The 263,356-nt window shown below is 39.1% G+C and overlaps 4 protein-coding genes across 5 annotated transcripts; 1 reads left to right on the top strand and 3 right to left on the bottom strand.

Moving 5' to 3' along the window:
• The first annotated feature begins 23,174 nt into the window (after positions 1-23,174).
• On the top strand, positions 23,175-205,764 carry LOC129730753 (mucin-2). 2 transcript variants are annotated; one of them, XM_055690307.1, is made up of 9 exons: positions 23,175-24,166; positions 136,687-136,976; positions 168,232-168,522; positions 182,286-182,716; positions 201,367-204,153; positions 204,215-204,711; positions 204,778-204,908; positions 204,980-205,150; positions 205,209-205,764. In XM_055690307.1, the coding sequence occupies exons 1-9, from the start codon at positions 24,076-24,078 to the stop codon at positions 205,503-205,505; spliced, it is 4,986 nt and encodes a 1,661-aa protein (XP_055546282.1). In that variant the 5' UTR covers positions 23,175-24,075; the 3' UTR covers positions 205,506-205,764. The 2 variants fall into 2 exon arrangements, with proteins under 2 accessions (XP_055546282.1, XP_055546283.1); XM_055690308.1 differs by lacking the exon at positions 168,232-168,522.
• Positions 67,817-68,586, bottom strand: LOC129730754 (uncharacterized). The gene is made up of 2 exons (XM_055690310.1): positions 68,452-68,586; positions 67,817-68,392 (listed from the first exon to the last, which is right to left on the bottom strand). The coding sequence occupies exons 1-2, from the start codon at positions 68,519-68,521 to the stop codon at positions 67,953-67,955; spliced, it is 510 nt and encodes a 169-aa protein (XP_055546285.1). The 5' UTR covers positions 68,522-68,586; the 3' UTR covers positions 67,817-67,952.
• Positions 205,765-217,304: 11,540 nt separating the features above from the next.
• Positions 217,305-224,350, bottom strand: LOC129729013 (uncharacterized). The gene is made up of 3 exons (XM_055687491.1): positions 224,281-224,350; positions 217,732-218,065; positions 217,305-217,667 (listed from the first exon to the last, which is right to left on the bottom strand). The coding sequence occupies exons 1-3, from the start codon at positions 224,348-224,350 to the stop codon at positions 217,430-217,432; spliced, it is 642 nt and encodes a 213-aa protein (XP_055543466.1). The 3' UTR covers positions 217,305-217,429.
• Positions 224,351-243,371: 19,021 nt separating this feature from the next.
• On the bottom strand, positions 243,372-260,331 carry LOC129730163 (uncharacterized). Its single transcript, XM_055689268.1, has 9 exons — positions 260,017-260,331; positions 246,856-246,953; positions 246,680-246,795; positions 246,353-246,618; positions 245,953-246,285; positions 245,300-245,898; positions 244,958-245,237; positions 244,782-244,883; positions 243,372-244,491 (listed from the first exon to the last, which is right to left on the bottom strand). Exons 1-9 carry the CDS (start codon positions 260,150-260,152, stop codon positions 243,773-243,775), a joined length of 2,649 nt encoding a protein of 882 aa, XP_055545243.1. The 5' UTR covers positions 260,153-260,331; the 3' UTR covers positions 243,372-243,772.
• Between the last annotated feature and the right edge of the window lie 3,025 nt (positions 260,332-263,356).

The raw sequence follows: 263,356 nt of genomic DNA, 5'->3' as shown, positions 1-263,356 counted from the left end.
GATGTCGGCAGTCCTTCGGATGCGAGAAGCATTCTTATACTGGTTGGTGTCATTCCTTCTACGCATACAGATGATGGTTGGTCCTTCATGTATGCGAGATATAGGCGTGTAATATGCATTACTTTTGGGTCGCGGAGTCTAGCCTTCAAAAAGCGCTCGTCGCCATTCGATGATTGCTGCGTAAGTCGGACGATTGGTGGACGCATGGGGTCAAGTTCAAATTGGCTGTCTTGCGGTGCTGATTGTATGCTGGCGTTGCTGGCAGGAGCCGGTGCAGAATTTTCATTGTTAGTTGCATTTTTTTCTGTCCGATATGGGTTGATAGTTTCGCCTTTTTGGAAATTTATAAATTTTGATGTTATGTCTGAATTCGGCGGCCCAGCAAATTGAACGCGTGCAGCTGCCAGGAGGTCTTTGTCCGAGGGTAATGGTTATTTTGGCATTTCAGCAATTTTCTTTGAGTTGCAGGCGAAATGGTTTATTCCGTGTTTATAGGTGTTACTTATGCTGATAGGGTTTGAGTTTTCCTGCTGACGTTTGCGTTGCTGCATACGTTTACGAGCGGCCTTTTCTGCTTGCTTTTCCTGCATGCGTCTTTTACGCTGTCTGGCGTCATATTCAGTCCAGTCGCGTTTCCATACTTTTTTATTGCCAATTAGGCGCCAGCCTGATGTGAAATTTGGAGTACGGTGTTCTTCTGAGTCCGATTCTGGAAGTGGCAACGAAAGGCGAAGTTCTTCAGCCAGACTGGGATGATTGTCTGTTTTTGGCTGGAGTGAATTCGATTCTTTGAGCGCTTTTAATTCATTAATTAGTTCCTGCGCCGTTGTACTGCAGTTTGTTTTCTTATTTTGTATAGCTTCTAATTGGTGCTCCATATTGTCAATTTTTGATTCTATATTAGTAAATGCTTTTTCCAGGTGCTGTTGTATGTTCTTTGTGTGCTGCCGGTTTTCTTTGCTAATGTCCGATATGTCCGATATGGAGTCATGGCCAAGTTCGCCGAACAGCGTCGAAATGCGATTTATGGTTTTTGCCGACGCATTGTTTGTGTTAATATTTACTTTTTTAATTTCCGTCTTCAATTCAGAAAGCAGTGTATTGATACTGTCCAGTGTGTCGTGCGTTACAGTCAGGTTAGGAAGTTGACTGATTATTGAATGATTTGATTTGATTTGTGATTCAATACTTTCTGTTAAAATTTTCTGGTGCTGGATGAGCTTCTTCAGTTGGAGTTGGTCCATGAACTGTTCCTGGCATTCTATGCATAAGGGCAGCATGAATGAACGCGGTAGTTCTTCTTGGTTTCTACGGGTTCCTACGCAGGCAGCGTGGAAGTGCCTTTTGCATATTCCTTCGCATTTCCACAGGAAACGGTTGTCGGTCGAAGTACAGTTGGTTATGCCACACTTTTCCATAGCACTGATTAAAAATTGTTACGCGGCGAGTACGAATTGTCGAGAAAAGGTTAGATACACGCGGTAGCGCGACGGTCAAAGATTGTTTATAAATAAATAAATTGTTGCTTACGTGCACTCGCGACGCCGTCAAGGTGTAAAAAAAAAAATAAAAATACAAGTTAAATTGCGGAGCGAAATGAAAACGCGTCCGCGCCCGATGACTGTTCGTGGCGAAAAAAGTTCCAGAGTTAAAGTTTGGCCAGCTGTTGTAGAAAAGTCCCGAAAACTATCTCCCTGGCCCGGAGAAAATTCACGTTCACCCTGAGACCCTGGGATCACCCAGACCCGGAGACTTCGGGTGAGACCCGGAGAGGTGGCAACACTAGTGGCAACCTTGGTCCATTATCAATCTATAACTTTCAACCACTTGAACGTTTTTCTTTTTGCATTTCATTTTATTTCATGCAATTCGCGGGTCAAATACTTTTTCTCATGCAGAAATGGGAATGGAAACCAGATAAACTTGATAAGATTCACACAATTAGCAGAGTTTTTCGGTTTTTCGAGCAGTTGCGGACATTTTTTAAGAATATCTGGCATCTCTGCAAATAACTCTTCCTTTTTGCCGAATTGAATTTAAAACAATTTCTAGTGTGCGTTGAACATCACGTGAACAGCGGCCAGCGTTGCCAGGTATCCAGATTTAGCTGGATTATCCAGATTTTTGAACATGTATCCAGGTAGACAGCTTTGATGTCCAATTATCCAGATTTTTCATGGATGATTCAGATTTTATTTTCCCTATTCCGGAAAAAGGTCATCACTCCAATTTTGGCGCGAAATTTTGCAGTTTTGTCACCTCAAATTTTGCGTACCCCAAGACTTTTATCCGAAAAATTAATCTTTTACCCCACGAAATGACTGCCAGATTTTTTCCAGATTTTTATTTGGCTTTTCCAGATTTTTTAAAAAATGACCTGGCAACGCTGACAGCGGCCAACAAAAATTTCGACAATGTTGAATTTAACTAGGTAGGGGTACTGGGGGTAAGCCCGGCACTGAGGGTAAGACCGTCACCCCTAGGATTTTACTAGAAAACGCTAATTAACTGTGTTTTGAAATATGTGAAGTGTTGGTATTTAATATTTTAGACATTTTAAGACACATCGAAGCCACCGTGAAACGTCAAACGTCAAAATAATAGACAAAAAATGCGCTACTGCAGCTGATGCGTTAACGGATGTAATTTTTCGTGAGTGGAACTTAAGCTTTTATTCATTTGAAAAGACTAAAATGATTTTTCGTTGCTCTACAATTTATTGCCTGTATTGTTAGCAATCACAGGAATTCGATCTGAGGTAAATTGAAGCGATAAATTTGTAGAAATACTCTTTTTAAAAAAAAGTGTGCTCTCGGGGTAACACCGTCACCCAGTGAGTGGGGTAAGCCCGACATGGTCTGAGGCTAGTTGGATGTTACTGACACATATTTCTCATCTATTACCGATGTCTCGCTGATAAATAAATTAATTAATCGACTTAGAACCATACACTCAAGCTCTTCTGAGATTTATGAATGATTCCAAGGGTTATTAGAGGTGCCAAGTGTACTGAATTAAGTCACAAAACTGACAGCTTTCCCGGTGGTATTTGAAATATGCTCCGGTGTGGTCAATGTGATACTGGCTTCAATGAAACTCGTTAATAATATGATTTAAAGTGCCACATGATAGGCTTGCCGAGTATCAAATTCTTTCATTGTTTATACATAATGTTCACCGGAACTTGTTCCGGCAATCTGCCCAGAACCAGCTAACCGATAACAACCAAATTCAACAAAAATGTAAGATTTCCCCACAGACTAACAGACGTAACACTGGAACCTAGCTCCATCGCCACAAAAAAACGTTCATTTCAAATTTTCAATCGAATAACAGTTGTCGCGCGAAAATGTCGTCTGGGGCGCTGTCATGCAATCTCATACATATTTTGTAGTTCCCCATTTGACACATGCAATAACGCTGGCGCTGATGTCGAAATACATGATGCAGCGCGAACACGACAGTAGATGGTGCTAGTGTTACTAACGTAAAGTACTGGAATCATCCAAACGATGATTTTATTGAAAATTTATTCGACGTGTTATGTCTGTTAGTCTGTGATTTCCCATTCGGCGGTTCGGCGGTAAGTTTTCCCATTTCGAATTCAGATTGGTTCAGTTAATTCGAGTAAATTCATGAACAAACTTAGGTGCCGGTGTTACCCCCAAGGGGTGCCGGTTTCACCCGCACTGATTGCTAAACGTCATTTTTATCTTAGTTTCAAAACTTCACTATTCCTTGTAAAATAACAGTTTGAAAGCACTGAAAACCTTCATATCTTGTAGAAAACAATCTGGGCAATGATTCTGTGAAAGAAAAATAACAATATTCGCCATCAAGTGCTGCTAAAGAATCATTTTCCTTAGGGGGCCGGGCTCACCCCCAGTACCCCTAATATTGTGATTCTCATAAGGTATTGGAATGATTTCTAACCTTTATAATTATAATAAACACTTCCTTAATGTGCTGGGGCTTTCATCATGATGTGCTTTCCATCTATAGGCCAATGCAACGAGAAAAATTCCATCTATTGTTGTAATTTTCAGCTAATTTTCTTCAGTTTATGGAAACTATGACATAAATAACATCGTTAATTGTTGAGCTAAAAGATGTTTGAGAGAATTTTACCTTAAAAAACAGGCTTTAAAGCTTTGTATATTGCGTCACAAACTTCGGGAATTATTGTTGATTGTGGGATACGAAAGGCTTACCCCCTGTACCCCTATGTAGAATGTTCGAGATTATGAAGTAAATAATTAAAACATATTCTGGTTCCTAGACCACTGAATGCTGTTGCTGGTCAGCGAAATGGCGCACAAATATTCAAATATATAATCGTTATAGATCTGGAAGCCACCTGTTACCCAAAAACAGTTCACGAACATGAAATTATTGAATTTCCCGCTGTGCTTCTAAACTTGGCCACTGGCAAAATAGAGGCGGAATTTCGCCAATATGTCACGCCGCTCATGAATCCTCAGCTAACTAAATTTTGTACTGAACTAACTGGGATTCGCCAAGAACAGGTGAATTCCTGGGTGACCCTGAGCAACTGCCTTCTACTGTTCGACAAATGGCTAAAAACAGTTCTAGCAGCACGTAATCTGTTCCTACCGAGAACAAATCCAAATGATCCGACCGGAAATGTTGCGTTCGCAACTTGGACCAACTGGGATCTAGGAGAATGTTTGAGCAAGGATTGCGCTCGAAATCAAATCTGCCCGAAATCAAATATATATTAGAGAAATGACAAGACACTCTTAGGGAACCTGTCATTTCTCTAATATACACGCCTTAGGGAACCTGTCATTTCTCTAATATACAGGTTCCCTAAGGCTGCTGGATACAAAAGAAGCGACATAGAACTCACCGTTATGGTATCTGTCGTTCTCTGTGGAGACGCTGTTTTATGTTTAAATATAAATACATAAAATAGCGTTTCATAGGTTTAAAAATTTGTAGTCGACCAGGTGGTGGCTCGAAGTCCGCCATTTGTGGCTTAAACATAGTTTTACCCTAATATGAAACACATTTGCGGGATACATACGTATATAGCAAACAACAAAATTTATTTTGAAGTAGAATACTTCTCTCAGGAAGTTCGGCTACATAGGGATGTGAAATGAAAATCTAAAACCGAAAAAAGTGAAAAATATGTCCAATTTCAAATGCTAATAAATCGGTTAGTATTCGATGGATTTCCTTCGTTCTTGCAGCAATAGATTGGAAAATCTTCTAAGATTCTTCCCAAAATAAGATAATTGTAATTTTATTATTCACACTATTGCACTATTGAAAATAGTCAAGCCTTGTCAAAACGAAAAATTCGACCTTCGATTGGTCGTTATATGCTTGCTTCCCAAGCACGGTTGACAGGATCATATACCTTACAATTGAAAACATGCTATTTGGCCTATATAAGAGCCTGTTTCAGCCGGAGCCGCTCATAATAGTTCTAGACAGCGACAGCAGCAGTCGTCCTTCCTTAGCAGCAGCACTAGCCCTGTGGTTGGTCACCACGTCTCAGGAGCAGCGCGGTTTTTCTCAACGTGTGTCGCCAGACAGCCATTATTTTCCCCGTGTTGGGGCAGCATGAAGATTGCCATCAGGAAATCCAATTTTGGAAATCAAAATGCCTTTTTCAAGGCAAATAAACAAGTCATTGAAAGTTAATAATTTTTGTCAAGCATTCTGTGTTGCATCCTAGCAATTTAAATTTGTCGCACCCGTCTAATTTACTGAATGTGAAATAGCTTCCACAGTGCATGTTGTCCGTGTATCTTAATTCCCCCAATGTTAGGGCAGCTCAAAGGTTGTAATTAGCAACCGATTTTGAACCGCAAAATGCTTTTTTTCAAGGCAAATAGAAAAATAATTGAAGTTTAATAATTTTCTGGCATCAACACAAGCAGACATTCTGTGCGGGATGCAATCAAATTCTATTGTAGTTGTCAAATTTTTACTTTATTGAGTTAACCCCTCACTGTTGGGGCAGCGCAAAGGCTGTGATCAGCATAACCGATTTTGAATAACAAACTGCCCTGTTAGAACGCATTCACAAAAGCAGTTAGTTCGACTATGCAAAGTTAATATGAAGTCGATTCAATCATTCAGCATGAACAGAATTTTGTCGTCACCCAGCTGCCAAGTTGCAACATGATGCAATACGCAACAGCGAGCAAACGTAATCGCTTGATGTTACAAGCCGCAATACGGTTAGGGATAAATCGTTGCGTGTGTGAGAGCACCATCGGTGTTTATTCGCTGGATACAAAAATCAAATGCGAATTGTGGTATAATTCGCCTGAAGAACATTACAAAATGGTAAAACTGAACAGAAAGGCGTGGCCTATTTCGTAGCACCCTTCGACTATAAAAGAGTGTTTCTGGGAAAACTAGCTACATTCTTTAGTCGGAAGGTGAGCTGGATGGACCGTCCACAACGTTGACAGCAGATATCAGCACTCAGCAGTAACAGAGGATAGCAGCGGGTTGCGCCTGTGGCTGCCTTCAAATTAAACAAATCACTTGCCCTGTGGTTGGTCACCACGTCTCAGGCCTCTACCAGGCTGACTTTCGCACGATAGCGGCGGTATTAGCGGTTGATGCATTTGCCAACGCTTACTCCAGTAAAGCCGTGTCTAATTTTCAATATGAAGAACACCTTTCTATTGTGTTGGCCGTGCGCATAAGGCCTCTGCCGGGCTAAACGCGAAAAGCGGCGCGAACCGATTCGCCCAGCCGTAGGCTAATGTACAGCGTAAGTAGAGCTGTGTAAAAGTATTCTACTTCAACCTTGCGGTCGTGGATTTGCACACAACCCTCCTGTGATTTTTGTTAGAAAACTCTACAGCATTGCTTTTATTTTTGCATTTTTTATCCAGTACAGAAGCTAAAACTAGTAAGTTTTTTTTCATTAAATGTAAACGATTTTCAAAGAGAACTCTTTTATAAATTCGAACTGATGCGAGCGGTACCTTTATTTGTAGAGCAAGTAAATTGATGAGAACAAGAGAACACCTGTCGTAACTATTAATATTATGTTAGCTTTTCTGGTTACTAATGGGTGATTTTAAATCTAACACCATCTTTGCACATACGCACTATCATTTTGGCGAGGCTGCGCGCATCGTCTAATCCACAGTGCTCTCTTCCCTCATAAAATATACCCAGATTTCTCAGCGGGACTGAAAAGCTTTCCGAGCGGCGCTTATGAAATTTCTAAAAATATGAAAAAAAACTATATTTTAAGCTATTCAAATTGAAACTGTATAAATTACCATGTAAATCGATTTAACATCAATCCATGAATCAAAGTAACCCGGTTTGCAGATCTGTTTCCGCGCGCATTCCTTGCTCAAACATGCTCCCAAGTCCCAGTTGGTCCAGGTTGCGAACGCAACATTTCCGGTCTGATTATCTGGATTTGTTTTCGGTAAGAATATATCTCGTTCCGCTAAAACTTGTTTCAGCCATTCGTCGAATAGTAAGATGCAGTTGCTCAAGGACACCCCGGCATCCACCTGTTCCTGGCGGATACCAGTTAGGTCGGTACAAAATTTACTTAGCCGAGGATCCTCGACCGGTTTGACATATTGGCGAAATTCCGCTTCTATTTTCTCAGTGGCTAAGTTTAAGCCTGACCAAGCGTCAAATATTTGGCACTTTTTGACAGATAAAAATTTGGTCAAATATAATTGTTTGTCACTCTCCAATTTTAACATGGGACAAGCACGGGTAAACAACAACCATGATGTCAAATAAATTTTACCATTATGTTAGAAGGTCAAATATTTGATCATTAGACAAAGAGTGTACCACAGGCTTTAGAAGCACAGCGGGAAACTCAATAATTTCATGTTTGTGCCATTCGTAAAATGTTTTGAAGTAGAATACTTCTCTCAGGAAGTTCGGCTACATAGGGATGTGAAATGAAAATCTAAAACCGAAAAAAGTGAAAAATATGTCCAATTTCAAATGCTAATAAATCGGTTAGTATTCGATGGATTTCCTTCGTTCTTGCAGCAATAGATTGGAAAATCTTCTAAGATTCTTTCCAAAATAAGATAATTGTACTTTTATCATTCACACTATTGTACTATTGAAAATAGTCAAGCCTTGTCAAAACGAAAAATTCGACCTCTGATTGGTCGTTATATGCTTGCTTCCCAAGCACGGTCGACAGGATCATATACCTTGCAATTGAAAACATGCTATTTGGCCTATATAAGAGCCTGTTTCAGCCGGAGCCGCTCATAATAGTTCTAGAATGCGACAACAGCAGTCGTCCTTCCTTAGCAGCAGCACTAGCCCTGTGGTTGGTCACCACGTCTCAGGAGCAGCGCGGTTTTTCTCAGCGTGTGTCGCCAGACAGCCATTATTTCCCCCGTGTTGGGGCAGCATGAAGATTGCCATCAGGAAATCCAATTTTGGAAATCAAAATGCCTTTTTGAAGACAAATAAACAAGTCATTGAAAGTTAATAATTTTTGTCAACGCAAGCAAGTATTCTGTGTTGCATCCTAGCAATTTAAATTTGTCGCACCCGTCTAATTTACTGAATGTGAAATAGCTTCCACAGTGCATGTTGTCCGTGTATCTTAATTTCCCCAATGTTAGGGCAGCTCAAAGGTTGTAATCAGCAACCGATTTTGAACCGCAAAATGCTTTTTTGAAGGCAAATAAAAAAAAAATTGCAGGTTAATAATTTTCTGGCATCAACACAAGCAGACATTCTGTGCGGGATGCAATGAAATTCTGTTGTAGTTGTCTAATTTTTACTTTATTTAGTAAACTCCCCACTGTAGGTGCAGCGCAAACGCTGCGATCAGCATAACCGACATTGAATAATAAACTGCCCTGTTGGAACGCATTCACAAAAGCAGTTAGTTCGACTATGCAGAGCTTATATGAAGACGATTCAATCAATCAGCATTAACAGAATTTCGTCGTCTCCCAGCTGCCAAGTTGCAACATGATGCAACACGCAACAGCAAGCAAACGAAATCGCTTGATGTTACAAACCGCAATAAGATACGGGTTAAAACCGTTGCGTGTGTGAGAGCACCATCGGTGTTTATTCGCTGGATACACTATCTACTGTCTACTGAACGCAATAATCTGCTTACATGCGATATGGGGACGGGAACATTTTCTTCAACCAAGCTGCACAACACGACACAAAACATGTTATTTTGTTGCTTCAATGAGAGTGCTATCGGTCCGGCTCGACAGAATGTTCACAAGAAATCATTTTTGTGCATCCGTGCTACGAAACTGAGGAAAAACTTTAGAAACTGAAAAAAGAGGTGGAGCTTATCAAATGATCGCTCTGAACCAGAATGAAGTCACACATATTTTTCAAGTTATATCATTCCACCACGTACGTAAAATAATTCATTCCTATTTTCATCCCTATATAAGAGCCTGTTTTAGTCGCAGCCGCTCATAGTAGTTCTGAACAGCGACGACAGCAGTCCTCCCTTAGCAGCAGCGGGAGCGAGCAGTGGGTACCATCGATAGCGGATAGCGGCTACAACTGTGGCATGGCTGCGAATAAGCGTAGCAGTTTCAGCGGATCTCACCATCGATAGCAGCAGGGCCAGCAGATGCAGGTACAGCGGATACCAATGGCGGCCACAACTGTGGCATGGCTACGGATAGCGTTGCAGTTGCTCAGCAGTTGGGCCAGCGTATAGCGGCCACAATTGTGGCATGGCTATGCATAGCGTAGCTGTTGCAGCGGGTATATCAGCATCGATAGTAGCAGGGTCAGCTGATGCAGCGACACTCCCTTCACTAAAATGCTGTTTCAGCGTGGTAGCGGGAAGCATCAGCAGCAGGCTTGCATGAAGTGAATACATCAGCCAGCAACTTTCTCTAAGGCCTCTGCCATAGTAGACGCGAAAAGCGGCGCGAACCGATTCGCTCGGCGGTTGATGTACAGCTCTACTGATGGTTGTACATTAACCTACAGCTGAGCGAATCGGTTTGCTTCGCTTTTCGCGTCTATTATGGCAGAGGCCTAATGGGAAAGTTGTATCAGTTTGTTCAGAAGAATATTATTGTCGGTAATATTACAGAGATGCGATTGCGTAAATCCGATTTTGAATTGAACAATTGTTCTTTTGAGAACAAATAACACACTTATTTGAAGAGTTAATAGCTTTTGGTACCAATAGCAGTATAGTGACAGCCTCAGCGGTAGATGCAGATGCAGCCGGTACTTCCCTGAGGCCGATGTAAAGGTAAATGGGAGCAGCACGGCGAAACAGTTCGGGTTATGCTTAGACGCGCGTCATTTTTCGTTGTTGATATTCCCCACATGAAACGACGCGCTTTCGTATGATAGCGGTGGTATTAGCGGTAGATGCATTTGCCAACACTTCCTCCAGTAAAGCCGTGTCTAGTTTTCAATGTGAAAACACCTTTCTTATTGTGTTGACCGTGCGCCTTAGTCCTCACTATCAAGGTAACACAGAGATGTAAGATAAACACTACATCCTATGATAAAATGAACACTACATCCTATGATAGAATGGACAACAAATGAATTAATGAAGATTTAATTTTGAAGTAGAATACTTCTCTCAGGAAGTTCGGCTACATAGGGATGTAAAATGAGAATCTAACACTGAAAAAAGTGAGAAAAATTTCAAATGCTAATAAATCGGTTAGTTTTCGATGGATTTCCTTCGTTTTTGCAGCAATCGATTAGAAAATCTTCTAAGATTCCTACCAAATGCATGAAATTGCAATTTTATCATTCGAACTATTGTACTATTGAAAACTCTTAAGCCTTGTCAAATCACAAAACTCGACCTCTGATTGGTCGTTATACCGCGCTTTCGCTTAAGCACGGTCGGCAGAGTTATGGACCTAGTAAATTGGGAATGCATCATTTGGCCTTTATAAGAGCTAATAAACAAACATTTCATCGGATATTAAATTGAACTACTGAAATTTGAAGAACACAAATGATTATTTGAAGAGTTAATATTTTCTCGTTTTGCGCTATAATCCAAAGTTAATTATCTTCATCTACATGCATACTCTGACTATTATTACGTGTTTGCGTCGCTTAGTGTTTGGCTTCGGTCATGCAGAACGCAAATAACGGCGCGATGCGATTCGGCAAGACGAAATCTGTTGAAATGTATACCTCTACTTCCCCTTAAAAAGAGCTGTACATTTCACCACGGTAAGGCGAATCGCATCGCGCCGGCATTCGCGTTCTGCATAACCGTAGCCTTTGTTCTCTTCCCGTTTAATGATGTCGTATTAAATGTGCATATTACAATTCGGCAGCACTTCAACTTCTCATTTGCACAAAATTTAAAAATATCCAATGAACTTCATTCAAAATATCAGACAAAAAGAAATTACAATACTGCCAATGAACGGTCAACGTTTATTAACTAGAAAAAATGACTGACACGCAAACAGCCAGGTTATCTTTCTTGTAAAAGTATTCTACTTCAACCTTGCGGTCGTGGCTTTGCATACAACCTTCTTGTGATTTTTTTGTCCAACATGTGGCTTCCAGATCTATGATGACAATATATTTGAATATTTGAGCACCATTTCGTTGATCGGCAGCATTGTCTATGGCGCATTCAATGGTCTAAGAACAAGAATATACTAAAATTACATAAATTACATTGCATTTAACATTTTACATACCTTTTTGTCGTTGATTGTTGCATGGCTTTTCAATTCAAGTTTTTATATTTTCGCGTGTTCTTCAACGGTCACTTGGAAATATTTAAAATGTAATTCAGCTAAAAGCAAGGGTTACTTGATCTGGATACGGCAGAGATGCCAGATTTTCTTAACGAAAACGTACGAAAAAGCAGCTACTCGAGAATCGCTGAAAAGGAACTTCCCGCGTAAACAAATACCATACACGAATTGTTTTTCGTATAGTATCTTAAGTATTTATAAAAAAGTAACAAAACCATTTACATACCATATCAGCTTCAGTTTTGACCATCTAGTTTATAGTAAACTGAGAAATAACCATTTGGTGAACTAGGCGTTAGGTATGGTTACCATTCAAAAACATCGATTTTCCCGAACATATTTTTTTCGATATTATACACGTTATGGGTTGGCAAATGGCTGGACACGTGTAACTTGAGACCCTAATGTGGCCATTCACCTCTGTCCAGCAACTTCTATCCCAACCTCCACGTGGTGCCGACCGGAATACGAGTAACCTTAGCGGAGATCGGGTAACCAACCCCGGGGGAAACTATGGTCGTGTGCTGACTGGGAAGGGGGTCGTACGCGGCTGTATCCCCATAGGGGCGGCGTACAACAGCGTCTGACCCGGAGCGGGCGGCTGAATTATGGAATGCTGTATCTCGCGAGCTACACCTAAGATGGCAGCCCCATCAGCAGGATGTAGGTATCGCGACCCTGGTGAGGTTGCATACCGAAACCTTTCATCAACCACGAACACCGAATTTGGAAATACGGAACGGATCAATCGGCAAAGACCTAGGCTACGAATACGGAAAAAGATTAAGGTAAACGATTGGAAATTGGGTACTTGGAACGTCCGATCTCTCAATGAACCGGCGCGGGCTGGCTTGCTTGCTCGAGAACTACAGCGGCAGGGAGTCGAAAGCGCAGCGATTCAGGAGGTTCGGTGGCCAAATTCCGGAGAAAGGGAATTCCGTGCAGTAGACCCTATTGCACGCACTTCTTACAAGTACCACATCTACTACAGTGGCGGCAAAGCAGCGGAACGGGGCGTCGGTTTCGTAGTGCTGGGAAATCAGAAAACAAGAGTCATCCGGTGGAGGCCCGTAGATGACCGTATATGTGTGTTGAGGATTAAGGGCAAATTCTTCAACTACAGTTTAATCAACACCTACGCACCAACAAACGACAAATCCGATGAAGTCAAATATGAGTTCTATGACAAGCTTGAGCGAATTTATGACGAGTGCCCAAAGCACGACGTAAAAGTCGTCATCGGAGACGCAAACGCACGGGTTGGGAGAGAGGAGTTCTTCTGTCCGGTCATTAGAAGGCTTAGCCTCTAATCGTCGACCAATGAAAACGGCCTGAGGCTGATAAACTTTGCCGCGGCCAGAGGAATGGCCATATGTAGCTCCTATTTTCCACGTTTGAATATTCGGAAATACACCTGGAGGCATTCAAATGGAGAAGCCTGCTCCCAGATCGATCACGTACTGATTGACGGTCGGCACTTTTCGGATGTTACTGATGTTAGGTCTTTTCGGGGACCAAACATTGACTCTGACCATTATCCCGTCGTTTGTAAGATCCGCACACGGTTGTCGAACGTGCTGAAATCTCGCACAGAGAGGACGACGCGTTTCAACATTCAGCGGTTGAAAGCTAATGGCGTGGCAGCAGAATACGCCAGAGAGCTGGATCAACGGATCGCAGAACAGCAGGAGGAAGGCGTGGAAGACATGAATGGACTGTGGAGCAGTATCCACGGCGCCATCGAAACGACTGCGAGAGAGGTGGTAGGTACGACGCGTGGAAGACAGCCTAATGGCTGGTTCGATGCCGAGTGCCAGAGAGCGACAGATGAGAAAAACCGTGCCAGGAGCCGCATGCTCACTGCGGCTACGCGTCAGAACAGAGAGAGGTACATGGGGGGCAAGAGCTGCCGAAGATAGAATCCACCGTCGGAAGAAGCGCGAGTACGAGGAGCCAGCGCAGAGGACAGCTATGCTCAAAACGACGTGCGGAAACTCTATAGAACTGTCAACAGAGTCAGAAGCAGGAATTTCCCTGTGCCGGTCATGTGTAATGACAAGGACGGCAACCTGCTTACTGATAAACCGACGGTTGCAGCCAGGTGGAAGGAGCATTTTCAGGCGCTATTGAATGGTGAGGAGCCGGATGAGCAGAGCAGGAACAGGATGATGATTATGAGTGATGAACAAGCTGTGGAGACACCAACACAGGAGGAGGTGAAAAAGGCGATTGTGAGCTGGAAAACGGCAAGGCCGCTGGGAGGGAGGGTATCCCGGCCGAACTTCTAAAGCAGGAAGCGAGCAGCTGTACTATGCGATCCACCAGATAATACTAAGGATCTGGGTGGAAGAACAAAGGCCGAACGACTGGTTGGAAGGCCTCAGATGCCCTATCTATAAGAAGGGTCATCGATTGGATTGTGGCAACTATCGAGGGATAACGTTGCTCAACTCCGCAAATAAAGTGCTCTCCCGTTCTTCAGATTGAGACCGTTAACGGAATCCTTTGTTGGCGAATACCAGGCTGGTTCTCGACAGGGGCGTTCCACGACGGATCAAATCTTCACCCTGCGACAGATCCTCGATAAGTTCCGGGAGTACAACTTACCGACTCACCATCTGTTTGTGGACTTCAGGGCGGCATACGACTCAGTGAAAAGAAACGAGCTGAGGCAGATCATGCTGGAACACGGTTTCCCTACAAAAATCATAAAGCTGAGTCGTATGACACTGGAGGGATCAAAATCGTGCGTGCAGATAGCTGGCGAGGCATCAGCCGCGTTCGTAACGTTGGAGGGTGCAGTTCGAAGAGCAAACGTCGAAAGAAACGGTACGATCATCACGAAATCTCACATGCTTCTTGGTTTTGCGGACGACGTCGATATCATCGGTATCAACCGTTAGGCCGTGGAGGAGGCCTTCGTACCTTTTAAGAGGAAAGCAGCGAGATTGGGACTTGTCATTAACTCTGCCAAAACGAAGTACATGGTAGCTGGCAGAGAGCGTGGGAGTCCCCGTGGTGTTGGTGCTGAGGTGGAGATAGATGGGGAACGATTTGAAGTGGTTGACGAATTCGTTTATCTTGGTACGCTTGTGACATGTGACAACGATATGAGCCGTGAAGTGAAACGACGAGTTGCAGCTGCGATCAGGGCTTTCTACGGACTGCGTAACCAGCTAAGGTCCCGCAGTTTGCAAACTCGCACAAAACTAGCGCTGTATAGGACGCTGATACTCCCGGTGGTAAAGTTCTGCGATCGATACTTGGCGGTAAACTGGAAGATGGAGTGTGGCGCAGACGCATTAATCACGAGTTGTACCAGGTATACAAACATGCTGATATAGTGAAGGTAATACAGCGGGGCAGGCTTCAGTGGGCTGGACATGTAGCCAGGATGCCTGACAAGAGAGCCGCCAAAACTATCTTCAGTAGAGAACCAAGAAGAGGCCGTCGACTCCGTGATAGGCCTCGCACGCGGTGGATGTGCGCGGTGGACTGCTGGTGTACGGGGAGACTGGAGAACGGCTGCCCAAGACAGAAGAAGCTGGACATCTCTAATTCGTTCGGCCCTAGACCGGTGAACGGTCCGTTAGCCAACAAAGTAAAGTAAGTCAGTACACGTTATGGTAAACTAATAATACAAAATTTTGTACTAAAACTATTCTTCTAATAATATAAATATGTTATTTTGCAGTAGTTTCCAGTTGTTCAGGTATCATTTCATGAATGGTATATTTATATTGATTTATATTCTGATAATCGTTCGTGGAATAGTCGAATATTGTTTCGAATATTATAAAGATTGTTAGTGGCGATTTCTTTTTTTTTTGCAAAAACATGGTGCACGGTGTGTCCGAAATGCCGGATTATCATACTTTGATGTACCTCGGATTTTCTTTCACCAAAAGTTAGTTTGGATCCATACCTTGCAAAATCAACCGGTTTTAAAAAAATCCATCGGGGGAAAATTGAATAAAGTTGATTTAAATTTTTTGTGTATTTTTTTATTTGAATTATACTAATTTTTAATGTTAAATACACTGATAACGTTCAAATTAAATAACTTCATCACAATCTTAAGCTTAAAATAGTTTCCTAGTAGATTTTTAGATTGCATGTTGAAGAAAAAAAGAGATATATACACAGGTATTGAAAAAAAAAACATTACGAAAAAACCCGAACACATTTATATAGTAGTGGTTGATATGCATTTGTCAAAATAACCTTGGTTTTTTTATGGTGCATGTGAAAAAATCAGTGATTGCTATGATTTACAACACATATAAACAGTGATATTAACAAACCATTTCGACAACGTTAAAACAAACGACGGCTCGTCTAGTTGTTTTCGGTAGATTGTACAAAATAAAGAAAACACATGAACAAAAAAATATGTCTTTTGTGTTTCAAAAAAGTGAAACAACCTAAATGTATACATGATACACTGACAAAAACCATAAACAGTGCTAGATTCTCGAATGCGACAAAGAAAGGGGGATGTATCCCAAAGTTCTTTGCGGAAGCTGCTATATTGTATACTATAGTATGTTTTAACCACCTAGAAAAAATCCCCAGGCCCATGTGAGATCTTTAAAAAGATATGAAACATGGCAATTCTTCATATCATATAATTTGAATAAGGTTCATTAAACAAATTCATTGCCGAAAACTGTTTAATATGATGCAAATTGTTTCATAATTGGGACCGCTCTGAAAAGTGATCCATAGTTTTGTATTTGATGAGTTGTAATAAAATAAATATATTTTCAGAGAAATATTTATAAAACATGGAAACAAATACTCAATCAAAAGAAAGATTACATATTTCTGTAACTGAAAACATTTATAGATTACTTATATACAATAAAATTGGCCAGATGTGTTTATTTTGAATTCATACACCTTTTCAAGTGATCCATAATTGTGTCGGGACTGTAATAATTATAAATTATTGCAAGCGATTCGGTTGAAAGTGAAAATTTTCCATTAAAGAAACGCAGGTAGTTGAAATGGAACTCAATTTTCTACATGTTGATGTTACACGATTCGTTAGATCACCAATCAAATCGAAAAATTTAGGTTGAAAAAACACTAAAAATTCAAATCAATTTTTTTCAAATTTCCCCCGATGGATAATTTTAAAATTAGCCGATTTTGAAAGGTTAGGACCAAAACTAACTTTTGGTGAAAGAAAATCCGAGGTACATTAAAGTACGATAATCCGGCACTTCGGATACACCGTGTGGTGTTTTTGTTTTTCACCTGCAGATATCGTCACTTGCCAGCCATTTCTCTTTGTGAGCAGTCATATTTGTATTCTTCCAGGCTGCGAGGGGCGCTGTGTTTTGTCTGTGTCTGTGTACGTATGTATGTGTGTGTATGTGTGTGTGTATGTGTATGTGTGTGTATGTATGTATGTATGTATGTGTGTGTATGTAAGTGTGTACGTATGAGTGTGTGTGTGTGTTTGTGTGTGTGCGTGTGTGCGTGTGTGTGAGTGTGTGTGTGTATGTGCAACCTTCTATTCTCAGTCACTTTTCTCAGAGATGGCTGAACCGATTTTCATGAAATTAATTGCAAATGGAAGGTCTTGTCGTCCCATAAGACGCTATTCAATATTATTGTAATCGGATTTTTATTGTAGAGGTTATGTATCAAAATCTATACCACAATATATCTAACTAACGGTAACAGTGGTCATAAGCTCCTACAAGGGATGTATCAAAATGTAAAAATCATGAAACTTCATTATCTTAGTAACTACACAACCGTTTTAAACAAAATTGGTTTCAAATGAACGGGCTACCTGAAATACCCTTGAATTTTATAAAGATTAAACTTGTGGTTCAAAAGTAACGAAAAGAAACGTGTTCCCACTCATGTTTCTCAGAGATGGCTGAACCGATTTTTATAAAATCAGTATCAAATGGAAGGACTAGTGGTCTAAGCAACCGTTATGTATTAAATTGTTAAAACAACGAAAGTCCATTATCTCAAAGATTACACGACTTTTTTGAACATGACTAGTGTCATACGAACGCGACATCTCTCAAGCTTAAAAATAAAAAATTTCATAACAATTTGATATGTGGTTCAAAAGTTGTGGGAAGAAAAGAAATTCAAAGACTGTTTAAAACTATACTTGCTTTAACCAATATATGTGGCCTCAACATAACTTAAATGGGGTATCTTACTATTTAAACGTTCCTGGTATTGCTCGTGATTAAATTGTTCGAAATTAAAAGTCATTCCTTTTATTTCGCTATTTCTTAAGCACTAACATTACGTCAAATTTCATATTTTATACTTCAATTACAACATCAATACTTTAGAACCCAACGAGTGAATATACCTTTATTGGATTGAAGCGTTCATGTAAATCTATTTTTACAAATAATAAGTTTGAATGAGAAAGGCTGGGTCTGACCGCTAGGTGGGTTAATTCAGGTTTTCTAGAAATATATTTAGCAACACTCGAAAGCATTTCGTTTACATTTGGTGATATTGTGCCTGTAAGGTTTTTTCCTGCAAACAACATTTATTTTGCAAGGCACAAGCGTATCGTTGTCGTTGAAGAAGCACCATGAATTTTTCGTAATGCGTCCAACAACAATATTTACGTTATCGTAACGAATGTTTGTGTCTGTTTGATTAAATTTATCATATGAATTTTACTTTGAAAATAATTTCGAAGCCGTCTCATAGTATACTAATAGAGAAACATAAGAAAATATGTTGAACAAAATTATTAACAACTTCTAGCAAAAAATAACAGCAATCAACAATTGAAACAAAGTAAAAGTTCAAGAAGATTCATTTTTATTTTTTGCTTGACTATTTTTTTTTCATTTGCCAACAATTACATTCACTGTATTACGTATGAACAGAGCCGGATTTATGGGGGAGCCCAGGGGGGCCGGGCCCCGGGCCTCCACATTTTTGGGCCCCCCACAAATTGAGAAAAAGATTTTTTCTCTTTAAAAAATGAGATTTAATCAAAAGTTCGATTTACAGTAAGAAAATTTGATTAGACCATTTCAATCTGACACTTTCTTTCAGTGTTATTTTTTCGCTAGCGCCAATATCACGACTACATCCATAAGAGCTCACCTTGGATCAGGGTTGCCACATTTATTTCTGTATTTTTGCTAATGTCTGTATTATCTGTTTCACGGGCTAAAAAATCTATATAAAAAATCTGTATCCAGCTAACTAAAAATGTTGCATGAAAATCTTCTTCCTTAAAGAATATATTGAAACAAATCACCATTTTTTGCTTTGGCCTAATTTTTTATTGGTTCCAAACTTATAATTAGGCGAGTTAATCAAATGTAGTAACTGAACACGACATTGCTTATTTATCTTTACGTGATGTTCATGCATGTTTTTGTTAATTTAATTCTAGTAGCTCCTGCTTGGTTAGCAACGTAGCTTTTAGCTTTTAAAATTGAGCTCATAAGCTTAGGGGCCATGAGATTTCTGGCTTTAGACTTGCTGCAATTATATATCGAAAATATGCGTTCTACAAAAGCCGAAGAATGTGGAATTATTGAAAAAATTCGCACAAATGATCCCAGTAACGGAAACATGAATTTACCATTGGCATTGTGGCGTCCAACTACTCAGACCAAGTTAAGTCATCTGTTTCATCGAATCTTCCGGTCAAAAAGTTTGTTCTTAGCGAGTAAAACTCGTTATTCATGTCTTGTCGATCAGTTACTGTTACGAATTTTGGAGATCAAATCATTTAAATTTTCCAATTTCACGAATGTTTAGAATTGAATAAAGCTACCGTTTTTTCAACAGAATCGATAAAATCGAACAGCTTTGCAATTTGTTTCACAAATTTTAAATAGAAATCCCGTCAAATATTTCGAAACGTTATTTTCCGTCTTCGTCCAAGCCTCATCCCTCTTCTTCTGCAACGATACTAACATAAACAGCATCAGGTTTTTTCACAGAAGTTTGAAAGTCGTTGAATTGAATTTAACCTTCCAAAAAATTGATTTCATTTCGAATAGCAAAAGATTCTGTAAAATCTGTATTTCTGACAATATTCTGTAATTCTGTAATACAGATTCTGTATTGCTTTTTTAGTTCAAAACTCTGTAAAATACAGAAAAATCTGTATATGTGGCATCCCTGCCTTGGATTCTCTTGGAATGACACACATTAACACACCATTTGAATCGAACCAGCGCGCATGGGAGATGAAGCAGAGAAAGAAAATAACCCACAAGTTTTTTTAATGCATTGCTTTTGCTATCTTGTCCGAATCAGGAACACCAGATGTGCTTTGCAAAATGCAGATTTTCTGAGTTCGTGTGCAGATTTTATTGACCTGCAGATGTGTGTAGTTTTTTCCTAGTTTCTGTATATTATTGTCAGAGTCGTCTTATATTTGCGCAGTCTTTCTCAAATTGTGTGCAAATTTTTGCCTGTGGATCGCAATTTTTTCAAATTAGGTTTTTTTTCAGGTGTCAAGAAAAAACAATCGAAGATGAAACTAATTAAAAATAGGTTGCGTACGACTGTGGAGAATGAAAGGCAGTCTTAGCATTATTAAGTTTCGAGTACGAGTATACTGAAGGAGTTGAATGTTGATTATATAATTAATAAGTTTTCTGCAAAACAACACGAAAGAAAAAAATTTAACAAATTTTTGATAACTTTTCAATAGCAAATAAATGTTTTTAACTCGTACGATAAAAAAAAAGGTTTTGTTTTGTTTCGGGGCCCCCACTATAACTGGGCCCCGGGCCCCCACAATCGTAAATCCGGCCCTGCGTATGAAGAAAATCATCTAATAAGCCAGCCTTTTTTCATTTGCCAACAATTACATTCACTGTATTACGTATGAAGAAAATCATCTAATAATGTAAAATGTAAAAAAAGATTCTGAATAAATCTTAGGCACATTTTGCATATTATAGGATAAGTACAACGATACACCATGCCCCAGTTCTGAGTCGAGAAAATTTCCAGCTTGAAAAGATCCTCGACCTGATCGGGAATCGAACCCGATATCACAACCGTGTGGGAGAGCTAGCCGACCGAAATCGCTAACCACAGAACCACGGGGACCACGGGTGATCATCGAAGTTAAAATGAAATAAAAATAACTTATAATTTACAACCGTAGCAAAAAGTCAAATTCTTGCTGAGTAATTTATGGTTTGTATGGTAAACATATTCATGAGACAATGAACTGAGATTAACAAAATCACCATCAGATTCCTCGATTGCACGCGAATAGAAGTCGTGTACCGCTGTAATGATAGACTACGAGAGACCAGCGGTACTCTGCTCCACATATACTTTACGGTACTGTTGCTTTTACCAGCATGTTTTCTCTCAAGCCATCAGTTTTCACCACGCTCTAACAGCAGGTTTAGAAATTGTTCAAGGAAAAGGCTGTTTCAAACTTTTCGAAAAACTCCAAGCAACCCGAAGTTCGAATTTCACTTAACAAATGAATTTAGAAGTTCACATAAAGTTCGGATTTGGTTCCGCGGAACTTTCTTGCTGAACAACAAGACACATTACTCACAAACCGAACTTCATTCTAAATAAAGTACTGTCAACACCTGGAAGCAACTTGGAAGTTCATGAGAAGCTGCTTGTTCCCCTTTATTGGAACCTTAAAGTTCACATAAGGTACACACGTGAACTGCAAAACACCCGGAAATTAAAGTTCGTTTAGCATTTTATCCGTACTTCTAATCAGCACGAAGGTCCAGGAGAAGCTGCTTACTCCCCTTCATTGGAACCTTTAAGTTCACATAAAGTTCACACGTGAACCTCAATGCCGCCGGAAATTAAAGTTCGGTTAGCATTTTATCCGTACCTCTAATCAGCACGAAAGTTCTGGAGAAGTCTATGTCGTACTTCATTTCCACTTCAAAGTTCATGTTAAGTTCTGACTGATGCTTTACTCTATTTTGGCGAAAATGAAGTTTGCTTCAGGATTAGTGATAAAAAAAAAAAAGTTTTTCAAAAACAATGAAGAAATATGGTTTATTTTATTGTCATCGGAACTTTATTATCTAAATTATTGGCAAAAAGAAAACAAAGCAATCCGCTTGTACTTTATCTGAACTTTCAAGCTGAAAGAGAGACCCGGTATGTTTCTAGCTATGAACGTGTAGGTAAAGAAGAGAAATCAGCACATCGAGTAAAATCGATGCTGATATCATATAGCGGGAACGGAGCAGTGGTATGAATCTAGGCTTCAAAGAGGGAGAACTCGAGTTCGAAGCTTGTGTAGTAAGTTGCAAAAAAAATTATGAAATTTAATAATAAATTAAGCCAGACATTATTCTTCTGATCTAAATTTCTTCAGTAAATGATTATCATGGGATTGAAGCAACACAAACGATGAGCGAGGAAATTGAAAAATTGCAAATTGATTTTTATTTTTAAGTATTTTGAAGTTTTCTTTTCAAGCTGAATAGCGGACTGTTCAGCGACCTAACCGAACCTTATGTGAACTTTCTAGTTCGGTTTAGAAGCTGCTTTGCATGCTACTCGAAGTTTATTCAACAAATGCGAACTTGAAAGTACGGTTAGTTACTTAAAAATTGAGCTGAATAGAATTCTATTCATGATCGTTAGATTGGCTGATTAGTCTATGAATTCTACTTTTATCCGAACTTTTGGTTACTTGGGATTTTACCTACGAGATATCAAATCAGCCTAAGTTCATGAAAGCAAGCATAAATCGACCTGTTGAGACGGGGAAACTCTGTTAATTTTTTTTGGTATTGATACAGAGAATATCACAAGGAATGGTCGGTGTCCATTCATGTCGTCTGTGCTAGGATTTGTTGATACTGTGATACAAGCGGTATATGTCTGACACGCAAGCAGCCGGGTTATCTTTGTTGTAAAAGTATTCTACTTCAACTTGCGGTCGTGGCTTTGCACACAACCCTCCTGTGATTTTTTAATCGGCATATACACCTACACAAAGTAGAATAAGTTGATTTTGGGTGATTCCGAATTTGCTCGCCCCGTAAACTTTGCGTTTGGATTGGTTGACACATTGTGGTATTCCCAGTGCGACGTTGTGGACCAGTGGACCAAGAAAGAATAAGATAAACAGAATGTTATTCAGTACATATTTCGTGGTAGGTACTGCATTTTTGAATTCCTCCGTTCGTATTGCAACAAACTTGTACACTCGCTCTCGATCGGATCTTGTTGGCGAGTGCATTCTCTCGCTGAATTGACTCAAACATCTTGGCGGGCACCCGTTCATAATACAAACCAGCCCGTGCATTCGATCGATGGCTGGGTCTCTATGTGTGAGTGTTATGCAGCAGCAACAAGCAGCAGTAGTAACACCACGGACTGAACGGCGCAGGTCGCCGAAGAAACTCCATACGTACACTTTACCATTCGCTGTTGACTTCCTTTAGTTTAGTAGCGACATTCGAGCCGTTGAGACACGCGTGCGTTTGTGGTGAGATTGGAAGGCTTTGGACTTTGGAAACGACCAAGCGGCGAACTCGAGGACTTTGGTGCAGTTGTTTTTTTTTCACTCGTTTTTGGAATAGTAACGAAGTTGTTGTAACATGCTGTGAGATTAGTGAACGTGGATTGTGCAACACTATCTTGTGACTTGAGTGGATTTAGTGGAAGCTGTCAACAGCTGATTACCGGATAAACTTCAGTTCTACGTTGACTCCGAAAAAAACAGAAAGGGGTGACTGTTCGTTCTGGTCGAGTTCCGGTTTCGATTGCGAAGCAGAACTTGGATTGTGGCTGCAAGTTTGTCACTTCACCACCATTCCGATATGACAGTGTTGTAAGTTAAAATCTTGTGGTCCCCAGCGGCACAACACCATCGCGGTAGCAGCAGTAGTAGTAGGTTTGGTGGTATGGCACACAGAGGGGGGCAGCTCTGCTAGGCTGCTAGGTGGTGAAATCGATATTGTGCAATTGCGATCGGCGGTTATTTTCTTTCTTCGCTGTACTTTGCCTAGCGATGCTCGAGAAAAGCATAAGGGAAGAAAATGTGAAAATTGTTATTTGATCGACAAGTGATTTTGGTGCGTGTATTGCAGTTATCAAAGTAACGTGCGAGAAAATGGTAAAATTTAATTGCCATTAAGGCATGTGTATTCATGTTTGCAAGTTGCATCTCCGTACAAAAAATCAAGGAAGCGTAAATTAACCACAAGAGATCCCAAGTGCACCGAATGAAATATACACTCGAAATCGATGATCGCGAACATTGTGCAGTTTTTCGATTTGTTCTGAGTGTCGAAGTACTGCACCAGTGTGAATAAGAGAGAAGGATAGTGAGCGGGAGGAGAAACTACTTACCGAGATGGGGCACTTTGAATGCAAATCTGTTGCATACATATGCATTCTGTTACTGAACGTTGGATTACAGTTGCAGCAATCGTCAGCGCAGCAAAGTAAGTGGTGGATAAATTCTCTTTCTTTATGTTTGCGTTTTCCCACAATACAGTGCAGCATTAAGAAGCCGGTCGGGTTACCCAAAACAGGCAAAAAGGTTATCGCTTTGCATGACACCTGCTAACGAAGGTTCAGTCGACACGCTGATGGTAAAAAAAATCAAATAAAGATGATGCATCAGGAAAACAAGGTGGAGTTTTTTTTCATGCGCAACTTTGTTTACGAAAAAAGTATAAACGGCCACCGAGGTTTAGCCGATGAAGTCTTCTATTGTTTGGAAGCGACGAACCCGCGCGAGCTTTTTTGGGCCATCCGTGGCGGAGGTTAATCGTGAAGCGATAAGCAACTCGCTTTGATGATTCGAGCTTTGTGTCTGGCTGTACGCCAGCCTGGTATTACTTGCATGCTGGGTGTAATCAAGCACATCAGTCTGCCTGCCGGTCTTTGGTGGAGCTTCTTTTCAGCCAGATAATGAATATAATTACCGTCGGTGTTTTGTATTCTACGGTTCATGTATAGATGCATCAATGTTGGATTGATTCGGCTGCTGTGCCTATCTTTTGATGCTGTTGGTGATAAGGAATGCGTTAATGGTATTTTATTCTTATTTATTAGCAGCTTTAATAGTGTACATCGAAAATTTTGTAATCGTCATTTGATACTATAGGTCGGACATGATTATATAGAGACTCGATTATATATTGACTCAATTGAAAACATTGTTTTTTGAATTTCAAATCTAGAGCTAATATGTCGTAAGAGAACATCCGTAAAATACGTAACGCTTGATAGTAAGGGTAAAAAACAGAAAAAAACACAAAATGTTTAAAAACTTCAATATTTTTTTAAATTCAAAAATAAAAAAAAAATACCTAAATCGAAATGATTTCAAAAATTAAAAAAAAAATTAAAATAAAAATACAAAGAAATTATTTAAAAATTTGAGATATTCAATACAAAAGAGTTGACAAATCAATATACACGATCCAAATTTTTCTTTACATTTGACTGCAATGACACCAGGAATGACTACAAGATGAATATATTTGTAAGAAATGTGTTTTCTGACTTTTAGGGGGATGAGTCAAAAATAAAATTCTTCTTATTCATTCGAAAATAACAAATCATTTATATAAAATAAATAAAAAACATTTTTTTTCTCTGATTCGATTATATATAAAATTCGATATACAGTGAAAAACAGGAGACCATATATAATCGAGTCCGACCTGTATAATGAAAAGTTGTATGGTTTGAATATTTTTTGTAACTTTTTTTGAAAATCAAAGTATTGGGAATGTCAAACGTCCTCACGATGAATTATAAACAGTGGAAGTCGTGTTTCTGAATTATAGTTTATATTTATGGATACCCGATCACTCAAAAATATCAGGATTATAACAAATTTTAATACAAGTCGGACTCGATTATATATGATTCAATTATATATAATATTAGACTCGATTATATATAGAAGCAAAAAAACTTTTTTCTTGAATTTCAAATATGACTTATCTAGAGCTAATATATCGTAGGAGAACATCTACAAAATACGTAACGCTTGTTAAAAAGGGAAAAAAATAGAAAAAAATAAAAAAAAATTAATTTTGAAAATTGTTTCATAAAATTTAAAAATAAAAAAACTAAAAATACTCAAATGAACCTGAATAAGAATAATTTCAAAAATAAAAGAAATGAAAAAAAAAGTTATAAAACAATTTATTTTTTAAAATTTAAGAAATTGAATACAAACAAGTTGACAAATCTACATATAGTTTTATAAATTTTTTAAAATATTTTTTCTTTACATTTGACTGCAATTACACCAGGAATAACTACAAGATATGTATTTTTTGTAAGAATTGTGTTTTCTGATTTTTAGGAGGATGAATCAAAAATAAATTTCTTCTTATATATTCGAAAACAACAAATCATTTACGAAAATAAATATAAAATATTTTTTTTCACTGATTTGATTATATATAAAATTCGATTATATATAGTGAAAAAAAATCGGAGACTATATAAGGTAGGGAACATATTCTAAGCAGCTTCAGGAACCGCCTGTGTATTGAAACGAAATACTCGAAATGTGTTGGGTGAAATTCAAACAGAAGTATATCAATCTGTTCTCTATCTTTTTCTCTGTCAGAACTTGTTTTCAGATTGTAAAACTAGGTTAGAAAAATAATCAATTAATGTTACCAATCGATGGACACTATTCCAATCACCCCAAACCTATTGAAAGCAGTTTCCATCTGTTTTGCAGGCGTTTATTTTCAGCACCCGAAATGGCTTCTGAATGGCTGCAATATAGGTCGATTTGTTTCGATTGTGTTTGTTCACAGATTTCTTTTGATTAACGGTATTTCTTATATTCGTAAGACAGCTAGACAATCAAAGTTTTTGTTTCCAACATTGAAATTGTCGATATTGATCAAAATTCAGGAGTTTGAGGCCTGTTTTCTTCGACTGATCAAAATAGGCGTGACTGCTTAAGCCGTTCCTTACCCTATAATCGAGTCCGACCTGTATTTTGTTACAAACTTTTTGTATCAACTTGTGTTCTAAACTTGGTCTCGTTAATAGAAAATATTAAAATTCCCATCAAAATTACTTACTGATTATTAAAAATTATAGCAAGTTTTGTAAGGTTTTTGGCAGAAAAAGATCAGAATTAGTTAGAATGTACAAAAATTTGTTATAAATATGCTTTAAAAAGACACACTTTGGAACAAGCAACCAGAAGTTCGAATTTCACTTAACAATCGAACTAAGAAGTTCACATAAGGTTCGGATTTGGTTCCGCGGAACTTTCTTGCTGGACAACAAGACACATTACTCACAAACCGAACTTCATTCTAAATAAAGTACCGTCAACACCTGAAAGCAACTTGAAAGTTCATGAGAAGCTGCTTGTTTCCCTTTATTGGAACCTTTAAGTTCACATAAAGTTCACACGTGAACTTCAAAACCCCCGGAAATTAAAGTTCGGTTAACATTTTATCCGTGTTTCTAATCAGCATGAAAGTTCAGTAGAAGCTGCTCACTACTCTTCATTGGAACCTTGAAGTTCACATAAAGTTCACACGTGAACTTCAAAACCCTTAGAATTGAAGTTCGGTTAGCATTTTATCCGTACTTCTATTCTGCACGAAGGTTCAGGAGAAGCTGCTTGCTCCTCTTCATTGGACCCTTGAAGTTCACACAAAGTTCACACGTGAACCTTAAAGCCACCGGAAATTAAAGTTAGGTTAGCATTTTATCCGTACCTTCAATCAGCACGAAAGTTCAGGAGAAGTCTATGTGAGCAATTCTCGCTGAAACTAGACCACTAGGTGCACAAGGTCTTTCAAATTTGATATAAATGCACATAGAGAAATAGAGAAAAAATGACAATGCCATTTTTGTTTGATCGAATTTGTTGACCCCTTGGTCACCAAGGGGCGAAACAGTTTTCAGAAAAGTTGAAGTTTTAGCAATTCTTGATGTATTATTTGAGCTATATCTCTAGAATTCGTAATGTAAAGTACTACAAGTAGCACTTTTCTGTAAAGAGGATTGATAGAGCCTTCATTTGAAGTGATCATAATTTAGGCCGCCATCTTGAATTTGGCCGCCATCTTGGATTACATCAGAAAAATGCAATTTTGACCATGTTCGCAACTACCGATTTTCGATCTGAGACCAGCATTGGAAAGCTGAGAAAAAATTCTATAAGATGCAAGAAAAAAACTTGGTGAGCATTGGTGTTAACCCATCAATTGAAGCTATTTTCCAAGCTGAGTTTCGAAATATTCATCGTACATCACGCGATCAACGTAGTAACCTGTCTACTGAGACCAAGTGTATGCACATGTTATGTCCGTATATGTCCTTATATCATAATCGATTGATGCTACAACCAGTACGCCACTACTGTTTTTTATAAGTTTAGTGAGAATAATGAGTACAACACTAGCATGTGTGATACTTACAAAGTGATAGGCTTTTTATTACTGAGCAATTCTACAAAAAATGTCCCAGTTTTAATATTTTATTTAAATTGTTATTTTTAATTTGGCTGAAACTCTGCATAGACGTTTCTATAGGCAAAAAATGTCATTTTATGCTATTGGTTTAATTTTTTGGAGCACGACTCATTTTTGAGAAGCTACTGAAAATGCTATTTTTGGGAGGGTATTTATGATTACAAATATTTTTAGGGCCATAATGGTTTGTTTGATCGGTAAAACGTCTTCGATAAAGTTGTAGATAATACTTTTGTCTTTCCGAAAAAATATACACTTTAAAATGACTTTTTTATTGAAAAAAAGGTAAGAGGAAAATGTAAATTTATCGTAGAAATGTGGTAATAAGAAATGTGGTCTATTTTATTATCATCAGCATTTTATTATTTAAATTAATGGCAAAAAGAAAACAAAGCTATGACTCCAATAGGTAATATTAGGGTGCTTGAAGGTTTCTCTATCTAAACACCTTCTTTTGTTACCTTACAGGAAATCAATTATGAATTCAGATACCTTGAATGTGCAGGTCAAAAGAAAAAATAAACCGGCTGTAAGCTGTGAATTCCCGTTAGACACTTGCTGTGCGTGATGCTTTCATCCCTGAGCAATTTGCCCAAATCTTGGGTGTTTTTATGTAAGGCCACAGCATGATGTTGCCGGTTTTGGAGGTCCGAATACATTTCTCGGACACCACCGAGAGTTCCCTGTGTTCCAAGGCGTTGGTCGTTTCGACTGCGGCACACAGCATTAGAGATGCACCGAATATTCGGTCGCCGAATATTCGGGCCGAACATCAGCAAAAATTGGATTTTGCCGAATATTCGGCTCGCCGAATAATAAGTTTATTATTCGGCCGAATATGCCGAATAAGCCGAATAGTGGCCAATGATTATCCGAAAATAATATGAAAGTATAATGCAACACTCAAAATGTAGTTGTAACACAAACTTCTAAATTGTGTTAACCATAATCCTCATAAACATTATTTTTAAACGACAACTCAAATAAGAACAAAAGTAGGTGCGCTACGGATTAGCGTACCTTATTCCATAGGCGCAAAATTATTTATTTCTTGTGCAATAGTTCGGACAATTTTCAATCGTTTCCGTACATGAACTTCAAACAATGTCCATTTGGTTATTTTGTTATCATACGATCAACGTTGTGTTCAGCCGAATATACGGCCGAATATTCGTCTCACCGAATAATGGATAAAAGGTTATTCGGTATTCGGCCGAAGGCCGAATAGTGCTATTCGGTGCATCTCTACACAGCATATCTATTGACTGAAAAAGTTTTTATTGATTTTTAACATTTATCATATTTTGTATATACTGCTTATCAGAATAAATTTTCAATAAACGTTCGAAAGAAAAATATTGCGTACAAAACCTTTTTCAATTACAATACAGCAGGTATTAGACGAAGCAAATATTTGCTATTTTTGGTACGATTTTTATTTGCACAAAATTAAATCTGTATTGAAAAATAGCAAATATTTGCTTCGTCTAATACCTGCTTACCAACGAACTCAAAACAAACTAGAGAGCTGTCAGACTTAAGTTCACATTGCGCTCTGTGTGTACTTTTTCTGAACTTGAAAGTTCAGAAAAAGTTACGCGTCAGCCTTTTTTGAACTTTCTAGTTCGCATGAGGTTCCGCCTGTACTTTATCTGAACTTTCAAGCTGAAAGAGAGACCTGGTATGTTCCTAGCTATGAACGTGTAGGTAATGAAGAGAAATCAGCACATCGAGTAAAATCGATGCTGATCTCATATAGCGAGAACGGAGCAGTGGTATGAATCTAGGCTTCAAAGAGGGAGGACTCGAGTTCGAAGCTTATGTAGTAAGTTGCAAAAAAAATATGAATTTAATAATAAATAAAGCCAGACATTATTCTAATTGCCATTGATCTAAGTTTCTTCGATAAATGATTATCATGGGATTTGATGAAGCAACACGAATGATGAGTGAGGAAATTGAAAAATTGCAAATTGATTTTTATTCTAAATATTTTGAAGTTTTCTTTTCAAGCTGAATCGCGCTCTGTTCAGCGACCTAACCGAACTTAATGTGAACTTCCTAGTTCGGTTTAGAAGCTGCTTTGTATGCTACTCGAAGTTTATTCAACAAATGCGAACTTGAAAGTACGGTTAGTTACTTAAAAATTGAGCTGAATAGAATTCTATTCATGATCGTTAGATTGGCTGATTACTCATACGACGCGACGCGGGACAAAACACAACACTTATCGTTCTTACTACATTTAACATTTTAAAATTTTTACCTTAAAACTCGACTGGTTTCGGGCGTAATACTGCCCATCTTCAGGAGGAGAGTCCGACTGGTTACACTTCTTTATACGTTTTCACTTTCAATATTTGGTATTTGCGTGCAACGTAAGAACTAACATCACTCATACGACGCGACGCGGGACAAAACACAACACTTATCGTTCTTACTACATTTAACATTTTAAAATTTTGACCTTAAAACTCGACCGGTTTCGGGCGTAATACTGCCCATCTTCAGGAGGAGAGTCCGATGGAATGGAATGGAATCCACGGCAAACAACCTTCAGGATATGGTCACCTTAGCAAGCACAACCAGCATAACACCCAGCATAAACATTGCTTACAGATCTCTCCTTTACATCCCCAAACTGAGTGATCGTCTCATTAAACTGTTCAAAAAGGATTATCCGCACATCTGCATCGCCACAAAATTGAACAAAACTGTGAACAGCTTCCACAGTCAAGTTAAGGATCCTACAAATAAAAACGAAAACAGCAACATTATTTATAAAATTCCGTGCAGCGGCTGTAACAGCAGCTACATTGGAATGACTTCAAACAAATTAAAAACCAGACTCTACGGACATGCATCGAACGTAAACAAACTCAACCAGATACTAAATGCGGACACACAGACAAACTACCAGTTATCCGAGCTAAGAGAGAAAACCGCTCTCATTGAGCATTGCATCGACACAGAACACAGATTCGACTTAGAGAATACATGCATAATAGATAGATCGAAACACACAGCTTCACTACCATTTTTAGAAATGTGTCACATCTACTGTACACCACACATAGTGAACCGCCGTATTGATGTGGACAACCTCAACACAGCATACGCGGGGATCTTACACAAACTTAAAAGCCTAAATGAAGATGGTATAACAGTTAACTGAACAGAAACACAAGTTAAAACCGCCACACTACTCCGACAGTGAAAATAAATTCCTCCCACCACCAAACTTATAAACGTAAGCATTAAAGTGTATTTCGATGTTTAGGCTAGTTTTTTCATGTTGTTTCAATTTGTTTAGATTGTCCAATGATAAAAAAAATTTTAAAATTAGTGACTAGTGAACTTTAAATGCAACCACCTGACGTAGTCCGATAATCATCATTGTAAGTCGAGGGAAAAAGTTTTGTAAAATGAAAAGTTATTAATAAATTACTCCTTTGAACAGTTTCCCCTGATGAAGGCACCAATAAGTGCTGAAACGTTGGGACGAATGACAATAACTTCGTTCTAAATTCTGAGATGAATGACTGCTAAGCCGAAATCCCAATTCTTGATTCTGTTTTGTTTTGTTCATAATTCTGGCATATCAAGAATATTACAGGCTTTGTTATTTCTATCAAATTCAAATATATTTGTGCTACCCGTTTGTTTTAATCGTTTGATCGCGTATTAATTTGTATTTGAATTTACCATTCCATTACCATTCTTAATAATAAGTTTTACATTGCACTTATACAGGTTAGTTACATACAAAATTATAAATATAAGATTGGTAAAATACTAGTCGAGCAATGAAAAAACACTAATACAATTGTCCTTTAAAGTATAAACTAAGCTTATGTTTTAACACTGATGTACTCATGTCAATACTGATGATCTGCTGCTGTGTGTTGAAGGTATTCATAAATCGAGTAGTTGGCTCAACAAAAAAAGCTGAGTGCGGTCGGTGCAACCGGCTAAACAGTGAAAAAGAACCTGGCGAACATGGAGCTACATGTCAGGAAGCAGCAGTCCCGTCCACTAGTCTCGGTGCTGCAGGTAAAGACGCAGCGGCAGCACCTGAATAAGATGGTTAAGTCGATTTTTTCGGCAAATCACGACGTGGTGGTGGTGATGGACGACGAGACCAGTCTCACCCTGGATGGCAACGACTGGCAGGGCACTTCGTATTTTATTTCCCCCACGAAGGAAGTGAGCACCGAGGTGAAGTTCATTTCACAGACCAAGTTCCCCAAGAGGTACGGCTGTGGCTGACAATCAGGGAGAAGGGGCTGTCAAAGTTGCTCTTCTATCGCTCCGGACTGGCCGTGAACGGGAAAAATTATAGTACGAAGTGCCAGCCGGAAGTTGCGTCGTTCATCAAGAAATACCAAACGGCCGAAGAGACGGTGTTTTGACCGGATCCGGCGTCGGCCTACTACTCGAAGCGATCGTTGGAGGAGATGGAGCGGCTGAATATCGATGTGGTACCTTAATTGGCGAACCCGCCCAACGTCCCCAAGTTGCGTCCCGTCAAGGATTTCTAGCCTAGCCCGAAGCGTAAGATCTACTCCAACAATTTTGTCACGAAAACTGAGGAGGAAGTGATGAATAAAACGACGAAAGAATTAAAAAACATGCCTACCAGCATGTTTTTGTCCGCCATGGCGAATATTTCGGTTAACTGCCGAAAGGCCGCACGCAAAGGCGGAGAATTTTTTCGCGGGAAGCTAACATAGTTACCTACCTATGGGAAATTTATCAAACTCAATTATCTGTCTTAGTTATTTTTTTACCGCCATTCGAAAAAAGTCCATATTTTACCGCATACGTTATCTGTGAAATTAACTATCAATTAGGTGGATGTCGCGGTGAAACCCTCGAAAATTATATTAATTTGCTTCTAAGAGTAAAATCTCAATCAAATTTTAAAAAATTGGTAGATTTAGTGCAATTGAAAAAATACGTGCTAACTCTCACAATTTTGGATAACAAAATAATTTCACTAGATCCTGGTGTGAGTGACACCTGGGAGGCAAGGAGTGACACTCAAATTTCCCGCCCCGGATGTCACTTGATTACGCTACACGACTGTCCAAAGCTCAAACTGAAAAAATAGCTGTTTAACCATTCCTGTGAATTTTAATGCTCCAAGCAAAGAGAAAAGTGCGTCGAAAGGCCGCAGAGTAATTACTCGCCGGGTTCGTGGCTTTTACGTTTGTTTACATTAAAACTTTATTTAAGTCTCTGAAGACTTTACGAGCTTCCAACTTGGCTAGAAGCATCAAAATTCAAAGAAATGGTAAGAAAGCTATAATCTTTCATTTGTTTCCAGTTTGAATTCTAGAACAATTTTTATCCCTTTTGTCGACCGGTTGTCAGCATTGAGTGAATCAACCAATAGTGGACCTCTCTACTTTTTTATCCAATAGTGGACCACCCGTTAGATTGACTCAGTTTTCTGAGCATTTATGAGAATTTATAAATGTTTGTGACGCAGATTGGCTAGATGAGATGTTGATTTATACCGTAGTGGTGCACATTTTATTTAAGAATGGTTTAACTAACATAGGGTAAATTAACCTATAGTGGACCTTTTTCGCTATAGTGGACCACCCGTCAGATAAACTAGATTTATGCGAAAACTGGAGATATTTTAAGAAAATTTCCATCCAGAAATATCTTTTCCAGCCATCCTGCATCAGAATCTCGAGAAACTTATAGGGTAAATTTAAATAGGGTATTCTTTGCGATTCCTGCAGAGAAGTGCTATAATTCTGTGTTAAAAAAAATTAACCTGTAGTGGACTCCTTACCTATAGTGTGCTACTCATCAGATTGGCTCCATTTTTCTTAACATGTAATCAGAACTTATAAATGTTTCTCGTGATTCTGATGCAGATTGGCTGAAATTGTCTGAAAAACCCTCGAGTTATTGCAAAAAATGAAATAATCTGACGAGTGGTCCACTATAGAAAAGTGGTCCACTATAGGGTCATTTACCCTATACAATTGATGAAATGAAATTCATCGATACAAGTAGGGTAAAACTACGCTAAATGGACCACGTCCTTTAAAGGACCACAACTTATCCAGCTAATCTGCATCAGAGCCACGAGACACATTTAAAAAATCCAATTGATATCAAGAGAGTAGTTTTTCGTCAGGGTGGTCCACTGAAGGAGGTGGTCCATCCAAGGTAGTTCTCCTATTTATATACGATAAAATATTTTTATTATATCGCCAGACAAACACAATTCAGAATTTTTCTGGAGGTAATTTGACGAGTGGTCCACTATAGGAAAGGAGTTCACTGGAGGTTAAATTACTCTATTACTGGAAATCTCAATACAATCAACTGAAACTTCTCACGCATTAGTTTTTTTCCATAAAATGTCAACACCCCAATAGCATTTAACTCAGCACTAACGAACACGCACAATGTTCAAGTGCAGGCAAGCACCCGGAAAGGTGGAATTTTCAATAGCTAAGACCTAACCTTAAAAACACACAATACCGCCGTTTAACCTTTCCGGCGCATACAATTACCAAATGTGACTGGGGGGCAGCTTCTCGTTCATCTGTCTGAAGTTCAGCCACAGATGCTGTACAGCGCTCTTTCAGCACATCCGCACCACCATCGCGCTGACACCGATCCCTTTTGAACGTTCAAGCGAACAACCGGCGAGCGAGCGTCCGTTCTTCGATGAGGGCGCTTAACCAACGGATCCACTTCAAACTCAACCAGCCAGCTGCTGCAGTAGGGCCCTCGCGGCAACGAGTTGCTATTATTGTCAATATTATGCAAAGAGCATCCAATTTCGTGAAAGAGTCGCTTGTGTCGATCGAAAATACTTTAGAATTAGATTGTTTAGGTAAAGGTCGCGCGAGAACTCACCGAACAAACAAGAACTTGATCGGTAAGCAAGATGTTTTCTGTTGCGCCATAAACACAAACTTCGAACGAAGATCGACTTATTTGCACAGAACGAGCTTCTCAGATTTCTTGTTTCTTTCTTACTCTTGCGCTCTCTACTACGTGTAAACACCCTGGTTTGAAATGTCAATCTGTAAATGCCATGTGTCATAAAAATCGAATCTTCGCCACTGAAGTAAACTCATTTGTGTTACATTCTGTCCAACGTGGTTCAAGTCGTTCGTTTAGTAAACGTTCGATCGATCGAAATGATTTTTGAGATTTTTATTACTTTATAATGACCGCCTATGACTATGGGTTATGGCTGCGAGCTGTCGGGCATTCCAATCTAAAGGAATGGGGCTTCTTAATGAATAGTACATGATCGCTTCACGCGCAACGGTGACGTAACATGCGTACCAGGCGGTGTTGATCGCGTGAAAATGAAAGCGATCTGGTTCAATGCAGGTTGATTTTTCGTAGCGTATCTGTTGGATTTTGGAATGGGGTCTTCGGTAAACTAGCTGTAATTAAAGTCTTACGGCAGGTGTCGATCACAACCGTGTGTTTTAAACAGTGAATTTCAACCACGAATCACTCGATGGTCGCACTGTGAGCTGTTAGGAAAAGAAATAATACTAATAACAAAGTTCTTGGACTCATGGTAATGTTTCCGGTATGAAATAGTTTTAATTGCCCAACCCAACACACTCCGTGTCTGTACGTATTGGCCCATCAAAACCGAGTTACCTTGAAATACGAACTTAGTAGCGAAAAGATCGTTGTTCTTTGTTTGCTATTCTTACCTGAACGACAACTGAGGCCGCAGAACAAAACAGAATTAAAACACACCCTGCCGGGCGGACCAGTTTTGATCAATGACGCGTCACAGCATTGTCGACGTGTCTTGAAACAAAAAAATAAAGCAGTTCGCACGATCCAAATATTCACTGCAGAGCAACTTGATGTCGCCGTCGCCGGTGGCTACTGTTGCTCCATGGCGTAACAATTCCAGCCTGTAAGTTGCGGCGAGCACGAAAAACCAGTCTGAAATTCCCATACGTGCTCGTTGGGCGTGTGTGAGTGGGCACTTGAAGGCTCAAGTGATCAACGCAATCTGCCACAGACTCAAGTTGGAGACAGTTTTATGCTGCAAGCTGCTGCTGCTGTTGTACAATGTGCGATTTAGGTACGTTTCTACAGTTTACGACCACTTCAATCTCGCTTGCACTGTGAATCGTTTGAACTGGGGCAGAAAAGCGGAAACAAGTTATTTTGCACCTAGGGTAATTAACTCTTAGGCTGTGGGTCGAAATGAGAATATTTCTATCGGGTGTGTTTCGAAAACAAATGGAGTAACGAGAATGATTTATTTAGATATAGTTCAATCAAATGTCAGTGACATTTCTCAGGAGGGATTGGTATGATCGAAAAAATTCTGCTACAAGTAGGGCTTCGGAGGATAGCGCAAAATATTTGATCGCGTAGATGTTCATCTTTCGTTTTCGTCCCATAAATCTTTCAAAATCTTGCAGTTCTTCAAACTTGGGTTTGGTTTTGAGGATATTGAAACAAGCCTGCATTTTGAACGTTTCCAGTTCAGTGTCTTCGAGGAACATTTTTCTGGCCTCTTGAGGACTTCTCTAGTCCAACTACAAATATGGCGATTAACGAATAGCCAACATATTTGTCATCCTGGTGGCTGATGGTTGCAAACCAAGTAGTTGATCCTACGGTTATGGTCTTCCAGAATTCTCCCTTTTGCTGGTCGGTTTCCTCGGAGCCAAAAACGACAAACCTGTTCATTTTCTTCTTCAGAAAAGCCACAAAAACGAATTCTGAATTGTCATGAAAAATCTTTGTTTTGTTTATTCACCAACACTCGCAAAACGCTTATATGGAAATAGCTACAAATGAGGTATTCAATTAAAAAATGACATTTTACCCACCTATTGGTAGCGTACAAAGGGTTTTAGAACGATCTATTTCTTGTTCCAAAAAGTGACAAAAATAGACCAAAACGTATACCAGTTTAAAAATTTTTCAATTTAGATCTGGTATAAAACAAAATTTACACCACCGGTGCAGCAGTGAATTTGAGTTTGTTCCAAAAATAAATAGAACAAAACAACGATTTGGATCACCACTGAAGAAGCCCTAAATATGAGTTTCAACCACCTTCCTGACACGTTCGTAGCCTGTGCTTTTGTATACGCGGGAATGAAATGGCATGTGACACTGTTGTGCTTCACACTGCTATAAACAGCAACATCGATAGATTAGGCAACACTGAACAGGAGTGAAGAGCACGTCAGATGTCTTCCCTTTGCGGCCATTGTTGTTTGGGGCTCGGCATCGAGGGGTTCGTCATAATGGGGGTACACTAAGGTCGCTTTTTACGCGGTTTTTTTACGCGGTTTTTTTACGCGGCTTTTTTACGCGGAATCAAGAATTTACGCGTTTTTTTTTACGCGGATTCCGGAATTTACGCGGTTTTTTATACGCGGATTCCGGAATTTAAGCGGTATTTTTTTTTGCCCGGATTTCGGTTCTCCTTCACTCGGAACGCAAAATTAACGTTGGTTTTTTTTACGCGGATTCCGGAATTTACGCGGTCTTTTTTACGCGGGTTTCGGAATTTACGCGGTTTTAGGTCTTTGAATATGTGTTCGGGTTTGTACCCTTTCACATATTCAGCGATAACAGCTGCTCTTAACTCTGCCATGGCTCACAACTCAATCTAAACAAACTGCACAGAAACGAAACTCTGCCACTTTGGGCAGAAAAGTTAACCCTTTCATTTGACATATAGATGGCACCAGAGAGATGCAACGTGTAGGGTACAGGCGACCCCAAAAAAGTGTGACCGGAGTAGTTGCTAATGTGGAAAATTACTCTTGATGTTTCTAAAACTCAATTGACCATTTTTCTTTAGAGTTTGTTCTTTCAACCTTAATAATAGAATGCCAATGAAAACTGCTTTGTCGAATATCGTTTAGCGGTAGGGCTCAAAAGTTTCGTCTTCTCGAAAAAAGTTGCCATGCAAAATTTCAGCTCGATCGGACATCGGGAACACGTGCCTCAAAGCGGTCAAAGTTTTACGAGAAATATCGTAGAAAAAAAGCACAGGTAATACATGAAATTATCGAAACCGAATTTTTTTTGAAGTTATATGTCTTAAAAATGCAAACGTCGAAATTTTGTGTTAACTCGAAAAAAAAAATTTCTAAAAACAACTTTTTGGGTCTTAGACAATTTATGAGCTTGGAGCTAAAAAAATCAACTTTCGAATTTCGTTTGGCGGTAGGGCTCAAAAGTTTCATCGTTTCGAAAAGAGTCCCCATGCCAAATTTCAGCTCGATCGGACATCGGGAACACGCTCCTTAAAGCGGTCAAGGTTTCAACTTTTTGACCGATGAAAATAATGCACAGGAAATTGTCGATATCAAATTTGTTGTTATGCCAAATGTGTTAGAAATAGATGAAACGTCGAGATCCGGTGTTAGAGTTTCTGGGACTTGTGAATTTTAAAGCTGGGAGAGTGAATTGAATATTAAAGTAAGGATTGGAATGCAATCGATGAAATATTTATCACAATAGTATTGTAACATATCCCATATTAGGGTACGATACTGCTAGCATATTATATGCGATATTTCATTAGGGTGGCTTAATCATTTTCCATTAGGGTGTTTTTTTTTTGTCAAAATTTTGAGAAAAATACGGAAATACCGAATTTGAATGGAATATTGAAGTCAATAGTATCTTTTTTCTTCTTCAATATTCCATTCAAATTCGGTTTTTTCCGTATTTTTCTTTTACTATGTGACACTTTGACGTAAGTTGACGCATTTTTACAATGGCTAGAGGCACCAAGTTGCACATGAATGATTGAAAAGCTGTACACTTTCTAAGGCAACTGTTCCGTGCTTTAGGGTAGTATTTTTTCGCTTTTGTCGACCAGTGTAATCTATGTGTTTATATGAAAGACAAGCTTTGTATGTTCCAGCCAAAAATAACCACAAGATACCTAACTTCCACATTTCTCATACATTTTGAACACGACCGATTTCCGACGGTAAGTGCTGCCATCAGATGACTTAAATTCTCATAAAATTGTCACTATAAGCAAAACCGATTTATCGTGCATAGTCCGTCATCGATCGTTGAGCTGTTCAAGATTGTATATGAAAAAGGTGTAGCAGCTTGGTCAGCTCGACGCTTAAGATAACATGCAGATTAATGATATTGTCATTTTTGCACTTAATGCTATTGCCATATTTTTTGCACATCAAAGTACGAAAAGAAAAGTGTGAAATTGACTGTCAGAGTCGGGGTATATATTGAGGAGTTATATCTATTTTCAGATCCCATTCTACCAAAACTTAAAGTTTGATATGTCGCAAGCCAGGTTTCAGAACCATTGTGCATATAGTCAGGTTCACCGGAGCACCCGATTTTTGCCCTATTAACCTCGGCAAGAGATAAAAACTTGCCTGTAGAGCGTGCTCATAGCGGTTATCAGGAATTTCTGATGGTACGCTTATTGTTAAATGATGCGCCGATAATTCTTGATTCTTCCGGAAAGCTTCATGTTTGAGAACTAAACATTCGTACACATTATTATCATTTTTCGGATGGCAGTACCGTACAGTCGTCCACATGGATACTGAAAAAACTGTTTCACCATTCAGCAGTCATGTCTTGGCCTTGCCGTCAGTTAATTTTGACGTTAAGTATATATCATATTAACAGTGTATAAATTAGTTCGACTTCTGCTCAAGCGCAGCGATAATCATGTCCGATGAATTCTGCAAGAGTCAGGTATCTTGTTCTAGTCATCTTTGTTCCAGCATAACTCGATTTCAACAAAACTTGTAATGAGACAAAGTAGGAATGGATAAGGGGCAATCCCGAAGGAAAAAGGAGGTCAAGATTTTTCGCGCATTTTTGGAACTTTTAAGTTTAATTCGATGATTTTCGTGTCTTCGTTTATGTTTTTATTGGGACTTGACCTTCTGTGTTTTACACACAGACTTCGCAGCCGACTGTTTAGTGTACAGGACAATCACGGGGCTAGCGCTACGATCCTACTGACACTAACAGTCTCTCCCAAGCCGAGACTCGAACCTACGACGACTGGCTTGTTAGACCAGCATCGTACCCTTCTGGGAGATAGCTTATGTCTGTATTTTCGACGCAATTATTACATCCATGGTTACGACTTACGGTTTCTGGAAAGCCGTATAAAACTGTGGAAAACATGCACAAAATCCCCGAATAATGATGTTTCCGGAATCAGGATCGGAAGTCGATGTCAGACGATATTTTGGAAATCAAAATAGCGACTTTTGGTTTCTTGGAATCAGTAAAATCGATTACATTCTATGCAATATCCTCATTTTCGGATCCACGAAGTTTAAAAACCGATCGATGTTCGACGCCATTTTTAAAACCAAGATGGTGACTGCTGGTTTCGAATAACTGAGCGAAATTGAGGATAACGCAACAATACTTTCTTATGTAACATATTTCTGGAGGTGACATTTTGGTATAGACTTGTTTTGAAGCATTGCAGCTCAGCTTTAGTTGTACCACTTTAAGTTATACGGAGACTTTTGGTAGAATGTTCAGGATGCTGAAATAAAAGACAATCTTTTTATTATTTTTTTTTATTCTCGCTTATTTTCCGTCGGTCTAGTTCCGCCACTGTTGTGGCCATTCACCGACGCCCAGGGAGGCGACTCCACACCCAGGACCCAAACTCACGACCCGTTTATTAACGGACCGGCGCCAACGGCTTTACTTCCTCATGCGATGGAAGGCGTGATCCCAGAGATTTTTCGCCTCAGAAAATCTCCCGGTGTCGGCTAGGATTGAATCTAGACCAGTTGGGTTGGTTGTGAGTGGATCACGCCATCTCACAACCATCGACACCTATGTCGGCGGTGGGATTCGAACCCAGGCGTCGAGCGTGGTTGGCGGAGACGTTACCAACCAATCTTTTTAATACAATATATGTATTCTAAGACGTTTAAAAGATCCAGATCCAGTCAATTCAAATCGAAAAGTTTATGATTATTAAGTTCAGAATTAAACAATTCAAGACGAATATTTCAAATCATAAAGCTCTTGGAGACTACACGTAAACTTGAAATCGACAACAAAAATAGTTGAAGAGGTTGTTTATGAGACACGACCGCAAGGTTAACGTAGAATTACGACAGCCTGTCTAATGTTAAAATGTTTTTTTGCAATAGATTTGGGAATACACTAGATTGGGGTCATTAAATTTACAATGATGTTATGCGATTCAACGTCAAAAATTCTCCTTTTTGTAATGAATTTCTTGTTTAAAAAGCAGTAAGGACTCTCTATAAATCGCGGAAAAACTAACTTGATAGTATAAAACTCGTGCCAATCTACAAACCCCTATTCGCAAGGACATCAAGTTGCAATCATTGTAAAGTATTTTTTTATATATGATCAGGGTTGCCAATAACATTTGTGAATAAACTGGAATAATGTTGAAAACGTAACTGGAAAAGACTGGATATGAGACAAAACTAACATGTGAAGATTTGATAAGGAAAAACTTATGGGTGATGGGTTTTCTTCAAACTTCATTGAATCGAGTGTCCATGTGAAACATAAAGGTTATATACTACAGATACGAAAAGGCGCCTACAATCACTTTATATGCAGTCAGCATTGCTCTAGGTTGCAATCATAAGTATTGAATAATCTCGCGCCTAAATCAGCCCCATTCAATTATAGATATTACACTATGGTCTTTTTTACGCGGTTTATTTTTATGCGTTTTATTAAACGCGATTTTTTTACAATAACACGGATTATTTTTATGTGATTTGTAAGACTATTTGTACCCGGTATCAAAAAAGTTCAGTATAAGTACATCTAATCTCACCCTTAAAAAGCGGTTCAATCAACCGCGTAAAAAAAGACCCCAGTGTACAGTCATTTAAACAGATTGCTTTGTCCGTAATTGGTCACTTTTTTTCTACATTGTTTTTAATTATTTTTTTTTTCAACTCTACGTCATGTCATGTTTGTATTTGTATTTGTATTAACATCAGTTTGACTGAGTTTTGTGCAAGTAGAAAATAGAAAGGGGAAAACCAGTAAAATTGTAATTCACTTCCTTTTAGAGAATTTTTAGAGATAAATCAAATTACAATTTTCATTTTAAAAATATTTTCAAAATAGACAAACTTGAGCTGATCAAAAAAATCTGGATAAAACTGGCAAAAATACACTAAGGTCGCTTTTTACGCGGTTTTTTTACGCGGATTCCGGAATTTACGCGTATTTTTTTACGCGGATTCCGAAGTTTACGTGTTTTTTTTTACACGGATTCCGGAATTTACGCGGTATATTTTTTTGCGCGGATTTCGGTTCCCCTTCACTCGGAATGCAGAATTGACGCTGGTTTTTTTACGCGGATTCCGGAATTTACGCGGTCTTTTTTACGCGGATTCCGGAATTTACGCGGTTTTTTTACGCGGCACATATCCCCCGCGTAAAAAGCGACTTTAGTGTATACAGAAAATGGATGATTTTGTGATTCAACTGTTTGCCGGATCACTCGAAAAGAATCGTAAGAATCCAGTTTAAAATGAAACATTGGCAACATGCATCCATTTCACTTCATAACAAAGTTCGGAAAATTTCTCCAGCAACAAGCATAAATTCATTGAAAAGTACGATTAATACAGGCATGTAAATGGTCACGGTATGACAATTATTCACCGCGATAATCGTCTTTTTTTCTTCCTGACGTTGGCAAGGCTTGCTGTCTAAATACATTCTTGAACAAACATGTCAAACGAGTCTCTATCATCACGACGTTCTTTTCCCTAACCCTTTTCTTTTAAACGAGCAGTACGCACGTTGTTTGTAGAGATTCTGGAAATTATATATATTAATGATCTTGTAAAAATATTTCTCAAAAGAAATTTGAGTAAACAGGAATAACAAAAAATATCGCCTAACGAATGACAGAATATATCTTTTCGATGCGCGAATGTCAATTGACCATCTGTTATTTGTTCGAGAGCCGACGGTCGTTCTAAAATCACGAGTGAAAGCCTACTGCGACACTAACGAAGCGAAGCGTACACAAATTACGTAATGCATAAAAGGGGGTTGATTTTACAGGTACTTTACTGTGATATTTTTTAAAATCGAAAATTTTTTAGCGTTACGAAATTTTAGGAGTAGAGAGTCAAATTAAACGTTGCTCATCGTTACATACGGGAGGAGGAAGTCTGAAATGTACACTTTTGGCGTAACGTAATTCACGACGTTAATCACGACTATCCATAGAGGAAGTACACCTAATGTCGACGCATTCACAGAGATATTCAATTTCTGTTGCACAGAAATTTTAAACATTTTTTTCCTGTGTGGACTCATCAATGCGACCAGAATCATTGATCCTTTGTTATATCGGCAGGTATTTGCTGTATTTCGCACTTTCATTATTAGCAGTGTCACAATTTAGGGGAACTGACATGATTTTTATAATTCGTGCTTGTATGCTTTTTAACCCTTCCTTTCAACACTTACGATTCCGAGCCTCCGGCCAGCGCTGTTGTTAATTACAATTCCCTGGAGAAGTTTCAACTGAATGTCCCTCTGTCCTGCTTTATTGTAAGAGGGCCTGAGAATAAAGCAAAAGAATAAAGAATGTTCAAGTCCGTTGACATGGAATGGCCTGAGTCTATTGACCACCCGCTTGTCAAAGCGGACTTTGTCATCTTACGGCTACGAAGCTTCTTAATTTTGAACATACTCAAACGCAAAAAATGAAGCCAGATAACACCAGTCAATATGAACTCATATTAACATGAGGACAACAATAAGGCAGTAGTAATTCATTGGAAATAGTTAAATTATTTATCTAAAATTAACATAAAACATAAAATAATAACAAAGTAGTAAGTGGCGATAAGCTAATTTTAGAAGCTCTTATGAAGATTCAAATTAGCATCGAAACATTAACATAAGGTAAAATAAACGGATACTTGACTGGAAAGCTAATCTTTTAGTATAATTCCTTTATTTTAGTAATGTAACAAAACAAAACAGAGAGATCGAATCAATCAGCTATTTTATCTCTGCTTTTATGCCGCCTTGGCTACCATATAAACAAGAGCCTGTGAATGACTAGGCAATAATTGCGAAGAAAGTTTCGTTATGTTTGTGCAGTACGCTGATGCTGATGCTGATGAATGCAGTCTGTCTAGCACGTGTGCAACCGGATCGATTATCGGACACCGGATGGGGCATCACTTTTCCGAGCATTTTTTTCCCTTGCACTGTTTTCCTTAGTGAGCTCTAGCGCACATATATTTCATCCATGCTGCGGTAATGGGTTTCGCTGGAAGTGTAGAAGTTCGGATGTGCGACGTGAATTTCTTATTCATATGCAGTTAATATATTTTCCGTGTAGGGAAACATTTTTTTCGAGTTAATCAAATCGGGTTGTGTGGCGCGGAGAAAGAGAGATCCGACAGTTTAGGAGAAAACACGCCGCGGTTGTTCCGTTGTTTGCATTTCCCGTGTTTATAGCGTTTTGTCTGAGACCTGAACGCGAAACCAGATGATTGTTATGTAAGGCTACTGACATACTGAGGCGTCAAATGAAGCGAAGCGTTGAGCGTATTAGAAGCGGAATAAACAGAAGCGTTGGGTGAAGCTTCCTATGACATACTGGAGCGAGCGTCGCAAATGCGTTGTATTGTCATATTCCTAGATTCCAGCAGCGGTTTCGTTTAAAGGAAATATGAATTCGTCCAATGAAGATTTGTTTGCTTCTTCAAGCACAGTAAATCACGTTTTTAGTAAACATAGAGATTTTTTTTATGAAGTAAAATAATATTTCTGAAGTCAGTTGCGCTACAGACGTAGTAAAAAATATAAGAAATTATTCTAAATTTTAAACCCGCTGACCCCGAGTAACGTTCAACTAGTTTATGATATCTGTTCAGTATGTTAGGCATGCAATATCAATAAAAAATACCAGTGTTATTTTCCTGACGACATGAAAATTTTTCCCGATATTTTCTATATTTAAGACCAAAACAAAGCGAATAAAAAGCACCTGGCGACATCAGATTTATTTTGAACATGGTATTACTGCACTAACATTTTTTAAACATTTTAACATTTTGTTAACCGGAAATGTATTCTATTTGCTTTTTTTCAATTACCAAACCAAAACAAAGCAAATGTAAAGCACCTTGCGATGAAAGATTTTGTCTGAACAAGGTATTACCGCGTGAGTATACGCGCGTCAAAACACTACTCGTTCTGTTTCGCCGCCTCTACCGACGCGTCGTTGCCGCTCGAGTATGACCGGTTTGAGCGTTTCATATAGACGTTCGAAGAAGTAGCTCGGACGCTTTTGCGACGCTTCTTGCTTCGCTTCATTTGACGCCTCAGTATGTCAATAGCCTAAGTGTTTTCGTTAAGTATTGTTTTTAGTGTTGCTGCTAGCTGCCGTCCTCTCGGATAGCGGCTTTCGAATGTGTGCATGGCCTTTGCAGCGATATGGTACAAGAACGGTCATAGCGGGTTGATTTGCCGAACAAGAAGCCATTTATGGTACTGAAGTATCCAGTAGCACATATACGAGTGCATAAATTTACGCATGTATTTTAATTATATATGTCACGAATTTTAGACGACCCTGCGCGCTTTGATTTGCACTTTCAAGCTGCCAATGGGATAGGCAAATGGAGAGACAAAGAGGCGAGAGACTGCGACTGCTAATTATGTTACGTAAAATGAATTATCAATTTTACTGTGATCCTCGAAGTGAGACCAAGACCATAAATATCACTTGTGGCTGTTGTGTCACTTACAGCTTTCTAATGTTGATTTCGGTTGACTTCGTCGACTTTGATTCTCGCGCTCGTACGAACCCTCCAGAACCATCACCAATGAAACGAGAGAGAGAGAGCAGCAAAAAAAGTTCGGCAAGTCGAGTAAAGCAAAGCATCGTTTGGGGCCGTTCCTAAACCACGTGGTCATATTTTGATCTCTTTTTATACCCCCCCCTACCCCCCCCGTGGTCTTTCGTGATCTTTGGGCCAACCCCCCTCCCCCTTGCGACTTTAACCACGTGGTTTTTTCATTTGTGTAGTGCCAAAAATTCGCTTAAATTTTCAAAATTTTTATTTTTAAACATTCGGTACATTCTATATTTCTAAAATGCAAAAGCTTTTGCTCTTGACTTGGTGGCAACAATAAATTATAAGTCAGAAAAAAAGACCACGTGGTCCTTTCGTTAACCCCCCCACCCCCATGCGTGGTCTTTCGTGGTCTTTTGACAAACCCCCCCGTCCCCCCTTTTTATGACCACGTGGTTTAGGAACGGTCCCTTAAATTAAATTTTCACTTGCAAACTCGCTTTTTCGGGCGAATTTCACTCATATCACACGTGGCTCCCCGAATTAGATCACCCTGCATAATTTTATCAAATTTTGAACACAAAAAAAAAACATGGGAAAGTCAGGAACAAACGGAAACATGAAAAGTAAATTATAGCCGTTCTGTACTGCGCTGCCATGTCGTGTATGAACTTTGCTTTGCCCTACATTATTGGGATTCAAATGCATTTCTCAAACGAAGTGTATTTTCGCATAATATTAATGAAACATATCTTTTGTAAATGTAATTCTCCATGAATAAAGAATTCCTTGCTGCAAAACCAGATTTATTTTACTCGTAAGATTACAAAAACGTTTTCCAACCTTGGGTATAGATGTAACCGTATATAATTCAAACGCTCGTTTAGCACGTAATTATTGACATCTAATCATCAAATAGTTTTTTTTTAGAAAGTTCCTTCTAACAAACTGAATCGTAACCGTTCGGCACCGGCATCGGTTCCAATGGCGCTCATTGCGCTGCACAGTTGACTAAGTTTGTGAGGTTGTGGATATACTCACTTAGGCACAGAAACTGGTAACAACCGACAAGTAGACCTACGGTAGACTCATTACGGTTGAATAGAGACAGATAGATGGAGAACGAGTGCGCGCCTTAATGCCAGCATAACCTACCAATACGTGTTTAGAGTTTAAAATGGTGCGCGTAACAGTTGAACCGTAAGTTTTCCGCGCTAAAGTTAGTACTCGTGCTTGCGCTCTAGGTCCTTACCTACCCCCCCTTATCAAGCTCACGGCGAACGGTTTTCGAACTCGATTTCTATATCGTGCACGTTAACCGTTGCCACTAATGAAATTTTTAAAAGAGGTTTAGAAGTATCGGTTGTACGTCGCCATATTAAACGAGCAACGGCGGCAGAGTGTATTTTACCGCGTGCTATTAGCACAAGCAGGGCGATTTTGTTTCGATGCTGGATAACTAGTCGAAACTAAGGCTGGCAAGGCGCCTCAGAACGGAAGAATCGAGACACCCTAAACCGTAGCTCTCCTTGCACGCGCGGAATGTGAACTATGAGGGAGTGTCGTGTCAAGGCGGCATCAGCATCCACGGCAAAGCAGCAATGGAACCATTCCGCGGCTGGGGTACCAATCCTTAAAATCGTCACGCGGCGGCAAATGCCAACAGCGCGGTCCCTGCTGCTGGTAAAGCACTCAACTCAACTCGATACATACATGCCGTGATAGATCGAAATCGAGCAGGGGTAGGAAATTAGTAGCTTTTGTTCTAGCGGAGCCCATGAAATAATTAATGGGTATACACTCCTTTGGAGCAACACAATGCTAGCTTTATGAGTAGTGCTCAATGTAAAGGATTACTTCACCTTTGCCTGTGTGGTATTGTATATAGAGCAGAGTTTGCAGTATGATACTTTGAACTAGTTAACAGTAAACCTAGTACAAATTGTTGCATTCGGCACGCGATATTGATTGTGCCATCGGAAATTCGAAACAAATCGAATCAAATCGTTAGCAAAATGTAACACCTACACAGTTATGTTTCAGAATATAAAAAACCGCTTTGAGCCATCTAGCGGTAAAACGTACGTTTGTTCGTCACATTTAATTTTCAGTTACAATATATCGTTTAGTTAAAAAAAAACTTTTATTAAGATATTGACTCCCATTTCCCTGCTTGAAAAAATCGTGATTATTCATATGGTTCGACCTATAGTTTGAAGTTTAAAGAGGTTCAAAATTCGTTGAAAATGGTTGATGATTTTTTAATGAGTTTCCAAGTAAAATTTTCTGGTATACGACCTGCTACAAGTATGTTTAAACATATCATTAAATTCTTAACAAAGAGTTATTGCCTTCATTACTTCCGACGTAGAGCCTAACAAACTAAAATCATTCTCACTGGTTCGCTCAGGCAGAGGTCCTAAGGAGCACATTTTTGAAGCAATTCTCAATTAAACTATGTTATAGAGTAAACAGGTATAAAACGCCTAACACCCCTCCCCCTACCCCAAGGAAGAACGTAATTTTTCTAGTTGCTCTGCATATCAAACAATATCGCACGCTTAGCCTTGAGGCTAATAGCGATCTCGATCAACTAGATTAGTTGAGAGAATTCGTTATCGATATTGTTTTTTGGCACATTTTGCATGTGTAGGATAAGTACAACAATACACCGTGCCCCAGTGCTAAGTAGAGAAAATTTTCAGCTCGAAAAGATCCTCGACTCGATCGGGAATCGAACCCGATATCACAACCGTATGAGAGAGCTAGCAGACCTACATCGCTAACCACAGAGTCACGGGGACCACATATGCATATCACAAATAACGAATATTTTATTAATTTAGGTAGACTATTTAGTTGGTACCTAATGCGTTGCAGTTGTTTTGTTTTGTAATAAATGTTACAAAAACCGCTATATTCTTTCCAAATCGACGGCTTTTCAAACGCCCTAACGCAGAAGGCTAATATGCCCCTAGTACAGTTCAGTACGCGGAGTGATAAAGTGGTTCAAGTTTCAGAAGTTGAATCAAAAGCAATGAGGCATATCACCCCTATTGGAGGAGGACCATACTGCCCGGGGTTCTAGTGTAGCCGAAAACACTGGTTTTCTAAGCAAAATAAACAGTTCTTTCCGTTTCTTCATTTGATACAGCTACTTATCGGATCTGTAGTGTAGCCAAGTAAGGGTTTCTAGGGTCCAAACCTTCCGGAGCGTTTCATCTTCAATTTCTTTTTCAATATCAGGGTTCTGCGTTACTATTTATAAAAGCAAAGCCTTGGTGCTACATTCCGATTCGGAACTTGACCTTCTGTTTATTTACACACAGACTTCGCAGCCAACTGTTTAGCGTACAGGACAATTGCGGGGCTAGCGCTACGATCCTACTGACACTAACAGTCACTCCCAAGCCGAGACTCGAACCTACGACGACTGGCTTGTTAGGCCAGCATCGTACCTCGAGACCATCTGGGAGATCGTTAATATTTATAGGGGTGCCAATAAAATATATGGGAAAAATTGACCTTCGAATTTCGTTGAGATGCTGGGTTTAAAAGCTTCGTTTTCTCGATAATGCAAATGCAGATGCAAAATTTCGGTTCAATCGGACTTCGGGATGTGAAGTGTCAAAGTGGTCAAAGTTTCACTTTTTTGACCAGTGAAAAAATGTACTAATAGAAATTTATACAACTGTCGGTTTCGATTTTTTTTTCAATCAAATGTCTAAGAAATGTATGAAACTTCAAGATCTGGTGTTGTCTCGAAAATTTTGAATAATATCAACTTTCTGGGAGAGTCTTCCAGCTCGAAAATTTTCTGACTCCCAGAAAGTCGGCTTTAAAAATTCAGAAGCGACAACGGATCTCATGCATTTCATGCTTTCCTGAGATATCTGGCATCAAAAAAAACTTCGATATCGGAAATTTCATGCTTTTTCATAAACTAAAAAAGTGGAACTTTGATCGGTTTGAACTGCGACCTCCGGAAGTCTAATTATAAAAGCTGAGGTAATCTTTCAGACCTTAGTCAGAGACTTATAATACATATCTCTCCGTACGTACGGAGAAAATAACAATCACCGAGACTAAAATCTGTTTTTTTTTTCAATGAATGAACAATCTTTAAACAAAGAATAACATGATTTTTTTAAACAAATTCCACTCAAACCTAATCTACTGAAATCTCGGGGAGAAACAATTCTCCTGTAATGTTTTTCTTTCTGTCTTTTTCTACCATGACACCAGAAAAGGACAATTTTATCGTTACCCTTTCAAAGAGCACAGCGTATACTTGCGGGGGCCTTGTGTGGTTGGTAACGTCTCCGCCAACCACGCTCGACGCCTGGGTTCGAATCCCACCGCCGACATAGGTGTCGATGGTTGTGAGGTGGTGTGATCCACTCACAACCAACCCAACTGGTCTAGATTCAATCCTAGCCGACACCGGGAGATTTTCTGAGGCGAAAAATCTCTGGGATCACGCCTTCCATCGCATGAGGAAGTAAAGCCGTTGGCGCCGGTCCGTTAATAAACGGGTCGTGAGTTAGGGTCCTGGGTGTGGAGTCGCCTCCCTGGGCGTCGGTGATTGGCCACAACAGTGGCGTAACTAGACCGACGGAAAATAAGCGAGAATAATAAAAAAAAAATTAAAGGTTTTGACTATTATTGATTCTGGGAAATGAGTCCACGGTGCTCCCACAGACCATTATTATAAAAAATTCACCATTCGATTCGTCATGACGTTCAGAATCTCTGGTCAAAATTTCAAAATCATCGTACGGTACATTTTTGAGTAATGCCCTTTTTAAGGTCGTAAAGTACAAAAATTGATATAAAAACGACAAAATACTTATTGTAAAGCACATTTGTCAACCACCATTTTATGAAATAACTTCCAAAATAATTTCTACACATTCCAAGCATTGTATTTCAAGACATTAAAAAAAAAATTATTTGAAAATCCCACAGTGCACAGTGGTCTAAACTCGAAAAATCGTGATCGTTTTAGATTTTTCTGTGAAAAATTGATTTCATGTACTCAATGTATTCAGCAAAATTGTTTCATAGAACAAGGTCTTATCTTTGGCGTTTTTGTTTTTTCGAAAAAATCCACCTAACAGATGAAAAAATATTTTTCTAATTTTCAATATACCAGATTGCTTCCTTCAGCAAAGTTGTGGAAAATTTTAAATGGAAAACAATTGCTTAATACTGCGATGTCATATCTGTACGTTGGACACGACAAAATAGACTTTTTTGTGGAACACCCCTCCTTAATATCAGTTTTTTGTCTATTTTTTCTGTGATTGCCAAAACAATAAATTTTACAAAGCCTTGAGGGAAGGAAGCTGTATTCAACATTATATCTTAGAACATTTTGCATTGTTTTGAGATTATAGATAATTCAACAAAAAACTCGATTTTGTCGTGTCCAACGCACAGATAGTCCTATATGTATCACAGTATCACAGTATTCAGCAATTGTTTTTCTTTTAAAATTTTTCACAACTTTGCTGAAGGAAGCATTCCGATATAAAGGGAATTAGAAAAATATTATTTTTACCTAACTGTAAGGTGGAATGATCGAAAACGCCAAAAGTAAAGCTTTGTTCTATGAAACAATTTTGCGGAATACATTGCACAATAGTCCAGAAACCAAATTTAGGGGAAAATTTGGGTCTAGAGCTCTATAGCAACATTTTAGAGAAAAACTTTCTTCTACAAAGTTGTTACAAATGATAAAGCGCTTATTGAAAAATTATCAAAAATTAGGGTGACCAACATTTTCGATGCAATCAAGTATCTATCTTTTTTATCTTTGTAGATAGAAGTTCTACAATGTTATAGCTCCATTAATTTAAAGAAACATTGTAAAAAAAAAGTTTTTCTCTATCTTTGAAAACAACCAATTTATATTGAAAAAAAAAAAAACACATTTTGCGCTCTAACTTTTTTATTTCACTTTCGACTTTCAAAGCTTTTTAAGAGAAACAATTTGCAATGTTGACATCGTAAATATCTCAAGTTTACCCAAAGTTATTAATATTTTTCATCAAAAAATATGCGTTTTCATTTGTATGTCACTCTTTTTGGGGCAAACATAAAAAATATCTCTTGGTCTCTTTTTGAAGGGCTTACTTGACTCTATAAATAGAGGAATTTTTGAAAATATGTTATTTTTTAAATTTGAGTAAACTCAATTAAAAAAAAAAACCTGAATTAATCCACCTAGTGGTGCAGAAACCTTACTAACTATTACTTAAAACATATCAGGCCAGTCAATTACAAATCGTATACTAACGTAAGTCTAATTTCAACAATGAATGATATGAATTTAAAAGATAGTTTTCAGAGAGTTGACCAAAGACGATCATTGAACTAAAGCTTGACGTGGTTTTCGCAAATAATATGAATGTTATCACTGGAGTACATGAGTCTCATTTTTTCGATCACAAACCAATTTTTGAATGCTGGCTAGAAGCAATTTTTTTTTTTAAATAATCGAACATGGGGAAACAGTGATAGATAACAATGATGCTGATTTCACAGTAGAACAGCAAACATGTATGTTAGTTTAATGCGGTTCTACTTATTCGCTTTATTTTCAGAAATCGTAGGACCTAGATTTATGAATCAGCATCTAGTTTTAATTACGAATTGAAGCAAACTTCTACATACCTGCTCTCGAAATATAGTTCAGAATTATACAGGAAAAAATAAAGCTATTGATGGAAGTTGTCAATTTAATTCTACCTCAAACGCATTATCTGAAAATGAAGGTTATCCACGATCTTTGAGAATTTTGGATTTCCAGAGTTTGAGCGAGAACATTATTCTTTTCGAAGGCCTAGGCTGTATGAAAAAATCTGAAATAAAGACTTCTTAAATCTTGCTGTGATAACGAGAAGTGGAATAACATGGATACTCTGTATGCACTTAGTCTTAAATTAGAAAGCAATATTTATATCTTACATGAGCATATTGTATCAATCATAGAGATAAGTGACTTTTCACCTGCGCACACTAGTAAACGTGTATAGCCATGTAGAGTTGCTTTAACACTTTTTCCTTATTTTGCCTATTTCGTTCACCAGATACTTTAGATTCCTGGTCACAAATTTAAAATATAAACTAAGCGTTCAACTGAAAAATTTTCCAGCTGTTCAAAACGTAGCATTGCAAACAAAACAGCGATTTATTTTTGTTTTTCTCAACGGGTGGCACTAACTCATTCGTACGTAAATAGGTCTATACATTTTTGGGAAAGCTTTTCAAAATATTTGCATCGCTAATTGTTTTACATTTGCACACTGTGGGATCAGATTTTACTATAAAGCTTGGCTCCCGAAAGCTGTATAGTATTGCAGTTTCTTCTAAAATCTGGTTCAAATTTTCAAGAAAAAGCTAAAAAAGCTTTTTTTTCTCTCTACAAAGATAAAAAAGTTAGATACCGCCTGCCGGGGTGAGATTAAGCCACGGGGGTGAGATTGAACCGAAACGGGAAATGTTTGTATGTTAAATTGCTTGAGATTTCTAGAACGTAATGCCTCAAACTCAATACTGTATGAAACATGACATATTTATTCACAACTTGAGATAGAATATAGATAATATTAGTATTATGACGTTTCAAAGTACAGGCTGAAAAACACGCGCAAATAACGTTACCAAAAAGTGACTCATGCAAACCAACCCGATCAAGAAATTACATCTACTTAATGCTCAGATGGTACGTTAGGATGTTGTCTCCAATGTGTTGAGGAGATATTTTGCATTGAACCTGTGATGGCTCAGAAAATAATGTTTTTCCAAACTGTACACTTTTCGAGCCCTTTTGGGGTGAGATTGTGCCAAGCTTTAATGAACGGTACAGTGTACGGAATTCACATTCACGACAAAATTATTTCAGTAAACACCAAAACACTTGCATTGGTTACATAGGATATGTTATCTAGCCATGGTATTATTTGAAATAATGACTAAATGCTTGAGAATAGTAAGCTAACAATTGTTATATGAAAATTTACAATGACTGATATTACATATGGAATGTAAAACAATTTTGTACACCTATTCTATATAAACTGATGACTTTAAAGCAAGGAAGGAGGGTTGTGGGTACGTTTCCAGCGGTTTTGAGATCTCCAATGGAATATACAGTGGTTAATGACACATAATGATTGAAACGAAAAGTCTTCTCAGGCCTTATGTCCTAACGTTTTCCCTTTCTAAGCTACCTGGACACGCCACTATGTGTTTAAAGACTGTTCATGAGCCATGTTCTCATAACTGGTTACTCCGGATATTGATTTGATCCAGTCACACATTTTTCTATGATTCATATGAAACGTAGTTTCTGCTCAACCCCCTACAGCCCCTTAATAGTCCACGTTGTTTATGGTCGTCCCTATACTTACTGTTTTATCATGTTATTCATGTGAATTATTCTGTTCATTCAACAGGTATTAAATTCAAATTTTTGTTTTTGGCACAATCTCACCCCATATAAGGGGTGAGATTAAGCCAAAGTTCATTCAATTTTAGCAACATTATAGTTTATTGTAACTTGACCATATTTAGGGCAGTCGTTAACTGAACATTTAAGTGTGCATTGACGTGATTTGGATCAAACTCATTGCCTAAATGTGTGCATTACAAGCTGAGGAACAAAAACGTATCCTTCTTTGGCACAATCTCACCCCGGCAGGCGGTACTTGATTGCATCGAAAATGTTGGTCATCTTAATTTTTGATAATTTTTCAATAAGCGCTTTATCATATGTAGAAACTTTGTAGAAGAAAGTTTTTCTCTAAAGTGTTGCTATAGAGCTCTAGACCCAAATTTCCCCCTAAATTTGGTTTCTGGACCATTGTGCATTGAGTACATAAAATCAATTTTTCACAGTCGAATCTAAAACGATCAGGATTTTTCGAATTTATACTGTAGGAATTTCAAATAAATCTTTCCACCAATTGTTGACGTCTTGAAATATAATACTTGGAATGTGTAGAAACTATTTTGCAAGTTATTTAATAAAATGGTGGTTGAAAACGTACTTTACAATAAGTATTTTGTCGTTTTTATATCAATTTTTTGTACTACGACCTTCAAAAGGGCATTACTAAAAATGTACCGTACGATGATTTTGAAATGTCGACCAGAGATCCTGGACGTCATCACGAATCGAATGGTGTACTCAGATTCTTTGGTGCTTTTTTATAATAACGGTCTGTGGGAGCACCGTGAGTCGCAATTTTGCAACTGGACTTTTTCGAGAAGATAAAATATTTGAGACCTGCCGCTAAACGAAATTCGAAAAGTTGATTGATCGAACTACACAAGGGTTCATTTACGGTTCTTTACGTGCGTTGAACGGTAAGCGGTATCGCTAATGATAGCAGGAAAACACTTTACCTTTTACGTTGTTTTCTTGTATTCTGTCTTTTCAATATTCTCCCGCACTTATATCTAGGCTTGCTATTCTCTTCAGTATGTGGAAAGAGCAGATTGAATATTTTTTGGCCAGCATGAGTGTTGCGTGTAGTAATTTTTTCACCACTCTAGTGAGAATACACAGAAGTACACCACTGAGCGCACTGCTGAGACAATTTCGATAGCAAGAATGTGCATGTGCATGTGTCGAAGAGCAAACATGTGTGACAGGCGGTTTGTTTTTTTTTTTTCAGTTTCGAGATGCAAAGCATTCGTTGTATACAAAGAATAACATAGAAGTGGATCAAGCAAAACGATTTCGACATTATTGTAGCTGGAAGTTCGACCGTTGGTGTTTTTGAGCGTTAGGTGTATTTTCGGCTGAGCAGTATCAAACAAAGTAGAAACAATCTCTGTTTTGTACTGTCCTGACGTTTCTTCTTTGGTTAGTGACATTTTCAGGGGAAAGTACAGGGGTTTATTAACGATTAGTAGCTGTTTTACTTATTAGTGGTTAATAAATAAGTCTATTCTAATTAATTATCTGTAGTTATTGCGATTGTGATTTACATAAATCTTGTTCGTTCTATATCGAGATGCTTTTTCGACTTATCGTCAACAGTGATGTTTTGGACGATACTAAAAACGTCGTTCTACTTTTTTGAAACCGCTCAGCCTAAAATACACCTAATGCGCAATTAATTTTGACGGATAGCAGTTTAAAATTGCCAATTTAAATACAGGTTCTCATTTAGAGAAATATACAATATTTATTTGCTATAATCACCATAAAAATATAAATCATAACGTTTGTAGATCCTTTTGCTATAATCATGGGCGAACTAAAGCGAGGGCGAAGTACATAAATCGTCTTTCAAGGAGTTGAATATTATTTTTTGAAATAGTTTTTTTCTCGAGATGAATGATAAAAGTTTGAATTTACTTCAAAATGCGTAGCAATACTTTCATCACATTGAAGTTTTAATTTTCTAATGGTTTAATTATTCGGCAACAAATGAACAGTTTTTTTATAAAAAATATCAATTATTAGTGGAGTAATGGCCATTTCCTCGAAATGGCTTGTGGTATTTATAATGGAAGCTCAGTAGCTCAACTGAAACCATAGAACCCTTTAAATTTCATTACTTTAGGGTTGTACAGGGTCTGATAACGAACATTTTTCCATTTCGTATTTCGTTTCTATTGAAAATCCAGTTTTTGAGCAAGTTCAGTAATTTTTTTTCAGCAATAAAAAATGAAATAAACTTTTCGTGCATCAAAAACTGGTGAAAGCTTAGTCTATTGGATCAAGGCGCGCTTCAAATCGCTTCAATGTTCTCTTTATCGTTCAAATCCCTACGAAAATCTGAGAAAATATTCTCAAAAAGTTGTTTTTGAAGATAGATATTTTTGTTTACAACACAATGTTAATATAGAAATAAAAATTTTCATAACTATATATAAAATTGGTCAAATTTCGTCTATTATTTTAATTAGACCTTTCTTTCCACTAGAAATCTTATTAATTTTAATAAAGAAAGTTACGAAAAGTGAAATTTATTTGTAAAAAATTGTCTTTCGAATTATATTGTCGTTCAGCCATTTTATGTTCTCGGTAACATTTGGTTTTTCTCCTCAAATACGTTGGTAAACCAACCAAATGTTAGTTGTATGGGACTAATACTGAGATTCTCTTACAAGTTTCGGGGCCGACTGGGAGGCAACTTTTCTTTAAAAAGTTGAAGAGGTTGTTTATAAGACACGACCGCAGAGGTAACGTAGAATACGACAGCCTGTCTTATGCCAATGTATTTCTTGGAATAGGTTTGGGAATACACTGAATTGGGGTTAATTCTTCAGATAAACTTCGAGGGTAATTGTGTTTGTCAATGCCATTGAAAAGTGAATATTTTTTCAAAATGGCAAATTTTTTATTTAGTTTTAAATAATTCACAGTGATAATCAAATTCTACATGAGGTGATTTGTTAGCAATTACACTACCCGTCATAAGTTTGGAATCGCTTTACTGAGTATTGCAAAATCCAGTTTGAATATTGCAACGCCTCCCGAAAAGTTTAGCATCACCTAGAATAGGCGGATATCTCGTGTTTTTGACAACCTAGAAAGTTGCGGTTTTCAGCAAACTTGTTCCGAAGGTCAAAGGCTACTGTATGGTGGCCAATTCAGTGTGAAATTTTACCGCTATGTGGTGCTAGTGGGCACACAATGAGTCGTATTTTGAACTTAACTAATCTCACGATTCCGACCTGCCAGAAAGTTGCGGTGTTCAGCAAACTTGTTCAGAAGGCTAAAGGCTTCTACATGGTAGACAATTTAATACTGAATTACCCCGCAATGCAGCGCTAGGGTGCATGCAGTTTTTCATATTTAACTTCAACTTATCGCGTTATTATACTACCCACAAAGTTGCGGTGTTCGGCTTGTGCCACCAGTTCTTGAATTTATTTGTAAAAAATTGTCTTTCGAAATATATCTTCGTTCAGCCATTTTATGTTCTCGGTAACATTTGGTTTTTCTCGTCAAATGGAAAAAGGAGAAAGTAAGCTTGTGAAATTCTACTTGTTTGTTATTTCTTGAAGGTATGAAATATTATAAATTTTCAGTATTTACACCAAAAATGGTTAAGTTTTTTGAAAACTGTTAGGTATATGATAACTTTTGTCCTAAAAAAGAAAACGTGATTGGAATAAGGTCGATATCTTGTACCGTTTTCAACTTATTGAAGAGAGCTTCGTAGCCGCAAGGTTACAAAGTCCGCTTTGATAAGCGAGTGGTCGTGGGTTCGAATCTTAGTAGAATCAGGCCATTTGGTTGTCAAAGGACTTTAACATAGGTTCATTCTCAGGCTCTCCACCACATACCCTTCCTTCAAGCTGAATTCTATAGTACCCTTGCTGACTTTCATCCTAACAAAAAAGTCCCTCTTATGATAAAACTGTTCTGAGTAACGTATAATAGTTCTCTTTAGGGAATTGTAATTATGACGCGGTCTTGGCTGGAGGAACGAGGTTTCGATAAGACTCCTTCCTCTTGACAAAAATATAAGTCCTGCTTATGATAAACCTTACCAGAGGTGAAGCATTGAGTGCCTCTTCAGGGAATTGTGATTGTGACGCGGTTGTTGGTAGGAGGAACGAGGTTCGATAAGACTCCTTCCTCTTGACAAAATAAGTCCTTCTTCTAATAAAACTGATTTCAGAAATTTTTACCCTCTACAGGGAATTGTAATTGGCGATATTGGCACGAGGAACGAGGTTTCGATAAGACTCCTTCCTCTTGACATAATAAGTCTCTCTTAGAATAAACCTGGCCAGAGAGGAACGTTAGGTGTAGCCTCAGTTCAGGGAATTGTAATTTGGCGATATTGATAGGATAGAAAAGAGGCTCGGTAAAGTAGAGCAGTAAGCTTGAAATGAAAGGGTAAACTCTCACACACAAGCAAGGATATAAATAAAAAAAGCGTATCATTCACTTCAATAGCGATACTGCCAATAATATGAAGTGCGGAGTACAGAAAACATCAGGGCAATATCACAATAGATCAAAATGTCTCTGGTCGCAGTGATGAGTCCACACAGAGGAGAAAAAAAACTTATTGAAGAAGACAATCCGCGTAAAAAATTCGCTCAAAAAAATCTGACTGTTCAATATACTCTTGATTTCCTCCAACTCTCTATCCGACAAGTTTTGTCATTATTATTCTAAAGAAGCCGTTTAAAATCGCGTAAACGTTCGACAATAGCACATTAACGAACAATCCACAAGCATCTAATTTCCTGCGCATCATTTACTTCACTAGAAAACAAGAAATTTCATTAGCAGTCGTTAGATCCAACGCGATTCGTTACGTTGACCGGTCACTTTTTCTTCGTTTGCAGTCGCAGTGCAGTGGCGGTGCTTAATTTGATTGATTCAATTTAATCTATACTTGAAGATGAAACCGACTCCAAGAAAAAAAACTCCATTAAAGCATTACCCATTTCACGCGTGCTTGGCATGTCTCAAGAACGAATTGATTAATCCGTTTTCTACTTGATGAAAAAGGTCCTCCGCGTGAATGGTAGACCTTCTGAATAATTGATGCTGGCAATTAGAAACTTTTACCCAACATGTTCGTTTCAAGAAGAAACCACAGCTTTGACAAATTTTGCTTCATTAAATGACTCTGACAAGTTACACATAAATTGCTTCTGGTAGGACACACATTGCGTATTACCTGACAACCTCCTCGACTTTTTTATTTGTTTTCAGCAAGAGATTCACCTCCAGCTAATTATCGTGAAGTGTTAGCTTTTATCATTGGAGTTTTTGGAAGGTTAACCTGAGCAAATATTTACAATTTTTTGCTTATCATACTTGAAGCACATCATTCAAGAGGGTCGTTATTATTGACTCTGCCACGTGCTACGCTTCTATTCTAGAGAACTCGGTCAACTTGTTGTAATTCTAGCGGAAATCGAAGGCACTTCGGTAGGAAGTGGTCACAAGTATTCTATCAATGCGTTTTAGACAAATTCACTGTCAGTAACGTTCCAGTGGTTTCAATGTTAAGTGTCCTTTACTCACGAAAAAAACTATTGATGCTGATGATATTCAAAGCTAAGGCCACATATAGGCACCCGAGATGCACTTCACCGTGGGTCTTCAAGTGTCCACATAGCATCGGTTTCACGGCTGGCGAAATAATTTGCCAGTACCTGTGGCTTTCATAGTGGTTCGTTTTTATGTGGTCCATTGGTATTGTAATCTTGTCGAAGTTCGCTGGCACAAGCGTTGATGCGATGTTGACTGTCTACGCGATGCTTTTTGGTACCAACTTGTTTTCAGAAATGGTAAAACAATAATGAGACTAAAATTAGCGTTAAGTCGTGAAACCCAACTTGGAAAAATGACCCTCTGATTCGGGGGACGAGAGTGACGTAGGTCCAACTAAATCATTTTGATTGATGGCCCAAAAAATAGTCGCAAGATGCTATAACGTTGGTGATTTTCATCCTGATAGCAATAGTATTCTCACCAGTTTTACCTTGGAGTTCATCTTGTGTTCTGCAGAAAATATCTTTCACCCGCAAACGAAACGTTGCCACTCGTTCATGGATCCGCTTTTCGAAGCATTTGGAGGCATCACGGCATGAAAAAAGACCCCTCAAACGGGGAAGCGAATTGGTATCACATTTCGAATCCAATCGATTGTATGCTATTAGAGGCTACAGCAGCGGGCGGGCAGCCGGCTCGGTTATTAAGTGTGATATAATGAACCCCGTGTGGATGAGTGGATATTTGGTGTCCGTCCACAGATTTCATAACGAGCGAATTCAGTATCGAACCGCCTTGACCAGGAAGTTGGGTGGAATATGTGTGCGAATCGCATTGCAGTGGCATCCTGAGAGTTCCGTGCTATTTCGTACGTGAGAAGTAATACTTATCATTACAACGCATTTCCACAATCAGCGTCAAAAATAGTTTTTCAGGGTGTTACGAAGTCAGATTTCAGTAAACTAACCAGGCGGAATCTTGAGTGCAGCCTTCGTGCTACGTATCCGAACTTAACGTTCTGTTTATTTGATACCAATTTCGAAGCCAATTGGTAGTTGTACAGGACTAACACTGACAGACTCTTCTACAAGCCACACCGTATTTCGAAGCCGACTGAGAGGGAGCTTGTAATATACTTGCACGACATTAAAAATGTATTCAAAAAAAAAAGTAAAATCATCATAAAATTTATTCAACATATTTTTTCTCTCAAATACCAGCTCCGGTATGATTTCATTCTTGAACAGACAACAACTAGAAGTTACTTATATAAACTTTTCGCTTATTTCTATTTTTCATGGAGAAGGTTTTTTTTTAAATTTTAAAATTTTACATTCTAACCTGGAAAGTTACATTCGAATTTTAGTTTTTCGTTTACTAAAAGCACAACTGATGCAAACTGTGTTTTGAATATAAGATCAGATCGACACAGATTCTCTAAACATTGAAAATCGTTGTACAATTATATATTTCTATATGCAATAACGTTGCACAATGATCAAAATTAAATTAACATGAAGTGTTGAGGAAGACAGCAAAGTTCACAAAAAACGAGGTAATAGTAGGTTTACTGGCTAATCTATTTATGGACAAACACAATATGTATAATAGCATTTAGTTTAGTCGATGTTTGGGAAGTTTATTCTGGGTCAAAGGAACTATGAATGAGGAAGCATCTTTTCCGCAAGATTACAGAGTTCGTTTTGAAAAGTTCGAATCTTAGTAGAATCAGGCCATTTGGTTGTAAAAGGACTTTAAAATTATTTTCACCATCCTACTTCGAGCTGAATTCTACGATTCCACTGTTGACTTTCCTGCTAACAAACATAAGTCCCTCTTATATTGTAAGAGGTCTGACTAACGTAATTCTCTCTGGGAAATTGCAATTATGATGCGGTAATGGTAGGAGAACCGAGGTTTCGATAAGAATCCTTTATCCCGACAAAATAAGTTCCTCTTAAAATAAACCTGTCCAGAGAGGAACGTATAGGGATATCCCTCCATGGTGGATGCAATCTGCCTCCAACGTGAATTTGACGCCTTCATGAATTGGTGCAACCTTAAATGTATGCTTGTTAATCCTGAGAACTACTCTGTAATTTCCTTCGCTCGTATTCGTCATCCAGTCATCTTCAACTATAAGCTCTGTGGTACTGAAATTCACCGTGTCGACCATGTAAAATATTTCGGCGTTATCTTGGATAGCCAACTATCGTTTAAACGGCATGTTTCCCACATAGTGGATAAGGCATCCAGAACTTTGAGATTTATTTTCCGCATCGCAAATTGCCGATTTTTCATTGGTTTACCTTTAATCGCACTAACGAAACTACTCATGCATCAATAATCATAGTGACCCATGAGTTAGCAAGAAAAATTGACAGCTCTATCAGTCAAACTCTAATTTTGATGGCGAAAAAAGTGTAGCTACTCCGTTCAGAAGTGTGCGCGTTCAAAGAACGGTATCCCGCCGCGTCAAGAACGGTCATCGTGCGGCACTTTGTGGACGCCGAGTATGCCCGTTCCGGCATCTACAACATCTTGACACTATTGGACAACGATCAGAGCATCGAAAGAAAACCCGGTTCCGGAGGGCCAGCGACCCTGAGCGAAAAGAAGCTTCAAACGATGCTGAAGAGGAAGACCGAGGGAAAAGTGGCTACATCACTGCGTGCACTTGGCCGGGAGGTTGATGCATGCGGTAAAACAGTGAAAAAGTATCTGGAGAACATGGACATACGTGTCAGGAAGTGGCAGTTCCGTCCACTGGTCTCGGAGCTGCAGCGACAGCGGTTGAATAAGATGGTCAAGTCAATTTTTCCGGCGAATCGCGACGTGGCAGTGGTGATGGACGACGAGACCTATCTCACCCTGGATGGCAACGACTGGGGTACTTCGTATTTCACTTCTCCCACGAAGGAAGTGAGCTCCGAGGTGAAATTTATTTCACACACCAAGTTCCCCAAGAAGGTGCTGCTGTGGCTGACAATCAGCGAGAAGGGGATGTCAAAGCCGCTCTTCTTTCGCCCCGGGCTGGCCGTGAACGGGGAAATTTATAGTACGAAGTGCCTGCCAGAAGTTGCGTCGTTCATCAAGAAATACCAAGCGGCTGAATATCGATGTGGTACCGAAGTCGGCGAATCCGCCCAATGTCCCCCAGCTGCGTTCAATCAAGAATTTCTGGGCAAACTTGAAGCGCAAGATCTATTACAACAGTTATTTCGCGAAAACGGTGGAAGAATTAATGAAAAAACGAAGAAAGAGCTTAAAAACATGCCTACACGCATGTTTTCGTCCGCCATGGCGAATGTTCCGGTTAACTGCCTGAAGGCCGCGCGCAAGGGTGTAGATTTTTTTTTTTGCAAATGAGATAATATAATTACAATTAATGGGAAATTGATCCAACTCAATTATCTGTCTTAGTTTTTTTCATCACCATCTGAAAAAAGTCCATTTTTTACCGCAAACGTTATGCTGAGGATACCTTTTCAACGTACTCACTACGCACAAAACAGCGCTATAGTCGGTATACAGCGAGCCTTTAACAGAGTTCCAGCCGTCTTCGATTTTAATTTATCACGTGATGCAATCCGCCGTCATTTTTTTTGACGTGGGACTACGTCTTTGTTTACTATACTGGGATGCATTCTGTAAAATTGGAAATGAAACTGGCAAATGTTACGTCAGATTTCAAACGTTAATAACAGCATAACCATATGATGGATAACAATAACCAATATGTTGTTGGATAGACAAAATGTAGAACAATTTTGTAATATGCTAGTTATCACGCTAATTTAATTGCTAAGCGGTAAAATTGATAAAAAGTTTCAATAGCAAATTTACGCGAACAATGAACCAATTACATGCGAACATTCCTAGCACAGACGACGTGAATGGATACCATCCGTTTCCTGTGATATTCTCTGTATCAATATCGAAATAAAAATTGACAGAGTCTCCCCGTCCCAACAGGTCTATTTATTTTTGCTTCCATGAGCTTAGACTAATATGATGTCTCGAAGGTAAAAGTTTTCCGAAAAGTTTGAAACAATCCCCACTCTTGAACAATTTCTAAACCTGCTTTCAGAACCTAATAAAAACTGATGTCTGAACTGAAAGAAAACATGCCAGTAAGAGCAACAGTACCAGTGGAGTAAAGAGCCGCAGGTCTCTCGTCGTCTATGATTGCAGCGGTACTCTTCTATTCGTACATTTCAGCGGTACACTTCTATCCGTACTACAGCGGTACTATTCGTATTGCAGTGGTACACTTTCGTTCGTAATTGTTGATAATTTTGTTTAAAATATCTTCTTATGTTTGCCAATTAATGAACCTTTGTAAGGGCTTCCATATTATTTTGAAAGTAAGATCCATATTATAGATTTGATTTAATCAGAGTTAAATAAGACAAAACCCTTCATTATGATAACGTAAGTATTATTGAATTTGGTTTTTAGGGATATATAGTTAATTCTGACTTTGACGCATTAAGAGAAATTCTTGGCGCTTCTTCAACAAGCACGATATGCTTGTGCCTTGTCAAATACATGTTGTTTGCACAAAAAATACTACAGGCATAATATCGTCAGATATAAACTATATTCTTTCGAGTGTTGTTGAATATATTTCAAAAATTGATTTCCAGGGGAGGCTGAAAATCAAAAATCCGTACAGTCGCTGAGCAAACACATTGATTCTGTCAGCAGACTCTTTATATTTTGTAACAAAAAAACCCTTGATTACAGTGTTTATTCCCACGTCACCATTTCATACAACCCTAGGGCTGTATACCTTGTAGTATTTGTGTTTCAGTCATCATTGGGACATTTGTTGTCTATTGATGTAGATTAAAAAATAAAATTTTAAAAACTTAGCGACAATAAAAGTCAATAAAAAATTATGTATGTAAAAAATCTCTTCACGCGAGTATCGGGGAGGACTCTGAAAGCGGCCGCCACAAATAGAATATCCCTTTCCGACCGAGCCCACACAATTGTGTAGGTAAAAAATGACTGATAAAAAAACCTAAATCGAAGCAAGTCCTATATAAAAACACTTGCATGCTCCTTTTTTTATTTTTCGTAGTAGCTGCGATGTTGACACTAGCGGTGTGAAAAATAAAACAACGAATAGGACGTTCAAATAGCGAGAGAGAAGATTTTGTTTAAGTCACCTTCTACCTACGCAATTATATAGGCCCGAATGGAAAGAGATATATACAGTTACGGAAGAAGTAGGTGTATACTAAAAAATATTTTTTACGCGGGGGTAACGTAGTGCGTAAAAGAACGCTTGAAAATAAACCGCGTAAATTCCTACATCCTCCTGCGAATGAAAAGATGAAAATCAGAAAAAATAAAAGAAGGGTTATATAAAAAGCCACGACCACAAGGTTGACGTAGAACTACATAAGCTTGTTTGTTACATTACTCGTAAGAGCAAACACTATACGGCGCAAGCGAGTTCCAACAGTCAGAAGGCATACAGGTTATAATAGGATTTCAATTTTAAATCGGATATGATGCTAATTGGACCTATGTGCTATCTCGACAGCGCAAATTATGGTGAATTTGCGTGTGACGAAGGCATCGAATCATCTGTTTAATAGCATGGAAGAAAGCAAAATATTTCGAAATCTTGTAAACATTTGATTCCCTTAATATTACTAAATCTTAATGACGTACTCTGATAACAAAAAGAAGGCTGTTTCCACACTGAAAACTAGACATGACCGGCAGATTGTGGCTGCCAGCAAGGTTTGAGTATTACCAGAACACGGCAGAGCTTTTTACTAGAGTGCCGCTGCACCTACCGCTGCGGCTATCCGCTGCTTGCACACGCTGCCGCTTTTGCTGCTACTATGTCCTATGTAGCATCCCCGAATATGTCTTATGTAGCCGAACTTCCTGAGAGTTGTTGTTCTACCTTAAAAAAAGGTTAGGTCAGATCAGCGAATATTCAGTAAGGGAGCATGCATAAATGACGTAGCTTTTTTTTAGGTTTTTTTTTGCCATCGTAGCATTTCGTCACAAAGTTAGACCCCCTCTATATAATAACGTATTATTATAACAACACATTTATTGTTGTCGTTATTTTGATTTTGACCTGAGGCGAATCGTAAAAGTTTTTCGGTTTACCTACGAATCGTTTGAGGATCATAGTTCTGTATTGTGAAACTAATCCTAATATGACATTCAATTCAATCAAATAACTATTAGAAAACTATACCTACCAATTTCGCGTCTCACATCGGCGGAACCGGAACTGCTCCAGGAATTCAAGAGCAACCGGTGGGCCGGTTCTCTCACGCAATCGAGTGCACTGATTTGCATTCCGCATTACTTAAGCGCGCGTGTGCGCAACCTCTTACGACCGCTTTGGCCAGTGCAGCAAATCACATTTTTATAGCCATTTACATGACTAGAGGTGTGCACCCCGCTAGCTGCAAAATATGAGAAACAAACACGAACGCCCATCATCGCGTATCGCGTTCGCGTCAGCTTCCTCGCTGAGCCCGAGAGCATCACGACAAATGGCCACATGCGCGCACAGTAAATGTCGTAGACCTTGAGTAGCGAAAATCGAAAGCATGGTAATTTTTACGGCCCTCTCTCCGACGACGATGGTGTGCCTGGCTCAACGGAGGCATGTTCTGATCTGGGTGCCATTTTGACCGGGTGCCTTTTTTTGAGTCCTTTCTATTCCTCACCAAGCCTATACTTACTGTTTCGGATTGCGCTTGCAGGAAGTACTATCGTGAACTTTATGTTTATTTATTAAACAATGTGAACCGGCTGACCTGAGGTTAGCATGTTGCGGAAATCACATAGTGTGTTCAGCTAAACCATTTAGCTTTCCACCAACAAACCATTCACATAGGTGTTGTTGAACTTAACATCAACAACATGTTCAGTTTCAAAAGATATCTTAGAGCAAAGTTTATATGGGCAATAATTATGTTTGAAATTGGTGCAATGTTCTTCAGCTACATCGTTTTTTTTTGCTGTTGAGTTCCTACGAGGTGGAGCGAAGGATATTTTCGAATAAAATATAACTGCCGCATATTTCAATGCTTGTTGTCATACGTTCAGTTTTTAGTTTGTCCAAGCCATGGACAACCAACATGGACTGTTGATAGTTTTCAGCTAAGTAGTTGACTTTCCAATACACCAGATTCATTTCTGGGAAACCGGATAAGATTGGGCACTAGGAGGTTCGCGACCGCGCAGCGCATTCAAGTCACTTTCCGTCCACATACAGAAAATATAAACAAAACTCGAAGCTTCATTCAAGTGACAATTTACGTTTGAATCGAGTGTATAAATGCAACACATAAACCTAGGATGTGCTTTTGCTCGTAAAATTGAATCGTAGCGGTGTTACAGTTTAGTCATCCGGGCCGCTGACAGTTTGGAATTGGCTTATGCAACTGTCAGCCGTTAGGGATGGACGTGAAATGACCGGTTGATAACTTCCAAGGACACTCGTATGCAATATCCTACGCTTTGAGTTTTGGACTGGCGCGGTCACACGTTGCTAGTGCAATTGCAAATTCCACGCAACCTCTAACTATAAATTTACTTCTCGGTGTCACCATGTTTTTGCATTCCCGTAGTACCAAATCGAACGCGCATGCTCTTTTGACGGTAACATGCTATTTATTACAACCTACCTCCACACAGCTGAGCTTGTACTCATGGTAATTCTTGGTAAAAAGTAAGAGAAAAATTCTTTGCAGTTATCAGATGTGAATGCATTCGATACGCATGTTTGCTGTCAGACACAAGTTAATTTATTTATTTTCGATTCAATCTTCCCGCTATGGTTTTCCCCTTCCGCAGAGGCGAAGGTTAACAATCGCAAGGCCATTGACTGCCGGTGCGTGCGGTCCGAGGTCACCTCGACCGGTTTCGGTTAGTGTTCCCGGCGTTTTGGCAGCGGTTGCAAGCTTCCTCTACGGTTGGCCAATTTCAGTGGTGGAGCTTCATCCTCGCTGGAAGATGGTGAATGGCTTCTGCGCTGCCTACCGGGATCAATGTCATATTTTTCACTCTTGTCCGGACGACCGGAAAACCCAGCAGTCGTGTAATGTGATTGTATCCTGGACGATGACGAGACTGATGAAAATGTAGACGAGGATGTTTCCTCCAATGCGTCATCATTGTCCATCGGATCGGATGCGTTGGTTGGTAGCAATTGACTCAGTTTGACACTACCGTAGGGGGTTTTGAGTAATACTCTCTTCTTCAATAGTTTAGTTGTAATTTTGCCGACAAAGTCTTCAACCGTTTCGACTCGATTGGATTGCTGGTTTTTCAGATGAACGTAGGCAACTAGCTCATCAAGAGAACATCCTGTTCGAAGAATTTGATGAATGAAATGTTGTGCAGGGGATTTCTTCTCGTGAACTTACCGCGTTTATTCCGTTCACAGTTGAAATGAACACCCTTTAGAACGTATCTGTAAAACTTTTTCGGAATCATAACTGTGATAGAAAATATAAATCAGATCTTGACAAATATTAACTTCTGCTTGCTGAAGGTCGTTGTCTACTATGATTATGAGATTCAGTTGATTTAAGGGGTTATATACCTTTTTGGTCGAGTAAAATGAATGAAGTTTGAATTTATTTTTAAGTGCATAGCACCATTTTCATTGCATCAAAGTGGTATTTATCTGAAAGAACAGTTTATCAACAACATTAAAATACGTTTGATCTCGAGATATACCAATTATTACTGGAGTAATGGCCGTTTCCCCGAAACGCTATTTTTTGCATGCGGTGATCCTGATAGAGACTCGGCGGGTCAACCGAAATCAAAAAACTAATATTATTTCATTAGTTTAGAAGTGTGCCGTGTCCTTGAAGGATCGCTTTAATGAGTATTTTGTTTTCAGTGCAAACGGGAACGTTTTTCCCAAAAAATGCACGTTTTTAACGCTAAAAATTGCATAAATAATTTTTTTTGCGGCAAAATGTAACTGTATGTTTCAAAAAGCTATCGTTCAAGGACCGGCTAATTCAATAACGAAAATTTAAAAAAAAAAGATGAATGAAATCGGTTCAGTAGTTTTCCCGCAATCAGCATCACGGCAAAGTCATTTTTCGGAAAACACTATTCCGAGATAATCGTGTGTAAAATTTCAAGTTTAGCTTATGCAGCCGTGGCGAGCGGCGCTGCAAATCGCTCTAACTTTCTTCCTATTGCTCAGATCTTCATGAAAATTTGTGAAAATGTTCTCAAGATGTTGTATTTGAAGATAATGCAATAATTTTTTTTTGGGTTTTTTGAAAACTAAAAAGGTATATAACCCCTTAAACCATTTGAAGAACGTACACGCAAAAGATCGAGAAAATGTTTACAAAAATCCAAAAAAAATGAAGTTAATAAATAAATTAATTTCTCATATTTCTGCATAAATTTAAATGCACGAAAAATAAACAAATTTTAAACAACATTTAAAAAAAAATCTCCGAGTTCTACACCGTGAAAGAAATTGTTATGTTTCTTTTCATCAACAGCAAAACAAACAATGATAGTTTTTGAAGTATTTGATACATGTCAAAAAATGATGCAATAAATCGCATACATTTCATGACACAATATAATTCAAAAGCGAAAAACGTCATTATCAAGACACTCAAAAAACAGGAGAGAACTAAGAACAAACGAGACTCAAGTGCAACTCGATAGAAGATTTTTACAGGTGACATAAAAAACAGCATTAGAAAATACCAACACAAGCGGAGCCGTGGGTATAATATAAACGATCAATGGAGACAAATAGCGAAAGAAGCATTGAGTGGCTTTTGATATTAACGTAGTATTTCAAGGTTTAACTAGATTTGAGAGAAAATATTAGTCATCAGGGGTGTGTAAGTAAAACGGTGTGGTAAAAATTTTAATTTCGTAGTTTGCATGCCAAAGTGTAATTGTCTTGCCATTGTGAGTTAAAGTTTATTTTCATACCAACCTGCGCTTCGACAGGTTCCAATTCAAACTTGTTTACTCTATACCATTCTGGTGCATTTTTTCCAGCAGCTGAGGAATATGGATGTGTTTACGCCTTCGGCCTCCCATCGGCCATCGCAGCCGGTAAACACGGTTTTGTTGCCTCTAACATTGTTTCTTCGTTTGGTTAGCCTTTGAGATGATGCAAAAATGATGGTTATTGTATACGACCGATCGCTATTGATTGCTCGTTATAAAGTCCGTATGCGAACGCGGGGCGGTGACCTTTGCGACGGATGGTTGTGAAAATGTTGAGCTAACAGATGATTTATTAAAACACAGCCATATTTTGCAGAGCGAAAAAAAGAGGGTGATGCTTGGACCAATTGAACAATAAAAATAGAAAATTGTTGCATTATCATGATGAAACTTCAAATAGCTCAGTAGTGCGTAGTGATCGTCGGCAAGAAGCAACGACGCAATGCAAACGCATTACCTGCAGCAGTAAACTGTATCTAGGTCGCGGATCGGTTCCGTTACATGCCAACCATAACTGTCACCGAAAGCTCCGCGTATGATTTAGGTATGAATATTGTGCGGGTGCGATAGACTTTCTAATTCGAAGGCTAATTTGGTTGGCTGTGCGCTTTCGCTTTTGTTTATTTATTCGAGCATCGATCAGCGCTGCATACAGATAACTATTAGTTGCTTTTGACCGTTGTCATGCTGATGCCATGGTGTAAAAAAGAGGAGTCTATTAGGACCCCACGCGGACAGTTTCGGTTCAGTACATATCACCAAGATCAGCCTACACTTTCCGAACACGCCAGCAATGACAATCATGCAATGTCTATCGGATAAGGTTTACCGCATCAAATCACGTTGATGGCAACTCTCTTCGGTGATGTATTAGACTTATAATTCACTTGCATAGCCCGATTCCACACCTTACGCCACAAGGCCAGTGCGAAGACAAATCATACCAATCTGCGGTGGTTTGCGCAAGAAAGCGATAACAATCAGTGGAAGCAGACGGCGTTTAGGGTTCAATTACGGTTAGGTTTAGTTTTATCTAATTTTATGGTTTTGTTGTTTCTGTACTGCAAATTCGAAGAAATCTAAAGTGTTGTTTTCTCTTTTTTTTCTTTCTGCAGGTAAGTTCGACGGACTTTGATTGGCAGTAAATGGCTGCTTACCGCGCGGTAGTAAAGTAATGTACATACAATCGAAGGTTGAATGTCGACGTGCCACGCGCGTTTCGAACGGGGAGTGCTCGAATGGAAAGGTCGAATTCTTCGATGAGGAACGTGATCAACCAACCAAGGCGAGATGGAACCGTCGAATTTAGTCGTGCATGTTAAGAACAAAAAATGCCCGTGGAATGGGTTATTCATTCGTTTGGGGAAGCACTTTTTAATTTGAACTTTGAGGATGGTTAGAAACATTGATCGATTGATCTGCTTATTTGTTTGTTATAACTTAGTTGATTCGTTCTTATCGAACTTGATTTTCGTTTAACCGACACACTAGGCTAATGGACGTTTTTTTTGCATTAATATTTTTCCAAATCATCGATATTTTTAGCGTAATTTAGGGTTCCACGTTCGCTCTCGTACGGTGTTGCAGCATTTTTGCCCGTGCTGCATTCTTCTCCTCGACTAACTGTTTGCATTCGCCGTCGAATCAGTCATTTCTATTATTCGAAACCCTTGTACCTAGTAGCGCTACAGCAGTGCTATTTATGGCGGATCGGATGCTCCTACAGCCATCTTCAAGTGTAGCTGCGCCAAGTTGCTATCCCGTGGGTAACGCTGGCGCTGCCTCCAGCGCGCATTCCTGTGCAGCCTCGACGTCTCGCAGTTGCTCAATATGTGGTCGTGGCGTTCGACTTACGCACCGATGGCCGTTATCATTGGACACGATGTGCAGGCCATTGAATCCGGTCTGTACATTGCCTTCCATCCTACTTCAGCACTCATGTCCCTAATGACGACTCTTACGTCCCGTCGCAGGCGGCTATATCGTAGACCTGCTCCAGCTGCGCGTAGTACGCTTCCTTCTCGTCTTTCTTCATGTGGACAGTGCACGTTAATGATGCTGTAGTTGAAGAACCGGCCCTTCATCCTCAACTTGCACATCCTTGCGTTGATCGGCTGCCACCCCATTACGCTTTTGTGCTGCCCAACAAAGTTCCTGCAGCGCTACGACTTCGAAGTTGCGTGGATGTAGCTTGTCGTAGATCATCCTGTCGCTTCGTGGAAAGCAGAGCGATTTGCAGTTCCATGTCCCAAGTTTCCAATCGTAGTCCTTATTTCGTTGCCTAGGTCCATGCCGGTTGTTCCGATCCGTATTATCTCTTACGTGTTTGTAACAAATTGTTTTCCGGGGCGGCTCGTTGGGCCTTCCCTAACCTCCTATCTCACCGGGGTACCATCGTGTCAGCTCTGTTTAGAGTCCTACGCTGACACCAGGACGTTGATCAGCCGCTCCTAACATGAAGGTCAGACGATTATTGCCGGAGGACAACATTCCCGGGTCAACACCAACCAGTTGTGTCCATGTTTGAACCGGAAGTCTAGTGTAATCATATGACTCGTGGAGGTGCGAGTGTGAAGGATGGAGTTACCACAAATACCACAAAAGATCAACACAATGGTCGCAGTGGTCCAAATCTTGACGCTCCTTCCAGGTTGTTAACTCACCATTTGAAGCCCAACGACAAAAAGGTTATCTAACGCGAATTCTATTTTTAAAAATTGTACCAGTTATATTAAAATTGAACGCATCTGCTACTGTGTTAAAACTGGCCTAAATGAAGCGTTGAAGCGTATTGAGTCAAATTGACCATATTGCGTTGAAGAAGGTTAAACAGAGATCTTGGTCTAAGAGATCGTTCGGGGGTATATATATCCAGGTTGTCGAGAATATCCATTGAATGCAGCTTGCGCCTCGAATCATCTCTGTTCAAGAGTTTGCATTTCTAAAAGCCAACAGCATTCAGTGTAGGCTGGCTGGTTTAAGGAATTTCACTAAGGAAGGAATCTTAGCGCATATCGTACAAATTTATGTTGAACGGATTCAATTCTGACAATCCAGGAGTTGTGAAATGGACACCATACAACGGAGCCAAATTCTAGGATAGGCCGCACTAGGGAGAAATACAGCGATCTAAGACAAAACGATCACGGAACTCGTTGGCTATTTTAAGGGGTTATATCTACCAAATGCTCAAAAAAGCAAGGCTTTTTTCATAATTTTTTTTTGAGATGTAAGGTATATAAATAATATATCATTGAATTGAGTAACTTTTGCAGAATGGAAAAAATATTTTTATTGCTATTTTTGTTACAAAATGGCGGCTGGCAGTGATTGCCGTGAACCGCTTTTTAAGAAGTTGTTCCGCGGCGAGCAGTAGAAGTCGTGCCCAACTCCACCTATAACTAAAACAAATTTTTTTCATTATCTACATATATGTCGCTAGTGAAGTACACATGATTATATTTTTAGAATTTTTCTTCGCAAAATGGCAACGGTTTGAAAAAAAAGTTATGTTTCGACAAAAAAAAAAATCGACTTTGATTGTTTATAACTTTAGTTGTTGTTAATCAATCGCTTAAATCGTGTGTACTTCACTAGATAATCTAATGAAGAAGCTACAGTTAAAATTTCAAGTCAATCGGATGTAAACTTTTTCAGTTCTACTGCTCGCCGATTTTGAAAACATGATTCGAGAAAAAACGCGTTTAAAGTTTTAAAATGCTATAAATCTTAAGAATCGCAATAACAAAGCCCCTAATATTTTTTTTTACCTCCAGTCAGCTATCCCCGCGCCGTAAAATTGTCCTTTCTGGGTTTTATTTTCCACTTCTTCCTTTTTGTCATCTGATGTATGGCTACGCCTAGCCTCTTTCGCGATGTCGGACATGCGATGCTTAGCGACTTTGACACAGTTGGCGCCCGATCCCACGCATAACTCAAACTTGTCACTCATATTTAAGTACTTTTGAATATAACTCACAGTTAAAAAGTATAGAAAAACTCAAACGAAGAATGTACACAACGAGAACGGCTGATCGACTAAACAAAGGAAAATTGTGAGTAAACACGTTCTGTAGAGACGCTATAACGGTCGAAATTTGATGCAGAGACCTCTATACTTCAAATTTGAAACACGATAACGATCGTAGGTAACTTCTGCTAGTTTACAAAGCCTCGAAATAAAAAGCAAAACTAAAATTAAACAAAAAATGTGATTTTGGAGTATAAAAGTTGTTCGGTAAAAATTGATTTAAACAAACTTTGAGTTTGGATCTGTACTTGGGCGATGTAGATTTTGATTCTTGGATAGTTATAGCATGATTTAGGCCAATAAAAATAAATGGCGAGAAAAATTTTTTTTTGGTAGATATAATCCCTTAAGAGCCAGTTCGCGAGAACCGCAACCACCTTTACAAGGGCGGTTGTATCAAGGTTCTCCGATCGGACTGAAACTTTCGTGGTTTATTTATCTGTATAATAGAAAAATGTTTTGCATAATGTCAGATTTTTTGAAAAAGGGGTAAGTGGGGTAAAAAAGCACGTCAAAAATTGATGTCCAAAAGTTGCTAAAAACGTAAAATTATTATAACTTTGTGTAAACTGAATCGATTGTCATGAAAATTGGCAAGTTTATTCTACTCTATAAAGGCAACAAAATGAGGGTTGTTGGATGTTGCTATCGAGAATACATGATGAGATATTCGCTTTTTTCTAAAAAAATAAGGTGATTTTCACAGCAGTTTTTCTCTTGCCAACAGATCTAGGATTAGAATCCAAATAATACGTTTTGTAGTGCAACTCAAGAGCTATATTAAAAAAATGCGCGATATATTAAAAAAATGCGACGCTATAACGGTCGAAATTTGATCCAGAGACCTCTATACTTCAAATTTGAAACACGATAACGATCGTAGGTAACTTCTGCTAGTTTACAAAGCCTCGAAATAAAAAGCAAAACTAAAGTTAAACGAAAAATGTGATTTTGGAGTATAAAAGTTGTTCGGTAAAAATTGATTTAAACAAACTTTGAGTTTAGATCTGTACTTGGGCGATGTAGATTTTGATTCTTGGATAGTTTTAGCATGATTTAGGCCAATAAAGATAAATGGCAAAAAAAATTTTTTTTTTGGTAGATATAATCCCTTAAGAGCCAGTTCGCGAGAACCGCAACCACCTTTACAAGGTAGGTTGTATCGAGGTTCTCCGATCGGACTGAAACTTTCGTGGTTTATTTATCTGTATAATAGAAAAATGTTTTGCATAATGTCAGAATTCTTGAAAAGGGGTAAGTGGGGTAAAAAAGCACGTCAAAAATTGATGTCCAAAAGTTGCTAAAAACGTAAAATTATTATAACTTTGTGTAAACTGAATCGATTGTCATGAAAATTGGCAAGTTTATTCTACTCTATAAAGGCAACAAAATGAGGGTTGTTGGATGTTGCTATCGAGAATACATGATGAGATATTCGCATTTTTTCTAAAAAAATACGGTGATTTTCACAGCAGTTTTTCTCTTGCCAACAGATCTAGGATTAAAATCCAAATAATACGTTTTGTAGTGCAACTCAAGAGCTATATTAAAAAATGCGCCTTTATAAAGATGTCTGAGAAAATCCATTTTTTCTATAACATGTTATTGGCCATAATTTCGAACCCATTGTGCGAGAAGCGAAACTCAGTTTTGTGTCATTGTTCTTCAATTGAGCTATAATTTTCAGGTTATGTTTGTTTATGCACTAATGCAATAGTTTGCAAAATTTGAAAGGAGAAGGGGTTTGTGGGGTAAACAGGCTCTTCAAAATCTTATATTTAGAAACTGCCCAAATCGTAAAATAATTACTCTCGGCTTACATTCAAAGTTACACGATGAAATGAGAGGTTAGTTTTGGAGCCAACAAGAGAATGAACGAATGTCAACAAAGCCACGTGATACTTTTTGTTGAGCCTTTTTTCAATATGCCCTTTAAAGAATTAAATTACCATTAGGAAAAAATTTCACCGGAAGATGCTCATAAAGCAATGATTTCAAAAATACACCCTTCTGCAGGAATTAAGCAATTCAAACCGGAAATGTATTTACCGGTAGAACAAATAAAATCGTTTTTCGGCCACTTTTCTTCGTTATATAGGCAAAATAAGCTTGAGCTGATACAGACAGTCTGTATATAAAAAACAGAAGGTTGAGTTCCGGATCGGAATGTAGCACCAAGGCTTTGATTTTTTAAAGCTTGAGCTAATAAAAGTTAGTAAAGATAAAGCATTGATGAATGTACGAGAACGTCATGAATATTGGTTGGTAATAATCAGAGACAGTAATCAGGTAACCCGCGGCAAAAAATTGAAAATTCGCGGGTGGCAAAATAAAAAATTATCAAAATTCGCGGTAATTTCGCGGCTTCTTCGGAAAACGCCAAATAAAGTGCTTTTTTGGTTAAAACAATAAAAAAATTGTTTCAATTGATTTTATATACGGCAATTTAACCGTACGATTCATAATTTCCGTATTATTTAAGTTATTCTGAGTCACGCTGCATTCCGCATCTACCTAGTTTCCAGGATTCGATAAACATTTATTTGCCAACAAAAAAATTTCAAAAGACCGTCCGCGTTTTGAATACTTTCCAAAATTATGATATCAGTCTCGCTGTCACGTATTTTTCAAAATGCAAAAATGCGTGCTACTTGAAATAAGTAGGTACATCTTGCAACTTCGATTTTGCATACCCTGGAATTCTACCATGCAAGTCCCCAATCGCCAAAATCTTTTCTTGAAGAGGATCCAGTAACCGAACCCGAAAACAATTCAACCCAGGCTGACAAAATCTCGTTGTAAGAGATTCGATTCCATCTTATTGGTTGCGTAGAAAAAGGCCTCCCGTTGCCATCGAAGTGCCCCTAATCTTTAGATTTTCTAGGTTGCTGGGTTTCGCGGCATTTCGCGGATGTTTGGTGATTTCGCGGCCGATACTGGATTTCGCGGAATTTGCGGCCTCCGCGAAATCGCGATTTACCACTATCCCTAGTAACAATGCATCAATCAATTCTCAAACATTGATTTCCATAAGGTTTTTTGTTGATACTAGAGCCACAAGTAAAAATGCATTCTGTGAAAATGCATTGAGTGCAATTGCTAATATGCTCGACGAGTGCTTAGATGATGATAATACAGATTTAAAATGAAGATGTTGAAAAATAGATTTTGTTTGGTTTTATACTACACTCGACCCCTTGGTTATTGAATTATTCAAAGGCCGTATTAAAAAAAAGTTTAACAAAACGTATCGCAAGGCTTTGTTGGCATTCATTCTACCTCTGTTAGCTCCAAAAATAACCTCTCATTTCATCGTGTAACTTCGGGAATAAACCGACTTTACGGTTTAAGCAGTTTCTGAATACAATATTCTGAAGAGCCGGTTTACCCCACTAGCCCCTTTTACAAAAACCTAAATTTCTGCAAACTTTTGCATTAGTGCATTAGTGCATAAAGACAATGACACAAAACCGGAGTTTCGCTTCTCGCACAATGGGTTCGATATGATGGTCAATAACATGTTATAGAAAAATGGATTTTCTCAGGCATCTTTATAAAGGCGCATTTTTTGAATATATCTAATGAAAGCTCTTGAGTTGCACTACGAAACGTATTATTTGGATTTTAATCCTAGATCTGTAGGCAAGAGAAAAACTGCTGTGAAAATAACCTTCTTTTTTAGAAAAATGCGAATATCTCATCATGTATTCTCGATAGCAACATCCAATAACCCTCATTTTGTTGCCTTTATAGAGTAGAATAAACTTGCCAATTTTCATGACAATCGATTCAGTTTACACAAAGTTATAACAATTTTACGTTTTTAACAATTTTTGGACATCAATTTTTGACGTGCTTTTTTACCCCACTTACCCCTTTTTAAAAAAATCTGACATTATGCAAACAAACCTTGGTAGTTTCAGCCGATTCGGAGAACCTCGAAACAAGACCTAGTTGCGGTCTTCGCGAACTGGCTCTTAAACATGAATCCGAGTTGTCGATTAGCTTTAGCGATGTTCTCGTTGCAGTGCAGTTTGAAAGATAGCACAGTATTAAAAATGACTCCCAGATCTCGAACTTGTGTCACTCTAGATAGAGGCTGACCCGACATAGTAAAGTCGAATAAGATTGGCTTACTTGTCCGATAGAACGAGATGACCCTACATTTTTGAACGCTTACAGAAAGAAGGTTTCTAGAACACCATAGGCTGGAAATATCCACTAGTTGCTGTGGCTCAACGCAGTCCGCATAATTTCTCACGACTTTAAAGAGTTTAACGTCATCGACGTACAATTCACGGCAACCTTCCGGAAGTAACAAAGAAATATCATTGATTCATAAAATAGATAGTAGCGGTTCTAGGTTTCTACCTTGCGGGTTTCTGGAGACATTCGTGAACTGCGCAGAAAGCTTGCTTCCTATCTTCACATAGAGTGTTCGATTCATCAAATAGGAACTAAGCCATTGCTACCAGATGAAACTTCAAATTTTCCAAGTTTAACTAAAAGCATTATGTGGTCTACTCGATCGAACGCAGCTTTCAGATCGATGTATACTGCATCTATTTGACCACCATTACTCATGTTTCGCAAGCAATTCGACGAAATTTCGACTGAATTAGTCGTTATCGAACGTTTCGGGCAGTTGGGACCCCGGAATGGGCGACACCGTGATGGAAGGTGTACTCACGCAAGATATCCAAACGTTTTTTGAGTCGTCCCCAAATCCACAAAATAAAATTCCTAGTGGCCAGGTATCAGAGCGAAGCGCGATTTCCTTGGAGGTTGAATCCTTCCCAATTTCTTACAAAAAGCTCATTACATTACTTACATAAAGCTCATGCTGTTGATTCTGCCCCCTTTGACGTAGGACTACGTCTTTGTTTTCTATACTAGATTACATTTTGTGAAATTGAAAATGAAACTGGCAAATGTTGCTTCAGATTTCAAAAGATTATAGCAAGCGAACGACTTAATGCATCTTAGTCATTTATATGTCGGTGGATAGATAAAATGTGTAACAATTGTATTTTCGATGTTTTGTGCAACGTAAGAACCGACGATCACATTATGCGACGGGACGCGAGACCAGACAAACAACACTTATTGTTCTTACAACATACAGTGAAATGGAGGCTACAACCTCTCAGTGCTTTCGCCTTTATGGCCGACTAGTTGTAAAGAAGAGAATGTTACAGTTGCATATTCAGTTTCTAACCAGCTGTAGAAGAAAAGGGCTTATACCCAAGTTTATAAATATGAAGCCATCTACTAATAGTGTAGCAAGTGAAATAGCCACTAATCGCGCAAAAAAGGTTTGGCTGATTGAAAAAATAAGGTGCAAACACAAACAACTTTCCGAAGTGGAAGAGCAGTTATACCCGCTCCATAAGAAGCTACTCCAAAAAAGTGCGTACCATACCTCAGCTGAGTGTATTGTACATAGGAGTGTGGAAGAGCGAAAAGACTGTTGGCGGAAGGTTTTGGATGGTATTCACTACAACCTAGACAAGCGTATATGTTGTAAGAACAATAAGTGTTGTTTGTCTGGTCTCGCGTCGCGTCGCATAATGTGTGTAACAATTGTTTGATATAATGTTTAACATTGTTGCTTTACTGCTTAATGGTGAAAAAAGGTGAAAAGTTCCAAGATCAAGCTTTCCCATACATTTCCATCGCTATTGGCTTGCTTCCCGAGCACGGTTCACAATAACATGGACGGAATAAATTCCACTGCCTACATATTTTGACTCAATGAGGTGTTCAGTTCCATTTGTCTTTCTCGAAACTGCGTGGCCACGCCCCCATGGCAAAAATCTATGCCGAACTCGATACAAAAGACTGCGTGTAGAAAATTCAGTTTCAGTCTAGATTGTCACACAATAGCGAGTGGAGTATAGCTGTTAATAGTACGCGACATTGAGAAACGAGAGCTGCATACGAGTCAACTTCCAGGCATTGCGGAGCATGTTACTTTTATTTTCAATACGGAAGCAACAGTTACCATCGTACGCTGCAGGATATTTTGCTGGCACAGCTATTGGAGGCACAGCGGAGAGCAAATTATATCATGCGCGACCAAGCAAAATATTCAAAGCTACCGTTGGTGCGATCATCAGCGTTTTGTAGCACGCATTTCGAGCTGAAGATCATGGAATCGGTTCTTTTCAGAACTATGAATGCTTGAAGATAAGAGTTATGAGAATTTTCGCAACTACTACTAGTGTAAAATTTTCATGTATTCATGCATGTTTTACGATAACGATCTTGAAATATAAATGGTAGTGTTGCCTATGAACAATTTATCGCAGCATATAATATATACATTTAGTCCTACGTCACCATTTCATACAAACCCTAGGGCTGTATACCTTGTAGTATTTTCAACAGAGCGATGCTACTTTATCAGGACCATGACAGTTCGACATATCTTTAACCACTTTTTCGATTGATTCGGGTTTGACACTGGAGTGAATACGTTAGAGATATAACCAGGGTTGATATTTGTTGACACTCTTGAGTAAAAGTAAAAAAAAGCATCCATAAACGTTATTTTTTTACATTCCTTTCAGAGTTCTCCCTTCCCGCTTTTTGCATGGAAGTGAACTGTCAAAACACCTCACTATATTGCATGCGATGGACAACAACACAACAAAATCAGTTTATCAGTTAACGAAGATTGTCAAGCCATCGGTCAGTGTCAGTGAAAAATTATTTCGGTGAGGTTCATTTTGGTTGAGTGGACTGTTTGTTTTTTATTTTCGCTTTGAAGTGAAGATCATTTGGTTGGATTTGTCGTCAAATTTTATTCCGTAACCGTGAACGATGCGCACGATCTATTTCATCTGAGTATAACAGCACGTTACTAGGACGAAAATCTAGTGTATCCGAAAGAGTGCTGCGATCATTGGAAGTGAAAACTGAAAATCGGTCTTACAACCGATGAAGTTGCTCTAAAAAGAGAAGTTGGATTATGCTAATGCCACTTATTTTACAACGCAAAATATCACTGTAGACTAGTTATACACAGTAAACTTCGCTATCTTTTAATAGCAGGCACTCAGATAGTACTTTAGCACGAAATAAGCCCAGAAATTACTACCGGTGTTATGGAAAAACGATAAAAAAAAACGAAGCTTAATCACGGCGATGAGGAAGTATGTTGTGAGCCAAACGAACTGTCAAAGTCTGAGCCAAACGGAGAAGAAAGGTAACACCTCTTTGAGAGGTATTTCATTGATGAAAAACCCAAATTAATTACCTTTTCTCATTCGAACTTATTACTTGTTAAAATAGATTTACACGAAGACTTCAATTTTTAGAAAAAATACATTTTGATAATTTATGCCGGATTTATTTTTCACTCTAAACCACAAATTTTTGGTAACAGCATAAAGCGAACATTTAAAACTTAACATTCATTCAAATAACATGTAATAAATATGTTTCAAATATATGACGCGATTTTTTTGATCGTGGTATAATCGGAACGTCACTGTACTCTTATATAGATCACATTCGATAATATATTAGGGTGGGGAATCGTTATATAGACAATACTTGATAGCAGAAAGCCAGAACCAAGTTTTTTCTCTACTATTTGGGGCCCCAAACAATCCTAAATTTATCGGAAGTCGATTGGTTTTGTCTTCGCTTGGCGCATTGCATTTCAAATTTATATGGAGACTTGTATGGAAAAACCAACGTTTTTGCATTTTCCATTCTAAAGAGCACCAAATGGCTCAAAACATAGGTATCATGACTTCAAATGGTAGGTTTTTTTGATGCCTAACAACCTGGCCAAGGACACTAAAGAATTAGGGTGTCCCCAAAAAAAAACTAGAGCTGTTCAAAGTTGATTATGTCGAAATTTATGTAGCAAATCATGTTTTCTGCCAGCACTGCCAGTATACCGGCGTCAGTCAGATTTCCATCAGAAGTATCCTCTGAAACACGTTGTAGATTCTACCTACGCCTTGAATATTGACCTAAATTTGTTTGCTTGATCCAGCTGAGTGTAAAAACTCGTTACGACAGGTTACTTCTGACGGGAATCCTACTGCGCACAGTGGTCGGAAAGGACTGAAATCAGGGCGAAATTAATAACTTCTCAGGGTTGCCCCCTAGATGAACGATGTCTTCTCGAAAGTTGATCGTGAAACCATTGATCAACTTTTGGTAATGGCTATGTAGTTCAAAATTTCACCGCTAGGGCGGCGCTGTCACCAACTTCTCAAGGAAGCAAAATAGAAGGATAATGTCTAAAGGAAGTTTGTAGAGAATAGTATTTTGAGAAACTCTTTCTTGGATATGAAGTTAGTACCTAATGTATTTTTTGAGAAATTCAGCAAATAATCTCAAAAAACTTGATGTACGGCTACTTATAGCATGTTGAAGAAGAAAACCCCGGAAAATCTCGAACTTCACGATCCAAGTATATTAAACAAAGTTAAGGTATGCGTAACGGCTATCAACATTTAGGTAGTTTGAATTTCAATTTTATGAGTGGCGTTCTAAGCTCATATTGCTTGCTAAAAATGTCCGCTTGCGTGTCGCACGCTCGTTTTTGTTTTTTAATATTGTGAACGTTTCGGCGAATATTGCCCAGAAAACTTTTTTGTTTCTATCTCTATGAACACGAGGGAACATTATAGTCTTTGAATGAGTGCGGGTATCGGCGGGGATATCATTTAAAACTCTACACAAAGTTGGAGTGCCAAGTATTTTTTTATACTTATTTTGTGGAGAGCTTATTCCCTTGAAACAACCCTAAAAAAGGATAACTGAAATTGTAAGAATGCTATAGTAAGGCCATATAATCAATTTGACACTATTGTAACATTCATTACTGCTTCTGCATTCTGTAATAAATCACCTGAGTAAACAACGTAAATATAGAGAATTCGTGAGTGCACAAGAAGCCAACTTTCTCAACTAAGTTAAATGTATGACAACATTAATAATCCCAACATTCTGATGATTTTCCACTAGCTTAAACTCTGAAGAAATGATTCCCGAATAGGGCTTGCTCGATGCATTAAGTTAAAAAATTGACTTTTTTCCGGCTTTATGCAGTTACAGACCACTGTGCTGCGTCGGTACATTGGTAATGTTGGCAGAAAACAAGATTTTCTGCATTTAAATCGACATACTCAACTTTGAACAGCTATAGCTCTTCTTAGGCATTCTAGTCTTCTACAAAGTGGTTAGGCATCTAATATACTATACGTTAACATAATGTAGTGCATTATTAGAGTATTATTGAGCTCTCTAGAAAGGTAAATGTAGAATAGCAGGTTTCCCCACATAAATTTTCATACAAATTTGAAATGCAATGCGCCAAGCGGAGACAAAACCAATCGACTTCCGATAAGTTTAGGGTTGTTTGAGGCCTTAAAAAGAACAAAATAAACTTGGTTCTGGAAAATCGATCCCTTTGCCTTGCCCTATTGTATATAGACTCTATAATAGATCATTTTAAATTCCTCTATTTATAGTAGAATTTTTTTTATTACAAATATGACTCATCTGAAACCGAAACGTCGCAAGGAAACGTCCATAAACTTGAGATAAAGTTGATAAAGTGAGTCCGAATGCGTGCGAATTCTTTTTAGAATCTATCCAAAAGAAGAGGGTTTCGAAAATATTTATTATTGTTCTGCGTAATCAATAGACGTTCCATAATTAATTCATAAAATAAAAGAAAGAAACCAAAAAACAAATTTGTATAAATTAAGGGAAAATAAAAAATGAAAAATTTTTAAAAGAAAAGATATAAAAAAGAAAATAATATATATAAAATATTTAAAAGTAAACAAATAAATATGCACTAATCAAAATTTTTCTTTACGTGTGGCTACATAAATAACTACACAACATAATTAATTTTTTGCAAGAAATTTGTTTTCTGACTTGTCTTATGAATTTATTTAAATGATCTTGTATTTAAATATTAAGTTCCTCTACGCAGTTGCTCTTATTGATAGTATTCCCTTCGCTTCTGAGGTGTATTGGAAAGTCATCGGATCACGTTTCTTTTCACAATTTTTGTTCCTCGTGTGCAATCATTAGAAAATTCATCAGTTAACCCTTAAATAGCACGTTCATTTGATATCAACATTGTTTAAATCGGTTGTGTAGTTTCTGAGATAATGAAGTTCCGTGCTTTTCACATTTTGACACATTACAGACACATTTACAGTCCGATTGCAATCAAATTCAACAGGGTAGTGTGAGGCAGCTAGACTTTTCATTCGACACTGATTTTATGAAAATCGGTCCAGCCATCTTTGAGAAACATGAATGAGATTAAAAAGCCTACAGAACACTTTTCTTTCCATAACTTTTAAACCACATATTCAATCTTAATAAAACTCAAGAGTTAAGAGTGTTTTTAGGTAGCCCGATCATTTGAGTCCAATTTTGTTCAAATCGGTTGTGTAGTTCATGAGATAATGATGTTTCGTGATTTTCACGTTATGGTACATAACCTCTAAATTAAAAATCCGAATACAATGAAATTAATTAGGGTCTCATGGGGCAATTAGACCTTTCATTTGCAAAGTTCAATTACGATTAAAAAGTGAATCGAAAGAATGACAGGCGGCTTGCACCAGACCGTAGCCAGGTTTTAACGAAGTTAACGACCCATGTGATTAGTCTAGACATAGTCTCCAACGAGGGAGATTTAATGCTTTCAGATTTCTTGGATTTAAAATTAAAAGTAACAGCCGGTGAAACTTGAAGGTTCTGCAGCATGTTGTTCAGCAGATGAAGAAGGTAACTGCTGACCGTCATTTCATTTTCCAATTAGACGGGGCGCTTGCTCAAAATGCCACGAAAACACATGAACGGCTTACTGAAAATGTTTCGGAGTTTTGGGAAACGGAAATCTGGCCTGCTAGCAGTTCCGATAGCAACCCTACGGATTATTTTGTGTAGCGCGTCGTCGAGCTGGATACAAATAGAACGCCCTACTGTACAATTGGATCGCTCAAACCTAAGATCAATGGCGTTGCCCCCCCCCCCCCCCTAAATGTTGACATTGGTGCAAAATTGTTTTTTCAATAACTCTAATAGCCGTTTTGTGCATCTTTAGCCCATAGAAACATCTGTGTAAAGTATCAGCCAGATCAAAATTAATTGATTGAAATGCTTGCGCTATGTTGCGTGTAATTGCACAGGTTTTTCAGTTGATCCACCAAGGAAATTGCAACGGCAAAATTACCGGGCAAATCCACCTGCATCAACTGGCTTGGAGTATTGGAACCGAGCTGTGACAATTCCTTACCTTGATTCTCTTGTAACCTCACTGGAAACACGGTTCGATGAAGATAGTGCACCTGCCTACGCGTTGTCCTTGCTGCATCTCGCTAACGTAATACGCATGTCGTTGGAAGAGTTCCAGCGCAAAACCGAAAATTTCGTAATTTTTTATGAAGTTGACTATTTTGTTGGAGAGGTGTAAGTTTTGTATTAACATTGCAGCAGTATGAGAGCAGACCGTAAGAACTTGGAAGAGTTGGATCTTATCGATCTGCTAGCTAAAACCCGTTCTTTCTTCCCTGCGACTGAGAAAGCAGTTAAAATTGCACTTGCTCTACCATGGAAACATGCACGATTGAACGCTCGTTCAGCACATTACGTCGGGTGAAAACCTGACTGAGGTCAACAATATTTGAACAGCGGTTGAGTGCTCTCTGCTTGCTAAGTGTTCATCGGCAGATGGTCAACAATAATCTTGAAAAGACACATGAACCGCTTCCGGGACGTTTGACGTTTGATGCCCGAAGATTTTATTGAGAATCTTGACTGTGTCTTCAATCTTCACGTCCTTGGGAAGCTTTGACAGGATGTAGTTGAGATAGCGGCTGTGCGAATGGGTGTCCAGCTTCCGGAGAAGTGAACGTACCTTCGCCGCATTATTCAGCTGGCCTGCATCATTCTCGAAGAGGTCCTGGTAGCGGTTAAACAACAACGTCCGAACGTAACTCTGTTTTCTTCGTCGAAGACAAACTCGATGATGTTCGAAAAGAGGGACTCCGAAATCTGCTCCGGGGTTTGATACTGACGCTGCTGCTGCTTGACCGCTATCCACTGTAAAATTTGGGTCATCTTGTGAATCATATCTTGAATTCCCGGTTGCAGCTGCTGATCAACTCTATCTTCTGCCATGTTCGTGGATGCTTGAGATCCTCGTCACCAAAATAATATGTCCGAAGGTTTGAATGAACTTAAGAGTTTTTAGTAAAGAACATCTATTTATATTCACGGTTGGACAAAGAATAATCAAATTCTCCACTCTGATGTCAAGGACAACTGGTTGCCTTGATGTAACAATCACTAAAGACTAGTATTTATTTCTATTTTTCAAAACACACTACAGTCGCTTTTACGCGGGGGATACATGCGCGTAAAAAAACGCGTAAATTCCGGAATCCGCGTAGAAAAAAAACGCGTAAATTTCGAAATCCGCGTAAAAACCGCGTAAATTCCAGAATCCACGTAAAAAAAGCCGCGTAAAAAGCGACCTTAGTGTACCATTTTTTTACTTCTAAAATTTTGAAGAGCTTGCCCCCCCATTTGAAATTCTGACTACGCCCATGTAAGAGTCGTCTCAATTCCACTCAGTCCATGGCTGCATTTCGCTAGTCTGCAGTCTACGAACACAATTCGTTCTGAATCAAGAGTGCTAAGTCCTAATTTAAACCCAATTATTGGTACCATCTACAGCCGACCTCTGCCACACAATATATACATATACAATCTTCAATTATTGCCACCGGTGTCAAAGGTGTGGTAATTTACGGGCTGTAAAAATGCAAATTAGTCCATACTGACTGACAAGGCGCTATTGCCAATTCTAACATGCAGTGGTGGGTAAAATGTCACCGATTTGTCATGTCAGCATCAAACATTTTTGAAAAGTTCTGCAAAATGATGATTCTGCTCGATCAGACAATTTTTCACATATTTGCCTTGTGTGTTTCGCCACACACAAGTTTCTTGACACTAAAGTTCGAATTTATGAATTTAAGCGTTCTTTCAATCTGAGTCAATAGCTACGTCATCAGCGTTCTGATGAATTATGAAATTTTCGGAAAGGTAGCAGCATGCTGATAGGTACGAGTTGTTAGGTTTTCCCGCCCGTCTTTGAAGCTTTGTTTTCATTTCTATTTTTGAACTTTTTTTAAAATTATACTTTGATGGTTGAAATGTAAAGCCATATCTAAGAGTACTTTTTAGATATCTTATAGTTGATGATAATTTATTCTTTTTTTTAACGTCGTATATTCAATTTGCATATATAATCGTTTAATTGTTCTTGGGCGCATTTTCGAGTGCTTTTAACTTTTTAATTTCTGCTTAGTGAACAAACTTATAATTACCGTTCATTTAAAAAACATACGAATTACCCTTCCAGCAGGTCTTGAGGTACGACGCTGGCCTATCAAGCCAGTCGTCGTAGGTTCGAGTCCCGGCTCGGGAGAGACTGTTAGTGTCAGTAGGAGGATCGTAGCGCTAGCTCCGCAATTGCCCTGTACGCTTAACAGTTGGCTGCGAAGTCTGTGTATAATAAACAGAAGGTCAAGTTCCGAATCGGAATGTAGCACCAAGGCTTTGCTTTGCTTACGAATTACGCAACTTCCTAACATCCGCGGCAAAATTCCCCATCACTTGACAACCAAATCAATCGAATCACGCGCTCACGAGTCTATGTTTGTCGAAAACCTGGACCTATAGCAAAGATCCATCGACGAAAGCGAAAGCGAAAAGTCAGCTATGAGGTAATCGTCGTCGTGTCTCTCCGAAATTCGGTTGGAATTTTGGGAACTAAAAAAAACATCAAACCAGCTTGCAGCTCGAAACCGGTAATAATGTAATAGTGCTTGGGGGCGGCCTGCTCACTGTTGACAAAAATTCGTGATGTGACGAATGGGAAACCGGTTCTCGGTTGCTGTTTTGCGTCGCTATAGAAGACTTGTCGAAAGTGACCATACTCGGCAACCAGGCACTGTTAAGATACCAGGTCAGCGATGTTGTTGTTTTTTTTTTATTTTTTAGAAAACATGCTTCCATTTTTGTTTTCCCTATACTGACAATGGCTGTTTCATAATTGTTATGTGCTAATTTTCTTTTCCTTTTAGGCGGTCTTTCACTAGGCCGATGGAGCGACATGACAAGCGTTTCAGGTTAGCGTCGTGTCATCATGACAAGCTGACGAACGTCGCCCATTTATCGGCTCCTTACGGGTTGGAGGTTGATATGTAATCGCACGATTTACGAAGTGCGACTCAAACTATCCAACCGAGCTTTTACTTTCTAATTTAAAGATTCAATTGGTTACGAGTGAGGAAGGTTTTATTTTGTAACGATGTCCCGATGAGGAAGGAAATGCTTACTAAAACAGAATGTTTCTTTTGTATAAAGTAAGAAGCAAAGAACAAAATTATATTCTCTTGCAAGAAGTAAAAATTTTCTAACATTTAAATTTCATGTTAAGCTGTCATATCTGATTAAGCAAAACGTTCTAACGTCTGACACGATCGATGACAATCGAAGCAAAGCCAATAGCTGTTGTATTATACTTACTGAGGAACATATTCGAAAGCTCGGTGAACAATTCGTGTCAATAAATTAGCTCCGATTGAATGCATATTCACGCCAGAGAACGTAAAGAATCGCGCTTGCGCACGATTAGCGCCATAATGGCACAGCACTTACTTGTGAATCCCTTTGTCGCGTCCTCTTCTGATGCATTCTAGCGGCAGATGCACTATCCTGCGTACACTGAACGAGACGCTCTCGATTGTGCAGTGTTGCAAAGCCTGATCCACCGCGGGAGACTTGGGAAACGAATCCATCACTCAAGGCATGAGTTCAATGTCGAGATCCCGTTTCTTTGTCCGGCGGCAACCTAGATCGTGCCAAAGTGCAATTCAATCGACGATTGACGATCTGATGAGCATATGAGCATTCTACGTGAACTATAGCATTTCTCACGAGAATGCTAGAATGCCACAATGATTCAGATCAATTGAACTTATGTCGATGTCGAACGCAAGTCGTTGAGTGGCAAAGAAAAAATGACAATTTAACTCTTATGTTCGAATTTCATATTACTCCATTTTTTCACCGACAGTGTGGTTAATTTTTCTTCCCGAGTTTATGTCTGTTAAATCTTTTTCTGTAGTTGCAACGGTTGACCAGTTGTTGCGAAAGACTACAGAAAAGCTTGCCGGAGAAATTTAATAGCGTTATGACGAAAAATCATAATTATTTGTTGCATGCATCGTCCATCATGCGGTAAATTAAAAGTGGCCCGTAAAACCAACGATGTCATGCATCGATTAATTATGGTCGTAAAGCCGGGTTCGGAAAGTGTCTTCAAAGGTGGTAATTAATATTTGCCTTCGATTGGACGAGTTCAATCATGGGTGTGTGCTGCAATACCCACTGAATCACTTGGCTAAGAAAACGTATGAATTGTGTCAACATAATTTTGGTATACTCGTAAATTTTGGTATAAACTCGTAAAACGTTTTGACGTATGGCATCGCATTGGGTCAAGGCTCGATGAAATAACAGCAATTTCCCTAAATGTTACTCAATTTAAAATTTAGGAGAAAGGGTAATTACTGCTGAAAATTTGAACTAAACGCCAGAACGCCTTAATGATGTTTGTTATACCTTTCAATTTAAATGGTGAATCGATTGATCTGATAACGTTACAAAAAGTCACCGCACTAGACGACTTCACTGTAGAGTTTCGGCTGTGAGAAAGATGAATTCAATTTTACTCAGAACAACTAGCAGTTTTCGACGACAATTTTCTTGGAATCGTTGTATTATTTCAGCAATTTCATGCAAACCGGTAAAACATACATATTGGTAAACAGCACAAAAGTCCAAAATATTATCATGATGCGTTGTTCTTAATCACTAGCCCTGTGCAACGTTACATGTGTGAAGGTTACACAGTTCATTCATGCCTTCAATAATATTTTGATCAATAAAAGAAAAGATGTTCTGACCACACATGACAGTTGTTCAGTGCATCAAAGAGCACAAGCTGCTGCAAAAATGCATATACAAAATTACAGTCTCGAAAAATGAAGTACAAATCATCTCAACAGTCCTAAGTTTGCTACATCGGAATCGTAATAAATTTGACTGAGTAAAATTGATTTCATCTACCCGGTGTCTTCAGCAAGTTTGTTTCATTAAACAAGGCCTTACTTTTGACGTCTTTAGATACAGGTAAATCCCTCTAAAACGATATTTTTTATAACGACAAATGTCGCTTAAGCGACATTTTCAAAGGCCCCTCAGTTTTATTTGTGACAATAGTACAGTCGAATCTCTCTATAACAACATTGCTAAATCTATAACGACATTCTCAACGGTACCTTTTGTTCTACATATACAAGAATTTTTCGTATTATTGCGACCTTTCGCTAAAAACGACAGTCCTTTGCGATGTCGCTATAAAAGAATTCGACTGTAGATATAAAAAATATTTTCTAATTTTCAAAACACCAGATTACTTCTTTCAGTAAAGTTGTAAAAAAAAAGAAAAACAAATTGCTGAACACTGCAATCTATTATTTGTCCGTTGAACATGACTAAATAGTTTTTTTTTCTATTATTTGTTATTGTTATTGAACAATTTAATGTTCAGAAGGTTAAACTTATTTGTAAAATTTTTTTCACTCGAAACTTATGGCCTACCTGTAACTTATTGTGAATATTGTTGGGATTTTTTATATCATTAGTATCAGCATCGTTAGCATTCCTGTAAGAGAAAAAAATATTTTTACTGCGGGTTGGTTTAACTAAACTGTAAATGTTATTCAAGAAGCTGAGAGTTTTGGAATGATTGATAGCGGAAATTCTTAGTCGAAAGGTCGCAAAGCTATTGCACGCCGGGTTCTCCCTTTTTGTATTTGCTCTGAAAAAAACATTATTTAAGTCTCTGAAGTCTCTGAACTTCACGCACTTTCAAACTTGCTAAGGGCGCCAACATTCACAAAAATGGGTAAAAAGTCTACATTATTCTTCATTTCTACCCTCTAGTTCCCAAGTGCGCCTCTCGGCGAGCTTTAGTGAAAGCACAATAAATCTTCAATAAATATTGTTTTCTTAAAAGCAAAGCCTTGGTGCTACATTCCGATTCGGAACTCGACCTTCTGTTTATTATACACAGACTTCGCAGCCAACTGTTAAGTGTACAGGACAATTGCGGGGCCAGCGCTACGATCCTACTAACACTAACAGTCTCTCCCAAGCCGAGACTCGAACCTACGACGACTGGCTTGTTAGGCTAGCATCGTACCTCGAGACCAGCTGGGAGGTTATTATTTTTTTTTCTTACTTATTCCAATTCATGTCTCTTTAGTCTCAACTATCTATCCAAACACTTTGTTCGTTGAAGGAGACTGGTTTGACCAATAAGTTACTTGTTGAAGATTAAAAAAGTCGTGAAAACCTGGAAAAAATCACAAAACCACGACCGCAAGGTTGACGTAGAACTACATAAGGTTGTTTGTTACATTACTTGTATAGAGCTTTCTACACCGAATCTCACCAATACAGACTTGGTCGTGTAACCATATAAAATTGATTTGTTTTCAACCAAGAAACCAGCTGATGAACGGTCATTCGTGCTACCTGCATAAACAAGCTTAGGTTAGTGGAAAAACAAATGAAATAAAACGAAAATTCGGCTTATAACTTGAATAAAAGTAATGGGTAGGTAGAAGTAGTAGGAAGAATTTGCAATCATCAAAAAACATGTATTATTGAAATCGACGACCAACGCTAGCGCAGATAAAAAGGTCTATTGAATATGTTTAAAATTCTGTGCAAAAGAGTAGTTGAAGTGCTACCGAATCTCAGTTTGCACATACATCACTGAACAGGAATGGAACAAGCACTTGTATCACGCAAACAAGTTCCAAAAGTCAGAGTGCATGCAAATTGCGCAAAACGAGAAAATATTAAATCTTTCTTAATTTGTTGTTCAATTCAATGATGTTGTTCAATTTCATATCGGACATAATGTTGATTGCATCTGTGTACCACCCCGACAGCGTGGATTAAGACATGTTTCTGAAGTTGACAGCTGTTTTCACGCTGAAAATTTGACGGCTCGTATATGTTGAAGGTCAGCATCCCAAAACGTTTGTGTGTTGTCAATATACGGCAACTTTTCATTAGAGGAAGTGCCGGCTAATGTACCTACTATTTATGCTGCCCGCTACTGCACAAAGGCAGCTTTTTACTAGCAGAAGTGCCGCTGCACCAGATGACACTGCCACTATCGCTGCTGATACCAATGCAATGCCGCTGTTGCTGCCGGCCGCTATCCGCTGCCACTGCTGCTGAGTAAGAATTGTTGTAGTCGCTGTCTAGAACTAATATAAGCAGTTTCGGCTCATATATAAGCATAATAGTAGGAAGAATAGGAGCATAATGAGCACCCTAACTTGGTTGCTGATTTAAGCATGGAAAACGACCAAAATTCAAAAACAAGCTTTTTTAATTTTTTTATTTGTTTTTATTCTTTTGATTTTTTCTTATTTTTTTTTAATTTTTTAAATTTAATTTTAATTTTTTTTATTTTTTTTTATTATTTTTTTAGCTTAGCTTAGCAGAAATACATGAGATGAATTTTTACAAATCCTAAATTCCAACTGTATGCATTTTCATCTGTTTTCACTGCGTTGAAGAAAATCAAAAGTTGCCAAATCAGTTTATATTAATACGAAAAAATCATACTGAAAATAATTGACATAAATCGACAGCACTGCAGTGGTTACCTAGATTTCCAATTTTGCACGTAAACAACTACAGCGGATACCTAGGTAACCTACTACGACGGGCTGCGGCTACGTTCATTCATGATAATGTGATTCATTCATGATTAACAGTGTGATGAATTTGGGGGCGTCGTGAGACAAATAATTGAGCAGTGATTTAAGTTTTGAGATGGATATGGAAGTGTTGTGCAAATGGTTTGTTTCACATAATTCATGATAAATCTAGTTTAGTTTACTAAACATACTGTGCTGGGTGATTCTATAAGAGCTCGTAAGCGTATTTTGTTAATTTGATCAATAATTTCGTGAAAATTTGCTGTTTATTCCGTGCATTCTTCGTGAATATCGGCCTAATGAGATGAATAATGGTACAAATATTCTATCAATGATTGGAATCCTTTCTGTGGCAACAAAGTTGTGAGCATTTGACATCTTTCATTCTGCCGTTTCACTCTATTTTCGGTATTTTAGAATTGCACCCTTATCCAGCTTTCTACGAGCGGTAATGGCGGACAGTGTACGCAGCCGTAACGAAATGAAAAACATAAAAATTTTGCAACGTAGCATCATGCTTGTCTTTTCTCCTCAGTAAACCTCTAGAGTGCAGGAGAACATCTTGCACTGCGGAGACAACTGCCGTCACACTAGAGAGCAAATCAATACGCTCATGCTAGAAGAGAGCGACAAACGATTGTTATCTGTTGATCTTAGTGATGGGAAATATCGCCCAAAACAGACATCGATAACAATCGATAATTCCGGGGCTTTTATCGATATTATCGATAAGTATCGATAATTTGACAGCTAACGTTTGCGGTAAAAAATTTTTTTTTTCAGATGGTGAGAAAAAAAGTATTTCAGATGGTGATGAAAAAAAAACTATGACAGATACAGTGAGGGGCAAAATAAAGTGCCCACTTGATTATTTTTTCTTTTCGTTCATTTTTCTGGTTAAAATTGAACGAAACCACATCGTAATCATTTTTAAAATCTTATTTATTATGTTCTTTTCAAGTTTAGTTAATATTGCTCTGGTAACAAAAAAAGTTTTTCTAATAGAAAAAAAACAGTTTGGAATACTTAAATAAACAGGGACAAAATAAAGTGCCCAGATAAATATAGTTTCAAATAAGCCAAACTGAAGGCAAACAACAACAATTTAATAGTGTGTATGGCCTCCTTTAGCCTTCAACACCTCCTGTAAGCGCTTCGGCATACTTTCTACAAGGTTTTTCAAGTGTTGTGGGTCGAGTTCTTCCCACGCGCGTTCCAGGGCTTCAAAATAGTTTTTTTATTATTTACACCAGTTTTATCGATCCGAGCATCAAGGATGGCCCACAGATTTTCGATGGGTTTCAGATCAGGACTTTGTGGGGGCCATTCAAGGGGTTTGATGCGACAGGAACGAAAAAATGACTTCCTCAGTTTGGCCGTATGCTTCGGATCGTTATCCTGCTGGAAAACGAAACGCTCCTCGAGGCCCGTCTTGATGAGATATACTCCGAGATTTTCCCGCAGGATATTGCAATACGACTCAGCTGTCATGATTCCGTCTATTTTCACCAAACTGCCCACCCCACCCCAAGAAAAGCACCCCCACACCATCACGTTGCCTCCTCCGTGCTTGACAGTTCCTTGAATATGGCGGTCTTGGAACTCCTCAGCCGACTTGCGCCACACACGATCCCGCTTCTTCCGATTGAACAGCTCGAATTTGGATTCGTCGGTCCACAACACAGTTTTCCAGTATTGCAGCGGCTTATTGGCGTGCTCCTTGGCGAACTTGAGACGCTTAGCCTTATTCGTCTTGCTGATGAAAGGCCTTCTCACTGCCATCTTGCTTCGGAACCCCTGCGCTTGGATGCGGCGACGGACAGTACGACGCGAAACCGATAGTTGGAGCTTTTCCTGTATCTGCCGAATCGTAACTTTTGAGTTTTTCTTTACCTCACGAATGATTTTCTTGTCCGTTCTGGCATCTGCCTTGCGTTTTCGTCCCCTTCCTGGGCGATCCACCACCGATCCGAACGTTTTCATCTTCTTCAAGATTTTTCCGACCGCTGCCTTGCTGATTTTGTAGTGCTTGGCCACTTCCCGGTGCGATTGGCCGTTATTGACATCGCCAACAACCAGTTTCCGGATGCACAACGGGATCGTACGGGAAATTACTACGTTCTCCATATTTTACAACTTTTTCGAAGGCAGACACGATTACAAATCTTTAGAGCCAAGCCAGTTGTTTGTGAAACGTCAAAATACTCAAAACAAACAAAATCAAGCGGTCTCACGATGGAAACTTATCGAAATTTTATCGATTTTCATAGTGGGCACTTTATTTTGTCACTATTTTTTTTTGGGAATAAAAACTGTTTTTGTTCTATAAGAAAAACTGTTTTTTTATCAGAACAAAATTAAAAATATTGAAAAAGAACATTATGAGAGAGATTTTAGGAATGATTACGATGTGTTTTCGTTCAATTTGAACCAGAAAAATGAAAGAAATGAAAAAAAAAATTAAGTGGGCACTCTATTTTGCCCCTCACTGTAATTGAGTTGGATAAATTTCCCATGGAAGGTTATCATGTTAGCTTCCTCGCAAAAAATATTACGTCCTTGCGTGCAGCCTTTCGGCAGTTAACCGGAACATTCGCCATGGCGGACGAAAACATGCGTGTAGCCATGTTTTAAAGCTCTTTCTTCGTTTTTTTATTAATTCTTCCACCGTTTTCGCGAAATAATTGTTGTAATAGATCTTGCGCTTCAAGTTTGCCCAGAAATTCTTGATGGAACGCAGCTGGGGGACATTGGGCGGATTCGCCGACTTCGGTACCACATCGATATTCAGCCGCGCCATCTTCTCCAACGATCGCTTCGAGTAGTTGGCCGACGTCAAATCTGACCAGAACACCGTGTCTTCGCGCTTCTGGAATTTCTTGATGAACGACGCAACTTCTGTCAGGCACTTCGTACTATAGATTTCCCCGTTCACGGCCAGCCCGGAGCGAAAGAAGAGCAACTTTGACATCCCTTTCTCGCTGATTGTCAGCCACAGCCGCACCTTCTTGGGGAACTTGGTCTGTGAAATAAACTTTACCTCGGTGCTCACTTCCTTCGTGGGGGAGGTAAAATACAAAGAGACCTGCTAGTCATTGCCATCCAGGGTAAGATAGGTCTAGTCGTCCAATACCACTGCCACGTCGCGTTTCGCCGGGAAAATCGACTTGACCATCTTATTCAACCGCTGTCGCTGCGTCATTGTCTGCAGCTCCGAGACCAGTGGACGGGACTGCCGCTTCCTGCATGTATGTCCATGTTCTCCTGATACTTTTTCACTGTTTGAGAGCATGCACCAACCTCTCGGCCAAGTGCACGCAGCGATTTAGCCACTTTTCCCTCGGTCTTCCTCTTCAGCATCCTTTGAAGCTTCTTGTCGCTCAGGGTCGTTGGACGTTCGGAACCAGGCTTTCTTTCATGTACACTTTGACACACACTCTTGAAATCCGAAACATTTTAGGTGTAGGTTGGTCACACCAAGTACCCAAGTAATACTAATATAATACTGTTTTCCAGTGAAATGAAACCGGTTATCAAAATTGATTCATTTTTCGTAAAGTTCTGGCCATTTAAAATTCGAGAGAATTTATTTTATCTCAATTATATTGTCTACCCCCTGTATAAATCAGGATACTTTTTTGGCGCAACAATTTCGTTGATTTGGATTTTTTTGGAACTAAAAATTGTTTGTTGGGTAACAGATACTTTAAACTTAAACAGTTCCAAGTTAAACTAAACAATTACCAGAGAATTACCAATAGACTGCCGCTATGCATGTCTATCATATTATGAGAGTTGGCAAGCCAAAAAAATGCATTTTATTACAATTTCGTATCATTTTTTTTTTTTTTATTCTCGCTTATTTACCGTCGGTCTAGTTCCGCCACTGTTGTGGCCAATCACCGACGCCCAGGGAGACGACTCCACACCCAGGACCCTAACTCACGACCCGTTTATTAACGGACCGGCGCCAACGGCTTTACTTCCTCATGCGATGGAAGGCGTGATCCCAGAGATTTTTCGCCTCAGAAAATCTCCCGGTGTCGGCTAGGATTGAATCTAGACCAGTTGGGTTGGTTGTGAGTGGATCACGCCACCTCACAACCATCGACACCTATGTCGGCGGTGGGATTCGAACCCAGGCGTCGAGCGTGGTTGGCGGAGACGTTACCAACCACACTAGGCCCCCGCTCTGATTTCGTATCATTGCTTTTTATGAGATGGTGCAAAAAGTTTGGATATTTTTTTAAAGTTCTCCAGTACTAAGCTGTCGAATTCATCTGTTCTTAGGAAACTAAAAACTATAAATACCTTTTTAGTTACCATTATTTTTCAGAAACTCAGTGACACCCGGGGCGAACCTTTACACCACCCCCAACAATGCTAAATCTTGTCGAATAGCAGCAACCAACAAATACCTAGCGGCAAAAGTAACTCCTGGGGTAGGGTAGGTGAGGTCTTCTTCTTTTGGGTCTCCTCCAGTAACCAGCCGCACTGACTTGTGCTCACCCTTATAATATCGATAATTATCGTTAACGTCAAAAAATTAACGATAATATCGGTGTCCAGCATTTATCGATATTATCGATAAGTATCGATAAGTTTCCCATCACTAGTTGAGCTACCTGAACGCACTGCGGTGAAATCTGAAATCTCTCTCTTGCGAGACAATGAACTATGGTGTACTTTCTCACACGTGTGGACATCACGCACAATAATTACACTGCAGAGCTATCTGCGGTGCGTTTCACTGTTGGTGTCTTGAGCATGGAAGAAGAGGAAAAGAGATTGGGAGAAATAAAAAATAGACTGCGTTGCTTGTGCCACTCGTGCCAGTCGAATTTACTCTGGTGGAGTTCGTTTGTAGCTACACGAGGACTACATTTTTGCCCGGTAGGTTTTTTTTCACCTTCCAAACTACTCGCCAGTGGACACTGTTGTGCACTTCTGCGTTTTCTCTGTAGAGTGATTCACCCCTCTTGTTTCTATCAGATGTGGGGTGAGCTGGAAGTGTGTTTGTCTCTCTGTAAGCTGGTTGAGACACTTTGAAGTGAGAAAGAAGCAGTGTGGTGAAAGCATTTGCTACACGCAGGCACATACTGGAAGGGAAGTGCGCGGTGAATTTTTTCTCCTCTCCTTTCACATACTGAGGAGAATAACAAGCATGCGTAGCATAGCAACTTTGAAAAAACAGTTTTGTTTATTCTAATCCACGCATGCTATGCTACGGTACGACGTTGTTACATTTTTTTTACTTCGTTACTGCGATTGAAAATTCCCTAACCTACAGGAAACGTCAAAATGGGCTGCGTGCATTGTCCGCCCATACCGCTCGTGGAAAGCTGGATTAGAGTAAGACGTATTCTACGTCCATAATAGCTTTGTGTGTAACCTTACTAAACTAAACAATTTTACATACTTAATATTTGAAAAAAAAAACAATACTATTATTTGAAAAAGGCTGAAGTTTTTTTTAGGTTTCAGATGGCCCATTCAAAAGTGTTTTAGGCAAATAATTTGGTTATCAAAAACCTTATTTGGAAAAGTTGAGATGAGCGTTTCTTTCAAAAAACTTTTTGTTTGTGAAAAAAAATCTGTTTTCAGTGTACATTTCCTTTTTTAATGCTTTTGTATGAAATTTCAGGCAATTTCCTAAGGGTCATTCTTGAAAATAAATTATTTCGCAGGAATAAGTGAAAAGTATAGTAATAAGTCGGCTCTGAAGAATTTCGAAAGAATTTTCAAACGTGTTGGGTAGTGATACCCAAGTAACAAAACCGGTTTAATAGTGCTATTTGGGCTGTATTAAGCACTATAAACTTTGATAAAACCAATATTTATGTCCAACTATAAGTCCGACATCTACAACCTTTCAAGTTATTGATATACAAGAGAAATAAAAGCGGATCTATGTTACTTCCTTGTGGGATGCCCACTGCAATAGGCATCAAAGAACTTCTACATAGATCAATGGAAACGAACTGTTTTTTTTTCTGATAGATAACTACGGATTATAACGTTTGTAATACCCTCATTCCTCAGCATTCGAGTTTCTTCAATAGAATGGAGTGGTTTAATGTATCGAATGCTTTCCGCAAATCTAAAATAGGGCACCAACTTCTTGTTTAGAATCAATACCTAAGATAATATCGCCCAACAGTCAGAAATTTTTGTTGATGTACTATTTCCTTCTCGAAACCATACTGTTGGTTATACAATACACTATTTTTATCAATCAAAGGTCCATGCATATTGAGAAGTAAAAATTGGTATAATATTGTGCATGCAGAGAAAAATCGAAAGCGACGAGTCGCTCGTCTGACAAGGATTTTCTAGTGAATTTCGTAGTATTTTAATATAATGTAGTCTTTGATTCAACATAAATATGCGAAATATGCGACTGTTATATTTTCTAATAGTTTTGATTGTTTTCTAGTCGTAAAACTATGTCAATTTAATCAAAGAACATTAAAGCTGCATTGTACTGTGCGAGTAATAATCATACAAAATGACATCGCTAGAAATCTTCGCGTCGCTGGACTCACCAGCGAATTGCAGAGTAGTGTTGCAGCGATAATAATAACGATTTATGATAGCGAATTACGATTTTTGAAGCAACTCAAATCTAACGTGCTCTTGGTGAAAACAACTCTATTTGCATCCGTTCCCGAAATCAGGAGATTTTTCTGAACATTTTCGCTGATTAGAGCTAAGTTGAAACTTTAAACAGTAAGTTTTGAAAACAAAAATATCTTTCGTAGATGTCTGAGACAGGAGAAATGTACAATTAAAATAACGTGTGCCATTGCAAAACAAAACTAATTAAATACTGTACAAACAAATTAGATTGTTTCATTTACTTACTTAAATTTTATAGTGACTGGTCGTTGCCGAATCCAGAAAACGTCTCCAATCGCCTCAACACCGGAATTGATCGGGAGTCCTCATCCACACCGCACATTCAACGAGTACGGGGTCTACCACGGAGTCGCCGACCTCTTCGTTAGTCGTTCCTCCAACATTCGTGCCATGTGGCCGGCCCACTCTTGCAGTCTTTTATCAGCTTGATGATGGTTCATGCGCCTGCGCCACACTCCATTCTCCAGTTTTCCGTAAAATATTGAACAAAGCATCCTGAATTCCAGATACCTCTTTTGTGCTACATACCTAATTCTATATTTTCTCAAAAAATCATTTCAACATATTCTGTCGCTTATTCGAGTTTAAATCTCATTTCGTATGAGTTTTTGTATCATCATTCGAAATTCTAACCTATTGATGATTAAATATTGTTCATTGTTTTATTTTTTATCAATATTTTTTTTCTAACTTCAAACTGCCACCCCAAAAACATGAAAAATTGAGTGTCTATTTTAATTCTTTTATTAAAAAAAGAATTATTTTTCTCATTACATATTTTCTTAAAACACTATTGGTTCGCTGCAACTCATTCTTAGATAGTTTTTTTACGTGCCCAGAGGTGCCCAAAATACTAATTATAGCAGCGTTATTAGTTTCGACACCATGGCGTATTAAAAGTGTTCTTCTGAACATAAATGTAACGCCAGATTTTTGAACCATTACCTAGTTATAATTGATGACCGTAATAGGTATCATTACCTTAGTGTCGAGATTCTTAGATCCAATTTCATACCAGGAAGCACTATCTAGTTTTCCTGATACGCAAATAACTGTTAATGTCAATCGAGTTCCATCGATACAGTCCGCAAGTTGTTGTAGGTGAACAAAATACAAACATTTGTCAAATTGCCAGTTCTTGCGTTGTGGCGTAATTGCGCTAATAATTATCTTCGCATCACACTTTGTCTTCGATTGATCAAACAAATACCCCATGGTAACGGAGTTAATTTGCCAAAAATTATACCAATTACGTGTGCTGTGTGTTGTGTTAAGCGTCCTCAGCTTGTTGCTGTTGTTGTTAAACGAGTTGTCCCGTGTGCTGGGGTTAGAATTATTCCGCTCAATGGCAGCTCCGATCGGGCGCCATTGCACTGGCCGGATCCTCAAGAACAGCCAAATGTTCATTGAAGTCCGGCACAGGTAATTGGCTCAAATGGTTGCACGCAAAAGTGAGAATCCGTTTCACGGAACGGCCTTGCCTGTTGGATTTTTGAGACACAAAAACGATCGTTGAAATAACCGGTTTGCTAATGCCGTCAACTGGAGGATAGTGTGAATGAAACGACAAAACTCACAACATTGATTAATGATTTATTATTAGGGTAAAAGTTGCAGAACGCTTTCCTTGGGACTTAAATGTTTTGTTCTACCCTTTAAGTGATTCGGAACGATGATGAAAATTTTCTTCGAAAAAAATTGTACTTCAGAGTAGCCTCCAAATAAATTACTCACATTTAAACGAGCGATCACGTCGAAGCTACTTAAAATAAAAGCCCATTTAGGCACCAACCACCTTCGATGGTGCCGTTTCGAACTAGGAAATCCGAACTAGAACTGAGTGTCTTCCCAGCCATAACAACTCTCCATCAAATCGAATTGCAGTTGAAACATTAACAGGTCCAACAAAACAACTTCATCGCATCGCAATGCAAGCCCATGGACGTGCATAAAAGCCCTCCGATTTCCTATGTGCGCAAAATAACGACCTAGTCTTGGGCCACAATTTGGTCCAAATGGAAACACTTTAAGTGCTCTCAAACCAGCAACGAGCACTCGCTACGTTCTGATTAAACAATTAGCCGGCATCGGCTAGGAAAAGCGAAATCCACTGCTGAGTGAGACCTTTTAACGGCTGTCTACACGCGGGCTGTTTTGTATGGTTTTTCTGCACGAAATCGATACTCCGCGTTGCAGCCGCCAAGCGGACACTCTGGCTCGTACTTAACAGGCAACACGCATTCCTACAGTTTAACTATGCTAAGGTCAGCACTTTGAGGACCGAAGACTGTGCACCTATAAAGCGAGCAGCCTAGCAGAACTTAACTTTTCGGGCTGTGATGGGCGTAACATAAGTACTCTCGTCCACGTGAGTAGACGGTCGCACAGGAGTTGGTAAATGAGTACACTCGATCGAAAGAGGTTTCTTGGAATGGAAATGAGTGCATAGTAGGTAGCTCGAATCGTTGTGACTTTGAGTAGTTCAGCAAGGTTGGACACTTCCGGTTTTCTATCAATCAGTTTTCAAAAATGCACCCTAAATGGTGAATTTTCCATACTCAGATGCAGGAAAAAATACCCTGTTCCCCTTTCTCCAACTCAGTTTGTCGAACTCATGGTTCACTGATCAAATTTAACTTTTCTCCAGTTTTTTTTCTAAAAATAGTTTGTTTCGTGTGGAGAGTCAAGTTTATCTGAATAAGCATTAGCAGTTTTGATATTCAGTAGCTGATTTGATTCATCAATCGTTTCAGTGGACACGCTCCAGCGCATTCTAGTTTACTCACGGGCAACACACGGCCAATCAAATATGCAATAATGTATTTACCAACTTAACCAGAATTAGTTGCCGATTTCAGGGCTTCCTGGAAGGAAAAATAGTTCAATAAATGCTACGTAATATTTGCTCCAGCTAATTCAGGCGTAAAGTATTGATTTGTTCCATTTCTTCGTAACCATGAGCGTAGGAAATATCCAAAAAAAACGTGAAATCGTGCGAAATGACCGTAATGTGAAATCGAGCGGTTTATTCATTAATGTTTACACGCATTTCTTGAAAACTGCTGGAAAATACCAATGTGTCAATCTTCCGACGAAAAATTTAGCGTGATGAAACATGGATTCATCACTATACTCTAATCAGCAGTCTACAGAGGGGTTTTTATTTGGCGATAGTCGTCCGAAGTGCCTAAAAATACAACAATCAGCTGGTAAAGTATTGACCAGTATTTTACCGAATTCACAAGACGAAACATTGCAATACAATGCCATACGAATGGTAAAACAAGTAATAAACAATGTTTACTTACGTTATTGGATCGATTGGAAGTTGAAATCAAGGTGAAAAAGTGCTCTTGCACCAAGACAATGCGCCTGCTCATTTTGCTCGCGATATGATCGATAAAATGAGGAAATTACGTTACGAAGTGGTTTCAAACTATCCGTATTCACCAGATTCAGCCACGAGCGGCTTTTTCCTGTTTCCCCAGCTGAAAAAGTGGCTCTCTGGCAAACGATTCCACTCGAATGAAGAGATAGAGTTAGATACAAACGCGAGATATATCCAGCGTAGGTTATTAATCGGTCTTTCATTGACACGAAATCATATTTTTAATTTGTTTCTATTTTTTTTATTACGGGAACATGATTTTTTTTTTGACAAAACCTGAGCTTTATTATTACGGGTAATAAAGTAGCTGTAACCCGAATGGATAAAAGACCGAATGAATTGTAAATCGAGTGGGTAGAGGGCCAAATGGTTTTGAAAAGAAAGAAATAGGAACCCGAATGAATTGATGGTGTCATAAATGGGTTATATCAAATGAATTGTAGATCGAACGATCCTAATGCATAGGATTAAATCCAAATGGATTGTAGATTAAAAGAATAGAATGAATGGAATGAATAGAAATTTTAATGGTCAGGTGAATCAATAAAAAGGAGACCAAATAAAAAAGTATTTGGAAGGCTACAATGATTTTAAGACAAATGGAGAGAAACCCAGATGGAATGGAGATCGCATTGCTGGACCCTAGACCGATGCACACTGGGAAAAATGAGCCCAAGTTTCCACTAATTAGAAGCCGTTAGGTTGGCAGCCTGAAATATAGCTTTTCTTATGTAATGTTGGTCAATAAATCGATTGGTGATATCTTCATCCTGTACAGGAAACGAGAAAGGGTCTACATTCCCAAGAATACGCAAATAAAGAGTGAAAAGGGGCAAAATAAACCATTTCTCGATTTGTTGACCAATTTTACGTTAGAAATTCTAAATTTCAGGTTATTAGCCCAGCGGCGAATAATAAGTGGACATGTGGGTTCCGGTTTTTTCCACTAATTAATCGCCGTTGGACTGGCAACCTGAAAGCATTTCTTATGTAAAATTGGTCAACGTATCGATTGGTGAAGGTTTCATTTTGTTCCGGTCAGGGGAAATGGTCTAATTTGCCCCTTTTCACGATATTTTTGCGTATTTTTAGAAATATAAACTAACCCAGCTTTCCACGAGCGGTAATAGTAGATGGATTTGACATTTAATGTAGATTGTCAAACTATAGTTCATTGGATATTTCCAATGAACTTGTACTAGTTGGATGGATTTGGGTTTTGGAAGCAATAAATATTTCTATGGTAGTTCGACACTCCTCTCCTCCCAACAAAGGGGAACTGTCATACAAATAAACAAACACAAATTCCAGCATAACTCGTGAATTAATCAAGCAAATGGAGCCAAATTCGGCATTTGAGGGTTTTTGGGTATGAGAAACGTTTCTATGATCGTTTTATATACCTACCTTTTCAGAATGGAGAGGCTCTCAAAAACCGGCCGGCAAAGGTTATTATGACAGTTCGAAATCCCTCCTTCTTATGGAAGGGAGGGCTTTCATACAAATAGAACACAAATTTTTACATAATTGAAGAACTAATCAAGCAAATAGAATTAAATTTGGAACGTGGTGGTTTTTAAAACAAAGAAATGTTTCTTCTCCACCCCTTCTCTAGGGAGTTCTGGGTTTTTCGGTACGAAATTTGGTCGGCGTGCAGCCAGACCGAACCAAGCGCAGAAAACATTATTTCGAGAAATCGGCATTCAAAAATAGATTAAAAATTTTCATATCCACTGGTGTTGAAAACTAAATTTTCAAAAAATTGGCGCTAGGTTCGGTCAGGTCGCACCCCGACCATTTATTTCTTTGATGGTTTGAAATGAAGAAGGCGTGGTGCAACCATACAAACAAACACAAATTTCTGCATAACTGGAGAACAACTGGAACTAAAATTGGAGTGACTCAATTTTTGTTAGGGGATTAGAATTTTGTTATAAGGAAAGATTTCAGAGTACAAGAAATATTTCTATGATGGTTTGACACCCTTCCCTCACCTGGAAGGGCTGGAGGGGGGAGGGGATTTCGTTTCGTTTATTTCGTTTATTTTTCCCGGGAAGCAGCATAAGACAATTTATATGATGCACAGAAACCAAATATCGACCTCAAGCGCCATATCTGAATCCACTTAGGCAACTTCTGGTTTCTAGAAAACAATTCGAATGGCCAAATAACCCTCAATATGGGTATTTTCTGAACCAGATGATGCGAGATGAATCTTGGCGCTCAAAGTTTTGATTGTTCAACCCTCCTAAATCTACCAAGGGGGGAGTACAAAATTGGGCTGAAAATCGACTTTCTGGGACTTAAATATGGAATATTCTTAAATTGGCTTCTGCTCATTTTCACAACTCGTTCCGAACCAGGTGTAAATTATTTTAATTTTCATAAGGTATCTTAAGCTTGATTTTCATTAGGGTGGTTGATTTATTTTTCACTTTTCAGTCAAATGTGTTTGAAACCACCCTTCAGAAAAACAAATGAACTACTCTAATAAAGGTCATGTTTGAGATACCTAATGACCTTTAAAATCATTTACATCTGGTTTAGAACGAGTCAATTCAGAAGCCAATTCTAGAACATTCAATATTTTGACTTCGGTTGCCCAGAGAACGGCTAAGTCCCAGAAGATCGATTTTTGGTCAAAAATTTATTTTTCGAGATAACACCAAATCTCGACGTTTTATGCATTTTCAAGTCATTTGTCATTGAAAACAAAAAGTTTCGATTTTCCCAATTAAATGTACTTCCCCCTTGGTAGATTTTCGAGAGTCGAAAAATCACAACTTTGAGGCACCCCTAAATCATGTCCGATTGAGCTGGAATTTTGTACAGATGATTTTTTTGGGCCAATGAATAAAATGTACATGGTCGGTTTGCTAAATTTGACATGATCCTTTTCGCTGCCATCCTAGTATCTAATTATTTTCGCAGCTGAAGTATTGCAAAAAAAAATGCCATAAAAATCAGTTATATTACCAATTTCACAAAAGTCTTTTATGTTATATTACAGGGTGCGGCAGAAAAAAATGCGAAAATGTTTGAAATTTATTAATTGTTTAACTTAAAAGTTTACTTTTATGTGCTACATCAGAATATTATTCAATTATTTAATTGTTCAATCGCAAATTTAAGAAAACGAACGCTAAAGATGGTATAACTAGTTTGCTGCTCGCCCAGAAGATGTCGAAGCAGGTTTTCAGGGTAATAGGATGTTATTTGGACACAGTTTAAATTCTCAACAGGATGATACCAAGTAGCGGAACCCAAAAAGTGGATCACGTGCGCTAAACCTGATCAAATTGGTCCCCACAATGATTTTTCGCGTCCCCGGTACGTTCTATCATGTACCTTGCCAAGAAAGGCAACATTTCTGTAGAATCGATGCGAGGAATCAACATAGAAGACTTCACTACGAGTGACTCTTTCCAAGAGATTGCTTTTTTGTTGAAAAAAGAGAAAATAATATTCCTGTTTGCCGATGGAAAATTGTTGGAGTACGTCTTACGCTTCTGGTTCACCTAGAAACACTGAATGGGACGCACCCTGGGTACCGCATTGATTTTTAGCCGCTTCAACTCCTCCAACGATTGATTCGAGTAGTGGGCCGACACCAGATCCTCAACTTCCGGCAGGCACTTCGTACTATAAATTTCCCCGTTCACGGTCAGTATGGAGCTTCTCGCTGATTGTCAGCCACAGCAGCACCTTCTTTGGGAACTTGGTGTGTGAAATAAATTTCAGCTCAGAGCTTTCTTTCTTCGTGAGGGAAGTAAAATACGAAGTGCCCTGCCAGTCGTTGCCAGATAGGTCTCGACGTCGACTACCTCCATCACGTCGCGAAAAAAACGACTCGACCATATTATTCAGCCGCTGCCACTGCGTCATTGCCTGCAACTCCGAGACCAATGGACGAGACTCCCGCTTTCTCATGTCCATGCTTGCCAGGTACTTTTCACTGTTTGGCTGGTTACACCGACCTTCCGATCAAGCATACTTCTGAGCGGAGTAGCTTCACTGTTTTCGCCATTACGGTTAGAGTTCGAGTCAATTTTTTCTCATGGGTTACTATTGATGTTGCATGGGTAGATTCGTCAGTGCGTGTTAACCCATGAAAAATCGGCATTTTTTGAGCATTTTCCTAATAAACGTTAGGGCTAAACAATTTGTCTTCACGAAAAAAATCTCCATCCAAAATTTGAGCTTAATCGAACTTCTGATAAGGTTTCACTTACAGTCGTGAAAGTCTTACATTTTTGACTAGCCCAAAAATGCACAGATTAGTTCTTTTTTTAGTTTAAAATAGTTTATTTGACACGGCACGATACAAATTATGTTTAACTGAGCCAAGTACATGTTTTTTTTAATTCTAAGTTATCAGGGAAAAGAGGGAGGCACATTTTTTATATCTCGCGGCCGACTACGAGCTAGTGGGGATTTAAGGTGAGGGGAGTTACAATTTTGATTTTAACTATATTGAGTTACAGGATTCATTTATTTGTACATGGCAAAGCAGTGATGTTCCATTTGAGCAGTTTTGGTCTGAGGTGTCTGCGTGAACATGAAGGAGCCGAGTCTTCGTTTTAGTGTCTCCACCATGGTGTATCATTTCCATTCATTTTATGACGGGAATTGTAATCTAGCAAATAGATAAAAAAAAATCAAATTTTAATTCCAGCGTTTTTAATAAACCCGTATAGCTGTGTCATGTACTGGAGATCACCGCTTCCCCAGAATGTCTCTAACGGGTACGTTCGGTTGTTTTCCTCGGGCCCGAAGGGAATCTATAAGCTCGGACCTAACACCACAGTATTCGGTACACGACCAAACAACATGCTCGATGTCATGGTAGCCATCGCCACAAACGCAGTGATTACTGTCTACAAGCCCTATACGAAAGAGATGCGTGTTTAACGTGTAGTGATTGGACATAAGTCTGGACATCACGCGAACGAAGTCCCGACCTACATCCAACCCCTTGAACCATGCTTTCGTCGATACCTTAGGAAGAACGGAATGTAGCCACCGTCCCAGTTCATCTGAGTTCCATGATAATTGCCAACTGTTGAGTGTTCTCTGACGCAAAATGCTATAAAATTCATCATAAGCAATTGGTCTTACATAAATATCGCCATCAATAGCACCCACCTTAGCTAAAGCGTCAGCCTTTTCATTGCCCGGAATGGAACAATGTGAAGGGACCCACGCTAAGGTAACCCGGTAATTTTTATCTGTTAAAGCACTTAAAAACCGCCGTATTTTCCCCAGGAAATACGGGGTGTGCTTCACAGTCTTCATCGATCGCAGAGCCTCAATGGCACTGAGACTGTCTGTGAAGATGAAGTAGTGGTCTATGGGCAGGGTTTCGATGATCCCAAGAGAGTACTGAATAGCAGCAAGTTCTGCGACGTACACGGAAGCAGGAGCATCGAGTTTGTAGGAGGCGGTAAAATTTTCGTGGAAAACACCGAAGCCAGTGGACTCATCTAGATTAGATCCGTCAGTATGGAACATTTTATCACAACTCACATGTTTAAACTTATTTGTAAAAATCTTAGGGATCTCTTGTGGGCGCCATTGATCCGGGATACCATTAATGTCTTCCTTCATGGTGGTGTCGAAGAATATAGCGTTGTTAGAAGTATCTAAAGGTGCGACAATGAAGGGAACGTATGAAGAAGGGTTAATATCTTGAGCCATGTAGTCAAAATATAAAGTCATAAATCTAGTTTGGGATTAAAGGTCGACCAACCTCTCGAAATTTTCAATTACTAATGTGTTCATGACCGTACAAAAAATTAGTAACCGGTAAGAGAGATTCCAAAAACGATGTTTCAACGGAAGAATACCCGATAGCACTTCAAGACTCATCGTTTGGGTCGACTGCATGCAACCCAAGGCAATACGCAAACAACGATATTGTATTCTCTCTAATTTTATAATGTGCGTGTTTGCGGCGGAGCGAAAGCAGAAACAGCCGTACTCAAGAACTGACAATATCGTTGTTTGGTATAACCTTAGAAGGTCTCCTGGGTGAGCACCCCACCAAGTTCCGGTAATCGTACGAAGAAAATTGATCCTCTGTTGGCATTTTTGTGTCAGATACCTAATATGACAAGCCCAGGTGCATTTAGAGTCGAACCAGACCCCGAGATATTTAGCGACTAAAACCTGAGTGATCGTTTTACCCGTTAGTAGGAGCTGCAGCTGAGCTGGGTTATGCTTCCTAGAAAAAAAGACCAGCTCAGTTTTCTCCGGAGAGAATTCGATACCCAGCTTAAGAGCCCATTCAGACAAATTGTCTAAGGTATCTTGCAATGGTCCTTGCAGATCGCTAGCCTCGCTACCAGTAATGGATACAACGCTATCGTCTGCAAGTTGCCTTAGCGTGCATGAATTTGCAAGACATTCATCGATGTCATTGACGTAAAAATTATATAAGAGAGGACTTAAACATGAGCCCTGGGGAAGGCCCCTGTAACTAATTCGGGAAGTTGTCGAATCGCCATGTGAGAAATACATATGCTTTTCTGACAACAAATTGAGCAAAAAGTTATTCAAATTTGGTGAAAGTCCCTGCGAATGAAGTTTCGCGCTTAAAACTTCTACAGAGACAGAGTCAAAAGCCCCCTTAATATCCAAGAACGCAGAAGCCATTTGCTTTTTTCGAGCAAATGCGAGTTAAATTTCAGTAGAAAGCAACGCTAGGCAATCGTTCGTCCCTTTGCCCCGGCGAAAGCCAAATTGAGTATCTGAAAGTAAACCGTTTGTTTCGACCCATTTGTCTAACCGTAAGAGGATCATTTTCTCCATTAATTTCGGAGGCAAGAGAGCATCGCAATCGGCCTATATGAATTGTGATCAGAGGCAGGTTTCCCGGGTTTCCGAATAGCAATGACTTTTACCTCCCTCCAGTCGTGCGGAACAATATTTAACTCAAGAAACTTGTTGAACAAATTCAACAAGAGTCTTTTTGCAGAGTCGGGTAGATTCTTCAACAGGTTGAATTTTATTCTATCTAACCCTGGAGCCTTATTGTTGCACGACAGGAGAGTCATTGAAAATTCCAACGTCGAAAATGAAGGCTCTTCCGTAGTTACTAATAACGCGTCGCGAAAGGTTTTCTGTTCCGGTACAGAGTCCGGACAGACCTTTTTGGCAAAATCGAGTATCCAGCGATCTGAATACTCCTCACTTTCATTCGAAACGTCACGGTTCCGCATGCGCCTGGCGGTATCCCAAAGAGTGCTCATCGCTGTTTCCCTCGACAACGCGTTCACGAACAGCCGCGAGTACCCGCGTTTTTTCGCCTTTACTAAGCTCTCCATCTGCCTGCCCAGTGCCTCGTACTTTCGAAGCAGGTTGACAGTGCCGTACTCCCGGTAGTCCTTATACGCAGCGGACCCTCGCGCGTACAGCTCAGAGCACTCTTTGTCCCACCATTTGTTGGGAGGGCGCTGTCTAATCGTTACCCCGGGTATCGGTTTCGTCTGAGCTTGAGTCGTGGCGTCGATTATCAAGCCAGCTAAGAACGCGTATTCTTCCTCCGGAGGTCAAGCACGCTTTCACGTGCTGGAGGATTAGGTACACGTGTCGCTTCCCCAGTATTCAAAACTGTCATATTGAAGTCGTCGATCAAGTTACAGATTAAAGAAGATCGGTTGTCGTCGTACAGCGACCCCCATAGCGAACAGTGAGAGTTAAAATCTCCCAAAATCAAAAAAGGTGCGGGAAGCAATTCTGCTATATCAATAAGTTGCTTCTGTTCAATCCGGAATATATAACGAAACAAGGCAAAGGTCTTTTCCATTCATATTCGTTTGAATGGCAACAACTTCAATATTCGAAATCGAGGGGAGGTCGATCCTGAAAAAAGAATAGCACTTTTTGATCCCTAAAAGTACCCCTCCACCGTGTGAGTCTCGATCTCGACGAATGATGTTGAAATCGTGGAAATTAAGTTGGTCATTTGAATTGAGAAAAGTTTCACAGAGCGCGAACACATCACAATTGTATGTGTTTATCAAATGTGAAAATAAATCGAATTTTGGGATGATACTTCTGCAGTTCCACTGTAACACAGTGACAAAATTCCTAACCTCTTTCGACGTATTAGTCATCGAAAGATACGATAGCTGAAATGAGGGGCCAAGTTGCTGTGAGTTGCTTCAAATAGGTTTTCACTGTAGGTAGAAGGACAAGAAGAATGTTTTGAAGGGGATCTGGTATGTTGAATGTTTTAAAAATCCAGTCCACAATATCAGAGAATTTTATGAACCCTGTTTCTTTTATGTCTTCTGATCGAGAAATGGGTGCACGAGGGGTTTTTGGTGCCCCAGGAAGCGGTGGGTACTCCTGGTTTGATTTGAAATTAAAACCGGGGGGCACTTGCTTCGGTTTTTCTTCACCGCTTCCTTTTTGTGTTGTCTTATTGGTCATTCCGCTAGGGGTTATCTTACGACCTTTGCGAGAAAGATTAGGAGAGTTGAGCATTCTCCTCTTCCTAGATCCCTCTGGCAAGGCATAAGAACACCCTTCGACGAGATCGTCAGATGTACCCTCATCGGTTGGCAAAAAGGAAAAGATGTTTCCTGTCGAGGGTGGCTCAGCCCTCTTAAGCATTTCTGCAAAAGAGCGCTTTGATCGTTCCTTAAGGGAACGCTTAATTTTTTCCTCGCGCTGGTTGTGCGCGGGACACGCCGAAAGTCATGCCGAGTTCCCTCGCAGTAAAGACACTTTTCAGTATCCTCCCTGCAAGCGGTCTCAGCATGATTGCCTCCGCACTTGCTGCAGCGTGCCTTGTTGCAGCAGTAGGTGGCTGTATGACCTTACTGCTTGCAGTTTTGGCAATGCATGACCCGCGGTAGGAACAGGCGTACAGGCAGACGAACCCTGTCCAAGGAGATGTAGTTCGGCAGTGCGGATCCGGCGAATGTTACACGGAAGGAATCAGAAGGGAGGAATTTCTTCTTCCCTTCTTCGATGGATACTGAATGCAATTGCTTGACATCCAGTATCTTTACATCTTTAATCAGGGGGTTCTTGAAGCAGCCAACCCCGTGACGCAAAATGTCATCGACCGTGAGGCTTCCTTCGGTAACCACACCGTCGATCTCCACGTCCTTGGCAGGGATGTACACGCGGTACTCTCTCGTGAAGAGCTCGTAGCTAGCAATTGCGTTTGCTTGCTTCAAGCTACTCACGACAACTCGCAGTTTGTTCGGTCTAACCTTTGTAATTTCGGTTACGTCCGAAAACTGTTTTGCCAGGTCCTTGCCTATTTGTATAATGTTAAGAGGCTTCTTCATGGGCCTAAAGAAAACTACGAACGGACCTTTCGAAGCATCTGGGTAAGCTTTCACCCGTGTTGCCGGTACCCTTGGTACGGGGCTAGGTAGCGGGGAAGGTAGAGGGGAATTGATGGGGGAGATCTCAATCTCTTCCCCATTTGTTTCCACATCCAGGAATAGTTGCACCTGCATGTCGTACATTTTGCGGGAGCGTTACGCTCTACCGCACACAAACGATAAATATTCGAATGTGGGGGGGTGGGGGGATCAAGTAGTTTATATTAAATTTTAAAAACAATTTTCAAACTACAATGGATCAAAATAAAAAAAAAGACAGTAATACTAATACTAATAACAATAGTAATAATAGTAATAATAATAATAATAATAATAATTATAACAATAATAATAATAACAATAATAATTATAATAATAACAATAATAATAATAATAATATTAATAATAATGATAACAATTCTAAAGTGAATACTTCACCGAACGTCTAAGTCACGACCTCAAAGGCTGAAAGTTGGATTAATCGAGTGTCTCCGCAGAACAAACAATGATGATCCAGCTTCGTGTTGTGACACAGTGGCCGTATCTTACACTCGACCTTGTAGATGCCACTTGTAGTTGACTTCCACTAACTCGATCGTATGATGGTCCGTGCTGCTAGCGGGGTAACAGCGGGAGAATTATTCTTGCTGATATATCAGCTGCGTATCAGATCACTGGCGGGGTAGCCTGCCACTACCAGTGTGCAGAAGATGTTTCTGCCGATGTACTGCAGGCTATTGTTATCGCGCAGAAGAACTAATCGACAAAAAAAAACACCCGTACGATAACTCGTGTATTGTTATTTTGCGAATCAAACGGAGATGAACAATTTGCGTCTAATCAAGACGAAAGCAAAACAACGAATGACAGATTAGTTCTTGATGTTTCCGAAATCGATTTTTTTTTATAGCAAATCTCATAGAAATGCATGAAATATTATTTCATAAAAAATTGTTTTTAAAAATTAACTTTCAGAGACATGGAAACTTTTGGGCTGGGAGATTCGAGCTACACCGGAACACACAAGAGACACTCCCAGCTCGAACATTTCTTTTATCGATCATAGAACTGCAATTTTGACCGCTTTGAGGCTCTACTTCCCGAAGTCCGATTGAGCTCAAATTTGGTATGGGAAATTTTTACTAGAAAACGAAACTTTAGAACTCTGTCGTAAATGAAATTTAGAACTATATCGTAAATGAAATTCTCCATCGTAAATGATACAATTAAAAAAAATAATCTTTTTCTCTGAAAAACTTTACAAATGTACATAAATCTGTAGATTTATAACATGTCGCTCAACGATATCCATCAAAAAATCTGTCGCTCGCAACATTACATTTTTTTGGGTTTTGTCAGATAGTTCCGTGTGGGTAAGTACCCACATGGATATTTTTCGAATTGCTACTACTACCCATACTACCCACATGAACCACCGGCCCTGCCGTAGTGTATACCGTTATTCAAAAGAACCAAGTACTTCCTTGGGTGAAATCCTACTTTTTTTGGATCAATACCATGTTTTATAGCAGGATTTTTTTTCCTGTTGGGTACATTTTCCACTGCGACCAGAGATTTGATCTTTTGTGGCGGGCCCCTATTTGATGTAAGTCTTATCAGGGTGTCGTACCACTATTAGGTTGAATGGTTTCCACTTGCTGAATATAGGCATCGTCCCAATAAGGTATTATTGAACGAATAAAGTTCACTGCCTTATTGGGAGAAGTCATCCAGATATCTAATGGTTGTATTAAGTGTTTATCAAAGAATTGCTTCCTCTTTTGAGAGAGTGCTTCACAGTCACATAATAAATGTTCCGAGGTTTCTTTATCTAGGTTACAAAAGCGACAGGCATCATTTTGCAATTTACCTATCTGTTTAAAGTGATATTTACTTGGGCAGTGTCCCGTTACAAGGCCACTGAAGGTACATAAGTCTTTTTTTGAGATACTGAGCAATCGCTGGGTTACTGTTTTTTGGGGTGCAATAAATTTTTTCGATTGTCGAGCTGAATTATTGTTTTTCCAAATGTTTTCTATCATTGATTGTTCCCACTTCTCAAGTTCCATTTTGAGGGCACATTCTGAGATCCCACAAAACGGTTCTGGCCCTATGAACAACTGCATTGATCCATTTCTCGCCAACAGATCAGCTTTTTCATTCCCTTCAATGCCGCAATGCCCAGGTACTCAGAATAAGTTTACTTTACTATTTCTAGCCACCTGCTGTAGCAATTGAATACAATACCATACTAATTTCGAAGAACAGGAAACGGATTTCAGTGCTTTTAGTGCAGCTTGACTATCCGAAAAGATGCATATATTTGTATGTCTATAGTTACGTCGTAAGCAAATAGTAGCGCATTCAATTATTGCCTGTATTTCTGCTTGAAATACTGTTGGCCACTCTCCCATAGGTATTGATAGATTGACTTCAGGGCCTGCCACCCCAGCGCCAACCCTATTGTTTAACCTGGAGCCATCCGTGTAGAACACTATTGAGCCTGGTAGAATGCTAGGCCCACCTGATTCCCATTCAGTGCGACTTGGCTCAGTCACTTGGAATAGTCGTTCAAAGTTGTACTGCCTATCCATCCAGTCTTCCTGAGATAACATTGCACTGATTTTGAAATTTTCAAGTATACTGAGGTGTCCCCTAAGGTCTCCTTCAAGGAACTTTTTTGTTCTTTGTAGCCTTAGTGCGCTTTTTTCTGCTTCTAATTGTACAAATAGATGCAATGGAAGTAAGCTTAACATAGCATCTAGTGCCTTTGAAGGAGTACTTCGAATTGCTCCAGTGATGGAAATTGTGGCAAGTCTTTGCAACTTTACCAGCTTCTTTTGAGCATACCTGATATTTGTTTTTGGCCACCATACTAAGGACGCATATGTTATTCTGGGTCTAACGATAGCTGTATAGATCCAATAGATCATCTTTGGCTTCAATCCCCATTTGTTACCAAAGGTTCTTTTACTGATCCATAAGGCACTTGTAGCCTTATTTATTATTTTTTCCATATGTAAGCTCCAGTTTAATTTGCTGTCTAGAGTTACTCCTAAGTAGTTGACTTCTTGAGAAACTTCTGATTTCGTTCCATTGAGACTATAGCAGGATGGAACGCCATATCATGTCAAATCTGACTCAACAATGGCTGATGGAAAACATAAAGTTTTGGTCCACAGATTTGTGGCTCCCTAGAAGTTCGGTACGTGACCCGTTGGATCATTCAGTTCGGGCATATGTTGAAGCACGAACCTGCAAAACATTTCATCCTAGTTTGTAGACTTTGAAGTCTGTCATGACGCGCTCGTGGTTGTCAATATCGGAGGACTGCGTTCGAAAAGCATTCCGACGCTTCCGACGTTGTCTTGATGATGTCATTAATAAAAATGAAGGACACATCGAGTATACTCGTTTAAAAGTATCTAATAAAGATAACTGAACTCGAAAATTTTGATATGATTGCAGTTGTTGAAAATGGGATTTGAGGTAGTACCACACATCTGACGCCGCACCCTGTATTTTCCGGTTTATGTAATTTTCGAATAGATAAATTGTAATTACCGAAACTAAAAAAATGGATCAAAACAACTCAAAACACAATTCATTTCATAACTTCGCAGCATGTTCTTATTTATTCATTTATTCATTTATTCATTTATTTTCTTTTTTGATCATCTAGCCATCAAGGTCATGATGGTTTTTCTGAAGTGGGGAAAAGCCCACTTGGAATAACCAAGAGCCAGTCTCAAACGGGCGTAAAAACCCCACCAGAATTTCGTAAAATAACATTTAACAATAAACGTTTAACATTTAGCATTTAACCATTAGCATTCAACATACCACCATTAACATTCAACAATTAACATTAGCATTCAAAATTTGTCAAAGAGCTTGTCTTAGCCTATTCTTAAAACTATCAACTACAAAGTCAAAATGGACATACAAACTATTAAATAAACTACATATCGCTCTAATCGGTTCATTTTGTCCGTATACAGTACGCTGGAAGTCAAGTCTAAGAATATCTGCTTATCTGAAGTTTATATATATAGTTTATTTGCGACAAGATACAAGGGGCATCTATAAGGCCGGTCAACAGTTTACCAACCATAACAGCTCCAAATATTTCCCGTCTTTTAGCCAGGGTATTCCTACCTAGTAGACGGCATCTCTCTTCGTAAGGAGGCAGCTCCATCAAAACGTATGAACCTAGACTGCACAGACTCAATTCTTCTGATCCATATTTCTGCGTACGGGCTTCACATAATGACACATGATTCCAGTACAGGACGCACGAGCGAGAAGTATAGGGCTCTTAGGCAATATGGGTTTCTGAACTCTCTGGCGATTCGCATAATAAAACCCAAGTTTTTATTCACTTTTCAAACGATATGTGAGTGGTGTGCATGGAATGACATTCGATAGTCTAACAGTACACCAAGATCTTTAACTTCAATTGTACGATTAAGTAATTCACCGTTGATTGTGTAGTTACAGATTATTGGGTTTTTCTTCCGAGTGAATGAAATCACGGAACAGCTTTGACGACCAGTCTCAGACGGACGTCATCTACACAGACCTATCCGCCGCTTTCGATAAACTGAACCACCGAATCGCCGTGGCTAAACTGGCAAAGCTTGGCATCGGAGGCCCACTGCTTCACTGGTTTCAGTCGTATTTGTCTGACCGGCGTTTAGTTGTGAACATTAATGGAGTTTTTTCGACATCTTTTTCCGCTCACTCAGGCATTCCGCAAGGCAGTCATCTCGGGCCTTTGATATTCCTGATTTACTTAAACGACGTCAATTTTCGACTTCAAGGCCGTCGGCTGTCATTCGCTGACGACCTTAAACTGTTTGCCAAGGTAAAAACTCCGTCAGATGCCGCAGCGCTCCAGAACCAGTTAAGGGTTTTTGCAGAATGGTGCGCGGACAACCGCATGCAATTGAACGCTGACAAATGCGAGATAATAACATTCTCCAGAAAGCGTAGTCCACTAAATTTCAACTACAATTTGTCAAATACACCTCTGCGACGCACAAACTGTGTGAAAGATTTGGGAGTATTGCTTGACTCAAAGCTAAGCTTCAAACAACATATGACATTCATCATTGACAAGGCTAGCAGAAACTTGGGATTTATTATGCGTATCGCCAAAAACTTCAACGACATCTATTGCCTGAAGGCACTGTATTGCGCTTTGGTGCGCTCCAACTTGGAATACTGCGCTTCAGTGTGGAATCCCTACTACCTGAATGGAGTAAACAAAATCGAGTCAGTGCAACGAAGATTTGTTCGCTTTGCGCTCAGAAGACTTCCGTGGAACGACCCTTTTCGACTACCTAGCTACGAACAGCGATGCAGACTCATCGACTTGGATACACTGCAAATCCGTCGGGACATATCCAGGGCAATATTCGTCGCGGACGTGCTTACCTCACGAATAGACTGTCCGGCAATTCTCGAGCGACTAAATATTTACGTTAGACCACGTATGTTGCGAAATAGCCTCTTCCTTCACGTTCAGAATAGGCGAACGAACTACAGTAGCTTCAGCACGATAACCGGTCTCCAGCGCCATTTTAATCGTTTCGCTACAAGCTTTGATTTCGACACCAGCCGCGAGATGCTGAAGACCCGCTTTCTGAACTTAGCACGTAATTTTTAGCATAGTACAATCATTTGGACCACAAGGCCTGTTGATGTAATTTTTACAAATAAACAAATAAACAAATAAACATTTCGTCACACTTATGGTCAGAAGATTTTTGCAACGCTAGTCGCAGAAAAGGTCAACGTACCTCTGCAGCTCCTGGCAGTCAGCAATAGATCTGATTGCCAAATATAATTAAGGATCATCGGCATAAATCAGCCTGCATCCTAGTGCCAAAACCAGACAGATATCGTTGAAAATCCGTAAGAAAAGCAGTGGACCAATGTTGCTTCCTTGAGGCACACCCGGAAAATTCACAAAACTGTAGGACTCAGCATTTCCCAATTTAACCGATAAAGATCGATCTATAAGATAAGACTTCATCCAATTAACAAGAGAAGATGCAACTCCAAGTCATTCAATATTCGCTAATAGGATAGCAGAATCAACGCGGTCAAAGCTGCCTTCAAATCTGTGTATATTGTATCCACTTGCAATCCAAGCTCCATGCGTGTATTACAGTGTGAGGTAAACTGCAGCAAGTTTGTTGTTGTCGATCGTCCGGGATAGGAGCCATGCTGATCCTCAGAAATGTACGGTTTAGTAGCGCGTTATAGAAGATTTCCGAATAAAATTTCAAGCAACTTGGAACTTGCACATAACGAGGTTATACCACGACAATTTACAATGTTTTGCTTGTCGCCGTGCTTGAAAACAGGGAACAGAAAGGTTTTTCTCCACAATAATGGATACACTGACTATGCCAACGATTTGTTGAAAATAATCCTAAGAGGTACACATAGCAGTGGTGCACATTTTTACAATGGCAGGAATTCCATCTGGTCCAGGGGACAAGGAGGACTTCATTTTCCCTAGAGCTGCCAAAACATCGTTGTCAGTAAACTGCACATTGGACAGACTAATCAGGTTAGTTGGAACGTCTTGGATAGCTCTTTGGACTTGCTCTGCAGTGGCTGAATTTGGCTTGAAAACACTCGAGAAATGTTTGGCAAATAAATCACAGATGCCATCGGGTGAGCTGGCAGATTCGTTCTCAAGAAACATGGTAGATGGGAGTTCGATTTCTTTTCGTTTTTCGTTTACAAATTTCCAAAACCGCTTTAGATTTCGTTCAAGGTCTGATTGCGTTTTTATCACATATTGCTTGTAGAGAAAGCGCTTGTAATTTCTATAGGGTAACGGGGGTGTTTTGGCCAGCTTTGGGAAGTGTTCGCACAGTTCAATGAAAACAAACACAATTTTTCAACATAAATACCTACTCTATTATACCATTGTTAAAAGCTAAGTGTCTATTCTAATATACACCGTTCAACAATGCAATATATTGAAAAATATCCTAGAAATATCAAAATTTCTACGAAGTACTAAAAACATATTTTGGTCCACCAAATTTTTACTTTTGCCCACCTTTATATCTACAGACGTGTAAGGAAATAGTTCGGACTAATTATATTAATGATCATCATCGGTACTATTAGAGCAAATATAGTGGGTTTGAGGAGAACATCCTTCTGCTGTGAATTTTTGTAAATTTTAGGTATCTAAAAATGAAATGATTTGGCTCATAGCGGTTTGACAAGCATTCTCATCTAATTTTATATCGTTAAATGTGATAAATTAAGAAGTTATTACCTGTAAATTGTCACAAGCTGCTTCTTTGTTCACGTGCAACGGCCGAACGGTAATCGAAGAGATGTCAAAACTTGGCATGGCCAAAATATGTTTGCTTCAGAAAGACTTCACTTTTTAACTTTTTCCAACATGTTAGAGTATAAAAACTGTTTCTAGGACATTTTATTGATGTTACTACAACAACGAATTGTTTCATAAGCATACATATTTGTTACAATAGCTTCCGGACGTTGACTTGTATATTACCACTTCCTCTTGACTTTGGGTTGACTCAGCCATGGCTTTGAATATGTATGAACTAATTCCAAAATAACACTACCTAGAGCCAGTTTTTCGCCGAAAATTATAGTGTAGTATGATTCTTAGGTGTGTTATTTAATATTGCATGCATAGTTTTCTAATATTCATTGAATTTATCAGATAAAATACCTACAATGTACCCGGGTGGGCCAAAATATGCATGTGGGCCAAAATACCCCCGTTACCCTAGATGCTACTGGCACAATTAAACTCGCGTTTGGACACTGGGTTGCGATGCTTAGTATACACGGTGACAAAAAAATCCGGTCACACTTTTTTGGGGTCGCCTGTAGCCTACACGTTCCATCTATCTGGTGCCATCTATATGTCAAATGAAAGGGTTAACTTTGCTGCCCAAAGTGGCAGAGTTTCGTTTCTGTGCAGTTTGTTTACATTGAGTTGTGAGCCATGGCAGAGTTAAGAGCAGCTGTTATCGCTGAATATGTGAAAGAGTACAAACCCGGACACATATTCAAACACCTAAAACCGCTCAGAATCAACCGGAAATTCGTGTACCGGTCCATAAATCGGTACCTAGCGACCGGAGGCACCGAGGACAAGGCACGATCTGGACGACCAAGGTCTGTGAGAACTCCAAGGCTGAAAAAGATTATACGAAACCGGATTCGCCGGAATCCCGCCCAATCTGCACGGAAGCTGGCCAGGAACCTTAAAATGAAATCAATCCGCCTGCTTCTGCGCAAGGATTTAAAACTTACACCGTACAAAAACCAGGTGGTTCATGGGGTTACCAAAGCTACAAAGGACAAGAGGTACCAACGGTCGCGGGAGTTGCTCGGTTGGCGCGCAGATGACGAGATTATTTTTTCGGACGAGAAGCTGTTCGTTCTGGAGCAAACAGTCAATCGCCAAAATGATCGAGTTTGGAGTGTGAGCCTCCAGCAAGCTCCTGCGGACAAGCTGAATGTTTCCTGGTTCCAAAATAAGACGTCAGTGATGGTTTGCGGAGTCATTTGCAAGAAAGGTAAACTGCCTCTTATTTTTATCGATAAAGGGGTCAAAATCAACGCAGCGTACTAGGTACCTGGACACGGTTTTGAATAAAAATGTTCCGCCTCAAGCTAAACTATTGTTTGAAGACGATTATTACTGTTTCCAGCAAGATGGCGCCCCATCCCACACCGCAAAGGTTGTTCAGGCGTGGTGTGAGGAAAACTTGACCGATTTCATTCCGAAGAATGAATGGCCTCCGTCGTCTCCGGATCTGAATCCACTGGATTATTTCGTGTGGGGATACATGATGTCGAAGCAGAACGACTATAAAATAACAAATTTGGAGCAATTCAAGCGAGTTATCACGAAAATCTGGGACGAGATGCCGATGGAGCACGTGCGCGCCGCTTGCGACGACTTTTCGAGACGTCTGAAGCTGGTTCGATCAGAGAAAGGTTGTGTAATTCCGAGATATCGTCTGTGAAGTATCTTTATGAGTTACTGAATAAAGCTGTGAAAGCCAGAATCAGATTTTCTTCTTATTCTTTGAATATTGAGATTTTCCTGTGTGACCGGACTTTTTTGTCACCCTGTAGTTTTTCTAATCAATTTGGAATTCTCATGCCAATGTTCAAAATCAATGCAATAAGTAGAAATAAATGGACTGAGCGAAGTTTACTGGGTCAGCTACTAATATTTCTATTTAGTATTCCTATGATGTAATATGATCTTTTGGTAATTTTTATTCAATAAGTTTATAGTGATGAACGTTACAAAGGCTTGGAAATATTTCAAATTGATGTCTAGAAAATTATTTTTGTTATGGAAATACGTTTTTGTCGTAATTGATTCTTTGGTAAAAATCATAGTTTCATAGAAAAGTATGGCTTATGTTACACAATGCACTCTTCGAAAAAAATGATAAATAACGAAAAGTAACGGTAGTAACGAGTTTAAAAATGATCTTCCTGGTAATATAAAATCTAGTCTTATGTTAAAAAACAACTGGTATAACTACCTAGACCATAAGGCATTAGATATAATTAGCTCCGTGAAACATTATTTTCTATTGTGCCGTATCAAATAAATGTTGTGAACAAACAAACTGGTATAAATAAAACTCATATCTACAAAGATGAAATAATCATTCTGTGCCGAACACGCATCAGTACTGGACGTGTTTGGTGATCGGTCCGATAGAGTATAAAACAAAAGACGTGTGAACAAGTGTTGGCATTGTTTGCCTGGTCGAGTGAAATAAATCCGGGTTCAAGGTCGTTCCTTTGTGCAACTGTTTCGCATCGTGACTGCCAGCTGGTGCGTAAGCCGATTTGGCTGCTGGCTGGATTGTGCTACAGCAGTGGACGAGACACAAACGAGGAAAAAGAAGAAGCCATCAGTGTCAGCGAGTCGTATCGCTGTGTGGAGTGATCTCACACCTGGCTCGCTGCTGGTGGCTGTTTGGTGCTGCTGTATTGGTGCTGCTGGCTGTAACGGCTGCTACTTCGAACGATCGGACAACCAACCTTACTGGAAGGGAGAAATAAAAAGGTACGTGTTCTTGTCAGCGCTAGTGCGCTAGACTTAAGATGGATGTAGATCCCTCGCCTCCCGCGCCACCATCCCCGAACCCCTCTGACCCTGACCCTTCTGTTACCCCCTCCCCTGTTCATTCTTCAGTCCCCCCTCGCCCCAGGCTTTACCCAGACGGAGCCCAGGGCAGCTATACTGTTTATTTTCGGCCAAAGGCAGGACCGAAATCGAAAAAGTTGAACCTCTTGCAGATTTCTAAAGACCTGACGAAGGAGTACAAGGGCGTGACCGAAATTTCCAAGGTCCGGCCTAACAAGCTCCGTGTCGTGGTCGGTAACCTGAAAGAGGCCAACGATATAGCTTGCTCTGAGCCCTTCACACGCGAGTATCGCGTTTACATACCCGCACGAGACGTGGAGATCGACGGTGTCATAACCGATTCGAGTCTGTCCGTCGAGTGTATACTACAAAGTGCCAAAGGGTGCTTTAAGAACAAAACGTGTCCCGAAGTAAAGGTGCTCGACTGCAAGCAATTGCGGTCAGCATCGATCATCGGTGGCAAAACAGTATACACTCCGTCAGACTCGTTTCGAGTTACGTTCGCCGGGTCTGCACTACCAAGCCACGTCTCGATCCACCGGGTTCGTCTCCCTGTGAGGCTCTACGTGCCCCGCGTCATGAACTGCCTGAATTGCAAGCAGTTAGGCCATACAGCCGCCTACTGCTGCAATAAGGCACGTTGTGGCAAGTGTGGGGAGTCTCATGCGGAAGATTCTTGCAGTGTTAACGCTGAAAAGTGTATTCACTGCGGAGAAAATCTGCATGAGCTCTCGACATGTGCGGTGTACATGCAGCGCAGGGATAAAATAAAACGGTCTCTCAAAGAGCGTTCAAAGCGTTCCTACGCTGACATGCTGAAGAAGACCGTTACCACTTCTCCCGTTACTTCGAACCCCTTCGATCTGTTGCCCTCTGAGGAAACCGATTCTGACGATTCACCAGCGGGAGCATCTTACGCCAATCCTGGGGAGTCTAGAAAGAGGAAAAGTGTTTCCTCTCCTAAACTTCCCAGAAAAGGTCCTAAGATTTCTCAAAGTGAAATGAAGGTTACAAACAAACCAAACAGTGCTGCGGAAAAACCGAAGCAAACTCCTCCTGGGCTGGCAAATTTAAAGTCCCAGAAGGAGTTCCCAGCACTGCCAGGAACATCTAAAACCCCAGTTGCTCCTTTTACACTCCCAGTTGATGAAACAAACTCTGGATTAGTGAAATTTTCTGACATTGTGGACTGGATTTTTGAAACTTTCAATGTACCCGATCCAATTAAAATTTTTCTTACAGCATTCCTCCCAACAGTTAGATCATTTTTGAAGCAGTTGACTGCCCAATGGCCTCTCCTTGCAGCGATTGTATCCTTCGATGCCTAATTCAACTGCGTATATGAAGCATTCTATCTCTGTCTTACAGTGGAATTGTAGAAGTATTTTACCAAAAATTGATTCGTTTAAAGTTTTGATAAATAAAAACAAATGCGATGCATTTTCCCTTTGTGAAACTTGGCTTACTTCAAATATTGATCTCAACTTCCATGATTTTAATATTATTCGCCTTGATCGAGACACCCCATATGGAGGAGTACTTTTAGGGATTAAAAAGTGCTATTCTTTCTATCGTATTAACCTCCCCTCGATTCCAGGCATCGAAGTTGTCGCATGTCAAATGACAATACAAGGTAAAGAGCTTTGTATTGCCTCAATATATATTCCCCCCAGAGCACAGGTTGGGCAACGGCTGCTCTTTGATTTAATAGAACTTCTTCCCTCGCCACGTTTGATTTTGGGAGACTTCAACTCTCATGGCGTGGCTTGGGGTTCCCCATACAATGATAACCGCTCCTCTTTAATCTATAACCTTTGCGATGACTTCGACATGACTATTTTAAACAACGGTGAAATGACACGTATCCCGAAACCTCCAGCGCGCCCAAGCGCTTTGGATCTATCCTTATGTTCGACGTCGCTACGGTTGGATTGCACATGGAAGGTAATCCTCGATCCTCACGGTAGCGACCATCTGCCTATTCTTATTTCAATTACTAACGGGTCAACTCGCATGCGACCAATTGACATTCCGTATGACCTCACACGAAATGTCGATTGGAAGTTATACGAGGAAATGATTTCAAAAGCGGTCGAGTCGATTCAACATCATTCACCACTTGAAGAATACAACCTCCTCGCGGGCTTGATTCTCGACGCCGCGTTGCAAGCCCAAACGAAGAAATATCCCGGCGTAACGATCAAAGAACGGCCTCCCACTCCGTGGTGGGACCAAGAGTGCTCCGATGTCTACACGCAAAGATCCGACGCGTTTAAGGCCTACCAGACGGGAGGTATACCTGGCGACTATTTACGGTATTCGGAGCTTGATACCAAGCTTAAAAGCTTGGCTAAAGCAAAGAAACGTGGATATTGGCGTCGGTTCGTGAACGAGACGTCGAGGGAGACATCGATGAGCACTCTTTGGAACACAGCCCGAAGAATGCGGAATCGCGTAACGGTCAACGAAAGCGAGGAGTCTTCAAGTAGGTGGATATTTGATTTTGCCAGGAAAGTATGTCCGGACTCTGTTCCTGAGCAAAATATTGTTCGCGATGCGTCTCCGGGCCACGACGCGATAGAATCACCTTTTACGATGGCAGAACTTTCAGTTGCCCTCCTGTCCTGTAACAATAACGCGCCTGGATTAGATAGAATCAAATTCAACTTGTTGAAGAATCTACCCGGCAATGCCAAGAGGCGCTTGTTGAACTTGTTCAATAAGTTCCTGGAGCAAAACATTGTACCGCAGGATTGGAGGCAAGTGAAGGTGATCGCCATCCAAAAACCAGGGAAACCAGCTTCTAATCACAACTCTTATAGGCCGATTGCAATGCTATCCTGTATCCGGAAATTGATGGAAAAAATGATACTCCGTCGTTTAGACCACTGGGTCGAATCAAATGGTCTACTATCAGAAACTCAATTTGGCTTCCGCCGTGCCAAAGGGACGAATGATTGTCTTGCGTTGCTTTCAACAGATATTCAGCTGGCGTATGCTCGTAAAGAACAAATGGCGTCTGCGTTTTTGGACATTAAGGGGGCTTTTGATTCCGTTTCTATTGACATTCTTTCGGGTAAACTTCACCGACAAGGATTTTCTCCAATTTTGAACAATTTTTTGCACAACTTGTTGTCCGAAAAGCACATGCATTTTACGCATGGCGATTTGGCAACTTTTCGCATTAGCTACATGGGTCTTCCCCAGGGCTCATGTTTAAGCCCCCTTCTTTACAACTTTTATGTAAATGACATCGACGAATGTCTGGCAAATTCATGCACGATAAGACAACTTGCAGACGACAGTGTAATCTCTGTTACAGGAGCCAAAGCTGCCGATTTGCAAGGACCATTGCAAGATACCTTGGACAATTTGTCTGCTTGGGCTTTACAGCTAGGTATCGAATTCTCTCCGGAGAAGACTGAGATAGTAGTTTTTTCTAGGAAGCATGAACCTGCTCAGCTTCAAACACAATTAATGGGTAAAACGATTTCTCAGGTTTTGGTACACAAATATCTTGGTGTCTGGTTCGACTCTAAAGGCACCTGGGGTTGTCACGTGAGGTATCTGATGAAAAAATGTCAACAAAGAGTGAATTTTCTTCGTACAATAACCGGACAATGGTGGGGAGCCCATCCAGGAGACCTTATAAGGCTTTACCAAACAACGATATTGTCTGTTATTGAATACGGGTGTTTCTGCTTCCGCTCCGCAGCAAACACACATTTGATCAAACTGGAGCGAATACAATATCGTTGTTTGCGTATCGCCTTAGGTTGCATGCAGTCGACCCATACGATGAGTTTGGAGGTTTTAGCTGGAGTACTACCATTGAAAAACCGCTTCTGGAGCCTGTCTTCTCGTATTCTAATCAAATGTGAGGTCTTGAACCGTCCCGTGATTGAAAATTTTGAAAGGTTAATCGAACTTAATTCTCAAACCCGTTTTATGACATTGTATTTCAATCACATGTCCCAAAATATTAACCCTTCTTCGAATATTCCAAATCGTGTCGACTTATCAAATACTTCTGATTCTACTGTGTTTTTCGATACATCCATGATAGAAGAAACTCGTGGAATCCCGGATCATTTACGCGTGCAGCAGATCCCTAAAATTTTTTCCAATAAATATCGAAACATCAACTGCGACAATATGTACTACACTGACGGATCACTTCTTGATGGGTCCACTGGCTTCGGTATCTTCAATAACAATTTAACCGTCTCCCATAAGCTCGATAATCCTGCTTCTGTTTACGTCGCAGAATTAGCTGCAATTCAGTACACCCTAGGGATTATCGAAAAAATGCCCACGGACCATTATTTCATCTTTACGGACAGTCTCAGTTCCATTGAGGCTCTCCGATCGATGAAAGATGTTAAGCACTCTCCGTATTTCCTGGGGAAAATACGGGAACATCTGAGTGCTTTATCCGAAAAATCTACTCAGATTACCTTAGCGTGGGTCCCTTCTCACTGCTCGATACCGGGTAATGAGAAAGCGGACTCTTTGGCTAAGGTGGGCGCAACAAACGGTGATATTTATGAAAGACCAATTGCCTTTAATGAATTTTTCGCACTTGTACGTCAGAATACGATCATCAGTTGGCAAAATGCTTGGACCAGAGGGGAATTGGGAAGGTGGTTACATTCCATAATCCCCAAAGTATCGACGAACCCGTGGTTCAAGGGGTTGGATGTAGGTCGGGATTTCATTTGCGTGATGTCCCGGCTTATGTCCAATCACTATAGATTTGACGCGCTCCTCCGTCGTGTTGGGCTCGGGGAAAGTGGTATCTGTGCCTGTGGTGAAGGTTATCACGACATAGAGCATGTGGTTTGGTCATCCCTGTACACCGTGACGCCAGGTCTAAATTAATAGCTTCCCTGCAGGCCGAGGGTAGACAGCCGGCTGTTCCTGTTCGTGATGTCTTGGCGAGCCGTGACCTATCCTACATGTCCCTTATATACGTTTTCCTGAAATCCATCCACGCCCCAGTCTAGTCCCGTTCCCCTCCGTCTACACCCAACAAAACGACAAGAACACGTTTGAACCTTAAGCACAAAACCAGCAACCAGACCCCGCACAACAGAACCAGGACCCAAGGACTACGAGCCTCTGTCCCAACTCACGACATCGTGGCTCAGCAGAACGAATCCATACATGCCATTCGACGATTATCAGACGACCATTGAACAACAAAACACTGATTGGAAATCCCATGCTAGTTTTAAGTTAGACTTAATTTCAGCTCGTAGTCGGCAGCGAGGATAAAAAATTTGCTTTAGTTTTTAAGTCATCAGATATAATTGGCGCCGTTAAACATTAAATTGTATTTGTGCCGTGTCAAATAAATGTTATGTGAAAAAAAAAAAAAAAAAAAAAGATGAAATAATTTTGAATAGGGTCAGAGCATGGGTAACCGTTCTCACGTGACATCGTTCTTCAATCATATCACTTTATGTGCCCAGTTGTGAGCGTAAATTTTCTGTTGAATATATTGTTACGAACTTCTATGACAGCATTAACAAACAAACATCACAACGCTAATTACATGTAGACTAAGCAATTATGCCAAGCGAATAAATTCTTAGTATGCACATACCTTAAGTACAAGTTACGGTAATCAACACCCAGGCACGCATCCAAGCCGGCTTCTCTCCATCACGAGATAGAATCTTCTTAAAACTCCCCGCCGAGAAGCGAGGCGCGTGGGGCGCACTTACTCATCTCGCTCGAATTGAGGTCATGCGAAAAGTGCCAACCCGGATGCTGCTCGCTAAGAACGAACACACTACGACATCACCGCAACCGTGCCGCCACTAGGTGCCTTGACCACAATCGTGTTCGAAAATCATGAAGCATCTCTTGTGAAATGTGTTCCCGCTCTGTTGCATGTCGGGGATAACTAAATCAAATACCACTCAGATGAGCGAAAAAATTTTGGCAACGGTAAATACCAAAGGCAAAGATGACAGACGATTATTGACTAATAATAATGTAGTAAAATATTAGCACATTTAGCAGATTTGTGAGTTGCAACGTGCTTGCAAGCCCACGCTGATTTCGTTGTGTGTTACAAGAAACAAACAGCATTCCTACGCAAACAACCTTTAAGGTCGTCTCGACGGTGACTCATCAAATTACACCGGTGTAACGAGTTTATTTTCCTCACGCACATTACATGCAATTTCCCGCTAGGTTACCCTATCTTGAAAGCGAAAGCTGGCAACTGTTTCTGTCGTCATCTGAACTGGCAGCCACATAATTTTGCGTGAATCTAAAATAAATCAACACCACATCCATCGCGTTCATCAATATTTAATTTTACATCTCCTCTGCGGCTTATTGCCATGAAAACATCGTTTATGCGCCGGATCGAATTGTGTACCAAGGTCAGTCTGATCGACTTTTAAATGATCGCTCGATTCGCCATGCGAATGATTTAACTCTCGCGAACAGGAATTAATTTTGGGGCGGATGTTCGGGTGATTGAATCGTAGCGAATTTCCGTATAAAAACTCGTGTAAGAGGCTCGGAGTTTTGGTGAAAAAACTGGATTGATCCTTCAGATATATTGGTTCTATTGAAAGACTTATCAGTCTCATATTTATCATAGCTTTTTATAGCGTTTCACGTAGCTCGCGACATTGGGTGTAATTATCGATAAAAACATGTTAAGTTAGAGCAAAAGTTGGTTGGGAATATGATACAAGTTTACGCTCCATCTATGGGTATGGGGAATCTGAAAATCGACAGTAACCTTCAGTAGCAATCGATTTTTTTATCACCCAGTAATGCTGACTAATATTTCACGAGTGTAATCAGTACATAAGTCATGTATCATTCTTTTTCCCCCTGGGTCTCATTTATTTTCTGACTTCTTTGTGTCATTGTCATGAATCCAACAGCATAGGGTACCCAAGGTACTCGAGACAGTACGGGGTGGCAGCATTAATTGTACCCAACGTGTGACTCATTGTAAACCGAGTGTACGAACAGTAAACGCTGTGTCGGGAGTTTACCAAAGGGTCTTAAATTAAACAAATTATTATACATGTGTACGCTGACTAATTGGAGCCGCTTCGGCGGTGTGTGCATTCGTGAAATGGCGACCGCAAAATAAAACAAATTACTACTAACGGTTCTTCGAGTCGTTGTATCACGGTCTGCTGGAGCGAACTTTGATGGTTACTGTGGAAGATGAAGCAGGGAAGGGCAGCTCGGAACAAATGGACAATGTGTGAAATCCGCCCACGACACACAGGTGAACGACTTCGCGTGAGCTGCGGATCACGCGCAGATTTCCAGAGAAGTGGTTAGTGTAATGAACCCATCAAATTGGGGCCGGGTTCTGGAGCACGATCCCGGGCGCCGAACTAATTCAACCGAGGTAGGGTCTCAGTCCGAGCTCACCTACACAGTACGCGGAAATCGGATCAGTTATTGAGAACGTGCCCTCGCAGTGGCTGCACGTCCAGCGAAAGGCAACACCGGGACGGTCAACAACGCCTGCGCAAGATTAGAATACTTGATGACGACCATGTGGGGATCTACGCGTGGCCCGTATGGTGACCCGCAGCATGAATTGGTAATTAATTATTCCATACACTTAGCATTGATTCCCAGCCAGCTAATCGGGACAGGGCTCAGGATAGGATAGCCGTTGTTCGTTTTGTGGGAACAAAAATTAATGTGGGCACATTAAATGGGAACACGACGGCCAGTCACTGAACAAAGCGGTTTCCGAGAAGTATCGGTATTTATGACACTCGTTAAAACTTAGCATCCTTTTAGCACGCGGCTGATGTTAATGTACGCATCACTGGGGCGGTACATGTACATTCCTGCTACGTGACACTGTTGGGGCTTTAATGAAATCATTCTTTCGTGGATGGCTGCAGCTGGTATAAAAGCAAACCTGTAATAAATCTTCGCAAGAGATATGCAACAGATAAGCGGAGTGCTTGTTCTTAGCTTCAATGAGTGGATGTGTATATGAAGACAACGATTCCAATTTAGTTGCAAATTCAACTTTGTTAAGATCATCAAATTAACGAGTTTCGCATAATCGTAAGTGAGTTCTAGACGAAGTTTTGGTTTGAAATATAACTATTTTCAGTAAAGTTTTATTGCCTTTTTCAATCGTAATTCATTTTTAAACTGAAATGGTTTGCGGCACGAATGTATTTCCGGTAGGTTCAAGTTTGTTCAATACTTTTATTTTGCCCAGAAATAGAATGGTTTTGTTTACCCTTAAACTTGACATCTTTTTATTCGCACGAATATAACACTGTCGGTCATAAATATTTGATATTATTATTTTGTAAAAAAACACATACGAAAGCACTGTTCGTACGAAATTGTTTTTTATATGTTGTTTTCGGTAGACAAACGCACTTACATTCCTTACATATTTAGAACGGATTAAAAGCATAAAAGTAGATTGGCATTGGTTGAAACAAGCACAATTTCACAAATCCTTCATCCAATTTGATGTGGATTTGCTCCAAATTTCTATTCTCTTTTGAATAAAAGTTTAGACAAATCCCTCAAAATCATCCATTGAAAACTTGTCTCTAACTCTTGTCATTACCGTACGTCCAGGAGTTCAAAAAAAAAAACGTGAAAATGCTGCATATGAGAAAGTTGTTAGATTTTTTTCCCCAGATTCATCCCAAATTCGTTTTTGAATGTTTTTAAATGAAATGAATTAGTCAAAAATTCCTGGAAGTTATCAATTGACAATTTTTTTCCATGTCTGGTTATGTTTAGATAGCGTTCTGATTCAAACTTCGAACAGTCTCAAACTTCCAACACTTTACAATAAAAATCGAAATATTATAGCTAGTGTAATAAAAAGAATGATTCTATATACCATTTCGTTCCTTGGAATGTCCTTCACCCAGTAAAGTATAGCTTTTCACTGTAGGGCCACTTTCAGGGAATCAGCAGGCGTTGAAAAAAGTGACAGTTAGTATCCAGACGGTTTGCCTATCTATCTCTTATGTCGTTTTCGTTTTTGCGGTGTAGCTAGCCCGCGGACTACACTTTGTCCTATCACTGTTTTTTTTACATTTTCCGGACTATCCCGGACTACTCTTTATTGTCCCGGACAGTCCGCGCAAGAAACAGAGTGCAGTTTTGAAGACACCAACACATTCACAGGTATGTGTCAAAATTTAAAAAAAATGTGTCAAAATCGGTTTGCTTTGCTTATCGTTCTTCGCGTGTCAAACATCAGGTTGAATTTTATTTTGTTATTTTGTCATTTTTCAGTGAATTGGCAAATTTTTCGTACAGTAGCACAAACGCGATAGAAGACAATGGCGATAATGACCAAAACAAAAGTGACAGCTACCTCTGGTATTACGCACATCATTGCAACTGCTCGGAAAGTAATTTTTTTTTCACCAGCAAAGCGTAGTCCGGGACGGGATAGTCCTGCCGTAAAAACGAATTCGACATTAGTGATTACGTTGAAGTGTTCGGAATTTGAATCAAAGCGGATTTCTAAATTCTCCTTGTTTTCAAGTACAAAATGTGATCAAATCTATATAAATAGCATTAAATTACAACAACAATCAAATAACCAACATGTTGAACCTTTAAGATCGATGAGAAAGTTCATGTTTCGTTGATTTTTTAGTACATGAAGTCACATCATAGCTTAAGTGTTCGAAGTATGACGCAGTACGGTATATCAATTTATGAAAAAAAAAAGGTTTAAAAACTCAGACCTTTCCAAATGTGAGCTCAGATAAATTAAAAGAAAAGTATGCAAAGTTGCTTTGTTTTAAGTATCTTTTTTAAGTATTCAAAGTAAGGCCTGCACACCCACAACGAATGCTAAAAGGTTGCTACCAGCTCCTCAGTCGAGTTTGCGTGTGATACGTCTATTCTGATAAAATCGTTTCTGAACGAAATGAAGAATATGGGTGATTAATTCATTAGAAAGATGATACGTCTCATGCGTCAATCTTTTGATTATTTGGGAAAGTTTCCAAACAGGATTTGTGTTTACAGAATGTACGCACTGATTCAACATCTGACTCACAGATATCGAGAGCGTCGCACTGAAAAATACGGATCTGAAAATCGCAGATAAAATTATTATTTGCTTACAGTGAAGCCTATTTGAATGAAATCAATTGACAATCGTTAGAAGATAATGGCGCTGTCAACCATCGCTTTCAATAAAAAACCATTTGCCGAGCACTTTGTGAATCGCATAAAAATAACTCGAATGCTCTTACATTGATTTTGACAGTTAGGAAGCTTGAAAGGAATGAAGTGATTTTCAAGTGAAAGCGAAGTTCAACTGCATCGCTATCTTCTGACGATTGACAACTGAAAACGGTTTTGAGCGCTGATGGAGACAGGGGGCTTCCATACAGTACTTTACGCATATAAAGGAAAGATAGGTGACGCAGAAGGAAACCGGAATTGGGGTGTTCAAAATTATGTCGGTGGTCGGAAAGGACTGAAATCAGGGCGAAATAAATAGCTACTAAGGGTTGTCTCCTAGATTACCGATCTCTTCTCGAATGTAGATCCTGAAACTATTGGCCAACTTTTGGTAATGGCTATGTCGTTCATAAATTTCACCACTAGGGCGGCGCTGTCGCTAACTTCTCAAGGAAGCAAAACAGAAGGATAATGTCTAAAGAAAATTTGTAGAGAATAGTATTTTGAGGAACTCTTCCTTGGATATGAAGTTAGTACCTGATGTATTTTTTGAGAAATTTAGTAATTAATTTAAAAAAACATGATTTACGGCTACTTATAGCGTGTTGATGAAGAAAACCCCGAAAAATCTCGAATTTCACGATCCAGGTATATCAAACAAAGTTAAGTTAAGGTTATGCGTAACGGCTATTAATATTTAGGCATTTGAATTTGTGTTTTCAGTAGAATTTTTTTTCTATATTTCGGAATTTGGGCGTGTTTTCAAAGCGGTTTAGAAGTTATAACCACAGTTTTAATGGTTGATGTACCAGAAAACTCGGTTTTGAGGCGGTATGTTTTTAACGGAGCCTTATTTTCAAGTCGTTTGAATGGAGTTTCGGTTGAATATCCAAAATTAAACTTTTACATATTTACGGGAATTGTGGACACTGGCTTAAATCTCGACTATTACGTTGAAAAATAGTACAAACTTCATTGGCACCTTATCATAGAAGCACTAGAAGCTATTTGAGACAAACTATGCGACATGAAACAGTCAAGCAACAAAAATAATTAACAAAAACAAAAGACACGTGAACATTCATGTTGGTGATGTTATTTATGCCTAACAAGAAATAACCTTTTTGCCTTTCTCCTAGAAACGTTTAGCAATCACTTGCAAAACCGAAGATATAAAAGTGCTCCAAAGGGCCGAATGGCAAATATCACTCGACTCAGCTCGACGAGCTGAGCATTTCCTGTATGTGACCGAATTTCATGAAATTAATTGAAAAAAAAGACCCTATTAAATTTCATTGTAATCGGATTTTGAGTTTAGAGGTATCAAAATGTAAAACCCACGAAACATCATTATCTCAGAAACTACACAACCAATTTGAACAAAATTGGTTTTAAATGAACGGGCTACCTAAAAAACCCTTGACTTTTGAATATTATAATGATTGGATATGTGGTTAAAAAGTTATGAAAAGAAACGTGTTCTGGAGACTGTTTAATCTCACTCATGTTTCTCAGAGATGGCTGGACCGATTTTCATAAAATCAGTGTCAAATGGAAGGTCAAATTTGCAATCGGACTATTACTTTGCCTGTTATGTTTAAAAATGTGTCTGCCGGTTTTTCAGAGAGTATTTTCTGCAAAAATCTAGAAAAAATCGTTTGAAAGAAGCTTAGGCTGGCCTTCAATGTGGTTATCGTTCGATGCGCTTCTTCTAATTTTTGTTGTGCCGTGTTTTCTGTATCGATGCTTCGTCAGTACCATGAGAATAGAATAAAATTCGAACTTTTCCATCAGTCTCGAAGACCCAGAACCTTTTGCACCAGTGTCAGATGAATCACTGCTAGCCATATCAATAAAATAATCTATCAAAGCCAACCCGGTGGCATCACTGTCGTTTACGTACAACATAAGTGAAGCCAGCATTAGCTGGATCACTGGATCAATTTCACATTCAATTTGACAGCTGATTCATCGAAACACGGGAAAAAGCAGTGTTCATACGTGCATATAGTGTCGGTGTTCAGCTGCAGTGTGTTTATGTGTTGTTTTCGGGTGATGTATTTATTGCACATAACGTCGAGTGCTTTGCTTGATGAAACAAAATATAAATGCGTTGTATCATTATAGAATGTACACAGCGTTTATTCTTGCCGATTTCGAACGGTGGTGTTTCTTGCAGGCGGCTGACATCGCGCGATGATTTAGGGATTAACATCTCAACGTATGTGTAAATGAGATAGTATATCAACGCTACCTTTAAACATTAACAAAGTTAAGCTAAGCTTTTATTTAAATGAATAAATTGATTCGAGCGCATAATTCTGTACAACATATATTATGCTTCGTTCGTCATGCTTACACTGCTGTGTGAACAAACCTTCAAAAACATAGATGAGACTAGCGCCACTGTCTTCCACGGCAGCTTCAGGAAACAAGGCCGATGCCACCGGGTTGATCAAAGGCGAGTAGTTTTATAGAAGGGATGCCATGGATACATATGTATTTGACATATTTGGTTGGACATAGAGGTAGGAGGTTAGAAGAATCATCTGGTTTTAGATTCTGTAATCTGGTCAATCGCGTTGGCGACTCTCTTACGAATCTGATGATATCTTTAACCATGTTCAATGTATCTCTGCAGTTTACGAAGCTCTTGATAGTGTCTTGAGCTATCAAATTCAATGAATAGGCCAAACAATGAACGAATAATGCTCTCTGTTAGTCTTCAAGAATTCTAGCTTGCACACCACTTTTGTCACCGGCTATATTTCTAGCACCATAATAGCATTGCCCTCTACAAGTTAGACAGAGGTAAATCAAATCGGAGAAGAACGTCCTTGATGACAGAATACAGCGCTGCAGATGTTGTAGATTCCACTTCATAGAAGTCAACGAAAATTTTCTCCGACCTCTAACGGGTTTCCGGTAAACCGTAAAGAAAACGCAAATTGCTTCTTTTGAGACACATCCGCCGTCGCATCACAGATAATAGCATAGAATTCCGCTTCCTTACGCAACACAATTAGTTTCCGAAGAATAGCTTGGGTAAGAAGATCGAGAATTTCATTTTGAATATTATGGCTACTTCATGTGTATGACTCACGTTTCAACCACGTTTGCAGTTCCTCTGAATCTTCATTACGCAAATGTAACAAATTTCGAAAGTTTCCTGCGCCATCGTTGTGACCACGGATTGCAAGACCCTGGAAAGCCAAGTATAGCAACGAAGAAACAATGTAGTTCGAATGTTTCCAATCCCTTTGTCCAATTATTAAAGCCTGTTTCAGTAAAAACTTTTCCTCTTTTGAAAGAGAATGGCAAACCCATGATGAGGAAAATTTCCCGGCATGTGTAACAAAGCACGTCTTTTCCCGAGTCATACAGAATCTAGGGATAGCTTATGGTCCAATTTGGCACAAATCAACGTTTTGTTCCTACGGATCTACCGGAGGGAGCAGCAGCTGATGTACCTTCTCCTGCGTCTATAAAATCTACTGATGGTGGTTTTTGACGGCAAAATGTTCTTTGACCACTCCCCTCCCTCTCTCCCAAAGTTGGCTTCTATGACACTGAGATTACCGTCTCTCCCAGGGTGCAGGGGGGCCCGGGGCAGATGTTTTTGTGGGGCCCTCTTTTCTTAAAGAAAAATTGAGAGAAAAAAAATTTCTTAAAAAGAAAACGCTTCGCTGGAAGATGACGAGCAAAAAAAGGCCTCCACTCTGTTTTGACGGGGGACTAGGGGGCCGCTTGTGTCGGATGGCCCGGGGTATTTGGCCCTTTGCCCCCCCCTTAATCCGGGCCAGGTCTCTCCACAATGACTCATTTACAGTATGTTTGGATTAAACCAACATCATTAACAAATACAATCAATTCAGATTATTAAACCAATTAGGTTATTCCATTACATCAAACATTAATGAAACGATGAACCCTTATTGATTGTCTGTAGACCGAGCGCCAATAACACTGCCACTATTCTGTTTTTTTTTTGCAGGCAACTTCTTTTTCACCCAACCGCAGCGTGGCTTTGTGCCTTCGTTCGAAAATCCCCGAAACGGGTTTTTTCCTTCGTCCATTCAGCGAAATCAGCCACCCGACTCGTACCAGGAGCAAACGCTGTTCGTCGGCAACGGACCCGGTAGCAGCAGCGCTGGCCATCAGCGTCAACCGTCCAGCCGGGGAGTGGCCACTGGCAGCGTTGTAGATTCCAGCGGAGATGACACCAGCGGTCAGGTGCCATCGCGTAACGGTGTAACGCCGTCGTACTTTCAGTTCACCTACACGGTAAGTAAGCATTCGCGTGCTTGTAGTGTGTATTTAATTTTTGTGGGTTTGATGTAAGTTTATTTTACCGTGGACTGTTGATGTAGAATATTTTTGTTTGAATTGCGTTAACATCCAAAATAAGAAGGTTACGGCATTTTGGAGCTCTGTATATTGTTTAAAGTGTTTCTTTACTACGCCGGCATGTGATGGAATTATCTCCTGGGTGATGTTTTAATTTCTGCTGCTACTCAATGTGTCAGTAAACCGCACAACAAACGGTCAGTAGCATCCAATTACCAACGCCTGGGGATAGCTCTAGTTCAGGTACAGACAAATGTGGAAAAAAGAAAACACTTGGGACGACCTTGCCACACTTTTTATCGAAATCTGTAGCTGAGGTGTTAACTTTTCTTATTGCGGAGGAATAAATCGGAATAATTTGTTTTTTTTTTTCGCAAGGATTTGAAATTGGTTTTGTTGTTTTTGTTTTGAACCGAAGCGTTTTTTTTATTCTGATTACAACCACTTTCTTACATATTCAGAAAAAAAATGTGAACCTATCATTACTAGGTGGATACAACTTGTTGCTGCGCAATTATTAGTGTCTATAAAACTGGTTCGACCTGCGGAGATAAACGGTGTGAGGGTTGCAAAAACTGTTTCACTTTTTACGGTACGCATGGAACCGGCTTCTTCTATTACGACTGCATCTGGTAGTGATAATAACAACTTTCGATTACCAAGAAGAAAAAGCGGGTAGCCAAGAAAAGAGAACAACCGGAATGAGTGCTGAACTCGATGAAAATCGAAAGTGCACTCAGATGCCGAAGAAAATGTAGGAAGGAAAGCGACACGAGAGGAAAAGTGTTTCCACCCCGCCTCCACCACCGCTGATTCGTAATTAAGTTGTATCGATATTTGCACGCCTAAACCGTTATTGGCTTGATTTGGGTAGCGGATTTTTTTGGCAATAGAGTTGTTGAGTAGCAATAATTATCGAATGTTACGTATCGCCGGTTGTGAAAAAAATTGTAGAAAAGGAAAACGAAAACAAAAAAAAACGAATCAAATTGCGAGCCACATGTTGGTTTACCTAATTCACCAGTACAGCACAGATAATGGCAAATACGATGTTTGTTGTTAGTACATAATTGTATCAAGTTGAGTTGAGTTCCTTGAAAATGCTTGAGATCTGGTTTTTCCTTGGAATTATTCGCAGATTAATTTTTATCGTGCTAGTGGTGCTATTTTTACATCCCCAGCATTATCGGCCCTCCACGAGATTTCATGGCATAAGGTCAACCAAGGGCGGCATTTGCATGCGGGAATTATAACATGTAAATCCACCAGCACCATCGACAACCGTTCATTGTCGGTAGAAGTACATCCGAACGAGATTTTTTTTTTTCATTTCTAATGAGAAATGTACGTTCACATTAAGTTCTTACCGGTTGTTTATATGTAATAAATCAAAACATGATCGACATCGATGATCGACATCGGCACCTCAAGAAAGAGTAACAGCAAAAGCATTTGACCTTGACAACTAGAGGGCGCAAGAAACGATCGGGAAATATGTGATGCAGAAACTAGGGACGCCTGCAAATTGCGTTTGACTCAAACATAATTACAACATAACCATTCACCAATGAGTTGTGACGGTGACGCCCATTTTTTTCTGTCAGTAGGTAATGATTAATTGGTGAAATCTAACTCACTCTTACAATCAAATTAAGAAACATGATAAATATACACTGAAAAAGTTACGCCATTAATGGTGTTGATGTTAAAATGCCTCCCTTGGTCACCGGTACCGGTCAGACAGGCCTCAAGAGGGCATCGTCGATTAGCTAGCTTTGTGTTGCGGCCGTTGACTTACAGCATAGAGGGCTCGGCAGACGACCTCTATTGATAAGTCTGCCATAAAAGAGTTTTTAATTGGCGGATTCTTAGTGATAGACGGCCAGAAAAAAGGCTTGTTCAAGTTGCTACGCTACACTTCATTGCTTAGCACAACGTTGATTATTATACTTCAATAAATGTTCACTGTAATAAGGTTTACTTGCAGTCCGTTTCGATACGACGACCTTCGTTTTTTTTTACAGCGATTGTTAACGTGGGAATCAAGTATAGCGCAACTATTTTCGTTGCATATTTTAACCTTACTGCATCGGGGTTTGCGACATTATTTGTTCACGTGCATCCCATCTTCAGTTGTCAGCTGGCTCTTATCACTTGTCAGCAATCTTTCATAAGGCACATAATCAGAGCCATCAATCTTCGCCATTAGGTTCCAATTAGTTCCATCGAAGAAGCGATCTACAATCACTTTTGACCGCGACCTACTTGCGACAGATGCCCCGAAACAGTTGCGAACCACACACCCCCGAGCCGGCCGGCGTGTGAACGCCGAGGATCGAGATCAGCGACCCCTCGCAAAACAATCAAATTTTACGCTTGTCATAGTTTATTCAGAAAAGTCGTCGAGACTACGAACTCTAACACACGGTAGCGGCAGGGCAAGAAGGAGAGCACATGCGATGATGGTCAAAAAGTAGGTGTATTATCTGCTTCATCATCTAAGCGGTATTGTTGTGTTATCGCATCGCAGAAACTGTATGTTTTAAGTTGTGCTGGTTGGTTGGCATCTTATTGATGTTTTGGGTTGAGGTAGTTTTACACTCAGACACTGCCAGTAAGCTGTATTGAACCGTGTGCAGGTTATTCAATAATAATTATCTGGTTTGCGGATTGAATCACGATTTGGTACGTTGAAGTCGGTTGTAAGTAAGTTTTTGAATCTCTACTGAATGTATGTGCTGCAACACATTCAAATTGATAATGAGACCAATCAAAGCATTACTCTTTGACATTTCTTCTAGTAAGGTGTTCGATTTGAAACAAAATGGGTAAAATTACTTTGTTCTAGTTAAAAAGTTAAAAAGGAGTTCCGTAGCCGCAAGGTTAAAGAGTCCGCTTTGACAAGCGGGTGGCTGTGGGCTCAGATCTTAGTAGAATTAGGTTATTTGATTGTCAATGGATTTCCACATAGGGTTCACGCTGAATTCTACAGTACTCCTGTCGATTCTTCTCCTGACAAAATAAGTTTTTCTTATAATAAAACTTACGAGAGAGTTCGCATAGTAATTGGTCGCCGGGTTCGTCGCTTCAACGCTATGTTTACGAGAACACTCATTTAAGTCTCAAAAAAAAAATGTTAGTGGCTGGGGGCACTAAAATTCACAGAAATGGCTAAAAGCCTACAATCTTTCTTTTTTTTAGTTTGAGCTTTAGGAGTTCGGAAATAATTCAGGACCTCGTAAAGCTCTTTGGTTGAGTCTATGGATCATCAATATTTTAACGGCTAGACTCGGGTTACGAGCACAAAAAAAAAACAAAAAGTAACAGAATCACCTAAAATATTGAAGTTTATATAAAATAACAATAATTTTTTTCGGGAAGTAATAAAAAACTGAGACATATGATTGAGTTTGATAAATTTTTCATGGAAGGTAATTATATTAGCTTACTTGCAAACAAATTCTACACCCTTGCGAGCGGCCACATTCGCCATGGTGCACGTAGGCATGTTTTGAATTCTTTCTTCGTTTTATTTATCCATTCCTCCTTAGTTTTCGCAACAAAATTGTTGGGGTAGATCTTACACTTCAGGTTTGCCCAAAAATTCTCGATGGGACGCAGTTGAGATTAGGTTGTCAGCCACAGCAGCACCTTCTTGAGAAACTTGGTTTGTGAAATGTAATTCACCTCGAAGCTTACTTCCTTCGTGGGGGAAGTGAAATACGAAGTGCCCTGCCAGTCATTGCCATGCAGGGTAAGATAGGTCTCGTTGTCCATCACCACCGCACAAATTTCGATTTTATGTAATGAATATTTATTTATTTATTTCGTCATGTAGACTATGTGATGTAGACTAGTTACATAATTTTTCTAAAACTATACATGAATATTAAAAAAATAATGCCTCAGGCACTTGAAAAACCGTCTCAACATGGAATATGAAACAAGTAATAATCGGACGGCGCAATATAGGCGTTGTTGTATAGAGGAATGCTATCGAATGTCATAAAAAAACTGTCATCGCTTGGTACAGTTTTCCTCCGGATATTAATTCAAGATCTGTCGCATTATGAAGGTTTGATCTGATGTGGAGCGTTTTTTCGATAACCACCCAGGTATGCACCGACAGAAGGTTCGGCCAACGGTCTCAATTTCAAGAACAGTATAAGGGAGAGTACTTTGTACTTAGAATTTAGCAACGTGATACCGCTGAAATTTCTGCAGTCAAGTCAAGATATTTGAGTTATTTGATTATGGAAAATCTTTGTGCCGCTCTCGATGTTTTCGGTATTTCAATTTTCATCCCTATCCCAGAAAGTTGTCATATGACGTAGTTCTACGTCTTCGAAGGTTATTGGTTACCACCTTTAAAATGACGAAACCAATCATGGCTCGTAGTTTCGCTTAGAGCAGCATTCTTGTTTGTTTTTTAACTCTCAATGCGCTTTAACCACCGTTTCAGACATTTTTACATAATAAAGTATATAACGCCAAAATAAAATTACTACCTTGTCAAAGCGGTTTGCTTACCATAGGTTGCAGCTTTATTCAATAGGGTATATACCCGATCGGAAGGAAAGAACAAAAATATGACAGAAGCTGTTAGTTTGTTATGAGAGGTTATCATGTAGTGTTTTCAATTTGATCCCGTTAGGTGTTAAAATAACAGAAATTATAAAAAAATTATTCCACTAGTATCAAACCCATATCAAACTTTGCTACTAATGCATCAACTTTCTAACAAAATCAGATAGCATTTGGAACAGTGTTATAACAACCATTGTTAAGAACAGCCGGTTTTGATAGGAACGAAAAATTTGTTAGAATTGTTTCATGACAACTTCATTTCAGGGTTTGTTATTATAACTCATTCAGATTGAATTTTGTTATCAGAAGCATATTGGAAAATTCAAAATTGTATCAAAGTATGTTATTTGTATCTCGTGTTGATAGAATTTAGTAATCTTTTAGTTAGGCTGTTCTGATCGGGTACAGATAAGAAAATTTGTCTGTATTAGTAGCAAAAATAAGCAAAAATACGTGCTTTTGCCTAAATTTGCCTAAATGGCGGCCATTTTAGTAAAAAAATATTTTTTTTCATGAAAAATAACTATCTCAAAAATCATAAAAATTTAAAAAATCAGATATCGTAAAACTGCTATTTAACAAGTTAGATAATCAATTTTTACAAGCTGGATAAAATATTCAGCCAAATCGGTTCAGTAGATGCTGATAAAAACTTACCACTAGTTGAAAAAAAAAAATGGTTTCGAGAAAAACGCCGTCAGCGTAATACTCACTATATTTGCACCCACGACATGCAAAATACATCTTCAAATATACCTTAACCAATAGCCAAAATACCCGAACACTAAATCTTACCCTGAACATCCGAAAAACAAATCACGAAAAATTATCATTTTTCAACTTTCCAGAGTGGGGTCACCCCTTGATGGCGCGGGAAGGCATTTTCAGCTTAAAACTTCCAAAACTTGTGAACAAATCTTCCGGATAAGGTTTTTCCATAATGTTTTTGGAGTTTTACTTCAACACTGTTAACAAAAGAAATCCTTTAAACCTGAGATTCAAGCGCTGCCTTTTACAAAAGGAACATAATCGGAACAATTTTTATGTGCGAAATTTCTCCGCTATTTAATTAAAAAAATATGTATATCAAACGTTCAGCAAAAACATCAAGCGACTTCTCTTGATGCTGCTCAGAAAGTTACATTAGGATTGTTCAAAAATTACAATTAAAGATAACAGATTTTTTCAACATAATTTCCCCTTACAATTACCTTGTTTGCAAGCAATGATAATGGAATCAAATATTCAAAAATTGCAGTATACTTTTCCGTAAAATGCTTGAATTTTAGTAGAAACACTTTTTCTGCAAAATATTTGTTTAAAAATTGGAATTGTTGTTGAAATACGAAGGCCTGTTTTGTATCATAATCGGGACAGCTTATTTCTGAGACTTCACCACTTTACTTTGCTTGTGCTCGATATAGGATAATGGATTTCACGTAGGTAGAATTTATGGGAAAGTTTTCGTTGGAAAAACTTTTTTTTTCTTAAGAGTGCCCATTTAGGAATGTTAAGAATAGTTTTAGAGAATAAAATTGTGTACCTAAAAATACTTCAATTCAAATAAACCTGAAATAAAATGGCTGTTCCGATTATGATACATATTTTGTTCCGATGATTCACCCTGTTCTAATCATAATACAAATTATATTATTGGATAAAATGTTATATTTGAAGGAATTCACGTCGGATTGGCTATAAATTATTGTTTCTGTAAACAGGACAGAAATATTGTTTCGAGAAACGCAATTTGTTAATTATTCAATGCGATTTTGATGGTGAAAATGTGATATGAAAATTGAGGTACACACTTAAAATTTAGTGCCGGATCTCAGTAATTTTTGCCGAGAACGGTACCACTATCAAATTTTTACGTATATCTTAGTTCAACCTAACTGAAATTTCGGCATAAAATATTACCGAGCTATCACTACCGAGATTACGAATATTTTGTGCCGAATTTTCAGTTAGGTGAACCGAGATTTACGTAAAAATTTTACAGCTGTCATTATTTTTTTTTTAACCGAGCGTTCAGTGGTGCCGTTCTCGGCAAAAATTACCGAGACCAGGCAATAAATTTTAAGTGTGTACCATTAAAAAAGGCTAAATTGAGCCGATCATGATACTTTACCTTATGCATCGACCGGCATTTACAACTGGCGCCATACAAATCGCAAGCACTGAGTTGCGCACCTAATAATAATTTCCCGTAACGGGTGATAACTAAAAATTTGGTTTATTTTCTACTGTTGTCAAAAACAGGTAGATGAACTTAAAGAAAACTGATTTTTTTCTCATGAAGATATTTTCATTATGAACAAATATTACAAGGTATACAGCCCTAGGGGTTGTATGAAATGGTGACGTAGGACTGAATGTATATATTTATATTATATGCTGCGATAAACTGTTCATAGGCAATACTACCGTTTATATTTGATGGTTGTTATTGTAAAATTAACGATGCATGAATACATGAAAATTTTACACTAGTAGTAGTTGCGAAAATTCTCATAACTCTTATCTTCAAGCATCTATAGTTCTGAAAAGAACCGATTTCATAATCTTCAGTATGGAATTCGTGTTACAGAACGCTGATGATCGCACCATCGGTAGCATTGAATATTTTGCTTGACCGCGGATAATAAAGTTTGCTCTCCGCTGTGACCTCCAGTAGCTGTGCCAGCTAAATATTCTGCAGCGTACGATGGTAACTGTTGCTACCGTATGCAAAACAAAGGTAACCTGTTCCGCAGTGCCTGGAAGTTGACTCGTATGCAGCTCTCGTAAGAGGCAGGAGGGGAAAACAAGACCATTCAGTGTTGACTGTCGACAACACAGATTAAACTCGTTCAAGAGCTCTTGAAACAACCCTCCATTGAATAACAAGATTATCGCTAATGCTGAAGTTTGCGACTTATTTCTTCAACTGATGCGGTGACTGGATCAAAAACCGCTCGTTAAATTCCGACACTGCGTGGCATAAAAGATCCAGAATAGGAAAGGTGATGCAAAGCATAACATTTGTTGCCGATCGTTAGCGGAGGCAAATACAGAAAAAAAGAGAAAACTAAGTAAGTTTACCGGCCAGGATGCAAATGTGCATCGCGTTAAGCGGGGAAAAAACTAGGTGAAAATCTCTGCTGCTGCACGAATGATGCAACTTCGCAAGCGGTCCTTCCGTGGAAATCATGTTCACTGATACGTCTATTAATAATCACATATATGTGCACTAGTCGTTACATGCTCTAGTTGTTGGCTGGTCCGGGTCCGGGCTGTTGTTGCTGGTTTTTATGCAAAATGATGCACAACAAAAACACGGTGGTACTTCCCCATGTCGGAGCATACATGTTGACTTGGTGATGTGCAGCAGTGAACTATGCAAAAAACTACCAAAGAGTGGGGAAAAAAGAAAAACAAATCGAAGGCCGGCAAAACGCCGTCTGAAGGCTGATTGATTACTGCATCACAGCACAGTGTTGTTGCACTTTCGCTTGGCACCGTGACCAATAGTGAGTTTGGGAGGGAATACACCTACTGGCAGCAAACTAGTTTCGTCCCGAAATTACTCTACTGTACGGTAAGGTTCGCGAGAGAACAGTGCACTTTCCTTTGACAAACATTACTCTGACGGAATGATTTTGTGTACCTTGTATGGACCGCGAAACTCATGTTGTTACATTGTTGGATGAGTAATCGAGTATTGCCCCTCTACGGCAGCTGAATTCGAATGTGTGGCTGATAAGTTGACGAGAAGAATTTTCAATTTTCGTCGACAATTGAGCCGTTGAGAGCAAAAGTGGTACATGTGCCATTGAGTAAATTTTTCAGGAGACGCGATAAACGAAAACACTCAAATAGTAAATTATTTTCAACAATTTTTTCCAGCATAACTCCACTAAATCATTGCTGGAAAGGGTCAAGGGACGGTACATGAAAGCATAACGAGTTCCGGTTGAGAAACTTACACAAACTTCAATAGAAAAACATGTACCACTTTTGTTCTATGGGAATAATAATGACAACCAGAAAACGTTGGGAGCAAAAGTGGTACATGTCCAGTGTGAGCATGAAGGATGCATTATAGCTCTCTAATCTCAGGACATAGAACATTCATGTCTTCAGCACAGTTGTCAAAGTGATTGAGTTCTATAGAATGATGACCTGTTTGTTAAGGAATTCTGTTTCTTCGTGGCGCTAATGTATATGCATTTGGTAACAGCATTCGAGTTGATACTGAAATAGGTAAAAGCTGTCTGTTACAAAATAGTTACGGGTACACTAGCACCACGTAGTGAGAAATTTCCAAAGCAGATAGATCTTCATCTGAAAGTACTCAATCACTTGACCATCTTTGCTGAAGACATGATTGTTTTATATCCTAAGATTCTCGACTTACAATTCATCTAACATGCACAGACTGGACATGTACCACTTTTGCTCTCAACGAAATGGTGATTATGTTAATTACCAATAATTGTGTTGGCTATAACTTTGGCTTAGGTTATCAGATCTCGATTTTTCTTGGATATTCTAGTACATTATTGCGTTCTGCATCAATTTATGCAAAAAACCCAACAAGTGTAAAAATGGCACATGTACCACTTTTGTTCTCAACGGCTCAATTTATGCCCCAGTTACAGAACGACTTTCCTAACCTTTCGCTCAGGCCATGAATATCGCACGGCTAGGAAAACAATCGTCACACTTCCTGCCCTAAAGGGAAAGCGTGGTGAATGAATTCAATCGTGAAAGTGGTGGTATTGATGATAGTAATTAAAGCTGAGCAATTTCTCGGTGTATGATTTTCATGAGTGGAATCGATATGGTTATGGTGATCGCTTAAATTTGAATTACTTGAAAATTGTTAAAAGGAAATGTAAATCTGATCTGTTTGGGCTTAGAGACACTTCTGGTGATGCACTCGGTGCATTTTTGTCAGCAACCAAGACAGCAGATACATTTGTCTTGGCTCTTTTTTAAACACGATGATTTTCTGTGAAGACTGTATTTTTTCAGTCACGTTTAGTGGCCTAACTAAAACACTTTCGCTATAAAAACCGGTGAAGAAGCACTGTTGCGAGTTTTTGCCATCTTGACCCAAGTCTTGTCACACGTCGTGCTCTCGATATGTGCGTCTGCGCGTTGTTTACTATTGCGGTTCTGGTGGTGAGCTTAGAACTGTGTTTTGCGTCAGAAGGTTGTATAAGTTCCAACGATATCGGGTGCTGGGAAAGTAGATCGCAAAAACTGACATCAGAAGAGAATAACTCCTGGGAACAACTGAAGAAACATTTTGTGCATGATGAACGGGAAAAAATACGTGATATGAAAAGTATCGTGACGAGTGCGTGGAAAAATAAATCAGAAAAACGGAAGAAACACAAGAAATTGCCACGTAAATGGACTACACGGGAACAAACTACTAAATCAAGTGAAGAAAATACAGTAACTGAAGCAATGCAGACAGTTTTGACAATCACCGAAGGCAGTTTTAGTAGCACAGAAGAACCGCGAACAACAACAGCCACGACAACTGCAGCAACTACCGCTGTTGATAGCACAACATTCAGTGTGGAAATGACATCTGACCTGGAAATTTGCGATTTTTTCATGAGGCATTCACTAAAATCTCCGTTTCCTTGCATTTATAAGCATAAACATAGGACACATAATCCTGTGGTAAATCGAACTTCCTCACCGAAGTCATCGTCGACCGAAGAAAGTACATCGGAACCTCCATTCACGTTGACAACAAATGAAGATTGCCCTAGTGTTGTAACTGACATCACAACTACAGTGGAAGATACAACAAATTCCGGTTTAACCCAAACCATAACCAAACCAATTACTACTAATGCAGGTGGAGCTGATACTACTGCTTCCACAGAATTAAATTCTTCTACACCATCGCAAAGTTGTCGAGGATTCACCACTGTTGATACAGACGGTACAACTATTACTACTGTCGATACAACTACATTGACTGAAACAACTGTTTTTGGTATAACACCAACTACTACAGAGTCTACTGAAACTACGTCTACCGCGGAGACTGAATCAATTTCTGTCGATACTACCCATTTGACAGATACAACGGTTTCAGGGGCAGCTGATACTACTGGTGTAACTGATACTATTTCTACCACAGAATCTATTTCTACTACTTCTACTACTCCATCGCAAATTATTCAAGGATCTACCACTGTCAATACAGACAGTACTACTAATGCTTCTGTTGGTACTACTACATTAACGGAAACAACGGTTGTTGGTACAACACCAACTACGACAGACTCCACTGAAACTACATCTACTATGGAGACTAAATCTGTTACCACTGTCGATACTACCCATTCAGCAGATACAACGGTTTCCGGGATGACTGATGCTATAACTGATAGTAGTTCTACCACAGAATCTGTTTCTACTACTACTGGTTCATCGCAAATTACTCAATGCTTTACCACTGCTAATATAGGCAGTACTGCTACTACTATTGTTGATACTACTACTGTTGATACTACTGCATTGACGGAAACAACTGTTTTGGGTATAAAATCAACTACTACAGAGTCCACTGAAACTACGTCTACTGCGGGGACTGAGTCTAGTACCACTGTCGATACTACCCCGCCGGCAGACAAAACGGTTTCTGGGCTAACACAAACCACAACAGAATCAATTTGTACAACCGTGAACGGAATTGTACCTGCTAGACTTACTACGTTTTCGACCAGTGCTTCTACGCAATCTATAGAAGCGTCTACCACAACTACAAGCAATTTCTTTACTACTACATCTGTCGGTACTTCAACAGTGGAAGGTCCGACAGTAACTACAGTTCTCACCACTGTTCCCGAAACTGGTGCTACCAATACGACCGAAATCTCATCTACACCTTTATTGACTACACAAACAACTGAAGTCTCTACCACAAGTATCTTTGAAAACTCTACCATTATTGCCACAGTAGAGGACACTACAACTGCAAATACCAACAGCACAACTACTATGATAGATTCGACAACATCAACTTCAGAAGTGTCCACTACAGCTACACTCAGTGTCACAGCTACGCCATCTACAACCGAATACATCAATCCTTCCATAACCACAACAACTATGGATTCTGTCACAACAACGACTACCGCTAGCACAAGCCAAAGTGCATCAAACGATGGAGGAATTAATCTTTTTGTAGTTATCAACGATGACACAACGACCGAGCTGCCGCAAACCACCGAAAGCTCATCCATCGCGAACGACGACTGGCCAGGTGACGCTTTTCAGCTGCATCAGTTCTATCTGCGCATCCTGCCGGGTCGTCGAAAAAAGCCTTACCTCCAAGTGCGTTTATCAAATCCCAGACGACGAGGGGGACAGCAGTTCCGGCAACGAATCAGCAGATCCGGACGTGAGAACCAGCTGAGGTACGAAAGAGCCCGACCATGGGTTGCGAATCGACGGCGAGATGTGTTATGCAATAAAAAACTAGTAACGTAATGATGTCACATTCTTTTATTTGTTTACGACGCTATTTTGTTGATGCTCTTATCACATCCCACTGGTAGCTGCTTGCTGGGTTAAGGTAACGAATTGTCATCAGAACTGGCTCTCGGTTTGTTGCTATGTTTGCTCTCGAGTTGTTGGTGCCAGCGAACGTGCGCTTGGTTGTAAAGCAAGCCGGAAAGAGGGTGAAATATTTGTACCTAATTGTGGCGCATTTCGGAGTTTTATTTTCCTGAAATAACAACTTAATTTTGGATATACAGATGGTGAGGAAAATCACATTGATAGAAGCTTTCTTGTTGCTATCTTGTTATAAATCAGGTTGTAACAGAGCAAAAATAATAGAATGTTTCACAGCATTTGACAATAATAGCTGGCTAGGAAGGTGATTCTTTTGGATAATGCTATACGTTTGGAACTGCAGGAAAATATGTTTTCAGTCTTATAAAAATCCACTCAAAAATTGAAAAAAAAGCATGAGTGTTGTTCCGCAAAGCGCAGTTGAGAAGAAATTTCTTTTCCCAGTCCCAGGTGAAGCGTGGTATGCAGCTGAAACGAAATTACTTTTCCTAATTCAATTTCTTGTAAAATTCAGGCTCTGAATCAGGCAAAAAAAAATCTATTTTAAACACAGCGGAAAAAATATAACCCGAAAGTGACAACGACATTCTTATGGTGTGAATATTCTGTGAAGGTTGTTTTGGCGCGGAATAATGAATAGTGGCATCATTCAGTAGCAGAAACAGTCAGGGAGTTGATTGTTTTCTCATCTGACCGTCTCTCAGTCCGAAGATGTTCTAGCTTACAAGCAATAAAGGCGACACCCATAAATTGCGTCACGCAAAAAACCCGATTTTATGACCCCCACTCCCTATATGTAAAGCAACGTAACGCCTACATCTACCCCCTCATAAAAATTACGTAACGCTGCAGAAGGATTCCCTTGATAAAAATGCTCGTTTTTGGAGAGTCTCTCCAGAGATTTTTCGTTACGTAACGCTGACCTTACCTCCACCTACCCCTGTGTAACAGATCGTAATGCTCAAGGATACCCCCCTCTCCCCTATGAGCGTTTTTTTCCAGTGTGGACTTATCACTGCGACCAGAGCTTAGATCTATTGTGATATTGCCCACGTGTTTTCTGTACTCCGCACTTCATATTAGCAGTAACACTATTGAAGCAAGTGATACGCTTATCATTCATATCAGTGCTTTTGTGTAATTATTACCTTTCCGTTTCAAGCTTACTGCTCTACTATACCGAGCCTCTGTCCATCCTAACAATATCGCCTAGCCACAATTCCCTGGAGAGAACTTTCATATGTTACTCACACCAGTTTTATTATAATAGGGACTTATTTTTATTAGGAGGAGAGTCAACAGGCGTACTGTAGAATCCAGATTGAAGGAAGGGTACGTGGTGGGGAGCCTGAGAATAAACCTACGCTTAAAGTCCTTTGACAACCAAATGGCCTGATTCTACTAAGATTCGAACCCACGACCACCCGCTTACCAAAGCGGACTCTGCAACCTTGCGGCTACGGAGCTCCCCTATGAGCGTTACGTGAATTATGGTTACCGCCAAAGCGGAAACCAAGTGGAGTTGCGCTCTCTGACAACAGATAAATTCACTGTGAAGCATTCCCAGCTGTCAAAGTTCCGGTAATAAGGACAAAATTTCTTGACCCCTTTTCTTTTGAACTGCATACCAAGCTTAAAATTGAGGCACTGAAGCAGTCAATGAAATTTTTTCTTATGAACGGTACGCAGCTACAAACTAGAGATGGTCGAGTTTGGCTTTTTTCAAACCCGTGCCCGACCCGAACCCGAGAATTTCTTTTTCGATCACACCCGAACCCGACCCGAACCCAAAAATTTTATTTTTGTGAAACCCGAACCCGACCCGAACCCGAAACTGTAAAACCCGAACCCAATTTTTTTTGCGGGGGTCGATTTTTTGTACCAATTTAAGGTTGCCCTGAAGCTTTGAGCCTCGAATGGTATTGAAATGTTAGTGATTTCTACAGTTGCATGAAATTAGACATTATTACTTTATACAAATGCTTATTTGAAATAGTCGGATTTCGGGTTTTCAGACCTAAACCCGACATTTTCAAACCCGAACCCGACCCGAACCCGAATTTTTTTTTTCAACCAAACCCGAACCCGATAGTTTCGAAAATTTTCAAACCCGAACCCGACCCGAACCCGACAGGTACGGGTCGGGTTCGGATTTCAAGTTTGAAAAACCCGAAACCCGACCATCTCTACTACAAACATATAATAAACCGAAGGTGACAACGAAGTTTCCTTGGTGTGATTACTGCTGTGAACCGAAATGTCACTTGTTTCGGTGCGGAATAATTGGCAGTGGCATTATTCAGGTGCACAAAAAATCAGGCAGTTGATTCTGCCCCAAGATGTTTTGGGTTGCAAAGAAAAAAGGGGCAACCAAGAAGAACTGCGCTTACTGAGGACGACAGATAACATTACTTTTAAGCATTCTCAGCTGTCAAAATTTCATTTGGTAAAAAAGGGGTTTTTTGCCCCATTTTTGTTTTTAACTGCATACCAAGCTTAAAGAATTTTTAATAACAATTTGAAGCCTACTTGAGTATCTTTCTAAGCATCTTTCAGAGATAAAATAGTAAAAAAAACAAAGATGTAAACGAATCTTGTGATTACCAGTAATTTTAGACTTATATCTTTTGTTTGATATGCAAAAGTTTTTTGTTGTTTCTTTAAAATACTTAATATAACTAGCCGTCCCACAGTGGAGCACTTAGAACACCAAACCTGATCAAAATTATTTTGAAGGTTTTTTTGGCTGGAAACGTATCATGGATCAAAAATATAGTGTAATAAATAGTTGAGACTAAAAACTTCATGGATTTGTTACTTTTCTGATGATGTAGTTCGGATTGAAAGGTAGTTTGTTCTCTACTGAACCTTTATGAATGAAAAATAACTGTATTTCAGATCAGTGAGGTTCGGTTGTTAACTATTTTGATTATTAATCAATCTGAGCCTTCGGAAGAATCTGAAGAGTCACTAGTATTATCATCATTGTCCGTGTACGAAAATTTCACTCGCAACATTTGCATTGCTTCGGACGGAAAAGTTTGACCGTTTTTCTTGGACTTTGGCCTAGAACTCGTAATCGAAGGATCCGAATTCAATAGCAACCTGTTGAGAATGTCTCAGAACACTCATTCAGTACATAACAGAGGTATGTTCTTGTAACTAAGTCAAAAACACTGCCGGAAGCTGAAAAGTTGAAATTTTTTGATGATTTTCACAATGATTTAACTCATGAGTTCGGATTGGTTCGGATGATCTGATACCACCAGTTTGACCATAAATATACAGGATTTTATTTGCAATTGACTGTTTACATTGAAACTCATTGATACTTAACTTACCTCATATAATATGACATATAAAAAAGCTCATTTACAGCATTTTTGTGATTATTAAAATTCTCCCTGGCAATATCGAGACTACTTATAAGCCTTTGAAGTTTACAGATTGATTAAACTAACCTTCTTTGACAATCCCCATAGTTGGTTTGATGATAAATCACTACGTTGCACTTGATTGTTTTGAAAAAAGTGAACGGTACGGGAGCATCGAATGCAACAACAGAAAGCTAAAACTCTATCGATTTCAACCAGCTGTAACAAAGGTTAACAATACCTCTGGATGCCCATAAGCTGTCGAAAGATTCAGTAGGTATCACGCTTCAAAATAAGACTATGCAGAACGTGGTTAATAAACTTTTGCTTTTTTGACTTTTGATCAGGTTTTTACTTGATTTACTCCTATGTGCGTCCGAAGCACAATAAGAATATTGTTGAAAGGCGAAATCGATGCAAATCAGTTCAGCTGTAACAAAACAAAAATAATTTTAATAATAATTAAATATTGTGTGTATTCGGTTCAATCAAATGATTCTTGGATTCGAGAACAAAAGTTTTACTGATAGACTCCTCAGCTTTTATTTAAACTACCTCCATTTCTTTATGTGTGTTCAACAATAAAATTTTAGCTTTTTTCTGAATGAAATTATCTGTATTAACAGACTTCGCAGCCAGCTTCTTTAGTGTACAGGACCACTGTGCTACGATCCTACTGACATTAACAGCTTGTTGCTTGTGTACCGCGCCACCTGTCTGTTAAAAAAAACTTTCACTTTGGAAAAATCCCAAATTTGGTGTCGATTGGAATACCCCCCGCTCTGTGCGATCCCCTTGTTTATTGCGAAGTCACGCATTTTTTATTCACAATCTCTTTTTTTTCTTACAATTCATAGACGTAAGATGTCCGCAAAATACAGATAGATGATTTTTGAAGAAAATAAACCAAGGACTCCAGAAAAAATATTAGTTTTGACCGGAAGTGTTGCCAGATAAGTTATTTTTGTTTTTGAAAACTAAATTTACATTTTTCGGTAAATGCAGCCATTTTTATTTTAAATTTGATAATTTCATCGTGTTCCTTGGAAAATTTCCAATAGCCAATCTCGAGATATAACATTTTTACGAAAAAAGTTGTAAACTTCGTAATTTTTTTTTTACAATTTAAAGACGTAAGACACCCGAAAAATAGTGATAGGTGAATATTGAAAAAAAAAAACCAAGGAATCCAGAAAAAATATTATTTTTGACCGGAAGTGTTGCCAGATAGATTATTTTTGTATTTTAAAACTAAATTTGCATTGTTCGGCAAATGCAGCTAATTATATTTTAAAATTGTTGGTTTCATCGTATTTCTTGGAAATTTTTACGTAAGAAACACTTATCACCCCGTGGTAATATGAGCCAATCTCGAGATATAGCATTTTTACGAAAATAGTTCTGAATTTCGAAATTAATTTTTCGTAAAAATGTTATCTCTCAAGATTGGCTCATATTACCACGAAGAACTAAGTACTTCTTACGTAAAATTTTCTGAGAAACACGATGAAACCATCAAATTTAAAATTGAATTAGCTGCATTGGCCGAAAAATTCAAATTTAATTTTAAAATACAAAAATAATCTATCTGGCAACACTTCCGGTCAAAAACAATATTTTTTCTAGACTTCTTGGTCTATTTTCTTCAAAATTCACCTATCACTATTTTTCGGGTGTCTTACGTCTAAAAAATAAAAAATTAAAATAATTACGAAATATACAACTTTTTTCGTAAAAATGTTATATCTCGAGATTGGCTCATATTACCTCGGGATGATAATTGTTTCTTATGTGAAATTTTCCAAGGAACACGATGAAATTATCAAATTTAAAATAAAAATGGCTGCTTTTGCAGAAAAATGTAAATTTAGTATTCAAATACAAAAATAATTTATCTGGCAACACTTCTGGTCAAAAGTCATATTTTTTCTGGATTATTTGGTTTATTTTCTTCAAAAATCGTCTATCAGTATTTTTCCGACATCTTACGTCTATGAATTGTAAGAAAAAGAAAAAGAGATTTTTGACAAAAATTGAATGACTTTGCAATAAAGAGGGAGGTCCTACAGAGCGAGAGGTATTCCAATCGACACCAAAATTGGGATTTTTCCAAAAAGACAGTAGATGAATAATTCTCCCAACTTTGAGCAAAACTGTGATGGTCGTGTCCAAGTGGCATGTACACTTCGTATGGAATGACCCATATTCATTCCATTACTCATCTCATCAAGCTGAAGTGGTCGTAGCAGGTATGCGGAGAAGTGCAATGAATTCATTGTCAATGGTGGAAGAGTAAGTTTATTAAGTTTTCGAATGACGATACTCGAATATTTTATCACATTTAGTGCTTTTAAGCTAATTTTAAAGGTTTCAAATTTATGTGAATATTAAAGTAGTGGAAGAGAATCCAGTTCATGAATTTGTAGACTGATTCTGTCATTCCGGACGAACACATACGTTTCGCAAAGGTTCCTTAGGATTCCTCACATTGAAACCGTGATCGTCCTCGATAAGAAATCCTGAATAAAAAATTCACAAAAATGCCCTGTCCATTGGACCAGGATTTTTGAATGAGAATCGTGTAACAAGGGCTGCAAATTTTCGACACTGCAAACGAAAATTTCAAAAACTGCATTTTTATTGGTTCAAAACGACCTTCAGCGTCAACGGTGTCAATTTTCAATGAATGTCCGGTCATTGAAAGATATGAGATGTCTGATTAAATATCGAAATTATTTGATTTGAGCCAATGCATTGCAAGAAGTCGATGAACTAGATAAGCATCCTCATTCTCAACCGCATAAACGTGCGTGTGCGAAAACAAAGTAATGCTGCTCTCACTGCCAACTGATTGAAGCTGAAAGTCTCTTTTATTCTCAGCTTTTTTGTTGAAAATTGAAATACAAGATTCCAATTTCAACTGAAAACCCTTCATGACAGTGAAGGTTTGCAGCGTTGGTAATGACAATCCGACGAATTCGAAAGTTTTCTTTTTAAAGGATTCTCAGGATTGGAAAGACCCGGACGAACACATTAGTTTCGCTTAGATTCTCTAGGACTTACCACATTGAAATCGTGGGCGTCTTCGAGAAGGAATTTTGGAAAAGAAACCCCCAAGACTGGGACTTAAAATATTCAAATATACCTAAATCAATAGCCAAAATACCCGAACACTTCACTTTGCTTCGAACATCCGAAAAAATCACGAAAATCCTTTATTTTTCGGCCTTCGAGAGTAGGGTGCCTCCTTAACCTCACTTTCAAATTATTTTAACTTTTGTAATTTTCAACGATTTCGATAGTTTGGTGCTAATCAAAAGATTTGGTAACTTATCTACTTTCAAGTCAGCGATGCCCCGGAAGAATTTTTTCTCTCCAAAAAATTCGGTTTTCCGGGGATATGTTGCGAAACTGAGGAATTTTATGAGTATTTTAACAGAACCTTATAATTATTTGTTCAAAATTCATAAAATTACTCCCACTGGCCATTTGTACGGTTTTGGATATTCTGATGATATGTCCCAGAAAAGGAACAGATTCCGCTGGGGCCGTAAAAACAGTAAAAAAGTATGAGAATTTTGATGTGACGGGTTCCTTCGGGGCATTTAGGGTGTTCCGCTAGTGGCTAATGCTGCCTATATTCAGAAATATGTCTTTTGAAAAAATTCTTGATGAAAAATTAGAGGTGTCGCACGCTATATTTTGATTCAAAGATGTAAATGTACCCTAACACTGGTTCCTTCGAGCATCTAGGCTGTTATGAGGGTGGCCAATACAGCCTATATTCAAAAATATGTTTGTAGGATGATTCCTGATGAAAAATCCTGAATATATTGGTGTCGCATGTTATTATATATTGATGTAGAAATATAAACGTTCCCAATGTATTGATGTAGAAATATAAATGTTCCCACTACGAGTTTCTTCGGGGCATCCCGGTTGTTTCGGAAGTGAATAACGCAACCTATATCAGGCAATATGTTTTTTGAAAGATTCCTTATGAAAAATCCTGATATAGAGGTGTCAGAAATGGTTTTGTCTTCTATACCAATGATGCAAATAGGCATTTTTATCAGGTAACCCATTACCAACTCCATTCAAAAATTAGCAGGTTTGACATACCTACCGGAACTCAGGAACATTTCCTACATCCAGTGTGACCTAGGTCACATTTGTGTTCAGAATATGACATTTCAAAAGTTTCCTAGTTTAATGGTGTTCGAATTATTAAAATCGAACAATAATTGGCAAAGTTACAGCATATCAAAGTTGATCAAAATATTTGCCTATGCTACTTATTTTGACTATCCTCTGCATAAAAAAACTAAAGCGAGAATAAAGCAGTTTTTTCACTTTTTTTATTATATTAAATACAATCTGCCCGCTTGTGAAAAGAAAACAATTTTGACGTAGAATTATTTGTATTTGTATTTGTATTTGAAATTATTATTTCAAATTTATAATTATTTTCTGCTGAGGTTGTCGTTCATGTACCTACAGCTGAATCAGGTAGGGTCAATTTTTCGCATAAAATTACATTTAAATCAAATTAGGGTAATAAGGAAGTATTCGTTGCTCATTGCCATCGCAGCCGAGATTTAGAGGCTCTTCCAGAGACATGAGGCGCGGTTTTCGACTAGCAAACTAGCAATTCTCTGCTCTTGTTTCATGTGCTTGTCTGTTCACTAAACCGGACAGAAATGAAACATTATTTCGCTCTAGTTTTACCGCACCAGATTTCCGTTCATGCTCTTTGTTGCGGGGCGCGTCATGAGAACTGGTTTTAATCTCTCAACCCTTCGGAGCAGTCGCATTGTGGCCGCGATTGGCTATTTATCCGTCGAGGAAACGCGATTGCTGCCACACCACAGTATGCCTGTGATGGTGGTTTGTCGGAAGTGTCCTTGAGAAAACCACATTTCACCGTGCCAAGCTCTAGAGCACGAAGGTGCGCTCGAACCTCAGTTGAGAACTCTTGTTGCAATGCTTTGGTAATGTTCGTTCTGCATGCATTTTTTTGGTAGTTCGCTATGAGATCGGAATAAGACACGCAAAATAAGTAAACTTATTAAAGCTACACAGTAGTATTTTAAATCTTACGCAAATTACTTCAACGGTTATATGGAGTCCACTGGTCAATATTAGCAAAATAATAAAGTATGCATTTTCCACATTTGAATGATAGAAATTATAACAGAAACGGGTAAATTTAGTATCTTTTTGTTTCAAAATGACATAAAACAAGTTCTACGATGATGTTATCTCATGATTGTAGAACTTGTTTTATGCTATTTTGAAACAAAAAGATTTAGTTGTACACCGAAGACTTCAAAATTTGATTCAATGAAGTTGTCTGACGTGTAAGGCTCGTTTTTTGCATTGAACACAGATCCAAATACAGTTTCACTTCAGTACTACGAAATAATTCACGATTTGGAACCCTCATAGGTAATAGGCACTAAATGGATGCCAACGGTTTGCAGACCAATCGATTCAGAGCAGATGTGTGATACTTATCAGACGAATACCACCAAAAAGCTTAATGGTCGAAATTAATGATTTATTTTAAGACCTAAAGGCATGACAACGAACAAACTGGCGCCCACCTTCCAATTTCTGGTCTGTGGAGTGTGGCCTTCGAACAAGTAAGACCAAAATAATCTTTGCTTCTGTACGGTAGTGGTTCTCTGTGTTCACTATTTGCGTTCGATCCGAATTCGCAATAAAAGTGATAATTCAAGGACACTCGCGCGCGGTTCGGTCCAGCAGTTTGGCAGTTGGTACGGGAGAAGTAAACATGCTACAAACCGTTCTATAAAAGGAAACTGACCGGAGAAACCTGTTGGTATTAATGTGCGTCAGTTGGGCCAACTACGCTAACGTGCATTTTTTGTTCAGTTGCGGTTGCAAGTGAGAATTTTTTTTTCGATTGTCCGCTACCTTCAGCAAGAAAGATGCAATCTGGTTTGAGATGTGATGAAGGAACCTGAAATTGATAAATGTTCACATCAATCTTTCTACTATAATGGTGTTCTCTTGCTTGTGGTTGTTATAACCAATGAGAATGGCCAGTGATGACAAATAACGACTGATAATGTAGTTTCTGCAATATAAATTGAAAACAGAACTAGTCGAAATAATTCTATAACTAGCTGACCCGGCAAACTTCGTACCGCCGCCTTGAGTTTTATTGACTGTTGTATTGCAAAAACTGAAATATCTAACTGCTGCTAAAAATCATACCTGCGATATGTTTCGGCTCTGATTTGTTTTTAGTTTTTTTTTTTTCAATCCTGCGCTCGTAAAATTGTACGTTTTTATTTCATTGAACATTATGAAGCACCTTTCAACCATAATCAAATCATTTCAATATATTTCTGAAAATAAACAGTCATTCTTTTAAATATTCTGAATGAAATTATTACATTATATTTTCAATTATTCGAAAGCTTGGCTTAATGCAAATATAGTAATACCCTTCTGCCTGACCAATCTCACTGGAACAGATATTATAAAAAACTTCAGAATTCTAAATAATTCAAGCTTGACATTCGGAATATACGAAACATGTGAAAGTGGTCAAGGCGGTCCTAGCCACTAAATTCTATATATTTCACAATGTCGGGGTCAGGGTCACGTGAATTTGCGACATAGAGCTGTCCATGTGAGAAGCATGAATACTTGGAGTTTATGCCACAAATTTTCAGTGACTGTCCTTGGGTTTTATCAATAGTCATCGCGAATGCGTGACGCACAGCAAATTGCAGACGTTTAAAATTTAACGGCAAATCGGTAGGAGTAATCGAGATACGCGGGATTATTACGACTTCTCCTTTGTAGTTCCCTGTTAGAATTGTCGCTTCAAGGATATTTGCCATCGGGTAGTAGCAACAATGCATCTGTTCTGTGGTAAATTTGACCTTGAATCTATAAATTAGTAGTATTTGAAAATATTTGATTAGCATTTTTTTCTCAATTGAGTGTTTAAGTTATCATACTTTATTTTTCTTTTGTTCAAGGCTCGTTTAAAGACTATGGAAACTAAGTGTGTAACTGACGATTTTGAGATATATCGGGTGTCGAACGCATTTCGAACTCGTCTTGTTCTTAACCGATCAACTTCCCTTCGAGACTCGTATATTTCCTGACTTTTTAATATTCTATCTTCAGTGTTGCGGAGCCTGACACTTTTATTGACCTGCTACTACTCGTGTCTTAACGTGTCTTAAGAACTGGAACAAAAACAACGAATTTAATTTTAATTCAACGTCATGTTAAGTATTTGAACATTCCACTTACAACAACTTCATCTGAACAAAAAACACTCGACCACACCAGAAATTTGTCAATGTCAACTGGAAGATATGCAAGAATCAGTTTGATCATGTAGATTAGGGAACATTTCTTTTATAAAATACCCTTAGCGCCATCTTCGTTAGGAATCATTCCCACTACATTTGGAAGAATATTTTTCGAAACCAACTGAAACCAATATGAATACTCCACAGAATTCTTGGAAAAACACATTATTATTTTTATCTATTATATTTATTACGTACCGACAGTGTCTTCTTCTTTCTTGAAAAACAGTCACTGCACAAATTAACAGAAACCGACGTTGAATTTAAGTGGCATCAACAGAAACCAATACGAAAATCGCATAGAATTGTTCCATAAAATATTTAAAAAAATGAAGGCTATCGTTTAAGTACTCCCCGGTGATGAAAACTTGTTTCGAATTCTTCCGATCAAAGGCAACAAAAAATCGTTACTCACAAAAACTCACAGAAAACCTCTCAGAATCTCAGAAGGGCGGGAAATATCAAGGGTTGGTTTTTAACGTTTTATAACTTTTCCAGTTGATTTTCGCTATTGCCATGGCAAAGTGACAATTTGGTTTTGTCCTGAACAAAAATTCTCGCAAAACCTAGTGGCCAACCATTTTTCGGATATCTTTTTTTTTCAAACAAACATGATACCAATTGTTTTTCACGTGACCATGTGACATAAAGCTGTTTATGTGAGAATATGCATGTTTTAGGTTTGATGCCTCCAGTTATCAGGGCTTTGGGCATTATCGAATATCACCCAACTGCGGAGCGCGAAGGTACATACAGACGTTTGAAATTAAATGGTAAATTGGTAGGTTCACGGAGCTTCGAAATTTTCGCTTCAATGACATTATTATTTCATCTGCTTTTTGAGGCAGATCTGCTACCTAAGCACAGTGCAATTGACACTTCGCAACATTATAGTTTTCAATTCAACATTCAACAATTAATTGTAAATCCAGAGATTCGTAGGAATGCAATAGTGCCTATTTAACGAAACATGAACAGAAATCAATGTTTTTTGAGAAGCAAAAACTACACGTTCATTTTACCAGTTAACAGAATCATTGCAGCATGAGCAAATGTCAATGATCTAAGTCAGTGTGCGTTTTAGAGAAAATTGAACAGATTGATTAGATCCGAACAATGGTAAATTAAATCATCGCACGTGTAGTGTTATTCTTGTTCTTTCTTTTCATTTTTTTTTTATTCTCGCTTATTTTCCGTCGGTCTAGTTCCGCCACTGTTGTGGCCAATTACCGACGCCCAGGGAGGCGACTCCACACCCAGGACCCTAACTCACGACCCGTTTATTAACGGACCGGCGCCAACGGCTTTACTTCCTCATGCGATGGAAGGCGTGATCCCAGAGATTTTTCGCCTCAGAAAATCTCCCGGTGTCGGCTAGGATTGAATCTAGACCAGTTTGGGTTGGTTGTGAGTGGATCACGCCACCTCACAACCATCGACACCTATGTCGGCGGTGGGATTCTTTTCATTTATCAGATAAATAAAACGATTATATGCAACTTTACTCAAATAAGCCAGAAATTCAATTCACATTATCAAGTATATGCCCTTGAATAAAATCAAAGCCACGTTCAGAGTAATCACATGCATGTCGAGTTTGCTGCTACCACGCTATAGCGCTTTTGCATAGAAAAGGTGTAGTAGGCAGCGAAAACGAATATCACTTTATATGTGAATCATTAACTGGTGCTTGTTAACTCAACGATGACGCCTCAATAACGACGCTACAACAGCTTGTCTACCGCTCATAGCCTGCAATCATAGAAATCTAATGACGTTGTTTTTGGAGTAAAAGGCGGGAAAAGGCGAAAATGTATTTCAATTTATTTTTAAACTTTATCAGTTGATTATTGTTATTTTTATGGCTTATTAACTCGTCGGAGTTCAAGACAAAACAAACACAAAAAGAATCATTCAAGTCCGTTGATTCTATTTGGAATGAAACGCCGTTATACAGACACCAACTTATTTTTATTTAATAGAAGAAGATTGCCTTGCCCGTCACCAGCGTGTTGTGTAGGTCCTATGTGCTAAAAAGATAAGGTATATTTTGAAACAGAACTGTTGTAGTTGAAATTGACTTGAGATTAATTTTATATATCTCGTGCCAATTCAATTAATTTTTTTAATTTAGTAAATATTACTATTCTGAGTTAAATAGAATGAAAAAAACAATGATGCCTATTATAAGTAGACATGGGCTGGCTTGTTTTGTTCGAGAGTTGCGGCGACTGGAAGTTAAAATCATAATTCTTCAATAATCTGATGATTGTTCCGGAGAAAGGGATAGATCTCATTTCACTAACGTTTCCTGAGTACGCCGGCAGAAATGCATTGAGCATGAGGCTCAGTAGATAGAAATGAAAAAGTAAAGGCATCCAGTGAAGATTCGTTTTAAGCGAAAATTCTTCAACTACAGATAAAAACAAATGACAACCCCGAAAACGTCAGAAGCCATCGGTGAAAAGTCTTCCAGTCCAGGGGCCAAGTCGTTAGTAAGATGTGTGAATATGGTTGTTGAACCTGCTGAAATTTCACTCAGGAAATACTTTTTAACGTCCAGCAATTGAAAGCGAGTGGTGTAGAGCAGAGTACAGAATTAACTAATCGAAGAACAGCTTCTTTCCGCTACACACTCAGGAAGGAATATGATTTGTGTAGAGAGGAATCTCCCAGATGGTCTCGAGGTACGATGCTGGCCAAACTAGCCAGTCGTCTCAGGTTCGAGTCTCGGCTCGGGAGAAACCCGAAATTGTCCGGTACACTAAACAGTCGGCTGTGAAGTCTGTGTATAAAAAACAGAAGGTCGAGTTCCGAATCGGAATGTAGCACCAAGGTTTTGCTTTGCTTAGAGAGGAGCCTAGGTCACCAAAAAGAGTCTATCGTCAGAAGAAGTGCACACTAAAAGCATGTCAGAATCAGGGTCTGACAGAATCATTTTCAATTAAAATTCGTCAAGCGATAGTGACGCTGTTAACCTTTGCCTTTAACTGAAAATCATTTGTTCCATTTTCGAGCCTGCGCGTTGCATGTATCCAACGACTAGGGCGAAGGCCGAATTTTAGCATGCGCGTACCAGATTGACCAAAACAGGACCGGTACTAATGTCAGAATGCCGCTAAAAGACCGACTAGGTCAGCTATTGACAGATCGGCCATATCAGCTCAAGGGTTGGATTAAGCACTTCGATCAACTGTTCCGAGTCCCGAATGGCGATTACCAACAAAACACGCAACGCGCGAAACACAAAGCCCGTCGCATTAACCTCGTCAAGTTGGAGGTACCATCGCACAGTGTGCCGACTCACAGTAGGTTTTCATATAATAAAAACACTAACTTTTTTGTGTTAGGATATTGAGAAATTATTTATTGGGCCAAGTTTTAGAACGTATAAAAATATGAAACTTTGCTGAACATGAAAAATTCTTATCTTCATTAGGAACTGAGTGAGACTTTGCCGAAAACACAATATCGATCAAACAAACCGTTTAAACGTTTAAAATATTTTCTATCAATAATAGACACTCGGTGCAGGATGTTATCCCAAAGTTCGATTCATGTCGTCATCACAAAACCCGGAACATCAAGTTATGGGATAATCGCCTGAGCCGAGTGTCTATTATTGATAAAAAATATTTTTAGCGTTTAAACGGTTTGTTTGATCGGTATTGTGTCTTCAGCAAACTTGTAGGTAATAATTTCATCCTTCCAAAAGAGAGAAAAAACGCTGTAAAAAAATTGTAAAAAAATCATATTCCAAAGAGCATCAATGTATGGACAATAAGGTGTAGTTTTTGTGAAAAAAGTTTCTAATCTTCAAAAAGTAGACTTTTGTAGATACATAATTTATAATGATTTCTTAACTTTTTTTAAGAAGGAATTTTTCTCTTGCGGTAAGATTTTAGCCGAGAGAAATTTTTTTTTGGTTTCAGTGTATATATTTTTTCTAGAATCGCAATTTTTTTACCTACAACTTTACTGAAGACACTTTTCAATCAAACAAGCCGTTTTTCTTATATAAAATATTTTATTCATCAGTTAGATTTTTGGATAGGGCCTTTTGAAACAACAGTCATGGGTCTACATGAAGATCTGATGTTATAACAAATGACCGCTTTATTAAAAAAGGAACAGCTGTACCAAGTTTCAGCGAAATCGGAAATGACATGCTGAATTTTTTTCTATATTTAATCTTTGAGAAAGATAAAATAAATCATCAAAACGTCTTATAGTTGGAGAGAAACATCGTTAAGCTGCTCTAAATAGACTGAATAGCCGAAAATCAAACCGAGTTGAACGTCATAGTCGATAAGCATCCACATAAGTTTTTACCAAAATAATTTATAAATAAACATAAAATTTTATTTAAAAAAAAGGTTGATCTTTATCTCATTCTTTTTCAAAGAAATTTGAAGTTATTATAAAACTTTTTATAAAAAGTTCAGCATGAAGAAATCGAAAATGATTTACTTCCTGAGAGCATCCATTTCAAATCATTTCGAATTTGAGTTAAGAAAGTTAGAAAAAATACTAAATGTTATATTAATAATGAAATAATGAATTATTAAAACTTGACATTATTCCAAACCTTCCAAATCAATTTTCGCCCGCAGCTCGATCCACCCTTCGTCCACCCCAGATCACAAATTCAAGTTAGGCGTCGTACACAAATTACGTAACGCCAAAATCAAGACCCCCCTCCCTATGTAACAATAAGTAACGTTCGATATGACTTCCCCCCTAACGCTGAACAACCTGATTCCCCTCCAAATTTTCAATTTTGAGCAAACATTTCAGTTACGTAACTGTATCAACTACACTCCTCCCCCCTATGTAACAACAAGTAACGCTGACTGAACCCCTCTCTTCCTCCTTCATGCTTTACGTTATTTGTGTATGACGCCCTACGATGTGATGAGTAAACCAAGTTGATACGTAACCTACATTATACAATGGTCCAGAAACCAAATTTAGGGGGAAATTTGGGTCTAGAGCTCTATAGCAACATTTTAGAGAAAAACTTGTTACATATGATGAAGCGCTTATTGAAACATTAGGGTGACCAACATTTTCAATGCAAAAAAGTATCTAACTTTTTTATCTTTGTAGATAGAAGAAAAATTTGTCCACAATGTTATAGCTCCATTAATTTAAAGTAACTTTGTAATAAAAAATTTCTCTATCTTTGAAAACAACCGATTTATATTGAAAAAACACATTTTACCCTCTAACTTTTTTATTTCAAGATTCATCTCAAAACTGTCTTTGAACAACTTTTAGAGCTTTCTAAGAGAAACAATTTGCAATGCTGACATCGTCAATATCTCAATTTTACTCAAAGTTATTAATATTTTTCATAAAAAAATATGCGTTTTTCATTTGTATGTCATTATTTTTGAGGCAAACATAAAAAATATCTCTTGGTCTCTTTTTGAAGGGCATACTTGACTCTATAAATGGAGGAATTTTTAAAAATATGTTATTTTTTAAATTTGAGTAAATTCAATTTAAAAAAATCAAAAAATTCAATAATTTTATACATTATGTAAATAAAAACACCCAGATTTGTTTTTTGGTATTTTTTCTCCTAACTAGGAATAATTACCTTTAATTTGATCCAAAAAGATTGAAAACTGATCAACTGGTTCAAAAGTTATAAATTTTTTTCTTAAATTAAAAATAATTTTAAATAAATTTAAAATACACAGTCGTTTTTTATGGTCACCCTATTTCGAAGTTGGTCACGCAAAGTGCTTTAATTGTGCTCAAAATCGCAGGGATGCCTCTATGTTGAAAATAATCAAACCTGTATTGTTTCGTTGGGTTGTTAAGGGAACTAGCTCCGAAATAGGGTGACCATAAAAACGGCTATATTCGATGTATTTCATTTAAAAAAATTCATAACTTCTGAACCAGTTGATCGATTTTAGATCTTTTTGGGTCAAATTAAAGGTAATTACGTCTAGTTATAAGAAAAAATACCAAAAAATAAATCTGGGTGTATTTATATGCATAATGTATAAAATTATTGAAATTTTCGTCTTGTTTTTAAATTGAATTTACTCAAATGGAAAACGCATATTTTTTGATGAAAAATATTTATAACTTTGAGTTTTTAACATTCTTTTGCAATCCGGATAGGAAGCACGTTTTTGGATGTAAATTAAACGCTCTATTTAAAGATTATTTAGAGCCTCAAGAATAAGACTTTTTCCATCTGTTGACGACCTTGTACACAACAAAGATAAAATAAGCGCTCGGCTCTACAAATGGAAATCAAAAGTTTTTCGGATATGTTGGAAGTTCATTAGTCTTGGGTTCAAACTAATTGAAGATTTCGAAACTATGGATTGGCCAGAAGTGAAAGGACATGATATACATTTGAGCTGTTAGACAAAAATTAATTTATTGATTCCCATTCTCATCTTGCTGGTGTGCTGTTCATAATCACAAGACTATCTCTTTCTGAGATCAGGGGTCTGCTGAGCTAGCGATGTACCCGAAGGCGGATGAGTGATTCCGCCACAATCGAACGGATGGTGCTGAATTCGTTGACAAGTCAGATGAGGACACATCCTCCAGCGGAAAGAATGTGTCAACACGGTCTATCGGATCGGGTGAACTGGAGGATATCAGTAGTTGGTAGTTGCCGTAGGGGTTTTTATGCAATATTTTTTGTTTTAAAAATATAATTTTAAAATATAAATTTATAATTAGCTATAATTTCATCAACAAACTCCGCAACCGTTTCGATTCGTTCGGATTGCTGGTTCTTGAGGTAAACGTATGCAACTAACTCTTCGTGGGTACAGGCTGTTTAAGTAAATATTCAAATGAAAGATGTTTTGAAGGTTTTCTTAAATTACCACGTTGATTTCGTTCGCAGTTGAAATGAACGCCCTTCCGGACGTATCGGTAAAATTTTTTCGGGATCTTAATTAATGGCAAGAAATTATTTCTGTACAAAGATAAACTTATAGTTGTCAAATGTCTTTGCCTACTTGATGACTACGATGCTTAGTTGCACGGTTTGTAGTTATAGACATCTAGCATACTTGAAAATCTTAATTTGAGTTTTTTTTTGCTAGTTTAAAGTTTTGTTCTACAGCAATCAGTTAAAATGAAAACTCTAATGAGTGATCTACAAAACCTCACCCACATTACTTACAGTTGCAATTCTGACAAGTTTTAGCTGCGCCAACGCGTCTGGGAATCAACGCTTGCATGTTCTGATTGAACCTCCCAACTTTCATAGAACTCTAAACCAGTCTTTTGGACAGCTATCCGTCGTGCCGCGCTCCAACTTGGAATGAAAAATAAGCGGGCGCGTGTCGATGCAGTTGCTTTCGTAATCTAGATCACATTCCTGCATTGAAATGTGACTACTTCTGGTACATACCTACATGTAGGTACGTTCTGGGATCAATAAAGAAAACGGTTTCCCCACCTTTGCGGCCCCAGTTGGCAACTCCGCGAGTGAATGTTGCTTGCGCGAAGTGAATGTAAAGTGTGCTGAAACTTAGATCGACTGTGTAACTCTTCGTATGTGGGACGGGCTTTTCGAGCAGCCAGAATGGGTGCTCCTGTCAGCAATCCACTTGATGGTACAGCAACTTGCCCAGACTGTCGTACGGATATCAGATTACCTAAGCGATTGTGTGCTGCGAGGGGTGGAAAGGATAAACACAAGAAGAAAAATTCTTGATCTGATGATACTTCAGGACCTGATATTTCAATCAACTCAAGAATCTCAAGCGTGATCTTATAGCTGCTGATGCGGGAGCTACGCCCTCTCCAGGGGTTCTCTTTGTCTGGGCGAGTCGTTAGTGAATCTGGCTGCAAAAGCTGCTAGTTAAAAGCAATGGTGATTTATGATCATGTTTGGCTCATGAATCGCTGATTTGTTAGGTATTGATTCGTGTTTTGCACACGTCTCCTCCTAGTTATGGAATGCCAACTTTCGTCATTCGTCTGACGGTTGCAGGTATTTTTCCCGAACACTTGAACGTGCGTTTGTATGATATGCAATGAATATTAATGAACCTGGAGAAACTATACCATCACATCACAGCTGTGCATTACTTCAGGCCGTATTCGACGAAAATTTATTCCAAAATGCCGTTTTACCCTTAAGTAGATTGCCTATTGAGAGTGCATAAACCATCCATTGATTTTGCTTAGCGTTTGTTTGCGTGTGCGTGTTTGGTTTTATAGTTTGGGCTTTTGTTTTTCTTTTTTTTTTTCTACTAACATTAATTGGTGCGGCGCCGCCTATAGACACCAAGAAACCAGGATATTTTTGAAATATCGCCCCGTCCGTTCTCGGTGACACCCCAGCCTAATTCTGGCTTCCAGTACTCGCGTGGATCGGTGCGCAATTCCGATTACTTTGTCGCACCAGCGTTGCCCAGTTCGACGAGAAATTTTCCGGCAGGTAGCAATCCCGGCATCAGTGGCAGCGGGAGCAGCCACAGCTATCGACAGACCCAGCGAAAAAGTCCCTTCAGTAGCAGTGCCACTGGAACGAGCCTTACCGGTGCGGAGCCGGTCTCGACCGACGGACCTCAGGTGAGTTGAAAGCCGTTTTTGTTTTTTTTTGTAGATTCGGCATTCTAGTGTGTGTTGTAGTTAGCGCAAAATATAAAGTTCTGCTTGGGGCGAGAAACACCCTTTGGAGAACAGTGTGGGGAATTGGCTAACAGACCATGACGTTTAGAATAGTTGTATGTAATAACAAGTATAGTTATTCTCAAAGATTGTCTCTAATATTAATTAGTTGGTTTTGTATGCTGCTGTTCACAACCGGACGTTTCCGAAACTTAAGTTCTAATGAAGGATAAACGGAAATTCCTATAGCTCGTGGCATATTGGAACAGTTTCTTCTATGTACTCAGCTCACACATGGCTTGCATCAGAAGCCCGAGAGAGTTGCTCATTATAATCGCCTTTTTCCATTAGCCATTTCCAAATGAAGCCAATATCAGCGAAGCTATAAATCTAATATTAGCAGTGTGTAATCCGTCGTGCGGCGGTTCCCTCCAGTGTTTTCCGTTACGTTCCAATTATTTGCTCATATGTATACGAATAGAACAATGCGGCGAAATCAAACATAAAAAAGTGTCTACTCATTCATTTCTATTGCTAGCTTGAAAACAATTTATAACTTTGACATTTAACCAATTTGGTCAACCCGCATTATTCTGTCGTACCGGCAGAGTGAGAGACTCGAGGAAGGATTCGATTGAAAAAAAAAAAGCATCAATTATTGTCAAATCTCCTCGAGAATTCGATCGGAACGGTGTGAGAGCACACCGGAGCGGGCACTTTTGATCATGGCTATGACTCACTGCCTAAGTGTTATTCACGGTCATCGTGTTTGTTCATATGCGACAAAATGCAGCTGCAGAAAGCCATTGAGAACCGATTCCTAGTCGGGGGCACTGCCAATCATCTTTGCTCTAGTGATTGAGGTAGTCCTTCGTGTGTGGTGTGTGTGGTCAATATATTTACTAGCGAGTCACAATTGATCTTGTTTACGAATGTTTGACTGCGAGTTGACAGCTATTCATGTGTTGATTTTGATCGAAAGTTTAGATTATGGTTAGCTTTTATGCGTAGGGATATCATCTGGTCGATGTTAGAAATCAGGACACCTTTTCTCGGCACAAATTTGACTTAGCCATTCTATTCTTCGATGTATGAGCAAATCAAACGCGTAATATGTGATTTACTCTTTAAAATACAATAAAAAACTCTTCATTTACTGTACATTAAGTAAATTAGTTTTTTTTTTCGCGTTGGTATGTACCTCGTGGAAAGACGCATTTATTGAAAAATCCTTCGATTTGAAAATCCGCGTGAAAAACCGTTAATTCGAAAAGCCGTGTAGAAGAACACCTAGTAAAAAAACTGAGTTTATCTCTGAGTGTATACTGAGAATTCAACACTCGTAAACTGTTTAAACTTAAACTTAACAAATGCCAAATGCTTAATGGTAACGGTCAACGCGTGAAATATTCTTCTTATTACTCTACTGAGATTCAACCAATGCAAAAAATTCGATCGCAGTGAGCGTTGCGACCTAGAATCGAAAACACTTATTGAGCAATTTTCAAAAATTCTGCTCATTACCACACAACAAAATTAAATATCTTAAGAAAATCAGGACAAATGCTAATAAATAAAAAATAAATCAGGACGCCCAAATAAAACTTTAAAATCATGACATGTCCTGCTAAATCAGGAGGGATGATATCCCTATTTATGCGAGATATAGGATATTATTGGGGATACCATCTGGTCGAAGTTAGAAATCAGGACATTTTTTCTGGGTACAATTTGACTATTCTATCCTTCGGAGTATGAGCAAATATAACACGTTATCACAGACAGAGCAAGAACAACATTGATCGAAAATTCTGTGTAAATTTTTAAAGAGAATTGCGTTCTAAATCACTTGTACACTAGTGCTGTCTGGTGATCTTATCGCTACAATACATTTTTTCGCTGGTGCACGAGGCTGGCGTCACTGGTTGCGCTATCTAGTTACGAATTGCTACTACGAAAAACTTTACACAAGTTTGGGACTCAGCTTGGACGTCTGTCTGCGACGTAGGGGTACTGGGGGTAAGCCCGGCCCCCTAAGGAAAATGATTCTTTAGTAGGACTTGATGGCAAATACTGTTATATTTCTTTCACAGAATCATTGCCCAGATTGTTTTCAACAAGATATGAAGACTTTCAGTACTTTCAAACTGTTATTTTACCAGGAATAGTGAAGTTTTGAAACTAAGACAAAAACGACGTTTAGCTACCAGTGCGGGTGAAACCGGCACCCCTTGGGGGTAACACCGGCGCCTAAGTTTATTCATGAATTTACTCGAACTAACTGAACCAATTTGAATTCGGAACCCGCCAAATGAGAGAACTTACATTTCTGTATGTTACTGTTGAATTTGGTTGTTGTCGGTTAGCAGGTTCTGGGGAGATTGCCGGAACAAGTTCCGGTGAACATTATGTATAATCAATGAAAAAATTTGATACTCGGCAAGCCTATCATGTGGCACTTTAAATCATACTAATACGAAAGCGGTCAGTTTTGTGACTTGATTCAGTACATTTGACACCTCTAATAACCCTTGGAATCATTCCTAAATCACAGAAGAGCTTGAGTGCATGGTTCTAAGTCGATTAATTAATTTATTTAGCAGCAAGTCATCGGTAATAGATGAAATATATGTGGTAGTACCATCCAACTAATCTCAGACCATGTCGGGCATACCCCACTCACTGGGTGACGGTGTTACCCCGACAGCACAGTTTTTTTTAAAAAGAGTATTTCTACTAATTCATCGCTTCAATTTATCTCAGATCGAGCTCCTGTGATTGCTAACAATACAGGCAATACATTGTAGAGCAACGAAAAATTATTTCAGTCTTTTCAAATGAATAAAAGCTTAAGTTCCACATATGAAAAATTACATCCATTTAAGCATCAGCTGCAGTAGCGTGTGTTTTGTCTATTATTTTGACGTTTGACGTTACACGGTGGCTTCGATGCGTCTTAAAATGTCTAAAATATTAAATACCACCACTTCACAAATTCCAAGACACAGTTAATTAGCGTTTTCTAGTAAAATCCTAGGTGTGACGGTCTTACCCTCAGTGCCGGGCTTACCCCCAGTACCCATAATATTTTATTTACTCAGTTTTTTTACACGGGGATACGTATCTCGCCGAAAAACGAGTTATTAAAAAAAAAATCTGCGTATACAAACGCGTAATTTAAAAATCCTTCGATTTAAAAATCCGCGTGAAAAAACCGTTAATTCTAAAAACCGTATACAAAAATACCTAGTAAAAAATCTGAGTGTATCTCTGACGATCCACTTTCATCAAATCACTTTGAATTATTACGCATTAAGCATAGTTTACAGTTCCAAGCGAAGTAAAAAATTGACAGGTGGTAAAAGGTAAATTTTCGCTTGCGAAATCTGTCGTGAAAACCCGTTTGTGGAATACGCAGGTATTTCACCAGCCTGCAGTTTACAGTTTAGGTGTAGCGAAATTCACGAGTTTACACTCCGAGCGAAGTGAAAATTGGCTGCAATTGACAGAATATAAACGCATGCAAGTTTTCGCTTGCAGCTGCTTTTTTCACTAGCGTTTGCATGCGTGAAAAAAATAAACCTAAGTGAAAAATATGAGATCCACAACCTTCGATTTCGCTGGATCGAATTTGTTTACAGTTCCAAGCGAAGTGAAATTTTTGCAGGTTGCATTTTCACGAGCGTAAAAAAATGAACATTTTGTATAAGATTTTCACTTTGCTTGGAACTCTAAATAGGGCTTTAGCAGATACTTTAAAAATCCAACACACGTAAACTGTTTCAACTTAAGCCCTGTTTAGAGTTCCAAGCGAAGTGAAAATCTCATACAAAATGTTCATTTTTTCACGCACGTGAAAAACGCAAGTTATCGATATTTCACTTCGCTTAGAACTGTAAACAATCTCGATCCAGCGAAATCAAAGGTTGTGGATCGCCTCTTTTTCACTTGGGCTTGCTTTTTTCACGCATGCACACACTCGTGAAAAAAGAAGTAGGTAGCGAAATCTTGACATTCCAGCGCGTTCATATCCTGTCAGTTTCGACCAATTTTCACTTCGCTCGAAGTGTAAGCTCGTGAATTTCGCTTCACATAAACTGTAAACTGCAGGCCGGTGAAATACTTGTGTGTTCCACAACCGGGTTTTCACGACAGATTTCGCTGCGAAAATTCAAATTTTTCACTTCGCTTGGAACTGTAAACTATGCTTTAAACTTAACAAATGCCAGATGCTTAATGGTAACGGTCAACGCGTGAGAGATTCGTCTTATTACTCTAGTGAGATTCAACCAATGAAAAATTTCGATCGCAATGAGCGTTGCGACCTGGAATAGAAAACACTTATTGAGCAATTCTGAAAAATTCTGCTTATTGCCACACAACAAAGTTAAATATCTCAAGAAAATCAGGACAAATGCAAAAATATAAAAAATAAATTAGGACGCCCAAATAGGACTTCAAAATCAGGACATGTCCTGCTAAACCAGGACGGATGGTATCCCTTGATATTATCACCTTAGTTTCAATTAAAATACATTATTTTGATTTATCAACTATCTAAGATTGTTGATACGATTCGATGGCTCATAATGTCAAACTCAAACTTTCCGTTGTTTTTGTTCGTAGTGGTGCCACAACCTGCTGGAGCGAATAATGGAAACCATGGTGTAACAATAAGCCTAAAAGCAGAAACAGCCATATGGAAAAGGTATACTGGACGAAAACCAGTCGTATAAATATTTATCATTTGAAGATCACTTAGGATTTGAATTTGAGTACCTGCAAAAAAAGTTTGATAAAAATTTGTTACTCTTTTAGTTTAGAATTTACTATGTTGGAACACTACAACAGGAGTCTATATTTTGTAGTTTTCATAAAAATAATTACTTCACTTTTATGACGACAGGCTGTTAACGTTCCACCGATTTCAGAATACGTCTTCACATCACTCGATCTTAGGCTAGTCTTCTCCAATCGCCCCAAACACCCGTTGATTGGTCATCCACACCGCACATCAACGAATACGGGGTTTACCACGGAGTCGGCCAACCGCTGTCGGACTCTTTACTTTATTTTCGCTTGTTGCTCCTACGAGATTCATGTTACTTGGCCAGCCCATTGTATCCTGCCGTATTAAATCAGCTTGATGATATGTTGGTAGGCTTGGTACACCTCGTGGTTCATGCGCCTGCGCCACACACCATTATCCAGTTCTCCACCAATTATCGAACGCAGGATCATACGCTCCAAAACTCCTAGTCCTAGCTGCGTGGCCTCCTGTATCGAGCAATACTCATGATCGAAGAGTACTACCGGAAGAATCAGCGTCTTGTAGAGCGTAAATTTCGTTTGGACATTATTGTTGCGAAATCTCAGCTGGCTTCGTAAACCTTAAAAGTTCCAGCTAAAATCGTGGTCACATGTCACGAGTTTGCGGAACGAGTTCAGCGACTACTTCGTAGACCCTCCTCTATGAACTACCACGCTCTTTACCAGCCACCATGTACTTTGTTTTGGTAGAGGTATTGATGAGTCCATTTATCGCAGATGGTAAGTCTGCAAGTTTACTTCTCTGAACTTGAATTAAAAATTAAGGAGTGTAAAACCTCTATAATTTGTCGTACATTGTTGCCCTTTTCGTGGCACTGTCCTTTTTTCTCAATTTTTCTCCTGTTTCTGTCGAAAGCTCTACTCTCTTCGTAGTTCAACAACGCTTCGAAATGTTGTTTTCAACGCATGGCCTTCAGTGTCTCATTGGTTATCATGTTCTCTGTCGTTACACACAATAGTTATTGACACAGTTCAGTTCCTTATTCCATTTATCACTTTACAGAAATTTCTTTGGGTTTCCCTCGTCTTTGCTAGAGATCTTTCGCAGAGCTAACGTTTCTTGCATTGGTGGAGTCTCTTCTTGGCCACTCTTGCATCTCGATACCTCTCTCTCTTCTGACGTGTCACACGTGTGTGGTACGTAAGAGTCATCTCCATTCCACTTGGTCCATGGCTACAGTTCGCAGGTTCTGCAGTCTCCGTAGGTTCCGTGGTCGTCTTCCACCTATCGATTTACCTTGCACGCTGTACCCCTCTCCGTTTCGTCCCTGACGGATTGGTTTCAAGAACCATCTTTACCGGGTTGCCGTCCGACATCCTAACAACGAGCCCAGCCAACCGCAGCCTGCTATTCTTTGCGTTGTGGACAATAGATGGCTCCCCAAGCAGCCCCTGCTGTTCGTGGTTCATTCGCCTTCTCCACGTTTCGTTCTCCATCTGCAGTCCACCGAAGATGATATGCAACACTTCCTACTCGAAGACCGCAAGGGCGTGTTGGTTCTCTACAAGTAAGGTCCATGTCTACCGGTCTGATCAGCATCTTGTAGATGGTCAACTTGGTGCAACGGCCAATTCTAATCAATCGGAAGGTCCTCCGGAGACCAAAGTATGCACGATTCCCTGCGAGTCCAGGTACACGAACTCGTCGATTTCATCACCACCAAATTGAACTCGTGATAGGAGGTGAGCAGTGTCTTCTCGTGAACCCCTTCCTTTCATGTACTTAGTCTTTGATGCACAATACCGATATCGTCGGCGAACCCAAAGAGTTGAACCAGCTTTTGAAATATCGTGTCACTCGTGTTAATCCCCACTCTGCTAATGGCACCAGGGCAATTTTAACCATAAGCATGAGAGACCATCACTTTGCCTTAAACCTCTTCAAGTTTCGAAGGGGTTGGAGAGCGCCCCTGATACTACACACATCACTCGATTCATCGTCGCTTTGACCAACCGCGTTAGTTTGTCCGGAAATCCGTAGTTGTGCATAATTTGCCATAGCTGGTCTCGATCGATCGTTTCATATGCCGATTTGAAATCGATGAATAGATGATATATGGGCACGTTTTATTCGCGGGATATCTTCATATTCTGTCGAATCGCGAATGTCTGATCCGTGGTGGCGCGGGCACCCTTGAATCCCGTTTAATAGTGCCCTACGAACTGCTTCGCGAATGGTGATAGTCGACGGCGTCCGGTAATTGCAACACTTCAGCTTGTCGCCTCACATAATATCTTCCATTCACCCCTCCGGTACTCGTTCTTCCTCCAAAACCTTGACTATGACCCAGTGCAGGCCTCTAACCAGTGTTGCTCCATCATATTTCAGCTGCCCGCTGGTAAGTTGATCCCTTTCAGCTGCTTTATTCCTGCCGGCCAATGTCCTCCTCCACCTCCAGCAGATCGGGGGCTGAAATCAAATTGTGTTTTGCTTGTGCACCAAATTCCATTGCCATACTGTCCTCGCGCTCTGCTGCATCGCCATTCAGATGCTCATCAAAGTGCTGCTTCCACCTTTCGATCACCTCACACTCGTTAGTAGCGAGGTTGCCATACAAACTCCGGCACATATTGGCTGGCGGCACGTAGCCTTTACAGAGGCTGTTCAGCTTCTTATAAAATTTCCGAGTGTCGTTAGCTTTGTACAGCTCTTCCATCGCTACACGATGTCGGTGCTCTTTTTGGCGCTCCTTCATCGGTGGACTGAGTGTTGGTTGTTCCATTCCTGTCGGCATCGTTCCACGTTCGGTCTCGTACGGTGTTGCAGCATTCTCGCCCTTGCTGCGTTCTCCTCCTCGACTAACTGTTCGCACCGGGGCGTTGATCAGCCGCTCCTAACATGGAGATCATCTTGGCGAACAGACGCTCGGATTGGCGAATGACAACATTTCCCAGGCAGCACCAACCAGTTGATGACTCTTGAAGGTCTGAAATAGCGCTCTACTATACCGAGCCGCGTTCCTCCTGCCAAATATCCCCAAGTATAATTCCCTGGAGAAAGTTTCGTCGTGCGTTCTTCTGGCTAGTTTTATTGATAAGAGGGATTTATTTTCATGAAGAGAAAGTCATCTAAAGGTATTTTAGATTTCAGCGTAAAGAAAAGGGAACCGGTGCATAATCCCATGGTAAAGTCCTTTCTGACATCGAATGGCCTGGTTCTACTAAGGTTCGAACCCACGACTATCTGCTTGACAAAGCGAATTCGATTCTACTGCGTTGAGTCGTTTGTTGTTGCGTATACATTTGTAGATCTGCTTTTAATTCTGAATACGCATAAGCGGTCACTGATGGGCCTCCGCCTCGTTAATTTTATTAGTCGCGCCTGTAGTAGGTTCCCAGTTTCCTGGCTAAGATACCCACACGTGCCGGTTCGAGTAGAGTTCTGGCGTTTTGAAAATCAAGTTTCAAGTCACTGTTCCGATTCGAATTTATTTCTGGATCAGCCGTACTCTCCGGATCAAACGCTGTTATACGCCGCCTACTATGGGAAAACAGACTCGTACGGAGACCTTTTCCAGTTAGCATACAACCAAAGCTCCAACCGATGTTTGGATCCTATCTTCACCAAGGTCGTTCGTATCCCAGTTGGCACAACGAGGAGGTTGAAACAAGAACGTTTTCGATAGATGTGATAGGCCGCAGTGGCGCCTTAAAGTGCGCTTACAAAAATTTGCCAACTAAATCATCACATCAACACTATTTTTAAACAAGCTCTTCTCAAAAATTAGTCGTGATTGAAAAATATACCAATAGCACAAAATGACGTCTAGAGCATAGTATAATCTGTGCAAAGTTTCAGTCAAATAAAAAATGAAAAAGGAAAAAAATAATATTGACACATTTTGCTTGGAATCCCAACAAACCGCGTAATGCCGCCTTTAGACGGGCTTCAGTCAAACCTCTAAAAAGCTTCAATAAATACTTAAAAACATGTTTATAAAGATTCATAGTGATTTTACTGAAGTCTGTCTAAAAACTAGCTTGGGCACTAGATGGTCAGTTTAACCGAAATATGGCTATTGGCAGCCTAACTTGTTGCTTGTTGGGATTGTTCACAAGGTTAAATATTTCGATTGATTTATCATCAATGAGCAATTTTCGCTGAAACCTGCTCACTGATGACACGAGGTCATTCAAAAGGGATATTTTGGTGTCTAAATGATTAAAAGTGTTAAATAAATGAGAAATACCACTTTGGTTAGTCCATATTGATGGACCCCTCGGGCACCAAAGAGACACAAACGGTTTTTAAAAAAATGTATTTTAAGCAATTCGTGCTCTTTTAATTGATCTTTTGCTCCTGAATTTGTCATTGAACCCTCTACATATTAATGAATAAAACGGACGCCATCTTGAACTTCGCTTAGTATATTGCGTTGCTTTGATACTGTTCGCGCGTAATGCGTTGAACTGTTTCAAGCTTGATTTCGAAAATTGAACTGAATGGCAAACTATACTCGCTGTGCACCTAATTTTATGAATGTATCTGGAAGTATTTTATCTCAGCTTTCCACTGGTGGTATCAAATTTACAATCGATAGTTGCGATCTTGCTCAAAAACACGTTGCTCTGATGAAATTCAAGATGCCGGCCAGTTTTTTTCAAATTCAAAGCTCTTTCTTTCCTTTTTAAAACGACATGCTGTTTATAGAGGGTTTAAGGAGAAATTCAGGATAAATAGATCAATTAAAAGCTCAAGAATTGCTTTAAACAACTTTTTCTTAAACCGTTTGATTCGGGGACCAAGCGAGGGGTCCATAAATATGAACTAACCAAAGTGGTATTTCTATTTTTTTTACTACTTTCAATCATTTAGACACAAGAATATCCTTCTTGAAAGACTTCGTGTCACCAGTGGGACGGTTTCAGCAAGAACTGCTTCAATACAATTCTCAGTTCTTGAATTTGCAATTTTTAAAAGGTAATCTTGGGTAAAATGCAGGTAAAATTAACATGGAAACAGTTGATTTTTTGTCGCTCAACAGTCAAATGCTCCGAAAATATCAGAGTTTAATTGTCATATTTGATTTGGCTGAAACTTTGCATAGACGCTTCTCTAGGCAATTTGTTTAATTTTTTGGAACACGACTCATTTTGGAGAAGCTCTTTAAAAATACAATTTTGGGTATATATAGATTACAAATATTTTTAGAGCCAAAACAGTTTGTTTGATCAGTACGGTGTCTTCGGCAAAGTTGTAAATAACAATTTTGTCTTTCCAAATAAAACATACAGTCTGAATTTTTTTTTTTTTTGAAAAAAGTTAAAATAAAAATTGATTATCTGAAACAGCTCATTTTTAAAAATCCAATTCGTTTTTATTAAAACTACAAAACCTACCCACCTGATAACTTTTATAAAAACTACCTACCAGATTTTTATTTGCTTCAGATTCTACGATGTTAGAATGAGAGATTTATTTGTTTTTTTATTCAACCTTTTCTATAACTTCTTCTGTAGAATCTATACAATTTTTTGACACAAATCTGTAGAATTTGTTGACTCATAATTGCCAGGTTGTAGTAGTAGCAAATTTGTACGAAAGGAATAACATTGAAAGAATAAATGTTGGTTTTTATGCATATTTAAAAACAATTATTAATATCTACTTATTGTTTGTGTTGATGCTCAAACTGGAACAAATGGGAATTTTTGTGTCTTCAGCAATGATAGAAGTGTGTCAGAAGGCCGCAGAGTAATTGCTCGCCTAGTTCGTCGCTTCCACGTTCGTTTGCGTGAAAACTCACAGCAATGGTTAAAAAGCTATAATAGGGCTATAATAGAACATTTTTTTCGCATTTGCCGACTAGTTGTCAGCACAGGTTTTTCGTAGAGCTCGAACTAATAAAAAAGAAAGATATTTTGGATCGTTCTTGTGAATTGTGATGCCCTTAGCCAGTACGAATGTTTTTTTTTGATTTTTTTATTAAATGGTCGTCGTTTTGGCAATTTTTGGAATTTCCAAAAACGGCTATGTAACAAGTTAGATAATCCATTTTTTCAAGCTAAAAACAAATTTCAGCTAAATCGGTTCAGTAGATGCTGAGAAAAACCTACAACCAATTAAAAAACATGGTTTCGAGAGAAACGCTGTAAACAGCGTAATACTCACTATAGGATTTGTATGCAGGACATGCAATATCTATCTCCAAATCTACCTTAAACAATAACCAAAATACCCAAATATATCACTTTACTCGATACTCAAATTACGAAAATTTATTATTTCTCAACCTTTCAGAGTAGGGTCCCCCGTTAAGTCTTCGGAGACTTAAATGGAGGTTTCCCGTAAGCAAACGTAAAACCGACGAACTCGGCGAGCAATTAATCTGCGGTCTTTCGACGCGCTTCTATCTTTGATAGTTATGTTGTCCAATGAACTAAAACTGTGCATTACTTTGAATAGATGTTCAAAATTCAAAACATGTGGTACTGGTTTCGAAAAATGTAAAGAATATAACTGAAACAAATACTCTTTAAAACAATAAAAAAATAACTTATGTTAACTGAGGACTTTCCGTTATTCTTATATTTTGTTACTGATAAAAAGTAACAGCTTATCATCTACCAAAATTCTCCCAATCATCCACACCCGCGATTCTATGTTGCCATAATTATGAAGATTACGAAGACAATGAACTGCTGAATAGCAGCTGACGAGCAGTCTGTTCCGTTCCCAACAATGAGATCGAAAAGATGGTAGATTAAAAGTCGTGATAATCGTGTAACCGGAATACGTGATGAAAGGGAACACCTTACGAGCTTCGTAATATGTAGTAATAAAACAATTCCAACCATGGCATGGAGGTAGTGGGACATGTTAGTTAAAGCTTCGATCGACAATCGCGCGTGACTGGATCGTTTTCGACAATATACGACCACTGTTTTAGCTTGAGCGGAACGAAAAAAAAAAACTATGCAGCTCGCCATACCGATATTCATTCACTCAACAGTAAAGTACCGTTCTCCATTAGGTTGGCATGTAACCTCCAAACCTGAAAGGTTTAGACCGATACGAAAGGGGTCTTGTTTTTGCTTGAATATAGTATTTACGGTTACAATAAGACCGCATACACTTTTATAATGTGCGCAATCGAGCGACCATCCCGCCCAATTTGGGAACCGTTTACGTAGATATAGTTGTGTACTTTGGACAAAAGAAAATCATACCGTTTGGGAAGTGTATGCGTACCCGCTAATCCCACAACCAGCTTTTTTGCGAACCCACTACCTAGCTGCCAGTCGAATTGGACCAGCTTTTATGATTGAAGCCAAAGCGGCGTATTGTGGTTGGCCTTTCCCTGGAGTGAATGGAATACGTCTAGAGTGCGATTCGGTACCACTTGAAGCGGCAGTGTAACATTTCTGAAGGTTACGTCATGACACTGCGGCTGGCCAATACCGTGGTCATGCAGAGCCAGGGCAAGGTCGATCCCAAGATTTTGGTCATAACAATGAACTGTGGAATTTTTTGTGGGTTAAGTGTTATTACTGAACCGACCAAGATTTGATCACCAAATTTAATCCTTCGTACCTTCTGTAAAAAACAAAATTTTTTTTTTTGCATTTTGTTTTTACTTTGGAACAACCGTTCTAGAAGTATGCAGTAAAATCATTCTATAAGTATGCCAGCTAACAGTAAACACAAACAAAAAAGGTGAGCCTCCCACGAGTATCCAAAATAAACGAAATTGATATTCAAAGCCGTTCCCGTTCTGATTTTGTTGATCGATTCATGCGTGGCAGTTGTTGACTTCCCAAATTTAGCAGAACTGAATCGTAACGTTGTCAGCGAAAATTGCGTGGCGTTAAGGTCTGTCTCATTAGTGTCAAGACAAAACTAGACAGATTGCTTCGAGTAGATAGTAACATTGTGGTTGCGAATGTATCAGAAGAACACCCTTAGATCAACCGATGATGGTTGCGTTGTGTCACCTAGCTTTACGAAACACAATCGCTGGTTGATTGACGTGTTGTTGTTCTTGTTACGCGTACATGTTCCTCTGATATGTATTATTTTTTCTTCAGACTTCCACTTGATTGAATTGACAGATTACAAAATAGTATACGATTGAAAACTGTTTTGAATTATTCGCTTCTGAAGAGAGTTTGGGAAAAACACAGCAGGAGGGAATTAAATATCTACAAGCCATCGTCATGCTTTGCGGTAATATTCGCACAAAATTATCAAATTTATAATAGTGCCTCGAAGTAAAAAGAAGCTAACACATTGTGTTCTGCCTTCTACCACAAACTTATAGTTTATGAATGAAGTTAGCAAATCTTTGGAACAGCTACAAAGTGTAAATTCGGAATAACAGCAAATATACAAATTGTTGGTATTTCAATTGATACATTATTAGAGTGTATTTATAATCACAAAACTTTCTTCAAAACTCCAAAAAATGTATGGAATATCACCATTACCTTGAAAAAAAAATGAATGAAGTGGAGCAGAGAAATGCAGTGCCTTAATTTTGTAGTTGACTTTCAAGGATTTTTTAAAAACCTGTCCGAGCAACTTGCAATGTTGACTGATTGCTTGATAAAGATTGAAGTTCTGTTTATTTGATAAAAATCTTGCTTTCTTGAATTTGAGAGTCTACTCGAATACCGGTTATTACTGGATCTGGTTTCAATCGTTTTCTCTGCAATATCAGATCAGCTTTCGTGAATTACATTTCAATGAAGGACAACTACAACTTTCGTGTTAACGTCCAGCAATAACTTTACGTATCAAGCGAGCTACGAATGTGCGAGAACATTCAACTGCCATCACCTTCTGCGCATTGTAACAGCGCTAAATCCAACATTCAATCAGAAAGAGTAATTTTTGCTGCCTACCGGTGAACAGTTGAATAATTTCGCTTTCTTGTTTCGGCTTCCCATTGCAGCGTCCCCTGTCGGCGGAAACGGGCGGAAGACGTGACCAGCAGCAGCCGCCACTAACGTTCATCTCGAACCGGGCACGACCATTCGGCAACGAGGATTCACAGCCACTTTCGCCACCGCGGAGCTACCTCAGCTCGACGGCGGCACAACAAAGACAGCAGAACCAACCCAGCTCGGCACGGCAACCGCCGTCGGCAGTGCGAAACGGTTTCCGCCCAAAGACGGAAGAACCGCCCAGCGCTGGTCAGCAACAGAATGAAACGAACAATGGTGGCAATGGTGGCAGTAGTAGCAGCAGTAGCAGCAGCAGCAGCAGGTACAGCAAAACCACTTTGAAGCCCAATCGATATCGATCTACGACCACACTGGAACCGGTTACTGCCAAAAGTACCACTGTGGAGACCGTTGTGCTGAGGAATCGATTTCCCGGACGGTGAGTACTCGGAATATTGTTCCTTTGTTTAGTCAAACGGTTGAAGCAGGGTTTTAAAATAATACATTATGTAGCTAGGTGTAAGTAATGTGATTAATTTTGATTTCCTTCATCAACACAGCAAAAAATCTGAATATTACACGTCTCGTAGATTCTTTTCCTACTTAAATTCCATTCACTTTTGACGTGAAAATTAGGTGCAATATTATTTAAATTTGCGTGGAGTATTCTGGAATTTTCTATCATAAGCGATCTAAACAATTCTTTATAAGCAATTCGGCATGAATATTGATACTTTTTTCTAACTGTGAACGTCGAGTCATACGCAGCACTAAACATACAGGAAACCTGGTTAAATCACCATATTCAGTAAAATATAATGGTTAAAAATAATTGCTGTTGGAAAGATAAAACCGTTAGAATTGGATAACGGCGAGTGAACTAAATTCTTTTTGAAAAGTATAACTAGTATTCGACATTGGACCGGGTAGGGTCCGGTAAAAGTCCGGTCCGGTCCGGTCCGAAGTCCGATCGGACCAGAATCTTCAAAGTCCGATTTTTTCCCGGAACGGACCGGAACGAGGCCATCCGGACTTCGGAACGGACCGGGTAGTGCTTTCCGGACCCCGGACATTTTTGGTGAAAAAAAAAAAAAATTCAATTTAGGTCATAGAACGCAGCAAGTTTTTCATCTTTTTTGATTTTCTTCGCTGCTTTTATTAAAATTCAACCCATATGGCCTTGCTCGCCTTTTTAACCTGTAATATATGCTTCAATTGATAACATGGTTCTTATAAAATTAGAAAGACCTTGATTGTTACATTTTTTTTGCTATTTCAATTTTGCTCCTGCTATCACTTCGAAACTAGTGAAAAACTAATAGACTCGCACAACTTGTTCTGAGTTTGTGCTTAATTCAGGGTGGTCAGCGAACCGGGAAAACCTCCGAAAACCGGGAAAAAGCCGGAAATTCGAAAATGAACCGGGAAAACCGGGAAATTTATCATGTCCATTTTTAACATTATTTATCATTTACAAATGCTTGGGATCTGTTGTATGAGTTCAACGCACTAATACATTTGCTGCCATCTCACAAACACTGGAAGGCTCAAGGAACCATTTAGTTGGTCTCGGGGTAAGGTGGTGGAGTAACAAACCAGTCGTCATACGTTAGAATCTCGGCTAGGAGAGACGACCGTTAAAGTCAATAGGATCCTAGCGCTAGCCCCGCAATTGTTCTGTACACTAACAGTTGGCTGCGATTGTTTTTCTCTAATTTGTCTCCCTTCTCATTCGCACTGATTAAGGCTTCAACAGTAAGTGGCGATCAAACATCAAAACAGCCACCATTTTACAGGATCAACGTCTAATGTCATTCATGTCTGAGTTTTTTTCAAAGTTATGTACCGAATTCTTCACAATTGATGTAAAAATATTCTTTGAAAAGAAATAAGATTTTAATCTTATGTTACAAATCGCCAACAAAAACCTAAAAAGCCCAGGGAAGGTAAAAACTTCAAATTACTAAAAAATATTTTGAAGGACAGAGAAGTCCAGAATGATTGCAATAAAATTTTACATGTTAACTTGAAAAGGCAAAATCTAAACTATGATAAAAAAATATCTTAAACCTGAAACAAGTAATGCCTCCACCAACCACGCTGGATCTGGGTTCAAATCCCAACGCCATAGGTGTCGATGGTTGTGTGGTGACGTTATTCACTCACAATCAAGGGAACATCCATAAATGACGTGGCTTTTTTGACCCCCTCCTTCCCCATCGTAGCATTTCGTCACAAAGTCAGGAACCCCTCTAGATAATTACGTAGCATAAGCAGAAATAAAAAAATCGTAACCTAACCCATTCCCGGCGGATGATACCATATGGCATTACCTGACATTCAAACTTTGATTTGAGTTCAACAATTATACTTGAAAGTTTACACGATGAAACTATTAAGCATCGTTAGAGAATAGATTGATGCTTAATATGCAATACAGTTTATGTTAATTATGCATGTTGTTGATTAGTAATAAGAGTTTAAAGTTCATTGTTTGAGGTAAAAACTGATTTTTCTCCACCGGTAATCGGTTAAGCTTAATTCCGCTTGAGAAAATGTCTTGAGGCCAGAATTTGCGCTTCAAAAACCAGATGCAACGAAAATAATTTAAAATTTGATTCAAAATTTCATAAATAGTATTCTAGAGGCTTAAAAGGCAGAGCCTGTCTTTGTTTTTTTCTCAAATTGCTTGCATACTCCACTAAAATCAGAAAGACATACTTTTCAAATAAAAAAGGCGAAACTATAAAGGCCATTGCGGAAAATATTCGCCTACAATAAACCTGAAACAATACCACGTAAGGATAACAATGGTATCAAATTAGTCCTTTCTATATTGTCAAGACAATAACTAAGCCTCAAGAGATCCCTAAGAAAACGGAAAAAATATTTTGAACGACAGAAATACACACAGTTGTTCATAATTCAGCTCACAATTGCCATGAAACGTTTACAGAGACTAGAAAAAGATAAAAGATATGTTCAAATGTTTTTAAAATTCTTCGATAAAAGTCAGCAATCAGATTTTAATTTAAAGTCAGAAATGCACCAAAAATATGGAAAGAATTCAATGATATTAGAAAAGTAATAAATTCAATTTTTTTAAATAGATTTTTGTTGAAAATTCTGAAATCTAGAACGCGATATCAGAAATGACAAACCAATCTTCTTATTTAGCTCAAAAAGGCAAAAATTGTTTCTAAGTGGCAATAAAACTGTATTGAAGCCTGAAAGAAACTAATAATATTAAATTAAAATCAATTTCAAAACTGAATCAAGAAAAGTGTGTGAACACTAGAAAATGGGAAATAATTAGGTTGAAAATGCATAAACTTATTCTTAATATTTATATTTATATTTATTCTTAAACAAATTTAAAATTACCAGAAACGGCTATCATTGCAGATTCAGGCAAGGCGAGAAACTATCTCGATTCGGGGTCAAAAAATATGTTCTAATTATTTTAAAAACTCTAAAAAAAAACTAGAATGTTTCCTCTCATCAACTAAAAATGACTATGAACAAGCCTGATAACTTGTTAAAAAAAAAATTTAAGTCAATTTAATAAAAAAATTTAAAGTCAATTCAATTTAAAATTAGGTTTTGAAAGAGAAAATGAACGCAGAATTGGGAATTTAGCTGAAAAAAATGCTAAATTTTAGTCTGACGAGAAATCAGAAAATGATGCCCTAGAAAAGATTCCAAATTGAATTTAAAAAATACCCAATCATATTTGAAATTCAATTTAGAATTAGTGGAAAATGAATTTTTATATTTGATTTTTAAATAAGCACTTTGAATAAGGCCAAAATCCATAACAAAGCTTAAAAACAATGAAATTTAATTTAATGAAATTTAACAAGGCTTGAAATGTTAGAAAATGATTTCAAAGTTTAGTCGTTTCCGAAGCTCAACCGCAGCCAAAACAACTTTGGATTAAATTACAAATTTGTATAAATATATATTAAGGGTTTGAAAAAGCAGAAACCAGTTCTACAAAACCAGAGCAGACAATCTCAACCAGAGAGTGCAGAAAGTTACAAATATTGCTTTAGTTAAACAGTTTATAATTAATTTACGTAAGTCTAAAATGACAGAAAATTGTTCCAAAGAACGGTTCAAAACAAATTGAAAATTTATGTGAAAATATTCTGAAACATGAAATAAATTATATCCTGATTTTAGCTGAGTGGAATAATGAAAATCTCAGCCATGAAAAGTCGAAAAATCAGCAGCAAATACATGTTGGCCGAAGAAGTTAACCCTTTTTCAAGTTTTGTAATGAAATAATGATATTAAAAACAAGATTCTCTCACAAAATTATTTTGTCAATTAATAAACGTGGTTGAACTTATATATTTATGCATTTTAAAACCGGGAAAAACATCAATTTTTAACCGGGAAAACCGGGAAAAAGCCGGAAATTTGAAATTGGAAATCTCCTGGCCACCCTTTTCATTGAATGCCATCGGCTAAATTGGTGAAAAGTGAGTTACAATATACATAAGTTTTGTTTCATTTATGGTGTTGTTTATTTTCTTTCCATCATTCAGGACAATTCTGGAAGATTTACGAACCTGTCGTTAATGGCAAGAAACGTCCTGAGTGTTTCTGCATCGAGTGTTGCACTCGAAAACAAATTTTCCTCGGGGCGGGTCCTCGTCACATCATGCAGAAACAGACTAAGTAGGAAAAGAATCCGGCAGCTACTTTTACTAAAATACTGGCTTAAATAAATGTTCCAAAACTAGGAAAATTGTAGAACCAGCTTTTTTTGTTACTCCGAATTTTTCAAATAAAAAAAAATAAAAAAAATAGAAAAACAAATTGCAAAACTTAGTTTGTATTGTATTGATTTAGTCAAACATTTTTTAACATGCATTAAAGTCTTTATAATAATTTTTTCACTGAAATAACGCTATCGAAAAAACTGGCAACTTTTGTTCCCGAACTTCGAACCGGACTCCGGACCGGTTTTTGTTTCGTGATTAACTTACCTCCTGGCACGGTATGGTATCTGCTGAAGCGCTTCCTCACTAAACACCTCCTTACTCCTCATTTGACTCGATCCCCATGGGACCACTATCAAGTGACTGATTTGTAATTTTGCACTGTTGACGGTATTCCAAGTATTCTTGTCTTCATACATTTCTGCTACTATTTTCTCAACATTCAGCGTTGAAATTTCCGCTCTTACCGCTACCTATCTTGGGCATTGCTCCGGAGTTCCTTCAACATCCCCACCTATCGCGCAAAAAGGAGTCAGAGTCATTGCATGTCCGAACCGATGCAATGCAAGTAATGCCGGAAGCAACCGTGACCGGACAGAAACTGTGTCAGGTAAAAGTTCACCTCGCCATATTTCATGCGCATCCAGATCGAGAGATCCGGATTCGGAGTTGGTGCGTCTAACGGCTTTTTGCTGTCGTAGCTCAGTCTCGTTGCCATATGGCCTTGATTCTGATCTTAGGATTTTTCGAACCTCTTTGGTGCTCCTTCGGTGGAAACACTCACTACCCTTCGTCAGGGTAATACCAATTGTACAGCTATGTCACCTACGCAGTCTTTAATGCCCCAAGCCAGGCTGCACCTTCAAATCGCAGTATCGAAGATGACACTAGTAGACGCCGCTTACTACTTACCTTACCTTTACCTCACCAGTCAGCACCAGGCCGAAGTGTCCCTTGCTGTTCGAAGAAGTCGTCTCCATTCAACTCGGTCCATGGCTGCAGCTCGCCAGCCATGTCGGAGGCCCCGCAGGTCGTCTTCCACTTGATCGAGCCACCTTGCTCGCTGCGCGCCCCATCGCCTTGTTCCAGTCGGGTTGTTATCAAGAACCATTTTCACCGGGTTGTCGTCCGACATCCTAACGACATGCCCAGCCCACCGTAGTCTCCCGACTTTCGCCGTTTGAACGATGAGTGGTTCTCCCAGCAGCTGATGCAACTCGTGGTTCATCCGCCGTGGTTCTGCACTCCACCACAGATGGTACGCAGCACCTTTCGTTCGAAAACCCCAAGGGCGCTTTGGTCCTTCACGAGCATAGTCCAGGTTTCGTGGCCGTAGAGGACTACCGGTCTGATCATTGTTTTGTAGATGGTTAACTTCGTGCGGCGGCGGATTTTATTCGAGCGGAGCGTTCTCCTTTAGTCCAAAGTAGGCACGATTTCTTGCCATAAGGCGTCGACGAATTTCTCTGCTGGTGTCGTTGTCAACAGTCACCAGTGAGCCCAGGTACACGAACTCGTCTACCACCTCGATTCCATCGAAGGCTAACATGAATTCGTGGCGGGAGGTTAACACTGTCTTCTCTGGAACCCTTTTCCACTCATGTACTTGGTCTTCGAAGCGTTTATGGCCAGTCCCGTGTCAGTTTATCCGTAATCGTGCATAATTGGTACACAAATATCATGTATTGATATATATTTAAAGGCCAACTGGACATCTCTAGAGAATAAGTTTTGATAAAGTGGATTTTCCCATATAAAATCGTATGGAAACTTTAAAAATCGGGCGCAAATCGGGCGTTTCACCGATCGATCTGAAAAGTTACACAGTTGTTATGAGACCCATAAGGTACACGAAAAGTGCATGGGAGCTAACATTTATTTTTTGTCCCACCCTAGTGGGCAGTGCACGTTGATGATGCTGTAGTTGAAGAACCGGCCCTTAGTTCTCAACTTACACATCCTCGCACTGATCGGCTGCCACCCGATCACGCGTTGGCGCATCCTACCCAGCACTATAAAGTCCGTCCTAAGCTCGTTGGTAGTGCCACAGCTCTGATAAAAGATAGCTTCTCGATGTCCACTTTTCCATGCCTTCTGTCCCGACCAGCAAAGCTCCTGCAGTGCTACGATTTCGAAGTTGCGCGGATTTAGTTCATCATATATGATCCTGTCGCAGCCGTGAAAGCCTAACGATCTGCAGTTCCATGTACCGAGTTTCCAATCGTAGTCCTTATTTCGTCGTCTAGGTCTGTGCCGATTGATCCGATCCGTATTAACTTCTTCGATATTTGCAACGTTTGGTGTTTTTCGGGGCGGCTTGTTGGGCCTTCTCCAACCCCTTGTCTCGCCGGTGGGCCATGGTGTCAACTCTGATTAGAGTCCCACGCTGACACCAGGACGTTGTTCAGCCGCTCCTAACATGGAGATCAGACGCTGTTTTGAGCCGCACCATCTTGGTGAACAGACGCTCGGGTTGGCGAAGCATTTCCTCTACCGCCGAGATATGGTTACCGCGCCAACGATCGCGTCGCACCTTCTCACTTAGCTATTGTCGGATGACAACATTGCCCAGGCAACGCCAACCAGTTGTGTCCATGTTTTAACTGGTAGTCTATTGTATCATATGACTCGTGGAGGCGTGAGATAGTAACTTGTGAGGACCAGAGCTAAGTTTGACGCTCCTTCCAAGTTGTCAACTCACCATTTGAAGCCCACGAAGCCGCTTACTACTGCTAGAACCGTAGTTATTTGGTGAATTCTGCCCGCTGGACCGCTTTACAATTGCTGACCAATAGCACCTCAGTTTCCCAGCTGGTCTCGAGGTACGGTGCTGGCCTAACAAGCCAGTCATCGCAGGTTCGAGTCTGGGCTCGGGAGCGACTGTTAGTGTCAGTAGGATCGTAGCGCTAGCCCCGCGATTGTCCTGTACACTTAACACTTGACCGCGAAGTCTGTGTATAATGAACAGAAGGTCGAGTTCCGAAGCGGAATGTAGCACCAAGGCTTTGTTTTGCTTAGAATCTTAGTTTTATAATATGCAATCTTAAGCTTCACTTCTTGTATCTAGTTTTAGATAATTCCGATTAACTCGGTAGTCAGCATTTCCACCACTTTCAATGGTTCGCCTGTCACCGATAACACAATATCATCTAAAAACCCAACAATCGCCGCCCTTTTGGGTAGCTTCAGTATCATTATTCCATTATACATTCCATTCCAAAGTTTTAGACCGAAATCGAACTTTGCGGAACTTCAGCTGTGATGTTCGAGGTCTTCTGTCTTTCGGCAGTATTGTATACCAGGACCCGGTTCTAAAAGTGTCAACCAAGAATCTTACACAGATAGTCTGGTACCCGCATTCTGTGTAGTGGCTCGACGATGCACAGTGGGGCGACTCCATACAATGGCTGGCCAAGCAAAAAAAGTGACGATAAATGCGACAAAAACTTGGTATTTACATAATTTTGGGGCGCTGAACACGAATTTGGCATCAATTTTTTGTTTGGGGCCGTCCATAAATCACGAAATCCAATTTTTTATATTTTTTGTCACTTTTTTCCTTTTTCATAGAATTATATGATCTTTGACCACAAGTAGTGCCACCGGGCGTTTTCCCCATTAAAAAATACGTAATTTATGAAAGACCCCTCGAACTAAACAAATTTTGCCTAAATATATATATATATATATATATATATATATATATATATATATATATATATATATATATATATATATATATATATATATATATATATATATATATATATATATATATATATATATATATATATATATATATATATATATATATATATATGTATAATTATATTTTTTTTTTTTAATAAACTAAAACAAAATAAGTAATACAAACTAATTAAAAATTGAAAAAAATCATCATCAGTAACATCATCTTCCGCTGTGATCGCTTCAATCTCGTGTTGAATTCTTTCCAGGAAATTTGAAGTTCTAATACTTATCAGCAGGAAAAATGTCTTTCGCTGCAATTCTCATTTCTTCTAGTAATTTTCGATGTTTCATTGTTTCATATATACGTTATCTCCCTAATCCGGTTTCTATGGTTGAAAGAGGACATTTAAATACATGTATGACACCATGAATTGAGAACTTACTAGACATTGAATTTAGTGGTGCCGCAGAAGTTGAAGGCTCCATAATAAAATTCAACGAATTTATGAATTTGAAAACCAAGACACTGGAATGACACAACGTTCTATATGAATACGAAAAGATGCGGAGGACGACGACTGTTCTTTTTTTTTCTCATAAAGCAAAATTTGTGCTTTACTTTTGTATGCAAACGAGTGCGAAGCAAAAGCAATCTTCAAACGGGCTATTGTTAGCCGGAGTTTGATGGTATGAATTTGCTGCTAATATTTGACACTTCAATCAGTTTAGCGAATTTTATGATCATAAATTGAAAAGGGCTGAATGTTTTTAAAATTGTTTTAAATTTGCAGAAAGTAATAAAGTTTGACATAATTAAAAGTTTCATAGAGATTTGTTTACTATTTTCTTATTTAACACTTATTTTATAACTTTTAATTGATAAATTTTGTAATTTTTGCCCAAATTTTTGTTTTATTCTTACGGATTGAGTTCGATATTCCATTAATGGGGTATCATGGTTATGATTAAAATTAATCCTGGTTGAAATTTCAACCTCAAAAAAAAAAAATGAAAAAAAAACTGCTATCGCTTTTTTCACGAAAGTGACAATTTGCGCAGCAGCGGACAGTATGCATTTGAAAGCTTACGTTTTTACCTAAATTTTGAATGTAGTCATAACCGTGGCAAACTGCGGCAACTAAACTTTTAAGCTACTTTTCTACAAAAAATCATGTTTTTTAAATTTTTTTCTGGTGTCAGGCCTATTATGAGAAAATTTTACAATATCTAATGAAAAGGGTTTATTTTGCACAATATTTACCACAACTTTTTCTTTGACGTCAAAAAAATCCAAGCTTTCATTGATGCTGCAGAGCGTTTCAAAGTAATGTATTTTTTCTCAAAAAAAGACAAAAAACGTCAGTTTGCCAAGCTTTGAAAAGTCATAAAAAATTCAGATTTCATGATATTGCGCCCAAATTTTGGATTTAGACACTTGAATGTTATAGCTATAAAGGAAAAATATTATGAAACAGCTAACGAAAAAAAATACTACAAGGTATACAGCCCTAGGGTTGTATGAGATGGTGACGTGGGACTAAACACTGTAAATAGGGGATTTTTGTTACAAAATATACAGAGTCTGCAGACAGAATCAATGTGTTTGCTCAGAGACTGTACGTATTTTTATTTTCAGCCTCCCTGAAAATCAATATTTGGAATATATTCAACAACACTCAAAAGAATATCATTTATATTTGGCGATATTATGCCTGTAGTATTTTTTTTGTGCAAAAAATATGTATTTGACAAGGCACAAGCATATCGTGCTTGTTGAAGAAGCACAAAGAATTTCTCGTAATGCGTCAAAGTCAGAATTAACTCTATATCCTCAAAAACCAAATCCAATAATACTCACGTTATCATAATGAATGGTTTTGTTTTATTTAACTGTAATTAAATCAAATCTATAGTATGGATCTTACATTCAAAATAATATGGAAGCCCTTACAAAGGTTCATCAATTAGCAAACAGAAGAAAATATTTTAAACAAAATTATTAACAAGTTCCAGCAAAAAATCGTAGCAATCCACAATTACATTTTTTTTTGCTTGACAATTTTGTTTATTTGCCTACAACTACATTCGCTGTATTACGGAGACAGGAAATATACGTTTATTATGGTAAAGCTTAGAATAATCATATATCATCTAACAATTTTGAAATGTAAAAGAGATTCTGTACGAATCTCACTAAATAAACAAAAAAAAAAAATCACAAGCATTCGCAGGCTCTTACTCTTCTATAAATGTATATATTTAGGAATTTACTCTTTCGATACTATCCGGTCAAGAAAATTTAGTGAATATCGAAGATAAAATTAAATAAATATCCGTTGCAAAAATTTACAATTCTTGTTGAGTAATTTATGGCAATCATATTTATGAGATAAACTTTCAATCACCATCAACAGCAGCATTGCAGTTTTTCCTCAATTGCATACAAATAGAAATGTACGAACAAAAGTGTACCACTGCAATACGAATAGTACCGCTGCAGTACGAATAGAAGTGTACCGCTGAAATGTACGAATAGAAGAGTACCACTGCAACCATAGACGACGAGAGACCTGCGGTTCTTTACTTCACTGGTACTGTTGCTTTTACCGGCATGTTTTCTTTCAAGACATCAGTTTTTATTAGGTTCTTCAGAACCTAACACGCAGGTTTAAAAATTGTTCAAGGATAGGTGTTGTTTCAAACTTTTAGGAAAACTTTTACCTTCGAGACATCACATTAGTCTAAGCTCATGGAAGCAAAAATAAATTGACCTATTGGGACGGGGAGACTCTGTCAATTTTTATTTCGAAATTGATACAGGGAATATCACGGATGGTGTCCATTCACGTTGTCTGTGCTAGGAATGCTCGCATGTAATTGGTTCACTATTGACGTAAATTTGTTATTGAAATTTTTCATCAATTTTACCGCTTAGCAATGAAATTAGAGTGATAATTAGCATATTACAAAATTGTTATACATTTTATCTATCCAACAACATATTGGTTATTATTATCCATCATGTGGTTATGCTGTTATTAACGTTTGAAATCTGACGCAACATTTGCCCGTTTCGTTTCCAATTTTACAGAATGCATCCCAGTATAGTAAACAAAGACGTGTCCCACGTCAAAATTTTTGGCTGATGGCCAGCGATTCCCCACTGTGCGATGGTCTCCCAGCTGGCACTGTTGAAGGCGTTCTTGACGTCGATTGTAGCTATTGCACAATAACGATTGCCTCTCCGTTTCTGTTTGGCCGCCTTTTCGGTTACCGGTTAACTTCAGATTTGCCTTTCCGGAACCCAAATTGCATTTTGGCCCAAGCCTCGTCCGCCTTCCGTATACTGTATCAACCTGTTGAGGATAAACCTCTCCAGAAGCTTACCACACCTGGTAATTCAGCAGACAAATCGGCCTGTTGGCGATGCTGGGTTACCTTGTGACTTGCCCGGTTTGGCAACAGCACTAATTTTGCTTTTTCCATCTTGCCGGAAAATGACCTTCCACTAGACATTTCTGCATTACCGTTCTGAACATGTCCGGAAATGCTTGGATCGCCGTTTTAAAGCCACACTGGAGATGCCATCTGGACTAGGCGCTTTTTTCGCTACCTGATGATGGTTAAGATGCGCCCGAAATTCGCCGAAAAACGACCAGCTGGAGGAAGGTCCTCTCGAGGACTGTTGGAACACAATTAAAACAGCCATCAACAGGGTAGCGGAGAACGTCATCGAATGTAGGAGGGTGATGGATGAGGAGAATGCTGCGCGGACGGTCACTCGTCAGCATGTGGAAAGACACCGACAGAAGAAGATGCAGCGAACCCAAATTTTCCGGGAGAAGAAACGCCGCCGTGAGGAGGAGGAGTTTGTAGAGCTGAAACAGCTGCATTATTCTCAGGATTATTCTATAGGAATTACAGTCGAATCCCTCTATAACGACACTTTTTATAGTGACAAATCTCGCTATAGCGACATTCTCAACAGTCCCTTCTGTTTTATACTAAAATTCTTCGTTTTATTGCGACATTTCGCTATCACGACCTTCCTCTATAACGGTATACCAAAACTAATACTTGTCATTCTTTATTGCGTCAATAGTACTGTCAAATCTCTCTATAACGACATTGCTGAATCTATAACGACATTCTCAACGCTACCTTCTGTTCTACATATGCAAACATTCTTCGTATTATTGCGACATTTCACTATAACGACAGTCCCTTGTGATGTCGCTATAAAGGGATTCGACTGTATATAGGATTATAGGAAAGTTCTTCCTGAAACTCCACGCATACTGCAGAAGTGTGCCGGGATAAAGGTGGTAGTATTCTGACGGACGATCGTGAGGTGCCCGAATGGTAGAAGCAGCACTTCGACGAACACCTGAATGGCACCCAGACGGAGGACCATGGCGGCGGAGAAAGCGATCCCGTGGGTGCGACAAATGTAGAAGACGTGCCAGCTCCAATGATTGGTGAAGTTAAGGATGCCATCAAGCAGCTGGAAAACAAGCGGAGCTTATGTGGATGGGCCCGGAGAAGCTGGCCACCTATTTGCTCCGGCTGATTGCAAGAATTTGGGATACAGAACAGCTACCGGAGGAGTGAAGGGATGGGGTTTTTTGCCCTACCTATAAGAAAGACCACAAATTGGACTGTGGGAATTATCGTGCCCGCCCGTCCCAAATGCCACCTACAAAATGCTTTCCCAATCATTTTCCGCCGCCTCTCATACCTAGCCAACAGATTTGTGGGAAGTTATCAAGCCGGCTTCGTGGAAGGACGGTCTACGACGGACCAAATCTTTACCATACGGTAAATCCTCCAGAATTGCCGTGAATATGGAACCCCCATGCACCACCTATTCATCGACTTCAAAGCCGCGTATGACACTATCGACCGAAAAGAGCTATGGAAGGTCATGGACGAAAACGGCATTCCGCGGAAGCTGATTAGACTGATAAAGGCTCCGTAGATGGGACGCAGTGCTGTGTGCAGATTTCGGGTGGATTGTCGGGTCCGATTGAATCCCGCAGGGGGCTTCGACAGGGTGATGGTCTCTCCTGCCTGCTATTCAATATTGCGCTACAGGGTATAATGAATCTAGCGGACATCAACACGCGGGGTATGATTTTCAAAAAATCCAGTCAATTTGTTTGCTTTGCTGATGACATGGACATTGTGGGCAGAACAAGTGCGGCGCTGGCAGAACAGTACACCAGACTAAAACGCGAAGCAGCGAGGATTGGGTTGTAGATAAATACGTCTAAAACGAAGTCTATGCTAGCCTGCGGAACCGAAGCCGACAGACAACGCCTAGGCAGTAGCATTACGATCGACGGCGATGAGTTTGAGGTAGTCGATGATACCAGCCGAGAGATTCGGAGACGTATTATCAGCGGAAGTCGTGCCTACATGGGCTCCACAAGCAATTGCGGTCGAACAGACTGAGCCCCCGTACGAAGTGTAACATGCACAACACCCTCATAAGGTTGTTCTCTACGGGCATGAAGCGTGGACAATGCTCGAGGAGGACCTGCGAGAGCTTGGAGTTTTCGAACGACGGGTACTAAGGACGATCTTTGACGGCGTGCAGGAGAACGGAATATGGAGACGAAGAATGAACCATGAGCAGCAGGGCATGTTGCAAGAATGCCGGACAACTACCCTGCGAAGATGGTGTTTGCCTCGAATCCGGTAGGAAGAAGACGAACAGGGGCGCAGCGGGCAAGATGGGTAGACCAGGTGGAGCGAGATCTGGGGGGAGTACACTGTATCCCAGGGATTGAAGAGCGGTAGCCAATAACCGAGTGAATTGGAGAAACTTTGTGAATCAGGCCATGTCATCATGACGAAATGCCAAATAAATTAATAATACTATTTTCTGAATTCCTTGGTTAATTTCTTTCAATTTTTTCTATCATCAAGAATGTAAAATTTAAAACAATGATAATGGCAAACTAAAAGCAGAAATTTCAAACAAATCAGAGTAAATTTTATTTCTTTTGTGAAAATTCTTTAGCTCGAGTTTTGCTCATTCAGAGTGCTAAGTTAATGGAAACGGCTTGTTATCCTCCTCAATATGTGGAAAGAGCAGAGTAAAGATTCACCGCTCATTTCTTATCCAGTGTGAGAGCTGCGCATGGAAATTTTTTGCAACAAATTTCTTCGTTCTGCTTTGTGTTGCGTTTCTACCGTTCGTAGAAAAATAATACACTTGCTGAGCGAAAAAGGGTGGTGAATCACTCTCATTAAAAAACACAGAAATACACCGTGGTGATCATTGCTGAGATAAATTCGGTAGCATACGACGAGCGAACATGCGTGACGGGCGGCTGGATTTTTTTTTCAGTTCCGAAATGAAACGCAACCAACGCAATCTACTTTCCTACCTAGATGCTTCCCTCATTTGATCTATGCTTGAGAGACACATAGTAAACGCACTGCAGTGAACTCTGTTGTGTAGTAATTGAACCCAATGCCCTTTCGTGTGAGACGTGCTCTCTTCAAGCAAGTGCGTCGCTTAGCCCATCAGTGTAAGAGCAGTTGTTTTCGCAGTGAAAGATATTCTCCTACACGCTAGTGATTCTCTGAGGAAAAGACAAACCTTAACATGTAAACGATGAAATTATCAAATGTATTTCAAAAGTATACTAAGGTATTGCAATTTAATTTTTCAAGTGCAAAAATAGAATATTTGGCATGTTACGAGTAGAAAGTTGATTCTTGGTTTCCTAGCATCATCTCGGCTCAGGGTTCAGGCATGGTATTTGGTCATTATAGGCTTTTTCCAAAAACCGGAGGGCGTCATGTTATTGTGTTTTAAAAATTATGTTGTGTTGCATAACTTCCGAATTACGCAAAAAAACCGGCGTGAACACCGAAGATTTCGTAGAAATAGCCGCGTGAAAAGCGATTTAAGACTTAAGTCTATGGACGAACGAATTAGAGATGTCTAGCTTTCTTCTGTCTTGGGCAGCCGTACTTAAATCACCTCTCACCAGCATCTTTTTCCATTGCGCACATCCACCGAGTGTGAGGCCTACCATGGAGTCGACGGCCTCTTCCTGTATAGCTGGTACAACTCGTGATTCATGTATCTGCGCCACACTCCATCTTTCAATTTACCGCCAAATATCGATCGCAGATATCGAGCACTCGTCGATCATCTTCCTTCAGCGTCCATGTTTCATGCACCGGGGGGATCAACGTTCTATACAGCACTTGTATTGTGCGAGTTTGCAAAACTACGGAACCTTAGCTGGTTATGTATTCTGTTGATGGCCCTGTTTGTACCTCGTCGTTCCACTTCACGGCTCATATCGTTGTCACACGTCACAAGCGTACCAGGATAAACGAATTCTTCAACCACTTCAAATCGTTCCCCATCATACTCCACTTCAGCACCAACACTACCGGAACTCCCCTGTTGCTGTCAGCTACCATGTACATTGTTTTTGCAGAGTAAATGATAAATTGCAACCTTGCCGCTTTTCTCTGATAAGACCTGAAGGCCTCCTTCACGACCCTACGGTCGATACCGATGATATCAATATCATCCGCAAAACCAAGGAACATGTGAGTTTTCGTGATGATCGTACAGTTTCTTTGCACGTTTGCTCTTCGTACTGCACCTTCAACGGCGATGTTGAACAATAAATTGAAGAGCGCATCCCCTGTTTTAGTCCATCTAACGATACGAACGCGACCGATGTCTCGCAAGCAATTCGCAAGCATGATTGCGATCGCTCCAGCGTCATAAGACTCAGCTTAGTTTTGTCGGGAACCCATGCACTGTACGATCATCACGAAAACTCACATGTTCCTTGGTTTTGCGGATGACATTGATATCATCGGTATCGACCGTAGGGTCGTGAAGGAGGCCTTCAGGTCTTATTAGAGAAAGCGGCAAGGTTGCAATTCATCATTTACTCTGCCAAAACAATGTACATGGTAGCCGACAGCAACAGTGGAGTTCCGGTAGTGTTGGTGCTGAAGTGTAGTATGATGGGGAACGATTTGAAGTGGTTGAAGAATTCGTTTATCCTGGTACGCTTGTGACGTGTGACAACGATATGAGCCGTGAAGTGGAACGACAAGGTACAAACAGGGCTCGTTTCTTTTCACTGAGTCGTAAGCCACCAGAAAATCCACAAACAGATGGTGTGTCTGCAAGTTTTACTTTCGGACTTCATCGAAGATCTGTCGCAGGGATAGCATTTGATCCGTCATGGAATGACCGTGGAAAACCAGCCTAGGATTCGCCGACGAAGGATTCTGTTAACGGTCTCAATCTGGCGCGTAGCCGCAGTGAGCATGCGGCTCCTTGCATGATTCTTCTCGTCCGTCGCTCTCTGACACTCAGCATCAAACCAGCTTTTACGCTGTCCTTCAAGCAGCGTACCTACCACTTCCCTCGTTGTTGTTTCAATGGCATCGTGAATATTACTCCACGACCCATTTATGTCTTTCACTCGTTCCTCCTGTTGTCCTGCGATCCGTTGATCCTTCTCTGGTGTATTCTTCTGCCATGCCATTAGCCTTCAACCGCTGTATGTTGAAACGCATTGTCCTCTCTGTGCGAGATTTCGGCATGTTCGACAACCGTCCGCAGATCTTAGAAACGATGAAATAATGGTCAGAGTGGATGTTCGGTCCCCGAAAAGACCTCAGTAACATCCGAAAAGTGGCGACCGTCAATCAGTACGTGATCGATCTGGAGGTAGGTCCATTTGGATGCCTCCAGGTGTGTTTCTTAACCCTATAGTGCCCAAATTAATTTTCAGACGGACTTCGAAAAATCACTTTGAAACTTTATAAATTTTTTTTAAGTATTGATTGAAGCTTTTTAGAGGTTTAACTGAAGACTGTCTAAAGGCGGCACAGAGGGTTAATATTTGAAAGTGGAAAATAGGAGCTACATATGACCATTCTGGTCGCGGCCAAGTTTATTGATTGACGAGTTGAGGCTATGCCTTCCAATGCCGGACGCTAGAACTTCTTCCTCCCAACCTGTGCAGCTACGAAACCGACGCACAGTGCGTTTAATGTATGGGAACGCGGGACAAAAATCAAAACTGCCATTCTAGTATTTTTTTCAATTGGTGCGACCCGAAAAATGTTCAGTACCGATGAGAGCTACTATTTGCATAAATGACGAATGTCAAATACGTCATCGCAAAAATGTCTCAAACGCCATTTTTTTGTACAGAAGCATAAAATGATAATTTGCCAAGAATATTATCCATTTCGAGATAAAAGGCTTGAAGAGCATATTCGAATAATTTCTAGGTGATGAAAAAGTGACCTAAACTTCTATTACTATTTTAATTTAATTCTCTTTTAATTTTGTTTATATTCGGTTTACTGTAGCAAAACATTTAGACAACAATAATTCTGGCATCTTTTATATGTTTTACACATAAGTTACGTGTTATACATAAAAATAAGGGACAGATGTAGGATAAATTGCTTACTCTTGGTTCCCGAGGTATCATTCGAAAACGCGAATTCCGGTTGAAAGAGCAAACTTGAGCAATGGCAATCACTTCCAAAGTTTGAAGGACATTCCGAATAAGGGGAAAAAGTGAAATTCAAAGAGGTACTTTGGGGTGCTTTTTTTGACGATCGATTTTAAATCGAATGTGTCTTTTTTCTCTAAGCATACAGAAGCATGACCAAGAAGCCTTTAACTTCCAAATGCGCTACGTTAGTCTCAATAGTTACATGTAAAATGTAGAAGTTTCATGACTCTACCGTTGCCATTTTGGTTTTAAAATGAAAAAATATGGAGTAACTTAAAAAATTATTTGAAAATTAAGATTTTTTTTTTTAAATAACGTGTCACTTGAATAGTTGAAACCACTTCACAGTAGAAGCGTTTCATAATCGTATGGGTACACTTACGAGGTTATTAAAATCATTGCAGTATGTCTCAAACATGTATAAAACATATCAGCATATAGAATTGGTTCAATAAGAAATCCACTTTTTTGATTTTTGTGTATGGAACGTTGCACTGTGCGACGCCCCGTGTGTGCTATAGGGTCTACTACACGGAATTCCCTTTCTCTGAAATTTGGCCATCGAACCTTCCTGCCGCTGTAATCCTCGAGCAAGCAAGTCTGCTCGCACCGGTTCATTGAGCATTCATATTTGTCAATCGTTTACTCTTTCTGTTTCCGTGTTTGTAGCCTAGCTTTTTGCCCATTGTTTCGTTCCGTATTTCCAATTTCGTTGTTCGTGGTCAATAGATGTTTCGGTATGCTACCTTACCAGGTCGCGATACCTACATCCTTTTGATGGGCTGCCATCTTAGGTGTAGCTGGCGGGATACAGAATTTCATGATTTAGCCTCCCGCTCCGGGTCAGACGCTGTTATACGTCGCACCTAACATGTCGACACAGCCGCGTACGACCTCACTTCCCAGTCAGCATACGACCATAGTTTCCACCGAGGGTTGGTTACCTGATCTCCGCTAAGGTTACTCATCTTGGCACCTCGTGAAAGTTGGGATAGAAGTTGCTGGACAGAGGTGAATGACCACATTAGGGCCTCAAGTCACACGTCCCCCCCCAACGTTTTGATCTTGAACTTTACCAGAGTATACTTTTATTTAAATCAGTTCAGTTCTTCAGCTACTAAAACTGTTTCCGTTTCTTCCAGGACTCCGGCCCCGAATCCCTTCCGTCAGGCATTCGATTCCAAACGAGTAGTTGCAACGAACGCAGCGAGCCCTTCACGTGGTACCTTTGTCAATTCAATTAAAACGAAAACTTCGACACCCTCAACGACTATTTCTACGACGACGACGACGACAACGACAACAGCGAAATCAACAAAACTGCCAGCTTCGCATTCCCGGTTTATTCACCTGCCGGCGCGTCCAGTCATTCCATCGATCAACATAACGCACAACGGCTCAGCAAAGTCCGCTGAAGTGATCTACGATTATGACGATTACGTTGAAGATGACAAGGATGGTAACGATTTCACCGATGACCAGCAGGAGATCAATGACTTTAAACCTACCGCACTTAAAAATGCTTCAGCAAGCTCTAGCAGAGAGGAGAACAACTTGTTCCCCAGTACCACTACCGGTGCCCCAAGTAGCACAACCGGTAAGCAGTTTGAGAATGAAGAACGGGGCGGTAGTCTAAACAATATAAATGAAAATGAGTATTATGACTTGGTGCGTGAAAGCGACGGACGGAACAACGAAGAAAAAATCGAAGATCACACGGTTATTCTAACGGATAATTTTTATTTGCCCAACTCTGGGTCGGAAGAATTGACTGATGAAGAGTTCGAGGAAGACGACCATGAAGTGGAAACCGAACTGCCGAAGAAGCAGGTGCCTTCAGTAGCCCCTGTACAACAAGAGCCAAAGAAGGAGGTTGAAGCTGTGTATGACGATGAATACACTTACGAAGATGAGGAACCAGTTGTTAGTACTACTGCGCAAACGGAAGTGAAACCAAATCCTCCTGCACAGAAGGAATTGCTGGAAGATATCGATACGTTACTTTACTCAGAAGAGGACGTTGAGGATGAATCGTCAGTAAAACAAGCTTCTGAGACGGCGACAACACGCCCGACACCGTTGGAAGTCAGCTCTACAACTGCTAGCTCGACACCAACTGTAAGTACAGAGTCCACAAGTCAAGAAATAACCACGACTACGGAACGGACCCTAAATAGTTCGTTAGAAACGGAAATTACATCCAATGCGACCACCGAGAGTTGGGTTGTAATAGCGTCTGTTCAAACTAGCAGAAGTGTGTCGGGAGCGCGTTTTCTACCATTCCCTCAAGTAGAACAGGACGAGAAGAAACAGAGTTTATCGGAGTTGGATGCGAAGAACAGCAATGAGAGTGATGAACCGGATGTGACAACGGCGAGTAGCCAAGAAGTGGAGAAAACAACAGTTTCACCCCAGGAAACCGTGCTGTCGGTGACAGATGATTCCGATACACCAACCACTGAGAAGACACTCAGCTCTTTGTCCACGGAAAGCATTATAGATAAATTGGACCGTGTGCAGTCGGAGTTGTCCAGTGGTGTGTTGACTGGAAAATTCCCAGTGCTCAAAGAAATGGCCACCGAAGATTCAAAAGCTCCCACTTCCTCTTCGCTTCCGACAGTTATGATTCGTAAATTCCAACCGAGAGTGATCACCACTAAGAAACCTCGACCGGTATTTACCACCTCGCAAAAGCCACCAACTAGCACGGAAAACCTAGCTAAAAAGATTAATTTTGATGCCATTGCTGTAGACGATATTTCGTTACTTTTACCGGCAGATTATAAACAGAAAAATGCTTACAAGGTAAAAAAATTCGGAGCAGGTGGTTCAACTCACGAGCCGCTGGCAGTTGCCAGAGAAGTACTCAATGAGGAACCCCTAAGACCGGAGTTTGGTAGCCGTTTCCGACCTGCGAATATTAGTAGATCATACAAGAGTAACGTTCCAGTGCAAGAGCTGAGTTCGCTATTGCCCAAAGATTACCGGGCCAACCGAACTGAGGAGGAAGTGAAGACGACGAACAATCTCAAAGAACTGATTAGTAAGATAAAAGTTAGCGATAAATCGAATGTGACCTTGGATATCCTAAAGAAAGCACAACCAGTTGATATAAGCTCATTTTTGCCCCCTGGTTACAAGCCACCAGCTGAGTCGAATCCCAGTACAAAAGCTCCAAAGACAGCTGTTATCGAGGACGACGTGAGCAAGTTGCTCCCCCCTGGGTACAAATCATTCAAAACTACAAAGAAACCCACAACAACTACTGCACCCATTGACGATGATGTCAGTAAGCTCCTTCCTTCTGGATACAAGCCACCGAAGGGCGACACCAAGTTTGTATTGAACGACAACATCGGCAAGTTTTTGCCACCAGGTTACAAACCTTCGAAAACTGAAACAAGCACAAAAGGGTCTCCCGTTTTTAGCGAAGATGTTAGCAAATTTCTTCCACCCGGATATAAGCCACCAGCGGATGAAAAACCGGAACCTGAAGTAATCGATCCTTCTACTTTGCTGAAAAACATCAATTTCAAAGATGTTTCGGCTTTGCTTCCTCCTGGATTCAATGAGTCCAAACCAGAACCGAACATCAACAGTAGCAACGCCGCTGCTGGTGGAGATAAAAGCTTTAAAGTTGTATTTCCCAGTCGTCCGGGTGTGAAAAAACCTGGATCTGGACGTTCAACAACCGCTAAGCCATTGCATGCCGAGGGACCGCCTGTGCCTGATATAACGATTCGTAAAGGCCCTCCAACACGTGCCACAACTGAATTTACCGGTTGGCCAACACCGCCCACGACACCGCTTTCGATTGAGAAGTTACTGGAAAGACAAAAGCAGCAAGAACTGCTGGAAAAATTACTAGCAGCTCCAAGTACGACGACAACTACTACGACCACAACCACCACGACAACCACAACACCTAGGTAAGTTCAATAAGGATTAATTTTATTTGCTGATGTACTCACTCACTCTTGTTTCTTTTAGACCAACGGAACCCGGCCTGTGTCATTCGGAATGTGACCTAGCCGGAACGATACGCATTGTCGACGGTGTTAAGTGGGTACCGGAATTGCTAGATCACAACACTGCTGAGTGGAAACAGCTAGCCAAGGACGTTGAAGCTCAGCTGAATGAAGTTTACAGCAAAGCACAGAATCTAAGTAAATGGTACAAAAAAGTGCGTATCGATAGCTTCAGCAAAGGAAGTGTTCTGGTGGACTATTTTGTTGAACTGAAAGATCTGACGCAGGACGTCAACACTTTGGAGATTAAGAAACTGTTTCATGAAGCGCTGACGCCGGCGCCAGTGGTAACGACAACCACTCCGGAGCCGAGTACCGATCTGGACGAAGCGGACGACCAAGAACTGAAGGTGCTGGGTGTGCAGGCTAAGGCAAGTTTACAAGCGCCGGTACCTCACGTCAAGGAGGTATTCCTGCTGGGTAAATTCAAAGTTGATCCAGTTGCGACCGATTTTACCGGTAAGAGTTGATGATGACAATGGTTGCTTTCGTCGTCGTTTTCTAATGTCTGTTTTCGCTCCACAGTTATTCCGAAACAGATTCTCCCAACGGTAACTACCGAGGAGGAAGATCTACTTCTACCGCAGTGGGCGATAGCCGTTATCGTGATTGGACTGGCATCACTTCTGTTTGTTGTCATTTTTGGCGTCTCTGTGGTACGTTATTTCGATGCTTGATTATGGTGTAGAACCTTTTCAGTATTATTTTTTTTTTTTTGTTATTTCAGCTAATCAACCGCCAAAAGGCAGCTAAAAAGAAGGCCCCGACACCTCTAACGGCAGATATGTTGAACGAGCTGAATAAGAACCACATGGGAGGAATCGACAATTTCGGATCAGAAGATTTGTACAATCTAGACGACAACTGGGATGATCATGGGCACGATGTTAAGCCAAAGGTTTGTTAAGCCGTCGCGGAGTCATGACTGATAAAATGATAAACATTTAATTTTACAGCGCTTCTCCAATTCTATGCACGGCAGTAGTGCGTCCAACATCTACGACAGTTGGCGCTCACAGCGTCATCCAGACTACTACTACGATGATTACGGCCTGAAGGGTTCGCATTATCCACCCTCGGCCAGTCACCACCACCATCATCGGTTACATGATGCGGCCTTTATGATGCACGAACCGCCACCACCGCCGGTAATGGCACTATACCCGCCGTACCATCATGCGCCGGCACCTCCAAGTGGCCACTACAACACCAACTCGCGACGGTACTACCGAGATTATGATCCCAATTTTTAATGGGTTTCACCAGTTCCGTATTGTCATCCCACATCCACCCTTTGCAATAGTGCTCTGTAATTTCCCCGTCATTCCATCGTCCTTCATGAATTTACTCTGAGCCGTCAACGCCGCTCAGATCAACAGTGCTGTACTCTAGCTGGTACTCCTTCCTTTCCTCAGTTTACACATCTAGTAGGGCTTTATTGTTTAGTAGGATATTTTCTAATGTAAATAAATTATTTATTTTGTAAAAATGGACAAAATTTACAACGAGAAAAAAAAATCGTAAGAGTTAATAAACTAGTCAGTGTTATTAATGACTTCGAAAAACTTGCAATCCATATCCATATACAGCAATGTCCTCAAATAAATTCTCAGTAATATTTCCATGACCTCATTTAGTTAGAGGTTATTCAAATTAAGTGATACGTGTTTGGGGTTTCAACTTCATTCCGAAGTAACATTTTTAAAGCTAAAATCGAATTATTGCGAAAAGAATTGAATCGATTTCGAGTTTGCATAAAAAGTACTCACTATATCAGTAATTTCGGGCCCCCAGTATCTAAATCGGCCTTGGCCATTGCTATTGTTACATTCGAAATTGATTGACAAATCATGATTCTGTGGAACAGGAGAACTGCAGAGCGATCAACGAATATTCGATTTCCAATGATTGTTTCTGAATTTCCATTTTAACCCTCTAGTGTCTAATGCCCCCCTTTGACAAGCTTCAGTCGGACCATGTTAATAAAGATCCATAGTGATTTTACCGAGGTCCGCCTGAAAAATAACTTGGGCACTAGAGGGTTATTTATCGATATATGTAAGATATTATTGATATCTTAGCAACCATTATAACGATCAACATTATTCTTGCCACTATTATTGACCAAGAAACAACTATATTGTAATCTATTAAACGATAATGGCTCACATTCATATTTTTTTTCGTTTAAAAAGCACAATGTTCGTTAGTTCAGTTTTTAGTCCCTCTCAATCCTACAAACATGTGGTGAAGAAGAGGAACTGAATATGGATGGTCTTTCAGAAATCAGCAATGATGCTGCAGTTACTGCCTCGTCTTTATATGTCGTCGATATGCGACTCCTTCAACAGAATCCTTTGACTAAGAATTACACGCCTTCTCTATTTAGTTTTTATAATTTTCTTCACTTCTTAGTTTCAGTTTTTCTTTCAGCAAAATCGTTCTAATTTGAAAAAAAAATGCATTTTATACAAATTTCTCATTTTTCAGTCAATTATAACCAAAGAAGGGGAAGTTTGAGACAAGAGGGAGGGGGAGTTAATTTTTCCCAAATTTCTCGTGATATCATTAATGGATGGTCCCATTATTGCGTCACATGTGAAAATGCTATTTTATGTTTGCTGTAGTGAAGCAAACATAAAATAGCGTTTTCACAGGAAACGCATTATCTATTTCCGAGTCTTGTGCTTTTGAAAATTCGAAGTAGTGGCTCGAAGTCGGCCGTTTATGAATTCAATACCGTTTCACCTTAATGTTTCTTCTTGACGTCACCGGTCGTTGAACGATCACTCGTTAGCACAAATAGGCTATTTTTCCGAAAAGAATTTTTACTACAATTTTTGGCACTCAAAAACAGGATTTCTCAAAAAAAAAAACGTTCCCGTTTGAAATAAGAACAACATACTTTAAAAATTATCGCTCAGATACCCAATGCAACTCAATATAAATGGGTTTACTGATTTCAGTAGATCTGCTGAGTTTCGATCGTGAACACCGTGAGCCTTACTAAAAAAAGGGGATTGGGAAACGGCCATAACACCACTGAATATTGTTATTTTATTTAAATGTTTTTTTGAAAATTATGACTTTAATGTAATGAAAATAATCCTAACTTTCCTCATTTCACTCTAGCAAAAAGGAATGAAACTTCTTGATAATCATGCGTCAAGTCTCGATGAAACTCCTACAGAGATATCTTTAGTTGTCCAGTTGAGTATGTTGTTGCATATGGGTAGGCGTTTATTTTCAACAGTTAATTTATACAGGGTGATCCGAAATTAAAACCAGCATTCAGCTTGTTCGGTTTGTCGCGCCTAATACAGATTGAGGTTTCATCCTCTATTGAAAATATTTCTTCTCGTTAAGCGTATTGTATCATTGAAACTTATATAGATACAAGATAATTTCAAAAATAAGAAAGAAATTTCGGACATTTTTTACATTTGCGACATATCTGGCAGTTCTAACATTTTTAACATTTTGGCGTGTTTGATGTTGTTGATATTTTTATCACTTTTGACATATGTAACATTTGTGACATATATGGTATTTTTTTTTACATATTTATATATTACAGGTCGGACTCGATTATATCGTCCCCTTAATGCTAGAACTAGATAACTCGAAAATTGACGTTTCGAGAAAAACGAGTTTGAAAATTTGACGTATTCTGGTGATGATGATTCAAATGCAATTATTAAAGGTTCAGATTTTATGAAACGCATCCATATCGTTTCAGGCCCGTTATAGCAACGTAAAAATCAACAAAAAAAACGAGTCATTTAGTTTTACTACAAAATACGCTTGTTTTTCGTTGAGATATCTTGTTTTTTAATTGATGAATAACACTTTTTCTTGTAATCGTGTTTCAACGAGTTTTGGATATGTTATAGAGCTCGACGCGATAAATATGATGGCATACTTAACTCAAAATCGACAAATTTCGAGTTAACTAGTTCTAGCATTAAGGGGACGATATATATTCTCCGATTTTCTTTCACATTATATAATCGAATTTTATTTTTAATCGAATCAATTTTTTTTATCTATTTTACATAAATGATTTGTTGTTTTTGAATAAATAAGAAGAATTCTATTTTTGACTCATCTCCCTAAAAGTCAGGAAAAATATATAAAAAATATATGTATATTTTGTAGTTATTCCTGATGTAATTGCTGTCAAATGTAAAAAAAAATTGATCAGTGTATATTGATTTTTCAACTAATTTTGTATTTCATTCCTCAAATTTTTGAAAATTTGAATTTGTTTTTCAAATATTTTTCTAGTTTTTTTTATTTATTTTTAGTTTTTTTTAATTTTTGAAACTATTCTTGTTCGGGTATTTTTATTTGGGTATTTTTATTTATTTTATTTTAAAATTTTTTTATTTCATTTTCTAAATTTTGAACATTTTTTAAATTGTTTTTCTATTTTTTTTCTTTGCATTAAGCGTTACGTATTTTATGAATGTTCACTTACGACATATAGGCTCTTGAATTTTTGAAATATAATTTTTTTATTCTACTATATATAATCGAGTCCAAAATTATATATAATCGAATCATATATAATCAAGTCAATATATAATCAAGTCTTTATATAATCAAGTCCGACCTGTATTATATATTTAAGAATGACATTTATTACGTTTATGACATTTACGGCATTCAAGACATAATTACTTTTTTGACTTTTGTGACATTTATGTCATTGATGACATTAATAAAATTTATGACATTTATGACTTTTGCCATTTATGACATTTTTGACATTCATGATAATTACGAAATTTATGATACAGTGAAACCACCAGGAGTCGATATCGAAGGGACCATCGACTCAAGGAAATATCGACTCATAGACTAAATTTTTAAAGACGTCAATTATTCATACAATAGATTGCATAGAATTGTGTACACTATTTTTTGTTCTTTTAAACTCAAGATATCAATTAATATTATTATCAACAGTAGTCTAGAGTCAATACATGTTGCTTCGCGAATCGATCCGGACCGATTGTTTCCGATATAGCTGCGAATTTGTTTAATATTGATAAGGATTTTAATTTATGATAATGGCTGATCATTTAAAATCACAATAATTCAAAAATGGCAATTATATGTTAAATATGTATTAAATAATGATATGTTTTATTGAAATACTGTATTCGGCAATGTTATAAATTGTTTAACTGCAGTTCTTGATATCATGTGTCGAAATTTGCAGATGTCAAAATGAGTTGTGAGCATCTAATTAAATGTCTTTATTTGAAAGGCTTTAAGCTGGTTCGCCTCTGCTTTTAAATGATTTCTAGTCCGGATGCTAACTGTCAAGCTTCCGGTATTTTTGCGCTAGAGTTTGTTGTTTCGTCTAGTTTCGCTAACTAAATTTACTAAAAATCCGGTCTAGCCTATCATATTTGGACAACAGTCGGCACATTATTACTTCATTTTTTAGTTTTCTTCATCCTCAGTGCGAATTGAGATGTCATTTACTCTTTCACGTCAGTAGAACATGGGATTTGAAAACAACATCGGCTCATAGAAACCAAACAACTAGTAAAGTTACCATGCGGGACCATCGAGCGGAAGAGGCATCGAGTAATAGAAATATCGACTACTGGGATTGAGTTTGTATGGGAAATCGAAGGGACTGAAAATATCATCGAGTATAGGCAAATATCGACTTATAGAACATCGACTCATGGAGGTTTGACTGTATTTATGGCATTTGTGACATTTATGACATTTAAGACATTTAAGCCATTTAAGATATTTAAGACATTTGAGACATTCGTTAGTTTGGGACAGTCTACTTCATTGTTCAGGAGCTTGGCGACAAATGTTGCCTGCTGAATCTTCCGTCGTCGAGCTAGGGTGTCAAGATTGATTAGTTTGCACCGATCACCGTATGGAGGCAAATTCACGCCAAGGCAGATTTCTCAAAGCAATTCGGAAAAATCTCTTTTGCACTCTTTCAATTCGTGAACTCCAGGTCAGTTGATGTGGAAGCCAAACTAGTGAAGCATTCTCTAAGATAGGTCGCACTTAAGAGCAATACAGAGCTTTCAAGCAATACGGAACATTAAAATCTTTGACTATTTTGGTTATAAACCCCAGCTGACCATTAGCCTAAGCAATGACAGCCGATCGATGACTAGCAAAGGAGAGTTTCTTATCCATTGTTACACCCAAGTCATTCATCTCTTCAACCCTGTTGAGCACGATTCCATCGATGTGGTAGTTGTTATAGGCATTATAGGCTGCGAGTTCCGATGAAATGTCATTACAGAGCATTTGGGGATGCTGACAATCAGCTTATTACGATGGCACCATTCTACAAACATATCCAATAACTGCTGCAAACGATGACAATCTTCTATGCACTTCACGGCGAAATATAGTTTTGGGTCATCCGCATATAAAAGCTTACATCAATCACCAAGCAAAATACTAATATCTTTTAAAAATATTGTAAAAAGCAGCGGTCCCAAGTTAATTCCTTGAGGTACATGAGGTACATTATGACAACTATGAAATTTATGACATTTATGACATTTAAGACATTTATGACATTTAAGACATTTAAGACATTTAAGACATTTAAGACATTTAAGACATTTAAGACATTTAAGACATTTAAGACATTTAAGACATTTAAGACATTTAAGACATTTAAGACATTTAAGACATTTAAGACATTTAAGACATTTAGGACATTTAAGACATTTAAGACATTTAAGACATTTAAGACATTTAAGACATTTAAGACATTTAAAACATATAAGACATTTAAGACATTTAAGACACTTAAGACATTTAAGACATTTAAGACATTTAAGACTTTTAAGACATTTAAGACATTCAAAACGTGTAAGGCATTTATGACATTTAAGACATTTAAGACATTTAAGACTTTTAAGACATTTAAGACTTTCAAGACATTTAAAACATTTAAGATATTTAAGACATTTAAGACATTTAAGACATTTAAGACATTTAAGACATTTAAGACATTTAAGACATTTAAGACATTTAAGACATTTAAGACATTTAAGACATTTAAGACATTTAAGACATTTAAGACATTTAAGACATTTAAGACATTTAAGACATTTAAGACAGTTAAGACATTTAAGACATTTAAGACATTCAAGACATTTAAGACATTTAAGACATTTAAGACATCAAAGACATTTAAGACATTTAAGACATTTAAGACATTTAAGACATTTAAGACATTTAAGACATATTAGACATTTAAGACATTTAAGACATTTAAGACATTTAAGACATCTAAGACATTTAAGACATTTAAGGCATTAATACATTTAAGACATTTAAGACATTTAAGACATTTAAGACATTTAAGACATTTAAGACATTTAAGACATTTAAGACATTTAAGACATTTAAGACATTTAATACATTTCAGACATTTAAGACATTTAAGACATTTAAGACATTTAAGACATTTAAGACATTTAAGACATTTAAGACATTTAAGACATTTAAGACATTTAAGACATTTAAGACATTTAAGACATTTAAGACATTTAAGACATTTAAGACATTTAAGACATTCAAGACATTTAAGACATTTAAGACATTTAAGACATTTAAGACATCAAAGACATTTAAGACATTTAAGACATTTAAGACATTTAAGACATTTAAGACATTTAAAACATTTAAGTCATTTAAGACATTTGAGACATTTAAGACATTTAAGACATTTAAGACATTCAAGACATTTAAGACATTCAAGACATTTAAAACATTTAAGATATTTAAGACATTTAAGACATTTAAGACATTTAAGACCTTTTAGACATTTAAGACATTCTAGACATTTAAGACATTTAAGACATTTAGGACATTTAAGACATTTAAGACATTTAATACATTTCAGACATTTAAGACATTTAAGACATTTAAGACATTTAAGACATTTAAGACATTTAAGACATTTAAGACATTTAAGACATTTAAGACATTTAAGACATTTAAGACATTTAAGACATTTAAGACATTTAAGACATTTAAGACATTTAAGACATTTAAGACATTCAAGACATTTAAGACATTTAAGACATTTAAGACATTTAAGACATCAAAGACATTTAAGACATTTAAGACATTTAAGACATTTAAGACATTTAAGACATTTAAGACATTTAAGACATTTAAGACATTTAAGACATTTTAGACATTTAAGACATTTAAGACATTTAAGACATTTAAGACATTTAAGACATTTAAGACATTTAAGACATTTAAGACATTTAAGACATTTAAGACATTTAAGACATTTAAGACATTTAAGACATTTAAGACATTTAAGACATTTAAGACATTTAAGACATTCAAGACATTTAAGACATTTGAGACATTTAAGACATTTAAGACATTTAAGACATTTAAGACATTCAAGACATTCAAGACATTCAAAACATTTAAGACATTTAGGGCATTTATGACATTTAAGTCATTTAAGACATATGACATTTATGACATAAATGACATTTATGACATTTATGACATATCTGACATATATGACACTTATGACATTTATGACATTTATGACATATATGACATTTATGACATTTATGACATTTATGACATTTATGACATTTATGACATTTATGACAATTATGACATTTATGACATTCATGACATTTATGACATTTATGACATTTATGACATTTATGGCATTTATGACATTTATGACATTTATGATATTTATGACAAAAATGACATATATGACAAGTATGACATATATGACATTTATGACATTTATAATATTTAATTTAAGACATTCAAGACATTCAAAACATTTAAGACATTTAGGGCATTTATGACATTTAAGTCATTTAAGACATATGACATTTATGACATAAATGACATTTATGACATTTATGACATATCTGACATTTATGACACTTATGACATTTATGACATTTATGACATTTATGACATTTATGACATTTATGACATTTATGACATTTATGACATTTATGACATTTATGACATTTATGACATTTATGACAATTATGACATTTATGACATTCATGACATTTATGACATTTATGACATTTATGACATTTATGGCATTTATGACATTTATGACATTTATGACATTTATGACAAAAATGACATATATGACAAGTATGACATATATGACATTTATGACATTTATAATATTTATGACATTTATAAAATTATGGTGATGGCATTTATAAAGTTTTTTGATTGGGTAGAAGAAACTTTATCTGAACTACCTCCAGAGGTGAATGTTCACATCTATGGGGACTTTAACCAAAACAATGCTGACTTAATCTTAGAGTCTGACAACGAAAGCATCCTACTTCCAGTCATTGGAGAAAATATCACTTTATTTCACGTTATTAGGACCTACTCTTTAGAGTATATTCATGAATAATAATTAAGATTACTAAGTGACCGCATTATTTCACCCACCTGTGGAAAAACGAATAGTTTCACACAGCAATTGAATATTCCTTATTTTTACCTGAATTTCAAAGACCCAACGACTGCGAGTATGAGGAAGTCCTTTAATTCAAACTCGTGAACTATGCAAATATAAAAAACACATTCAACTGTGTCAATTGGCAACAAATTTTGTGTCAATAGAGGAACACCTGAAGTAAGTTGAATAAGAAATCAAATCATATTCAAGTTCCTTCAGGTGTTCCTCAAGGCTCCAACTTAGGACCACTTCTTTTTATTTTGTACGTAAACGACATTTCCTTCATTCTCAAAAATCTTAAAGTACTGATATATGATATATACTGCTTTGAATTGAAATGAATCGACGTAATTTTTAACTTAAGGGGGGACCCTACTCTGGAAAGTCGAAAAATAATAAATTTTCGTTTTTTTTTTCGGATGCTTAGAGTAGAGTGATATGTTCGGATATTGTGGCTATTGATTAAGATATATTTGAAGATATATTTTGCACGTTCTGGATACAAATATAGTGAGGATTACGCTGTAAGCAGCGTTTCTCTCGAAATCATGTTTTTTCAACTGGTGGTAAATTTTTCTCAGCATCTACTGAACCGATTTTGCTGAATTTTTTTTTAACATGTAAAAATGGGTTTTCTAACTTGTTACATAGTCGTTTTTTGATATCTGAGTTTTTCAATGTTTTATGATTTTTTAAATAGTGATTTTTCATAAAAAAAACTAATTTTTTACTAAAATGGCCGCCATTTTGGCAATTTTTGGAATTTTCAAAAACGGCTACGTAACAAGATAGATAATATGTTTCTATATACTGAAAAAAAATTTCAGCCCGATCGGTCTACTAGAAGCTGAGAAAAACTTACCACCAGTTAGGTACTGATTTAGAGAGAGCATCCACGTTCCCAGCTGCCAACAGTGTAATACTCACTATATTTACATTCACGACATGGAAAATACATCTTCAAATATACCTTAATCAATAGCCAAAACCGCCAAACACTTCACTTTACTCTAGACAGCCAAAAAAAAAAAATATGAAACTTCATGATTTTTCGACCTTCTAGAGTAGGGTCCCCCCTTAATATAAATTGTTATATTTTGTAAGCATAATTTTATTTCCCTATTTTATTAGCCTAAACAACAATTTTGCCAAAGATAGTATGACTGAAAACTAATCAGGATGCCCACATTTACAAAGCTTGCATTTTCGTAACGCGACACCATTTGCAGGAGACTGTTTTGCGTTACGCGACACCATCGACATACCGGAATGTTTTTGGAAACATTACTTACAGCAGAGCAGATGCCATCAAATGCTATCAAAGGTTGGAAATTAGAAATTCAGCGATGGTGTCGCGTTACGAAATGTGTCGGGTTGTATTACATGATACAACTATCTAAATCGCTAAACATTTTCGACGTTTTATTCAGGTAGGTATTTGTCATTTTTGTAATACTTAACAAAGTAATATTAATAACTATGTTACATGTAATGGCGAATCACAGTTGATTGGATTTGAACAGAAAAAATGCAATTTATTGTTTACATCGAAGTAGGGGTATGTTTGAGATCAATGATTTCAAGAGCTAGCACCATCATTATCAGATTATGAATGAACGTGGCCCACAAACTTACCGCTGATGTCTCACAATGATGTTTTAATATATCTTCTCAATGGTCGGAAAATGAAGTTTTGTGGTCTAACATATTTAATTTTTTTTTCTAAAAATGAAAATAACTCGTCAGTATTCGTTTCCTCAATGTGTTTTGGACCAAATTGCTATGATATATGAAGAATTTTGTTGGTGATTTACCCAAAAATTCAAAACCTACAAAAAAAGAAGAATAATTCAACCATTTCTTTCTACAAAACCGCAAATTTTCCGCAAAAGATTCATGAAGGGTACAAGCAGGGCTCTCGGGCACACTATCAGGAACTGTGCTTACATGGGCTTACATTTGATGCTTTAGTAGGATTTTTCATATTCCAACACATTCAAAAAAAATATTTTTCTTCATTTCTGAAAAAGGTTACATCGAAGACGTTTTTCAAAATGAACCGTTTCATCTGTTTATTTTATCAAGCATTCGTTCAGAAAAAATGAAAATATAGGTCAAAAACTACAAAATCATGTAATCAAAACTTCCTGAATATGAAATTCGCATTCTGGAAATTTTGGTCGTTCCTCTATATGAGGACCGTCTTATGTGCAATGTGGTAACCGAACCGTGTAACAGCCAAAGTCATAGGTAGGTACACATTCTGCATCATTGACATTTTTTCCAATCCCGATCACAGCAACATTGATGCACGAAATCGCTGATGCATTCGTATAGCTAAAATGCCCCGGGAAAAATCAGTTGCTGAATTACAGGGTCCGGATCTAGCTCCGATAGTTGAGCCACTAATTACAGAGCTTGCGGCACTGAAGATCATCGTCATCGCTACGAAAAGTGTTGCCATTAATGTGTTATTAGATGCAGACTGCGATAGAACATTAGTCTACAATTAACCACAAACAGTGCTTGGATTCTTTTTTTTCAATCAAATGATGAGCCATCGATAATGATAGAGCTTCCTCGGCAGCTAGATGCGATGCATGGTGGCACGCTTGAGGGATTACCATTTCAAGAAAACACCTTTTACGGCAAGGAATGTACTCTATACACAGTTTATAAGGGCATCGCCATCCCTAAACGGTATGCAGTGATATGGACACTCTTTTGTTGAAAGTTCAAGTTCTTCACGAATCCAGCGATTGGATCATGCCTAATCATAAGCCCATGAGCAATTGTGTTGCAAAATTAAGAAACAGGTAGTCAGGGATAAGCGTTATAACATTGTGCCTGCATGATACACAAACAAAAACATGCGCTCGACAGTAACACTGGGCATTAGCGCCGCGGTTGGCGCATAATTTACCTTTTTGCCTATACTATAATTTGATACTATTCAACTGAACGTCTTGCACAATCGAGAGAAATGAAACAGGTAAGACGAATTACGTCACCGAACATTTTGGCCTCTTCCCTGATTGGTTTCACCGGCCACGAACTTCATGTCTAAGTTGATGTAGGGGTATACTCAAATAGCCGCAAATGGCGATGATCTTCCCTGCTCATCAAACCGGCTGATTCAATTACTACTTCCGAATCGTGAAGACAGATTCCGGTGACTGTGCGCTCCTTCGGTGGTCTACTCAGAAGCAATTCAGAAGGTGCCCTAATTGAAGCTTAATATAACCACACGGCGCTATGATGGAAAACGCTTAGACCCTGACCGAATGAGTCTCAATTATTGACGCTGTTTATCTGCAAATTGAAAGGCCATACGGCGGTTCCCTTCCGATGGGTCGACCACACAGATGACTGCCATCAGATTGGAGAGCATTGAAATAATCAATTAAAAAATTATGACTGGTATGAAAACTTCCCTTCAATGTAGAGCATGCAAAGGTCGGAGAGCATCACTATTAAATTGGGCCTAAATAGTGGTTCCATGTACATAAAATGAAATCTTCAGATTATAAAAAAAATAAATTGATAAACCAGCGACGCCCAATCTAATTGTCACTCTTTCAAAGTAAATTAATTACACCTTGACATTTACTGCTAACGTACGGCTTGCGTGTACGCGCGTTCTGTGCACCCCAACGAATTATATTTATCGATTAAAATAATCAACCCTCAACTTCTTTTAACGATCGCACCACAATCTTGCTCGAACCGCTTGATGATCTCGCTTTCAGGATAGATCACAGTTTCGAATGCGGAAGGTTCTTCCGGTCCAAGGTTATCGTCGATGTGGATCGTCGTGATGATCTTTACGCCGTTCGGAATGTCGACTATTTGCGTGTGGCTCCGATAGAACTTTGAGGTGTCGTCGTTACCCATAGGGTCCCGGGAGGCACGGTTTGCCACAATACTGATGGAGACATTTGTTGATGATTTGTTCTTTGAAAGCTTAGCCTATTAGTGATTGATCTTACCGCCGGTGATCAGCAGGTTTCTCGTCGTCGGTTGCACTGCTAGAATCAGATGTAAGCGGTGCACGGGCGCCAGTTTTGCTATTCGTTTGTTCTTCGAATAATCGACGGATAGAAATGACACGCGAATTGGTTTCCTCCGGTGGGGGAATAGTTCCGTTTCTCAATCCGGGCGATTCCGACGAATGTCGTTTCAGTGGCTTGATTGTATCGATGTCATCACTGGGATTTGTTTTTTGCGGACACAGGTAATCTCCGCCGTTCTCCGCCGGATGACCTTTGTGGCATTCGCAAAAGATGTTGGTATAGCCATTTTTCAGTGGTGGGCACCATTCCGCTAATTCGCTAATTCGCTAATTAGCGACGCTAAAATTCAGTTAGCGACTTGGCGATTTCGCTTGTTTTTGAGTTAGTTAGCGAAACTGTTAGCGTCGCTAAAATTTTGGCCTTCGAAACGCTAATCGCTAATTCGCTAAATTTTGTAGAGAAGCGACAATAGAAATATTTAGAAAAACTGTGAATTGCTGATGGCGCACAGTGGGGCAGATTGGTATGTTGGTGAGACAAAACCTCATTACTTATAAATGGTTGTTTCCACAGTGTTTATGTCTTCGGCAATGTTGTACAGCATAAAAATATCTTTATGAAAAATGTATTCGAGAAGCTTCAATTTTCTTCCTACAGATGGCGCTGACATCTATCTTCTGAAAAAATGGTGCTAGCCATTTTGTTTCTTCAGAAAAGCTGTTCATATCATCAATTGATATAAAGTTGTCGAAAACATCAAAATTGTAGGATTGACTGTTAACGAGATAGAACTAATTTTATTGTTCACAAAACAAAACCCCACAACTGCTCAAATTCAAATCATAGATTATTGGTGTCTTCGGCAAAGTTGTTTGAATGATTGTGATCTATCTTCAATGTTTGGTCTAGATCAGTTTATACTTATCTAAATCACTTTGTTTAAAAAAATAAGCCTAATAACTATTTAGATTCATGTTATAGCCCTTTCCGACCGGGCCCATATGAATGCGTAGATAGAAGGTGACTTAAACTAAACCTTCTCTTCCGCTTTTTGAAAGTCTTATTCATTGTTTTATTGCTCACAAAGCTAGTGTTAACATCGCAGCTGCTACGAAAAATAAGAAACTGAAGCAAGCAAGTGTTTTTATATAGGAATTACTTTGATTTAAGTTTTGTTATCCGTCATTTTTTACCTACACAATTGTGTAGGCTCGGTCGGAAAGGAATAGAGGTCACAAGTATCACGCGAAGTTGATCAACTATATACGAGTTACCATTTTGCACATCATGTTTTGATCCAGAGGACTTTTATATCTAGAATGTCAAAACAAGAAGGTTTGACATTTTCAGGCGAATTTTTTGGCAGGATTCCTAGTACATTCATGTACAACATGCCTGGATTACTGTTTGATCTAGATCGCTCAATTTTGAAAGTGAAATTCTTTTTGCTACTCAAGTTCAAGTCTAAGCAATTCTTTGTTCTTAGATCAGTTGTTAGGGTCATTTAATTGTTTGAGTCATGCATAAAAAAGTTTAAGTTACTTATTTCACACACATACACATACACATTCTAAACGTATTGATCATGATTAATGATATATAACAAAATGATTGAATTTGCATAGATTACAGAAACATTAATTCATCGTCTTCCATATCATTTTCAACGTAAAGGAGGAGACCGCTTTTTTTGATTTGCGGGTATCAGTTGAATCGATGTTTGTTCTAAAACTGGACGAAAAAGGGGTCAGATATAACCAACATACCGTTTAATACATCTTGTATGGTTTCAACTCTGCTGGACTTTTGGATGTGCGCTTCACGAATTCGTTCATAGAAAGCTGCCGCGAAACGCATGATTTATACTTAAAAGCATGCTGTACCAAAAATCGAATAACTTTTGAATAGGCAAAAAGTGGCAGCTAAAGTTGGGTTTTTTGAATAGCTGAGGCTGGCATCTTCAAATTTGAGAAGAATATAGAGTGGGTACTCGCTGGTAAATCATTTTTTCAAATGTTTGAAATTAATGAAAAATTGGGTTTTTTTATCTGCGTGAAACGTTGTGCTCAATCGTGGTATAGTAGGATATACTCAGCTATCTAAGTTTTTTTCCTTTAATTTAACTCATATTGAAGAGATATCATGCATTATATCATTATTATTCGGGAGCTCCTGCATTTTGTAGGTTGGTAAAGATGATCGAAATTTTTTTTTTGGTTTTATGAAATGTTAAACCCCAACTTCTCCTACCTCACGATGTACTAAAACATGCGAATTCTTTACAACCTATGCTTGATTCTTGGTCTGTAGGCATTCTAGTTTCTACAAAATATCGATTTTGAGCCTAATTCCGGAAAAAAAATTTTAGGTTTTGTCCGAGCTTTTGTATGAGGCTGCCCCAGTGTGTGGCGTACGTAAATTGCTTCGAAAGATGAGCATACTTTAATGCGAAAGTTACTTTTGTCAGTTTTTTTACCCTAGAATGGAGATCCAGTTATCGTACAAGCCACAGGAGCATTTTGAAGAACAAGCACAAGGTCTAAATTGAATTTTCGGCACAACAAGAACTTTGGTAAATTGCAATGCGCTTGAAATTATGACAACTTTGGTTCTACTTTTTCGATTCAGATAATAATTGAATTTTTATGAAAACATTCCTAAGAGTATCTATTTTCAATGCAAGCTAAATAACTTTTGTTATTCTTGTTTTTTACAAAATCAAATATGAATACCGTTTCGTCAACCTCTTACTGTAAATAGCTTTAAAAAGTAATGGTTTTCGTTTGTTTAACCAAAAAAGATCAGTGTGGTCCAAATCTTACAAAACACGAGCAATAAATATAGCGATATGACTATTTACATATTAAAAAGTTAGCGATTAGCGATTAGCGAAAGTTCCGCTAATGTGGGTTTAGCGTTTAGCGATTAGCGATTATCGAGCTAAATTTTCCGGTTAGCGACTTAGCGATTAGCGTCGCTAAATTTTCGATTAGCGGTGCCCACCACTGCCATTTTTGCAGAGACTGTGTGACTAATAATTTCCTGGTAATACTAAAATTTTCTACAGAATGAGAGGTAAACCAATTTTGCAAAACAACAAATTTGATAAAAATATGTTGGCCTACTTGGGTGTAGATTTGTGGCTGACTGATCTGATCGATAATACTTCAGCGGTTATTTTCTGATTGAGGTTACGTTGAATCCTAATTATGTCTTGTCTCGCGTCGCGTAATGTGATCGTCGGTTTTCACGTTGCACAAAGCATAAAAAATAAAGAAACATTGGTGTTTTCTACATATTTTTTTAACTACTTGATCGATTTTTGATATTTTTGGATTAAATTCAAGATAATTATTTAAAGTTTAAGTAAAAAATACCGAGAAATCGTTTTGATTCAAACATCGAATAGTTTCAAACTTCGAGCCCTTCACAATAAAAATTGAATTACTATACTGCCGTGCATAGCATGTCAGTCCCATTTGCATTTTCAGCAAGCCGAGAAAAACGTCTCATTATATTATTTCTCACCATTATTTCTTACTAGATGGGACAATATGTTTGGATGTTTTCCTGAAATTTTTCTGGACAAAGTTGTTGAGCTCGTCTAGTCTTACGAAACTACGTATAGTTAGCTACCATTTCCGCTTATTAACTCAATTTGGGTGAAAATGCAAATGGGACGGACTTGTTATGCGCGGCAGTATAGCTGGTGTGATAAAAATTATGATTATTACTGTTGAACCACTCCCAGGACAAAAGCAAGCGTTGAAAGAAGTGTCAGTCAGTATTTAGACGGTTCGCCTGTCTTTCTCTTAGTAGGTAGTTAGCACTGAAGTTTTCGAAATTTCAATAAAAGCCGAATTCTGAATTGGGTCCTAAAGCTATACCAGTTTTTATATATTATTTGAAAAAGCCGTGTTTTTGAGCAAAACGTGATTTTAAAAATTGTTTATTGTTTTCCTTCGATTTTTAAATGAAGGATAAAAAAAAACTGCACGAAAGGTCTTAGATGACGTTTCGCCCATGTACGGTATATGAGAGAACTGTCATTTAAGACATTTCGAGCGGTTTTTATTCTTCATTTAAAAATCGAAGGAAAACGATGAACATTTTTTAAAAATCACGGTTTGCTCAGAAAATTGCACTCTTTCAACTGATATATAAAAATCAGAAAACCGTGTAAAATTTTTGGACCCCATTCTTCTAATTTTCTTGTACGAATGCCTAACCTGCAAGAACGACGAGAAGATTTATTTTTCGTTTATTTTTTAGTGTAGTAACATATTATTGGAATTTCATACATACGTAGAGTCAGAAATGCATTGCAGTATGAAATGTGAAAATTTAATTATAAAATAAGAAAAACGGTGTTTTTACAATCTGAATCGGCTATCTCAAAGATAAAAAAACATTATTGTGCATTGTTGCTTAAGATTCACAGGACTACAACATTATAGGACAATTTTTATTTATCAAGGTAACTACTTCGGCTTGTGAAACTGGTTTTGGCGTCCTCCGTTTTATATCGTCACGACTTTCATTTCTTCCTCTTCCATATACAGTAAAGTCTTCTTCTCACGGTTTTTTGTTTTACACGATTTCATTTTACACGTTTTTTACGACGATTTTCTGAATAACGCGGTATTTTGCACGTCGTTTTTCCAAATAACGTGGTTATTTTTGCACAATACATACACAGTAAAGAAAATTTACATTACTTTAAATGCACATAAATGGAGCATTGGAAACCACGTAATATTCCGTGTGGCATTATGTTCACATGCAAAGTAAATGAATATATTGTGAATTTGCATGCATATTTATATTCGAAGATTTAAGTTTATATCAATTAACGTCCAAAGTTACATGTCTTAAAACGATTCTGTATTGTACATTATTTACGGTGTGAAATTATATATGTTTTTCACTTTATGTGCTAGAAATCGTTATGTGCTTTCATTTGTATTAGTTGTAAATTTCATTTATTGGTACTGTGTAGAATCGTGTAAAAATACTTTATTGTGTTTATTGTGGTCCCCGTGGCTCTGTTGTTAGCGATGTCGGTCGGCTAGCTTTCCCACACGGTTGTGATATCGGGTTCGGTTTCCGATCGAGTGGCACGGTGTATCGTTGTACTTATCCTACACATGCAAAAATGTGTCAAAAACAATATCGATAACGAATTCTCTCAACTAATCTAGTTGATCGAGACCGCTATTAGCCCCAAGGCTAAGCGTGCGATATTGTTGTTGTTGTTGTTGTGTTTGCATGAGGTACTGTATGAAAGCCCCCTGTATCCGTCAGCGCTCATTTTTATTGTCAAATGAGAATCGTCATGTGAAAGTATGTCACGGTCACTTCTTTTCATTTCTTTTCTCTTCTTTATTTTCAAGCCCTGCAGGTGTCAAAATCAAAGCAAGAGCTGTCGAGTAGTTTTCATGAGACTCACGAAGTGCTCGAAAATGATACAAATGCTTCTCAATTGAAAACGACGGGTCAAAGTGTCACTATAACCTAATAATTTTCAATTGATTGTCAATTGTCTGCAGGTTTTGGAGCTATCTGTTAGTAAATTAGGGGCCGTTCCAAAACCACGTTGTCATAAAGAGAGGGCCCGGGGGGGGGGGGGGGGGTAGATGGTGTTGGGTTGTAAAAAGACCACGAAAGACCACGCACGAGGGTGGAGGGGTTAACGAAATGACCACGTGTTTTTTTTCCTGACTTAATATTTATTGTTGCCACCAAGTTGCAAAAGGGGGGGGGGGGGTTTGGCCAAACCACCACGAAAGATCACGAGGGGGTACGGGGGGTATAGAAAGTGATCAAAATATGACCACGTGGTGCAGGAACGGCCCCTTAGTGCATTATTTTAATAAAAAAATTTTAATAACCAAGAAATATGAGAGATAAAAACAAACTTTCATTGATGATGTTGTTTATTTTGTTACAGTAATCAACATTGCAGAACATTGAAAAGTTGTAGAAAATAACTACTAAATGTTCTATTGAAAAATTGTTTTTAGTGTCAATCTGTAAAAAACTCTGCAAAAGTCTATTCAAATAGGCAGATAGAAGTATGGTGTCTTTGACGAAGTGGTTTATTATAGAATGTGCTACAACTTTGCTGAACAAAGTGAATTTTTATTCGCAAAAATGAAAAAAAAAGTAAAATTCGGTTTTCACTGTTAAGTGGATTAATTACGAAATTGCAACCTCTATAAGATGGAGAATAAATAATGGATCAACTTTGCTGAAGGCACTACGGCTCTGAAATATTTTTTTTGGGGTCAGAACCACGTTTTTGATTGAATTGCTCACTTATAAAAAATATTCAAATATGATGCCAAATGTTTATGTAATGCATAAAATGTCAAGATCTGGTGCTGGGATATTCATGATAATAGTAAAACAATTCAAAGCAATTTATTATTTACTCAATTCACCACTTTAGAGCCGTGATCGCTTGTGCCGTATAAAGAATTTTCCTCCACTTTACTCGTTCTTGGACAACTCTTTGCCAATTACCTGCGACACTGTTTCTGGTGATGGAGAGGTCCTTGAAAAGAACTTGTTTTACCGCACGGTCGTCCGGCATTCTGATGAAATGTCTGGCCCATTATAGTTTCCTGAACTTCGCCAGGTGCACAATTGAAACGTCTTTAAATAGTACCTGCATCATACATACATCATGGTTCATACGCCTGCGCCACTCCCCGTTTTCGGTTTGAACTCCATCAAATATTGTCCGTCCTCCATGAGCAGTGTCATACTTTCAAGCCCATAGAGTACCTACTTCTGGTCTAGTTAGGTTTTCGCATAGATCGTCAGTTTCGTGCGGTGGTGTATGCTCCTGGATCGAAGCATTCTGCGGAGGACAAAGTAGGCCTGATTTCCAGCTTGAATGTTCGTTGGATCTCTCGATATTTATGTTTTATCGGCGGTTACCAGAGATCTCAAACATACCACTTCGAGTCGTCGTCGTAAAGTTTCTTGTAATAATGTTGAGGCCGCCTGCGAAGCCTATGCGTTAATTACCTTTTTTGGAAATCGTTCCTATCGGTACGATGCTCACTCGTCGGCTTGGACCCTAAAGAGCAATGTCAAATAAGGACAGTCCAGTCAGGACAGTCCATCTCCTTGTCTCAACCCTCTTCGCGCTTCGAAGGAATTTGAGAGTGTCCCCGTTACGCATACGTAACACATCACTCGGTCCAAGGTAGCTTTGATAAGTCATGTCAATTTATTCAGAAAACCGCAGTCGTGCATTATTCGCCACCGACGCTTTGACCCGTCGCATTTAATTGAAAAGCTTTTGTATCATTTTCGAGCACTTCGTGGGTCACATGAAACCCAGTCGAAAGCTCTTGCTTTGATTTTGACAACTGAAGGGCTTGAAATTGATACAAACGCTTTTCAATTGAAAGCGGAGATTATCAGCATCACTCTCACATGACGATTCTCAATTGAAAATTACAATGAGCGCTGACGGAGACAGGAGGCTTCCACACAGTACTTCACGCGTATATAGGAAAGATGGAGAAAATATTGATCGGAACTTGCCTGACGTATTTATTGGATGCCGTTGCCGTTCTAACTACGGCTTGCGGTATTAGAAAATTATCATCAAACGACGCGATGCGATGCTAATTTCAATTGAGACGCTGAAGAAAATGAAAGAGTCTCTCTCTCCGTCAATTGAAATAGTCATCAGTTTCATTTGAAATGATCCGATGAGCAAAAGACGGGAAAGTGAGATAGAAATGATTCGATGACAGTAGCCGAAAGGAATCAAGTGAAAATGAAACTGTTCGAATCGAAATGACAGCGCGAGATATTCAGTTTCATTGTTTTGTCTCGAAAATGTAAAGCCCTGGTTGCTAGTGCCTCTTTACCATATTTGTAGGGCTCTGCTGGTAGTCTATCCTTGCCTTCGGCTCGATCGTTCTTGAGTGATCCAATTACCTGTTCGCTCTCCAGAATGTCGGAAACTCGGACACTGCTATCGTTTATGAGCACTTTAAGGTTAATTTCTCTTGCGCCTCCTTCCGTTGCCTATTGTGGTACTTATCGAAGAACTACTTCCACCTGTCGACCACCTCCTCTGCTGGAGTGCTACCTCGGCCGTCTTAGTGATGAAGAGAAAAGTATCCACCGCAGACTTACGTTTGCGGAAGTCGAATTTGTTGCTTGACAGACCGGTTTGGCTCTCGGTGAATCTCACCAGTCTGTTGAGGATTACCCTCTCAAGCACCTTGTTCGCTGTATATTGGTCTATATGCCGATGGGTCACCTGGTGGTTTCCCGGCCTTCGGCCGTAATACCAGTGTCTTTCGCTTCCACTTATCAGGGAAGAGGCAGGCCTTGAACAACCCGGGGGCTACTTTTGTAGTCGTCTTAATGGTTAGGTTCGGGATTCTGTCTGTTCCCGGTGCCTTGCTTATCTTTAGGGAGTTTGCGCTCTCCATGAGTTCACGGTTCGTTACACTTGCCTCTGCGCGGCTGCCATCACTCGCTATTTGTGGTGACTCCGGTGGCCTTCCCTTTCTAGGCGGACAAGATCAGGCACTGCGGCGTCGTACGCCCGCGATAGTGTAGCAACTAGTTAGTCTGCACTCAAGCGGCCCTTCCCTTTTCTTACTTCCGCAAATACAACGGCATCAAAAGTCGATATATTCCAGCCGCGAGTGGTTGGGGTTTTGGCCCTACCCATCACTTGCCGTCTCGTGTCCGGGGCTGCCGGGACGTCGATGATCGACTCGGCGCCGTTTCTGCTGTAGTTGCTTTCAGCACCGACATTAGCCAGATCTAAGTTGAGTTTCGCCAAAGCTTTCAACAAGATCTGGTCCTCTCTAAGCTGTCACCATCAAGGGTTTGAGCCTCATTAGTTCCACAGTTACACGATCGACCATATGAGCGAACCAACGCGGCGAAGCATAGCAACTGCAGTAGAATACTCCGTCCACCTTGGCAATCACGTAGCCCTCATTCGAGGTCGACACGATCTTCTGAACCAAGAACCCGTCTGTCGTTCATATGGCCGCCATTTCGGACTTACTGCTACCCACTTACCGTTTGCGGTAGGAATTGGTATATATAGTATAGTAGGTATACTTGGTATAGCAGTAGTTGTGCCTCGTAGCAGTGGTTCATGTTCAATTACTTCACCCTCACGCCTGTGGTTTAGAAGCCGGCTTGGTAGCCGGGCACTTGAGGCCTCCTGTGACGTTCCGCATTCCTGCACTTTATGGCCTGCACCACCGCAGCGTAGACATAAACTGGACCTATCGAGCCTTTCACACGACCAGGATTCATGTCCCCTCTCGAAGCATCTAAAGCATACATTAGGCTGCTGGAGGATGCCCAGCGGGCATAGCGACCAACCGACCTTCAGCGTGGTTTTCTTCAAGGCTTTGCTTCTTTTTGTCGATGAAAACTTTATGGGGGTACCCTAAGTCCCATAAGGACCCTTTCGGAGGCGAATTGCCTTTACGGCCACCACCACTCCCACATTTCTTTTCGAGGGCTTGTGCAATGTCGCACCCTTTAGCGGTTTCGTCCATGTTTTCTATCTGGAGAGTCTCTCCTGAAGAGAAGGCCCGAACCTGCGCGTAGTCCTAGAACATATTCTCACCATCTGATTCCCACCAAGCAATGAACGCGCAACGTAGGCCTGCCAGGTTTTTTTACGGGACGGAGACCCCTGCAGCCGTTCGCCACATTGCCGTTTCAAGCCGTTGTCACACGACTTCAGGTGCCAGCCCTATATCATGGTATAGAACGTGTACCGACTCATATCGTCAACACTGCGAACAGTTGCCCTAATTGAAGCCTTACTGGTATCGGTCCCAATGGGCGAGTTAGTACGTTTGGGTGATAGGAGTGCCCCTATTCGCTCCGTCGAAGCTGCTCACGGGTATCGTGGTTTTCACGGGGAGTCGACGGCTCAGTGTACGAGACCTTACCACGCCCTGGGCAAGCTCCTGCTGCCGGTCCGAGACTGTTCGTTTTCTACCTCTATTCGTGCTGATATTATAAACCTAACTACAACATTGACGTTGTTTCTTAAGAGTGGCGTTTTATGCTTGTTTACCCTAACTGTTGAGGTAGGTTGCCTTACTAGGGCCACGCAACTGAGTCTTGTGATGAGGCTGCCATCTGGGCTATAGCGTCCGAGATAAATCGTTTCTTTATTAAACCGCCCGCTCCAGGTCACGCGCTGTCCTGAGCCGCCCCTAACCTGAGCCTCTCCCCTTTCCCGGTCAGCACACGGATCGAGGTTCCCCCACGGGTTGGTAACCATGATCTTCACCCGATTAGTACCACAAACAAATAGGAATAGGAGTTTATGTCTGCGAGTACCCGAAGTACAGATGGTACGCACTGCCCAGCCAATTACCAACCAAAGCACCAACCATCAAAAATGTGACAATTTTTGATAGGACTCAAACTGTGCACAGATGTTCCCAGAGGTGTCATTTGTTATTTTTTCAGTATTTTTTTTTTGATCGTGACTAATTTTTGGTAAGGGCTTGTGTAAAATTGGTATTGATGATTGCTAAAATGTTTAAAATCAGAACGGTTTGTTTGATGGATGTCTTCAATAAACTTGTAGATGGTAGTTTTGTAGTTCCATAGAAAATATATGCATAAAAAGAAAAGCTATGCTATATTTTTTTGACTTTTAACGATTGTTTGTTGTTGTTCAAATAATTGCAAAATGTACTATTGGGATTTTCATCCGTTGACAAAGTCGAATTACATGTGTTGATTATTGCAATATGCAATACTTTGTCACGCACTATCGTCTAAATCTTAAACAAGCCTCTCTTCCGAATCATTTTAGGTTCGAATGGTTCATACTGTAAGAGAGGAATTTTGTTCTGCTGTTATTTCCCATGCTCTACTCTACCTTTTGTACAACTTTTTCACTGATCCATTTATGAATAATCGGATTTGCATGGCTGTCGAAATTGCAAAATCATCGTGTAAAAATAAAAAATCACCAGCACTCTGATTTCGTATTACCGACGATAGTCTTAGCTGAGAACGCCCCTCATCATGTGAGGGGAAAAACACATACTTGACATTGAACCGTGAAATATCGGCTTAATAGCGGCTCAATAGAGCCAGTTCATCCTTGTACTCAACATCACCGCGGTATCTTCTTTAATGGTTTTTATTCAAACGTGAAAAAAGCATGCAAATCAAGATCGACAGTTCCTTTTTTGCGTTTCGTGGCAACCTGGGTACGGCTTACGATCGGCAATGGTTTACGACGTGGGCGTAAACGGGTTACAGTTATCATTCTTAGAATGCATCCAACATTTTAAGAGATTTAAATTATTTTTGAAACAATGAACAGTTTAAAATAACATTTCAAAAATTTGAATTTGTTTTTTTGAGCTTTTTTTGTGTTACTGTTCAAAGAGAAAAGCGCGGCCACATTGCTAGATGGATGCAGACTGACAATTTCTTTCCAATATGTGTTCACCTCGCAATCAACTGATCCGCTCACTATACGGGTAATCGCATTAATAAAGGCATTTTAGTAGAACACTTCACGTTGCTCTTTCGTCGCACAGAAGAATGCCCAGGAACACCTTGCAATTCGCCACGGTTACTGGCATATGAAAAATAAACACAACCCCTTTCAAAGGGAAGGTTTCGCTTCCAAATTGACTAATTATGCGCCTGTAATCGGGTTATTAATTGCGTTCGGTCACACAAGGGAACAGCAAAAAACTCGTCATCAGTCCATCCGAGAGTGAACACAACGACGAAGGACACGGGTAAACGTTCGAGCAGTCAGTTTATCCCACGACGAGCACCGAAAATAACCCTAATAATGATTACTGATGGCGTGACTGATGGAGAAACATTAGAGCAGTAATATAGTCTCTATAGAGGGTAAGAAAGATTGGCAATAATTCGCAAACCCAACCTGACCGACTGACGGCCCGCGATGGCCACTCAAGTTGCCAAAAGAAATGCCGCTGTGTTGCGCAATAATGAGTGACGGTGGTGAATTCCTCTGATGAACTTTGGCACACGCCATTTCTTGATAATGAGCCAACATTATACCGTCAACACCTGTGGTAATCAGCGCCATGCACGTGGGCGGATGCGGGGAACTGCCTTGAACTTTTTAACTGAGTTTGGGTTGGTTATTTGGACTGTTTGAATGTTCCGATTGGCAATTGATTAGTAAAATATGTATTCATTTATGCTTACGCTAACTGAAGAGAAGGACCGACGAACTGCTTGACAATGCTGCCGAGCGAAGTAAAGTTGGGCACTCGAGCGAAATCATTGGGCTTTGAGTGCAGCTTTTAGCAGTGCAGATGCTTGAGGTCCGATGGGCCTAGACGTAAGGCACAGCCTGGCTCGGAAGCAAACCTGAGACTGCTTTTGTTGGAGAAGCACGCTGGGAATTTGTTTGCCATTGAAGCGTAGCTTCAGATTTTCTGGCAGGGTCAACATAATACTCCAGACAAACATGAACTGTGACACGTTCGACAACAATTGGTCCTTCAACGCTCTCCTTAATCAATAATCATTATAAATAATACAAAATGTCAAACTAATTGAGCTTGCGGAAATAACTATGTGTTTTTGTGAACATGTTCTCAAATATTTTTAGATTTAGTCACTTCGTTGGTGTGCTTCGTCAGAAAACAGTTTCATTCTTCGTTATAATAAATAATCATCATGAAACTAGAGTTAGAGTTAGGTTTACTATTAAATGTTCTCTGTAATTTGGAGAATTGAAAAAATAAAAAATATTTCAAAGAAACTAAATGAGAAAGAATTTTTTTCCTTTAAACAGTTGAGTGGGAAAATTGTTACGATGGCCTTTTTTGCTCCCGAGTAATGCCAGGAAAACACTGTGCTGTGTATAAAAATTGACAGAATCAACGTTGTCCTTTTCATTTTGGTACAGAAAAGTCAAGATATTATAGTAAATCATCGTGAACGTGAATTTGAGTCCACACATTTCACTTCCTCTTAGCATTTGCATTGCGGAATAAAGATTGAAAAATAAATTGAAACCATGTGTAAATAACGCCATTAATTATGTAGCAGTAACAATGCTGAAGGTAAATCAAAATAAATCGTGCCAAATCATTTGCCAAAATGAACCCAAGTTACACAATCTGTAAAGTTCAGGTTTTGATGAAGGCAAACCATTTATCGAAATAATTGAGCAAATAAATATTGGCATCTCAAAGGTACGATGAGTGCGAAGCTTTCACAAATTCACGATCAATGTGTTAAGGTCAGCTACCTGTGAGGAATAAAATGATGCAGATCTCTTCTGCGATGACCTCACGCTAATTGAGAAGAATGCATGCAACACGTTAAACAGTTCAATTTAATATTGCCCCATAAAAGTTTCATTTGCTTTGCATTCAATCAGTAGATAATACGATTTTGTGTTGTGAGTGTAGTTCAATGTTTGCACTAACAATGATGTGTTCCGTGGTGCTGAAGCTGAAGATGCTGCCGAAAGTCGTGACCAAGAAGAGGATAGGTATGTTTGTTGGCAGATCGATGCATATTTGCTCTTTCGGTTCGAACTCCGTTGACATTTGACAGAGCAGGATTTTATTTGAATATGAAAACCGATTAAAAGATGCACCTGTACATCTTGAAAATAACATCTAGGTAGAATTTATGATTCTCATGGAAGGTTATGCACCAGGAACAATACTTTAAGTCACACCCTGAATACGATTCTGTTGGAGATTCAAGGTATCTTTCTTTTCTTCTAGATTCCAACGAGAAGCAGATGCACCCATGAATGCCTAACCTAATTCCTTTCTTGTTGACCGTTCGATTGAGCTTCACATTATAGGTACCTTTCAGTCTAGCAAAACACGGTGGGAACCTCGAAGTTAATCGAAAGCCCGATTAACTTTCAACATAATCACTGCCGTGATGCTGCCTTACACCAGCCCAAACTGCTACTGCCGAACAAAGGCTCATTCAATCGACCCCAGATTCGACCTGCTTAACGATTTCTAGTTTAGTAACAGAATCGCTTATTGGGTGACAATAAAACAAAGGACTGCCGATCGGCTTCCAGAGTCAAATGTTGTGAACTCGGCTCGGAGTTGCCAAATTGAACTCGATTATAGGTTACTGCCATAAAGCATGGAGCTAATCACGACTAGCAAGAATTTTTGCCCTCCAGGCCAAACGCGCTATTTTACCGTTGAATGCAAATTGAATATTTCGCATTTTTGAACTGCGCTGAGCGCTACAATGCGTTTGCATCTGAGTCGGGTGATTGATTAATGGCGGTAGATAAGATTGAACTGCTACAAGCATTTGAACTCATAATCCGTCTAGACGGGTGACATTTGCATGGCAAATTGGATGCGCGCAAATATATGAGGTTGTACCGGTTAAGTACAACCGCGTTGAAATTATATAGGTAAACACCGATCCGGTTTCAGGCGCCGCCAGTTGCATATGATTTTTGTTAATGCATATGAAAAAACGTTTCATGGTATAGATGCGTGAGAAAAAAGACATTAGATATATTACAAATGTGGACATTGTAAATTTGGTTAAACACGTTTCAAAGTGCACAACGTTAGCCATGCTGACAGAGTTCAAACCCGAACCCGAAAATTTTATTTCTATGAAACCCGAACCCGACCCGAACCCGAAATTTTGAAACCCAAACCCGAGATTTCATAGGTTTTATAGTCAGGTTTCGGGTTTTCAAACTTAAACCCGACCTGAGTCCGGCATTTTCAATCCCGAACCCGAATATTTTTTTACCAAACCCGAACCCGACCCGTACCCGACATTTTAAAAAATGTTCAAACCCGAACCCGACGGAAATGTGGTTTCCGGTTTTTCCACTAAATAATCGCCGCTAGTCTAGCAACCTGAAATATAGCATTTCTTATATAAAATTAGTCAACAAATCGATTGGTGATGGTTTCATTTTGGGTAGAGCACGGGAACAAGTCTATTTTGCCCCTTCTCACCCTATTTTTGCGTATTTTTGGAAATATAGACCTTTTTCCGTGCTCTGCACAGAATGAAAATATCACCAATCGATTTGTTGACCAATTTTACATATAAGAAAGCTCTATTTCAAGTGGCCAGCCCAGCGGCTTCCAATTAATGGGAATTTCGGTTAATTTTTTCCCAGTGTGCAGCGTCTGTACTCCAGAGATCAGATGTTGAAAAGGAAGCCTTCTACGCACAGCTGGAGGACGTCTACGATAGCTGCTCGCAGCGAGAAATCAAAATCGAAATCGGGGATATTAATGCTCAAATCGGAGGGGAAGACCTGTATAAACCTGTAATCGGACACGAAAGTCTGCACATCGAGACGAAGAGCAACGGTCAAAGATGCGTCAATTTTCAGCTTCCCGTGGATTAGTAGTTCGAAGCACATTCTTCCCCCGCAAGGACATCCACAAGCCAGAAACGACTGGTATGATGGCGAACGCGAGACAGCGGTGACAGAAAAAAGCCGGTCAAGCACAGACGGGCAAGGAACGACATGACCACGATCCTGAAACGTAAAAAGCGCCAGCAGAGCTAGAAGAACTATTCACTGCTTATGAAACGCGAAACTTCGACGAAAAGATTAACCAATCCCGTAAAGGCTATGTGCCGCGAGCCGACTTTTGCAAGAATGTGGAAGGTAATCTTATCACGAACGATAGCGAGGTGATCGACAGGTGGAAGCAACACTTCGATGAACATCTGACCGGCGATGCAGCAATCAGTGCGGAACTGGAACGGGCCTGGAAGAGCCAGAGTAGATGACCGGGTATCAGCTCCCGACCTCTACGAGATTCAGCGGGAGATTGGGAGGCCTCGGGCAAAGGCGGCCTGCCGGGAGAGCTTTACAAACATGGAAAAGAAACCTTTGTTGGAGCACTGCACTGGGTCATTTCCAAGATCTGGGAAGAGGAAGAACTGCCGGAAGAGTGGATGGAGATCTATCTATAAGAAGGGCGACAAGCTAGAGTGTTGTAACTGTCCTGGCATTACGCTCAACAATGCGAAACTTTGCGCCGGTACAGAAAACCTACACCAGACTGAAAGCGGAAACTAAGCGTATTGGACTACTGATCCATGCGTCAAAAATAAAGTATATGAAAAGAAGAGGCTCCAAGGAGAACAATGTTAGCCTTCCACCCCGGATCATCGTAGACAACGATGAGCTTGAGGTGGTAGATGAGCTCGTGTACTTAGCATCGCTTGTGACCGCTGATGACAACACCAGCGAGGAGATCGAAATTCGCATACAAGCGGGAAATTGTGCCTACTTTGCACTTCGTAAGACACATCGAGTAGGCCGCCGTACGAAGCAAGAGCTGTACAAAACACTAGTTAGACCGGTGGTCTAGAAAACACAGCTCTCAGAGGACCTCAGCGCCTTCGAAGTTTTCGAACGGAAAGTGCTGTGAACCATCTAGGGTGAAGTACAGACATGAGCGCAACTAAGGAAAATTTCTAGGGGGGGCTAGTTTTCATGTATGTAATTTTAAAAAAAAACGGAAAAAGGAGTTTAAATATGCGTATTTAATAACGCTTAAATAGTGTCGTAACAGCAGAAAAAATCACTTCGGGATAGAATCTCCAAAGATGTACTGAATATCTTGAACACAGCGTCAACGCCAACCTCTTTCAGCAACACTGATTTGATATTGAGGAGAGCCAGGTTTGGTAAATGGCTGGGCAGTGCTTTTTAACAGCACACCCGTACTAGCTGGAATAAAATAGACCCCAGTGTGGTCCAAGGCATAATGCTCTATTCCTACCTCCACGTGTTACCGACTGTGATACGAACAACCAAGGGAAAACCCGTGAACCGGTGGGAACTGTGTCGTATACTGACAGGAAAGGGGTAGTTGTTCTCCTTAGAGAGTAGCTTGTCTGAACCCCACGGGCTAGGGGCGGCTCAAACAGCGACTGATCCGCACCGAACGGGTGAACTATGAAATGCGGTGTCTCGCCAGCAGCCCCGTCGCAGACTAGGCATCGCAGCCCTAGTAAGGCAGCATACTAAAATAAACATACTACGAAGAATCAAGAATTCAAAACGAACCGGAACAATAGGCAATGACCCAGCCGACGAAATAAGGACGACGATTAGAAGCTCGGTACATGTAACAGTAGATCGCTCAACGCCCCGGATGTCTACTGGATTCCGCTGGATCAGCTAGAATCCCGCCACTTCGACATCGTTGCGCTCCAGGAGCTTTGCCTGAAAGGAGAGAAGGTACGGTGGATTTGTGACCGCAAGGCACAGTACCACCAAAGCGGTGGCACAACCAATGAGCTTGGTAGCGGTTTTATACTACACTATTCCCAATGTGCACTACCCTCACGAAGGAAGACCTGATGCCGAGAAAGAAACGTTCTACGCACAGCTGGAGAAACTTTACGATAGCTGCTCGCGTAGAGACATCAAGATCGTATTTGGGGACATGAACGGAAGGAAAGACTTGTATGAGCCGGTGATCGGCCCGAACAGTCTGTACACCGTGACGAACGACAACGGCCAGCTATGCACCAACTTTGCAGCTTCCCACGTGCTGGCAGTCATAAGTCCCTACTTTCCTCGACCAACGTACAGCAAAACAATTGACCACGTTCTCATCGACGGCCCGTTCTTCACAGACATTACATACGTACGCACCAATCACAGTGCTGATCGGACATGACTACTTTAATACAAAAAACTACAAAACCCTGATATAACCGGTAGTCCTCTACGTGTTTTCGAACGGAAGGTGCTGCGGGCTATTTACGGTGGAGTACAAACGGACGACGGATAACGGCGACAGCGCATCAACCATTAGCTACAAGCGCTGCTTGGAGAGAACCCCATTGCGCACCTGGCGAAAGACAATAGGTTGCGGTGGGCCGGTCACGTCGTAAGGATGCCGAACGACAACCCTGTGAAATAACTTTTCTTCAGCAAACCCTACCGGCACCAGAAAGTAAGGGGTGCAGGAACTGGTGAAACACAGCCCAAAACCGAGTAAAATGGCGACAACTTCTTGATACAGCACGAGTTACTACAGCTCTTGTCTAAGTGGTAAGATGAGTAAGAGAGCTAGGCTTGAGAAACGATCCTGGGTGCAGAACTAGTTCTTAGCCAATGAATGACGACATCTCAATTTGTGTTGATTTTGATGCTCTGATAAGTAGTATGGAATGTATTTATATTGAATACAATCATTCTCTGGAAAATTCTAGGGGGGGCTAAACACTTTCTAGAGGGGGTTGAAGCCCCCCCTAGCCCCCTCGTAGTTGCTCCCATGAGTACAGACTACAGACGGAGAATGTCGTAGAAGCATGAACCATGAGCTGCACGCGCTGCCCTGGTTAAAATGAACAGATTGCGATGAGCCGGACACGTCGCAAGGATGCCGGACGACAATCCGTTTAAAACGATTCTTTTCAGTAACCCTTGCTGCACCAGAAACGAGGAGCACAGCGTGCACGATGACCTTATCAAATTGAAACTGACCTACGAGTGATAAGACGCCTGGGAGCATGGCGTCATACATCCCAGAACCAAGTGGAATAAAGACGACTTCTTGATACAGCACGAGCCACCTCGGCTCTAGCATGCTAGGTAAGGTGAAGGAGCGTTTTGTGCTAAGCCATGACCGTAAGGTTGATGCAGCACTACACAGAACTGTTGATTACATGACTTGTATTATTGCATTTTAGAGTGATCGCATGTACAAGTTCGAAGCAAACTTCTCATTTGACGTAGGACTACGTCTTAATTTTGTGGGGTGGCTGTGGGAGACGTAACGAAAAAGTGTCCTCTTACAGGGTGCGGTGGAAAAAATGCAATAATTTATACAGTGCAACAAAAATTAACTTTTTCTTTTGCGTTGGCTTCTATATATGATTTTTTCATGTATTTTGACGCAAAAACAAATTCCCCCAAGTTAGGACACATTTTTACTTTAGTAACAGTGGCGCCATTTTGAATTTTTAAGAAATCGGAAATTTTGCTGTTTTTTCGACGCCATTTTGTTTTGAAGCCAATTCCAAGAGTTTGTCCAAATATTAGCATTTTATTACTCATCTTTTTAAGAAAACAGATCTTAAATCGGACAAAATCAAAGCTCGAAATGATGATTCTACGAAAACGGTTTTGGCATGGTTCTAATATATTTCACAAAGCGAAATAATATCGAGTATGTATAAGCATTAATGGTAATGCGCTAATATCTAAAAGTGGTAGTCAAATTATGTCATAAATTGAGTAAAAAAGTTTCAGGAATCGATAAGAAAGTGTCTGGTTCACGTAAAATGTCAGCAACACGTTAATTTTGCCCCAATTTCCCTACAATACTAAAATAGACATCCAATGGTCTCGGCAATTTCTTTCGGTATCTTTTGGGCGAACAGTAGACTCCTTATCACTTGGCGCATACATTTTACCTTATTTGCAATAAACCAATGCGATGTTCTATTGCAGCACTTTGAAGTAAATGTAAACAGATACACTGTCCAATAAAACAGGTCATTAAAGACACAAACTAAATCGATACTAACGCATGTTTTTCCGCTGCATAAGTGCATACTGTAAACTTGATTACCGTAAGCCGATGTGAGATTGTGCCAGACAAACCCATTGTTTGTCAGCCATCCCATGGCGATCACAAAACCAATCTTTCTTGAATAAATTTCCTAAAATACTTAACCGAGAAAGACTAGTCTTTTGACCCGGAAGAGATGGCTGACAAGTCACGGGTTGGATGGCTCAATTGGCAGCGGCTAACCAATCACGAGCTTGCTTTCAGTTTTCCAAACTTTTTGCAAGTGGCTCCACCTTTCTTTAACCCTGAAAAGATCATATTTCGATATGCGTGAAAGGATAAAAGGACGTCAAATTGACTCCCGACTTTCAAATGATTGAAAATGCACCTTTTTCTTTATGAATTATCTATGAATGATCATTACGGTGTTAACGCAACGATAAATAACAAAACCTTTAATTTAGATTTTTATATTTCTTTATTGATTAAGAAAAAACGAGTAGAAACTGACGCACGGTCAGGCGAAAAGAGCCCAACACTGCCGAAAGCGAGGAGTCAAATTGACACAGACTATCTTTCCAGGGTTCCAGAGGCTTCTCATCAGTTTCGCCAGACGCAAGTGATTTTATCCTGTATGTAATACGGATGTACGAAAAATGAACCTTGTATTTTGTTAGCAGTTAGTGAAAAGAGACCGATAGGAGAAAAGCAGATAGCAGGAGGTGAAGCACTCTCAGCCCCACTGTTAGGGACCATACTTAAATGACGTAGCATTCATGGGGGGAGGGGAAATATCATTGTTTTGTGACAAGGAGGGGAGGAGGGGTTGGATTGAAATCGACGCAGCATTTATTTTGAAAGACCGATTTTTTCACTAAAAATACACTAAAACATGTTTTGCAGCGAGAGCTGTCGAAATCTGCAGCATTCTGAAATCTTCTGTAAGCTCAACAATCGTTTGGATTTTTAAACACACAAAACACAAAAACAAAAATCGATGTTTCTTTGTATATTTTAATAGTGAAAATTACAAGATACTCGTTTCTTTTCAGAGCTGGTAAGTGCAGGGTTCATTTTGCGAATTCCGGAACATTCACAAACATAGATCACGTGAAGTTGTACAAACAACTTTCCTTCTCGTACTAAAACACAAACCCTTCGAAGCAGAAGACGACAATCCAGAGCGAAGTTAACATCATATGAAATGCTGTCACAAGTGTATGAGTGATAAATAAATTGAGTTAGGCGTCGTACACAAATTACGTAACGCTAAAAATCTTGATTTCAGACCCCTCCCTCTCCTCTGTAACGATAGGTAACGTTCGACATGACTCCCCCTCCCCCCTAAAATTATGTAACGCTGATCAGCCTGACCCCCTCCGGAATTTTCAATTTAGAGCAAACATCACAGTTACGTAACTGTCTCTACTACCCCCCCTCCCCCCTACGTAACAATAAGTAACGCTGACTCTACCCCCCTTCTCCCCTTCATGCGTTACGTAATTTATGTACGACGCCCTAGACATGGTTATTGTTTTTCAAGTATTTTTTTTGGATTTATGTTACCGCTTGTATTTTGGTACGTTTTTCTCAGACCCTGGAGGGGGGGAGGGGGTTGAAGTTTTTTGACCAAATACTTCGAGGGAGGAGAGGGGGTTTGAAAATCATGAAAAAAATGCTACGTCATTTAAGTATGTTTCCTTACATGTTGTATATAGATATTTGATAAGATATTTGTTTGACCCGAAAGCAGTTTCTTATGTAGCCTAAATAATACATATCTGGTTAATCAGGATATTCTGACAACTGTACTAGGGAAAGCACGTAAATAGTCTCGACGTTTAACTTGTATCAACACAAAATTCGGGACATAAATTTTCGGGCTTATTTTCGGCGCCAAATGCATAATAATGATAAAAAAAATATTTTAACATCTAAACGGTTTGTTTGATCGGTTTAGTGTCTTTGGCAAAGTTGTTAATAATAGTTATGTCCTTCTTTAATGGGTTTATCGGCTTAATCAGTCCGTGTCCGGACTGGTTTATTGGCAGTGTTTTTCTCGAAACCATGTTTTTTCAACTGGTGGTAAGTTTTTCTCAGCATCTACGGAACCGATTTTGCTGATTTTTTTTAACATGTAAAAATGGATTATCTAACTTGTTACGTAGCCGCTTTTTGATATCTGAGTTTTTCAATGTTTTATTTTAATAGTGATTTTTTTATGAAAAAAAAAACAAATTTTTTACTAAAATGGCCGCCATTTTGGCAATTTTTGGAATTTTCAAAAACGGCTACGTAACAAGATAGATAATATGTTTCTATATACTGAAAAATAATTTCAGCCCGATCGGTCTACTAGAAGCTGAGAAAAACTTACCACCAGTTAGGTACTGATTTAGAGAGAGCATCCACGTTCCCAGCTGCCAACAGTGTAATACTCACTATATTTACATTCACGACATGGAAAATACATCTTTAAATATACCTTAATCAATAGCCAAAATAGCCAAACACTTCACTTTACTCTAGACAGCCAAAAAAAAATATGAAAATTCATGATTTTTCGACCTTCTAGAGTAGGATCCCCCCTTAAACTAACCGTTTCAGTCGTCATATAAACAAAGTTATGTCCTTCCGTAAAAAAAATTTACTTGTAAAAAATTTAAAAAAAATAAAAGTAGATATTCAATTTATAATAATATATTTGTGTTTTTCTAAGAACCACTTTTTTAGCTAGCCTTTTTTACTTGTTCGTTAGATAAATTTTTCTTATAGTGTATTTTTTCAGAAAGACACAATTACTAAGCAGACAATGTGTGCAGTAGGGAAAGCGAAAAATAAGCGAACTAGAAATATGAAACAGATTTGGAACAATATACCGCATGTTTTTCCAAATCTGTATCATATTTCCAGTTCGCTTATTTTTCGCTTTCCCTACTGCACACATTGTCTGCTTAATGAACTTGAATTTTAACGGGAAAAAGCCGTTGTTAAAAATAGAAATTTAGTTCGAAAAAACACAATTACTGCCTGCGACTTTGTCAAATGCATTATTTGGAAAATCATCGTAATAAATCGTGTAAGAATGAAACTGTTCCAAAAACAGCCTACTATAGTCTGTTACCGTTAATGTTATTTACTGTAACAAGTTTACGCGGGGACGACAAATCGTGCAAAAAAAACCCAAATTAATCCACCTAGCGGTCAGACCCAGCCTTTCTCATTCAAACTTATTATTTGTAAAAATAGATTTACATGAACCCTTCAATCCTATAAATGTGTATTCACTTTTTGGGTTCTAAAATAATGATGTTGTAATAGAAGTATAAAATATGGAATTTGACGTAATGTAAATGCTCAAGAAATTGCGAAATAAAAGAAATGACTTTTAATTTCGAACAGTTCAATCACGAGCGATACCGGGAACATTCAAATGGTACGATATTGTGGCCACATATATTGATCAAAGCAGGTATAGTTTTAAACAGCCTTTGAATTTCTTTTCTTTCCATAACTTTTGAACCACATATCAAATTGTTATGAAGTTTGTTATTTGTAAGTTTGAGAGATGACTCGTTCGTATGACACTAGTTATGTTCAAAAAAGTCGTGTAATCTTCGAGATAATAAGATTTCGTTGTTTTATTAACAATTTAATACATAACGGTTCCATATCTTCGGTTTGGCAAGTGATTGCTATACATTTCTAGAAGAAAGGCAAAAAATTAAAAAAATTATTAATTAGGAGTAAAATATTCGTGCTGAAGAAATAGCGAAATAAAAGAAATGACTTTGAATTTCGTACACTTCAATCACGAGCAATACCGGGAACGTACGAATAGCACAATACCAAATTGATCAAAGCAGTTACACTTTTAAATAGTCTTTGAATTTCGTTTCTTTTCATAACTTTTGAACCACATTTAAAATTGCTATAAAATTTCCAACTTGTGGGTTTGATAGACAACCCGTTCAAATGACACTATATGTGTTCAAATAGGTCGTGTGATCTTTGAGATAATAGACTTTCGTTGTTTTTAAAATTTAATACATAACGGTTGGAATAAAAATACGATTATAGTCAAATGAAATAGGAGCCTATAGGAAACCCAAAATTTTCATTTGACACTAAGATTGTTGAATTTAGTCCAGCCATTTTTGGGAAAACGAGTGAATTTGAAAAGTCACCGGAACATGTTTCTTTTCACAATTTTCGCACGTGTTTAATCACTATAAAATTCATCAATTAACCTTTAACTAGCCTGTTCATTTGATACCAATATTGTTCAAATCGGTTGTGTACTTTCTGAGATAATGAAGTTTGGCGATTTTCATATTTTGGTACATTACAAACAAAGTAACTGACCGATTACATTGAAATTCAATAGGGTGTTATGAGGCAGCTAGACCTTTCATTTGATACTAATTTCGTGAAAATCGGTTCAGCCATCTCTGAGAAAAGTGAGTGAGTTTAAGTAGTCTTCGGAATATGTTCTTTTCAAAGCTGGATTTCACATTTTTAAACATAACAGGCAAAGTAATAGTCCGAATGCAAAAAAAATCAATGAGGTCTTATGGGGTAATTATGGGGTAATGACACTGATTTTGTGGAAATCGGTTCTGCCATCTCTGAGAAACATGAGTGAGGTTAAACACTCTCCAGAACACGTTTCTTTAAATAACTTCTGAACAACACGTTCAACCTTCATGAAACTCAAAAGTTAAGGGTTTTTTAAGTGGCTCGTTCATTTGAAACCAATTTTGTTAAAATCGGTTGAGTAGTTTCTGAGATAATGATGTTTCGTGATTTTCACATTTTCAAACATAACCTCTAAACTAAAAATCCGATTGCAATGAAATTCAATAAGGTCTTATGGGGCAACAAGACCTCTCATTTGCAATTAATTTCATGAAGATCGGTCCAGCAATCTCTGAGAAAATCGAGTGAGATTGAGAGAGCGTTACATACACACACACACACATACACACACACATACAGAAAATGCTCAACTCGTCAAACTAAGTCGATTGATATACGAGATTCGACCCTTTGGAGCACTTTTATATCTTTGGTTTTTCCAGTGATTGCTATACCTGTCTAGGAGAAAGGCAAAAACGTGTTAAAAACCGCGTTATTAGGAAAATCGTCGTAAAAAACCGTGTAAAATAAAAGTGTGTAAAAAATTACTTTACGTATAACTTGCGACATTAGGTGCAATGTAAACGATCGATTGTCGTTAGTCAAGATATTCGGTCTCCAACTCGAGCAACAATGGAAATCGTTAAAAAAAATATGTAAATGAAAAATCTTGTTCACATATGGGTGGTACTGTACGATTATAATAAAACGTCAATCTCGATATACTAGTACCGGAGAGGATAAAGAATTCGCTCGACAAAAGAGCGGAGAGAGCGGGCACAGTCTATTTGCGTTTTGGTTTTGTATGAGGACAAGAGGAACTGGAATAATTCTAAGGGTGTAATGAAATGTTGAATGTAAAATGCGTCCCTTCCACCGCCAGATGTCGATGATTAAAATAAAGAGATATGGTCTCGTTTCTAGTTCCGTAGTTGCGTATCTGTGCTGTGGTGGTATCCAACAATCGGAAGATTCTCATTAGAACTTAAAGCAGAGGAAACATGCCGATGTGCTGCTAGTTGTTGAGCTTGAAAGGTTAGGAAATAACAATAAAGCCTAATTTCTAAAGAAAATAATAGGGAAACCCAACAAGATTTTCCTTCATTTAGTCGAATAAAGAAACGCTACCGCATTGAGGAAAACAGCAAACATTGAACAACCGACGTCTGAAAAGTAAACAAAAGAGCTTAGCTCAGATTTTGACTATTTCTTTCAGGTTATTTGTTATCCGCATTACAATCCTAGATTATATCACTTTCATCCTAACAAAACAATGACAACATAATTAACCTAGTGCACTATCCAATAAGATTTGAAAGTAAGGTATGATTAGCTGGGTAGGAATAAAAAAAACGGCTCACCGATAATTCGTTTTTATTCGACTTTATTCGGTTTTGCAACCTCCAATCAATAACAGCAACCAACTTTGGCCTAAAGGTCTATTGTAAACGAAATAAATTACTTCAGTTGTACTGCTACTACTTCGACACAATGGATTTGAGTGTAATCTTCCTTTTCGATAGATGAGCTACTTTTTTTACGACTGTGTATGACTAAAAAGGTATAACTGGAGGTAATTTCAGGTCACAATTAGGGTGCCTAAATTCATACAAAATGCACTGGGTGTTGAGCAGTCAATTTACAGTTTTATACATTTCGTCATTGCAATGAAAATAATCATACAAGAAACTTCAACAGAATGTTAACACAAGAATTTATAAAAACTATGACGTATTTGTTTAAACCGGTGCTAAACAAGTTCAGGTCATCCTATTAGGCACATGTGTAAACGCCAAAACTCACAGCGGTTTCCATTCCTCTGCTCCTGCTTCCACTCAAATTGGACAGCATACAATCAGCAGGTCATAGTTGCAATAGGACCAACCGTGACTGGGTCCGATTATGCCACCACCAGTCCCGCCGCCTCCTATCAACGTCGCCACCGGACTTCGCCGACAGAGGCTATAGTGCAGGCATCTTCCGGCCAGCCCGGAGCTCAAAGTGCAGCGACCGTCCTGGTAAAGTTCAACCGATCTCGTGATGCTAAACGAAGGTGGGAAGCTGACCGACTGTGCTGGGACTCTCGGAAGATATCGATTGACCGGTACCGGTGGCTGCTGGTACTGTCGAGTGTTGGAGACTGATGGTGTCGTTATGCAAGGCGGACTGATGGACTGTGTAGACCACCGTTGGACCAGAGTTGGCGCCACGGGTGAGATGAATTGTGGTGCCGTCGAAGGTGAAAGGAAAGGTCGCAAAACTGTGCTGCCGCGTTGCGAAACCGGGACGGAAGGCTGTCCGGGCTGCTGTTGTTGAAATATTTGCTCGCGATCGGGCTGTGAAGTGGTCAGTTCTATTGATTTCACAATTTCGTAACTGCTGTTACTCATCAGCGGAGGTGGTTGACTCAGGATGTTGCACTGCTGGTGCTGGATGGCAATCGAGTCGAGCGTCTGCAGCAGATCTTCTGTGTTGAGTGGGACGTGCTGCAACTGGGTTCCGTAGATTGTCACCTCCAGCGGGTTCTCGGAGGATTCGCCGAAACGGTGATGAACTGTCGAAGAGTAACGAAATGCAGAGATGTTATTGCTAATGTCAATTGGATTGGAAAAATAATGTTTTTATGAATTGCGGGTTGAAAATATGATGATATTAATTACTACTTATTATTATGTACAGTTTTATGATAATAACGTTGTTCGTGGTTTGTGACTCTGACTATTGCAGTAAGAACATTATGTTAATCATAAATCACATCGAGTTTATTCATATTTTTGACAGGTATTAAGCAGGTAAATACGTTCGCTCTTTCACTGAAGGTCGAAAACATTTTACAGTGCTTACCAGCAGCAGTAGCAACGCGTCTCAAGCCTCCTGGAACCAACCGATTCCCGTAAGGTCGTAGTCTGTGATCTGCTGTAATTAGTCCTGGGAACACGTAGGATACTGATGCATCCATTTGAACAAAAAATACGGTTTTAAATACTTTTGAACTATTCAAAAATATATACGAAACTCACCCAGGTCTTCCTCGAACGGAAAGTCGCTTCTACTTGCGAGGGAAGCTTCGACTACTGTTTTATCTATTTCCATTTCGCCTTCAATTCCTGCCGACGATTTTTGTGCGATTTCTGTCCGATTGAGAACAACTGACTCAATCCAGTTGTAGAAAAATGAGATCCGAATTGCTACGAAAATATTTTCCGCTCCCCCACACTGTTCGCCCAGTGTGTTAATCCCATAGACATACGGAACAATATTATCCCTGCGAAAATTAGATATTGGTCCTCCTGGCTTCAGCTTTGGTATAACAAAATTGATCAATCCCTCTAGTCTAAAAATTGCTTTAAATGGAATCTTACCCGACAAATTCCTGGGACCAAGTCGACAGGATTTTCAGAGCAAATAAAATCACTGTTGAATCCACCGGGAAGTTCGTCTTTAAACCGCGAGCTGTCGTTGGTATTGCAGCGTCCATTCTCCAGACGGAATGCTGTTATAATCTTTAACGGAACGGAGGGTGTTGCATCCATTGTAGATCCCGTGAAATCTGGTCCATAAGCTGAGAAGAAAACGACCGGTTCCGGAATGCGCTCATTTTTCCAAATGCAAGCTGGTGCGACAATTTGATAGATCTTGTGTGGATTATAGAACTTGTCCAGAGTCAACACAGCGATGTCATTGTAGTGTTGGCCTGACACATACATTGGATGTCGATTTATATCCGTAATTTTGATCATCTGTTCGTTCGCTTTGATGTGCGACGGATCCTTGCCATTCCAGCGAGTGCAGCTAGCCGATGTAACCACATGACGATAGTCTATTAGGGCTCCACTGCAATGGTTGAAGCTCTCACCGGAGCGTTGCAACTCGACTCGAAAGAATGGAGAATTGTTCTGTGCTGTGATACGGCTGTCGGAAAACTTTCGCGATGACAGGCATTCCGTTTGACGTGCACATTCTAAAATTTTCAAGAAATGAAAGCTTAAACTAAGAATCGCAAATCCGGACTTACCCAGGGGATCGATCGTAACGTTCACAATCGAAGCGATCCAATTGATGTAACTGGAAATTTTAGTGTATACTCCAAAAGATCCATCCCAACAGCCAGTTCCAAACGAGGTGACTCCGACCAGATAGGGAATAACCTTACTGACGTCAGAGAGGTCGATTTGAATTGGTCCACCGGAGTCACCCTGACAAGTGTCTTTGCTGGGTGTTTTAGAGCAGAATTGATCCGATGTTAGACCTTTGAAAAGCGATCGCGGACGTGGAAGGTTTGAGTTGCATTCATTGTAATCCCAGTAGTTTAAGGTTACTTTCTGCAGTGTAGGACTGGGGTCAGATGCTATTTGGATTGGAGAAATAAAGCAAATAACTCATAAAAATATAACTTTCGTGCAATAAGAGCTAACCAAAATCAGTCAATCCAAAGCCTACGGCTTGGAATCCTCCGGTGAAAGTTTGTAGGTTGTCTTTCGACCAAAGGCAAATCGGACATACGGAAACGTCAAGCTTAGCATCCTGTTCCAGCTCTATCAGTGCTATGTCGGAATATTTTTGAGTTCTCTGATAGCTTGGATGGGGAGTAAATTTTTTGATTTTAATATCCTGTGCATAACGGTCATCTTCCTGAGATGCGAGGTTCGTATCGCCCAAGCGAACTGTGTCCGGAGCAATTCTGTTGTGTTGAAAAAGGTTTGTTTATACCATTTACTTGTTGTTATACCGTTAGTAATTACTTCTCCTCATTTGTACCGCAATGACCTGCCGTCACGACAAATCGTGTCGATATCAGGGAACCTCCACAGATGTAGTCAACTTTACCGGTATCTTTGTTCGTCCATCCAATAGCTGCCTGTGAGTGAATTGAATCGTCAAATGAATAGTTTTATTACATTCCAACAACTGTTTTTACCATGTGAGGAAACTCACTCCGAAATGCTCTCAATCCTCCTAGAATGTAAAATCCCAGTGCACTCGATACGTCTTCGCTATAGAATCGGCTAGGGCAATCTGTGGATAAAAAAAAACATACACTGTCATCACAGGCTAACAGACATAACATTTTGAACAAATTTTCAATAAAACCATCGTTTGGATGATACCAGTACTTTACGTTGTTAACCGTTATGTACTCAGTAGGGTGCCCGGGTACCTTTTCAGACTTTATTACTTTAAGGGGGGACCCTACTCTAGAAGGTCGAAAAATCATGAATTTTCATATTTTTTTTGGCTGTCTAGAGTAAAGTGAAGTGTTTGGCTATTTTGGCTATTGATTAAGGTATATTTGAAGATGTATTTTCTATGTCGTGAATGTAAATATAGTGAGTATTACACTGTTGGTAGCTGGGAACGTGGATGCTCTCTCTAAATTAGTACCTAACTGGTGGTAAGTTTTTCTCAGCTGCTAGTAGACCGATCGGGCTGAAATTTTTTTTCAGTATATAGAAACATATTATCTATCTGTTACGTAGCCGTTTTTGAAAATTCCAAAAATTGCCAAAATGGCGGCCATTTTAGTAAAAAAATTGTTTTTTTTTCATGAAAAATCACTATTTAAAAAATCATAAAACATTGAAAAACTCAGATATCAAAAAACGGCTACGTAACAAGTTAGATAATCCATTTTTACATGTTAAAAAAAAATTCAGCAAAATCGGTTCTGTAGATGCTGAGAAAAATTTACCACCAGTTGAAAAAACATGGTTTCGAGAAACACACTGCCAATAGCGTAATACTCACTATATTTGCACCCACGGTACACAAAATACATCTTCAAATATACCTTAATCCATAGCCGAAATGCCCGAACACCTCACCTTTCTCTAAACATCCGAAAAAAATATCACGAAAATTCATTATTTTTCAACTTTCCAGAGTAGGGTCCCCCCTTAAAAAACAAGGATAACCTCAATTCAGATAGCTGAAACTTATGGAATGCTCCTTACTAGTGGGACAGATTTCCCAATCTTCGGACAGGTCATGATCGAAAATCGGTCAAAAAATGAAAAAAACAAGAAGCCTCTCATTTTGTGGGTACCCGGGTACCCTGCCGAGTACTTACGTGAGTTAAAACTGCCGAGTACATAACGGTTAACACTAGCGCCATCTTCACCATCAAGTATTTTGATGCAAAAACCTCCGAGTTCACCTTAAAGGGGCAACAATGGCGCCATTTTGAATTTTTGAGAAATCAGAAATTTTCGATATTTGTTTGAAGCTATTTTGTTTTCAGGCTTAGTATCAAACTTCCATGAGTATGTCCACAAAATAGCATTTTCTTGTCCATCTTTAAGAAAAATCGGACAACAGCTGAGCTCAAAACGGTGTTTCTGCGGAAACAGTTATGGCTCAGTTTAAATATATTTCACAAAACAAAATAATATCAAGTATACAGCATTAATGAATCCGCAAATATCTGAGTGAGGTAATCAAATTATGTCTTAAATTGAGGAAAAAAGTCTCAGAAATTAATTGGTAGGTGTCTGACCCACTTAAAATGTCAGCAACATTGTGAATTCCGCCCCAATTCTTCTGCAATACTGAAATAGTTTTATCTCGACGTGTGTTTATTTATTTGAAATCTGTTTAATGGGATATCAAAAGTGTAAACGATACTCAAAAATATAATAACGATTTGTCTTCACAAAATCCTCCCGTTTTCCTTTTGCGGGGAGGAGTCGCTTTCTTGACAAGGACTGGTCGAAAAAAAATTCGGTCTCGATCAACTAGAATAGTTGAGAAAATTCGTTATTGATATTGTTTTTTGGCACATTTTGCATGTTGTAGGATAAGTACAACGGTACACCGTGCCCCAGTGTTGATTCGAGAAAATTTCCAGCTCGAAAGGATCCTCGACCTGATCGGGAATCGAACCCGACATCACAACCGTGTGGGAAAGCTAGCCGACTGACATCGCTAACCGCAGAGCCACGGGGACCACCAGGACCGGTCAAAACATACAAATATCGCATCAGCTATGAGACAGAATCATTGCGTCTTCGATAAGTCCTATAAGCCATTTCTGCAATGTTGTTTTATCATCAGAGTTGTTTTTTCTTAGCTGCCGATGTTTCAAAACTAGAAATTGAGGTATACATGATTTATATGCTGCAATGACTGCACGTAGTACTTCATGGACCCCCGTGAAAAGATTACGGTTCATAGACGATTGTAAAGGCAGAAGGAAAACTAAATTTTGTTGTACTGTATTATCGATTAAATAATAATTGATTAATTCGAAACTATGTTTCAGTGTTTAGAGAAGAATAAAAAAAACAGGGTCTGACAGGGTTCCTTATTTTCTTCTGTCAAATTTATAATTTATAATTTGTGGAATAAATAGTTCCAACTCCGTTTGTCACACTTTTTCAGTTTCTCAACAAAAAGTGCTATTTATTTGGTTGTAAGAATTCATATGTGGTTGTAAGAAATCATGTGTTATATAACTGATTAAAGATTGTCTTAACTTTTTTTTAATTATGAAGAAAAAAAAACTTTTTTTATTGACATACTTCTATTTATGTCAATCAATCAAACTGACGTACCACTCCGTACAAAATTCTAAGAAAATTTTGACTGAACATATTCCGCAAAGATAAACTTTCAGCCTTTCTGCTTTTTTGGCAGCACGGCGCGCGACAACTGTCAACTGAGTTCAAAGGGGAACAGCACATCAGCGCCACCACCGCAGTGACGGGAATATTTCGCATAACTGAAACTCATCTGTATTGACCGTTATTTTGATCCACGAAAATATATTTCATGGTACGTCTGTTTGTCTGTGGTAATAGTGCCTTCACAATTATTAGTCAGCAACAATGAATGAGTCACTTTTCACTTGAACTGTTAATATTCATCTCAATATTATTTACTGGTTTCTGTATATACAGTCATACCTCGATATAAGGCAACCTCGATATAACGTAACTCGATATAACGTAACTCGATATAACGTAACTTTTACCTCGATATAACGTAACTTTTTAAAATGTATGTGAAATGTGAAATTGAAAATAAATGATACAGCAACTGTTTTTAGGCTATAAATTGCTTCAAAAAAATGTTTGTAGTAAGTTTTGAAACCAATGAAACCAATGCAAAAATTGTCCAAAAGGGCATAAGAAAGGTTTAAAAATACTGATAGGTGATGGGAAATAGGTTTTCACGCATCTTTAAGTAACCATTAACATTCTTGCATAAATTGAAAAAAAATTTTTTTTTTGCTTCGATATAACGTAACTCGATATAACGTAACGAAAATAAAAATAAAGTTGCCTTATATCGAGGTATGACTGTAATTCGAAATTATGTTTCAGTGTTAAGAGAAGAATAAAGAAACCGTTTCAGCTTATTACTTAAGGGGTTAGAAATTTTTTTCGTTTTCAAAAAATCGAAAATAGTTTTATTACGTTATCTTAAAGCACAACTTCTTGAGAACTTTTACTTTTTTACTTACTTTTAAGGCGACAGACCGATTATCGATCCAGTTCCGAATCCAGAATACGTCGCCATGTCCCTCGGTCTTGGGCTGCTATCTTCCAATCGCCCCTAACACCTATTTCGCGTGCATCCTCGTCGACAGCAAACATCCAACGAGTGCGGGGTCTACCCCGAAGTCGACGACCTCTATCGGGATTCCTGCTAAATATAGCCTTCGCTTGACGCTCATCCGGCATTCTCGCTACATGCCCAGCCCACTGAAGCCAGCCGTGTTTTATCCGCTTGACTATATCCGCCGATTTGTACACCTGGTACACTTCATCGTTCATGCGTTTGCGCCGCCAAGGATTGAACGCAAATCCCTACGCTCAAAAACACCAAAAGCTCGCCGATCAGCCTCTTTCAGCGTTCATGATTCATGGCCATAGAGAGCCACCGGAAGAATCAGTGTTTTATAGAGTGCAAGTTTAGTATGGATTTGCAGACTGCGGGACCTTAGTTGGTTACGTAATCCGTAAAAAGCCCTGTTTGCGGCTGCTATCCGCCTCTTCATCTCACGGCTAACCTCGATGTCACTTGTCACTAATGTTCCCAGGTAAATAAATTCTTCGACTACTTCAACTGCTTCCCCATCTAGCGCCACCGCAGCACCAACCTCCGACGGACTACCACGCACTCTGCCAGCCACCATGTATTACGTTTTGGCAGAGTTTATGACAAGCCCTAATCTCGCAGCTTCCCTCCTGAGAGGTCCGAAGGCCTCTTCCACAGCTCTACGGTTGATACCAATGATGTCGATATCGTCCACAAACCCGAGAAGCATGTGCGACTTCGTAATGATGGTGCCGCTTCTCTGCACACCAGCCCTCCGTATAGCACCTTCCAATGCGATGTTGAACAATAAGCTCGACAGCCCGTCACCCTGCTTCAATCCATCTAAGGTCACGAAAGATTCCGATATCTCACGGGCTATTCTGACTCTTGATGTAGAACCTTCAAGGGTAGCACGTATCAGCCTAATCAACTTTGTTGGGAAGCCATGTTCGAGCATAATCTGCCATAACGCATTTCTCTTAACTGAATCGTACGCTGGCCTGAAGTCCATGAACAGATGGTGCGTCTGCAAGTTGAATTATCGAAATTTATCGATGATTTGTCGCAAGGTAAACATTTGGTCCGTCGCGGAGCGTCCCCCTCGAAAACCGCATTGGTACTCGCCAGCAAAGGTCTCCTGCCACGGCCTCAGTCTGTGGAACAGGATGCGGGAGAGAATTTTGTACACGGTATTGAGAAGAGGTATGTCCCGATAATTGCTACAGTCCAGGCGATGACCTTTTTTGTAGATCGGGCATATGAGACCCTCCAACCAGTCCGAAGGCAATTCTTCATCAGACCACACTCTCAGCATGATCCGATGGATGGCACGATACAGCTGTTCGCTTCGACTTTGAAGAGTTCGGCGGAAATGCCGTACTTCCCGGCTGCCTTGCAGTTTCTCAGCTCTTTCACTGCTTTCTTCACCTCGTCCATGGATGGTGAATCCACAGCTTAACCATCATTCTCAATAGTCATCCTGCTCCTTTCGACTCCACTGTTTCACTCACCGTTCAACAGCACACTGAAGTGTTCCTTCCAATGCCTGGCCACCTCTGTTTTATTGGTTATCAGGTTCCCCTCCCTATCGTTGCACATGACAGGGGCTGACACGTTTAGATTCCTGATTCCGTTGACCTTCTTGTAGAAGCTCCTCGCATCGTGCCTGGAGAAGCAACCTTCCGCCTCCGCAAGAATACGCTCCCAATGCTGTCGTTTCTTCCGGCGCTGGAGTCTCTTTTCAGCGGCTCTAGCATCTCGATATCTACCCATGCTCTGACGAGTCACAGCCGTGGCCAACATGTGACCCCTGGCGCTGTTCTTCTCCTACGTCACTCGCTGGCACTCAGCGTCAAACCACTCATTGGACGCAGCTGCCGCAGTTGTACCCAACACTTCTCGCGCTGTAGTGCTGATCGAACTGTGGATGTATCTCCACTGTTCATTCAGGTTCCCTTCAACTCTTTCCTCAATCCGTTCATCAACCTTCTGCGAGTACTCTGCAGCCACTCCTTCAGTTGATAGCCGCTGGATGTTCCACTGCATCCTCATCGTTGCCTTGGATTTCAACACGTTGGAGAGCCGGGCGCGGATTTTGGCTACTACGAGATAGTGATCCGAGTCAACGTTCGGTTCTCTGAACGACCTCACGTCTGTAACGTCTGAAAAGTGCCGTCCATCAATCAGAACGTGGTCAATATGAGAGCAAAGCTCTCCATTCGGGTGCATCCAGGTGTGCTTACGTATGTTCCGGCGTGCAAAATAAGTGCTACAGATAGCCAACCCCCTAGCTGCAGCGAAAGTAACAAGCCTCAGGTCATTGTCGTTCGTAGTAGAGTGGAAGCTTTCCCTACCAGTTACGGGGCGGAAGAAGTCTTCCTGCTCGACCTGTGCATTTGCATCTCCGATGACAATCTTTATATCGTGTCCTGGGCACTCATTGTATGTCTTTTCCAGGAGCTCATAGAACTCCTCCTTTTCGTCATCGGGTTTCTCGTTGGTCGGTGCGTACACATTTATTAGGCTGTAGTTGAAGAATTTGCCCTTAAGTCTCAACACGCATATACGGTCACTGATCGGCCTCCATCTAATGACACGCTTCATCTGTTTGGCAACAAGAGAAGAGACTGTTTCTCCTCAAGCAAATCAGTTTACTACCAGCAGGCAGCAGCAGCGGACATCAACACCGATGGCAGTAGGCGAAGTGGATCAGCAGCGGGCAACAGCGGCGGTGGTAGTGGTTAGCTGCAGTCCTACCTCTTTCAGTTCGGCTCCCCTTCGATCTGAGTTGGACCCCACCAGCGGTAATCCGATTCAGATATCGTTGGGCAAAAAACAACCCGAAACTGAAAGAGACTCGCACCGCCAGGTGGATTGAGAAGCCACCATCATCCAGCGTATGTATATACAGGGTGTATGCACATAACGTGTGTGAATATTTGAAGCGTGTGTCCCTAATATATAAGGTGTGTGGCTTGCTTTAAAGCGTGTATGTATGTTTATGGCATGTATGCATGTTTATAGCGCGTGTGGCACGCTATATAGCGTGCGTGGGATGCTATAAAGCGTGTGAATGTCTAGCGTGTCTGTGCATGTCTATAGAGCGTGTGGCTAGAGTGCGTGGCTTGCTCAATAGCGTGCGTGCTTGCTTTATAGCGTGCGTGACTAGCAGTATAGCAAATGGCATTGACAAACACAATTAATGAAACTAATGAAACAATTGAAGCTTTTCGATTTCAGAACAACTGGTTCCCCAAGTAACCGAAAGTTCGGATAAAAGTAGAATTCATAGACTAATCAGCTAATCTAACGATCATGAATAGAATTCTATTCAGCTCAATTTTTAAGTAATTAACCGTACTTTCAAGTTCGCATTTGTTGAACAAACTACGAGTAGCATGCAAAGCGGCTTCTAAACCGAACTAGAAAGTTCACATCAAGTTCGGATAAGTCACTGAACAGCGCGCTATTCAGCTTGAAAAGAAGACTTCAAAAAACTTAAAATAAAAATCAATTTGCAATTCCCTTCCACCCATTATTCTTGTTGGTATAATCCCATGATAATCATTTACTGAAGAAATCTAGATCAGAAGAATAATTACCTGGCTCCATTTATTTTAAATTTCATATCTTTTTTTGCAACTTACTACACCAAGCTTCGAACTCGAATCCTCCTTCTTTGAAGTCTAGATTCATACCACTGCCCCGTTCCCGCTATATGAGATCAACATCGATTTTACTCGATGTGCTGATTTCTCTTCGTTACCTACACGTTCATGGCTAGGAACATACCGGGTCTCTCTTTCAGCTTGAAAGTTCTGATAAAGTACAGGCGGAACCTCATGCGAACTAGGAAGTTCAGAAAAGGCTGACGCGGAACTTTTTCTGAACTTTCAAGTTCAGAAAAAGTACACGCGGAACGCAATCTGAACTTAAGTCTGACAGTTCTCTAGTTTGTTTTGATTCGACTGCAGTTTGTTGGTAATGTAATTGAAAAAGGTTGTGTACGCAATATTTTCCTTTTAAACGTTTGTTGAACATTTATTCTGGTAAGCAGTATATACAAAATATGATAAATGATCAAAATCGATAAAATTTTTTTAGATTAATAGATATGCTGTTTGCCGTAGTCGAAACGAGTCGTTGGTGACATAGAAAACTCTCGGTGGTGTCCGAGAAATGGATTCGGACCTCCAGAACCGGCAACATCATGCTGTGGCCGAACGTAAAAAACACCCAATGTTTTGACAAAATGCTAAGGGTTAAAAACATCACGCGCAAACAAGTGTCTAACGGGAATTCACAGCTTACATCCGGTTTATTTTTTCTGTTAATCTGAATTCATAATTGATTTCCTGTAAGAAAACAAAAGAAAGTGTTTAGGTAGAGAAAGCCTTTGAACACCCTAATATTACCTATTAGAATTATAACTTTGTTTTCCTTTTGCCGTTTATTTAGAAAAAAAATCCGATGATAATAGAACAATCCACTTTTCTTTATTGTTTTTGAAAAACCCATTTTTCATCACTAATCGTGGAGCAAACTTCACTTTCGCCAAAGCCGAGTCGGAACTTAGCATGAACATCAAAGTGGAAATAAAGTACGACATAGACTTCTCCTGAACTTTCGTGCTGATTGAAAGTACGGATAAAATGCTAACCGAACTTTAATTTCCGGCGGCTTAGAAGTTCACGTGTGAACTTTATGTGAACTTCAAGGTTCCAATGAAGAGGAACAAGCAGCTTATCCTTAACCTTAATGCTGATTAGAAGTACGGATAAAATGCTAACCGAACTTTAATTCCTGATGGTTTGTGAAGTTCACCTGTGAACCTTATGTGAACTTTAAGGTTCTAATGAAGAGTAGTAAGCAGCTTCTAGTGAACTTTCGTGCTGATTAAAAGTACGGATAAAATGCTAACCGAACTTTAATTTCCGGGGGTTTTGAAGTTCACGTGTGAACTTTTTGTGAACTTTAAGGTTCCAATAAAGGGGAACAAGCAGCTTCTCATGAACTTTTAAGTTGCTTTCAGGTTTTGACGGTACTTTATTTAGAATGAAGTTCGGTTTGTGAGTAATGTGTCCTGTTGTTCAGCAAGAAAGTTCCACGGAACCAAATCTGAACTTTATGTGAACTTCTAAGTTCGTGTGTTAAGTGAAACTCGAACTTTTGGTTCCTTGGGTCGTTATCAGAAACATCGCAAACCTCTGCGAAATGAAAGCTCCACAAAATGTGTGTTTGCTTGCTCTATAACTGATTAAAGATTGTCTCAATTTTAAATAAACAGAAGTGTATCAATCAATCAAGTCATATTATGCTGTCACTTTTTTCTATCAGGTACAGTAATAGTGCCTTCACAATGATGGGCCAGCCACAATGAGTCACTTTTACTTCAGCAGTTAATCTTCGTCTGAATGATATTTATTGGTAGAAGCTGTTTTTAACTTGATTTAAAATGGCTCCGGCGAGTATTAATCTATACTTCACGAGTGAAATTCAAGTTTGTTTTTCGAATTTGGGGAAAATAAGTGATTTGATTATAACTAAAAAAGTCAATTAGTAACATGTGTTATTCCAATGTTAACAAGTGATAATCGCCTTCCCGGGAACAAATATCTCAAGAACCGCAGTAAAAATGAATAAACCGCCCTAATGAAAATCAAGTTAAGGATATTTAATGAACATTAATATAGCTTACATCTGGTTTGGAACGAGTTGTGAGTCATTTTAGAAGCCAGTTCTAAAATATTCCATATTAAGCCCTCAGTGGCCCAGAAATCGCTTAGTCTCAGAAGGTCTATTTTCGGTCAAACTTTTTTTTTCGAGATAACACCAGATCACGATATTCTATGCAATTTTTTCGATTTTCTCAATTTCATGTATTCTTCCTTTAGTAGATGTAGAAGGTCAAAAAATCTCAACTTTGAGCGTTTCGAGGTACCCCTAAATTATTTAAGGCATCCCTAAATTGAGATGAAATTTAGCACAGTTTTTTTTTTTTGGTCAATAAACAATATGTACATGGTCGGTTTCCGCAATTTGACATGACTCCTTTCGCTGTCACCCTAATACACACACATCTTTGAAAAGAGGGGTGCTCAGGTTTTTTGATACACGATATGAATAATATTGCAAATTGAAGATGACCAACTTTTAATCGTAACACCCTTCAGAACACTTTATGCAACAAAAATCATCGATCCATTTTTCCTCCAAAATGAACGCCACAGTAATTTGTTGAATAAAATAACTTGATTTAAATGCATTACATAATTAGGAATGTTTGTTGCCACGTTTGATTTATACCTACGTGTTATGTGGCGTAAAGGTTGGCAATTCTCAACGCGCCATGATATTACTGCCCAGTCGTTAATTTATTTAGAAAATAAAAGAATGTACGAATTTTCAATAAGTTTGAGTTCAACATTGAGTTCAGTATAGCAAATATTTACTATTAAACTAGTAGAATATTAAGCAGCTTGAAAAATCACTGTTTTTACTTGCGTTTAATAACGAATGACTTTCATTTTGATGGAGTCAATTACGGCATGCTCGCCATATTTATCCGCGGTTTTATAACCTTCAAAACTAAAACGTCTTATGTGAGAGTAACAGGATTTTTTTTCCGTATCACGATAAGTTTACAATTATTCATTGTATTCTCGACGACGAATGATTGCGCTTCAAGAAAACTTGCTTGAACTTTTCAAGAATGTTAGGCCGATGTCATAGTGGACGCGAATGACGGCGCGTGGCCTTTTGCCTTCCCATACCCAAATGTACAGCTCTACTTACGGTTGTACATCAACTTACGGCAAGGCAAATCGCGTCGCGCCGCTATTCGCGTGCGCAATAACCAGAGCCTTAGCCTAATAAGCGTTTACTTTCTTATGTTGAATAAAGTTCATTGTGTATTATAAAACCAAACCGACTAAACGTGTTACTTTTATCAGGTTTTAGGTCTCGGCAACCTCCATAATAACCAAGTAAGAACGTGGAAAGATTTTCAAGATCATTCCTATTCAAGACTTAAAACAATGAACATCTTGACCAGTGCGGAATATAATGAAGCAGCAGGATGTCCGAAGGAACTCGATTAGAGAAAACAGTTCAAGAACATCTGTTGAAGGTACGGATACCGGCGTGAGTCGACAAGCAAGAATAAACGGGTAGAGGACTCCCGTCAGCAGCGTATCCCATCAACCCCAGGAGAAACTTTGTTACCGTGGTGAGCAGGCTGCGTGGGCGTTTGGAATGTGGACAATGATTAAGGAAGGTACGTGTACAGCAGTCAAATCTCCGAAGGGAGCACAGGTCAGCAACGAGGAGTTGGAGGATTGTTTGTCCATTGAGAAATACGTGGACGAAATCCTCACGACCAGAAGCTGCAGGATCGACGACGAACTCATCATGATGGGTCTGCCCAAGAAGTACGAGCCAATGATAATGGACATAGACGCATCCGCATACCGAGTATACAGTTTTGTACTGTAACGTGTTGTTATTATGTGACAGAAAACCTGAATTAGCACAAATGTGAAGCCAGAGGCGAGGCAGGAGCACATCATTCACAGTAGATGGTAGCTAGTTTAAATCATTTATTATGCTTCCGGATTGCGGCAGACAGAGCGCCGTTCCAAATTTTTTTGGTTGGTCAATGAACTCCCAAAACAGTAGTCCAGCGGAGACCAGTGCTTTTAATCTCAGATCAAGGCCCAATCTAATTTTGAAAGACACGAATCATAAACCAGCAACATCTTTTCCTTTTGTTACTAAACGAATTACATCTGCCGGTGCAAGCGCATACAAGCAGCGAGAGTAAATTTTCTGCACGTCGTCTTCCGTGATGAGAGGATTCAATCCAGAAAGGTTTAGCCAAAACTTTTTTACATTGCGAACAATGGACGGAACGGAAAGATCATTCAGAACGACCTTGAAACGACATTCAGAGCTTGTACGTCAATCATCAATCCGGTACGTTTTATGCTGCGTTCTGGCTCAACTGCTGTAACAGGTAGGTATAGGCCAAACGGGATAGGATGGCGTACAACTCAAATGGTTGATTTTTTACTTGGCGCCTCAACAACGTTAGTTAGAGCTGCTGGATCTACATCAGTAAGTCAATCGAAATTGACGACTCGGGAGGCGTAACCGTTGTTTGTTGAGTGTCAGTGATGTAACAACGAATGCTGCGACCATTCATTTCTCTTCTGCATGTAGTGCACAAAAGCAGAAGTTTTCCTTGAGCGGAAGCTTCCTTTAATCCGCGGGAATTTATTCCACGACAGTTCTGGCTAACATGCTAAAATACCTCGCAAAAACCACAGCGCATTGGCTCGAGATCGTTTATTTTTTGGTTGCATTTGTCGCAATGTTTACGTTCCATTCCGCTATGTATGTTATTCGTTTACACAGTTCGTATGGGCATGCATAAAAAACGACTCAACGAGGTGTTTTGGGTAGTTTCTTGGTACTGCAAACACTATGCACAATCACTCAAAAACGTATTATTTCACAGAGAAGCGTAGACTTTATACTCTCTCCAGTATGCTGGAGCGGTTGTTGATGCTGCAAGCTGATGGTTTTTCACAGCGATCTGCTTGTCGCATATAGAATTTACCGCCTGCGCTTTTTCAGTTACATAAAAGTTGATTAAAAATAAAGGATGCGAATTATTAGGTTCTTTGAATGCTGCATTGAGAATTGCTTAACTTTACTTTTGCAGCAATGATTTTAATATCCCTAGTAATTTGAGGAAGTTCCGTATTTTTATTTTTGGATAGTCTCTGTTTTGAAAGTTATGATATTTGTAAGCATGTTGCAAGAATTGAATGTAACCATCGATTATTATCAATTATCATGAAGATGTTATAATATTATCATAATTGAAAAGTTAGAACTGGATTATTTCAATGCATGCATGTGTTTGTAAGAGCATAGGTAAAATCAACTAAAAAATGATTTGAGATTGATCAACTGAACAATATGTACAGTTTTGGATGAGGTACAGACCACACGTCTTCTTTTTGAAGTCATTTATAGTAATGAGGAATTGCTAAACAAGGTTAAACAAAATGATTTAAACTGTTAACTGTTAAGTTTTTGCTCCAGTGGGCTATGTTTGGTATATTTCTTAAACACGCCATTCCATAATTCGAATATGTCCCATGTTTCCTTGAACTCCAGTAGCACTTCCCATAAAAAGTGCTTTGACTAGAGCCGCACCAATCACCGCAGGTGGTAGGCAGCTGATTTATCTCAATCACGAAGGTGTCGTAAATATTATTATCAAGCCAAATAATACGACTTTCAGCCGAATCGATCTGCCAATTTCGTACCTTTTCCGAATACCCAATCGATAGCATTTATTCAATTGCGGTTCCGTTTTGGCGATCGATCGACATGAAGTCTGAGATTGATTATGGACTTTCTGAGAAAACGGCTTCCGCGAAGCAATTGGTTACCATTCCACCAACAAATTCAACCGTTTGTACCCGAAATAATTGATCATTTCATTTCTCCTCGCCTGACCTACAATTACCGTCTAATGTAGTACGCTGATAATATCCATCAGGAGGGTCGTCTATAAATGCATTATCCTCGCCATGAGTTCTTCTCAGCAGCACTAACATCGCCATTAACACCAACCCGGACATAATACGCCACTGTTTAATCATCACAAAAATCCTTCAAATAATTATCACTGTTCGAATGAACGCGACGATTTTAACTACAATAAAGTTGCCCGTAGCACAGCCAGATAAGCACTAAACTATTTCGTCAGGTCGCGTTTCACACTTCGTCACTTGGAATTCACTTCCAGTAATCACTTTGGGTAGGGTTTTCTGAACTAGAACAACCGTTCAACACGGGAGTTGATTAGCTTCTCTTAGCGTTCTTCACGAGGAATTGTTGCTCCAACTGACAGACGTTCGATGGCGTTGCGTGTGCGTCGGTGATGAAAGGGAACGCCGTCGGCGACGGTTAGGTTCTCTTTGCTTTTGTCATAAATATGCAACGCAACTTTTAATTGTTGCATTCAGCCTTACTGGCGTTATACTAACAGGCGACCGTGCTGGACGAAATAATAAATCATGATCTTCACCAACGCCCCTGACAAGTTCAGCGGCTCGATTCTGTGGTTGCGTCAAAAATCATCATCAGATTGTTGTGTGGTAGTTGGTGGTTTTACAATTGGTTAAACTCTTAAGCCAGTAGGTCCGATAAGATGCACTCGCAGCATTTTTACGAGACTAGGAAGTAGTCGTGGACGACAGTTATTAAACTACCGTAGTGAAATTTGTTGGTTGGATGGAAAGGATTTTGCTGGGGCTGATAGTCTTTAGTATTAAATTTCAGATGATGATAAGTCATCTCAAAACTAAGAGATGTCGGAGGTACAAATGTTTGCTTATGCGTAAATTTGGAATCCTAACCATCTTGCGTTTTTTATTTTGTTCGTTATAAAAAGTGATATATTTCTAATATTGTCGCAGAAATAAAATGACTGCAAACATGTTAAAATAGAACGTTTCAAATTTAAGCGTGTACAGTCGGTATATCTGACATCTATAAACTGGATATTGGTGACAGCAAATAATTATCTTGATATTTTCAATGTGTTTACACTAAATACTATAATTATCGGCTCAAACAGGATTCGGTTCTTTATTAAGTAGGTACTCTTCTCGGGTTTCAATTTATTTTTTTCGGTGAGAATCTCACCGAAAAAAATCAATTGAAACCCGAGAAGATTAGAGTTACGGTGATTCGAACCCGGAGAACATTAAGTAGGTACATAAATAAGTAGCTTTCTCAGCACATTTTGGAAGCATAGCCCCCCAAGTAACAATTTGAGTCGTATTGCATTCTTTTAGCGGTTTTCATGACCAATCTCGCAAAACTGCTGTTAAAACAAGAAATACTATCAGAACCTTCTGATAACCGCTATAAGTTTGCTTTACAGCCAGGTGGCCCACCCTTGCCAAGCTTATTGAAGCAATTATAAGAATGGCAATAAAACTGCTTTAAAACCACATGGAAAGAGTACCGCATACTATAAGCAGCTGGCATTACCTCTTCAAGAGCGCAATAAGTTTGGTTGCATTATTGTGCTCTGCTACTTGCCACAATAAGTCCAAATCAACTTTTCATTGCTTGACAGCAACCGTAATAAGTTGATTTGTTGTGCCGTTCCTGCACACACACCAGAACATAACGCCACTTTTTTAATAAGGAAATCTCTCGTCGCGGGAGAAATGTTTCACCTGTGTTGGTTATCATCGTGCAATCAATTTTATTTGATGGTGATATTGTAGAAAGATAAGGAATAAAGAGGGGTTTTTGGTAGGTTTTGTAGCTCTCAAGCATATGCGCATTAAATTTTGTCGTGCATTTTGGGAACATGGGCGCTTAAAATTTATGCGCCATCAAAATAGTACGGGCTTACAAAAATGATCCCATTGTTAGCAACAATGAACTGGATTGTTTCAGCTCAGTTTTTCAGAAAAAAAATGTAGCCGTGTTTTTCAATACAGAGATAGATCAAAATCAACTTGGATGTTCAATTTATTTGTTTGTCAGATGATGATTCGATTTTCGTTTCAAGATCATAAAAAGTTTCGAAAATATCAATATGGCGCGGTTGGTAATTAGTTGGTTTCAATCGTAGCCGCAATAAGCCTAGTTCAATGATATATATGTTGTAAGGTGCGGCAAAGGTTGGATGCCTGTATTATTAGAGAAAGATATGGTAAATCCCTGGGGCCTAGACAACTTTATTTTTATGAAAAATCTGACATCACACCGACGATAATGAGGAATCAACGAGCTTGATATAAATAGAGAAGAGCACGAAAAATGAAAGTATGCAGCTCTTGGTGAGCGTGATCAACTTTGCTATTGATCAGTTAAAAGCTAGATTTTTACTGATCAATAGCAAAGCTGGTCACGCTCATGCAGATCAACGGAGGAAGTAATTTTGGGAATGTTAGTTTGATGCTTGTTGCTGCTAGAGACCGAGGAATCCTCTGAATCATTCACAATCATCAAAGGCAGGAGTTAGTGTGAGTGGAAAGGAATTTATCTGGATCTGCCGAGGTGGTGGTGAGATCTTTATTATACGCGCGCGCTCCGAAGCATATTTCGAAAAAAGGTACTCAAAAATAAAAATGCACCAGACAAAATCTGTACTCAAAAATAATAACGCACCAGACAAAAGTGTTCGCCAAAAAATTTTTTTAAGTCGGATTTTCTTGAAACTCGATGATACCTCAATAAACACAGAACCGATTGTTACGAAATTTTGCACATGTAAAAAATACACTCCAAACTAGTTATACCCAGCTTTTCATCAATATTTACCCACGGACAAATGAGTTACACACGGATAAAAATGGTGCATTTTTTCAAGTACAGTATAGGATCATTAAATACATATCGGTTCCATTTGGCTTTGTTCCATTCAAAACGTTTTTTTTTCTGTATAAGGCAGCTGAGTTAGAAAAAGACTAAAGAGCAGAGTTTTGTCAACCTACGAATCAAGATAATGAATTAGGTACAAAAAATAAAAAGTGTTGATAAAACCTCTCGTTAACTGGATATTATTACTTATTATGGACTCTCAGTTTTTCGTCAAAGCTTGGCTCACCAAAATTGCTCTAATTCTTCGGTTGGAGATGATCTATAGAGAATATGTGTTGCGAAAAATATAATGTGAGGTTCAAACATATTTTTTTTTAAAAATTCAATATGGCAGCCAAATTCAATATGGCGACCATTAACTTTGATGGTTTAAAAACAAGGCCCAATTTTTTACGTTGACCAACGTCTATATCGAAGTTAGGTACCTGAATTTGAAAATCTAGTAATTCAACCAGGGA

The sequence above is a fragment of the Wyeomyia smithii genome, chromosome 3, assembly GCF_029784165.1.
Source record: "Wyeomyia smithii strain HCP4-BCI-WySm-NY-G18 chromosome 3, ASM2978416v1, whole genome shotgun sequence".
Taxonomy (NCBI): Eukaryota; Metazoa; Arthropoda; class Insecta; order Diptera; family Culicidae; genus Wyeomyia; species Wyeomyia smithii.
The sequence above is the reverse complement of the archived record's forward strand: the minus strand, read 5'-3'. Positions and strand labels throughout refer to the sequence as shown.

Excerpts from the sequence above, each read along its gene's own strand:
- LOC129730753 (XM_055690307.1), top strand. The coding sequence starts at position 24,076 with ATGGGGCACTTTGAATGCAAATCTGTTGCATACATATGCATTCTGTTA. Across the intron at positions 24,167-136,686 it reads GCAATCGTCAGCGCAGCAAA|GCAACTTCTTTTTCACCCAA; the intron begins GTAAGTGGTGGA and ends TTTTTTTTGCAG. Across the intron at positions 204,712-204,777 it reads AGTTGCGACCGATTTTACCG|TTATTCCGAAACAGATTCTC; the intron begins GTAAGAGTTGAT and ends TTCGCTCCACAG.
- LOC129729013 (XM_055687491.1), bottom strand. The coding sequence starts at position 224,350 with ATGCCGGACGACCGTGCGGTAAAACAAGTTCTTTTCAAGGACCTCTCC. Across the intron at positions 218,066-224,280 it reads CACCAGAAACAGTGTCGCAG|CGGAATGGTGCCCACCACTG; the intron begins GTAATTGGCAAA and ends TTAGCGAATTAG. Across the intron at positions 217,668-217,731 it reads AAACCTGCTGATCACCGGCG|TATTGTGGCAAACCGTGCCT; the intron begins GTAAGATCAATC and ends TGTCTCCATCAG.
- LOC129730754 (XM_055690310.1), bottom strand. The coding sequence starts at position 68,521 with ATGATTCCGAAAAAGTTTTACAGATACGTTCTAAAGGGTGTTCATTTC. Across the intron at positions 68,393-68,451 it reads CTGTGAACGGAATAAACGCG|GATGTTCTCTTGATGAGCTA; the intron begins GTAAGTTCACGA and ends TTCTTCGAACAG.
- LOC129730163 (XM_055689268.1), bottom strand. The coding sequence starts at position 260,152 with ATGATTAAACAGTGGCGTATTATGTCCGGGTTGGTGTTAATGGCGATG. Across the intron at positions 246,796-246,855 it reads GGAGTGAGTTTCCTCACATG|GCAGCTATTGGATGGACGAA; the intron begins GTAAAAACAGTT and ends ATTCACTCACAG. Across the intron at positions 246,619-246,679 it reads TGCGGTACAAATGAGGAGAA|AATTGCTCCGGACACAGTTC; the intron begins GTAATTACTAAC and ends TCAACACAACAG.